This window comes from Calypte anna, chromosome 11 (assembly GCF_003957555.1).
Source record: "Calypte anna isolate BGI_N300 chromosome 11, bCalAnn1_v1.p, whole genome shotgun sequence".
In the NCBI taxonomy this organism is placed as follows: domain Eukaryota; kingdom Metazoa; phylum Chordata; class Aves; order Apodiformes; family Trochilidae; genus Calypte; species Calypte anna.
In genome coordinates, this window is record NC_044257.1 from 204,664 (window position 1) to 482,704 (window position 278,041).

General features: G+C 48.6%; 4 protein-coding genes across 5 annotated transcripts; 2 read left to right on the forward strand and 2 right to left on the reverse strand.

Annotated features, from left to right (window-relative positions):
• Positions 1–46,627: 46,627 nt before the first annotated feature.
• GNAO1 (G protein subunit alpha o1) lies at positions 46,628–179,698 on the forward strand. Of its 2 annotated transcripts, none has more exons than XM_030457837.1 (8): positions 46,628–47,285; positions 47,383–47,425; positions 98,235–98,376; positions 139,509–139,669; positions 156,081–156,209; positions 156,869–156,998; positions 176,992–177,145; positions 179,191–179,698. In XM_030457837.1, the coding sequence occupies exons 1-8, from the start codon at positions 47,168–47,170 to the stop codon at positions 179,376–179,378; spliced, it is 1,065 nt and encodes a 354-aa protein (XP_030313697.1). In that variant the 5' UTR covers positions 46,628–47,167; the 3' UTR covers positions 179,379–179,698. The 2 variants fall into 2 exon arrangements, with proteins under 2 accessions (XP_030313697.1, XP_030313696.1); XM_030457836.1 differs by lacking the exons at positions 176,992–177,145; positions 179,191–179,698 and adding exons at positions 164,754–164,907; positions 168,619–174,429 and having other exon boundaries at positions 46,724–47,285.
• Positions 179,699–183,895: 4,197 nt separating this feature from the next.
• AMFR (autocrine motility factor receptor) lies at positions 183,896–214,463 on the reverse strand. The gene is made up of 14 exons (XM_030457870.1): positions 214,082–214,463; positions 213,437–213,529; positions 211,432–211,596; positions 209,378–209,530; positions 204,774–204,814; positions 203,916–204,048; positions 202,936–203,069; positions 201,218–201,328; positions 197,499–197,689; positions 194,880–194,983; positions 193,202–193,336; positions 192,092–192,175; positions 186,235–186,419; positions 183,896–184,755 (listed from the first exon to the last, which is right to left on the reverse strand). The coding sequence occupies exons 1-14, from the start codon at positions 214,283–214,285 to the stop codon at positions 184,605–184,607; spliced, it is 1,884 nt and encodes a 627-aa protein (XP_030313730.1). The 5' UTR covers positions 214,286–214,463; the 3' UTR covers positions 183,896–184,604.
• Positions 214,464–225,121: 10,658 nt separating this feature from the next.
• Positions 225,122–235,361, forward strand: OGFOD1 (2-oxoglutarate and iron dependent oxygenase domain containing 1). The gene is made up of 14 exons (XM_030457984.1): positions 225,122–225,463; positions 225,513–225,681; positions 225,772–225,923; positions 226,016–226,062; positions 226,425–226,525; positions 227,764–227,880; positions 228,317–228,408; positions 229,906–230,034; positions 230,247–230,360; positions 231,905–231,984; positions 232,080–232,357; positions 233,207–233,323; positions 234,140–234,198; positions 234,851–235,361. Exons 1-14 carry the CDS (start codon positions 225,122–225,124, stop codon positions 235,007–235,009), a joined length of 1,956 nt encoding a protein of 651 aa, XP_030313844.1. The 3' UTR covers positions 235,010–235,361.
• A 7,030-nt stretch (positions 235,362–242,391) lies between these two features.
• BBS2 (Bardet-Biedl syndrome 2) lies at positions 242,392–260,879 on the reverse strand. The gene is given in 19 exon segments (XM_030457949.1): positions 242,392–242,820; positions 244,039–244,187; positions 244,902–245,014; positions 246,017–246,154; positions 246,671–246,802; positions 247,639–247,768; positions 248,602–248,773; positions 249,314–249,458; positions 250,203–250,342; positions 252,180–252,270; positions 252,273–252,332; positions 253,504–253,590; positions 254,441–254,545; positions 256,518–256,595; positions 257,267–257,329; positions 258,343–258,468; positions 258,840–258,964; positions 258,967–259,066; positions 260,663–260,879. Coding segments are annotated over 19 exon segments (2,187 nt in total). The 5' UTR covers positions 260,789–260,879; the 3' UTR covers positions 242,392–242,713.
• Positions 260,880–278,041: the final 17,162 nt, after the last annotated feature.

Sequence of the window (278,041 nt, forward strand, 5' to 3'; positions counted from 1 at the left end):
GTTTCCCAGGGTATACTCTGAACTAGTCTTTTGAATAGTCCAAAATCTGCTCTCCGGAAGTCCAGCACAGAGGTTTTACTGACAACCCTCCTTGTATCCCTGAGTATTGAAAACTCTATTATTTCATGGTCACTAAGTCCCAGTCGTCCATCAACCACCACATCTCCCACCAGCCCCTCTCTGTTTGTGAAAAGAAGGTCAAGTGGGGCTCCGTCCCTGGTGGGCTCATTTACTAGTTGGAGCAGGAAATTGTCTTCAATACACTCTAGGAATCTCCTAGACTGCCTCCTCTCTGCGGTGTGGAGTTCCCAACAGATGTCTGGCAAGTTGAAGTCACCTACGAGAATAAGGGATGATGATTTTGAAACATCCTCCAGTTGCTTGTAGAATATTTCGTCGACCTCATCATCCTGATTGGGCGGTCTGTAACAGACTCCCATCACGATATCGGCCTTGATGACCTTCCCACTGATTCTAACCCACAGGCATTCTGCCCTATTATTGGTGGTCTCAACTTCTACAGTGTTGAGAGATTCTCTAACATATAGGGCTACCCCTCCACCTCTCCTACCTGGTGAATACAACTGCAGCAGTCACAACTTCTCTGCCAAGCCCTGCTGAGAGTGTCTGGATGGGCTGTGTTGGAGGTGAATGTTGGCTGAATGTGTCAGCCTGGGAACAGGATGAGAGAGCTGGGGTTCTCCAGCCTGGGATGACCTCAGAGCAACTTCTAGTACCTGAAGGGGCTGCAGGAAAGCTGAGCGGGGGCTGCTTACAAGGGCATGGGATGGTAGGACGACGGGGAAATGGTATTAAGCTGAAAGAGGGGAGACTTAGGCTGAGTATGAGGAGAATAAGGGAGAAATTCTTTGCTGTTAGGGTGGTGAGACAGTGGCCCAGGTTGCCCAGAGAAGCTGTGACTGCCCCTTCTCTCTGTAAGTGTTCAAGGCTAGGTCAGATGCAGCTTGCAACCAGCGACCTGGGCTGCTGGGAAGTGCCCTTGCCTCATTGCCTAGATGATCTTTAAGGTCCCTCCCAACTCAACCCAACCCAGTCTGTGAGTCTATTCCATATTCTAGCACCCCACCGGGAAGAGGGGCAGGATCAGGGCCGCAGCCCCCTCCCTCTTCCCGGCTCCCGCTCTGCCATACAGCCTCGAAGGGGCGGGGAGGGGGTGATTAATTCAATTAAAAATCAATTAAGGCTCCGCAGCCTCTTGCTATGCTCCTCCATGGGTCCCTCTCGACCCCCATCCCGGATCCCTCCCCACCCTTCCCCGGGTTCTTCCCGGGTCCTGCCCGGGCCGCCCTCGGCGGTGCGGGACCGGCTCCACGGTGCCTTCTGGCGGTGCCAGCGGGGAGGGACGGGACGGGACGGGACGGGGAGGGGGAGCTGGGGTCGGGTGGGGGGTGGGTGTACAGCCTGGCCCCGGGAATGTCATCTGGAATAATAAGGCGAAGTTCTGGAGATGAAGATTTGCAGCCGATAATATTTGCAAAAAACCCAAAAAAAAAAAACCCCAAAAAACAAAAAAGAGCCGGGTGGAAATTTGCTGAGGGGGAAAAAAATCTGTGACCACCCAATCGTGTGTTTTCTGTGCAAGTAAATATGGTTTTAGATTTAAGCAAAGGAGTAAAAAGTGATGGGTGTAGAGATGGCCCTATTAAATAAATTTAGAGATACACATTGTGGATTTTTTACCCATTAAAAGTTAACATATTTCTACAGTGGAGTTACTTGGTTATCATCAAATAGGTTCATCACTTTCTGAACTCTCTAAGAGGCATTTCCTTTAAAAAGGGGTATGGTTCCTGACCCCTCTGCTTTTGCCTCCCCTCTGAAGAAAAAAATGCTGATTGTATGATGTGTACCCCTTACTCTCTCCTTTCCCACAGGTAGAAACCTTTCTGCTGAGTGATGCTTTGGCTTGCCAAAACCACAATGACATTTGGGGCAGGAGAAAGCCCTGCAAAATTTGCTGGGTTATCTTGGCTTTCTGGCTTTAACAGCCCAACCCCATGTGTCCCCTTGTGTCCCTCAGCAAAGCCTCCCCTCCAAATCCCCATCACCAGCATCCCACAGTCCAGAGAAATCCTATCAATGGCTTCAAGTGGCTTTTAGAAAAGGTACTGCTTTCTGTTAAATCCCACCACATTTAAGAGCTGTTTAAAGTCTGGACTACTCCCTACTGAGTTGTAAATAATTTTTTCCAGCACTGAAAATTGTTTACTAACATTTGATTGAAGCCTTAACTTTCCAAAGAGGGGATGTGGCTTGGAAACAAATGGCAAAGAGCTCAGTCAGGGCTCTGGGTCACATGGAACAGGCCTGATAGAAACCCTCTTTGAAGCTGGTATGCAAAATACAGAGGGAAAACTTAGTCTGGAGACAAAACTTTGCATCCCCTCTGCCTCAGTGTTTTATTCACTGGCCCAATTCCACATACCAGCTCATGAGCTTGGTGTTCATCCAGCTGATGAAGATTTTGAATTGGAGTTTGCTACCTCCCCTGCAAAATTCCCATGTTTCTGGGACCAGTGTGTCTGCTGGGATGTCTCCAGCCATCTCAGGAGAGCAATGCCAACAGTGGAGGTTTTCCCACACTGGAAACCCCTGTGTGAGCCTCCCCTCCAGAGAAAAACCCCATGGGACCTGGCGCCAGGCTCAGGGCCTTCAGCCCAAACCTCCTCCTCCTCCCACAGTGAGTTCTGCATGGGGTCCTGGCTCTGTTAGCAAAACCAGCCTGCTGGTGCCAGCCCTGAAGCCAGGAATGGAAACAACACACCTCCCCGGGGGGACAGCCCTTGCTGGGAGCTTTTCTCTTGACTATTTACAGCTTTGGCCTTGGAAAAATGGATGGGATGTGCTAGCACGTGGTGTTTGCAGTGCTGCTGGCTCTTTGGGTGCTGTTGGAGATGGAAGAAGGGCTGCACCACCCTCCTGAGGAGTCATCACCCATGTTTCTGGGTTAAAAACCTCACCTGTGACTGCCTCAATCCAGCCATCTGACATGAGCATCAACGATGCTCCTTTGCACAGAAAGGGCTGGTGCCAGTGTGGGGTGAAGTTAGAGGGGGCTAGACCCCATTACACTCCCCCCAAATCCGTGCCCCTGTGCCTTGGAAGTGTGGCTGGGTGCTCTGCATGGCTGGCTCAGGGCTCAGTGGTGCTTTTGGTCCACCAAAAGACTTGAGGGAGCTTTACTCAAAACACCCCTGGTACTTCAGGCAGGCAAAGCATCAAGATCCTGCTTTTCCAGAGAGAGTGATGTCAGCAAGTGATTTGGTTTGAGTGCATTGCACAATGTCTACATAGCATTAATAACTGATTAAAAAGCCCAGGCTAGAGACAGGGCAGGAGCTGGGGGCATGGACATCAGAAGTGCTCAGCAGAATGAAGAGAAGGGAGCCAAGGGTGGAGCCAGATCCCTCTGGGTGGCTGCTGGGTGCCAGAGCATGCTCTTGTGTCCCGAGTGGTGACACCCAAGGGTGAGCAGAACCTGCAATAGAGCTGGAGCTCAGGGACACACAGGGCAAACCCTTCCTGCAAGCCGTGAGCCCTGTTGCAGCAGGGAGGTGTTTGGGGATGGCTGGTGGGAATACATCTGGGGCAGGAGGGGATGGTGGGGAAGGATGCTCTCCTCAATCCAGAGAAACCCCTAGGAGGCAAACTGTTTTTTTGTTGGGTTTTTTTTGTTTGTTTGTTTGTGGGGTTTTTTTGTTTTTTGTTTTTTGTTTTTTGTGTTTTTGTTTGTTGGTTTGGTTTTTTGTTGGTTTTTTTTTTTTTTCCTGAGGGAAGCAGAGCCCTGATGCTCAGACACAGAGCAGGGAAGGAGCAGGACTGCAACGTGACACCAGGCAACGCACAGCCAAGGGGACTGCTCTGATGAGACTGAACCAAACATCATGTGGTGTTGATTTAGTGCTGGAGTATGAGGAATAGGGAAAGGGAGGGAGGAAATAACGCTCAACAAAGCTCAAAGCCCCCATGGGTCGATAAAGGCACCTTGCAGACCCCCTGCCTTTGCCTCCAGAAGGCAGCAGAGCTCCTCCTCCTGCAGGGCTGCAATTAATGTGGTTGCAGCAAATCAGAAACCAAGCCCCCCACTCCATAAACCTCTTGTGGAGTCTTAAACCTCTGTGAGTTTTCTTAAACTCTATGTGAGTTTGGAAAGGGGTGAGGAATGTGGTATCCATTTTCCTGTATATTTGTATAGATTTAGTAATTTTTCCAATTTATCATTACTGTTTCATTAAAGTTGTAGTTTAGTTTCCAACCCATCAGTCTCTCTCCCTTATTCTCTCTCCTTTCTTTATCAGGGAGGGGAGGGGGATTAATAGAGAGCTTCTGTTACTTGGTTTAATTGCTGGGCCAGTGTTAAACCGTGACAAGCAGTCAGTTCCCTGACTCCAGATCTGCCCTCTGCAGGGAGATGGGTTCTGAGTTTTAATCACGCCCTCAATTTGGGTCCGAGTTATGTTTTATAAACCATTCTGTTAAAAATATGAAACTCTTAGTGACTGAAGGTGTCCTGCTTGTGGCACATACAAGGTGTCAGCCAAGCCCATCCTGGAAACTTTGAAGCTCAGTTTAGGAATCTGAGCCCTCGGTAGCATGAGAAGTTTGAATTACCTGAACTGAATCCCTTCGGCAAAGGCAGAGGCAAACCTGTGTTTGGGAATGATGTAATTAAAAGACATCCCAGACCATTCATCTCATCAGTGGTAATTAACAGCAGCAGCAGCGTGGAGCATCGCCGGAGAGGATTGATGCAGGATCCAAGCCCGTCAAGGACTTCCTAGCCTCCAAGAGCTCCTCTCAGTGGCTGAAAAAGAGAATTAAAATTTATTTCCAGTACTTCCAAAAGGCAGGTAACCTCCCCAAGGTAGGCAGTTCAGCTCTGCATGGAGACGAGGAGCTGCAGAGCCCCATGGCTCGCTCACAAGGGTCAATGAGGCAATGCTGGGGACATGGTGGCTTTGGCTCTGTTAGGTTCATGGACACTGCACCTCTGTACCACCCCAGCAGCTGATTTACTCTATATTACATTAAAATGCTTGGCTACTGCACAAGCTGCTCCATAGAATATATAATAATCCAGCAATACTAAAAAAAACCCTGCTTTGGATGTGGGTTTTTAAAAAAAAATTCATTACCCATCTGGGTGTGTTTGTTACCCACCAACTCTCGGGCAGGATGCTGGCAAGCTGCTGCCATTCCCCAGAGAAACCAGAAATTAACCAAATCTTGCTGTTCTTGCCACCACTGGCTCCTTCTGTTCCCCCTCTCCAACCTGAGCAGGTATCCTGATGGGATTTCTTTTGTGATAACTAAATTCAAATGCCAGCAGCAAGTGCATCTGGGCAATGGTCCAGAGGAGCTGAGGAGCCTGTTCTTGTGGCAAGAAGTGAGGAGGGTGGTGAGGCTGCAGAGTTGGCTCCTGTGAGATGCTGAAGATGGCAGCATGCACCAGAGAAAGCCAACCAGCCAGCAGCCCTCATCTCCCTGAAAAGATATAATGAGTTTTCTTGCTGTAGGCCAGGAGCAAAATTAAATAAACCCAAAAGCTCCCGAACTCTGGTCTTATAAACCTTGAGAAAATCCAGGACTGTTCCTGTATATGTGCTCATGGGGAAGGGCAGGGTTTGATGCAGCTCATTTATTTACTCATGGAAAAGCTGAGTGTGAAGCTTGTGTCTTATGGCTATAGAATTAAACTCATATTTTTTAATTGGAATGATGAATTTACTTTATACTGAAATGAAATACTGGTGTGTGAATCTGTCCTGTGTGAAATCCACATTCCTGGATAAATGGCTAAGTAAGACTCTTTTCTGACACTGAGCAGTGGGATATGGATCGTTTAAAAGATATATATCTAGTAGGACAATGTACATCTTGCCTGCTGTCTTTTATGTCATGCCCAACTTTGAGAACTCTCTGGTGCATCCAGCACTGCAGTAAAGTGACCTTAGAGCAACCTTCCAGTATCTGAAGGAGGCTACAAGAAAGCTGGGGGAGGGCTTTTTACATAGGGGTGTAGTGAGAGGACAAGGGGAAATGTTTAAGACTTGAAGAGGGGAAATTGAGGTTGGACATGAGGAATAAATTCTTTCCTGTGAGGGTGCTGAGCCCCTGGCCCAGGCTGCCCAGAGAATTTGTGGCTGCCCCATCCCTGGCAGTGTCCAAGTCCAGGTTGGATGGGGCTTGGAGCAACCTGGGCTGGTGGGAGGTGTCCCTGCCCATGCAGGGGGTTGGGACTAGGTGAGATTTAAGGTCCCTTCCAACCCAACCCAGTCTGGGATATGATTCTATGCTAACATCCTCCAAGCCTCACGAAGAGGAATGACCTAGGACCCCATGGAAGCAGCAGCACAGCTTCAAAGAAACCCAGAGGAGGGAGAAAATCAAATTAGTGTCACTCAAAGGGTGGCAGCATGGGCTGGGCACATGCCCAAAGGCCAGGTCTTCCAAGTGCTGCAAGATCCCCCAGTATCCCAACTCCTGGGACTCAGGAGACCTCAAAACCACAGCACTGAGTAAGGAATTTGAACCCCAGGAGATTAAAGGCCAGCCAACAAAACCTCCCCCCGATATCCCGGGATAATCCAGAGAGCAAAGATTTGGGGAAAGGAACCAAACCTGTTGCAGAAGCCATCTCTAACCAGTCAAAGGTTAATTTCAAAGTGATCCCAGGTGCTTCAGGTTCTTGAAGTCATTCCAAATATTTGGGCTGGCTGTTTCCCCCCTCAGCAGGCACTTGGGAGAGGTTTGGTGTCAGAAGCAGGGCAGGGCTGCTGTGGTGAGGGGGGGATTTTCCTCAAGCCTCTTTGGACATTCCCAGCAGTAATTCATGGGGCACCATGGCAATTAAAGATGTTATCCAATGCCTGAGGATGCAAAGCAATGATGAACCATCAGGATGCAACCTCCAAAGTCTGTAAAACCAGGACTCTTCAGTAGGGAGAGCCATTGCCTAATGAGAGTGAAGGCATAAAATGGATCTTAATTACCAAAAGTTCCATTAGAGCTTGTTACCACCTCCAGCCCCTCCCAGGAGCCTGATCCCTCATCAGTGCTTCGTCCTCAAATGCTCCTTTCCCCAGTCCCAGGGCAGCTCTGGGGCATCTGTTTGATGTCACAGACACCCCCAGCAATTGTGCAACACACAGGGAGGGAGAAAAGGAGGAAACTGGAAACAGATCTCCTGCAAAGGGATGGAGGTGGGGACACCCTGGGGTGACCAGAGCATCCCCTGCAGCCCTGAGGTGCTCAGCACCCACGGAGTCATGAAAACAAGGGAAAAAAATAAATGCAATGCAGGTGGTAATTTAGGTGATGCTGGCTGATGAAGCCATCCTCGTGCTAAATTATGATGGATTTGGGGCAGACAGGGAGGGGAGAGCACAGCTGCTGCTCACTGCTGTGAGGAGCCAGGATCTCTGGATGGAACGGGGGTGCTGAGGCTCCACTCAGGTGCCCCAGGACCCCCGGGAAGGGGCTGGAGCCAGAGACAAGGGGTGAGGGATGAGAAGGGACCAGCCAGCACCTCTGTCCCCACAGGGGCCAGGGGATGCCCTGTGAATTGTTCCCTGGATCCAGCTGGGGGCTGCAGGATATCCTGGAGGACCTAATGTGGGGTTGCTTGATCAGGCTCTCCACCACCAATATGTTTGGGTTTATTTCATCTTTTTTTTTTTTTTCCCTGAGAAGAGGAGCATGGAGGTGATGCCAAGGTCTCAAGGCCATGGAAGCCATTTGGGAGTGAAGCTGAGTTTTCCTCTACCTGCTAAAGTGAAACCCAAGGGTTTGGAGTGTCCTGGAACAGTGTGTGGGCGTTGGGTGATGGAGCTGGGTGGAAAAAGCTGCCAGCAAGCTTCCCGAGGTCTGATAAGCCCCGAGGACACAGTGGTCCCTCTCTATCTGTTCCAACCAGGGCTGGCTGGAGCCTGCTGCACCCCAGCAAGGTCACCACCCCAGCAGACCCCAGGTCACTGTGAGGTCTCCTGCAGCACCCATGGGTGCCTGGCAGTGCCAGCAGCCCTTGGGCTGGAGTTGGCCCCTGCCTTGCCTTGCCTTCTCCTCATTGTCCCAGTGCTGAGCTGCTAAAAATAACCCAGAGGCAGGAAAGAGGAGGCAACAAGCACCCCAGGGCTTTGCTTTGCATCCCTGTTTCATTTCAGCTGCTGGAGCTGGCTGGGCTGATGTGCCCATTCTGACACCCCAAGAGGCTTTGGGAGCTGAGGGGACAATCTATACTTTACTATCTGGCCCCCCATTAGGACTAGAAAAGCTCCACCAAGTTTCCAAACCCAGTTTGGTTCCCTCCTATTTGCTTTCCCAGTGATGGGCCAACTGGTCCCAGCAATGGGAGACCCCATGGCACCCATCCCAGCAATCCTGCCACTTCCTGCCCTTGGTCCCATCCCTGCACTCCCACAGCCCCAGTAACTCCTGAGAGGAAGTCCCAGTGAGTACAAATTCTTATTTTTATCCACCCTGGGTGGTTACTCAGCTGTTCACGTATTGTATTTTGCACCTCAAATGCATGCACAGGTGAGCTGAGAGGGAAGCAGCAACCAGAACAGGGTTTTCCAGACCATGAGCCAAAAAAAAAACCCCAAAAAAAACATAAGGAAAGGAGTTTTTTTGGGGGAAATGGAGATATAAACAGTTCAGTTGGTCTTGATATGAGGAAAGGGTAACTGAATCGGGTGAAATGTTTCATTTGGGAGCCAAAACTACTTCTTTAAATTGATCTGGGGTACATTTGGTGAGGAAATGTCAGCACAGAAAATGTGCAAGAAATTCTTCCGAGACAACCCGGTGTGAAAGACTCTGCCTTGGGAAATGAAAAAAAAAAATTAAATGAACTTTTTTTTTTTTCCCCTTAAAAATGTGAGGAACAAACCAGGAATTCGTGAAGCTTTCCACTTGACGTGACTCTGCCTATTCCTGGGTGAACCAAAAAAGACAAAACCCACCAGGCTGTGACTCAGAGATGCTGACACCCCCCCAGCATCACCACCCCCAGACTGGGATGTCTGTCCTGACACTCCCCAGCCTCAGCATCACCTCCCCAGGTGGCCACCAGCTCCTGCAAGTGGCAACTGGGATAATTCCCAGCTTTTAAGGGATGAAGTGTGCTGGGCAGGGAAGCTGGTCCTGAAGTGATTCCTCGTCAGCATCTGTCAGGGAAGATTAATGCCTAAGTAGGTTGCAGGCTGCCTGCCAGCAGTGTTTTTAATAATCAGATGCTGTGTGCTGCTGGAGCAACTCACAGAAATGAAGTTGCCTCTTTGCTAAAAAAAAAAAAAAAAAAATAAAAATTTAAAAAACCTGTTGACATGAAGTAAGCCATTTGCTGAGAATGTCAAAGCAGAGGACAACATCTGTTTGTGGCTGGGGATCCAGCACCCCCAAACCCTCTGGGCTGCAGCATCATCAGTGAAAAACATAATTAAGGTCCTGAGCTGGCACGAGCAAGGTCTTGCAGAGGAAAAAAAAAAAAAAGGGCAAATTTCTGCCTCCTGAGCAAGGGCATAGCTGGGTTTGGGTTTCAGGCCTGGGAGCACTTTGGGTCAGAGAATGACAAAAGCATCCTGGTTGGAAAAGACTGTAGTGGAACAAAGCAATCAGACGCCTCTGATTACCGAGAAGTGGGTGTGAGCTGGTATCAAATCCACCTGTGCCCAATTAGGGCAGGCCCCCTATTGAGCATGTGCAAGACCAGGGGGCCAATGAAAGGTGAAACTCACAGCCACAGACTAGCTCACTCCCGAGCACTGTATCACCTTTATTGTGCCACTAGCGCTCATCGCCTCCAAGGTGAGGCTCTCGTGGCGCAGCTGGTTAAGACCCAGTACTGCAATGCCGAAAGCCCCGGGTTGGAGACTCCACAGAGAGGAGGTTGAATGGGGCTAAAGCCCCTGCCCATCTGCCAAACCCCTCCTCATCCTCACAGAGGTTCACTTGGGGAACCCCTGAGGGGGTGCCTGAACAGGAGCAAGGGGGCTCCCCAAAAGGACGGTGAAGGTAGGAGCTGGGATGGCTGGGGCCAGGATTCTTTGGGCACAGGGCAGCCTCGAGCAGGCAGTGAGCACCAGGGTTTCACCTCTGCAGTGAAAACGTGTTTCTCTTTCACAGCCTTGCAACAAGGCTCCTCTAGGCAACCCAGGCTGACCTCTGTAAGAAGATTATTTGGCTATTAGTGGATCAGGCCTGTGGGGAGGATGTTGGAAGCAATTGGCTCTCCCAGCCCTTAGGAAGAGATGGATGCTGATGGGTGCTCTGGGTGCCTCCTGCACACAGGGCATGACTGATGATGGAGCTGTGATCCCCATCCCTGTCCCCATCCCTCTCAGCCAGAAGTGAAGACAGGAGCCACCCAGCCAGGCTGCAGCTGGCACTCAGAGCCCTGGATGGACTCAATGAGATGGCTTTCCAGGCTTGGGATTTGCACTGTGGCAATCCCAACATCTGCAAGGTGATCAGTGCCAGTCACCAACATGCAGGACATGGCCAGTCCCCCCCCAGGGAAAGCTCCTTCTTCCAGAGCTGGAGGGATCCCCAAAAGACTTACATTTATTTAACCTGAAAATGTGCCAGAGTGGAAAGAAATCCAGGAGTGGTATCGACAGTGAAATCCCATTACTGGCCATGAAATATGCATGTGCTGTAACTGCATGGGCAGGACAGAGGCTGCAGACCTGGCAGCTGCTGCCACCCACCCCTGGCTGAGCATCCTGGGGACAGCCCCTTTGGATGTGGAGCAAATCTCTCCCTGTGCTGCACAGCTCATGGGGCTGGCAGGAGCCGAGGCTGCTGGAATACACTCCCTGGAATTTATAATTCGAGGGGGACAAGTTGAAGCCATGCTGCCCCAGCCCCTGCTGTGTACTGTGCCCATCACTCTGCCTGTGCTCCCATCAGTCCCTGAGCTGCCTGGATATCTGAGGGGAAAAATCACAGACTGGTTTGGGTTGGAAAGGACCTTAAAGCTCATCCAGTCTCAACCCCCTGCATGGGCAGGGACACCTCCCACCAGACCAGGATGCTCAAGGCCCATCCAACCTGGACTTGAACACTGCCAGGGAGGGGGCAACAATAAATCCTGGGCATCCTGTGCCAGTGTCTCAGCACCCTCACAGGAAAGGATTTCTTCCTACTATCCAACCTAAATCACCCCTCTTCAAGTTTTAACCCATTTCCCCTTGTCCTCTCCCTACCCCCCTGTGTCCAAAGCCCTCCCCCAGCTTTCTTGGAGCCCCTTCAGATATTGGAAGGTTGCTCTGAGCTCCCCTGGGAGCCTCCTCTTCTCCAGGCTGAACAACCCCAATCCCTCAGCCTGGCTTCCCAGGGAGGTGCTCAGCCCCCTGAGCATTTCAGTGCCTCTGCTCTGGACACCTTCCAGGAGCTCTGTGTCCTTCAACATGGATCTGCAAAACTAAAAAACCTGGTGCTCAGAGGTTGGAAGCCCTCAGGGAGGGTGGGGGTTCCCCTGAGGGGGTTTTAACCCTGGCTCCAGTTAAGTGTCAGCCCCTGCTGGAGTCAGAGTGGGCTCCATGAGAGGAAGACCTTGGGCATCAGGAAATGGGGCTATCAGGAGGAGCTGTGCTCTAGGACCAGCCATACCTCCATCCCTCTTCCCACCCATCCTGGTGGGATTCCACACTGGCACCCTCTGGGGTAAACCAGCTCTGAGCCCAAAGCCAGGAGGTTTCACCCCAAAAGCAGCACCACCAGCTCAGCACATCCTGGAGCTGCTCCTCACTTGCTGCTGTCTGTAAAGACATCAGGCAGCAAATGACCTCCAGCAGGAAGGGAACCCCATGTTTATAGTGAGTGTCTGCTTCAAAATGATGTTTTTTGCAACATAAAAGGATTATTTTATAATTAGCTGTCTTCTAAACCCCGGCCTATTGAAATGATGATATGAAACCACACACAATTCTCTTCTTTATAAATATCCTCTGGAACTTGATTAGTTTTGCATTACTAAAGAACAGCCCATTGAAATACTTAATCATCATGAGACCTTTTTCATATCAATGTTAATGTTTTTGTTTCTTTTTTTATGCCAGTAATTACTCTTACTCAATGCTTGCTTACACCAAAAAAACAACCAACCAACCAAAAAAAAAAAAACCCAAAAAAACAAAAACCAAAACAAACTTGTGGAAGCCGTTTTCCCTCAACAAACAGATCCAAGTATTCGAGTGGTTATCACCTGAAGGATCAATTGGCTTTGGCAGCCTGGCACAGCTCCAAGTTGGAGCTGGTGTTATCCCTGCAAGCCTCCTCTGAGACCATGGGTGTGCAGGGATACCCCTGCTTGCAAAAATTGAGTTTCTGGTATTCTTCATCCTAAAAGATACTCTTAGATGGAGGGAGAGGAGAACTTATTGTCTTTAAAACCACCTGGGAATGCCAGAAAGGGCTGCACTGTCATCCCTTGTGCTTAGGGAGAGGGGAGCACCAAACTGTGCATGGAGAGGTACAGTGGATAAAGGCCCTGATATTCTCATCCCTTCTTGTCTGAAAGGCAAAGAGGAGCAAAACCTGATCCTAAAGTCCCAGGATCCCAGGAGGATCCATCCCTGGCAGTTCTGCTCAGCGTGTCCAGACAGGGAATCATAGAATCATAGAATGGGCTGGAAGGGAGCTCAGAGCTCATCAAGTCCAACCCTTGATCCACTCCCCCCGTGGTTCCCAGCCCATGGCACTCAGTGCCACATCCAGGCTCTTTGGAAAGATCTCCAGACACGGAGAATCCACTACTTCCCTGGGCAGCCCATTCCAATGCCTGATCACCCTCTCCAGAAAGAAATTCTCATCTCCAACCTAAACCTCCCCTGGCACAACTTGAGACCCTGCCCTCTTGTCTTGCTGAGAGTTGCCTGGGAAAAGAGCCCAACCCCCCCCTGGCTCCAACCTCCTTTCAGGGAGTTGCAGAGAGTGATGAGGTCTCCCCTGAGCCTCCTCTTCTCCAGCCTCAACACCCCCAGCTCCCTCAGCCCTTCCTCACAGCAATTCTGCTGGATCCCTTCACAGCCTCCTTGCTCTTCTCTGGACCTGCTCCAGCACCTCAAGCTCCTTCCTGAGGGGCTGAGGGGCCCAGAACTGGACACAGGACTCAAGCTGTGGCCTCACCAGAGCTGAGCACAGGGGCAGAATCCCTTCCCTGGACCTGCTGGCCACGCTGTTCCTGAGCCAGCCCAGGATGCCATTGGCCTTCTTGGCCACCTGGGCACACTGCTGGCTCCTCTTCAGCTTCCTGGCAATCCAGACTCCCAGGTCCCTTTCTGCCACTCTGTGCCCAGCCTGGAGCTCCCCATGGGGTTGTTGTGGCCAAAGTGCAGGACCCGGCACTTGGAATGTTGAACCTCATCCCATTGGGATCAGCCCAACTCTCCAGTCTGTCCAGGTCCCTCTGCAGAGCCCTCCTGCCTTCCAGCTGATCCACACTCCCCCCAGCTTAGTGTTGTCTGCGAATTTGCTGATGATAGATTCAATCCCCTCATCTAAATCATCAATGAAGATATTGAACAGAACTGGGCCCAACACTGATCCCTGGGGGACACCACCTCATCTTAGACACACTTGAAATTCAGCTCCTGCTCCATGCCAGTCATCAGAAATGATGCATTTGTTGTGAAGTGAAGCCAAGAGAAGTGTAGAAAGCTTTTCTCAATATACCTTAAAATAGCCAGAACATTTCTTCTATAGGCCATGAAATGCTCACACGTTGTGGTCAGATAATGAGGAAAATGTTTCTGGCTCAAGGAAAACACTCCCAACACCAGCAAAGGGAACGTGCACATTGCAATTTATAATTTCATGTTACAGATTTGCATGCAAATATATAATTAGAAATTTGAAAAAGCTAAATCATACGATTTTTGGCAGGCTGTCACTTGCAAAAGCAATTTCCAGCACGGATGTGGCTTTGTATTAAATTCCATTCTGTTGCTTAAGAAATAAAAAATAATAATAATTTTTTTTTAAAAGTTATAGAAAAGCAAAAGGAGCCCTGAGAAACACAGCAGGGCTTTTCCCTCAGGCACTTCCCATCATGGAGCTGCACCGGTGGGACCTGGGAGCCTTTGGTTCCCTCCAGGAAAACAGCCCCAAACTGACCATTTGTGGCCTGGCTTTTGAAGCCTGCACATATTGCATTTGCCCCCAGATTTTGGGCTTATTTTACCTGTCAGGCTATCTAGGGACAGGGTGGTGCTGGTGAATGCTGTAGGGTTGTGGACCACCAAAATATCTTGGAGGAAAAGAGGGTGAGATGGGTGCATCTCCTCTCCCTGCTTAGCAAGCAAGGTGTATCCTGGGTTTTGAGGTGGATCCCACACTGGAGTGTTTGTTTCCTTGAAATTTTCCCTTCCAAACTTCCTAATGTTTGACCTAAAGAACCACCATCCCATTTATCCTCATCAGAGCTCTATTTATATTCCCCATGGAAAACATTCACCCTGCCTAACCCAAACCCTCAGAGCCCAAACTCACCTCTTCCAGCCCTGACCTGTAGCTCATGGCAGAACTCCTCCACCCCACAATGCACCTTAAAATGACTTGAAATCTGCTTTTGAGATGCTGCCCCTCCTTCTTTTCTAATTGTTTTCACCTGCAGTAATCCACCCTGAGCTGGGCACAGCTGATTCATGGAGCAACCCCCCCCTCTGCCCATGGAAAAAACCCTGGAGAGCAGCATTACCCATCATCATTTTTGACCTGACACCTTTCTGGTTTGACCTTCAGTGCCAGGAGGGCACTGGCCTGAGTATCCCTGTGGTTACACACTCCCATCAATGCCTTTTGGTTGGAAAACCAGGCAGTTTGGGCTGCAAAGGGAGGGCTGTGTGTCCCAGTAGCCATCAGGTTGGTGTCTGTCTCCAAAGCCCTGCCTGTCCCTGGTCCTGCTGGTGCCACCTGCCAAGTTCTCCCTTGCTCCAGGGTGTAGAGCTCAGAGCAAAACGTGTGAAGGTCCCCCCTCCCCCTGCCCAAAATAAAATAAGAATAAAAAAAAGTCAAATGAGAAGCAGCAGTGTTGCTAGGGAACCAGAAGAGAGATTTTCCCTTAAAGTAGATCAAGAGAAAGCCCTGAATTTCAGTTGATGTGCAAAGAGGCACTTGGTTGGCAGCTCCCAAGCCTCTGCATGGTTCCTCCAGGATGCCAGGGATGCTCCTGGAGCCAGGGTGCAATGATGCTGCCATCCCCCCCCCCTGCACATGGAGAGGACATCTGTGGAGGATGGGAAGGACAAGGATGGAGGATGGAGAAGAAGATGGTGGAGGTTGGGAAGGACAAGGATAGAGGACAGAAAAAGTAGTGATAAAGGATGGAGTGACTGTGGAGAAGACAGGAATGAAGGATGGAGAGGGCAGCAATGGAAGATGGGAAGATCAGTGTTGGAGGATAGAGAGCACCTCATTGGAGGGAGTGAATTTTAGCCATAGAATCTATGGCTTTGATTGGAAGGGACCTTAAATCTCACCCAGTCCCAACCCCCTGCCTGGGCAGGGACACCTCCCACCAGCCCAGGTTGCTCCAAGCCCCATCCAACCCGGACTTGGACACTGCCAGGGATGGGGCAGCCACAGCTTCCATGGGCAACCTGGGCCAGGGGCTCAGCACCCTCACAGGAAAGAATTTCTTCCTAATTTCTTCCTAATGTCCCTCTTCAAGTCTGAACCTGACTCCTGGTGGAGCTCAAACCTGAATCCTGGTGTGTTGGTCACATCTGGGTTTGGAGCATGGAGATGGCTCTTGCTCACTTTGTCTCCCAACTTGGGAGCTGATTGCCTTCTGCTGCTAAAAATAACTCCATCTTTAACACTGTTTTTTCCCCTGTAAATATTCCAAACATTTTCCAAAGCACAGCTCCAGAGGATGCTATTTTCATCTCCCCAGTGAGCTGAGGATCGAGCTTGTTTTCCATCCTATGGAAAAGCTATGAGTTGACATGGATTCATCCTTTTTTTTCAAGGTTGCTTCCCAACAGGATCCCCAGGCAGGCAGGGAAAGGTTTCTTGGTGCTGCCCTGTGCCTGGCCAAATGTATCTTTGCCCTTAGGGAGTTGCTGGCAATCTGCTTTTTTCTCCCTCTTCCCTGAGAAGATTTTAATTTCCTTTACATTTGTAATTTTTTATCACCAGCAGCTGCAGCACCAATGGTCCCATCTTCTCAAGGGACACCAGACTGAAGGGTGTTTAAAACAGTCACCCAAGGTCACCAGCAAGGGCTGACATTGGGGATGCTCTGGTTTCATTCATAGCCAAGACATTTATTCACTGTAGGGTTATGGACTTCAGAGAAAGCTTGGGAGGCTTGGGCTCCAGGAGGTGGGCAGCAAAAGGGGATGGATGTGCCAGAGAGATGAATAGGTTGATTCTGAAAGAAAAGCCCCTCTGAGGCAGAGCAGAACTCACCTCTGTCCCCCAGCTGTGCCTGGAGACCTTCAGGGATACGGGGGAAGCTCTTTGCTCCCAAACCTGAGCCCAACTCCTTGCTGCTGCATTAAATGGAGAGAAATGGAGAAATCCCCCTCCCAGCAGCTCACCCATTGCTGTTTGTTCTTTGCCAGCTTTTAACAATTTGGGGGCCAAATTCAAACCATTCAAAGAGGAGGATTTCATTGGAGTAGGCTGCTTATAAATGGGAGCTGCACACCTCTGCCCCCAGAGCTCTCAAGCAGAGCCCTGGGCTACACCAAACCACTGAATACACTTTTATATTTCTCTGGCTTTCAGGCCTCGTCTTTATTTGCCCAGAGTTAAAAGGCATTTTGTTCCCAAGGTGCCTCATGGCAGCTGAGCCCTGCTGGGTGCATGCTCAGAGGGGAATCTGACTTCTGGCTAAGACCCAAGGACTTTAAAGAAGATTTTAATCTAAAACTCACCATAATCCTACAATAACACAACCTGAGCTTGTTCCCTGAGTCACCCTTTTTCCACTAAAGCAACTGAGACTTCAGTGATGAACTCTAAACCCCCAGCCCAGCTCAGAGCTGGGAAAACAAGGGGATGCTTTACAGACCCAGAGCTGTGATTTAATCCCTCCTGGTTTGGGAGAGAGTTCCAGGGTCTGACTTTTCTCAGGAAAATACAACCCAGCTCCTTCTCCCTTCAGCATCATTTTTTTTTAAATGAGAAGCTGGAAAAGTTCAGCCTCTGGACAACACTGGGGAGGATCCCATGTCCAGGTCCCCAGTTGGAGGCCCTGGCATCCTCCAGCCCTTCCCACTACCCTTCAGCTCTTCTTCTGCACTGGACCTGAGCTGTCCCACACTGCAGAATTTGGGCCCCCAAATTCATGGCTCATCTGTAGCCTTTTGATGCTGAGAAGGGAAGCTAAGGGGAAGCTTCATTAACTTTTCCTCTCCTTATCCTGCCATAGCTTAGTGTCCTCAGCCTTTCTCCAGCCCCAGTGCCCCACTGGTGCTGGGCACCTGCCCACTGGGATGCCATCTGAGCCCTGCTGAGGGATTAGGATTACACACACTGGCAGGCAAAAACATGCCTGGGGAAGAAAGCACTTAGTGTTGTATTTTATTTTTTTTTTTCCCCTTAAGTAGGTAAATATCCCTGTTGAGTGAAATCTGAATATCCATCTTCAGAGTCAGGACGGGATTTGGTGCTGTAAATCTCCCTCCGGGTCTGCTCACTCCGTGAGGTTTCACCTTGGGTGACCCAGGCTGGAGCAGGAGGTCAGTGTCTCAGCTGTGGGTCCCATCCATCCCTGAAAGTGAAAGGACTGAAGGGAAAATCCTGCTGAACATCACCAAACTGCCAGGTTAGCAGCTGCTTTGTGAGCAACTGGGCTGTTGGAGAGAGGAGTTCATGGAAATTGTTCCCATCAGGTCAAGAGGAAGGGCAGTAGCAACCTCAAGTGCCATTTCATTCCTGGGGTATTTAAATGTGCTTACTTTTCAGCATCCCAAAGGAAAAACCAACAAAGCAGTAATGTAAAATAAGGAATACAATAAAAAGTATGTGTACCAATGTAGGTGAGGACCAGGGAACAACAAGGATGTGGCCATGGGACCATCTCAGATGCTACAGTCATACTCCATCTGGGCTTACCAGGCACAAAAAGTAACCAAAAACTGACCTGTGGAGAATTCTGGGGCACTTCACCACTGCTCTAGAATTTCCCAAGAGAAAAAAATCCCAGTCTTGGCTGGTGGAAGTTATGATTGGCACCCAGTGACTGGCAGGGCACAGAGGATGGGTGGGGAGCTCCTGGGGGAAGAAAGCGAAAATGTGAAGGTCCCAAGGGGTGGAATTAAAGCTGGGCACACAGATTTTGCTGCCAGGGTTGGGAGATCCAAGCAATGGTGGCTCCTGGCAGCAGCCTGGGCAGAGGTTGGGAAGTGATGGAGCAAGAGGTGCCACTGCCCCCTGCTTAGGTTCACCCAGGGGCTTGGGTCAGGGAGGAGCAAAACATCACCAGCCAAAAATTCTTGGAATCTCTTGCTTCATTTAATTTCTGTAGCTGTGCATTGGCATCTCAGCTTCAGCACTGGTTATTTTTTTTTCTGTTTTCTTGCTGAGCTTAGAGTATTTCTTCTCTGATTTTTTATTTTCTGTCCTTTTAAGGTTTCCTGTGAAACCACAGAAGCTAAAAACACTGGGAAAAGATGATGAATAAGATAAGATCACTTTACAAATTTCTGGACTCCAGGAGAAAAGAGTTCAAGAGAGAAAAGCCAACAACTTCAACCTCACAAGGCTTGGAATTCCCACCAAAAAGAGACTGGAATCTGTGGGGACCCTCTCTGGAAGCTGGGGTGCCCTGGGATGCCAGCCCCCCCCCCCCCAGTTCTGCAGCTCTAGCTATGGTCCAGCATTATGCACTGATTTTACCCAGCAAAAAGAAAGAAATTACCACTGGGGGGGAGGGTTGCATATTGGTGTAATAAAAAGGCTCTTGAAATAATTGCTTTTCTTCATTTGCTGACATTTAAGGCTGGGAAGCCAGAAGGAAATTCATTTCAGGGTGAGCCAACGTGACACAGGGTTTTCAGTTTTTCCACTGAATTAAAAACTCCTGGTAGGTGGAGTGAAACAATTCATTCCACACTCAGGACCTTTTTTCTTGTTTTAATATTTAATTGAGACAAGGTAATTTTATGACCAAAGGTCAGTTCAAGGCCAACCTTTTCAATGTTTGGTTTAGAAAAGGATGAAACAAAAGGCTTTTACGTGATGGAAGGTGTGTTGCTGCTTTTCCTGCCACTCTGTGCTAAAAATCTGTGTGAGAGCCCATGGCCCTGGGATCAGCTCTTCTGAATGGCAGGGGCAGCCAGGACAGAGGTGCCTGGAGCCATCTGGACACCAATCCTCCTGCAGAAGGAGTTTGAGACCATATTAAGCTCCCTACATAATGCAGCTTGGATCCTCAGAACCTCTTTGAGGGTGTTTGAGCCCTGCAGTCATATACGTGGGGACACATCCCTCCAAACCACAGGAAAAAGAAATCTTAACCCTTATTCTCAGTGTAATCTCCAAAATATCTCCCTGAGTGACTCCTGTATTTAAGTTGGACAGGCTGATGATGTGATGGACATGTCCCCTTACATCCCCAGGGCTCTTCCCAGCAGCATCCTGCTGCCCAGCTCCTGCCCCTTGCTCCCTGGGACAGATGGGGTGGGATAGATGATGCTCAGGACACACCACGATGCTACCTAGCACTTTTTTTGGGACCTCTTTGCTTAAACCCATGGGTTTCCAAACCTGTCTGGGGTTTCCATCTGAACTAAACTCTCAGACCCAGTGTGCCCAGTGAGGGAACAGTCAAAGGTCTTGGACAGGACCCTCAGCAGTGCTTTTTAATGAGCAGCTCAGAATAAAGCACGTGTATTCCTCAAGAAAGGAGAAAGCCATAGTGTGCAAATACGTTTTGTCTTCTTTAGAAATGCTCTGGCAACAAGAGCAAGCAGGAGCATCAGAATTTCCCCAGGAAATCAAAGCCCAGGTGCACAGTGAGTCAGTCACAGCCCTCTTTAAGCAAGAAACCACAGAACCATAGAATGTCAGGTTGGAAGGGACCTCAAGGATCATCTGCTCCAACCCTACTGATATTATTGTTTATGGGAGATGTCCCAGCACCCCATTGAGCTCAGACTTCAAACTTTCCAAAGTGGGGGGAGCCTCTTCCCCTGGGAGGCCATTCCAGTGTCTGACTGCCCTCACGGGGAAAAATTTTCCTCTTGTGCCCAATTGGAACCTCCCCAGGAGCAACTTGTGCCCATTGCCCCTCATCTTATCCATGGGATTTGGCCATGTCTTGGCCATGTAAACAGGGAGCTTCCATCTTCTTTGTAGTTGCCCTTTGGGTACTGGGACATCCCAATAAGGTCTCCCCTAAACCTCCTCTTCTCAAAGCTGAACAGAAGCAGCTTTCTCAGCAAAAAAAAAAAAAAAAAAACCAAAAAAACCCAAACCACCTGGGTGTTTTCGCTGGAGCAGAGGCAGTGTCTGGGGGTGGTGTCCCCAGTGTGTGGCAAACTCATCCCGTGGCCACCAGGCCACCGATGCTGGGTTGCCATAAGCAGCTCCAAGCCCTTCCTTGGTGTCTGTCCTCCCACTCTCCTTCCCAACACGTATCCAGTTGCCTGAAGGACCTGCTCACTGGAAAAAGGACAATATTTTCGGGGCAATTAATACCCAGGGAGTCCATCTCTCTGCTTCCTATGCTCGTACAGCTGTAACCCGACTCTCCCCGCTTGCTCCTTCCCTTCCTCTGCGGTGCCCTCCGGAACAGCCGAGCCCCTGCCCGCTTCCCAGCTCAGCACCGGGGCCGGGACCCCACGGCCCCTCCTGGACCCTCAAAAACTGCTGAAGGTCACAGGCAGAACCCCAGGGAGAGCCACATCCCTTGTCCCCGTGGCTCAGTGTTCCCTGAAAAGTTCTTAGCCTGAAATCTGAAAAGCATTGCAAGGGCTGAACAGGGATTAGCTGAGAAACCCCCCCCCAAAAAAGGTTGGGATGTTATGTTTCCATTTAATTAGCCACGCAGCTCTGCTTTGCCTCCACAGACAGAAGGAACAATCAATGGGGAGGAGATGCTGTGCCCCACGTGTAGCTCACACTCGTGTGAGCTCCCAGCATCTCCCACGGGACAGCCCACGGCTCCTCCCCTGCTCTCAGCAGGATGCTCCGTTTGAGCAGAAGACTCCTGGGAGGACCCCAGCCCCACAGGCTGTACGTGGCAGCCAAGGATTTTTCCATTCCCAACCCAAAGAAAGCCAGCAGGCCCTAGGGCAGGCAGAGCCTGACATCACCTGCAGTCACCCAGTTTGTGTTATTTTCCTCAAAACCCTCCCTTCTCCAGCTCTCAGAGCCCTAAGCCTGCATTGGCATCTGGGGTAAAGCTGGGTGCTGGAACCAATACCCCTGAGCAGCAGTGTGCTGGGACTGACACCAGAGAGGTGGCTGAAACTCCCACAGGATTCTCAGGTGGAGGGGTGGGAGGAATGAATTTCCGCTGGAGCTGGGGAAAAAAGATCCCATTCCACCCAGAAATTACTTCCAAAAAAATTTCCATTGGACACGCCAGCCACGTCATAGCTGGGTTTTGCACAACAAGCAAAGCTCCTTCCTTGCCCTGAAGTCCCTTCTGGGTCCTGATCCTGCCATGGGGCTGGAGGAGACCCTGGGAAAGGCAACACCAAGACAAGAGCTGGGCCATGGGCACAGCTTTTCCACCCTACACACCCCAACTGGGCCAGCCCAGTTTCCCAGACTTTACTCACTGGAAGTGTTGCCTCTGCCCCTCTGCAGAGCTGAACATCACAAAGCAACCCCACTCCCTCTTCTTGCAGCTTGGAGGAGCAGCTTTCTCACCTGCCTCATGGACACTGAGGATGGCCAGGGAGGGTTTTCCATAGGAAGCTGCAAACCTGAGGAGTGGGAGGCTCCAACCACAGAGAGAACAGAGGGGCACAGGGGGCCAAACAGCACAGGGGGAGCAGGAGGGTTGTAAGAAAGGGTGGGTGAAGCAGCAAGGTCCCAGTGCTGGGTATCCTGGTGTCCTCCTGGCAGTTTGCTCTCTTGTTTTAGGATGTGGTGCACCCATCTGGAGCAGGAAGCAGGCAGGAGAAATCCCCCTTGCTCAGGGTGCATTGGTGTTTTGACCACTGCATCTTCCAGGCTGGGCAGCTCAAAGCCATCAGGCTTCTCATGTGTCACCTCCAGGAGGTGGATGCCTGATCTGCACTGGGGCTGATGGAGACACCTGCCTCTGGATGGGATGAACTGGACACATTGCACTCCCTCCCTTGGCCACAGAGAGAAAATTGGAATGCAATTTAATGAAATGGTTAAAACCCGAGCAGACCTCGAGGAAGGAAAAACAGAGGACAACCCAAGAACCCCATGAAGCAGTCTGCCTTCTCCTTCCCAGAGAGCATGTCCCAGCCTCACTTCTATCCCAGCCAGGGCTTGATTACCCCAGGGACATGCTGGGGCAATTCCCTGGCATAGCCCAGGTGAGGAATAAATCCCATTGACATCCCCTTGCCCCCAGGGCAGCACCCCAAAGGGCAGCACAGGGCAGCACCCCAAAGGTGGCACAGGACAGCACCCCAAAGGTGGCACAGCACATCCTCAGGGATGGCTCATCCCAAAGCAGGTCCATGTGTCCCCTCTGCTCTATGGTCCCCCCAATGCCACTGAAGCAGGGACTAGAGGCCACACTGCCATCCACCCTGCCTAGCTGGTGGCCCCTCTCTGGAGGCTCCTCTCTGGAAGCACATTTTTTGCTGGGTTTCCATAGAAACCAGCATCCCATATGTGCCAGCCAGGCAGCTCCCACTCCTGTGAGATGCCCCACGTCAGACCCAGCATCCCCGTCAGTGCCTTTCTCTCCCTCCCACCCAGCTCCAGCATTGCCCCAAGCCCATTGCTCCTCAGGTTATTTCCTGGCCAGCAGCAGCAGCTGTGTGAAACAGTGGGGCAGGGAGCAAATCCATCCACTGGGGATGGATTCAGGGCTCCCGTGGGCACACAGGACATGCCCACTGGCACACCCATTCCATCTCTTGCACTTGCACAGGGGAATGCCAAGCTCCCATCCCTGGGAAGATGCAAACCAACACAAGAGCTGTGTGGCCAACAGAGGGATAAGATTTAGGGTGGGGAAAGATGCACACACACACCAGGCTTTTTCTTATTAGAATTTGCTGCCCACACACCTCAAACAGATCGCTGGCAAATAATTCCAGCCCTGCTATCCTCACCCCTGCCCTTCTCTCCCCCACATCCATTCCCTTGCAGCTCAGCTCCCTGCTGATTCTCCCGGGCTGTCACCGAGGGGATCTCGGCTGCCTAAGGAAGGGCCAGGCTTCCAGCAGCTCGGGGAAGAGGCTCCATTCAGCGCTGCAGGAGAGCTGGAAATGCCCCCTGGAGCTGAGCTGGCAGGCAGCAGGCAGAGCTCTTCTTCCCACCCATCGACTTCTCTGGGATGGGGGAGCCTTGGAGTTCCCCTACACTATCAAACCCTTCTTGTTCTGCAGTTTCCCAGACTGGTTGCTCTCCCCCACATTTCCAGGTCCTGTGCATCATCCCCACTTGAGGAATGATAAATACTTCTGGCAAAGGCAGGTGAAGTGTCTGCAGCCTCTCCTGGGCTGTGACACCTGCCAGACAAAAAAAAAACACAGTGGAAAAGTGAATTCTTGCCCCTTGCCCCTCACTAGCAGTGATGCAAACAGCAGTCAGAGTTAGCAGGAGACGTTTATCCAGTTCCCACTGGGGGGATGAGCAGACAAGAGCTCTGCCAGCAAATTTAGCTCAGGGAAAAGGAGGAAAGAGAACAAGAGCCCACAGCCAACTGCTCAGGGATGTCCAGCAGGGATTAGTGTCCCTGCACATCCCCACCTCAGGTCCTCTGCCCAGCAGCACCTGGAACTCACCCTGTTTGGGTGCAGCACTTCTGCAGCCCCCCAGCACCCCGTGTCAGCAGGTACCCATCCCTCTGAGTGTAGGGAACTGACTGGGACAGAACCCAGGCAAGCTCCCTTGTTAAGCACACAGCCAAGTGCTTAATTCCTCACACCGGATACTGAAAATACTCTGTTTACTATGACAAAAGTAGATTTTAATTTTTGTAATGCAGCCTTGATCCTACAAGCTCCTGAAATCCATACTTTTCGTGTTGCTTCATTGCTGCCTTCTCTGGTTGCATCCTGTGCAGTAAGGATGCCACGTCCTTGTCCCCACAAGTACTGAACCTTGTATTTATCCCCCCCAAAATTGCTATGCAATGCAAATTACTCCATTTCCAAAAGTGCTGGCCTGCTGGAGCACATTTTCAATGCACAGGACAGAGGATTAGGAACAGCCTCCATCATTTTTTTTTTTGCAACTGCTCTGTGCCAAGCAGGAGTAACAGTTTTGTTCCAAATTAGAAACACAGCTCCCATTCCTGCATGCAGATTTGTGCTCTGTGCATAACAGCCAAAAAATAGGGAAGAAAAAAAAAAAAGAAACCAACTTGGTTTGACTGACCACGTGAGGTTTCCACATCTGCAACCTTGCCAAATGAACGTGGGCAGCAAGGCAAAGTCCTGGGGGGCAGTGGGGAAGCCCCAGCTCATGGGGAAGGCTCAGCCCCAGGAAAAGTGGGTGCTGTGATGTTCTGGTGAGTACAAAAAGCCTGGCAATGCACAGCTGGCACTGGGGAGCAAGCTGCACACTTGTGTTTTCAAGTGTTCCCCCTTCTCCACCACAAGTCCATCTGTAGCACCAGCTCTCCTGGTTTCCACAGGGACTGCAGGCTCCATTTCTGAAGCCATGGGATGCTTAATCTATAATCAATGCTCCGGAAACCAAATGCTCTGGGATCTTATCTTAATGTACTGATTGCAACATACTCCTGAGTGAGTCCTCTATTTGAACAGCACTAGTCAAAACACTTCACATCTTGAATTTCTCCTGGTGGATATCACTAATGAACTTACTTGTGCATTCTCTGTAGTTCAAAAATTGCCTGCTGAAGGGTGAAGGGAATCATAACGTCTTGCCTGCAACCTGCAGAGAGAGAAAAGGGAAGAGCTCTGTCAAATAAATGATTCATCAGCCAGCCTTCTCCCAGCCTAGGTATTCATGTTAGCAGCTTAAGAAGCCATCTCCACACGTGCTTTCTCTAATTGCAATGTAAGAGCAGCCAGTGATGCCCTTCCAGGGTGAGCAATGCCTTGGGGCTGGCAGTGGGCAGGCTGGGGTAGGAGGCAGAATGTCCCCTGGTGCTGGGGACAACCTTGGTGCCATCTGCTCAGAGGGGAGCAGCCCCACTCCTTAACCTCAAGAGAAAAGCTCTGCTTTCTGCTTCTACAGCCTGAAAGCCAGAAACCCTGATCTGGTGTGAAGCTAAAGGGGCAGGACAGAGAAACAAGGAAGCATTATATCTCTCCACAGGGCAAATACATATTTTTTTGACAGCAGCAAGATGCTGAAGTCTGCTGACAGGCTGCTGTACACATGTTCCTGAAAGAGCAATTATCCCACTGAGCTTCCATCTCTTGGTGATGCAGAGGATAGATACAAGTTTCCTGGTCGGGGCTTCATAAACACCCGGAGAAGATAAAGGCTCATAAGCAAGGGACTTGGGACAGGGAGGCAATGGGCAGCAATCCTCTTTTATGAGAAATGGGATTGGAAAAATGGTAATCTCCTAAATGGGCAAGGCTTGGGGGGGGGGGGCTGATAAACAGAGCTCCTGGTTATCACGGTGATGAGCTCGATAGAAACAGTGTAATCCCAGCCCAACTGTTCAGGAGATCACTGCCTGGCCCCTAGCCCCCACCCTATCATTCCATTAGGCTGATAGGAGTAAATAAATGAGATCTCTTTGCTTCAGGTTGTGTAATGTCACTGAACAGAAGCTCTGAGCTTTGCACTTTTATCTGGGGACATCGGTGACTTCCTCCCCTGGACCAGGGAACAGCGCCTGAGTCTCCCAGTATGCAACTGGTGCCCTCTTGTTCTCTCCTTTCCCTGAGCATCTCTGGTGGGTCTGGCTCCAGATTCTCAACTGAGCAGCAATCACCACTGCTCTCTCTCCTGGAACCTTTTTGTAAAGGCCATTTGCAGGAGCTGAGCTGCTCAGTCACCCAGAGCATCTCTTGCCTCCCACCAACTGCATCCTGGCTGAGATGCCCAGCACCCCTGGGTTCAGAGGGAGCCCAAAACACAGCTCAGGGAATTAAAACCACAGGTTATGAGGTTGTTTCCCCCCCCCAGATCCCTCACCAGGACCACAGAGGAAGGCTTGGCATTCCAGTGTGTACAGAAACCTTCTCCCCCGCCTGCCAAAACTGCAGCCTGGGGCCCAATTAAAACCAAAGGACAAAATTCCATTTGTTGTTAGTTTTGTTTAGTCTTGAAACGTGGAGGGAGGGAGAGGGGGGAGGAGGAGGAAAGGCCACATAAAAATCTGTAGGCAGCAGAATGGTTGGTGAGAGGATAATGACTACCCAGTAGCCATGTGAGCATCACAGCACCACAGCACCAGCCACATCAGAGACACACAAACAGCACCAGAACTGGATCAGCTTGCCCAGTAAAAACCCCAGCAAACCCCAGTGCAGGGACAAGCTCCCCATTTCAGGGAATATACCCTCTGTCTTTACTCTGAGCCCTGGCAAGCAAAGAGCCTCCTGCAGCTGGCTGGGAAGGTCAGGATGGTTTGTGCTGATGCAAGCAGAGTCAGAGGGATGGCAAGCAAGGGGCAAGTGCAGGGAAATCATTTTTTAAGGAAGAGTTTTGAACACAGAGAATAACAAGCAGACCTCAAGCATTCCTGGCATATTTTTTTAAAAGGTATTTTGCATTAAATGGAAAACTAAAACCAATAAGCTTCATACAGAGAGGCAATAAATAGAAAGGGGATGATACTTTCCAATATCTGAAGGGAGCCTACAAGAAAGCTGGGGGAGGGCTTTTGACACAGGGGTGTAGTGAGAGGACAAGAGGCAATGGTTTCAGACTTCAAGAGGGGAGACTGAGGTTGGACTTTAGGAAGAAATTCTTTCCTGTAAGGCTGGTGAGACACTGGCACAGGCTGCCCAAAGAATATGTGCCCCCTCCCTGGCAGTGTCCAAGTCCAGGCTGGATGGGGCTTGGAGCAACCTGGGCTGGTGGGAGGTGTCCCTGCCCATGCAGGGGGTGGGGACTGGATGAGCTTTAAGGTCCCTTCCAACCCAAACCAGTCTGGGATTCTGTTGGCTGCAAGGCTGGGGGTTGGAGATGCTAAACTGCAGATAACACTGAGTGTGCTGGGTTAACAACAGGGTAAAAAGCTGAAAAGGATGCTTTGTAGAGCTAAACTCATCACTCACATTCAGGCACCAGACTCTAAAAATAATTCCAAAAAAAGAATATATATATATTTTTTTTTTTCACCACCTGAACCATTCCCAACTCCAGAGCTGGTTGTGGGATGGATGTGGGTATTTAGGGTCATGTTTTTGAGATCCCATTACTGGGTCTGGCTGAGCTCAGCCTGGCAGTCTGGGGAGGCTTCATTATATGGGGCCATCACCTGCTCCATAGGTCATCAGACCCGTGGGGAGGTGGCAGGAGTGGGCATGATCCACCCTGGATTCCAGAAAAACTCCTGATGCCTCAGCACATGGAAGCCTTGATACATGGGGTAGCAAATTATGATTGGAAAAGAACAATTCTTAGAAAGATAAAAAAGCTGAAAATGGGATTGGGGATCCCTGCCACGGGAAATCCAGAAGCCCAGCAGCAGTGAAGGTGGCAGTAGGGATCTGGAACTATGGGAAAACCTGGACAGGGCTCAGCCCTTGAACCTTGGGGATTGTAAGGACCTTGTGCGTTATGCCAAAAGCCTCAGCATCCATCTGTCTCCCCTCTCCTGCTTTCCTCAGTAAAGCAGAGCACCCCATGGGGAGTGGGAGATGTCAGGGACAGAGAGTTATCCCCACGAAGCCTTGTTCTCCATAAGAGTGCAAAGGATCTCTTTAAGAAAGACTCAAGAATTTTCACCCCCTGGTTCCCTCCCAGCCCATCCAGGCTCTGCCAGCAGGGTAAGGAACTGGTTTTCATGACACCATCCCAACACAACACCCAATACCAGTGCTTGGTACAGTCCCACGGCCACCAGGAGGGCTGGGAAGAGCAACCACAGCTCCTAAAATAAACCTTCCCTATCCTGCCACACCCTGAGGTTTGGAATAGGTCCCGAGGGCTTTCTCCTCTTCCCAGTCTTCTTGGTGCTGGGTCCATCAGAGGACACGGGAAGACAAGGCTGCTGGGGATGCTCTGCCCCTCTGTGATGCTCCCCTGTTCCTGCTCGGCTGTGAAAAAGCATCCAGGATGAGAAATGGTAGATTTCAAGGGCACTTCACACCAAAAAAATAAGCCCTTGAAAGCCTGCTGAGCAGCTGGGGTTGCACTGGAGGCTTTTACACCAATGCTGAAGGGTTTTTTCCTGGGTTTGCCAGGATGAAATCCTGAGAGAAGAGCTGGGGAGGGTTCTGTGTCTGCCCCCAGCCTGCACCCAGGGCTGTTGAATTCTGCCAACTCATCCCCTCTTCTACCAAACTTCTACCTGCCCAGGGGAAAGAAACCTGATTGAATATATCCCAAATATTGTGGGATTGTGGATTAAACCCTGGCTGTGCCCAGTGCTGTACAAAGACTGAAGCAAGAAGGTGAGTTTTCCTCTTTACATTGAAATACCAGCCAGAGAACCAGGGGAAGGATGCAGAGAGGGAGAGCACGGGACAAAAAAATCTAATTTAGGACAAACTAAGGATTTTTTTGCTCCAGCTGGGATGTGGCAGAGGGCAAGCCAGGGCTCAAATCCCCTCTTGTCATTCAGGAGCTCACAGTGTTGTGGGCTGGACAAAACCCAGTACAAGGAACAGTCCCTCCTCCCTGGGGTGAAGCACTACTGATGGCCTGGGCTTCCTTCCCAAGGGAGCTGGGAAGCTTCTTTCATTAAGAATTTCAAGGATTGTTGGAATCAGTGGCCAAGAGCTGCACCAGAAATACAGAGCAGTTTAATTTTTACTATGGATGCAAAGTAAAATCTCTCCCTTTGTTTCCTGGAAAGGGATTTCTCCTAGGATGGAAAGGCCAGCTGGGCTGGCTGAGAAAAACTGCAGTGCAGGGCAAGGAGAGGGAAGGGGGAAAAGAAAGAAAACAGGAAAACATAAACCCAAGGTGAGATGGCCAAAGGTGTGGGTTGTTTTTCTTCTCATGTTATTAATGAGGATGATACAAAAGTGCTGAAAAATACATCAGGGCACCATAAAGCAGGAGACCATGAGAAAACTTGGATTACTGGACAATTTTCTGCCAGGTGAGCAACAACAGCAGGAGAAACCAAAACTCCCCAAGCATCCCTGTGCTGCTACAACAGGTACAGCAAGAGCCAGGCACTGCCCAGTGGTTTGCCAGTCCTGCAAAAAGCAGCAGAATTAGGAGGGCTTTGCTGAAATGAGGTGAATAACACTGTCAGACCCATCTTCTGGGGATAGAACCAGCTTCCAGGCCCAGTCAGAGTAGGAGGGATGCAACTTAGCCCTGGGCAGAAGGCTTATCCCAAGCTGTGCTGTGCTCCAGTTATTCCTCCATGTCCTTCCCTGGGAGCTCTGCTACCTCCAAAAGCTTCTAGACATGAATCTTTACTCCCCAGATCTACTTGTGTTCATTATTTCCAATGCCCTATTGTTTTCTCGGAAGCAATAAAAAGAGGAAAGATGAGATAGGCTGAGCTCTGTTTGGCCATGTGGAAGGTACAATTCCTGTTACAGAAGGGTCTGAATGACTGGGAGTGTTTGAAAGGAACTAAGATTATGCTCTGTAAACCTGAGGTTCATCAAATCCTGGGTGTCAAATGATGAACCAAACTGAGTTCTGCATAGAACCCCTTCCAGAGTGATACAGCTGGGTTCCATCCATCATTCACTCATCACTTTCCAAGTCATTTGTGTTTATCTCTCCTTTTCAGCAAGACCACGAAAGCTTTGGAAGAACATCTTCCCCAAAACACCCATTTCCACATCATCAGAGCCTAAAAATAGGGAGCTGTTGAAGTAAGATACTTTGGTGAGGGCATCCAAGCAGGCTTTTCCCAGATGGGGCCACAACTTAGCTTGTCACCTGGGGATTGGTTTCCCAAGGCAGGGTTTTGGTACAGGTGGAGGAGAGAGAAGGGAGGAAGCATCTCTCCCCTCCTCTGTAGCCTTCCTGTTCCTTGTGAACAGCAGGATGGAGAGGGAGGGGTGGCAAAAATGGGACAAGGTGGCACCTGGTAGCTGAACACAGCCCATATCCCCCAGCTGGTGGGTCCTGAGGAAGGAAATGTGGTTGAACAATGAGGTGCAGGAAGCAGAAGTGCCCACTCAGACCCTGACTCAGCAAACACCAACTGGAGACAAAGCTCACACCAGCACAGGCAGAGGATTTCAGGGGGCTGCAGCCCCTGGTCTTCTCCTGGGTTGAGTTGAGGGGGCTCAGACACAATGTCCCTGGTCCATCTTCCTCATGGGAAATGTGTCCATGCATCCAGCATGCCAGCAAAAAGGGCCAGACCCCACTCCCAGCAGCAGCACAGGGGCAGATCATGCCCTTCAGGCTGGGGTGTAGCTCTGTCACCCAAACCTCAGCCCAACACAGCATGCAGCACCCATCCCCAACTCATACACTGCTGGGGGAACCAATCAGAAATATAAATAGACAATACATTATTACTAAATTATTACTAAATGATGCTTTCTCCCCCCTCTTCTTCTGCTCGACCCATGCTCAGTTAGTTGCTAAGTGATCTAGAGGTCCTTGGATCATAGGTAGCCTCATGTTACAAACAGATGATAATTTTTTTGGTTTGACTGCCTACAATGGTATTCCAGTGCAGCGTGTGGGCCCAGCACCTACAGGGTCCCCAGGGTTACAACATCCCCACCTCTCAGCTGGGATGCGGGTGACAGGGCAGAGCCTGTCCTGCTAAGCCCAGGAGGCCCCTGAATTGTCCAGCTCCAAAAGGCAGGAACAGCATTTTCCTAGTGGATCCATCAGACTAGTTCCTCTGCTTTCCCAGCCCAGTATCAGGATCTCCAAGAGGAAGGAAGGCTCAGTCCCAGTGAGGGCAATCAAGCATCTTGCTGGCAAAACACCCCCAAAGCATCAACTCAGCTCCACCCAAGCAGAGATTCCTCCTCTGCTCTCTCCAGCCACAAGGCACCTGTTGCCCATGGGGGTTGGACTAGATGACTTTTCAAGGTCCATTCCAACTCAAATTATTCTATGATTCTATCATTCTGTCACCATAAGGGCTGGGGCACAAGGGGCCAGGCCCACCCAGACACCACAGCCTGCATTTTGCAGGGGCTGCTGCAAAACCAGCTCTGAGCCTGCCAGTTCCTGGTCTGTGCCTCTGACACCCATCTTGAGTTTATGGGGAAACCCAGGCAGCCAAGCAGCATGTGAGAAGCAGCTGGTCACCCTCAGCAACCCCCCCCAAACCATCCCAATTCACCCACATGCAGATGCCACTGTGCTCTCAAAGGTAGCAGAGTCCAGCTTGGGTTTGGAACTTGCAGCTCAGCACTAGTGGGCCAGGAAAGGCATCAAGAGGGCAGGGTCTCAAGTTGTGCCAGGGGAGGTTTAGGTTGGAGATGAGAAAGAATTTCTTTCTGGAGAGGGTGATCAGGCATTGGAATGGGCTGCCCAGGGAAGTAGTGGATTCTCCGTGTCTGGAGATCTTTCCAAAGAGCCTGGATGTTCTGGAGCTCTGGCAAGCAAAATACAGCTGCAGAGTAGAGGCTGCAACAGCAAATGTAGGGCAATAAATTTATAGACTGAAAGCAGCTTGAACATTGATCAAAAGTACAGACAAATCATCAGGGAGGTAGGGGAATAACAGGAACTGTGATTCAGGATCCTACCTGGCAGTGCAATAAATATTAATGGAATAAGTTGGAAAAAGAGGAGACTTCCTTGGAAAAGCAATAGCAAAAAAACTGAGATTGATTTCCTGTCAAACAATATTTGACAAACTAAAGCAGTTAAGGACTAAGAAACAAAACCTAATTTGAGTGGGGGTGATAGGCAGGATAAATGGGTTTCCAAAGAACCAATAATCCAAGTTTTTGAGTTCACTGATGCTGGCTCCAATTCAAGTGCCCAGCACTGCACTGGGCTGTGCCCATTGGGAACCCTCTGACCACAGGGACTCTCCTGCCATTCAAGAACCCACAAAATGTGTCTCAAGGCTCTGATATCCCATGAAACTCAGACCCATCCACAAAAGCAACTTGCACTCCATGTAACAAGTGCATCCCATGTCCAGATGCTGAGCACCATCCCCAACCTCCCATCTAACAGCTGCCAGCACCAAGGCAAAACCAGTGAAGAAATAAAACCTTCCTCTTCTTTTTGGTCTCATGGGCCTCTGGAAACTGTTCCCCTTCTCCATGGATCCCTCTGGCAGGACAGGTACCTCCAAATATTGCTTCTTAGCTTGGATACACATCCATACACACACTCCTAAGAAAACTATTGCCTCCACTGTATAATCCTGAGGATTTACAGCTCTTCCAGTGACCTTGGCCAGTTTTTGGCCAGTTTACACCAGGAGCTGTGCACAGTTTGGGCTGAAGGCACCACTGAAAATGTCCCTGGGTCTTTCTCTTTCACAGCAGCACATTGTTGTGCATGAAACATCTCCCATTGCTTCCCAGTGAAGCTCTCTGAGTGGGGAAGCTGGGACTTTCTGCCTAGTTTGGCAGCTGATGATGCAGCCCATGAGGGACTCCCTGGGACTTCCACTGGCACCAATAACATTGAAAGTAATGAGCTCAATCAGTGCCCCAGGCCAACTCTTTACTCCAATAGAAACTCACCACTTTACTTCAGCTTCTGGAGTGCCAGGGGATCCCCAGGGCACACATTTTTGTGGGGTCATCCTCTGCCAGGACATAACTCCACCTCTCCCCACTTTTAATCCTCCCTGAGTGAGGCAGAAAGCAAAACCCCTCTATCAGTTCACACCCCACTCACTCACCCCATCCATACCTGGCCCTTGCACCACAGGAGAAGCTCATCCAAGCAGCCGTGGAATAGCTGGAGTAGCAGCTCAGATGGACAAAAACCTCAGTGAAATTTGCTAGGCTTAGTTAAATAATGAAGCCTGGCCTGGCAACCGAGGAGCACAACTGAAAAAGCAAAATAAAAAAACCAAAAAAGCAAAAAACCAACCTCCTGAGCAGCTGGAGAAAAGAAATGGGAAGGGATTCAACACCCTGCAAACCCCAGCAGTGAGAACTGTGGTGTCTGCCTTCCTCTGGTGGAGCCTTTGAGCTCTGCCCAAAGAGCTGCCCAGTCCTCAGCTCAAGCTCATTAAAGTAGGGCTAAATCTGGCTGCTCTGCTGGTACTGATGGAGCTGCTGGATGCTGCTTCCTCTGTGCAGGGTTTTCTGGCCGAGCCTGTAATGGAAGATGTTCAGAAGGCTGCAGAGCATGCTGCTGGTCAACCTACCCAGCACCCCAGTGTGGACCTGCTCAGAGAAAGCTCAGAGTCCTGTTTCATCTGCCACGTTCCTCCCAGGTGGAACCTCAGGCTTCAGCAAGGTGTGCTGGATCCAAAGTGTCATTTTCCAGCAAGGAGAAGGTGATCCAGCTCACTTCCTTCAGCCCTGTTTTTCAAGCAAGCTTATAACCCACTTAAAATACTGATATGAAGATGCTCAGAACTATTGGTTGCCCAATCCTGCTCATGTGCAGCTGGGGTCAGCCCTAATTGGGCACAGGTGGGCTTAACACAAGCTCACGCCTCCCACCTTGTAATTAGCAGCACCTGATTGCCTCATTTCATTACACAGAACTGCTTGGGCTGAAGGGGAATTTGAAGATTAATTCTCTGTTACAATCCCAGCCTGGATTTCAGAGCCTCACAAAGCAGGGTCCCCGAGATTCCGTAGCTCAGCATCTCACCAGGACAATTTGCCAACCCCAAGACCTGACAGAAGCCACAATTTTACACACTTTTAATTCTTAAAAAAAGAAAACCAAAACCAAACCAGCAGCACCAGAGGCTGGAGGAAGAGGGGAGAGGAGCTGGGAAATCTGGCTCTAATGGAAAAGCCTGGTACACTGCCAATATCTTACATTCTTTGTGCCACAGTTTGCTGCTGGCTCCATCACCCCATGTAATTAGTTGTAGAAAAAATCAGCTGGTGCCTTCCTAGCCTGGTGCTGTGAAGGTGGCTCTGGCTCTGCCTGTGGCCAGTGTCCTTGCCATCACCAGGAGTCCTACAAGCCCACAGGGCAAGTTCATTATTTCTTTCCTCTGTGTTTGGTGGTATTATCTGGAAGCCCACTTTCAGTCCCAATCTTATCACCTGGCAGATCCAGAGGAGGAAAATACCTTCCCAGAGGAGGAGAGACGGTGCAACATGTTTTAGGTCCAAAACAGCTCTCCCAAATGATTGCACCTCAGAGCACTTGAAGAGCAAAGTCCTTCCTCCCCATCCCCAGCTTCTCACAAACCCTGCACTGGGTTAATAGAAACTCTTTTCTGAGCCAACACATCTACATTAATGCCAAACCACTCCATGCCCAACCTTGCATATGTTTCCACCGTGCTTATATAAAGTGATTAGTGATAAACCGATAGAAATCTGGCACGTGGATGAACTAGAACAGCTGGTGAGCCCATCACAGGGCTCCTCTGGGGCAGCTGTTCTGTCCTGTCCTGTGCACACCCCACGCAGAGCAGCTCCTCACCTCTGAAAGCCAAGGGTCCCACCAGAGAATCCCATTGAGGTCTCCCTGCCCCAACTTCTGAAAAAGCTGTCAGCCCGCAGCTTGGACAGGAGCACCCTGTGCTGGGTGAGGAACTGCCTGGAGGGCCGGGCCCAGAGAGTGGTGCTGAACGGGGCTGCATCAAAATGGCGGCCGTGGTGTCCCTCAGGGATCAGTGTTGGGCCCAGTTCTGTTCAGTATCTTCATTGATGATTTAGATGAGGGGATTGAGTCCATCATCAGCAAATTCGCAGACGACACTAAGTTGGGGGGGAGTGTGGATCAGCTGGAAGGCAGGAGGGCTCTGCAGAGGGACCTGGACAGACTAGAGAGTTGGGATGATCCCAAGGGGATGAGGTTCAACATTCCAAGTGCCGGGTCCTGCACTTTGGCCACAACAACCCCATGGGGAGCTCCAGGCTGGGCACAGAGTGGCAGAAAGGGACCTGGGAGTCTGGATTGCCAGGAAGCTGAAGAGGAGCCAGCAGTGTGCCCAGGTGGCCAAGAAGGCCAATGGCATCCTGGGCTGGCTCAGGAACAGCGTGGCCAGCAGGTCCAGGGAAGGGATTCTGCCCCTGTGCTCAGCCCTGGGGAGGCCACAGCTTGAGTCCTGTGTCCAGTTCTGGGCCCCTCAGCCCCTCAGGAAGGAGCTTGAGGTGCTGGAGCAGGTCCAGAGAAGAGCAAGGAGGCTGTGAAGGGATCCAGCAGAATTGCTGTGAGGAAGGGCTGAGGGAGCTGGGGGTGTTGAGGCTGGAGAAGAGGAGGCTCAGGGGAGACCTCATCACTCTCTGCAACTCCCTGAAAGGAGGTTGGAGCCGGGGGGGGGGGTTGGGCTCTTTTCCCAGGCAACTCTCAGCAAGACAAGAGGGCAGGGTCTCAAGTTGTGCCAGGGGAGAGGATTCTCCCCCTCTGCTCTGCTCTGCTCTGCTCTGCTCAGACCCCCCCTGCAGTGCTGGGTCCAGTTCTGGAGTCCCCAGCAGCAGAAGGACACAGAGCTCCTGGAAGGTGTCCAGAGCAGAGGCACTGAAATGCTCAGAGGGCTGAGCACCTCCCTGGGAAGCCAGGCTGAGGGATTGGGGTTGTTCAGCCTGGAGAAGAGGAGGCTCCCAGGTGAAGGTAAAGCTCCCATCTGGCAAAGGGAGCTGATCCTCTTCCTTGCCAGATGAGAGCCCAGAGACTTTGCTTACCCCTTTTTACCCAGAACTATTTTGGAAAAGAGAGAAAAAAGACCACCCTGCAATCAAAACCTCCTGGGTTGTTTTTTTTTTTGCACTGAATAGCACTTTGTGCCCAAAGCACAAAGCTAAACACAGCCTCTGCTGGGCTTCTCAAGACCTCACTCAGTGGATTCACACTTGCTGCCTGAGGGATTTCCAACCCTGGAAGATGCTCACACCTGCCTGAGCAATGGGCTCCAGGACCTCATTCCCCTTGCAGCTGAGGAGCTGAGATGACCGGGGGGAGGCTTCCATGGAGGGGCCAGACAGCAACCCCACCTCCCCCCTGCCAGCTCCTCTGGTATTTTAACAAACACATCACATCTCAGAGAACCTTAAAAAACATGCTCTGGAGTCACCTTTGCAACCAGGGGTCTTTTTTCCATTGCACTGGTGCCCTGAGAACCCAGCCAGGGTTGCAGATCCAGCTGCAAATGTTTCCTGTCCCCCTCCTGGCAGACCCTTTCCAGCCAGAGCTGGCAGGAGGTTTGCAGAGACCAGGAGTTCCGAAGTATAATCCCAAACAGATGGCAGCTCTCGACCTGCTGCCTCAAACGGGCACTTCTTAAAGTAAATAGCAACAAATGTTTTGGTGTGTAATGCATTGAAATCTTGATCTCACACGGAGCTTATTTCCTTTTTTTTTTTTTTTTCCTCTCCAGCAGTGGCAAATGGCTGAGGACAAACCCTGCAATGGGAGAAAATAAAAATAAAATAAAATAAAATAAAAAATAAAAAAAGGAGGGGGGAAAAAGGCTCCATCAATTAAATGTTTTAGAAACAATTGTGTTTCAAAATCAACAAGGAGGATTTGTGAAAATCACTCCTAATTCAAGAGGGCTGTACTGATTTGTTCTTCTCTACATTTCCCTGCTGAAGCAACCAAAGCAATACAAATGATAGCTCCAGCTCAGGCAAGGCAGCAATTGAAACTTCAAAAACATTCAGCATCAGCTGATGAAGCTAGAAGCAGCCTCCATGGCCTGAAAGTTAAATATTCTGCAAGAGAAGCAATGTACCAGGCAGATGAGTGGGAGTTTCAGATAACTCCTACCCCTTCAGCTTCCTTCTCTCAACGCAGACAAGCAAAGCAAGGGAAGATTGCCCTGCCAGGGGGGAAAAGCAAAGCTGTTGGTATCAGCAAAGCTGCTGCACAGGTGGGAGCTGCCTCAGTTGCTCTTGGTCAGCTTGAAACAGCCACCCACAACCTGACCACCACCACGAGGATCTCCTGGCAAGGAAATTTCATGCTTGCAGAAGAAGAGACTTCTCAGGAAGCCCAAAGTGGGGGGTTTAGGCACCTCTTGCTCCCCACGTCTGGTCCCACTTCAGTGTCACACAAGGAGAAAAGCATCTCTGGAAGACAACGACCAAGTGTGACAATGTCATCCCCTCCCCATCAATGACATTTCCAGCAGAATTTCCCCCTCAGACATGAAGCTGGGGATGGGGGCTTGGCACATCCCTCTGCCAGGTTTTGCTCTGCTCTAAGCTGATCTGAAGCCATCTGGACACCCATGCAGCACCCATCTTTGTGCAAATAAAATGTGTCAAACCACCTCCAGATGGGCTCCTGGCTCGTGTCATCTCACCTTGGCATCACTGGAGTTTTGTCTCCAGGCAGCCATACTCAGATTCCAGTGTGGGTTTAAAGGTATCTGGAAGATAAAAGCTTCCTTGCTAGCAAGGACAAGCTCCCAAAGGAAGGTTTCTGTGACACAGCACCCAGTGTCACTGTGGAGCTGAGATAATTGAGGTCAGGGGAGGTTCTCAGGGGTTCTCAGTAGTCTTCCCAGCTCTCCCCAAAGCTCTTTAAAGGGGAACAGAAATCTGAGCCACAAAAGAAACCTGGGAATAACAGTGTGGAATGAAATCAGGACAGGCAGTTAGGAGACAAGGAGAAAAAAAAAAAACAACCCAGAGACAAAAGATAGCAGGAAGAGGAAATAAATAACATGCTTTGGAGAAGGATCTCAGACATCTGAGATCTGCACAGGTTAAAATTTTCTTGAGACAAAGCTTTTCCAGTCCTCTCTGTAAAGCAATGGATTTTGTTAGACTTCCATCTGCCCAGCAGAATCACAGAAGTTATTAGGAGACATTCCATCTTCCTTCCTGTGTGCCTAGGGGAACCAGACCTGACAGAGATTTTAGGAGGGAACTAGTAGGGTCTTCCGTGTCCTGCTATGGTCACACTCCAAGGGATTTAGATATCACTTGACAGCTGTAAATACTGAAGAACTCAGTGACCTGCCACATATTCCTAGCACTGCATGCTGAGCAAATGCTCCTTTGAGGGCTTGGCACTCATATCTCCATAGCACTGAAACAGAAATTGTGAAGAATATTTTCTAAAAAGCCCCTTTTGAGAAGGCAGACTGGATCTGGGGTTCCCTCCTGGCAGTAATGTCCAGCTTAGCTACCTGCTTGTCATCTCTTCTGCAGGAAACCACTCAGCAGCTTCTCTGTGGCTCAGCAGGAGCTGGGATCCAAGAGGAAGGCAAGAGGCTGAGGTTCTCCAAAGGCAAGAGAACAACAGGCAGAGACTGAGGCTCTGCCAGCCCTGCCTGCCCCAGCCCAGCAACACCAGCATTTGGTACTGTTGTTTGTGCTGCCCTTCAGGCTGGCATCACCCAGCAACCACCCAGACCCTTCAGCTCCCCAGAGAAGGTGCACAGGAGGACACTGAGTCTCCCAGGGCAGGTTCCAGAGGGACTGCAGAGCCAGGGCCAGGGCCAGCAGCACCATCTGGGCACAGGGAATAGTCCCACATGTACTGCCCCTGTACTCAGCTCTGGTACACACCTCGAGTCCTGTGTCCAGTTCTGGGCCCCTCAGCCCCTCAGGAAGGAGCTTGAGGTGCTGGAGCAGGTCCAGAAAAGAGCAAGGAGGCTGTGAAGGGATCCAGCAGAATTCCTGTGAGGAAGGGCTGAGGGAGCTGGGGGTGTTGAGGCTGGAGGAGGCTCAGGGGAGACCTCATCACTCTCTCCAACTCCCTGAAAGGAGGTTGGAGCCAGGGGGGGGTTGGGCTCTTTTCCCAGGCAACTCTCAGCAAGACAAGAGGGCAGGGTCTCAAGTTGTGCCAGGGGAGGTTTAGGTTGGAGATGAGAAAGAATTTCTTTCTGGAGAGGGTGCTCAGGCATTGGAATGGGCTGCCCAGGGAAGTAGTGGATTCTCCGTGTCTGGAGATCTTTCCAAAGAGCCTGGATGTGGCACTGAGTGCCATGGGCTGGGAACCACGGGGGGAGTGGATCAAGGGTTGGACTTGATGAGCTCTGAGGTCCCTTCCAACCCAGTCGATTCTATGATTCTATGATTCTATGTCCTACTGGGACTTGTACTGGGTCAGAGGGTGAGCAGAGCAACCTGCTTGCCCAGCAATCAGTCTCAAGCATGCAGCTGATTGCATACGAGTGTCATTTCATTCAGCTCCTGCCATCAGCTGGAAGATTTGGATACACAATTTAAGCAGCTCCATTTACAGCACTTCAAAACCATTCCTGGTTTTATAGAAAAGCTATCCAGAAACCTGGCAGCTCTCAGTCACACAAATAGTCCTGATGTATTGAGGAATGCTAACTCAGTCCCTGAAAATATGAGTGTGTCCTACTTCACAGCTCTCAGAAGCGAGCTCCAAATACAAATACTCCATTAGTTACAGACAACTGCTGCCCCTCTCCTCTGCAAAACCTTTCAGTGTTTGTTTGTGGGGGTTTTTGTTTGTTTGAGATTGGTTGGTTATGTTTTGGTTTGGGTTTTTTGTGTGTGTGCGTGTACAGAATTATCCCATTGTTTTTCTATTATAAATAGGTGATAAACTTTAACATAAGAATCTATTTAACATAAGAATCATCTTGACTGAGTGTTGTTTCAGTGTCATGCAGTGCTTCCTGATTTAAAGTCCTGCTGTGATTCCCAAAGGAATTTAGCTGACAGAGGGTAGAATCAGGGTGGGAAAAGAGACTCCTCCAGTGGAGGGTGAATAATGGGAATCATCTCTCACCTTTGGTTTTGAAGAGAGCCTGACTGGCTGCCCTTGGCTGAAGTTAATCTTCATGAGGATCCCTCACACTGCTCCAAGCCAAGGACTGGTTTTCAATGGGAGGGAATGGAGGCAGAACAAATTTTCCACGTGTGAAACATGCAGTGTTCTTCTGAGAAGGTCACGTTGGGGGAGAAGGATGAAACAGTACCTGAAGCCAGCCCTGTGTCTGGAGTATCAGTGCCCTCCGTTAATATCAAAATATTGGCTGTGTGCTAAACCCGATCCAGGCTAAAAAGCAGGAAGCAAAAAGTGATGATTAAAAGATCCCTCAAAGGTTATTTATCAAATACACAAAATGACTGCCTCTGGCTCAAGATGTCACCAGGTGACAGGCTGTCCAGAGTGTGAGAGGACAGGGATGCTGTACCTCATACCCTTGCCATATGCAGCCAGCTCTGCATTCGTGAGGAAGCTGTTGAAAAATGCATTGTCCCAGCATGAAGGATCCAGACTTCTGTGGTGGATCATTTGACCCAAGATACATCTGGCTGCTGCCTGGACCAGAAGACGGAGAAGGTTAAGCTTGGTTTCACCAAGACCCAGTAGTGACTTATTTTCCAACACAGAAGAATCAAGGCTCTGTCTGTAATCAGTGTTTCTGCATCAAGGCTGAAAGGGTCTCACTCCTACTAAATCATCACCTTATATCCTGCAGAAATAGGAATAGTAAAGGGCTGACAGACTCCTTCTCCCCTTTAAGCCACAAACCAAGGTCAGGTACTGTGTCTTGTTTGGGGCACTATCACTCCCTTGCCTGAAGGATTGGACAGCCCCAGCTTCAGTTTTGGGGCTTTTCAAGGCTACCAGTGCACCTGCTGAATTGGTCCTGTGATTATACATTTCATACCACAGCAAGCATAGAGAAGTCAGCTGCTTCTGTTCCATTTAGGTTTTCAAATGACCATTGAAATACAGATATCTGCAGTGCCATATAACCAGAAATTGGATTGGAAGAAGGGACAGCAAATGGTGTATTTTTATGTAAATATGTCCCCAACAATGAAAATACCAACAAGGGAATCTGTAGGGTTTTCTTCTCAATGATCAGCAGCAAAAGAGTTAATCATGTAGCTTCTGATTTTTTATAGGCCTACAAGCCTTTCTCTTTACCTGCTGGGTGTCCTTGAGCCACTAGAAAGTGGAAAACATTGACAATGAAAAGTCTCATTAGAGCTGGGAGTTGAAAGTCACTGCAGAAAAGGGAGAGGAGTTCACACCTCATTAAGGGTTATTGACAACTTCTTTCTCACTTCAAGAACTTGGGGCTTTCTGAAGACTGAGGTAATGTCCTATTTCAGGCCACACAATAAATTTACTTTCACAACTATCAGAGGAAACCTTTGATTTTATATATATTTATGTAGATTTACACCTATAGAGAGACATTATTGTGCAGAAGCTGATGAGGACCCTTGGGAAACCATGGGTGAGCACCACAGTACTGAGCAGTGCTGTCAGCTGCTGTCTTCTGGGACTGGTAGACAGATCTTTTCTCCAGATCTTTTCCTCCACTCATGGTACATCCAGTTCTCCTCAGCTTCCTCAGCAATATTCTCTTGTTACTTTCCCCTCGATACATCCCGGTCTCGCTCTGTTCTTCTCCTTCCTGTGCTGCAAAACAAAACTTTCTGAGCTTTCATAGAATCATAGAATTGGCTGGGTTGGGAGGGACCTCAGAGCTCATCAAGTCCAACCCTTGATCCACTCCCCCCGTGGTTCCCAGCCCATGGCACTCAGTGCCACATCCAGGCTCTTTGGAAAGATCTCCAGACACGGAGAATCCACTACTTCCCTGGGCAGCCCATTCCAATGCCTGATCACCCTCTCCAGAAAGAAATTCTTTCTCATCTCCAACCTAAACCTCCCCTGGCACAACTTGAGACCCTGCCCTCTTGTCTTGCTGAGAGCTGCCTGGGAAAAGAGCCCAACCCCCCCCTGGCTCCAACCTCCTTTCAGGGAGTTGGAGAGAGTGATGAGCTTTAGTTCTAAGTACTTTAAAGACAAACTGTTGTACTTCTCTGTCATACAACTGTGTTACCCACTGCCACTCCAGGTGGCAAACAGTTCTGGTCCTCTTAGCCCTAGCCCTAAAATTTCACCTAATTCCAAAAAAGGAGCAGTCAGTGACTCCCAGGTCCTGCAGTTATCACTGTCCACCCAGGCAGGCATGAAAAACTAACAGGAAAAGTAGGATTTCCAGCATTCCTCTAAACTTGGGCAGGCTGTCCAAATATATTGTAGGTCATATTCTTATCCATGGGGTATTTTCTTGGGTTTCTTTGTTGTGTTTGTTTGTTTGGTTTTCTTTTTTAATACTGGTATCTCGATCTTTTTTGGAAGCCAATTTTCCATATAATAAACCCAGCCCAAACCTTCTCTTCCCTTAATACTAGGTTCTACTTCTCCAAGTCATTGGTCAGATTCCAAGGTGCTTTCTCATTTGGTATGCTGGAGTAGAACATATTTGTGGTGTATGGAGTGAGTAAGAATGAAGTAAGGATATTTGCAATTTGACCCAGTATCCATGCATTTCATTAATCCTTCCTCCATCGACCACTTAACCTCCATGGGTGTTCTTATTGCCTCTTATTATATTGATTTCTGTCCATTTCTCCAATTTAGTGAGATCATGCAGTATTTTAAACCTGTCTTCCACTGCATAACCATGTTTAGCTGGGGGGTAATTGACATCAATTTAAAGAATGAAAAATAAGGCTGAATATCCGGGGGAAAACTTCCTAATGCTGAGATCTGCTAGAATGTGTTGCTGTCTCTCCATGGGATTGCTGGCAATTCCAATTCTTAGCATGGGCATTAAAACATAAAAAGCATGGGCATATAAAACTATATTAAAACATGAGATTAGAGATTGGACAGAAGAATCCAGAAGTAGGAGGGGAAAGACAAGCTGGGAAGCCTCACAGGTTGCCTCCTCATCCTGGATTGTGGATGGATCCACTCCATCCATCCTGGAGTGGATGTCCCACTGCTGCTTTACACCACCCACACTGAGGAACCAGCCAAATCAACTAATTCAGGGATGGGATCCAGTCTGCTGCTCCCCCTGATATTACTGGAAAGTCAGAGGTGGTGGAAGGAGCACTGGGACAGCTGTGAGTCTTCAAATCAAAGTTTTGTCTTTCCTGAGGCCCAGTAGATATTTTTTCCACCTCCTGGGAAGCACTGGTGGCATCCAAGAACACACGGTGGCATTGGTGGCAGCTCCTGACACCCAGATGGGCCTTTTGGATCCAGAGGTGCTCCTTGGTCCCACCTCACCCCATCACCTCCATCATTTCTGTAGGAAAGCAAAGGAGATGCATGGGCTGAGAGAAAACTTTGTTATCAACCTTCACTTCTTACAGAAATGACCACCTGATTAATTTTTCTACCAGAATGGTTGAAAATTGATTGTGGAAAGATGTTTGTGCTAAGGCACAGCTCAGAGATACAGGAGAACAAGGACTTTGCTTTAAAACCCACTACTGACTCAGGTTTGTGAAGGTGATGGTAGAAGCAGAAACAAGCATGTTCTTCATACATCTCAAGTGAAATAGTTTAATTGCAGGAATGGCCAGAAAAAAAGGTTCCTCTCCCTTTTTGGGAGAGGCTGGATCATATTTAAGGGGAAAAAAAAGAAACCCTATTTTCATCTGAAGTTGTTACTGCCAGAAACCACTTGTTATTAAGAGAGAACTTCTGTCAGCTCCTGAAAAATGGAAACATAATTTTCAGCAACAAACCCCAACATATTTATCTCAAAAGCCAAGTAGGCTGATACATATTTTGACTGGGGGGGGGGGGAAGCAGGCTTTTTCCTTCTGAGGTTTTTGAAACTCATCTGCCATAAATAAGCAGATTTTTCAAAAAACAAAATTTCTCTCTGGAAAAATTTCAAGTGAAACAGTTTCATCAGCTCTACTCAACCAGCAGCCCCATAAAAGTGGTGCAAAAATGGCTCAGTGTCACAGTTGCTCCCCTGAATCTTTCTGAGATCTGAGGAAAAGACTTGGTCCTTCCTGATTTTCCCTTAAGAAATAAATTAGCAGATATTTGTGTAGTGATGGGGATGTACAAGGGACAAAGGGCTGAATGTGGTTGAGCAGAAGAGAAATTATTTTCTTCATGGCAGGAGGCAGAAGCTACAAATTTGTCAGATAAGTAGTAGCCTGAGGCTGATACAAAAGACTAATTCTCCTAGTAAAATCCCAGAGAGTATCCCAATATGACTCCAAGGCTTGCAAGCTGCTGGAGAAGTTGGGAAGTAAATGCAGCCATGAGGACACTGCCTCTGGATTTCTTGACTATACCTTTTCTAAACAGCCCTTTTCATAATGCCCTCTGGCTGGAACCATTGAAATGAAACCTATTGATTGAAATCCTGAGCCTATTGATTTAACACAAGAGATTTGTGTGAATGTTAAAGATCAGGAACTGCTCTGTAGCCACTCCTCTCTCCATTTGTTCCCTTATGAACACACACAGGAGCCTTGCCTGTTCATTTCAGCCCCAGAAATGAATTACCCAAAATTCATATACCACAGCTATTAGCTAACAAATGTGTGGTAAATATTACTGGTCCTTTATGAGTTCCCTTTTGCTTTCTTTTGTCTGCTCCTGCCTCTTGTCTCTTCTTCATCTCATTACCTGCACACCATGTTTCCCCCCTTCATTTCTGAGGCGTGGAGGGAAAATGGGAAGCTGCAAGGAAGGCAGGGTGGGAAACAGTGCTGGGAGATGATGTTTGCCTTGAAGGAAAGCACCGGGGAAGTCATGCTTAAAATACTTCCAAGGCTTAATCTAAAACATAGTTCTGCCCCTAATAGAATGGGCCTGGCTGTGGGAACTGCAGAACTCAGGCCAGCAGGTCAGAAGATCCCAGAGGGAACAGAAATCCAAAGTGGAAAACGAAGACAATGGGAGTGTGGCCCTTCACAACCCAGGGATCATAGAATCATAGAATCATAGAATGGGCTGGGTTGGAAGGGACCTCAGAGCTCATCAAGTCCAACCCTTGATCCACTCCCCCCGTGGTTCCCAGCCCATGGCACTCAGTGCCACATCCAGGCTCTTTGGAAAGATCTCCAGACACGGAGAATCCACTACTTCCCTGGGCAGCCCATTCCAATGCCTGAGCACCCTCTCCAGAAAGAAATTCTTTCTCATCTCCAACCTAAACCTCCCCTGGCACAACTTGAGACCCTGCCCTCTTGTCTTGCTGAGAGTTGCCTGGGAAAAGAGCCCAACCCCCCCCTGGCTCCAACCTCCTTTCAGGGAGTTGCAGAGAGTGATGAGGTCTCCCCTGAGCCTCCTCTTCTCCAGCCTCAACACCCCCAGCTCCCTCAGCCCTTCCTCACAGCAATTCTGCTGGATCCCTTCACAGCCTCCTTGCTCTTCTCTGGACCTGCTCCAGCACCTCAAGCTCCTTCCTGAGGGGCTGAGGGGCCCAGAACTGGACACAGGACTCAAGCTGTGGCCTCACCAGGGCTGAGCACAGGGGCAGAATCCCTTCCCTGGACCTGCTGGCCACGCTGTTCCTGAGCCAGCCCAGGATGCCATTGGTCACAGCCACTTCCTAACAACCAAACTCCCTTTGCAGACTTTTTGTTTGCTCAAGTAGTGGGTGTCCTTCCAATAAATCAGGCAGCAGTCCTTGATTTTCTTCGTTTTGATTTGATGCACTTCAGCTTGCTGTGCTCAACACTTTGTTCTTTTCTCTCTGGATCTTTTTATAGGCACACTGTCACATATCAATCAATGTTATGGATTAAAGTTGAATATATTGCGACGTGCCTGGGCCAAAAGGAAAGCATTTCAAACAAAGTCCTATTTGTTTTTCCTGTTTGGGTTTTTTTTTTTTCTGTTTGGTTGGTTGGTTTGGGGGTTTTTTTGTTTGCTTGTTTGCTTGGGTTCGATGGCTTTTTTTTCCTTCTCTGTTTCCAGCCTTGTGAAATGGCAAAACCAGGAAGATTGCAGGATTTTTACCAGGCAGAATTCCTAAATAATCATCTCAGATGTCGTGGAATGGCTATGACAAGAAGACAGGTCATCTGCTGGGACTGTGATTGTACTGCAGCACAAACTAACCCAGAGCCTCGGTGCTCAGTGCCACCGGTGGGTAACGCAACCCAAAATGGGGATGAACTCCATGTTTTACACCAACCACATCCATGTGGACGATTCCCTCCCTGCTCCGGGCCTGCGGGTGCCCGGACAGAGCGCGGGTAGCGGAGCCGTGGGGCACCCTCAGGGCGTGCGGGGAGCCCCACGGCCACGCAACCGACGCCGACCCGGCCCTCAGCACAGAGGCGCTGGGCCCGGCACCGGGAGCCAAGGCAACCCCCAGTCCCGAGGGACCGGGAGCCCCGCTCCCGGCGCAGGAGCCCGTGTCACGGCCTCCCGCGGCGTGGGACCGGCGGGCAGGGTGCGGAGCCGGGCCCGGACCCTTGGGGAGAGCAGCGGAGCCGCGGCCGGGCCCTGAGGCGGCGGCGGGGCCGGGGCGAGCATGCGCGAGCCGCGCGCGTCACGGGAGCGGGCGAGGCGGGCGGGAACGCGGAGCCCCGCGCGCCCCCTCCCTTCCGCAGCCGCCGTTCTCGCGCCTCCATTCGGCTCCGCCGAGCGCTGCCCGCGCTGCCCGCCGCCCGTCAGAGCCCCGCCGAGGAGGGGAGAGCGCGACAGCCGGGAGCACGGGATAGGGAAGCGCCCTTCCCACCCCCTCCCCGCCGCCAACCCTCTTCCTCCTCCTTCTCCTCCTCCTCCTCCCCCGCCTCCCGGCCGGGAAGAGCTCGCCGTGCCCGTAGCAGCCCCGCTGGATGCACTGAGCGCTCTGGCGCGGGTAGAGGGGCAGGAGGGAGCCGGGAGCCCCGCCGCCGCGGAGCCGCTGCGCTGCCCGGAGGCTCGCGGCCATCTGCTTTAATTCTTTGATCCGTGTGCCCCCCCCCGCCCGCCGGTGGCTGGCTTTGCCCCTGCCTCCTCCACTCTGCCCGCGGGAGCCAGCCGAGGCGGCGGCGGCGGCGGCGGTGGGGGCTGAGGGTTGTTGTTTTTTTTTTTTTTTTTGCTCCCCCCCCCCCTTTTTTTTTTTCAATTTTTTTTTTAAATTGAATTTTTCTTCGCCGCCATGGGATGTACCCTGAGCGCCGAGGAAAGAGCCGCCCTAGAGCGGAGCAAGGCCATCGAGAAGAACCTGAAGGAGGACGGGATCAGCGCCGCCAAAGACGTGAAACTCCTCCTGCTCGGTAAGAACCGGCGGCCCGGCCATCCCCCCCGCTGCCCCGCGTTCTTTCATCCGCCTCCTCCCCCGCGCTTATCCCCCCTCAATCTTTCTTTCCACAGGAGCCGGAGAGTCGGGGAAAAGCACCATCGTGAAGCAAATGAAGTAAGTCCGGCGGGGAAACCGTGGCGGGGGTGTGTGAGTAAACGGCGTTAATGGGCGGTGGAACGGGGCGGGGGCTCGATGAGTTGAGTGAGGGCCGCGGGCGCCATGTTTACCTGAGGGGACCGCCGGGGCGGGGAGGCGAACGGCCCCGGTTCTGGGGGGGTGAGGGCGGGAAGGGGGGAGGTGAAGGCCGCCGCCGGTGCTCCCGCTGCTGTTCAGGGCCGGTTGGTGCTGAAGCGTCGAGTGGAGGCCTCGCCCCTCGGCAGGGAGGGGGAAGGTGGCAGGGAGTGGGAATTGGACTTCCTTCCCCCTCCTTGCCGCGGGGCGAGGCCGCGCAGATGTCCCCGTGAAGAGAACCTCTGTCATTTCAGGGGCTAAGGTGGCTTCCAGAGCCCTCGCTGAGGTTCCCTTACACACCCTGTGTTTGATTAGACATTACCGTGCATTAAAACAGCAGTGCATAAAAAAACCAACACCCAACAACCCTAGCTCACCATCTCTTCCACCGTAATTGCATAGGAAAGCAGGTGCGGGGGAAGGCTGATGGAGCTATTCCCTTGGCAGAGCTATTCTTTTCTTTCCCTTCCTCCTTTTTAATTAAAATACAATGGAATACCCTGGCCTCCTATCCAAGCAGAGATGACGGGCTAGGGCGAGGCGGGCGCCATCACGGAACCAGCCCGGGCGCTGGTTCAAGGGTCTTGGGGTAGAGGCACGGAGCGGTCGCTTCTGGGGCGATGCCGGTGGCTGCAGCGGGATACGTGGTCGGGAGGGGCCCCCCAGGGGACCGGGGCTGCTTAGCTAAGGGGGAGAGGCAGCAGAACTGGGTGTGGATGGGATGCAGGGAGGGGGCTGTGTGTGTGCAGGCTGCGTTCCGCAGTGCCGGTGCCTTTGCGGGGGGCCCGGCTCTCCCCGGAGCCGGGAGCCACGGGGGGCAGGTCCCGACGCGGCGCGGTGGCTTTCAGGCGGTTGGCGTGGTGGACAGCGCCCAGCGGGGACTCGAACCCGCCGGCAGCGCCGTCGCTTCGGCGTCGCTCGGCTCCTCCCGGCGGCGCCCGAACAGACGCTCCGGTGCCTTCGGAGTCGCTCGGGGGGAAGCCGAACGGTGTCGGAAAGAGCCGAAGGGGCTCGTTGCCGCTCGGCAATGTGTTGCCCTGCAGTCCCGTAGTGGGTGTGTAAGTGTGCGTGTGTGTAAGGGTGTGAGTGTGAGAGTGTGTGAGGGTGAGTGTGAGTGTAAGTGTGGGGGTGAGTGTATGACCGTGTGAGTGTGAGAGTGTGTGAGTGTGAGTGTGCGTGCGCTGCAGGGGCAGATCCGGGCCTTCATCCCTGCTCCTCACCATCCAGAGTGGCTTAGCGGGTGACCCGGATATTTCTGTATCCATTCTGTGGCCGCTGTGTCCACCCCTCAGGGGCTCCCAGGGGACTAACCCATCATCCCCGCCCCAGGCAGTGACTTCCCCAAGGCACGGTCGGGATGGGAGGTCTGGCTGCGAGGAGGCTCCCCCCAGTACCCGGTGGTCTCCCACCAATATTTGTGCACCCCACAGGCTCCGAGCTTCCCCTGTCACAGTTTGAAAGGGGGCTTCCCACTCCGACAGTTTGATTTGGGGCTGGGGTGGGTTTGCTCTTGGTTGTGTGCAGAAGGTGGATCAGTGGTGGATCTGTTACTGCAGATGAGCACAAATAAATGATTTAATCTGGGAATTACTTCTGCAGAAGCATGCTGGAATGGCAGGCGATGGGTTTTGGGTGAAGGGAGAGGCTGTAGGTACCACAATAAGAGCACAGCAGTGCAGAGAGGCAGGAGGGCAGGTGGTGATAGTTCTGGCTTACACAATTATTGTACAGTGACTCTTGTTTGCCAAAGAGCAGAGCTCTTGTTGTTTTGAAACAAATTACATCAAGATAACAACCTGTTTGCTGGACTACATCAGTATATTGAGGACTGAAATATAACCTGTTTTATATATATATATGTTTATGTATATAGTTTTTGCACATGTGTGTATATATGTTATAGAATCATAGAATGGTTTGGGTTGGAAGGGACCTTAAATCTCACCCAGTCCCAATCCCCTGCATGGGCAGGGACACCTCCCACCAGCCCAGGTTGCTCCAAGCCCCATTCAACCTGGATTTGAACACTTTCAGGGATGGGGCAGCCACAGCTTCCATGGGCAACCTGGGCCAAGGGCTCAGCACTCTGACACTACAGAATTTCATCCTAATGTCTAACCCAAACCTCCCCTCTTCCTGTATACTATATGCACATATATATATAATTTATGTGAAACAGTCTTAAATTAATGCACGCTAGGCTTGCAGCTTTCTACCTGTCTTGAAAATCCCAAGAAGGCTGCTATGGTAAACTGGGAGGTGTCCACCAGTGTGACAGTGGGGAGTGGGGAGCCTGGGGTGGGGACAGCTCTGGTGTTGCTATGAGCTGGCAGCTGGAGAGAGCTGAGGAGCTGTGAGCACCAGGGAGAGAGCAATGTGCAGGGAACAATCTGGGGAAATTAACATTTCTGAAGATTAATTTAAATAGAACGTAGGCATTAGCATTTCACCTGGTCAGGCTCCATTAGACAGGCTTGCTGAGAACCTAATGAATTCTTAATAAAGATTAAATCGTGTGTTCATTAGATTTTGATGAAAGAGAGTGCTGTTTTATTTTTGTAATACTGTGTTATTGGTCTGCTTCTTAGATAATAAATCTCAGAGTTATGAATGGTTAAAGCAGCTTCACACTCAGATAGTGCCTTGAAAAGAAAATGCTAAGACAAAGGAACAGAGAACAGATGTTGTTACAGAGGACTAAGGAGAGGTTACAGGCTGTCCAGTTAATCCATGAAATATTAGTTAGCAGGAGGAGAAGTGACAAGTACAAAATAGAATAATTTGAGAGTTTAGCCAGCATGGGGATTAGGATTTGTAAAATTAATTATGGATGTTTCAGTGAAATATTTGGAGATAGCTTTCAGGTAGTGAGCAGGGAGTTATCCAGCAAAGCAATACTGGTGAATGTCAGAGAGGTGGAACTGGAGTTAAGCTGAAAGCAATGGTGACCCAGGCCAGGAACTGCACTTTTCCTAGCACCCAAGGTCACTGTAACTGGTTGTGTTTGCTTGATATTTTTTCTCAATCAGTTCTGCAGTCCAGATATTTTCACTCAAGCCTCAAAATGAATGGTCAGGACCAAGCTAGGCAGGGGGACAGTCCTGGAAGGTGCAGTTGTGCATGGAAGCCAATGAAACTCCAGAGTGTGGCACCATGTGCAGAATCAGGCTGTGACCAGGTTCTCTTTTCACTCAGCTTAAGTTAAAAAACAGTTTTAACCAAGCAAATCTGGAGCTTGGCCAGAGGGTGAGAGTTACCAGACGAGAGAAATTCCTCTTGCAATTCCACCACCCCATCTCAAAAAATTCATTTTGATGTAGGATTGAAGTGGATATCAGCATTTTTTTAGATCTTTCTTCTTGAACTAAATGTTAAGCACATGCAGAATTTGGAGTATGTGGTCTGTTCAGGAACACCTGGACTGTAGCATCGAGCCTGCTGTAGGAATCGAGCCTGCTGCTGTTCAAGGATATTTTTGTGGGGACTTAGAGCTCCAGTGAATGTGTTTGTTCATCACAAGCCCAGGGAGACACCAAGCACATCTGTTACTGCCCAGCAGAATCCATCTATGAGTGCAATGCTCCAGTGATGAGCAGGGATGGAGCACTCAGGTGGGAATGCCATCAGCATGGAGCTTCCAGGGAATTCAGTCTATAATCAGTAATGCAAAGAGACTGAGGTAGCTGGCGTGGCTTCAAAAATAAGGTCCTGCCACCTACTCAACAGCAGCTGTTCTGGATGGGGAGCCAGGGCAATACTTCACCTTCCCACACAAGGCTGTGCCATTCAGGAGGAAACATGGCTTCACCTGCCCACAGGAAAAATCTTGGGTTTGGGTTTTGGATTTTGCCTCTGCAAAAGCAACTTCTGTCCCCTGGGGAGCAGGGAGTAGAGAGCTGGGTCTGGCTCCCTCTCATAGGATTCTGGAGCTTCCAGCCTTGTATGTGCTCCAAAATAGCCATGTCTCACTTCAGCAGCAGTGTTGGTGGTGCCTTATCTGATGGGGTTTTTTGCAAAGTGTTTTTCTGTGGTGTATGGGAAGGATGGGAGTGTGCAGCTAGGAGAAAAATACAGGAGCCTACAATGCCAATCTTGAAATATCTACTCTCTTCTCCCTAGCAGCCATACATCCCAATAGCTATCTGATATATGGGCTTGACCTTTTTCAGAAAGCCCCTCAAAACAGCCCTGGGCTCTGCTTGCTCACTGTGTAACCAAATTACTTATAATCTAATGAACTACTTCAGAGTGAGAAGCAGTCCTCACCCACTGGTTTTACAGCCCATCTCAGCGATTTGATGGTAAATGCCATTGAAACAAAATGATGTGTTGTGAACACCCACTCAAGTGCTCTTTGCCACATGTCTGCCTCTCAGCACTGTAGGGATTTCACACTTGCAGCCCCATCTCCCAGGAATACTTCACCCCATGGGGACTTACAATGTGGGGGTGCTTTGTCTCTGCAGTGTGTTCTCAGGGACCAAACCACAGCTTGCTGGGCTCTGGGTGGCTTTTCTGCTTGGTGGCACCAGGTGCAGACCTCAGCAGGGTGGTGGAGGGGCAGGAGGATGGACCTGCTGCCTTGCTCCAGACCAAGAACCATTTGATCACAGTGTGAGTTGGCAGCCCAGAGGTACAAACCTCACTAGAGCATCAGTTCAGACAGAACCATCCTCCTCCTTACTTGTCTCCTGCTCTGTTTTCCAGGATTTCTGAGACTCATGGCCCAAAGTAGGGCAGTGACAGGCTGCTCCTGGGCATCGTTTGAACTGGGTTTCAAAAAGCAGAGGAAAGAGCTCCTGCCTTTATTTGAAGTTGAGCCCAAGAGCTGCTCAAGTGCCCTGGGTGTGGATTTGGCGGAATCCTTGTGGCATTCTGTTGCTCTGCAGACCCCAGCAGAGAGGCAGCTCTGGTGGAGCTGGTTTGGCAGTGAGAGCTGTGCCTGGCAGTGAGCTGCCTGCTGTGGCAGTCCTGGGGGGTGAGATGCTGCCTGAACAGTACATTCCTGCCTCCAGTAAGTCAGAGTGTCCTGCCAGGGCATGGGAAAGCATCCCAATGGATTCTCCTCTAGGAGGAATCTCTTCCCCTGCTACAGCTTTTTTCCATACCTACTTCCCATAGGTTTTCTTGCATCCCTGGATGCTGTGGATGCCTCCTGGATGCCACCTTCCATGGCCTGTGGTGGCACAGTGCAGGGAGATTGGCTCTGAAGCAGGCAGGCATAAGGGAACAGAGCAAAGTGAGGCTGTTCACTGTGGCTTGTACTTACAAAGGGTAATAAGTGTTTTCAGCACTTCATTTTGGATTATTAGTTGTGCTTGTAAGCCAAAACATTACCAACCATAGTTTGTTCTTTTATGCTTAAGGTTCTTGTTATTAGACTGAGAGAGATTTCAGAGAAAAGCAGGAACAATATTAGCAGGCAAGACAGAATGCACTTTGGATTTGATTTTTTTTTCTTTTTTCTTGACAGTTCTGAATTTGTTTCTTGTGTTAGGGACTCATAAAAGTAAAAATATCTCTCAGTGACAACAGTGAACTACATAGCTTCTCCTCTTTCAACCTAGTTTTAAAACCATTAAAGAAACTTGCCTGTCATATTCTGACATGAGGCATCTCGTCCTGTTGAAAATGTTTCAGCAGTGTAATGAGATGAAAGAAGTTCTTTTAATGAGGTCTGAAGAAAGAGACAAACCTGCTGCACAAATGTAACCGAGTCTGTTTTGTTTTATGCCTGGCTTGATGATCCCAGGAGTTGTAAGAGACATCAGATTGAGTCATGACAAATGAAAAAAACGTTGTGGTTTTCCTCTTGAGTCTGTCCTTTCTTATCTGTCTGGGATACAACTTCACATCTGAGCTGAGTTCTCCAGTATGCTCACCTGGGGCACGTGGGGAAGATTACCAAGATGGGGGAAGCATGAGAAAGAGACAAGTCCTGGAGGTAGAGGCACTTTGTGAGTTCTTTTGCTTGGTTTGGTCTAGAGAAAGAGTGAAATGAAGACCAAGGCAGGAGCAGGTTGCTGGTCACTTGAAGAACAAGAGCCAGGCAGTCAGTAAAGTCTTACAGACTCATAATTAGTTACCCATGGTAGAACTAGTTTTTTTCAGACCCTTTGCAGAGTTCCATCCTGCCCTGGTTTCCATCAGCTTACCCTGGTTTCTCCTGGATTTGCAGGATACAAAATCTTAAATGAGCGGTGGTGGGTTGGCAGCTAGAAAGCCTGATGTGAGCACAGGGTCTGCAAGCTTGATCTGACAAACTTATGAGTTCTTACACCACCTGCTCATGCTGTCAGGAAGGTAAAAATCTTCTCTTCTGAGTCAGCAGAGGCTGGCAGTGAACAGAAGGACCTGTTCTCTGTACTCCGAAGTCCATGGTTAAATCTTGAGTGCAACTGAGCACAGAAGACAGGATTTGGTCCTTCATCCATTACGAGGCTGTGACAAGGAGATCTGTCAGAAGAGAACTGACAAAATCTTCTCAGATTCAGGTGGCCAGGGTATTTAAGAGTGTTCTCACTCTTCTGGTGCAATTGTAAATCTCCTGAGATTTGCAGCTTTCTGTAGAGTCTGTGATTGCTTCTGGACTTGCACGATGACTGGGCAAGCTCTGGTTTCAGGGGTTCTTTGCTTAGATCTCTCTTTTGTTTCTGAAAAAAAAACCTTCAAGCTTTTCTCACTTCAGAGCAGAACTGAAAAATAAATGTCCTCATTCAAGCCTAAGGATTGTGAGCAAAAGAAAAAACAGCCCAATCGAAGACAAGGAAACCAAACACATCTCAGCTGCTTGGTTATTTTTGAAGCCTGGCTGGACTTTGAGCCAAGTTCTTCCTGTGCTGAAGGTACAATTTTTATGAGATTCGATGAATTTCTAATCTTCATGTGGCCTTTGGCAGGGTACTGGAAATGGCTAGGTTTCATTAAAAAAAAAACCAAAACCAGGGAACAAAAAGGTCTGGAAATTACATTTTAGAAAGTATTGGCATTTTAAACCCAAGGCCATTTTTCTTGCCTCAAAAATTCTTTTATTTCATTCTTTTATTTCCATCATTTAGAGGGAAATCCAAATTATTTTTGCCATTATTTTCCTAATGCTGAAGAAATGCTCAGCCTAATATAAAAATCCTCCTGAACTATTAATTGAATCATTCTTATTTTATTGTTAAGACCATTCAGGCAAATGGCAGATGTAGGGAGGCTGGAGGATTACAGTGCTCTTTATAAGATGCTGTTATAATTCTGCCTAAAATCAGAAAGTGGAAAAGGCTGAAAAAAATGCTACTGAATAACACAAAGCAAAGGAACTGATGGTTATCTGGTGCTGAGCGAAAGAGAGAAAAAAAACCTTTAATCCAAAGCTCAATCATTGTGTGCTTATTTTGATAATAGAAGAAAACTCTTGATGGGGGCATTCCTCTGCTTCCCAATAAAAATGTCTTAACTCTCCCCAGCTCTCAGGTTAATGGAGAAGGAACTGAGCAGCACTCCCTCGGAAGGGAACTCAGGGAATTGTGTAGTAAGCTGACATCGTGCCTATTTGCAAGTTGCTAATCAATAATATCTTTGATATTGAAACAGAAGGATTGGCAGAGTTTAAATTGCTTTGGTTTTCTTTGTTCTTGGGCATGTGGTGTTCTGCTTGGTCACCAAAAATTGTATTGGCTCATCAGAACATGAAACCTGCAAGCTTAAAACAAAGGAGATGAAGTACAGCAGCTTGAGGGAGAGAAAAGAGGTGTGGGTAACACAGGTCCTTCCAAAATGAAACAAGTTTGGGCCATGGCTGTTAGGAACCCTCCTCTCCACTATCAAGCCATCCTGGGGGATTTTGTGTCCTCAGGAGTCAAACACAATTTATGGAACATTCTCCTTGATCCAGGATAACTTGTGGAACCTTGCAGCAAAAATTCTGCTTGGTTAACATGGCAGGAATTGCTGTTTGGGGAAGTTTTTTTTTTTTGGAGCTTAGTAGCCAGGAAAAGGATTTTCTTCTCTTTGGCATGTGGCAGGCTGCTTTGTACAGAAATGCAGAGCAATGTGTTCTGCACCAGGAGGCTGTGAGAGGTGTCTCCAGAAGCTGCTTCAGTGAACATGGAGGGGCTCAGCAGGCTGTCACTGGCCCAGAAGAACACCCAGAGACACCCTAGTCAGGGAATTCATCACCCCAGGGTTGGCAGCTTGGCAAGGATGGAGATTTCACCTCTGTGTGTGTGTCCCTCCTCTGCAACATCACCCTCCCAGTGCTTCAAAGAGTCTGAAAGGCAGAGCAGTGACTCAGTGTGCTCTGAGGCTCTCCAGCAACTTCAGACTTGTAATAAATGCTCTTGTCTACAAGAGCATCATCAACAGCATCTTGTACACACTATGACAGTCTGGTACAAGACTTGGAGCATTTCTCCATCAGCTGGGATCATTGCAGAAGGGGGTGAGATAAGAAAGGGGATATATTGAGGAAAATATCACTGCAGTGATAAAAATATGTACTACCCCAAGCAGAAGCTGGTGATTTATCCTCTCCCTTTTAGAGCTGATTTGAGTTAGTAGCTCCAATTTTAAAGCATTAAGCAAAAGTGCAAAGGAAAGGCTGAGCACACAAAATGGATGTTAGGCTGCATAATCCAGATAATAAATGAGAGGTTTTATTGCAAGATTTCTGGAGCCACAGGATGCACACAGAGATGTGATGATGTTTCCTCCCTGCCAATACATCCAGTGCTCCTTCTTCACTACAGCTCTGTTATTTGCTGCTTTGGCTGCTCTAATCCAGCTCCTTCCCAGACAGCAAAGGTGGTGGAGTTAGCAGAGAGCTCTCAGTGACACAGAACCATGCCTGTGTTCCTGGAGGAGCTCTGTGGTCTCTGGAACCCAGAATTCGTGGTGGGATTTTCAAATCACTTCAGGGACATCACATTGTGGGGGTGTGTCTGCTTATCTGAGATGGTGATAGTGAAGCCTCCAGGAGTTTGTCCTCTTCTCTCATGCTCCTCTGCAGGGTGGAAGTTTCTGCTTCTGTTCATCCACAGGAGGGACACACCAGCCTCAGAAGAGGGGCTGAATGTGACAAAATCAGGTGGACTACTCAAGTAGCACAGAACTAAGGGGTTTTTTCAGTGTGTTGTGGCATTCTGTTTAAACTTACATCCTCTTACATCTTTAAGCAAAGCAAAAGGGTGTTAGAGGAGGAGGGATTAGAGCTTGCTGCAGCTAAATCAGATCTTTCTACTGTGGAAGAGCTTCTTCCACATGCCCCATGTGAGAATGAGGAACCAGTTGCGTATTGACAGGTTGGTAAGGTGGACCACAGCCCATGGGGGAGCTGCTCCTTCCCAAGGTTAGGGGGGTCCCTTCTCATTGCATACAAATTCCAAAATGGGCAGATACTGATCCCTGTAATCTGTGTACCCTCACCACAGACACTGCTGAGCTTTTATCATCAACATTTTATCACTACCACCAGCACAAATCACTGGGCTGAAAGAAAATTCCCCTGTACCTCAGAACATCATCATACTGCTCATTAATCACCAGCCACCCCTTGGTGATTAATTATTTAGTCAAATTGGAAAAATTTTTCCACGTGAATGAGAAGATATTTACTTACTAGTGCAGAAAGCTCCTGGTAGCATGCCCTTTTTTTTTCCCCTCAGTTTATCTGTACAATAAATTTATATTCTCCTGCCTTGCAGCTCAGGAAAAAACCCAATCAACTTGTTACTTCACAGGTGGTTGCTGCCCAGCTAGTTCTTCAGCAGGAAACCTGATGCTGCTCAGTGTGTGCATTGAAGGTGTTTAAACTGAAGGGTAGATCCATGAGCTCTTTGGTTTGTTACCTGCATTGTGCTGAGCACTAAGAGATCCAGGTACTGAGAATGAATCAAAACCTCATGTGTTCTGTGGTGATACACATCTCTTCCCTGTCTTTCACCACAGCTGATTACTAAAAGAAAACAAAACCAACAAAACATATGAAAAAGATGTAAGTATCCAGGGAGAGCCCATAAAGGAGGGAGAATTAGAAAGCAGTCATCTTTCACATGGTTCAGTAAATAATTCAGAATTTTGGCTCTACTTAGTTTTTAATTTACCTACTTCTGTTCACTGATCCTTTCAATAAATAAAATTATTTTTAAGTCATATTTGGATAAACAAATTGTAAAGTTTTTCCTACGTGACAGAGCATGAAAACCGAGTTATTACACTAGTACTTTTAGTTCTGATCAGCAAGATCAATTTGTTCTGTTTTTTCTCATCTGTGAGCAAACAAATAGGTGAAGCCTTCTGCCCTAAACAGATGTTCAGGATTAAATTTGCCTTCTGTTGAGGTTTTTGAAGTACCCCTGTACAGGACTTTGAAACAGGTTTTTGAAATTTCTAATAAGATACAGAAAAAAACAACTTTCTTATGATGTATTTAAAATCCTGACCACACCTCCTCTGCTTATGCTGATTGCCACCCAATTTTAGCTTCACTTGTGTCCAAATATTCAGTCTGTCTTTCTGACACCTCTAAGAAAAGAGATCAGGAAATAAAAGCATCTTTTGCTGTGGCCTTTCTTGTGCTGCTCGTTTCCCTTTTGCCTCAGGTGCTCTCAGCTCTCAAATTTATTTCACTTACAGTTATTTGCAGTGTTGGTTGTATCAGGAGAAGTCTGGCTTGAGGAAGTGCAGGTTTAACTGTAGCATTTTCAGTGTGCCCAGGTGGCCAAGAAGGCCAAGGAACAGCGTGGCCAGCAGGTCCAGGGAAGGGATTCTGCCCCTGTGCTCAGCCCTGGGGAGGCCACAGCTTGAGTCCTGTGTCCAGTTCTGGGCCCCTCAGCCCCTCAGGAAGGAGCTTGAGGTGCTGGAGCAGGTCCAGAGAAGAGCAAGGAGGCTGTGAAGGGATCCAGCAGAATTGCTGTGAGGAAGGGCTGAGGGAGCTGGGGGTGTTGAGGCTGGAGAAGAGGAGGCTCAGGGGAGACCTCATCACTCTCTCCAACTCCCTGAAAGGAGGTTGGAGCCAGGGGGGGGGTTGGGCTCTTTTCCCAGGCAACTCTCAGCAAGACAAGAGGGCAGGGTCTCAAGTTGTGCCAGGGGAGGTTTAGGTTGGAGATGAGAAAGAATTTCTTTCTGGAGAGGGTGCTCAGGCATTGGAATGGGCTGCCCAGGGAAGTAGTGGATTCTCCGTGTCTGGAGATCTTTCCAAAGAGCCTGGATGTGGCACTGAGTGCCATGGGCTGGGAACCACGGGGGGAGTGGATCAAGGGTTGGACTTGATGAGCTCTGAGGTCCCTTCCAACCCAGCCTATTCCATGATTCTATGACTTTATATATGTATTTAATTACTGTAAAAAATGAGCCTGTGTGAAATTCTCTGGGATTAGATTTTGCCTGTCCCACCCAAGTTGGTTCTCACAAAGCTGCATTTGAAATGTCGTGTTCATTTTTGGGTTTCCTAAACTAAGGGGCAAACCTTCAATGTTCTTGACTTCTGTTTCAACTGAAGAACTATGTCCTCAATTTGGAATACAGCTGAGAGACAATGTTGTGCAGTGTTGCCAGGGTTTTCCCTTAGAAGGCATAAAAAAGCCAAACTTAGCTGGGAATGTGTGGTTTCTGCTTTTAATTCTCCTTCCTACCACTTTGGTTTGTTTCACTGCTTCTAGGTGTTGTTTTCTTGCATTTATTCCATGCAGCATTTTGTGGGCAGTCTGCTGGAATCTGAAGGTGGATGAAAATCTCCTTTTGTTGTTGCTGTGGGTTTAATCCCCCTCTGTCTGTCCCTACTCAGCCATGGCACTGTGAGGATGTTTCTCTGCTGATATGGAAGAGACACTGGCTTTGGCCTGGGTTAACTTCCCTCAATAAACCAAAACAATAATAATAATTAAAAAAAATTAAAGGCAGAAAAGAACATCCATCAAATGTTTCCAGAAGGCAGCAGGGTACTGAAGGTTGAGATGTGAGATTGTCTTGAAAGGTTCAGTCACTCCTGGCTAGTTCTGTGTGTTAGGACTTAATTTTTGAGGGCAAATCAGTCACATTCAGACTTTGAAAACTGGTTCTAAAAAGTCTTTATATACCTTTAGGCATTTAAATGCCAAGTGTTTCTTTTCAAACCAACCTTATTTTCTCCTATTAGCTCAAGTAAAAGAAATGCTGATCTTTCACTGGCTTGCAATTTCTGTGCTGTTTTAAATACATTTCATGTGACTGACAATGCAGTGAAAAGGGAAGTGCAGCATTTGTTGCTCTCTTAGTGTTTCAGACCATCTCTGATGCTTGTGGAGGTCAAAACCCTCTAATCTGGTTATGCTGTTTCAATCACATTTACATTTTTTATGCAAAGCTCAAGTTTGCTTCACCCTGGAATGCTCTCTCTTATTTTCTAACAAGCTGTAGTTGTCCTGGACTTCTGAGTTCACTCTTGTTTCCCCTCAGACTCAGAGACAGTCTTTGTAATTTATCAGGTACCTTTCCCCCACTAGGCTGCCAGAATGCTGCAGAATCTTGACTACACAGGTGGTGAACATTTTCAAATTCCATTTTATTTGGAGCACATTTTGAGTCTGCATTAGAAACCTGGTGTTGCTGTGCTTAGCTGAAGGGTGGTGTCAGAGGTGGTTTGGGGGGATCTCTGCTGCTCTTTAGAGGGGAGATCGCTGTGTACATAGTCTACACCTTCACCCAGTGTCTTGTGGTCAATGAGCTATTCCAGTGCTCACAAGGGCTATTCCTCACCTCACAAGGAATCACCAGTTCTCAGCTTCAGGAAGACACCCTTAATGCTCTTACTATAAGCCAGACTAGAGAGTCCTTCCTGTGAAATACATTTGTCACATTTGTGGCCTTGCAAAAGCTCTAGAAGGAGCTGGCCCAATCTCCCTTTCCTCCCTAAGTCTTGTGTTTGCTCTTTGCCTTCAAGAGGCTTTCACACAATAAGTCTTTTCAAGATGCTGGGTATTAAGTAACTTAGGAAACAATAAGAAAGCACACTAGACAGTTTGCCAGACAGTTTCTTGTTTTCTGAAGCCCCACTTGCTTCTGAACCACCTCTCCCATTGCCTTTAATGACCTTCAGGCTTCAACTAAGTTCCTGCATTGTTCCCTGAAAGAAGAGAAGTGCCCAAGTACTTAATTTGTTGACTTGCATCATCATATATGAAGAAGAAAAGAAATGGCCAGAGATTTGGCAGCATCAGTCAAGACAAGAACTTCGTGCAGACAGTCAAAGGTAGACAAGAGGCAGAAAAAGGCAGAACTTGATCTTTAAATTAGGAGTCAAATAAGGAATTATGCCCAAGTTCAGTATCTGGATAACAAAACAAGGTTGTTCCCTAAGCAGTCATCCAGAAGACTGACAACAGCTTGATACAACAGTACAGGGACTGGACACAGACACCTTTATGTGAAGCCTGCTCAAAGCAAGTGCCAAGAATAAGTGGATCAGAGCTGTCAGAGCTGTTAAGAAGGGCAAAGGCTGTCAGGAGGAATGGCAGCCCCCCCAGTAGTAGTGTTAGATGCATGTGGTAGGATGTGACAATAGGAAAATGCCAACAGCAAAAGAAAGAAATCCTAACAAGCTCCCTTTTCATGGTCAGCCACTAAGACTAATTTTCTAAATGATTCTGCAGAAGCAGGACACAAAACTCTGCAGGTAAAAAACCCAAAGAGATATCTTGTGCCCTTCCATTCTTCAAATATATCCAACCAAAATCCCAGGGAAAGGGAAGGAAACTTTTAATTCAGCTTTGGTTGAAAGCAAGCCTTCTCTAAAAACTTTATTATTCTCTTCTGGAAGACCTCCTTAACAGAAGTTATCATGAGTAGTGGTGCTGGGTGTAGGTGGAAAAACATGGGACCATTTTCCCAGAGTTCACACAGTAATATCCAGAAGCACTGCAGTGGATGTGGAAAACAGATGCCAACATATGTAAGAACAGGATCAGATCTTATATCCAATAGCAAAGTCACACTTAATTATTAATGACTGAAGTGCTGTAGCCTTTAACTTAGTAGGAAAACATGCCCTGAGTGTCTCTCAGGTTATGTCAGACTGACAGAGCAGCACTGTCAAAGACAGTGTAAATTTTTCAGTGATGGATCAAGTGACGTGTGTGAGAGCAAGAAAGGTGAATGCTCAGATGAGAATCTTGTTTTCCTCTGAATACTATTTGGATAAAGAGCCAGGTATTCCAGGTTGAAAAACTGACTGATGGAAGTTGCCCTTGTCATGTAGGAAATGGTAAATAGTTTCAGAATAGTGAATTACAGGCAGAAATCTTATTAGCCCAGTGACGGGCTAGGTGATGAAATATCATTTTGTCCAGCTCTTTCCTAATGCAGAACTCTTCTTGATCACATATTCCTCAGTGGTTTGTGTGATTTATTTGTAAATAATTTAAGACACCAAGATTTTCACACTTCTACATCACTCCTAACTGCAGATAGATTTCACATGAGAGAACTTTCTCCACTAGCATGAAATTTTTGTCTGACTTGCTTCCCTGTCAGGGTTTCACACTGTCCCGACAATTAAACCAAGTAACAGAAGCTCTCTATTAATCTCTCTCTCCTCCTTGATAAAGAAAGGAGAGAGAATAAGGGAGAGAGACTGATGGGTTGGAAACTAAACTACACAACTTTAATGAAACAGTAATGATAAATAGGAAAAAATTACTAAATCTATACAAATATACAGGACAGTGGAAACCACATTCCTCCCCCCTTTTCCCCCAGTAACTCTCCCATCCCCACTGAGGCTGCAGGGCAGCCCTGGGAAAGTCCAGGCTGGAATCCTGGGGTCAGCAGCAGTTGGGAGCTGGAGGCAGGAACACACAGATCCAGGCTGGAATGGATCAGGACCACAGGCAGAGGAACAGGCAGAATCCTTCCAGGATGCCAGGTGAAGGAAAGGAAGCAGGAAAGGCAGGAAGGACAGGCAGCCGGAAGCTGGAAGCAGGAAATCTTGGCTTGGCCCTTGTGATCCCTCCAATTTCTCCTGAGTCTGAGGTGTATGGGATGGAATCCTCTGTTTGGTCAGTTCTGGCATCTCTCTTGTCTGTTCCTCCCCAAAGGAGGCTGCAGGTGGGACCTCTTTATTCCTTCTGGAGGGCAAACTGTTCCTCAGAGCTGAGCAGTGTCCCTGGCTCTGCACACCAGGCTCTGGCTGGAACTATAACCATGGAGTTATCAGTCCCAGGAGCAGCCACTGCCTGAGAAACTTGCTGTGAATTTCAGCAAGTGCAGCTGCTGACAAGAGACTGAGCTGAAAGCAAAAGGACAAGACAGAAAATCACCTTTATCCTGGCCCAAACCAGGACATTCCCCTAACCACTTCTCAGCACAGAACAGCACAGAAATATAAACTGGTGAATCTCTGAGCTGAGCTGTATCATTCCCAGCCTTTATACCAAGGCCTGGATGGAGAAGTTGGTGGTGCTTTCCTTTTTCCTATACCAAATATTTCCATGGCGAGAGAAGCTGTCCTGAAGCACAGGCAGGAATTGTTCAGTCCCCACAATGGAAGGAAGCAGTTGGAGGAAGTGATACCAGTTCCTGGTTGAAGGTTTTCGTGGTTGCATCTTACATTCCTCCTTAGGAATTTGTAACGTGTCAAAAAAAGCAACCTCAAAGCTGAAGGCAAGAACATGGTGATGTCAAACAAATCTGAAGTAGCAAGGTCATGGCTGGACTGCACTTGGAGTGCCAGCCTGCCAGAAGCTCAAGGCAGCTTTGGGGAAATGTGGAGGAGAACTCTACAAGTGATTTCTTTTTAATGCAATTTCAAAGACGTGGCAGTAAAACCAGGAGTGTGAAGCCACAGGTGGCTTTTTGTCCTCTGAGTTGCCAAATGTGTAGCTCTGCACTCCTCCTGCCTGTGTTTCAGAGAAAGCAGGAGAGGTACTGAGGAGACTTGTCTGTCTGAAAAGCAGGCTTCAATTTCCCAGAACAAGCATGGGTGTTATTTGGCCTCTTGGTGGTTTTCTAAAAGTAGAAGATGCCCAAGAACTTGCTGTATCTGCAGCTGGCACTTGCCAGAAATGCTGGTATGATGTGTATGGATAAGTGGAGAAAAGGGGGGAGAGGGAGGGAAAGGCCTGGGAGGGGAAACAGCTGGGGAAATGCAAATGAAAATTCAATTAAAGAGAAGGCAAAGAAAATTCAAACTAGTGTTGACACCCTGCTCAAGGCTGCTGACAAGCTTTGATTTCACCTTCAAATCTAGCAAATGAAGAAGGCAACAGTGAAGAAAATAAATGACCAACCCAGAAGGAGCTAAATGAGATGACCAGGAAGATAAAAACATTCAAATAAGGAGCTGCTTTTATGATATGCTCAGGGCTTGTTACAAATCCAACCAGAACAATAGATCATGGCCTTTGGACCTTTCCATGCTTAGGGCTTGTTACAAATCCAACCAGAACAATAGATCTTGGGCTTGTAGCCATTCCAAAGCTTGTTCAATGTACAAGAATTTCTTTTTTCCTAAAGCACTGAGATTATTTGCCAACTGGACACCTTGAAATGCACAACGAACATAATATCCTGTTGCTTCCCACACCGTGAGGCCACCAGGATGATGCTAAGTGGATATATTAAAACCAGAAGAGAGGCTTTTTGTACTCATTTAAGGGGTACAGGAGGTGATCAGTTGTGGTTGTTCTGGTGCTACTGGATTTCTGCTTCGTGGAAGAGGTGTGCAAATGCTCAGTGTCCTAAGATGTTGTAGGAGAGAAGCTGAATGGTCTTTTCTCTCTTCAGATAAACTGTCATTTCTCTAGAAAGTGGTTGTCATCAATTTATTGCAGCTTTATTTTGCTCTTTGCCAGCTGTGTGGCTGTGTGAGGAGTGTCTTCAGTATAACCAGTCATCCCAATAGCTTCATTTCTCCCCTAAGTATTCTGCTTCTTTTAGAGTGTCACCACAATCCCACTTAAAAGCATGCTAATAGTAACTGAAAGTCACTTAAACTTGCATGTAGTATCAGGGATCGAGCTGTGTTTTATTTCTGTAAAACAAATATGTAAAAAAATAAAAATAAAAAATAGAAGTTAGCTATGACAGATACTAGAAAGCTGAACAACAGCCAGGCCCACAATGTTTTTGGAAACCAACATTGCTAGATAAAGCTCACAGCATATATGCTTGATCCAGAAACCAGTGAAATCAATATGAATGTTCCTAAAGACTTCAGTGGGCTTTTGATTGGGTTCTGAGTGCAAACTGTGATCAGCAGTGGATAGAAAGAGGCTGAACAGAAAATAATACAGGAGCTTTGTCTTTGAGAAGAGGGTGCCTTGTCTTCAGCCTGTGTTTAGGAGGGGCATGGCTGATCCTGCTGCAGAAAGCAAAGGGGAACAGAAATTTTCATTTCTGTAAAACAGAAAAAAAAAATTTCATTTCTGATGCTGGCTGGTTTGAACTAACCTGAGTTTAGATCAGGCTGTCTTCTACATCACCTGCAAAAAGTTACCAGCTTTGTTGGGGAGGAGAAGCTGATAATATCTGTTCAGTTCCTCATTCTTAGTTATTTTAGCTGATAGCAACAATCTGCTAAATGAATCCCACTGAACAGCATTGGAAACATCCAGACCAAAGCCATTACATTATCACAATCAGGCCAGGCTTTAAGGAAAAGAGATTTGACTCGTTCTTTCCATTGTTTGGCCCCTGTCCCAAATGTACTGCCATTACGAGGGAGGATTATCTGCACTGGAGGTTTTCTTCCTTTCCATTAGGAGGGAAAAAACCTCCTCATTCAGTGCAGGCAGGGCAGGCTGTGATGGCAGGAGGAGCTGGGCTGCAGGCTGATGCCTTTGTTATCCTCTGAGCAGAGCCTGACATCCCCTGACACTGCCTCTGCCGGGGGCTTGGCGAGGGGCTGTTCTTTCTTTCAGTGTGTGGAACACATTGTTTTCCAAAAGGGAGGAGAATTGGTCCTTTATGGAACAGGAGGCACTGAGCAGTGGGCACTGAGCTGGGGTTTGTTGCTACTCTTGGCTTTTCAGCCAGCCCCTTTGTTGAGCTTTTCTTTTAGTCTGCATCTCTCTGGTGGTGTTGAGGGTGGATATAGGCTGCCCCTGTGTTCCCAAACCCCTCTGCCTTTTCTCATCCAAAAACACAGGGTCAGAAGCAGGGGGACTCGTATTTGTTCAGACTTGAGGATGTCCATAAGGCCCCCCCTTCCCTGAGCTGTGTAACAAACTTCTGGGGGAGGCACCATCCGTGCTGCCGTGGGTTCATAGAATCATAGAATTGGTTGGGTTGGAAGGGACCTCAGAGCTCATCAAGTCCAACCCTTGATCCACTCCCCCCGTGGTTCCCAGCCCATGGCACTCAGTGCCACATCCAGGCTCTTTGGAAAGATCTCCAGACACGGAGAATCCACTCCTTCCCTGGGCAGCCCATTCCAATGCCTGATCACCCTCTCCAGAAAGAAATTCTTTCTCATCTCCAACCTAAACCTCCCCTGGCACAACTTGAGACCCTGCCCTCTTGTCTTGCTGAGAGTTGCCTGGGAAAAGAGCCCAACCCCCCCCTGGCTCCAACCTCCTTTCAGGGAGTTGCAGAGAGTGATGAGGTCTCCCCTGAGCCTCCTCTTCTCCAGCCTCAACACCCCCAGCTCCCTCAGCCCTTCCTCACAGCAATTCTGCTGGATCCCTTCACAGCCTCCTTGCTCTTCTCTGGACCTGCTCCAGCACCTCAAGCTCCTTCCTGAAGGGCTGAGGGGCCCAGAACTGGACACAGGACTCAAGCTGTGGCCTCCCCAGGGCTGAGCACAGGGGCAGAATCCCTTCCCTGGACCTGCTGGCCACGCTGTTGCCTCAGTTTGATGGGTTTCTCCAGGATGGCTCTGGCAGGCCCTGTAAGCTACTTTCAGGATTGCACTACACCCCTGAGAAAAAGGGCTGCTGCTTCCTGGGGTACTCCAAAGCTGCAGCAAAGTGCTGTGGCTTCTTCTTCATCATGACATAAGCCCCTGTAACCAAACCAGCCCTGGGACACATTTGTGTTGAGGTGGAAGCCAGCTGGTGTAGTAGCCTCATACATTCTTTGGGTCTCAACACACATGGTCCTTTCCCCCACCCCAAGAGCCACCATCTGAACATGGGACAGACTACAAGAATGCTGAATTCACCTAAAAGGTGGGAAAAATCAGGCTTCTGGTTTTGGTGTTAAGCACTGAGCCAGCAGCAGTGTAGGTGTGGAAACCAGTTGGAATCTTTCTCTCTGGTGTCAGGGAAGCATTAACCTTAGCTTTGTGTGGTGGATCCATCATGCAGTCATCCCAGCTTGGCCCAAAGGGAGCATTTTTCAGGCTCTTGATTGTCCCAGGAAAGTCTTCAGTTTGGAAATACAAACCTAGATACACCAATCTCAGACTATGGACCCCATGGCTTACAGGGCTGTTCCTCCAAGACACAAAAGGAAGAACAACTGCTTTTCTCTGCCAGAGATGGAAACCTGGCTCCCAGAGTCATCCAGTGACCTGACAGGCAGCTGTGGGCACTTCCCCTGCTTGCTTACATCACTGCTGCAAGGCTCTGGGTGCAGCCAGGTTCCAGATGAGCCCTCAAGACCAAATGCACCTCCCCAAGTCTGCACCACACTTCAAAGGAGGGTTCAGCATCTGCATTTTTCATGCTCACAACTAAATTCAGGTCTTTGCTGTCTTGTTAGAGTAGCTGCTAAGGTAAAGATTCAGGAAGGCAGGTGACTCATCTATCAGTTCAAATAGTGCTTTGAATTCCTCAGCTAAGGAGTCCTGCTATAAATAAATTTGTGCATGTAGGGGAGTATATATAAGCCTGCAGATTGCTTTTACCTTTTATTTTATTATTATTTTTAAATATATATTTTAATTCTAGAAACATGCCACCAGTGAAGCAGAAGGGGCAGAGTTATTTTGTCATGTGGCCATAAGGAATAGGAGGAAAAGGCAGTTAGCTGGCCAGGATGGAAGTGTGACATCAAACCCCAAATGAGAACTTATGATCTGTAGATTTGTGTTAAGATGATGAATTCAGTGCTTGAAGTCTCTGGGAACCTAATAGATAAATTTGCTGTCTCACAGATACCCAAACCAATTCAATCTGATATTGAACTTTCCATTTCCAGTTGATTTCTTACATTATGAATCTTTTCAGTAAATCTATGGTGGGAAAACAGAACTCTTATGACAACCAGGGAAGGAGAATAGCCTGGGGTTTTTTTAGTGCCTGAACAGAACAAACTGGAAGAATCCTAAGCCTGCCCTGTCCCATAGGCTGGAAGTGTGCCAGCACACAGCCCTGTACCCAGGACAGCAGACATGGAGATGCAGTCAGGATGCTCCAGACACAGCATATTCCACATTCTGGGAAAGCCAGGTTGGGATCTTCCAGCTTGGCAAATTCCTTGAAGTAGTGAGGAAGATTTTATCCAGTTGGATTGTTTGTTAGTGTTGCTCTGATCGAATTTCCTTTGTTGCCATAATAGCAAGCATGCTACATGGGGAACTCAGGGCCATGAGCCAGTGTAAAGGGATAAGATGATGGATGTTGCTTGAGCCTTTTACTGTCTTTGTAGGTAGAGCACTCATTGGAAGGCACTGATCCCTCTCTGCTGATTATTGACTTTTGAGTGACTCCTCATACCCTCTCCAGCAGCAAAACCTGTGGGTTTTCAGGCTCAGAAAAGCTCAATAGAGCCAAGACCTTGCCATTTATTTTCACTGTTACTATTATTTTTCTATTCCAAAGCAGAGTTTTCTGCTGCGAATTCCCCACTGTTTGATCACAAAAGCAAGCGATGGAAATTGTTATTTTTCCTCCTGAACCTTTTGTCCTTTTGATTTTCATAATCCATATGAGGTGACTTTGCTGGTCATTAGCCGAGTTACCAGAGCGAGCTTCCTTTGTTGGGCAATAGCAGGGAAACATCAAATGTCTGGTTCCATGGTAGCAATTTGCTCTTGAAATAAAGCAAGCCTTGATAAGTTGCTACCCTCAGCTATATTTGTCCTAGTAAATAAACATCACTGGGATTCAAGCACAAACACACGTTGTTTTGCTCTGTTTAGCTATTCTGAGGTGGTGTCAGGCGACCAAGATTTCTTCCACGTCAGACAGGCTTGTTCTGCTGTGCTCTGCTTTCACAGATGGTGCCTCTTTCTGCACACCTAGCCAAGGAGGTTATTTTTTTGTAGGTGTTTAGGGGCAGATACCCCTGGAAATGCATCTCATTAATGCAAAGTGGCTGTGCTTTTGATGGGTGCTGCAGAGCCAAGAGGCCAACTTAGAGGACAAGGTTTGTGTCAAGCTGTGGTACCCTGGAACAGCAGATTTGCTCAGAGGGAGCTGTGGTTTTGCCAGCTCTGGGGAACAACACACCCTGGGTTCCTGCGCTGCTTAGCTGGCTTTGACAGGCAAGCCAGAGAGCTGAGTGGGGGAAAATGTAATGAATTACAGCAAGGGAAAGTATGGAATCATAGAATCATAGAATGGGCTGGGTTGGAAGGGACCTCAGAGCTCATCAAGTCCAACCCTTGATCCACTCCCCCCGTGGTTCCCAGCCCATGGCACTCAGTGCCACATCCAGGCTCTTTGGAAAGATCTCCAGACACGGAGAATCCACTACTTCCCTGGGCAGCCCATTCCAATGCCTGATCACCCTCTCCAGAAAGAAATTCTTTCTCATCTCCAACCTAAACCTCCCCTGGCACAACTTGAGACCCTGCCCTCTTGTCTTGCTGAGAGTTGCCTGGGAAAAGACTCCAACCTCCCGCCTTACATCTGGGTAGGAACAACCCCAAGAACCAGCACAGGTTGGGGACTGAGTTCTTGGAGAGCAGTGAAGGGGAAAGGGACCTGGGGGTGACAGAAGGATTACCACGAGCCAGCAATGTGTCCTTGAGTCCAAGAAGGCCAGTGACATCCTGAGGTGCATTAGAAGGGCTGGTTAGGGAGTTGAGAGAGGTTCTTCTCCCCCTCTTCTCTGCCCTTGTGATGTGGACACATTGAAAATATGAATTTGTCTCTTGATTCAGCAAAATTGAAGTTATTTCCAATCAACAGATTTCTCCCCCACCCCAGGCATCACTGTAGTAAACTCATTTCCATGAGTATCCCTGTGGCTCCCCATCTTGGTTTACACTGTTTGAAGTGTATCAAGCCTGTCTCCACCAACCAAATCTGATGAGGACTGGAAAAGATAAAATGCTAATCATGCTGGCTGCCAGACATCTAATGCACATTGATAGCAAACCCAAGAATTCCAGGAAACCTGAATACAAAGGGAAGACCCAAGCTACCAAATCTGCAAACTTATGGCAATAATTATGAAAAGAAGGAACTTTTTGCTATATAAAAAGCCTGAGGGAAAAGGGGGGAAGTGGCAACAAAGTCGGAGCAGCATGGCAAGAGCCTACGGAGCAGCAGGTCCTGTCCCCAAGAAGAGACCAAAATCCCTGGACAGGAGGCAGCCTTTTCCTCTGAGGGTGAAAAGCTTAATTGCTTTCTTTCTTACCTTAATAGCCCTTCCCTGTGGGGATTACTTTGTTTAAAAATCCTATTTTAAAAATCCTATTGTTCTGCCTATTTTCTCCCACTCTTAACCCCATTCCAAGACCTCTTTCAGCGAGGTGTCATATTTTTTCCCCTGAAATAAATCATCGTAATTTGCTTAAATCATAAAATCTGCTACCTTTTGCAATTTGTGCAAAGTCTATGAGCAGAGGCTAATATATCCTTGCAAACAAAATATAAAATAATAGTTATGGAGTGTAACATCTTTAATTAGCATCACAGACAGGGTCTGGAGTATTGTGTCCAGTTCTGGGCCCCTCAGTTGAAGAAGGACAGGGAACTGCTGGAGAGAGTCCAGTGCAGAGTGATCAAAATACTGAAGGGAGTGGAACATCTCCTGGTGAGGAAAGGCTGAGGGAGCTGGGGCTCTGCAGCTTGGAGAGGAGGAGACTGAGGGGTGAGCTCAGTGATGTTTATAAATACATAAAGGGAGAGAGCCAGGAGTATGGGGCTCTTCAATGATAGGACAAGGGGCAATGGTTATAAACTGGAGCATGGGTGGTTCTCTATAATTACTAGGAAGGATTTTTTCACTGTGAGGGTGAGGGAGCCCTGGCCCAGGCTGCCCAGGGGGGTTGTGGAGTCTCCTTCTCTGAAGATACTCAAAACCCACCTGGAGGTGTTCCTGGGTGAGCTGGTCTAGCAGGGGAGTTGGACTCCATGATCTTTTGAGGTCCCCTCCAACCTCCAGTTTTCTGTGATTCTGTGATTTTAGGAACAGCAACTGATACACGCTGGATTCAGCAGGCCAGAAAAAGCCCTGAAGGTCTGTCTTGGATAGTAAGATCCTGTTTTCCCATAAAAAAATGTCATTAACCATTTGGCAACGGGCTGTTCAGCTTCAAAATGAAAATCCTCATTTGAACCTCACAAAACCAGGATCATGCTTCTGCCCTGACAGGCAGCAGGACCCAAAATAAAACAAAGCAGCAGCAGGAGACCAAACAAACCATGACAGTGACATTTGTTCCACTTGGAGCAGCAGAGCCACCACTAATTTGGGCTGGAGGATCAGAGCACATGGCAAAAGGTGGTTTGAGGGGTTTCAGACACTTTGGGTCAGCCCTGAGCTGCAGGTGCCCCATGCTTTGCAGGCAGGCAAATCACAGCAGAAACAGGCAAATCCTACCCCTTCACCATCACTAGATTTCCCATAGCTGTTCCTAGAAAATTCAAAGGGATTAGACAATTTCCAACCCAAATCCTGGCATTTGGGGGGGGGGTTCAGCTTTTCTGAGATGCTGCAGGATTTGCAGCATGCATTGCTCTCCCTGCTCACGGCTGATGTCTGGACTCAACAGGTTGGCTGCCCATCTGCTGTGCACCTGAAGCCCAGAGAAGATGCTTTGCTTCACACTTCCATTTGGAAGCAATTAGATTAGGGAAATTCATAGTGATGGAAGTCTCTCTGCTCTGTGTGGAGCCATCCTTCAGAAGTTAGTAAGGGAGCAGGACAGCTCTGTTCTGGTGATTAGTTTGGCCAGACCACATGCAAGCTCTAACCTGGGCAAGATCCCATCCTGCTGGGAACTGTACATCACCCACCATGGGAGGATGGTCCCTGATGCAGAGAGCTGTATGTTCTCTGCTGCTCCCTTTTTCTTTGAAACCTCAAGAGGAATCAAACCATGCCTTGGGTGAGTTCCAGCTTCAGGATGTTTCATCTCAAGACAGCTCTGACCTGGTTCCTCAGGGGCGCTTGCCTGTCCCTAAGTGAGGGAATGGGGAGGGTTTCCTTCCTCTATCCTTGCATTTTTGCAGTGCTTCTAGGAGCTCAGTGCCTTGGAGGCTTCCACCAGATTTGACAAAATCAGTTGAGAAGCTGAAACATTACTGCAAGAGGAGCTGGAGGATCCTCAGGAGCACAGGGATGCTCCAGGTGATGCACTGCCCTGGGGAACCTTGAAGACCTTGGAGTCAGAACCACATCAGGGTTCTGATGTGAACCTCTTGCCCTGGTTCCAAAGCCACAGGACAAATGTAAAACTTACTTACTTATAGGCATCTAGGCACACTAAAGCCATTCTGAAGACTTTGTCCACTGAAACATACATTTTTTTTTCTTGACAAGGAAAACTAATTCTGGGCTTGGTAGGTACTTTGAAAACTAAAATCACACTGATGAACAACCACTGCCTAATTGCCTCCTGAGACATAGCTGGGGAACTAGAAAACATGAGCTGCAACTCCAGGCCCCCTTCTCAGTGATTCCCACTTTCCTTGAAAAGAAGAAAGGAGATCAGATCCACCTGCTGGCAGGGATCAATTGCACACTGATTTTTAGCCAAGTTTCAGTACCTTGTTCTCCCATTTAGAGAGGAATTCAGAAGGGACTTGGGACAAGGGTGGATGTAGAGGTACAAACTCTGAAAACTGCCTTTTTCATTGGGGAGAAGAAAAGGAGAAGGCTGGGAAGAGATCCATTTGTGGTGGGAAGTGGGTACCAGATGCCCAGGAACAAAGGACCCTGCTTGCAGCCCTGTGGAAAAGGCTGAGTTGTTCCCATCTCTTCCTCCTCCTCTCCCATGAGCCACCCTCCCTGCCAGCCCCACGCTAAGCTCAGGATTCATTTAAGAGTTGTTAATTAAAACAAAGACAGGGAAGAGCACTGCTAAAGCTGGAGACAACAGGCAGCCCCCCAGCCCATGCCATATTGTGTCGTAGCTTCCCAAGAGAGAGTGGGTGGTTGCTTTGGGGGAGAGAGAAAAAAGTTCCTGTAACAAGAGGAAAATGCAGAGTTTGGACCTTGTGTAGATGGCTTATTAGGTCAGAGCTGGAGCAGGCTTTGATTTGTATTCCTGGTGATTGTACACAGGCACTAATTGGCTAAAAGAGCAAGCGATCTTTGTTGCTTTGGTTGTTTAATGAGGGAAATATTGTGTAATGTGATGATTGTTTTCTCATCACATTTCTCCTCCTCATCCAAAAAGCAGAGGAACAGAATGGGAAGGAAAACCCATGAGTGGATAAGGATTGTGATTTTAATTAATATTTCCTTATGCTAGTCGGTTGCTCTGTTCTACAACCAGCTGTTAGCCTGAAATATGCACCAATGTTACATAAATATTATATAAATGAAGATTTAAAATGATCCTTAATATAATAGGAATATTTCCCTTAAAATTCTAAGTGTTGTGCCTGTGCATACTTTCATTTACAGGTATGGGCCCATTTAAGCCAGCAGAACTTCTCAGGGTCTAAAATGAGGTATTTATGTTTGCAGAATTGGGTTTTTTGGGTTTGTTTTTTTTGTGTGTGTCCTGTGCTTGAATCCAGGCAAATTATTGCTGATATTTGTCACTGCAATATATCCACTCCCTGTGGGAGAGCCCTGCATTTTGGAAAGTGAGGCTGAGCCATTTGGAAGCAGATCCTACCCTCACTTACATCCAGCTGTGCAGTTCCACACAATCCAGTGGGATTACTCCACTACCCAATGGTAGGATGTGTTCTTCAATGAGCAAATGTTCTTAATTATGGCAAAATTGGATGGATAGGTGAGGATAATACTTGTCCAGGGCATTTTTATCCCAGCAGGCACGGTGGTGAAGGGCTGGTGGCTGGACTTGATATCAACTTTGAGGTCTTTTTCAACCTTACTGCTTCTGTGAGTCTGTGATTTTTTTACTAGCAAATCTCAACGAGCTTTGAAAGGTGAGATCAGGATCATTGCTCCATTTTCCAGGTGGGGAAGCTGAGGTTGGGAGAGGCTGAGGAGCTGCCCTGTGCATCTGGCAGTGTGTTGGTCAAGCCAGGGGTCAAACCCAAAGGGTCTCCCACCCTCTCCCTCCTCCACATCCTAACCTTTAGTCCTCACTTCCCAAAACACATCTCTCAGCAAGCTCAAGGCACACACTTGTCTTCACACTTGGTGCCTCCTGGAGAGGACTTTTGTGGCTCTCAGCTGCCCCTTTTGCCCCACGGAAAAGCAGAGCTGTCAGCAAAGTTGAGCCTAAGGAAGGCAGAGAGTAGGATGTCCAACTGTATTTTTAACAAAGCAATAAATGCCAGTGATCCCTGCAGCATTTGGAAGAACAGCTTGGTGCCTTTCTGGGTTGGAAAGATTATTTGTCATGGCCACTTGTGCTCTCAGGTAATATTCAGAAGGACTCATTGCTATCCTTGAGTCTTGGAGGAAATGTCTCTTGATTCACTGAGCTTTCACATTACATATTGCTGCAGAGCTGGGGCTGACCTGAGAGCCTCTTAGCTGATTACTTGCTGAATTTTAACTAGGAAAGAAATGTCAGTCCCTCTTTGAAGCATAATCTAAGCAAATATTACTTGAAATGAAAAAGAAGCAGGGTTGGTCATCTTAAAAACAACCATTAGATATTACACAATTCAATTTGACAGGCAGAATTTCAGAGCAGTCAGTGAACATAACTGAACCTTTACTTTTGTAAGTAGTTGCATATAATAATCAGTTTGAGCTTGGTTATTAGTTTCTTTTAAAAACAATAAATTGTATTGCTAAGAATCTATGGCTCTTCTGTCATAAGATCAGTGCTCTCTGATGTGGCTCATAAGCCATTGCAGGGTTCCCACTTCTGCTTTCATTGCAATACTCTGGGTACCTTCTGGATTGTCCTTAAAAGCCTCTGAAGACACATGAGCTTGAGACACCTCAGCTCCAGGGCTTTGGGAGAAAAAGAAGTAATATTGTTTTCTGTAGCAGCACAGAAGTTGAAGGCAGACCCATAAACCCTAAAGTCCAGCTAGAAAGAAGTATATGTGATCATTATACTTTAATATAAGAGATCTGAAGAGTACAATTCTTTTACACTGTGGAGCAGCAGTTTCATATCAGTCATCTCTTCAAACAGCTGAAAATCTGAAAAGCACCTAATAATGATTTTACTTTTATTTGATGGGCTGCACACACACACTGTTGCTCGTGGCTGTGGCTGCGTGGTTGTGACGTGTTTCAGCTCTCCCTGAAAGCCTTTTTACCTTGAGCTGGCACACGTCCTGGGGAAAGGGACTCTGGTAATCCTACTCAAGGTGAGAGATCCCTTTTTCTAGCTCATTGCTCTCTTGATCTGAAGGTTGCAAATTTTACATTTTTGGTCCAAAAAATCAGCAGAGCGGAGCCTGCACACCCCCCAGGAACAGAGCTTCTACTTAAACACGCACCATTTGCAAACAGATGTTTTCTGAAATTGCTCTTTCAGAGTATAATTTCTTCCCTGTAGCCTGGAAATCGCTGAAGAGAGAGTGGTGCCTGCCAAAAGAAAAGACACAAAAAACCCATCAACAAACTGTTTTAGGGAAGTAGGGAGGGGAAGGGAAAGAAACATCATCCCTTTTGCTCACACCAACTGAGAGAGCCAACTGCCCCCCACCTTCTGTGCAGCAGCACTGTATTTTCCTTATCAAATTGCACAAGTGTTAATTATCCAGCTCCAGTATTAGCAGTAGTTATTTACTGAGGCTTGCTGCTTTCCCACATGAGCAGGGTCTGGATCCCCAATGGAACCATTCATCAGCAGGTCTGACACCAACAGGAACTCTGCAGGGCTTCCAGAGCACAGCAAAGATTTCCTCCCAGCTCCGAGCAACCCGGGCTGGCTCCTGCTCTAGTACAGCTTTGACAAAGGCAAAAGGAAACAGAGTCACTTGCTAACCCACGTTTCTCTTGCTGTGGGTTGTTTCTTTCTCTCTACTTCTCACAGCACTTCGGACAAGATAGGAAAGTGGTGTTGCCTGCATTTCACAGAGGGGAAACTGAAGCCCAGAAGACAAAAGGGACTTGTACAAACTCAGGAGCAGTGGCCAAGCGCTCATTCCCTGGCAAACCCATTCATTCAGGCAGCTGTAGTGAAAGGCACTGTATTTCTGTGCACTTGAACTGCGAGTTATAGGCAGAGGGAGATGTACAGAGGGTAATGCAAGGTTTTATAGCTCTGTTTCAGTATTTTCACTTTTCTTCCTCCTGTGATATCTCATTTGCTTTTGTAGACAGGGTGCATACATGCCTGTTCAATGCACTTCAGGCCCCATGCATATTCATCCTAACCAAGCTCCAGGTTCACTTCACACAGGCTTTTCTCCAAGCAATTTTTTTTGCTGCTGCTCCTGCTGTTGTCGCAAAACATTCTAATTAATCAGGAATTTTAATTAATTGTAACCCTGCTGAAAATGCCAAGGCAAGAGCACAAATATTAGGAGACAGTTGCTCAGGTCAGAGCAGCTCATCTTCAGTTTGCTCAGAGATCACACACTGTAATTACAGACACAGGCACAGGGAAAAAGCTTGGAGGCTTTTTCTCCCCCAGAATGGCATTTTTAATGGTGAGGAGAAAGATGGTGGTGGTTTTATCAAGTCAGGAAGCCTGTTCTGAAGCTCTGATGGTGACACTGTTGACATACTGTTAACTGGATGTTTTGCATCCCAAAAGGATTACAGTGACATTTTTTCAACTGCTTCAAACAATCAGTTTCAACAAAGGACTTCAAATGATCTCTGTTTCTAGGAAGCTGAAAATCATGTTGTTTCTAGTCAGATTTAGCTTGCAATGAATGAGTTAGCATGTTCTCACCTTTGGCTGAGCCACTTCCCACCTTGGGATGTTAATGGCTGACAGAGATCCCCTTCTTGCTTGGGTCTGGAAAAGAAACAAATCTCATTTTGGCCTTGTTATTTGCCACAATGCCCAGCAAACTGAGGTTCCTTTGGTAGTGAAGTAAATGAGGTTTCTCTGAGCAGTGGTACAAAGGCCTGGACCAGCTCTCAGCACTCAAACTGAGTCAACATTTTGAGCCTGAAAAGAATTTTTTACTCTCTTCAAAGGCTTACATACCTTGGTGCACAGTCTGGGCAACCCCCAGCACACCATGAATAATAGATTCCAAAAACCTGTAAAAGCTTCATTTATTTAAACACCTGAATATTTAGAATTTATTTATATCAATGGCATATTTACCCCACTTGCCCTTCAGTGAAAGGTCTCCAAAGGTTTTCTACTGTGTAAACCTCTTGTACACAAGAAGTATTTACAGTTTGTGGTCAGATGTGTGTTTAAGGTCCACAAGTGAAGCAACTTGGAAGCCTAGCAAAATAGCAGGTGTGAGATTTCAGTGGCTCTGCTAAATATCAGAGGGATGGGTGGAAGGAGAGAGGAGCTGTGCCCCATCCCAGGGCATTTTCCCTCTGCAAAAACTGTTATTTCCTTCTGAGCTGCTCATGTGGGGAACAGCAGGCTGGGTCAGCCTCACAGAATCACAGAATTATTGAGGCTGAGATCAAGTCCAGCCCATGACCCAACACCACCACATTTCCTTAAACCTCCAGGGCAGTCCATCACCCTCTCCATAAGGAGGTGCTTCCTGAGAGCTTGGAGCTGAACTTCAGCAGGAGTGGGACCAGATCTGGCTTTGTACTCCTAGAGTATTTCTTCCCTGGCTGTTCAGAGTAAATCCACAGAGCTCCACTGACCTCAGCAGTGCTGCTTTGGAGGTTGGAAATGAGGATAGCCATGTGCTGTAGCCTGGGGCTGATGCTTTGTGCAAATTGATGAGCTCCTGGTGAAGTTGGCTCTAAGTGACTCAACTCTCAATCTGGTTAGACCAGCTTCATGGACTGAGGTGGCAATTGAGTCTGAGTAAAGTTACTCCTGGTCCCCCAGGTTATGCCAAGAAAGCAGCAATGTGCCCATGCACATTTCAGTGTCACAAGCAATGGCCAAACCCCCTTACCCAGAAGGGCCCAGTTCATTCCCTCTGGAGAAGAGGAGGCTCAGGGGAGACCTCATCACTCTCTCCAACTCCCTGAAAGGAGGTTGGAGCCAGGGGGGGGCTGGGCTCTTTTCCCAGGCATAGAATCATAGAATCCTAGAATTGGCTGGGTTGGAAGGGACCTCAGAGCTCATCAAGTCCAACCCTTGATCCACTCCCCCCGTGGTTCCCAGCCCATGGCACTCAGTGCCACATCCAGGCTCTTTGGAAAGATCTCCAGACACGGAGAATCCACTACTTCCCTGGGCAGCCCATTCCAATGCCTGATCACCCTCTCCAGAAAGAAATTCTTTCTCATCTCCAACCTAAACCTCCCCTGGCACAACTTGAGACCCTGCCCTCTTGTCTTGCTGAGAGTTGCCTGGGAAAAGAGCCCAACCCCCCCCTGGCTCCAACCTCCTTTCAGGGAGTTGGAGAGAGTGATGAGGTCTCCCCTGAGCCTCCTCTTCTCCAGAAGATGACACTGAAAGCTTAACTCTGAAAACCTGAGGGAGAGGAGACAAGATGCTGCTGGTACAGTATCTGTGAGAGGTGCAGAGGAGGGATGGGCAGAGCTGGTTTGGGCAGCAGTTCCTGCAGCAGTTCCTGGGCTGGACAGGGGAGATGAGGAGCAGCATATTCAGGAAACCAATTTCCTTGTGACCATCCCTTCTCCCTAGCAGAGGGGCAAGCCAGGCTAGGGAGCAGAGTGCAAGGGCTGATGTTGGAGGTACCCACCCAGCCCTGTATTTCCAGGGTGCCCGAGGCACAGAGCTCTTTTTTCTCAGGAAAGCAGTTCATGTAGAAAGATGCCTAGCTTTAAGGGTAGTTCCTGTAGAGCTTCCACAGCTGGGGGTTTTGCTTTTCCAAGTGTGACAAGGAAGAGCTAAGCCTTGGAACCACCCAGACATAAAGGTGATTCTGGTTTCTGACTCTTGGACAGGGAGGCCCACGTTGTGCCAGGTGTGACACTGTGCAGACTGTGAACACAGTTCTTGCTCCCCCATGTAATCTCCACTCATTGTCTCTTCTTAAATTACTTTATCAATCTTCACAGTTTCTGTAAACAATTTTTGTCTGCTTGTTTTTCCCTTTTTCTTCCTATAAAACTCATCTTTCATTTCTCCAGACATTTTGGGATTTTAAGATATTTTTCCTCATTAACAGGGTTTTCTTTTCCTTGTTCCTGTCTTCCTTGTTTCTCTACCCACTGCAGCTCTTACTGCTCCATTATCCTCTTCCATCCTTCTCAGGAGGGGGCTGGAGCACACATCCTACTTGCCTTCCAAATGTTGACAGGACTGTTTTGGAGGATGAGTGACTGACAGACGAACACCAGCTTCAAATACTCTGAATGCTCTGTTACTAATAGCTTTATTCTTGTCAACACAGTAAGCAAAATAACCCTTGAAAGGGTTAGGCCATATTTTTAGCCAACCTTCAGCTCAGCTTCTAAAAATTAGCTTTATGCTCAGCTGCTTGTCTCACTCCCTGGCCTCATATTTGCCAAGCAGATATTTAGAGGACTGTTTTTCACTCTGACCCAGAAGGGTTGTGAAATTAGACTCCTGGAAGTGACTTTTTCTCATTCACCTTTGCAGTGGTGCCCACATGGGGCTCTGAAGCTGCCCCACAGCTTGGATCTGAGTCGGAGGCAGGAGATGCTCAGTGGGGCTTTGCTGCACGTTTGGTCCCAGCAATTGGATCTGCACAAAGGAACCAAACGAATCAAAATTTGATAAAAATAATTGACTGAGTGTCAGGATTTCCCCACCAGTCACAGTCAAATTCAAATCTTCATTATTTCAGTACAGCTTGAAGGAGTTAAAATTTAGAACAGGTTAGAAAAGAGAAGTAAAGAGATTTCTGTGCTGGCCTCGGATGTGCATGACCTTGCCTTCCTCCTCTCCTCTTGGTCTTAGGACAAGCCAGCTTAAGGAGTGATCTCTTCCTGACAGTCTCCACTGTTAAGCTTGTAAACAGCAGCAAGGGTGGAAACCACTGCAAGATGAGTAAAGGTTAGAAATGCCCCCATGGCATTAGGATTTCCCCATGGTGGACCCGTAAGGAATGTCTGCTGGTTACCAGGGCTAATTTCCCTGTGAGGAGTCTCCAGGTTCTCAGTGCAGTTCCTCTGCCACTCTGCTTCCTTACATCCTCTGTTCCTCACCAAGGCCACCAGAGCCTTCAAAAAGCAGTCTCCCTGTGGGATCTTAGTGGGGACAAGGAGGTTCTGGGAGGAAGCAGAGGGGCTCAGCCTCGGTGGTCCCAGCCCTGTTGTGCCAGCTCAGCAGTGTCCCTTGGGACAGGCATCCCACGTCATTGCCCTTGTGGCACCCGAGCTCCAAGCAGCTCTGTGGCAGCCAGCCAGGATGAAAGCTTCTGGTTTGGCTGGGGGCTGTCTCCTTCCAGCACTTGGTGTCAACACCTCCTTTGGTGCAGGGTGGGAGGCAGTGTACTCAGCAAGGGGTTTGTGCTCACTGCTCTTCCCAGCTGGAATGAAGCCAGGGATCACCAGGCTTGGGGGTGGGGGTTTGGTGCTGGTCTGTTTAGGATTTTTTTTTTTTTCCCCTGCTCCCTCACCAGGGACATAAAGGGAAAAGTAGCAGTGTTAGAGGCTGATGTGTTTGAAATGCTCTCGATTTTTTGTCAGTGATGACTTGTTCATGGTGAACCAGCTCTGGAGGGATTGTTAGGGTGCTTTGTTTTTAATTTGATGGATTATATCCGAAGCTCTCACAGGGGGAAAGAAAGACCACTAGCTCAGGAAAACAAAGAGGTATTGAAGACCTGACTGTACCTGAACTTAGTGATGAAGGATGCCATAAAAAATTAAGAGGCAGCTGTCTCAGCAGCACCATGTAAGACAAGGGGTTTAGCACAGGGTGAGCATGCAGAGGACAGCCAAGTGGCACGTTGTGATTACTGGCTTTCAAACTGAGAGGATGAGATTCCTGACATGTCTGGTCCTGCTCCCGGTGCTGTTTAGTATTGCCATGCAGATTTTGGGGTAATGGTACAAGAAGAGTGTAGCTCAGAAGGAGATACAGCTCAGTAACACTGGTGAGGAGCTGCAAAGGTTGAGGAAGGCAGCATCAAGAATGGTGCTGAAACAGCCCAGAAAAAAAAAACGTGGTAAAACTCAGTAACAAATACTAAGGTGCTGCATTTAAAAGGGAGAAACTAAATTGTCTCAGCGCTGATATCTGCTCCACTTCAGACAAGTTCTTGCATAGGTATGCTCAGTACCTGCAAAAGACAGTCAGTGCTTTGGAGTCAAGAGCCCACATCTCAGGGAAGGTAATAAAGGAAACTGGAGCATTCCCTCCCTGTGAAATTCCCTTTATCCACTGCTCTGCACAGGCATGGAGCAGACCAGACCTCCTTCCCCAAGCACCCTTTGCTTACAGGTGCCAGAGGTGCACCTCTGCTGAGGAGGATAGCAAACCATTTCTTTTGGTTATTCACAGGCTGCTTTTCTCTCCAAACTCAGAGGCCCCTTTTCTGCTAGCAGGGCTCTTTCTCTTCCTTTGGCAGTCCCAAACGGATGGTCCCAAATGTCCCTTCAGGACGTTGGCTGAGGATGAGACCTGTCAGGGGCAATGAGGCATTTTGATGGCGAGTTGCTTGGGCTGTGATTGTCACATGTGCAAAGGAGAGGCTGTGTCTGCCTTTGTGCCTGCTGTCCTCTCTGTATGGGGAATAAGTGAGTGTTTTCCTTTGGCCATGCAGCACTGACTGTCCCAGTAACAGAACAGTCACCTGGGCAGTTTAGGGGAAGGGACTGTGTCTTCTTCATGTTGCTGCTGCTCACATAATGAACAGAACTTGTCCTCAGCAAGTTTCTCCAGTTGCCTTTGCTCTTGTCATAAAGTTTGGGTGCCCTTAGTACCTGTGATATGGGGATGTACATGTGAAAGATAGGTCAGATTTTGTCTGGAAAAGCTTCCTCTAGTTTTAAGAGGAAAGGTCAGAACAAGTTTCTTCAACCTTCAAAGCAGAGGTGGGGTGACAGCCAGCTCCAGCCCATGGTGATAGGCAAGCATGTCTAGTTGGAAGCCAGAAATTCAGAATTCAGGCACAGCCCCACCCCCAAGTAGTGAAGAGGTTGAAGAAAAGCTTTTAGGGGACAGGGTGAGATGTATTCAGACCTCACAGGTCAGATGAGTTCATGATGTGATGTAATAGATTGCACTGCAGGAGCCCCATAGCTCTTGAATCCCACACCTGGCCACAAGAATCCTCATTTTCCTGTCTCATGGGACACCAGTCCTGTTCACAGACCTTGCATGAGGACAGGACACACTGCCCAGACCAGCAAAGAGAAGGAGGTTATATAGGAGGATGGTAGGGACAAGTTTTCTGCTAAAACTTGACTGGCAGACCTGCAGCCAGTTTCTCTGTGAAGGACTCCCAGGTTCAGCACATCCATGGCACCACATCTTTATGCAGATGGGACCAAGCATGAGCCCTCTCTGAAGCCAAATGATGGAAGTTCACCCAGTCAGGAGCTTTTGCCACCAAGTTTCTTAAGTAGATTTTTACTCACCCCAGTTTTTTTTTCGTTTTTTCTGACCACTGTCTGTTTTTCATCCCATTTTCTATGTATTCTTCATCTCTTCCCTGCCCCCCCTTTGTTCTCCTGAGTATTTTCTAAGCCTGCTGCAATTCCAACAGCCCTCAAGTTCTTGTTGAACTTCTGAACCCACCCTGTTCAAGTGGGTGCTAAATCAGGCAGGGCAAGTCAAGCCAGCTCTAATTCTGCTGATAGCAATTGTGCTTTTGGAAAATAATTGACAAACATTCTGCATTTAGACAAAGCTCGTCTAAGGGAGAGAAAATGCTTATATTTTGCAGCTCTGGTCTGCTGAGTGCCAGTGTTCAAGTAGGACATTTTAATAACATCCTTCATGGACAAGTGTTTTGCTTGGAACTCTTTTTTTTTACTCCCTCCACTCAGACAATTGTCAGCAAAGGGACTTGCAGGGAACAAAATGGAATTAAATCTATTCAGAAAATTAGAACAATCTGTGTTTCTTTCTTTCTGTGCTGGATTCATTACTAGCTGGGCTATAATCTGTACTTTTTTTTTGCCTGAAGCACACTCCCACTCTCCCCACTTCACAGCCATGCTGCTATTCTCACAGATAAACAGGTCCTCCCTGACTGGATGACAGCTCTGAGCCAAAGGCAGGCTGATGACAAGGGAAAAACAAACAAATGCATTCCCAGGGCCCTATCCATGTCCTTGGGAAGAAAACAGAAGCCCTAGTGGGTTCCAGGAGGTTTTTCTATCCAGCCCTTAACTGTCTCTTGGCTGACTGCACAGGGCCCAGGAACTTCAGGTTGTAAGGAGTGAATAAAATAATGAAATTACTTTACAGTTGGAGGAACTACTTGAAGAAATGTGAGCCAGAAATCTGTACGTTGAGCTAGGAAGGTAATAGGGGAGGAAGGAAGGAAGGAAGTGAATTGGATGATCAGGAAATGTTATTGGTTTTGAGGTGGAAATAGTCCTCTGAGAGGAAACTGTTCCCCTAGCCCTGGATGGAGGGGCTGTCTGCCTGCTTCTCACCCACCCCTTCATCTGGGTCACTTCTGCTGCTCCTGAGCATCTTCCATCCTGGGTATTTACATGGCTAGTTTCTTTTTATTTCTCCCGCTCAATTCTTGTGCATGTCAACAGCTGGGGACCAGTGCCTTCAGTGGTAATACACTCATTATTACTTTGAATTAGGAGGACTTTTATCAGCCTGAAGTTCCTGTAATTCACCGTGGTTTAGGCTGATAATGAGGATTTGGATATGTAAAGAAACCCTAAAGCACACGTGGAAAGCAACACAAGGGAGTGGAACTCTGAGCCTTGGGCATTACTGCCTCTGAATGGGTGAGTGCTTAGCACAGGAAACCAAACCAGGGGAAACAAAAGCCTCACATTATCTTCCTGGGCTGGCAAATGCTGTTTATCTGATTTGTTTAAATGACTGGAGAACAGAAAGCTTTTCTTTCCTTTTGTTGGTCTCTAGCTGTGGTACAGTTTACCTGTGCACAGTTGCTTGCATGACTTTGTCAAGGAAGCCACCCTGGCCTGGCCCAGTCTGGGACTGGGAGAGAGCATCTGGAGATCCAGGAACCATGGGCTTGAGTCCATCACCCCACCACAGAAACCAGCAGAATCGAAGGACTCCTTTCAGTCTTCTTCTGCCTGAAGAACCACAAATCAAATCCAAGAGGAAGGGAAGCTCTTGAAGATTAATGTTCTTTTTGGGTAAAAAAACATCAAATGCTTCCTTGCCAGGGATTGTTTCTAGCAACAAACATCAGCTGTGGTCAGAAATAATCCTGCCAGTGGATGTGTGACTGCACGTGGAAGTGGGGCAGAAGCACACTGGTGCTTCCGTGGCACTGCAAATCCTTTGCAGCATTCCTGGCACTCAGTCACTGCTCCCATCTATAATTTCGGAAGCCTCATTCTAAGGAGGAGGGAGGGGAAATACATCAGGCCTGTTATTTCTGCTGGCAACACTGGTGCTAAAAATAACTTCTTGAATGACATTATAGAAGCTGCATTTGAGTTTGTCGATAGATAAATTTTGACTGGACAGCAGGGCATGTTTCTCATGATGAAATGCATTACACTAAGGATTATTGTTCCTGAAGAAGAGGTGAAAAGTCATCCCACCCATGAGAGATGCTCCTGGCTGGCCTGGAGGTGCCTGGACAGATAAAGCTGCCATCCACCTCCTGAAAGGGGCAGCACTTACATGCTGAGGTCCTGCATGGCTTATGCTCCAAGGTGTGAGGTGGAATTACAGAATCAGAGAATGTCTTTGATTGGAAGAGACCTTTAAGACCATTCAGCCCAACCTTTGACCAACACTGGAAGTTCACCACTAAACCATGTCCCTAAGGACTAGATCAACACCTGCTGAAATACCTCCAGGGCTGGTGACTCCACCACTGCCCCGGACAGACTATTCCAATTTCTGACAACCCTTTCAGTGAAAAAAAGTGTTTCCTAAATGTGGGAACCCCTGGGGACATACAGCCTGCACTTTCTTCACCCTGTGGTTTGGTCCCTGGAGGACATGTTGGAGCAGCTTCAGCACGTGCCACCTTGCAGAAGTCCCCGGGAAGCCAGGCCACCAAGGGAAGTGAGCAGCAATGCCTCAGCCATACCTGCTCCTTGGAGATGCTTGCAGAACATCTTTCCTGGGGAGCCTCAATGGGCTTATCAATCTCCTTCCTATCTCCCCCTTCCTCAGGCTCTTGTCATGGTGTTTCTTGGGATAAGTGTGCATTCCAGCTCCCCAGCCAGAGCCAGTCCTGCCCCAGCCCTGCCTGCACCTTGCCAGGGCAACCCAGCAGCATTTGGCATGTTGTTGCATTTAACTTCATGGACTGGAAGTAGTGAGGTACTTGTTTGCCTCAGGTTACTCAGAACTCTTGCCTTGCTTCCAGCTTAGGTGCTGCTTTTTATCACACATTTCCCCATATCCTGGAGGCTGTAAATCTGTTATACAGATATTAGCAAGCTACAATCTGCACTGTGTAAAGGGGGCACTGGCAGTGTGATTGAATGAATCAGCACTCCTTTACCTGTATTTCCCACGTCCAGATTATCTTTGGGTTTTTTTCTTTTCTTCTGTCAAATGGCAGAGGTACTCCCAGCAGCCTCCCCAGACCTTGCAGTGGCAAAACGGGGCTGTTCTTGTTCATGGGGCTGCAGGGAAGGGAAGGAGGGAAGCCAGGCCAAGAAGGAAATGTTTATATTTTCAGGGGAGGATTAGATTTGGATACTAGAAAAGAAATTCTGTACTGACAGTGAGGTGAAGCATTGGAACAGGGTGGCCAGGGAAAGTGGTGGAGTCACTGTACCTGGAGGTGTTCAGAAAACCTTCACTTCAGGAGATGGTTTAGTGGGCACGGTGTAGTTGGATTCATGGTTGGGCTTGATGATCTCAGAGGTCTCTTGCAACCTTAATGATTCAATGAAAGGGAAGGTCTGTACTGTTCAGAAAGCTCAAAAACTTTGAGAAACTAATGAGATGTCCAAACTTTCCTACATACTTTCTGGAAGAACTGAAACCTATCCCATCAAAACTGCATCATCCAAACGCCAGTACTGTACCAACAATGTGGGTGGGAAGAGAGAAGCAGAGTAGTCTACACTAATTAAAGCTCAGCCTCTATGGATCCAATCAGACCTCTCCAGAAGGCAGGAATGCTTTACACCAGGGACAGTTAAATAATACTAGAGATAAGCTTAAACTCTGCCAAGCAAACGTGGAGTACATTCATTATGAGGCTGATTTACCAGATCTTGCTGGATGCTTTATAATGCAGCTCACTCACTTTGAACTGCCATACATCTTCTTCTCAGATACTCTTGGGAAAGACTTATAGGCATTTGCAAATTAAATCAATAAGGGATTTCTCAGTTGAAGATGAGGACATGGGGGATGACAAATACTGATGAAAGAAGTAGGAGGAACATCCTCATTTTCGGAGATGTTTGTCACAGTGGTCTCTTCCCTTTACACATATTAAATGCAGTGCTGCTCTCAGTGGTGTCTACCTAGAAAGCTTGCTGAACCAGAACCAGTCCATACACCAGTGGCAGCTGCTTGCTGAACCAGAACCAGTCCATACACCACTGGCAGCTGCTTGCTGCTTCTGCCAGGGCCTTGTGGCCACCAGGCAGTGCAGTTGGAGGAGCTGAGGGAAAGGTGCCAGGCATGCTCTCTCTGGCTGTCCCCAGAGCCTGGCTTCCCACCAGCCTCCCCCTTCTTTCTCGGTAGCTGAGGGCTCCTGGGTCTCCCATTAACAGAATATGGGCCTGATAAGGAGAACTTAAGTGCCAGCCTGGGTCTAAGACAGGCTTTCAGATGCAAGAGAGCATCTAGCTAGGGTACCCCAGACACTTGAATCTTGATCACTCCCTTCTCTGCTGGCAGGAGCTGCCACACCAAAAGCTGGCATGAAGCTCTAGGAAAGAGCAGGGACCTGTCAGTCTCCCAGCAAGCATGGGAGAGGCTGACCTCTGTACCAGGGGACAAGGCACCCTAAGGGTCCCATCAGGCTGGGTGAGTCACCCAGGGACAGAGCAGAGCTCCTCAGCTTTCTGTCAGCAGCCACTCCCTGGTCCACTGCTTGTACAGGAATTGTCCTGGTTAGAGCCATCTCCTTCTGTCCTGCTGCCACCAAGCAGTCAGGGGACAGGTCCCAGCTCACTTCTGCAGGGCAAGGAAAAATAATGATTTGGGGTCTTCTGCCACTGGGTGCATTCATTGTGGCAAATGTTTGCATTCTTCCACTGCACAGCAGAAGCACTGGGATATGGGGCAGCACACTGCCTCCCAGTTCACCCAGTGCCCCTGCAGGCTCACAGGGGGGCACTGACTGGTTGTCAGAGACAGGGGCACAAAGACACACTGGGACCTCAGAGCCCTTGGAGTCCTCCATGCCAGGAAATGCCACAAAACACTGAGGGTGCCCAAGATCCTCAAGTCTTTATTCAAAGATTGTCTTTGAATAGTTTGGCTGACAAGCTCATGGGAACACTGGAAAGAAAATGTTCCTTCTCCCTTCTCCGGGCAGTTCTAGGTGGGAGACTTGGAGATCAGGTACCTCTCTGGGGATGCAGGAGCTGAGCTGGAGCACTGAGGGCCTGTCCTCCCCCTGGTATTTTCTGACCATCAGCCACATTTGAAAATCCCTAAAGGGTTTGTGTTGTTGGACTGAATCCTTGTGGCAGGTAAAAGCTGTGCATTTGACTTCCCTTCAGATAACCTGTTCTCTGGGTACAAGTGGAGAAGTTATGCTTTAAATATATCCAAATGCATGTAATTAATCACAAGTGCAACATACCTCCTCCTTCCTGCTGCCAGACCTTATTAACAGTCTGGGTGGGATCCTAAAGTACCAGATCTTCCACCTTTCAGCTCAGATTCCTGAGCCTGGAAAGCCTCAAGGCAGCCAGCAGACCCGAGCAGCCAATCTGCAAGAATTACCCAAAACCACCTCCTCCTTGGAGAGGTCTGGAGACCTCTGCTCCATCCAGGCTATGCTTAGGTGAAGGCTGGGATTTCTGTAGGTACAACCAGCAGAAACGTGGCAACCCCATTGAAGAAATACCACAGTTAGGAGGGCAAGGTTTGGTCTGATTTTGTCTGAGGGCAAGGTCTCCTGCAGCAGCAGGAGAGCCCAACCAAACTGCTTTTCCTCTGCCCATCTACACCAGACCTCCCCATTTTCATTGCAAAATTTTCCAGCAGTACAGGATCCATTTTCAGTCTTTGGGGATTTTTTTTTTTATTTTTATTTTTTCCAGATCCCCTCCCTTGGCCTGTGATCTGTGGTTGGTGTTTGATTATATCCTCTCACGGAAAGGCAGCACAGAGCAGAACTGGGAACACCATGACTCAAAGATCTCTGAGCTGAGATTAGTGGAGCCTAATGTCAGCTTGGCAGCACACCCAGGGGCTTGTGGCAAGCACACTGCTCAGAGATGGAGCCCCTGAGATGTAATCATGCCAGGGAAGATGGACAGGATACAAGGAATGGCATAATCACTCTTTCCAGCATTGCTTCCTTTTCAGCTTAACATGGTGAAAAACGTCAGAAGTACCGGGGAAAAAACAAAACAACACAACCAACAACAAACCAAAACAACCCATCTTCTACCAGAGCTAATAAAACACATCAATTTTGGGTTCAGAAAGACAGTTCCTGATAGATTTGATATCCAAAAAAAAAAAGCAAAGCTGCTTTAAAGCATCGCTGTGTTTTAGCTGAGTGTTTTCATGACAGAGCACAATTCCTAATGAGCCACAGCACACACAGGAAAAAATGTCAGCCCTGCAAAAATCAGCTGTAGACACAGGGAGTTTGTCCTAGGAGCTAGGAGCTGGATAGGTCCCACCAAAGGCTTGCTTTGAGACACTGAGAGTTGTGCACTGACCCTTAGTGTCTGGGTGAAATCCACAGGTTTGCTGCATTTTTGTTAAGGGATTTGCTGGCAGGACTTAGTTGTGAGTGCAAGGGGCAGTGAAGAGGCTGTGTACATCCCTGGTTTCTCCTGTTGTCCACAGAGGTTGTGGAAAGTGACACATGAAATGATGGTGAGAGGCAAGGTCACCTTCCAGCCATTGAAACCTTTTAGATGAGGCAGATGGGAAATAAAAGACCTCGTTTAGGTTTCAGCAGTAAAACTTCCATTGAACCCATTTGCTTCATATTTTGGTCTCTGATGACAGTTAATGTCAGCTTGTAGAAGTTGTAAGAGATCTAAAAAAGCCATAGAAAGCTGCTTTGTGTCCTTGTTCAGGGGATGAATTTAACAAAACCATTATGGGGCTATAAAACACTGTTTTGACTTTCTAGAACCAGCTGTGGGATGATCCAGCTGCAGCTGGATCCGTCTTGCATCTAAGAGAACATTTAAGAGGATTAATCCCAATAATTTTAATTCAGCAAAATGACCTTATGTAACATGACCAAGGAATTAATGAGAATTCTCTCATGTGGGTCATCACCAGCCTGGGTTTTTTTGTGTTGGGTTTTTTTTTGTTTTTTTTTTAATATCCTGGGGAATCTCATAGGTCTCAGGCAAACTGTGGACCAAGTAAATTGACTGTGGAGCACATTGCATGGGATCAGAAGATAAGTCACTTGGAGCAGGAACTCTTCTTCCTTTGCTGAGTTATTTGGGAGCACACAAAAACCAACACAGCTGTCAGCCTCCACTGGTGCTATTTGAAACCCCTTTGGCTTTGAGGCTTTTTCCACAGAAAAATGCAGTCTCATCTCATGCAAATGCTGCTGCAGGAATCTGTGTAGTCCAGCTGTCTTTTCTTTATTCAAAAAACCCCGATTTAATTGTTTTTGACTGGGTTTCTTTGCTGTTCTTACTGAGCCGAGCAGGATGCATATTAAAGCTAATTAGGTGCATGTAGGGTATTCAGTATTTGATCTTAATATTAAAGGCCTCAGGAGAGGACATATTAACAAAGTTACACAACTGCCAAGTTTAGGAGACCCAAACCATGCCAGTGGCCTGACATGGTGTACAAGCTGAGCCTGCCTGGTTGCTGCAGTGCCACGGGGCTGGGGCATCTCCCACCTCCCTCCCTGCTTGTTCCTCTTTCTTCCTGACTGGGCAGATTTGGCTTTTGGCAGGAGAAGAAACTGATTTGGGGCAGCAAGGAAAGAGGGTCTGCTGTGTTGCTTCAGTAGCACAGAGTCACAGGAAGTTAGGAGATGTAAGGGACCTGGAGAGATCCTGGAGTCCAACCCCCCTGCCAGAGCAGGGTCACCTCCAGCAGTCACACAGACACCTCCAGGGGGGTCCCCAGAGAAGGAGACTCCACAACCCCCCTGGGCAGCCTGGGCCAGGGCTCCCTCATCCTCACAGTGGAAAAGCTTTTCCTTATATTTATGTGGAACCTCCTGAGCTCTAACTTGCATCCATTACCCCTTGTCCTATCACTGGACATCACGGAAAAGAGCAAGTCTGGGGGATTTCTTCCCCCTTGCCTACACACCTATAGAAATCATCCCCTAACTCTGTGCTTTAGGATCTGAGGTTTGGTTTTGGACCCTGAGCCAGGTCCTCAGGGTCTGTGCCAGACTGACCTTTGGGGCTCCCTGAAAACCAGGAGCTTGTTTATACTGTCACTAGCACTTGGGAGCAGGGCAGAATCATTAAGGTTGCAGGAGAGCTCTAAGAGCATCAAAGCAACAGCGCCAGGCCCACTGAACCATGTCCTCAAGTGCCACACTCGCACCTCCAGGGATGGTGACCCCACCGCTTCCCTGGGCAGTCTGTTACAATGCTTTCAGTAAAGAAATTGCTCCATAAAAAGCAACCTGACCTGGAGGCAGTGCCTCTGGGGACCAGGACTCCCTTGGAGACCAGTGGCCAGTGGTGTTTGCAAGAGCAAAGTTGTCACTCGGGTTCCTCAGGTGGGTAAAACCACTTCTGGGGTTTATCTCTCTGCACAATGAGGCTCAGTGTGGGTAAGACTTATTCTCATGCATGAGCTGCAGGATGCTTCATTTTCCTGGCTTGGTGTTGTTACTTTTCAAGGGCTGGCTGCATCCCCATGGAGCCCACTGCAGCAGGAGCACCATAGCTGGATGTGCTCTGCCTCCTCAGCCTTGGTTTCTTTTGAAATACCAATAGTGGCACCTTTTACTTATCAACAGTAATTATTTACCTTCCGGATGCAGTAGATTTGTTTTGAAACTCGTTTTCTACACACATCTAAAAGCAGAATGTTTGACTCCAGAGTGTTTGGCTCCCTGGCTTCCTGTTAGGAAATGTAAACACTGAACCAAGATGGGGAGGGTCGCTGGGCATCCCAAATGGAGGTATAAAACCCCATCCAACACCCCAGGCTGAAGAAGGACACATGCCAAGGAACTAAGCAAGCAGCCCAAGAAATCATCTCTCCTCTCAGCTACACTCTGCACCTGTAGCAGGGATCACCCCTCCAGAGAGCCCAAAGCCTACATTAAGCATTGATGTAGAACTCAATTAAAAAATAACAGTAATTATAGGAAGACTTAGGAGCTGTTTCCAGAAAACCACAGGGCTGCAGGGCCAGCACCACACTGGGAATTTTCTTTAGTGCACTTGTTTCTAGTTGTAGTCAGTAGTAAACTGGAAATAATGAGTATTCTGTGTATGTTTTATACACCTGAAAAGCTGAAATCAAAGGTCTTGAGGCAGATGTATCTGCCCCTACACGTGTAGAAACCAGTCAGTGTTAGCTGAGGAGCTGCTCCTCTACAGGTGACAAAGAAGCTGGTGGTAAGATCCATTCTGGGTAGACACGAGAGTTTCTTGGAACGTTATTTCCCAGCTTTTTTTAGCTAGCAGTGGAGGTGCTGAAGCTCATGCCTTGCTTTAATTACACCTCATGAAGGCATCAGAGCTACCTACCGGCACAAATGTCAGCCAGGGATTTAGCACCTTTAGAAGAACCTTTAGAGGTCCCTTCCAACCCAGCCTATTCTATGATTCTATGATTCTATAACAAGAATGTTTCTACCCTGTACCTGTCCATGGAACTTTTGCAGCTGAATTTAATAAGCCCAGCCATTTCCAGAGCTATAGATTTTGGCAGCATTTCAGTCACCTGGTGGATTTGCTGATTTTTTAAGATGACCTAGCTGGTTAATTAGATTAACATCTTTGCCTGCAAGAAATCCTTTGGTAGGAAGAATTCATTTTGGAGTGACCCAAAGGTATTTCCTCCAGAAAGGAGATTTCCCCCAGCTGGAAGTCTCTTGCAGGGCTCCATCAGTATTTCTGGGAGTGGCATTAAAAATCCAGATTGAAAAAAATGATGCTTTTGAAAATGAGCTCCCTTTGCAGTTTTTAGATGACCCTGAGTAAGGGAGCAGTTTTTTCATTTTTAAAAAAAAAAAAATGGGAATGTATCAAACTGTCACCTTCATCTCCACCTCAGGGAATGTCCTGCAGGAAGAGGATGTTCACCAGTGTCATTAGAGCTCAGCCAGAGGGGAGGAAGAAGGAGGATTTTGAGAGGTTTGCACCCTGTCACAGAGGTCCTTCCTTTGCAGTCTTTGAAACACAAGGTCATGGGCATCTGCAGTGATTTAGTGTAACATAATCCAGGAGTTTTTAATCGCATTTCAGGCTATTAAATGAGTGAGAATCAGTGGAATTTAGCTTCATAACTCCCCTGTAAACAAACTTTTAAACCTCATATCAAGATAAAAATAAATGTTTAAGTAGCTGATTACCTCGAGCAGAGGATTTTTCATCAAATTTTGATCAATCCCTTCCCTGCATAACAAAGTCAGACTTTCTCCAATATTTTTTCCCTATTTGCAAACAAAACTTACTGAGTTTCCTTCAGTACTATGTGATTTTTGGTTGGTTGGTTTGTTTTTTGACTCAAGCTCTGCCCAGCCTCAACAGAATAATTCTTGATTCTGGCAGGAAATTTAAAAAATTATTTTTGAAATAAAAAGAGGGGAAGAAAAAAAAAACCTGAGAAGAGCTTGCCAAGCAAAACCAGGTTTTGTATGTGTGTTCATCCCAAAATTCTTCACCTAACATCTGCCTTGGATCAGTCTGGACACTAAACACATGGATATACCCATTGCTGTGGCCCAGAACCCTATGAAGGCTGCACAATGACCTTCAAGTACCTTCACCTTAAGGTGAAGGTGAAAAGGGAGGAATGGACCATTCATTTGCTTGCAGTCCTCTTTGAGTGTAATAATCTCCTGGTGATTTCTTGCCTGGTTTTTATTCAAGCAAATCCCAGTAATTTTAGGGATGTGCATTGATATGGGGAAGCTTCATTCAGCTGGAAACATCCTGCTGATTGAGAGTCAATCACCTTAGGTAAAAGAGAGCCAGGATGGGATTTATTTCCTCTGTGTATGGCTTTTACCTCGAAGCAGATAGTTTGAGGCTACACAAATCTAGCAGGAAACATTTCAGAGGTTTCAGGTCAAGGTCTTGGAGTGGTGACAAAGTGCAGGAGAGGGGAAAGCTGGGATGGAGGATACTGAGAAGGAACAGGAGAGAAGGGACTGCTGAGTCCTGCCATCTCTTCCTCTGGCATAAGAAGGGCAAGTGTTGTAAAATTAAATGGTTTTAGACCAGCTATGTTTAAGGAACTTGTTGCTACATACCTTCAGGCTCTGCTGGCGCCCTCTCAGACATACAAACACTTCTTGAGAGCTCTTAGAGGGCAGGTGAGTTCACAGAAGACAGGGAAAAAATGTAAATATGGTTGTTTTTAGATATAGAGGGACAAAAGAGGTGTAAGAATTACAGACCAGTCAACTCCTAGAAGCTTTCAAGAGAATTGAACTATCAATCAAATCATTTGCAAGCACCTCGGAGATAAAAGGGGCGATGAGTGGCACCCAGCATGGATTACCCAAAAATGAAGCATGTTGAACTAATCTCTTGGCAGATGAAGGAGAGGAATAGTTAGTGCCATATCTAGATTTTTGGAAGGGTTTGATAAGAGTCCTGCTTGACTTTCAGAAAGTGACCTGGATAAAACTACTTGACCAATAGATGAGTAGCACATCTCATTCCCAAAGAAGACAGGTACAGTGGCTCAGAGCAGAGGGCTCTGTCAGCCAGGATGCTGCATGGGGCTGGGTTATTTCTCTTCCCAATTTTAACCAATGGAAATCCATAATTACACCTGGCAATGACACAGGGTTGGGATAGATACCTCAGCACATCAGAGGAGAAGCTTTACAGCTCTTGTCAGGTTAGAGACATGAGGACTGAGGCTACTCTGGGGCACTGTGCCTCAAGGAGGAGGAGGAGGAGCCATTTGGAGAAGGTCTGGGGAAGAATCACTGAAGTTATTGAACCTGGCTTATGTTGGAAGGACTGGAAGGAAAGTGCCAGAGTGTAGCCACTGCTCCAGAAGGTTTTTGGGGTAAATGAGTATTCCCCTCCAGGAGGGACCCAGGGAAACTGGCTTCTTGCTTGGGCCATCCCAGGCAGAGCTCCAGCCCCACTGTGTAGGAGCTGTCAGGGGCTTTGCCCAAAGCTATCAGGACAGTGGGTGTCAGCGTGGACATCCAGCAAAATTATCTTCAGCTTTGCCTTTTTAATACATTGGTTTGGAGTGCAAGGCTGAAGGCATCTAAGTGCTTCGCTGAACGGAAGCCAAAGCAAGCTGCTACGCAGAATGCACCCCCTGTTTCCAAGTATTTAATTTATTTTGTAATTAAGCAATAATCGCTGAGGCACTGGGCACTTCTTCAGGATTAATGACTTGCTGGGGGGTGGCAGAAGATCTGCTCTGCAGTGGAACCATTTTCCCCAGGAAATACCTGCCTGTTAATGCCATTCTAAAATGAGGATGACAACCTAGCAGGCCAACCCATGGTCTTTGCTGGTAGCAGCTGAGGGACAGGGAGCCACTGTTAATAGGGACATTTGACAATCAGGTTGCTTAGGTTGTATCTCACCATTCCATTCAGAGCAGGGTGTTTCATTATTCACTTGGTGAATGAAATGGCTTTTTAATTGCTCAGTATAGCTTTTTGAAATTACAACATTGTCCTCCCCCCTCAACAACCCCCAGGGATCATCTTTAATCCCTTTCTTTCTTTGCACTGGAGAGAACCATCTCTTGTGTGGCAGAGCAAACTGCCTGCAGCAGTTTTCTTTGTATATCAGACGCAGGAAAGAAAATAGGAGCCATTTAGAGAGCAGAGGACTCACCTTTTCAGTCCTGAAAACCTTCTGTTACCATTCATTTGCAGGTTGCTCAAGGAGGAGCCCACCCTGCCTGAACTTTTAAAGACCTTCCTGCCTTGATGCACTGCTGACTTCTTACAGTTTCTCCATACTGTGCAAATGGAATGCTCCCAGCATCCAAACCCCACTGTGTCCTGGGGCTGACTGAAGCCAGGCCCCATGACAAAATACCTCCTAAGAGAGGTGATGGAGCTTTAGGTCATTTAGGCACTAAAAAGCTCTAGCAGGCAAGCAGAAAGGTGTACCACAAACAGGAGGCAGGAATGTTTCCAAAGGACTGTAAGGGAAAAGCTGCCACAGGAGCCATCAGATGGCCAAGGCAAGCAAGAGGAGAAACATTTGCTAAAAGCATCTAGGACAATAAACCAGTTCATGGTGTCCTAGCAGGCTTTGAGCAGCACCAATCTGTGGGGATTTGCTCACTCAAATATTAGGTGATGTGCTGACTGGCTGATTAATTAATCTGTAGGTACTTCTTACAGCAAAGTCTTCAATAGTGGCATCTGCAGTGCTGCTTCCAGTTGCCGTGGCTGCCTTCCCAAAGGTTTCACCAGAGGACAACTGGGGGCTGTTTTTCTCCCTGCACTTTTCTGCCCCCTTTATAAGAAGTGTTTTTACATCTGTGCTGTGAGTGATGTCAGCGTGTTGCCTGGTCAGCACTGTGATCACTGAGGGCTCCCAGAACCACTCTCCAGCACTTAATTCTGCCCCTTCAGCAACAGGAGCCCTCTTACTGGTAGCTTGCTGGCTTGGGGTATATATAAACACTGAGTATTCAGAAGTGAAAATGTCAGGCAATGACTTCATGGCAAAGGCCAGAGACAGTTTAAACTCTGAAGAAGACCAAAGCTCACCTCAGCCCTCTCTTTGCCATACCAAGTCCCTAGGTGATACCTGTCAGTGAAAGGCACAAAGCCAGCCCAAGGGGTGGGTACTGCTCTGATTTCCACCAGACTGGCCAACAGCTGGACCACACAAATTCTACTTGCATCCTTTTGCAACCCTCACGCTGCCCTTTGTGCCTGTCCCCTTCTCACCTCTCTTATCCCCCTCTTACTTTTCCTTCTCGTAGTTGCCCTACAACCAACATTTGGTCCCCTCACCTCCCAAAATCCAACCCTGAGCCAACCAAGCAGGAAGAATGGATTATTTCTGGTGATGCTTTTCCTGCCTGCCTCCCCCAGGATCCCTCCTCTGCCAAGCTCCTTGCTAACACCCTCATGGCCGGGCAGAACTGGTGCTGTGCAGCCTCTCTTGAATTCAAACAGGGTTGATGCTAATCTTTTGCTTTGTGCACAAGGTTTGACTGCAACTTCTGACAAAAAAACACTACATTTCCCAGAAGTTCAGCAACATGTCTGAGTAACAGTAAATGATCTGTGAGATCTGAGCTGAGGCATGGCTCTGCTAGGCCCCTCCTTCCCCATTACTCAAGTGCTGCTCTTCCAAACCTCAGCACAAGCACTGCATTCAAACTAAGGAACAGCTACAGAGCACAAGATCTGCTGTTGCCCAGAACTTCAGCAAAATCCAAACTAGCTATGGAAAAATTTTCAACCCACCAGCAGGTCTGGATTTCATTCAAAGGTTTTCATTCAATTCTGCTTTTTCTCAGCCTGGGTGAAACAAACCAGCAGCACCTTGTGGTGCTGACCAGAATGACCATTCCTGGAGCTGGGGTACCTGAGCAGGGGGTTCTGCCCGGTTGTTCCTTGGATCAGTAGTTTAAAAATTTCCTGGACACCTTTAGGTCCTTTCCTTGAGACCTTCAGGTTTCAGAGGGTGTGGGAGCAGCTTCCCCCAGGAGCTCCATGTGCAGTGATGAGTGAGTGAAGGTTGTGGTGGGGAGAGCAGAGATTTGGTTGCCTGTGTTAGAAACCCTTTCTGTGAGCTTCACATCCAAGGGAGCAGATCTGTGGTGTTGTCAGCATGTTTCTAACAGCCTTGTTCTTCATGTAGTCAACTGTTAATAACAGGAGGCTGGCATCTTGCCCCATTCTCCACTGCCATCCCAGCACTGTATCCATTGCAGGCTCACTATGATCCCCAGTAGCTTCCCTCTCCCCAGGGGGCTGCCAGTGCTGCTCAGGAACTTGGCTTCTGTGGATCTGATTTAGAAAAAAAAAAAAAAGGGAAACAAAAATCCTGTATAGCCAGGGGTGCTAAGGTTTTGTGAGTGACCAGATCTGTTTCTGAAGGACTCTCTGTTGTCTGAGGGAGATCTGAGGATGAGCAAGTAAGGTCTTCATTTCAGCTAAGCAGATCATCCTATCTGCCATTATTTAAGAGACAGGATCATAACTTAGGACTTCACTGGGAAGAATTATTGTCAAACACAATTAACTCTGTAAATCCTTTCTGTTTTCTAGACACACCTGGGCTTAGTACTTGAGCTGCTTAGAAATGAAAAAATTATAGGAGTCAGTCTTCTAACCTGAGCAAGGGACTGGAAGAATTGCTCCACCAAATAGTTCCTTTGGCAGAGTTTAATAGAGACTAACAGAACATCCAGTGTGAAGATATGATAGGGCTGTGGGTCTCCTTCCCACTTGGCTTCTGGAAGCCAACATCCCTTTAGGCAGCAAAACTTCCAGCACCATTTTTCAAGGAGGAGGGAGGTGGGAATGGTTGAACTAAATAGCCTCTATCCGTGCCTGTGTCCCTGTGTGTAGCAGCACCTCCACTCTGATTTCTTGTATAAGTCACCCCAGGATTTACTCTGGAAAATGACTAGATGAGAACTATAAATTCCTACCACTTGTTTTAGTGGTTAAGATCTGATCATTGGAAGCACTGAACGTACTTTTATAGACCTTGACAGGAAAGGTGATGTAGGACCTAGAAATTTGCCCCCAGTAAGCATGGCAACACCAGGCTCTCTAGGCTCCCATGCTCGGGGTTCAGCTGGTACCATATGCACCAACCCTGCACAAAACCTCCTTAAAAGAAGGGAAAAGGGATGCTAATTCCAGTCCCTGGGCTCAGACACACTTTGTGGTGAGCAACCACAAATGTTTAAAAAGAAATGCTGACGGAGTGAAGTGAATGAAGCTAGCAGATGTGCTCCTCAAAAGAGCCCAGCTATCTTTTAAACACCTCCCCCAGTGAAATTATATTCTCAAGAGTTTTTTGTCCTTTGCATTTTCTTCAGGATCATCCATGAGGATGGCTTCTCTGGAGAAGATGTGAAGCAGTACAAGCCAGTGGTCTACAGTAACACCATCCAGTCACTGGCAGCGATTGTGCGGGCCATGGACACCTTGGGCATCGAGTACGGGGACAAGGAACGGCGGGTAAGTGAAATCACCACTGCTTGGAGCCTCCAGAGCACAAACTGGAGGCATTTGCACAGCCTGGATACTTCAGAGGGAAGATACTTCCATCAGGAAGATTTCCATCACTCCTGTATGCCTAGTGCTTGTGGAGTTTGTGCAACAGAAGTGTAGACACAGCCGTATTTGCCGTGCCGTTTGTACACCTGCACTAGGAACTCTGCTTTGGAGACCTCTGTGCCACAACAACCCAGGCATGAGACAAAAAAATAGGTCTGTGCAGACCAGACTGAGGTACTGACAGACTTGGGGGAACAGTGGGAATCTGTGTCCTGCCTGATGTGTGTGTTCTGGATACACAGGTTGCAAGGAGAAATGCCTCGGGGGCGAGTCTTGCTGTTGCTCACATCTGTTTCATTATCCTGCTAATGTAGGAAAGCTTTTAGGAGTAACTTGACTTCTGTGGGGGCTTGGCTGGCTTTTACCCATACATTCACTATTCAAGGGTATCCAAAGAGAAATTTCTCTTGAGAACAAGAGGGTGTAGCACTTTGGTGAGGTTCCTATGGACAGGATCCTTGGCAGCAGCATCAGCATGTGTACTATCAGAAAAACTGTGTGATGTCTGGCAGCCTGCTCATTCCAGGCACCAAAGCCAGCCTGTCCTTTTAGAGTTGCTGCTCTGTTGTTACTTTAACCATCTCCCTATTTTTAAACAGTGGCTCCTCTGTGAAGTGCCCCTGCCAGCTTCTGCCTTTCCTTTTTGCATTTACGGCTCAGACCAAGCCCACACAGAGAAACTCAGAGTCCTAGAGAAGTCAAGACCACCCTTTTTGCATGCTGCCAGCCCACAGAAAGTAAAACTACTAGGTTTCACTGGGAATAAAATATTTTCAGATTAAAGACCTTGTAAAGGCAAAGTCCTATCTGCCACTGAGTTTGTCATGACTATTTTTAGGTAGCTATCAAATGACAGATGTACAACATACCCCAAACTCCTTATCTGAGGGTTGATAATAAAAGCACTCACTAGCAAGGATGCCAAAATCCTGCTGTGGTGTTTGGGTATGAAGACATCCTTTATTCCTCCCAACTGCAGAAGGGTAGTTTGATTTCTTTGCATCTAGGTATTTTTCCCACAGGAACTCTAAATCCTGGAGACATTTCCATCCCTAACATAGAGATGATACCATAATGGAGTTCTTGTGAGCTTGCCGAGAACTAATGCTGATGGCTTTCAAACTGAATACATTAATCTGTTGATTACTTGGTGACTCAGCTCTCAGCAAGGCAACACATCTTGTCTCAGCTAAAAACCTATGCCCAGGAAAGCAGAAACAAATCATTCTCCATGTCTGATAAATAGTCCGTGGCAGACAGCTTGAAACTGTAAAATTTTGGGGTTGATTTTTGTGGTTGGTTTTTTTTGTTTGTTTTGTTTTGTTTTGAAGGCCTGGAGTTCTAATTTGAGGAGGGAAACTCAGCACTGTTTTAGTGCCAGTCCTGGCAAAGCACAGGGTGTGGAAGGGGAGAGCTGTTATCAGGACTGCCAGGAATGAGAGAAGGAGTACTGGGCTGCACAAAATGTCACAGCCGTTCATATTCCTATGGAGAAGATGCCAAATATTCCTCATAATTCAGACTGGAAAGGAGATCAGGAGGTGTTTAGCCCAATCTCTTGCTCAAGCAAGGTCGGCTCTGAGCTTCAACTGTGTTGCTCAGGGTCTGAAATCCTCCAAAGCTGGAGAATGCACAGACTCCTTGGGCAACCTGGGCCACTGCTTTACTGTCTTCATGGAATAATAAAGTTGTTTTGGTGGGAAAAAGACCTTTTAGATCATCAAGTCTCATGGTTAACCTAATACTGCCAAGGCCACCACTGAGCTGTGTCCCCCAGCACCACATCCACATGTCTTTTCAAGACCTCCAGGAGTGGGGACTCCACCACTTTTCTGAGAAGCCTGTTCCAGGGCTGACAACCCTTTGGGTAAAGAAATTTTTCCTCATATCCAACCTAAATTTCCCCTGGAACAACTTGATGCCATTTTTTCAAGATAAAATGACAAAGGTTTCTCCTCAGGTCTCGTGAGAGCCCCTCTTGTTTCAATTTATGCTGCATGGCAGAAGGAATCCTGAGTTATTCCTTGCAAAGTCAAAAGCAAGTTAGATTAAATTCTCCCCAGCCTAATTTCCCCTATGGTGTGTAGTCCTGGAGGAGCTGTCATGCTGACAGTGTACAGACAAACCTGCAACAAACCAGCCTAAACTGAAAAAACAGCACGGGAGGACTGGTTCAGAGTCTCTTCCCCCTTCATAGATGGGAGGATTATTCCAGACAAAGGGAAAAGAAACCAAGCCTCTCAGGCTGTGGTCTTTCACTTGCTTCTTTCCCTTAGTCAACATCCACTGAAAGGAGCTGGTGAGGGTATGAAATAGCATTTATTCTTATCTTCCAAAGAAGCACATGGCCTCTGCTCCCCTACTTTTGTGATTAATGCACAGCTGCTATAAGAGAGGCCATTAAACGGGCAATTTGTTGAGTATTATGCTTCGTGTTTCATCACTTTGCAAGCAAAGGTTTTCTGTTTTAAAAGTCAGGCCTTAGCCAAGGGTTTCCAATGCAAATCTTTTAGTGGGAGATTTTCCCCTATTCTTCAAGTAAGCCCCCAAGAGAAGAGAGGTGGAGAAGGGTGGCCAGGGCTAGGGCACACAGCCTGATTGAGCAGTAGGGAAGGAGGGGGCACTGGCTCAGGACAGGTTTTCCCCAAGGACTTGTTTGGATGTTACAGCTTCCCTCACCCCAACTTGATGGGAGATGCATCTGCCTCTTCCAAAATGGCATCCTGACAGTGTTGGGAGGGGAAAGAAAAAAACAAAAGCTCTCCCCTACTTAATAAATGTGAATGAGATGATTTGTGCTCTTGTTATTGAAGGAAAATAAACAAATCCTCTCTCACAGTTCTCATTTTTCTCATGCCCATAACTGTACCTGCAGTATTCAGTCTCATAGCAGTGAAAGGCTGGAAGAAGAGCCCAGACTAAATCCTTTAGCTTTTGCCAGCCAAAGGGAGATGAGTGTAGGAAATTCGAGCTAAAAGACAAAATAAATCACGAAAAGCAGATGCTCCAGGTCTCTCTGACCCTCTCTGCTGATAAGGACCTGTCCCCAGGTTAAAAACAAAACAGTCTGGGTGTAGAATTTCACTTTCATAAGTGCTCCTTGTTCAGAGGAGCTGCTTGTCTTGCAGCTGGGCCTGGCACAGAGAAGGTCCATGGCCTGCAGGCAGCACTCAGGTCCTTGCTTCATATCCATCAGCACAGGGAGGCAGGAACACACCCTGCCAGCTCGTGACATGTCAGAAGGTCAGTCTGAAACTCCAGAAAAGCCATGCAAGGGCAAAGTCACTCATCCTTTACACACTGCAAGAGGGCAGGAAGATAAGGAGCAGAGAGTGAGGAGCCCCAAGCCAGCTGGAGGAGCAGCGTCCATGGGGCTCCTCATCCTCTGGGCCATTAGTCTGGGTCTCTGACTAGCCCAGAGCAAGGGGCTATACCAAGGAAGAAGGGCAGATTGGTCTTGCCTGGCTACTGCAAACCCTCCAGCTGGCCTGTAGGGTTCTGCTCTGTCCCTACCTTTATAATCAGATTAGCAGGCAGGAAAGAGGCTGTGACATGTAGTCTCCAGATTAAATGGTTCTCTAAAGTTCAAATTATTAGAGAAACAAGCTTCTCACTGATTCCCTTTCAGTGTACCCAGGCAGAGTGCATGGGGAATGGGGAGTTAGAGCCAGGCATCTAGAGGTCAGTGCAAGTGTTTGGATCTCCTTGAGCAGGAAGGGCAGGGAAATGATGGGTTTTCATCTCTGCATTTAAAGAGCCACTTCCAAAGTCAGGCTTCAAGAAATCCCAACCAAAAGAAGTGTAAAGTCTCTCCCTTAGGAGCTCAATGCTGACCTCAGAGGCTGCTTGGAAATGCAGCACTGAGAATCCCACTGGAGTGAAATGCCAGAACTGCAGCCATGCTGTGGGGCCAGGGGAGTCTCCAGCTTGGGGTGGTGCCAGGCTTCAGTGGGCATGGCATGAAAGCAGCTGTAGAATGTGTTCTTATTAGTATAAGGAAAGCAGAAATGGGCTTAAATAGCTCAGAGAATCCTGAGCAGAGAATACCAGCACCAGGGTCATGGCTCAGATGCAGATGTCTGAGAGGGAAGGGTCACAGATCCAGAGGTAGCAGACAGTGACCTTCACATGGAACTTGTCTCTGCGGGAGTCTGAAAATGCTTCATCTGCAAAAGGGAGAACTAAAAAGCTGCTGAAATACTAAAAAATGTTAATAGGGAATTCTTTTTCCTTCCAGGCTCCGTAGCAGAGTGTGTCCTTTTGCTGTATACAGTGTGTAGCTCCAGAGCTGTGGACTAAACAAAGATGTGCTGGGAACATTTTAAAATACTGACTAGTAATATTAAAAAAACCAAAATGTTTTGACTGGTAGCTAATGGGGTTGGACACAGGGTTCCTGGAAAATCCTGCCACTGCAGTGAGGATATGACTGACCCTTGCCTGGTCTGCTCTTGTGAGTGATAGGAATGGTAAGGGAAGGTGTACTTCAGGGCTGCTTTCTAGAAGTGCAGTATGGAGTGGGACAAAAGGGAAAATGGAATAAGGAGGGCATTAGCCACCCCATTTTGGGATGGTGTCAGCATTCATTTGGATGTCCAGCTGCAGCTAAAGTCAGCTGGCTTGCTGGATGCAGCAGTCACAGCACGGATGTAGCCAGGCCTGCAGTGCTGGGTCTGATGAGTTCATCACTGGAACATCACTGGACAAATATTTCAGCCTGCCCTTTACTGAGGTGTAAAGATCTGTCAGTCTTTTCTCTGAAGACCAAAGCCATCTTTCTTGCTACCATCCCTCTTTGTCCCTCCACGAGGTGCATTTCATCTGCCATCATTCATGGTTTTCGAGTAGTGGAGACAAAACCAAGGCAGGGCACTTCTCAAGAGGTGGGAAATGGAAAACAGAAAGGAAAGCACTTGTTTTCACAGCCTGCCTGGTTGCCAGGGAGATGGTTGGCTCATTCAAGAAAGGTTTGTTGTTGGATTGGGAATCATTGCTGCAAAGTGAGGCTGAGGGAGAAAGAGGAAGTCAACAAAGAACAAGGGAAATGCTGGAGCAAGCCCTCTCTGCATGGTGTGGGACCCACCAGCCTTGCTTTACCAATTCTGGAGTCCCTTCAACCAAAAGCTCCATCTTCCACACCCCACAAACATATTTTCCTTCTTTGCCATCTTCCAATGGCAAAAATGCCATCTTCCCTGAGCCCCTGGAAACACAAAAATTTTCCCTAATAAGTGGTTGCAGTAAGGTAACAGCAGAGTGTGATGACAGTCTATGATAGCCCTTTGCACCAACTAAAAGAGGCTGACCCAGATGACTTTCATGACCTTCCTCTACCTTTTAGGGAGGGTCAGACTCAAAGATATCTCAGCCAAGTTGGCTGAGAGCCATGGCTGGACCCAGGAGGCCTTGTTCTTCTGCACAGGGAGGCCCTGTGCTCCTGCAAAGCTGAGGTCATGGACATCAAGTCAATGACAAACAACAGTCTTCATCTAGGAAAAAAACATCACCCCAGAACTGGTTTGCTGTAGTCATGCTACTAATGAAGATAGCATGTAGAAGAGAGACAAAAAAAGCTTTTGCCATGGCTATAAACACCCATGGCTTGCTCTTGCAGACAGAATTTGGCCTAGAAGAGCCATCCAAATAAATAACCAGGTTGTAGGGTTGGAGGCTGCCAAGTCTTCATGTAGAGTTTTACTTAGGCTAAGTTCATCAGTCTGTCTTCCTTTCCAGCCTGGGTAATTCCAGCAGAAAACCAGCAATTCATTTAGGGCTACAATGTGATCTTAGCTCTGGCACTGCACAGATTACAGCTATTTACATCACTCGTGGTGATGAACAAGTCAGAATCCCAGGTTTCTGCAGACCTGTAACAGTCCTTGTGGGTAGGAAGAAATCCTGGGTTTGTGAAGGAGGGAGATGACACCAGCCCTGAGGAAAAGGGGAGGAACTCATATAAATAGCCTAGAAAATGTACCAGCAGCAGAAAAAGCTGAGTGCTCTAGGAACAGACACCTCTGCACTCAGAGGAAATATCAGGTAACCTTGCTTCCAGCAGAAGACTCTCATTCACTGTTGGCTCTCAAACCTGAAACTTCCCCAGGGTGGCCCAATGGACCCATTTTTAGTTAAAAATCCTAAAGAGTGAAAAAAGGCCACGTGAGATGGAGCCAAAAGGAGGCAGAGGAGAGTGGGTGGGAGCTGCGTAGTAAGCTGGAATTTGTGTCTCCTGGAAGCTGCTCTCTAGAAGGTGCCTCTGCTGAGCAGTCAGTGTGCCAGCATGATGTTCTTCACGTTGGTCCTGCTTCAGGGGGATATCTATGATGTTGGCATAGCAACTCTTTAATCCTAACTCAAAAGTAAACACTGGGTCTTCTTTTTGAGTTCTCCCATACACTGTGGGCTGGTGGTGAATGGGCAGCAGGCAGGAGATGGGGTGAGGTACCTGGTGCTGCTCCATGCAGTCAGAAACCTGTTCCTAAGATGTACACTCCTTGGGGGGAAAAAAATTAAACCCTTTGATGCACTTCAGCATCATCTCTAAGTGAGCCAGATGAGAATAAGTGATGCAATCACACCTCAAAATGCCACTCAGATCTGTTTCTTTGGTAAGCACTTGGCAATAGCTAGGGACTGTAAATTAGTCACACTTGTCATCCATGCCACCTTCTCAGTTCTGAGACTAGTTGTAGAGATAACTATCCTATAAAACCACTGACCAGAATAGATGATGTCAACTAAAATTAGCCTTCTATTTTTTTTTTTTTTTTTTGGAAGAAAAACAAAGGAGGGAAAGAGGTGTCTCAGGGGTTCATTGCTAAGAGAGAGACCACAGTCATCTCTCTCCAGCTCCAGAGTCCAGACTGAATCTAGTCACATCTTTCACTCCTTGAAAAGGTCTCTAGAGAAGATGGTACCTGAGTTTCCCCAGAGAGACCCAGGGAGAGGACAGAGTAATTCTAGCCAAACATAGGCTCAGGTTCATAGCACTTTCCCTCTTCTGTGTGTGCCACCAGCAGGGATCAGGACAAGCCCTTCTTGAAGGGCCATCCAGCCTTTTGGGTACTAGAAGTGTGGAGGGGCAAGTGAGGCCTGAGGACATTTGTGTATGGGAGGATCAGTGAAAATAGGAACAACCCAAAGGATGATTTATAGATTATGAGTATTGCCACCCTCTTCAGCTGCCTGCCAGGGGAAAATCTTGTCAGATTAATTCTCCTGGCTTTGTTTGCTTCCTGGCTGGTGGAAAGCACAACCCCTTGAGTTGCAAATCCCTCTTTAGAGCTGTCTTTTGTGTTAGTACTTTTGTTTGTTTGCTTTTTTTTTCTGGTACCTCTGTTTTCAGCTGCCATTTCAGGCTTGATTTCTGAGCCACGAATAGGAATAGTCCTACAAAAGATCCATGAAAAAGATTCCCATCACCCCCAAGACTCTCCAGCATCCCTGTTCACCTGTAAAGATGTAGGGCAGCTCGTCCTTGCTTGCAGACTCTCTCTGTCCACGGAGAGGGTGATGTGTTTTTCCTCCACGAGCTTTACGTGTTTGATACTGGGGTTTTTTTGGATGATGTAGGGAGTATTTTTAGTTTGAAAAGAAGAAAAAGAAAGAAAAAAACCCTAACCCTGTTCCCTTGGAAGGAGGGCTGCCTGCCTTTCCCTGGGAGATTTGTTATTCAAATGCAGCCTCAGTGAGGGCTGCCAGGGAGGTGGTGTGAGAGGGAAGGACTGGGCACTCAGGGCAGAGCAAATCAGCCACAAGACTGTGACATTAGTGGTGAATTAATGAGAAGTGGGTGCTGCTTTCATTCCCACAACATACCAGTCCAAGACAGCTTCTCTGGAAAGTGCCCGAGTGGGACAACACAAAAGATGAGGTGTTCAAAAGCTCCAGGACCTTGATATCCTTCCTAAACTGAGGGACATGTCCTGGGTAGCATCAAGTGTTGGTGTCAGACAAACAGTCTGTTTGTTCTTCTCTAGAGCTTTTTTGTCCACAAAGGGATTGAAAGGCCCATAAGCCAGAATAAAAAAATACATCTTCTTATTTGATGTACTGAGCAACTGGGGCACTAAGGCTGATGACACCACACATTGGCTGAGGCTTCAAAGGTACTTAGGTGGCTTTCTGACTACATGGGTGATCAAATACTGGCTAAAATCCTTCAAGAAAGTCACCACCATGCTGAAAACCCAAGTTAAGGTTGCATCTGGCCTGATGCAGGCAGGGTGCTCTCTTCAGGTGTGGCTGCAAGTCCCAGCAGCAATTGCAGAGAACTACAAACTACTCAGCACATTTCAAACCCATGTCAGTTATTAAAGTGGATTTATTTCCATCTCTTCTGGGAAGAGTTAGGAAGCACTGCTGAGTCACGCTGCTTACTCACTGGTTTTAGGAGTGCTATTATTTGTTTTCCAAATGCCTTCACTGATGATCCTATTATTTGAATGTCTCCAGATGTAAAATGAAAAAAAAAACCACCATGCAGGGTATCCCCCAGCTTTCAACAGATCTCTGGTGTATAAGTCACAAAGAGGCATAAAACAAATGTCTTGTGAAGGAACCTCTCCCTTGGTGCTGTCATTTAATGCTTACCCAGGGGTTGCAGTGAGGGACAGTGCACCCTTTGCTTCCAGTCAGCAAGAGCAGAGACAGGATGGGCTTGGGACAGCCTGGGAGGGAGGAGGAAGAGCTGGGGCAGCTTCCTGGCTGTGCCTGAACACATGGGAGAGGAGGGACGATGAACATGGCTGCTAATGATCTGAGGACACAAAATGCTCCTGCCATGGTCCACAGAATCCAAAGCAGTTCAGCCTCCTGGGAAAGGTGACATCAGGTGCCAGGTCCAAAGGCATGGCTGAACCTGGGCACTTGGCCAGCTTGGGGTGACAGGGTGACAGCCCAGCCCCCTCACGTGCTGAAATTAGCCTGGACAGAGCAGCAGATTGGATGAAAGGGGCCATTCCATGGCCTGTTGCTGTGAAGTCCCATCCTTCCAAAAGGGGAATTTTGCTGAGCTGGTGAGGCTGGGAGGCAGAAGCTCCCAGCTGATGTGCTGCCCTGTGAGTCCTAAAGGGCTTTTCACAAAGGTGTGTAGTGAGAGGGCAAGGGGAAATGGTTTCAAACTTGAAGAGGGGAGATTAGGTCAGACATTAGGAAGAAATTATTTAATTTGAGGGTGCTGAGCCCCTGGCCCAGGTTGCCCATGGAAGCTGTGGCTGCCCCATCCCTGGCAGTGTCCAAGTCCAGGTTGGATGGGGCTTGGAGCAACCTGGGCTGGTGGGAGGTGTCCCTGCTCATGCAGGGGTTGGGACTGGATGAGCTTTAAGGTCCTTCCCAACCAAAATCATTCTATAGTAATCTATGATGATATCAATTTGCACTATGGCAATATTTAGCCTTGTGGTCAGGCAGAGAAAATGTGCAAGAAAATGCAGGAGATGTGAACCAGCCCATGTCTGGTGTTGGGTTTTTGACTGGGGGTCAACTGGGGCCCCAGGATGCCTCCTCCTGCCCCAGCAGAGACCTACAGCCACAGCACAGCCCCCCAGAACCCCTCCAGGCACTGCAGCACCTCCCTCCCGAGTGTCAAAACCCACTCAGGAGCCAAAGAAAACCTCACCCACAGGATCTGAACAAATCCCCTCCTTTCTGCTGTGCTTTTCATTTTCCAGGGCTGTAGGAGTTTCTGGTTTGCAGAATATTCTATCTGTGTTGATGGCATGACTCTTGTTAGATGCTTTTCCCTTGATAAGAAATAATTCCCCTAGGTTAGCTATTTATAATTAACTCTTCATTTTTTCTACAGACTGGTGTAAGACTAGATTAACAACATTGATGAGAGGGAATTACTCTTGATTTACACAGAGATAATCTTAATGGAGCATCAAGTGACACAGAGGAACAGTCCCACTGTAGCAGTCCATTAGCTAGATGGTTGTGATCCCAACTTTCTGCATTTGGAAACTTTCCCTGAGCAGATGTTTGCTCCTTTATAGGAAAAGGGGTTTACTAATATGATCTCTGGATATAGGTAACAGATGTTCAGTATCAAAAGGGGGTGTTAGAAGGGATCATATATTGCTTACAACCAGTTACTTCTCAGGTGGGCTCAGCCCAGCCCCAACCCGTGGGGCTTGCCAGTCTTATTGAGATTTTAGGACTGACAGAAGATATTCCAGGCAACAGAGGGGAAGTTTTTCTGATAAGAGAAAGTCTTATCAGAAGTGAGTTTGAGTCAGTTCTGTAAAGTTAGGAATTCTGGGTTTTTTCCAAGGAATAGCCAGGTCTCCTCTCCATTCCTCCCTTCTGCACGTCATCACATTTGTGTACTTTATTTTCTCTTATGCAGGGCAGGTTTTGGCAACAGAACCTTTCTGGAGGCACAGTGTGACATTTTTGCAGATGCCAAAGAATAGGGAATTTTAGGACAGAGTTTCCTCACCACCTCACTATTACCTTAGCCAAAGGTCTCAGAGCCATTTTTCTTCAGGCTTTTATTCTCTTTAATTACTGTTTTGGTGCAGTAGGTTTAGCAAATCTTTTCTCTTACCGAGTTCCGCTGCCATACTTATGAGACATGCGAAGTTTTCTAGTTGGTGACATTTGTGTTGTCCTTTTTGAGTCACTTAGTTTTAAACATCTTTTTATTTTACTACTGCTTCTCTCAATGTGCATCATGGGTGACTCCTTCCCCAGGGTTTCTGTTTGCAAGTTCCTCTTCTCTGAGCTGCCATGGCACCCACGTGTCTTCTCCATGCTCACTTCCACCAGCGGGACCCCTCACTTGGGAAAGGGTACGGGGTTAAATCTGATGTCTGCTGCTACTGCAGGCTCCTTCATTTAATTTGCTCCAGAGACAAAAGACATTCCAAGGCTGAAAAGCCCATATTCAGCATTATAGTGGATCACGACCCAAGTTCAAGCTGGTCTTGTGATGAGTTAGTAGGCAAAAATCCTTATTTCCTGAACATTCTCTCTCCAAGAAGGAAAGCTCAGGGAGTCTGTAGGTATAGGATGATTTGTAACATGGCAGCAGGCCCTGCAGGGCTGAGCCTTTGGTTCAGCTGCTCCTGATGTTGTGATGATCCAAGCAAAAAATGTAGGTGCCCAAAATGACCCCAACCTTAAACTGTGTGGCAGGAGGAGGAAACCTGTCCCCAGGTCTCTGATCAACCTCAGCATGAAGGTTCTTGGGCCGTGAGGTTTTAGAAACCAGGAGGAGCTGGACCCAGACTATAACTCTGCTTCTTTCACAGTCATGGGCTCTACACACAGACATTTTATCATACTGAATGGGCCACCCATGAATGGTGATGGTGTTCACTCTGAGGTGTGTAGTTCTTCCAAAGCCACAGAAACCCAGCTTGTGGCCTCCATTATGGGTTACCAGAAGGTGTTTGAACCAACCCAACCATCAGGGTGGCTGCAAAACAGTGACCTGAGTTCCCTGCACCTGGGTGCACACACACAGAGTTACAGCTGTAAACCCAGGGCATCTGAAGCACTGCCTAGTACCTGAACCTGTTCCAGAAGCAGCCTCAAAGAAAGCACTGGGTGTGTAGAGGAAGAGGAGACCCCATTTCACCTGGAAAACCACCAGCAAAGCTTCTCAAGTGGTTGTTTTCAGCTCCTGCAGGACAGAAAGGGGGAGTAGGCTCTAGGTTGAACTCTGAGCAGGATACCAAGCAGTTGAGTGATAAAAGTAGCATCTCAGTATCTGTAAAAAGTTGTTCTAAAGGTCAGGTCTGCATGTACTCTCCTAGCTCTGTGAATAGCTATTCCTTTCATCCACAGGTTGAGCTTTTGACTGGGACAGGTTGAAATAAACAGAGCTAAAGCTGGTCCCATCCATTATCACTGGGAATGGCTTGTTTCCAAGAGCAGGCTCTGCCTCTGCAGATAGGATACACAACGTGACAGAGCAACCCAAGCAGGCAGATGGCTCACGTGGACCATCCTCACCACCAAACCTTCATCCCTGGGCTTCAAAATGCCACAGTGCCCCTGTGCGGAGGGACAGTGATGCTGTCCTGCTTGCTGCCAGCACTCCTGGGGCTCATACCTGCTGCTCAGCACCCCTTGGACAGCACGGGCAGAAGCCAGAAACCTCGTGTTCTGTGTGCACTGTTTATCTGGAGTTAGACTTCCTTTTCCACCCCTAAGGTGAGATGTCAGGAAAGCAACCCTGGCAAACCAGACAGGAAGCTGAAGAGGAGCCAGCAGTGTGCCCAGGTGGCCAAGAAGGCCAATGGCATCCTGGGCTGGCTCAGGAACAGCGTGGCCAGCAGGTCCAGGGAAGGGATTCTGCCCCTGTGCTCAGCTCTGGGGAGGCCACAGCTTGAGTCCTGTGTCCAGTTCTGGGCCCCTCAGCCCCTCAGGAAGGAGCTTGAGGTGCTGGAGCAGGTCCAGAGAAGAGCAAGGAGGCTGTGAAGGGATCCAGCAGAATTGCTGTGAGGAAGGGCTGAGGGAGCTGGGGGTGTTGAGGCTGGAGAAGAGGAGGCTCAGGGGAGACCTCATCACTCTCTGCAACTCCCTGAAAGGAGGTTGGAGCCAGGGGGGGGTTGGGCTCTTTTCCCAGGCAACTCTCAGCAAGACAAGAGGGCACAAAGGGTCTCAAGTTGTGCCAGGGGAGGTTTAGGTTGGAGATGAGAAAGAATTTCTTTCTGGAGAGGGTGATCAGGCATTGGAATGGGCTGCCCAGGGAAGTAGTGGATTCTCCGTGTCTGGAGATCTTTCCAAAGAGCCTGGATGTGGCACTGAGTGCCATGGGCTGGGAACCACGGGGGGAGTGGATCAAGGGTTGGACTTGATGAGCTCTGAGGGCCCTTCCAACCCAGACCATTCTATGATTCTATGAACCTGCCTGTGTGTTTCCTCTCCACCTGAGTTTCTGTGGGTAACAACATTCTCTTCCCATGCTTTTGTTGATGGCCTTCTGTTGCTGTGGCAACAAGGCACTTGAATTGGCAAGTAAGAAAGTTAAAAACAAAGCAGGAATGAAATATCAAACCAAGGGGAGGTGTCTGACAGAAGCTCCCCTAGGGTACCAAGAGGGAGCACAGTGACTCTCCAGCACTCATGGAGGAGGAGAACTCCTTCAGCACACAGGCAGCAGTGCCAGAGGGGAACAGTTTCTCTGGGTCTGCACCTTGCCATCATCTCTGAAGAAGTCATCCTGTCTTCTTCACACATCAGGCCAGGCGCTGACATCTCAGCACAGTCACTTCTTCATCCCCATGTCAGCAGAAGGAAGGCAGATCTCTTTGAAAGCTAATGGTAACCTCTGTAGCCAACACAAGGAGGTCCTGCTGCTTCCATCATCTCCCTGGGCCTCAGAAAGTCCTCAAGCAGATGGTGGAGCCAGGTCTATTCTGAACAGAGCAGCTGATCCAGGGACTCTCTCTCTGCAACCTGATCTGCCAGGCTGAAATAGATGAAGTAGGTTCTGAGATGATCTCTAATTCAAGGCAGCTGATCTTTAACTAAAAACTTTTAAAATGTTCTCAATGGCTTCTCAGCCTCTGCTCAGAAGAAAGCATAAGCTGTAAGGCCTAATTCTTGTTCATGGAGCTAGAGAACCTGATCTTAGCTCTCTTGGGAGACTGGTTTCTGGTGAAAGAGCCAAACTTGTTAACATTCTTTTGCATCACCAAGTTTCAAGAAGCAGCTTTTTTGTTGGTCTGTCCAGCTCTTCTATTTATAACCAGCTTACGTACTATAGGAAGTGTATAATTCACTGTGCCTTCTAATTAGATGCAAGTACAATCTTATTTCACACCACTCTAATTTGCTCTATCCCAGTATTTTAAACTTTCTTATTAACTGTATCATGAAGGACAAACTCTTCAAGGGTCTGCAGCCAGCAGTTCTGCACCTCTTTGATTTATACATAAAGCTGATGTGATGGCAACATCCCATCATGACATCTGAAAAACCTAGGATTCAAAGACACTGTCCAAGTCCTGTCCAAAGTCAGGGGGTCACTTGGTCCAAAGCATGGCAACTCAGAGTACACTTGCCAGGCTAGAGAAGATTTTGCAATCCCAAAGGACTTCTGACCTTTCCAAAAGGACTTGATTTTTCAGGAGTCCATATTTGGTAGATCTGCAGAGCAAGCATCTACATCCGAGTTTGTGGCTGGCTTTCAGCTGTCTAAAAATGGTAACAAGCCCCCACCACTTGAACTTGAGGATTATTCATTATGGAGGGAAAGATCTTGAGAGTTACTGGGCTAATGTGGTTAAGCAAAAAAGAGTGGATTGGCCCAGGGCAGGGCTGGACATTGCCCATCAGCACCCAGGAGAGGTGGGCTGGTGCTGGGTGTTGTTATACTGAGCTGCTGCCCACCTTGTCTGTGCAGATCAGATGGCTACTCGGGCTCATTAAGAGACTTTAGTAGTTGTGAATACCAAAGATCTGCTAAATCCACTGTCAAAATTAGTCACAGAAAGTTTTCCCATGCATGTTTTAACCTTGGACCTCTGGGCTGCTCTTTGCAAGGAAGGGAAAAAAAAAAAAAGAACCCAACACATTTCCCTGGTTCTTGATTGAGCAGGGAAAACACAGTAAGGCTGTGGACTCCCTGTGATATTTTCAGGGGGCTGTTCTCAGTGTTCTGTTTATCTTAAGAGCTCCAAATTGGGAAAAGCAGCAGTTTCTAAAAGTGGTCTGTGTCTGCCTTTGCATCCACTGCTGTTGTACAGACTGAAACCTTTGGAAAACTGCAGCTCTGGGTTAATGCAGCAGCGTTGGTCTTCTCAAGCCTCTACACTATGGAGAGCAGCAGCCCTTGGTCAGGGCCTTCCTCAGCTGGGCTGTTGGAAGAAGACAAAAAGAAGGGATGGGTTCCAGGATGGAGGCCCTGCTCCAGCCACACCAGTTGCAGGAGGCAGATCTCCTGCCTGTGCACATCCAGCTCCTGTAAGTCAGTCAGGCCCCAAGGCTTGTTTTGCTGTTTTACAAGAGAACAAATAGAGCAACATTTCATAATGTCGTAATGAGGCACACTGAAGAATGCCCAGGAGACAGAACCAATATCAGTGTTCCTTGGCACAGAGAGAAAATCAAAGGCATTTGCTTGCTATCTGAAATGTCGATCTCTGTTCCTTTCAGTGGTGGGAAGACATTTTTATAGTGTGGGTTCCTGGAAATACTCAGATGTCACTGTTGGTGCGTTCCAAGAACACGATTTCTTTTCAGATGTACCTATAAAAACTGAGTCTGAACCAAGGAAATATTCAAAGCCATTATTCAGTTATTAAGCTTTAAGCAGCTTTTTGCACGCTGTCTGGCCCCAAAAGACTTAAAACTTGTGAACCCATTCTTCTTCCCCACTGAATGGCAATTACATCTTTGACTTGAGAAAGCCCTTTTCCAAAAAAGGAAAGATTTTGTTGGAAAAAAAAGGATTCTTTCCTTCCTGGAAGGAAAGACTCCTTCCTGGAAAGTCTTTTCCAACTAAATCTTAGACTCATAGAATCATTTTGGTTGAAAAAGACCTTTAAGATCAAGTCCAGCATTTTGAAGCCCATCACTAAACTGAAGCACCCCACATTCCACTTCTCTTGGTAAACAGAAGACATATCCCAAAGGTGAAAACACCAGTATCAAAAGATCTTTGGAATCTGGTTTGTGCTAGGACAGGAGCTAGGACTAGGACTGGATGCATTTGCTGGGAGGAGCTGGCTTCAGGTTTGGGGCTCAGAAAGCTCTTGGATCTGACCATCAGAGTGACTGAAAAGTCCTTTTGAAATCCCAGAACAGTAAAGGCTACTGTATAATTAAGAAGCCAGGTAATTGAGAAGGTTCCTTCCCATTAAGGAAGTCCAAAAGGTTTTTCCTAAGGAAGTAATGCTGTTCTGTTAAACTTGACCTTGACAGAGATTTGTCCATTCTCAGTTAGATCTAGGAAGCAAGAGCATTAACAAACTCACTGCTGAGCAATTTAACATGGTACTCATTCTGGAAGCCCAATTCAGCATAAGAGAACAATGAATTTATGCCCATTTAGAAAGATTTTTTTTCTGAATGTCACTGTTTAAAAGACCCAGCAAATGAAATAAGCCCCCACCCCTCACCCCCTGCACCAAAGCCCAAATTATCTAAACTACATCAGATAAGTTCATTGTGGTTCCTCCAGCTAAAAAGCTCTCATCTGTCAGAACTGCAATCACCCCTCCATCCATCAGGACTCTATCAGCCATCCAGCTTGTAAAAATGAACATTTTTCTGTTATTTTTGAGGTCACAAAGGCTGTTCTACAAGTTAAGCTCATGCCCACAGTCTCAGAAAGCCTCTGCAAGAGCTTGAAAAAAGGAGAAGAGTGGTTAAAAAAAGCAACTCAGACATTAACAATGTCATGGCAACAGCAAATTAGAGCCTCAAAAGCAGAGCTCAGCTCACGAAAGGTTTAGGGAGTCACTGCACTGCAGGACTGAATGAAATATTTAGCACATAAAAGAGGTCCCCAAATGTTTTTCCTATTTGGGATAATGACGCCAGGCCGAACAGAATAACTATATTTTTGGCTAACCCTGGACTTTTTTTCCCTGCAAAAGATTTTAAATTATAGCATCCTGGTCAGGTAAATGTGGGTCTGATTTGATTCTTGAACTTTGGCACTTGCAGCTTTTGCTTGTGTGGAGAGGAGCTGGTGCAGCAAAAATCAAAGGAAGAAGTTCAGCGTTTTGGGAAAAACCAACCCAGCAGTTTTGTGTGTTGGGTGGGATGATCCAAGATGAGGTGATAGCCTGACCTGTAACCAACTGGAGGGATGAAATCTGAAAATCTGTGTCTTCACCTGTTGCTGTACTCAGCCCTGGTGAGGCCACAGCTTGAGTCCTGTGTCCAGTTCTGGGCCCCTCAGCTCAGGAAGGAGATTGAGGTGCTGGAGCAGGTCCAGAGAAGAGCAAGGAGGCTGTGAAGGGATCCAGCAGAATTGCTGTGAGGAAGGGCTGAGGGAGCTGGGGGTGTTGAGGCTGGAGAAGAGGAGGCTCAGGGGAGACCTCATCACTCTCTGCAACTCCCTGAAAGGAGGTTGGAGCCAGGGGGGGGGTTGGGCTCTTTTCCCAGGCAACTCTCAGCAAGACAAGAGGGCAGGGTCTCAAGTTGTGCCAGGGGAGGTTTAGGTTGGAGATGAGAAAGAATTTCTTTCTGGAGAGGGTGATCAGGCATTGGAATGGGCTGCCCAGGGAAGGAGTGGATTCTCCGTGTCTGGAGATCTTTCCAAAGAGCCTGGATGTGGCACTGAGTGCCATGGGCTGGGAACCACGGGGGGAGTGGATCAAGGGTTGGACTTGATGAGCTCTGAGCTCCCTTCCAACCCAGCCAGTTCTATGATTCTAATGTGCAGAAGCAGACAATAAACCTCCTTTGCTATCTCTTAGCCCCTCAACACCCTATGGCTTCTCTTTTAGGTTTCTCAGCCTTTTTCTTTCCAATGAGGTCAATTATGTCAAGCTGTCCAAGTGTTCAGTGGCCATTCCCACCTCATAATAAGCTTTGCTTGCCTGATCTTTACTTCAAGCTTATTGTAGCACTTGGGCTCCTCATTGTATTAGTAATGGGATCAAGGGGAAAAAAAATTTGCATTGCAAGTTATTGTTGTTATTGTAATTTGGGCTTATGCCAGACTGGCAGGGAGAGAAAACTCCAGCAGAGTGTTCCTTACACTAAAGAGGACTCAGAAGTGAGACAGTGCTCAATTCTTACTTGTGTTTGTAGCCTTCTTTCTGCCTTCTGTCTCCACACCTCCCAACTTTCACCCTTTGCCTTTGCTATCTAGCCTGGGGAGTTGAGGCAAGGTTTGAAACAGCTGAGGACTTTCTGTCCATGTATCTCTCATGGAGCACTCCTGGTCTGTTGGGTTACTGACATCTTCAGACTCATCTGCCTGGTCCTGGATGGGAAGGTCTGAGCATCTGAGGCTGCTGCAATATTTGCCTGTTCAGTTGGAACATTCTGATGTCCTCCTGCCTCTGGAGATGCCTCTGGACTTCTTGTAGCTAAGTCTCTGCTTCCTGTTACTCCTCTGTAGTCTTTCAAGTAATTTCTCACAATGTTCAAATCTTCTGATTTTGAACTTGACCTTAAAGTGAAATTTTCTGTGCTGCTGACACACACCCTGAGTCATGGGCTTGGGTCACTTTGGAGCTGTGACCTTACCCAGGGTGTTTCAGACCAAGTTCTGCCTCCCACTGCCTGTACCAACATGTCTTCAAGACTCATGCTGTTGATACACAAGCATTAAAAACAGAGCAATTGAGCAGATCTGAAGAATTACAAGTGATTTAGTCCACCAGCTTGGGAACTCCTCATACCTGGATGCAAATCCACTGTCCTCTGCACTGCTGGAGAGCTGGGGCTGCAGCTGAGGGTGGAAGCTTTTATTGTTTTGTGCAATTAAGCTTAAGTGAGATAAAAAGGGCTTTCATTCTGAACAATGCCTTAAGTTAGGGCATGGTCGAGTAGGAAATCTGCTGTTTCTTGTGTGCTTCCTGTAGCACTTGCTGTTGAAACTCCTGGGCACCATCGTGGGGTTGTCTGAGGACATTTTTTGGCTGGATCTGGCCAGTGGATTGCTGAGCAGCCTTAGGCTGGCAAGGCAGCTTTGTGTTTCCAGAAGGGGAGCAGGGAAATTGCACATACTCAAAGTGAGATCTGAATATTGTAACATAGCAGAAACTAGCAGCAAATAGACACAAAAAGGGGTTCAGAAGTCAAAGTCCAAGGAGTTCCCAAGGGTCCAACCTCTAGTTTATGGTACTGTTGTCCTTTTCTTCAGGAACTTTTAGAAAAGCAAAGCTGTGGCTTAGATTGCAGCTTCATGGGTTTCCCTTTCCTCCCCATCTGAGCTCCTGAATGCTCTGTTTCAGCAACCCTAACACCAGAAGTTCTTCCCACATTGTTCCCAAGCAGCTAAGCCAGAGCCCAGAAAACCCTTGCTTGTGGAAGTGATAAAGCTTATTCTCCCAAAGAAAAGTGTCTAAAACATAGTTTCTTAGTCTCAAAGTTATGACCTGTGCCCCACTCTGCTTCAGGAGAGGGCACAGAGCTGCCTCCAGACTAAGAGCTGGCTGGAGAGGACCAGCCAGGCTGCAGGCAGAATTGACTGGGGACAGACAACTCGGGTAACCCTTGCAAAATGGTTATGTTTTCCTCTCCAGCTTCAGAGAAGTGATTGTTTGTGAGGAGCTTTTGCACACAATCTGAAAAGGTTAGAAGAAAAGGATGGTAGTGAAGGGAAAGAGCTGTATCCCTCCAACTTTTGACTTGGTTGCCTATCAACAGCTCCATCTTAAAGAGAATAATTCTGCTGTCAGGAGCTTCCAAACCCCTCTGTGCTCTGCTAATCTGTTATTACTTGTCAGAAGCCCCTTCCAGAGCATGGAAGCTTTAGAAGAAGCCTTAATTGCTACATTTAAACATGACTTATCCTCTCGACTACGTGGAGCCCCTGAGTTATCAGAGACAGCAAGAGGGGTCTACCCTGCATCTGCCCAGCTCTCCATCATCCTGCACTCCTCAGTCTCACAGAATCAAAGTCCCTCTGCTGCACCCATCTTGCCACCTCTGTGGCTCTGCTAGCCATCAGTAGTAGATGGATAGCACTGACTGTGCCACCACCTGATGCAGGTCCATGTCCAGGCTGCACCCAGAATATTTGACAGAGCAACCTTAGGTGGTCACTGGCTGTAGCTGTTACTGGTTGTGAGCACAGGGACTGCTCCCCAGCCCACCCAGCTCTCTAAATCCCACACCTCTCTGCCCACCTTGCTTGTGCTGGTACAGGAGATACCTGTCAGTTTGGTTAACCCTTGTTCACCTGCCTTTTCCTATGCTTTTCCAGTGAGCCCACAGGGTGCTGGGAACGTGGTTTGGATGCAAGGTGTGTCCCATGGGGATGCACCCAGTGGTGTTCCACCATGTCTGTGCTACCTGGTAACTCCGGAGAATTTATCTTTATCATGCTCCCCAGGAGTGTATGAGGAATGAATGCAACTTGGGCCTTCACAGCAGTTTGTTCCCATGACATTTTCTTGGAAAAGCACAGCTGCTGTGTGAGCTGCATGGGGGAAGAGCTGGCTTGGGGTACACACACATCCCTGCTGCTGCCTGGGGTGTGATGTTGCACATAATGCTCTGGAAAGTAAGGTGCTGTTGGGAGCACCCTTTCCCTCTGCCAATTCTTTGTCATCACCTCCAAACCACCTACTTCTCCTTAGCTCTCACCTCCCTTTTGAATATTCCTCTTAAGCTAGATTTCCATCAATGCTTTTCATAGAATCATAGAATGGGCTGGGTTGGAAGGGACCTCAGAGCTCATCAAGTCCAACCCTTGATCCACTCCCCCCGTGGTTCCCAGCCCATGGCACTCAGTGCCACATCCAGGCTCTTTGGAAAGATCTCCAGACACGGAGAATCCACTACTTCCCTGGGCAGCCCATTCCAATGCCTGATCACCCTCTCCAGAAAGAAATTCTTTCTCATCTCCAACCTAAACCTCCCCTGGCACAACTTGAGACCCTGCCCTCTTGTCTTGCTGAGAGTTGCCTGGGAAAAGAGAACTTTTGCCTGTCAGCCCTGCTGTGTCTCAGATCTACACAACCACCCCTTCCCTCCCACAGCACCCAGTAACAACAGTGACTGGGGGACCCAAGCAGGCCAAGGACCATCCTTGCCCTGTACTTGGGCTCTCCCCTTTTGAGGACACTGTGATAAACCACTGGAGCCTTTTCATTTTGCCCATCTCCCCCTTGAAATGCAGTAAATAGAAAAGAGGAAAGGGGAATGTGTGATGTGAGAGGTGCAATGCTGAAGGATGAAGTTGGGGATTGCTGCTCTGCATGCAGCAGAACCACACAGGTGCTCCCCTGGTACCTGGGCAAGAGTATCTGAGATACTTGTTGCAACTTCAACACTTTTATTCAGCAAAAGCTGCCCGATGGCTCATTTAGCACAGAATTTCTGCTCTTAGCAGAAGGAGCTATTAATAAGCTCTTCCCTACAGGTTTATGGGTCTGCAGCTGATTATGTCCACAGTGTCTGGAAGCCTTTAACCTTGACACGGTGATTGTGCATGGGGTGGGAATGACCACCAAGCCCAGCAGTGGCAGGTGGGAGATGCAGCTGGAGGTAGCTGGCTTTGTGGTCTTCTGTCACTGTTCAAGGCTAGCCTTTCCTTCTTGCTGTCTGACACGAACATACTCCCTGTGATGGGCAGCAAACTGGCATTTTTGGACATTTAATCATCAAAACAAATCAGAGCCCCATTTTGCCTGCACATCGAAGTGAATGCATTTAAAAACAACTCTCCTTCCCCTAGATGGAAGGAGCTGAGCCTAATGCCAGCACACGCACTCTATCCAATTTTATTTATTTCCCTGAAAGTAATATTCTGTCCAAAAAGGCAGCTTTCTCAAAAATCTCACAATTTTCAAGGAAATTGGTTCTACTGGGATTTTTGACAGTGACAATCTGAAGGAAACAGTTTGAATGTCCTCATTTTTGCTACATGGCAATAGCAACGCTCAGCTAATAAGTGGAAGTGAGAGGAAAATCAATATGAGTGGGAAAAAAATTAAAGGAGGATATTTTATCCTTACTCTAATGTAAACATTTGATACTGCCTAAGTGGGAGAACTTAATACAGATGAAACATGGCATGGGGAGAACCACTTGCCAAAATCTGTTGGTGCATTTGTAAAAACTTCTTATTGCACCGAGGAGAAGCCCCAGCATCCAGATGAGTCCAGTGGCCCCAGGATTGGCAAAACCAAACAGACATCTGGTGTCAAGAAAGAAAAAAAAGAAGCCTGGGTTAGCACAAACATCATCTCTCCTAACCCTAAAGTGAGTGATGAGTGATCACCTCCTTTGCAAGCAGTGACTACAGTGCCTTGAAGAGCCTGGTGGCACCTCAGCCAGGCCCCACGTAGGCAGTGTGAAAGCAGCCCCTGCTCCTCACCTTGGAAGAGGGGAGTCCTGGATGCAGGATGTGGTTGGCACTGCTTGTTCCTCCCAGGGAAGCAGATCCAGGCTCCAGGCATGCTTCCCACCAAGCATCTGTCTCCTGATCCTGCAGATGGGAATGCTCCAGCCTTCATCTCACATGCCCTGGTTTCCTTCTCTTGATGGGAGAAGGTATCACCCAGGCAGAGGAGGAGCAGAAGTGCAGCCCCCTGAGGCTCCTCACTTGTATCTTAGCATAAAGAGGAGCAATTTCACCCAAGCCAGTGGAGCTGGAAGCTGTGTGAGAGCAAAAACGGGACCCTTCCATCCCTGTGCTATTCCTTCAATTAGAGAGGTGGGAAATGAGAGGGGAAGGTGAAAAGTGTCACTGAAGAGACAAGAAATATACTTGAGGAAAGAGAGAAAAATTAAATAAGAACTTAAAGCAGGCATTTATTGTACTTCTGGAAATGCTTCTGAGATTGAAAGCATCTGAAACATGGGAAGAACTAAGTGTTGCTGCCATGGTCCCAGGAGAGAAGGGCACAGTTCTTAAAGTATGTGAGCTTCAGAGGAATGCAGTCATCTGTTATGGCTATGAAGCCTCTATTTTCTTTTATTTTTAATTAAAAGGATATTTTGAATTTTTCCCACTAGCTGATTCATTTTATTCTCTGATCTAGTCATAAATCAACTTCTGAGAGAGGAGAAGTGGACCTAGAGAATAACTCAATGGGAAAACACTAATGAATCTCTGAGAAAAAGCTCTCTGCCAGAGCCATGAGACAGGTACAGCCCATGAGAATTCGGAGCAGTGGAGATGGGTCCTGAGTGTGTCTTCCAGGAGGGAAAGGCCTCCTGGATGAGCTGGTGCCCAGGTGGTGGGGCTGCAGGGAGGCAGTGCTGAGGTGTCAGTAGCTTTCCAGTTCAGCTCCATGAACACAAGTCCTGTACGTAGCTGGCTGAGCAGCTCTGCTCTCTGAAGATCTCTGTGATTTCAGCCACTTCCTTTGACGATATAAATAAGACTGTCTATTCTTAGCTCTCCCGCAGTATATTCAAATCTTTATCTAAATTCTGCAGAATTTTCCATTTGGGTTGTTTGGGCTTCCAGAAGCAGACTGCTGCTTATCCCAGGCCTGGCAGAATTCCTTTGATGCACGATCTGAAAATTCAATTATCAGGCCAATTGCTGATCTTTCTGAAATCTCCAAGGAAAACATTAAAGTTTGATGAAGTGAGAATTCCCACTGAACTGATCAGCAATGAGACCAAAATTAAACTTTTTAATAGCTTTGCCACGTTGCAAAGCATGAGAAGTATTGGGATGGCAAAGCCTGTTGCCAGAGATCAAAACCCTCAACACTGGGTGATCACTCATCACACTCATCACTTCAGGGTTAGAAGGAGAGATGATATTTGTGCTAACTCAGGCTTCTTTTTCCTTTCTTGACACCAGATGTCTGTTTGGTTTTGCCAATCCTGGGGCCACTGGAGTCAGCTGGATGCTGGGGCTTCTCCTCGGTGCAATAAGAAGCTTTTACAAATGCAGGGGAAACCATGTTTCACTCATCATAAAAACCTAATAATTGCTGCTCTATTGCCAGCCCTGGGGCCAGGCCAGGTGGTGCTGAAGGTGTCTTTCCATTGGCAGCCCTGGGAGCCACTGCTTCCCATTATTTGTCCCTGCTTCTGAACTGAAGTGGAAGCAAGATGGGGTCCCTGGGTGCCACAAGGTGCTGAGCATCATCACACAGAGGATCAAAGCAATAGGAAAACAACCACTTCTTATCTGGAGCTGGATCAATGACAATATGATATGGCATTTTCATCCTGTGGTAACCCACGGGAAACGTGGGCTGTGCCATTCATCACCCGTGGATGCCTTGCACCAGAAGTAGGAGCATCGTGTCCCTTGTGGGCATCTCCAAAATGCAAGTGAGGGTGACTGGTTGTGAGACACACACACACCCAAAACACACTTTTACAGGGTAGAAAGGTTTATCCATTATATCTAACTGTGGTGTGAAGCCATCTGGTCCTGGGCAGATCAACATCTGCCTCTTGATGCCTTCCTAAAGATCCAACAGCCACCTTAAAACACAGGGCTTGTGCAGGCAGCTCGTTTGCTCCTGCGATTTGTAGGTGTAAAAAAAAAAAAAAGCAAAAATCATTTTGCACATTTGCTTGGAGAACAGATGAATCAGTAAAGAGTAAAGGACAGAGATAGAGATATGTACAGTTGCATCATCACTGAGATGACAGAAAACAGCTTAGGAAGTCAGAGCTCTGTCAGCTGCTGGGGCCCAAGCCCCACAGGAAGGTGCAGTGCCTGTGCCAGGTCTCTCTTTGGACCGTGCAGTACCAGAACTACATTTCTTAATAGGCTTGAAGGTGAGGATTTGGGTGCTTTGCTGTACTGGTGACACAAAGTTGTTTGGGAGAAGGCAGGGGATTTACTAAAAGGAGGCTGAAATCTTTGGGTTTGGTGAGAGGCTTTAGCGTCAGGGGAACACGCACCCTTCTGCAGCTGGGGAGCTCTTTCCATTCGTGCTGCTGGGCACAGAAGTTATCATTCCCAAAAGATATGCCACCCCCACAACATAGCTCCATCTTCCAGCTTGACACCGAGGAGGAAGGAAAAGCACAGAAATGCCTCATAACCTTCTGCCTCCATCCCGTCGAAATTCCCCCTATGCGTAAGCACTGAGTGTGCCCCCACCTCTTCCTTGCCCTGAGGGGTTAATGAGAGAAACAAATTGTTTCATGGCCAGGATAGATTCCTTTGGAAAGCTCCTCTCCCCTTCCAGAGCCTCTGGATTCATCTTTCTTAAATAAACACGCTTCAGAAATGTTTTGGAGTGTAATAAGTTAGGGCAGCAGCAAGAAAGCAATTGCCAGGGAATAAATTGGAGAGCTGCATGCAGCTGGCCCTGTCCTCCTGGGGCCAGACCTGCTGGTTGGCAGTGCCCTGTTTATACCTTCATGATCTCAGCACATAAGCTCCATCGTTTAAAGAGGTTTCCATCATCCCCACTTCTTTTTTTTTTTTCCTTCACCCTTCTTCCCCTTTTTTTGAGCTGTAATAGCCAAAACACTGTTGGCCGTGAGTACTTCAAACAACAACCTTCTGAATGATTTAACTAGCAGGACCCTATCAGGTGAAATATGTTCATATTTATGTAGGACAGAGGTTTTGGAATGCTCCTAAACTTCCATGGTGAGCTGGCAGAGCAGCCATCTTCATCCAAGGGAGAGGGAAAAACAGCCTCTTCACAGCAGCAGGGAAATATTTACAAACACAGAAAAACCAGCTTGGGGATGAGGACAGTCAACATTAAAATGGAAAAGCTTATTAAATTATGAATCTATCAGGCTGGCCTGCTGGGATGGAAGGGAGAGTTTGGTGGTGTAGTTTATGAATGGATTTTTTTTTTCAGCTGACATTTTACAAGCTCTTAATGTTGAAGGGGGATTTGAGTTTCTCCTCGCAGAAAGAAGAAGGAAGAATGGAAAAAAAAAACAAACCAACAGCTTGCTGAGGAGCAGTGAGGGTGGGCAGATGTACAATGTGACCCAAACTCTGGTTTGTTGATGGCTAGGCAGGTGAAAGTAGCATGGCTCAGGGTGAGGAGAGAGGAATCAGCACTCCTGTGAAGGAACCAAACTTGGCTCAGGGCACAGAAGTCAGGTAGAGAACCTGACACCACAACCCCAGAAGGATGCTTGCTGCAGGACCCAGTGCCTTAGGAGTTCCTTACCCCTAGCCCAGCAGTGTGCAGAGTGTGTAAATGAAGTTTGAACCCAAGACTTGCCAGACCCATGCCAATAAGCAGAAGTTGGGATAACACAACATTGCCTGCTGCAGCCAATGACCTGAAGAAGAAGACAAACTCATCTCTCAGGCTTCAGTAGAGCATTAGCTACAGATGCAGCCAGACAATTCCCAGCCCAGAGAGAGCAGAAGAGCCTTTGCATGGACTTAAAGAAAGCACTGAAATACCAGGGGTGTGGGGCCTGCAGCAGTGCAGAGGTGATGGGCTGTGATGGAGGGGAACATGGGCTCCCCTCATGAGGAGGGGAGGATGTGGCATATCCTCATTTTACCTCCTGTGCCAAAACTGGGGGCAGAACTGCTGCAAATCTCTTGATTCAAATCTCTTGATTGCTGGAAATCACTTCCACATCACAGCAGGGCAGTACTGCCAGAGGCATGGCACTTGTTGGTGCCCCTATACTCAGCCCTAGTGAGGCCACAGCTTGAGTCCTGTGTCCAGTTCTGGGCCCCTCAGCCCCTCAGGAAGGAGCTTGAGGTGCTGGAGCAGGTCCAGAGAAGAGCAAGGAGGCTGTGAAGGGCTGAGGGAGCTGGGGGTGTTGAGGCTGGAGAAGAGGAGGCTCAGGGGAGACCTCATCACTCTCTGCAACTCCCTGAAAGGAGGTTGGAGCCAGGGGGGGGTTGGGCTCTTTTCCCAGGCAACTCTCAGCAAGACAAGAGGGCAGGGTCTCAAGTTGTGCCAGGGGAGGTTTAGGTTGGAGATGAGAAAGAATTTCTTTCTGGAGAGGGTGATCAGGCATTGGAATGGGCTGCCCAGGGAAGGAGTGGATTCTCCGTGTCTGGAGATCTTTCCAAAGAGCCTGGATGTGGCACTGAGTGCCATGGGCTGGGAACCACGGGGGGAGTGGATCAAGGGTTGGACTTGATGAGCTCTGAGCTCCCTTCCAACCCATCCAATTCTATGATTCTATGATTCTATTCTATGATTGGAACTGCAGGTCCAAAGGTCCAATGGGATCAGTGTGCTCCAGGAGAGATTGCTCAGGAGGGCCTTCTGAGGAAGGACAGCTTCAGAGGAGGGATGAAGGGCCACAGCATCCTTTCCCAGCTCAGGGCTGGCCTGCTTTTCTATTCAATGTGAGAAGCCCAGTGTTGGCAGGAGAGGTACAACCCTGAGCAGCTGAGTGGCCATGACCTCTGAAGGACCCAGGGCCCTTTTTTCACAAGAGCAGAGAGATTTCCAGTGGTGCCGTGGCTGACCTCCAAAGCATGCAAATTATTATTTGCCTCCTTAAATAATCTTTGTGGTGTCTGTGAGCTCTAGAAATGCCAAAAGCACTGGAGCAGCTCCAGCTGAAATGGATAACTTGGTGTTATTCAGCCTAAACTGCTGCTCGTGGGGTTTAACCCCAGCAGTAGCTGCCTCCTGGTCCTTTGCACGGTGGAGGCTCCCTGATAAATAAGCAGTTTGGACAAAATTATTTGGTATCCAGAGCAGTACAGAAATGTACAATCTCTCTGCTAAACTCACTGGGCTGTAGGTGAGAAATAACTTCAGCGATTCCCAAATGGCCTCAAACTGTAGCTGCTGCAGAGAGGCAAATTAGTCATTTTATGCTCTAAATACTTAAGACCAGTGCTAAAAATGAAGAGGTAGAAGAATATCCTGGAGGAGCAGATCAGGATGAAGCCAACACCAAACCCCATCCTCACCTGGCATCCATGGGAGGGGAGCAGTTCAGAGCCAGTGCCCAGCCCATGCCATCAAACATCCCTGACCACCCAGCAGGAGAGGGACCCACAGCATGCTGGAAAGATTGACATGGAAAATGAACAGCCTGCTCTCCTTTCTGACACAGCAGAGTTTGAAACAGAGGCAAAAAAAAAACTTTTAAAAAGATGACTTCAAACACACTTGCCCACTGAGGGGCCAGGGCATGTGAAAAGCACAGCGTGAGGCTTTTCTCCTTGGTGTGGGAAATAAAGAGGGGAGAGATAGGAAGCTGGCACTGCAGAAAGGCATGAAAAAATCAAATCAAATCAAATCCTAACGAGCAGAGGCCATGGTGTGCTTTGGGAGGAGGGATCAATGGGGCAGCCCTCCAAGGTGGGCTCACTGAGGCACCCAGGAACAGCCCAGCCCCAGGCTCAGCCCCTGGGATGGGGCAGAGCAGGACCTACTGGGAGCCAACCAGTTGTGCCCAAGGGTGTTGTAACTATGAGCTTGGAGCTGGGAACAGAGCCTGGCACAGGGGCCCTTTCACTCATGTGATGATCTCCTTTTCCTTTGGCAGCTGAAAGGCAGCTTGGCAGCACCAGGCCCTCACATCTTGTTGAGCTGAATAGGAGGGAGCAGGGTTTTGGCAGGGACAAAAGAACATAGCACTGCTCCATCAATGGCCTCATTACTGGGCTCTCATAAGGAGCTGCAGAGAGCAATGGAGAGCTTTTTTCTGATAGGCAAACATGGTTTAGAAATGCATTTCCAGCTTGACCTATTACTCTGAAGATATCAGCTCAAAGGGAAGCTGAAAGCTTGACAATTTGTATCAGCAGAGATGTGAGGGTGTATTGTCTGTCCCTGGGCTGAGGGGCTGGAAGCCAGCCTGGGGGTGTATGTGTGTGTGTGTCAAGTGCAAGCAAGTGAGCTGAGCCATCTGAACCAGAAGGGTAGCACAGAAAATTACAGGGCAGGCAGGTTTTCAGGAAGGGGTGCTCAGCATGTCCTCAGCACCTGATCTTGTGAGGACCAAGATGTGGTCCTGCAAGATGTGTTATCTCCTGTTGATGCCTCTTGAAATGCTAAAATACCACGAGATACCAGCCAGCAAGTACTCTGAAGAGGTACCTGGTCACCCAGCTTGCTGTAGTTTAGCTCTAATTTATTCTACAAATTATTTTGTTTATCAATCAATACTGTTTATTCATTCATACATACTGATGAGACTCTCCATGCAGATGCCATTAATAACCTGAGCAGATACATGTTTAAAGACACCTGGGTGAGAATTTTTAACAAGCCATCCTGCAAAGTCCAGTTTCTCTCTTGCTATGTCCAAGTAATGGGATTTTCAGGAGCTTTTCATTGTTCCACGTTGATAACAACCTACAGCTGAGCTCAGTGTGAGCCAGGTTAAGTCAATACCATGTGCTTTGGAAAATCCCAACCCTTGTATTAATATTATCAACTAATTTTTGACAGCCAGTTGTGTTGTGTGGCGCCAAGCATACAAGATATGTCACATGGAAGTGGGGCTGAACACTTAGCAAGAGTATTTGCAAGTGACAACTTAGTCTGTGGGAATCAGTTCGTGTAAAAGTGAAGTTCAGGCATGTAAGGATGAAAGCCAGAGCTCTGTAAGGTGATCCAGGAACACTGCAGATGAGTTCAGGCCAGAAAACCCATAACACGTGCAGTCTGCTCAGTGGATACCTGTAAGAACTGGGCAAAAGAAGGTGGGATGGCTGTAATGGTTTTGATGCAGACATCCAAGTCCTACACTTACCTGCTGCTGAAATTCATGTCTTGTCCCTGCTGGTCCATCCCCAAGGCTCAGAGTGTGCTCTGGGAAGAGGGGCAGCAGAGGTCCACATCAGCCTGGTTGTCCCCAGCTGTCCCAGTCCCAGCCTGCCCTCTGCCTGCTGCACTTCCCTGCAGGCAGACTTCACAGGATCCTTCTGGCTGGAAAAGACCTTTAAGAACATTGAGAATATTGAACATCTACCAACCAGTAACCCAGCTGTACCCAGTCCAGTGCTGAAACCATGTCCCTCAGCACCACTTTGGCTTTATTAAATACCTCCAGGGGTGGTGATTCCCCACCTCCCTGGGCAGCCTGTGCCAGTGTTTGCTTACCCTTTCGGTGAAGCAATTTCTTCCAAAATCTAATCTAAATCTCCTCTGACTCCACTTGAGACCATTTCCTCTCATCCTCTGTCTGGAGGCAGAGGCAGGCTTCCATCTCAGCACCCAGGGCAGGGTGACAGGGACCGAAAGGCAGCCTTGCTCCCCATTTCAAAGGGATTTTCTGTGGTTAAATGAAATTCAAACCATTTCAAGGAGGGGAAGCAAACTTTGTCATCTCAAATGCTGCTCAGATTAAGCTCTGCGTGGTGTCCCAAGATGAATAATAAATAGGAGTTGTCCATCCATGTGGATGGAGCTGCTCTGCCCACAGAAAAAGTGTGAGAGGAGCATTTCCCTCTGCAAGCCTCTTCCTCACATGGTATTGACTGAAAGAAGGTACAAAGGAAAGACATTAGTTAAGTAAAACGCTTTAACATCAGGGAAGACAGCATCAGCTGAGTTGTTCATCATCCCAAAAAGTCTCTGAGGAAAAGCAGAGGGAGAGCATAAGCCCAAGGCTGGCTCCAGCCTAGGGCAGAGACCAGCACCTCAGTGTCCTCCATCCCTCCTGGCCTTTCCCAGGGCAAACCCTCAGCCTTCCTCTTCCTCCCCTCCTATATTGGAAGCTCCATGTGCTGCTGAGGAGCCACAAGCCAGCTCTGGAAGAGCTCCTGGCCTCTCACCTTCCCAGGACATCCGTGCTTCCTCCTGGGACATGGAAAGAAAGCTCCAGCAGCTCACTTGGTGTCACGATCCTAAACTTTTAGTCTTTCCCATGGGACAGGAAGGAGAGGGAAGGGCAGAGCAGGACAGCTGCAGGAAAGCATCTGGGCTGGCATGGGGGAGCCTGTCCCCTCCCTACCTGGTTTCAGTTCCAGATGTGATCTCCAGGTGTTTTACTGCTTAGGTAAAGAGCCCCACAACAGAGGAAAGGTGGAGGAGCCCCAGGACTTCCTTGGAGGAAGGGGGCCTGAGGACTTGGTGCTAGCTCAGAAGGCTGAGATAGCAGAACCATCCTTGTAGCCATAGTATAAAAAAAATGAAATAATCCTGCAGCTCGGCTTGCACAGAGATACATTCTGTACAACTCTAGAAACCTAAAAAAAAAATGAGTGAAATCATGTTTCTTTCTTAATGGGAAGAGCCAGAAGGATGATCCCATGCTCTGACATCTCCCACCTCCCTGCCCTGCGGTGTGAAGGGGAGGAGGCAGCTCTGGCAGTGGGAACCTGTGATGGGGAAAACCAACAGTGTGCTGCAGTCCTGGCTGAAAAGCTCCTGGGATCCAGGAAAGCTCTGCCTCGGACAATGGATTATTTTTAACTAGCTCGAATCTTCAGCCACCGTGGCTTAAAGAAAAGAAAGAAAAAAAAGAAAAAAGAAAAAAAAGAAAAAAAAGGAAAAAAAAAGGGGGGGAAGAGGGAAAGAAAAAAAAAAAAAATAGGGGAGAGGGAAAGAAAAAGAAAGGCTGAGTTGTGCAAGCTGCCCTGCTCCCATTGAGTCTGTGGAAGTGGTGCCATGCATTTCAATGGGAGCAGGACTGAGCTTCTCATGAGATAAATTGCACCCTGTCCCTTCGCATGCTCCGTGCAGCTCAGTCCTGGCTTGTTCAGCTCTGCTCTTTCCTGGCCCCCTGAGGAACACCCCTCCAGCCCCGAGACGCTCCCCAGCAGATTTTTTTTGTTGTTGTTGTCACCGAGCTATTCATTTTCCATAGGCTGCCTTCATTCCCGTGGCCTTTTGCAGCTAGGAGACAAGATGTTGCCTTGGAAACAAAGCCCCTTAGATGTTTGGAGTCTCTGGGATTGCTCTGTCTGCTCCTGAGTACTTTTAGATTATTTTTTTATTAACCACACAAAGGTGCAGCAGGTCGTAGCCGAGGCAGAAAGTAGCCCTGGGAGGTGGAGGGAAGGTGAGCACCTTACTGGCACTGCAGACTCCACCAGGGATTTCTTTTTTTTTTTTTTTCTGCCATTCACCAGGGGAAAGAGAAATGACATCTCCAGAGAGGGCTGGGCTGGCAGAGCTGCTCCTGGGGCTGGAGACAGGAAAGGAAAAGGAAAGAGGAGGAACTGAGGATGGCAGACATCAAGGATGTTGAGGTTCCTCAGGTTTTGACCAACTGTGCCCCAGAGGGACCCCTGCATGTGCCACTGCTGAGATGGACGTGTTGGATATGGGCCTGGGTCTACTTATTTTATAGGAAATCATATTTTCAGAACTTTGGAAGCCTCTACTCCATTGTTTTATTGGCAGTGTGGTCTGTGGCAGGTCAGGGGCAGCCTGAATTCAGTTCCTGGCAAGCTCCACAGCTTCTCCTACCCCAAACCTCCCCCTGGAGAGCTCTGACCCCCCCCATGAGGGGTTTTGGGTGGGGGAAGAGCCTGCACTGTTCCTCTTTCTCCTTCTTCTGAGGCATCACTGCATGGCACTGCCAAATCCCAATTCTTCTGCAGGGAACATTTCAGAGTATGCCTTCTGTAAAACTGTAAAAAAAGAAACAAAACAAAAGCTGATTAAAAGAAGCTCCCTAATTGCCTGCTGGTCCTTGAAATATTTCCAAGCCAGCAAAAGCATTCCAGAAAAAAAAAAAAAAAAAAAAAAAAAAAAAAAAAAAAAAAGTGAATATGCATTATTTTCCAAAAAATAGTCAGTACAGTATTAAAGCCTGTGCCTTGTTACTCGTGTCAACACTGTCCTCTGCTCTGTGCAAGCAGGAGGGAAGCTTCCAGCTGCAGCAGGCACATGACTTGCAGAGCCAGGGAGGATGTCATGGAGAGGGGGAGCAGCAGGGAGGAAGGGAAAGAAGGAAAGGGAAAAGGGAAAAAGGAAAAGGGACAAGGGAAAAGGAGAGGGAGGGAGGCACTGAAGGGTGTGAGAGACCACTGAGAGGTTTGGTGCTGGAGGTGTTGCAGCTCTTTCCCTTCCCAGCTCCAGGCACTGGTGCCATCCCCACCATTTATGGGGCTCAAAGTGTTCTGCAAAGGCAGCAAAATGGTTTAGAAATGGGGATCCTCCCTCCATTCCCTGTCTGTATTCCATAGTAGTACACATAAGGGAGCAACTTTGCAGTTTTGTGACATTTTCCATCAAAGCTGAGTCTCACAGGTGCCCAGGCTAGCAAGATGCTCACAGATTTTCTTATCCCTTCTGGTGTATCCTCACCAAAGTAAGGAAGTCTGTCTGCCTCATCCTCACAAGTGTCATAAATGCTGGGTGCTTTTTCCCCATCTTGCTGATCCTCCTTGTCAATGCTATGAGATGCCATGGTTAGAGATGTAGGATTAATACATCAAGTTACAGGCTTTTTTTTGTTTTTTACATTCTTTGATGCTATATTTGTGCCAGAAGAATAAACAATAAATACACACAACAGCATCAAAAATATCTTCTAGGCCCCCAACCTATTTCTGCCTATCCTTGTTCAGCCATTACAGAGATTTCTCTGCCAGCCTCTTCTGTTATGGACTATCCTGTCATCTAATGCTGCACCTGAGGTCCCTTTTATCCACTGACTCTGAAAAGAGCAGTTAATAAAAGAAAGTTCCTGTTAATAGCCCTGAGATCAGCTTCCTCTGGAACAGCAAGCCTCACATCCAACCCACCAAATATCCCCCTCCTTCCCTCCCTCCTCTCTTCTTCCTCCCATCCTCACCCCACTGAAGGGCTGGGGACCTTTCTTGATTCTGTTGTAAAAAAAAAAAATACAGGACAGTTTTGCTCTGCAGCAAACAGAAAGAGTGTAGAAGTAGATCTGGGAGTGTGTGAAGTGGCTCAGCTCTGGTAAGGAGGAACTTGCCAGGGATTTGTCTCTGTAATCCTGCTGATCAAAGGAGGAGCAGCTCCTCTGAGCCTCCTATGAGCACCCAAGTCTTGATTTTTTGCTGGAGATAGAGACACGAGAGAGATTTAGACACGAAGGTGCTTTTCATCCACTCTAACCTGTGGGGTTTCTTCCAGGCAACCTCAACCACCACCTCTCCCCCTCAGCCCCATCAGATGCAGCTCCCACTCCCAGCAGCAACTTGGCCAAAACTTCTCCATCCCAAGCCTTAGAAACTGTGGTCCTGTCTGCAGACAAGGGCTGGCAGGCAGCTGGAAATTAAGAGAGAGGGAAGCTAAATGTAACTTGCTTAAGACACAGCAAAAATTTTACTAACCAGCTGTTCCCAAAGTGCTGTCACTGCCTGACATGGTGCCCCTTTAATTCATATTTAGTCAAATACTGGGACAGCTTTTAAAGTTCAGTACCATATCCTCTTGCCCCGAGAGTACCCATGTCCTAGCTGGGTAGGTGCTGGAGTTCAAATACTGAGTTTTGCTCCTGTAAAGCCCAAATCAAACATAAGGAAAACCCCTTGGCCTGCCCTGGGCAGTGGTCATCTTCTGAGATGTTTGGTGAAGGAGGAGAGAACTGAAAATCAGAACCTTGGAGGTGTTGAGAATCCAGATTAGAGTTGTAGATAAGAGGTGGACGCCTGATATAAAGCTCTTACACTTGCTAGACCTGGACAGAAAGGTCTGAAGAGTTTGCTAAAAAACACTGCCTAGAAGAAATCAAAACCATTTATAGAATCTGGTCAAAACCTTCAGGTAGTCATAGCCAAGGGAAAATTATGTGAAAATTTTTAGAATTTTTCAAAATTCCTGAAAGGCCAAAGTGTTTCTTTTTCATTCATTTTTCCATCTTTCCATTTGGAAACAAACATTTGGTTGGAACATTGGCCTGCATTTAAAAATAATAACACTGAGCCTCCAAATAATCCACATCAAACCGTAATGTTTTGGTTGATGTCAAGGCACATTCTGTGGCTGGATGTGAATTTTTTTCCAGAGGATTTTGGGTCTGCTGGGGAACATGTTTGATCCAAGCTGATTTTTCACACCACCTAATTTTCCAGTTCTGCCTCCAAATGGAAAATCCAGCATTTTCAGGCTGCTGTGACACAAGCTCTCCCACCAGCAGTGCAGGAAATAATTTTGAGACACCCTGCTAGGCAGAAGCCTTGGGTTGGGACACCAGATCCACTGAGTGCTGCAGCTGTTTCTCTGGAAAGAAAGCCTTACCCAGATAGACAAATTATGGTGCTGTAGAAGAAAAGAAGCAACAAGGAGCTGAAATTTAACATGATTGGGATGGGGGGATTTTTCTTCCCCCCTTGTCCTTGAAGTACATGTGTTCTGCAAAGATGACCAAGTAAAATAAGACCTTAAAATGGAAGAAGGCTCTTTCTGATTGACACAGTGGTGTTTTCTTTGTAGATGGGTGACAGTAACCCACAGACTTGGTCCTTCATCATACGAGGCACTGATAAATCTGCTGGATTAATTGTAGAGTGGAGATTAGCACCCACCATTCAGCATCAAGTCTGAGCATTAAGCTAATTACTGCGTCCCAGCGCTTCAGGGCTGTCCTATAAATCATCAGAACACATTTATCCAGAGATACAGAGAAAAAAATCCAGCTTTGTCCCTCACCATAGGAGCTGTTTTCCCTCTCTGTTCCAAACCCAAAGCCTGTTTCCCCTGTTGGCATGAACTCATGTCCCCTCTGCCCCACCACCCTTGCGCAGCCACCCAGAGGTGTGAAAAATCATAAAGACATTTGAAGGGTGGAGGCTCACACTGTCAGGAGTTCCCAAACCCAGAGCTGGCTCCTGGAGAATCATGAGCACTCCCACTCTGCTTGTCCCCAGCCATTGCTTTATGATGAATGAGTGCAAAACAGCATTTTATTTTATTTTATTCTTTTATGAATGCTCAGGGGCAGCACAGGTCTTCCCCCCCCCCCTGATTTTCCACTGCGCGGTATCCAGCATTTCCCTGCTCCAGCACCATTACATTTTATGGACTTCTCCCCATCCAAAATGATTTTACAGAGAGGTGAAGGGCAGTCAGCTGCAAGGATTTTGTTCTCTCATCCTCACGTGTTTCCAGCCTCCTCCTCGGGGCCGCAGCGCAGCCCTTCCCTGCAGAGCGTGAAGCCATGCGGCTAATGTCCCCCATCTGTGACTCTCACTCCTGTCCCCTCCCTGGTGGGCAGTGCTGCCTCTGCCTGCATGGCCTGAAAGTCATCAGTGAGGGATCCCTTTTGGGCTTTGGGGTTCTCTTCACCCGCCAAAGCATCCTGCCCTCAAAGGGCCTCTGCTGGACTGGGACAGGCAGAGAGCTGTCTTGTCACCTTCCCTTGCAGCCTGTGGGGCAGGACCTTTTTTGAGACCATTTAACACACACTGTCTGGCTTTTCCATCTTTGACTGGAAAAATCAGCTCAGCTATCCACCATGTTTGTCTTTTCCAGCCTCAGGAACTCTTCTGAGCTGCTCGAGAAGAAGGGAGGACCCTACAGTTTCCTAGAAAAAAATGTGTGAAATATCCTCTGGTAGCATACCTCTTGTAGGTAGAGTTGTGTTGTTGGTTGGTGGGGTTTTTCCACCTCTCTGGTGAGTGAAATGTTGTTTCCCACAGGACATAGGACTGTAGAAACTCTTAAAATGGTGGTGGCCAAGTGGCAGCCCAAGGTCTTAGTCTGGTCAATGCATTATCCAGTCTTTGGGCTGCCAGACAGTGGTCCAAGCAAACAGAGGATATTATTATGTGTGTGTTGTCAGAAGGGAAAAGAAGTTTATACCCACAAAAGATCTTGCAAATTTTATTTTCTCAGCTGCAATATCATACGGAATGGGTAGGAATAAAAGTGGTACCAACCACAGAGCAACTGCCCTGCTTTGGAGCCATGGCAATCTGTAACATCACTCCTGCTCAACATCTCTCTAGATAGGAAGCAGCAGACTGAAAACACTGCAGTAATACCCTTTCAGGAGGTCCTAGACCCAGTACCAAACACAGAGAAGTTGTTTGGCCAAGACAGTCAGAGGTGATGGGACCATCTTGGCTCCAGAAGGGTATGAAAACCAGGGCTTTACTGATTGTGAGCCAGACAGCACAACCTCAGGTGGAGACATCTGCACATCATCCAGACAAGCAGCAGCATCCCTTTGGCATGGTACCCAAGTCAACCAACCTTTTCTGGAGGTGTTTTACATGAGCAGGGCAGGAGACAGCCTGTGTGACCCTGTGGAAAGCCAAACATCTCTAACATAGTTAATCAGGTTTAGCTTTGCTGTGTCATTCAAGTCACTGCACAGCACCCTGTTGAGCTTCATCTTGTCAAAAACCCCTCTTTTCCCAGATCTCTGGGATCTGTGGCCAAAGCTTTCCAGACCCACTGCTGACCAGCGAGTGCAGGGAATGTAGTTTGGGTGCTCACCTCATGGTGATCTCAAAATCAGTTCTTGATGTGAATAAGTCACTGGGTAGGGTTTTTTTTTCCCAAGTTTAGCACCTGTCAGGATTTCTCAGGTTGTGTGTCCAGCAGGCCAAATGCCACAGAGAGGTGGGAGGCCTCAGTCACATTTTCTGAGGGTGAATGGAGGAATGGAGGGAGAAGTTTTACCTCTGCTGCAATGCAGAGCAGCTGCTTCATGCCAGACAGATTTCCACAGATTCAGAGGTGAACTCTGAAATGCAGATGGGTGAGAAAGAGAGGGTGAGTGAGGGAGAGAGTCATACATGTAGCTGTTTATTCAGAGTCTACAAAAACTCCTGTGGACTTGGAGCTGAGCCCTGGATGTCTCTGGAAGAGGCGTATTCACCAGGTCTACTTTGTCTCCAGAATTCATTCAGCTGCAAAACCAACCAGTTTTGCTGTGATGCAGCCACGCTTCAGCTGTGAAGCAGGGTCCAGCTTTCTGAGATGCTCACTAAGGAGGAGGAGGTTTTCAGTTTATGAGCCATGTTCTGCCTCCAAGTCACAGCACCTTGCTTCTCACTAAAGCAGCAGCAGCACGTACAGCTCTGTCAGCATCTGGGTCCCCTGAGAAGGTCCCCCTCCAGGGGTATCTTTTGTGGATGCTGGATGCTGGATGCTTTCAAGACACCAGTTTTCCCCTGAGGTTCCTGGCTGGTGGGAGCCACTTCTCTTTCCAGCTGCCCACTAGAAGATTGGCTGGTTGGTAATGACCACCCTGCCTCTGATTTGTCTTGCACCACCGGAAAAATACAGTGTTTGTCTTCTCCCCCTCTGAAATGTTCTGGGATGCAGCTTTGAATACAAGGAGCCACGAAAGGAAATTGCCCCAGCGTTAACCTTAGAGCTAGGCTGAGTGACAAGTAAGATTAATCTGAGTAAATAACAACAAAAAAACCAGAAAATTATATTCACTGGCCTTTAGTTCATCAAAAGGCAAGCAGGGTACAATATGATACACAGGTGATGTAGATCTGCCTGATGAAAAGCAACCAGCTGCTGGGAAGAGCCCCTCTCCCTTCCAGCAAGGTAACAAATTAATTGGACTCTGTGGCTGTTGCAAGCAGAGTCAGAAGTTTGCTTGCTGAGCCCAGCCTGTGTGCTTGGTGACAGTGACATATGGGAGACAATTAAAGAAGTGCCATTATGACCAGGTTAGTGACAAAACAGATCCCCTTATGAACTGGATTTATACCATGAGTCTGGTGCTAAGGTGGATGCACAGCCCAGGCTGAGAGGGCAGCCACTGCCTTCCCACTCCCTTCACCAGCTTCTCCTTCACCTCTGTCCACAGCTTTCAGTCATACAGAGCCCACCCTGCCCTGCTCCTCTCCACTCCCTGCTTGCTGTGGAAGTTTTTGGTTTTAGCTGAAGCCTGGCTGTGTCCTGTTGACCATCACAGGGGCTCTGTGCTTGGCTGCTTCCCCAGGCAGAGTCCAGTTCTCCCGCTGGAAGTTGGACACTTCCAGCTTTCAGGAGTGACAGAGCTGAATGAATCCCTCCCTTGGTGTGCCTCAGAGGCAACTCGGGGTCAGGCTTTCACCCCGGGTGGAAAGAGTTGGGAAGTGGCAGTGGGACACGTGGGAAAGCCACGGGGATGGACTGGGATGCTCCGACTGGGTGGGAAGCAGCCTGAGGGAGACCAGTCCGACCCCTTGGGCCTCCTACCAGCTCTGCGCCATTTTGTGGCTCCTTCCAGCGATGCCAGGGACAGAGCTCTGCCTATGTTTAATTCCTGAGGTAACTGAAATACCATCGTGATGTTCATTAACCAAAACTCCATCAGAAAGGGGGGGATGAGGCTGCCCGGGCTGCTTTTGTTTAGCTCACTTTAATTGCTGGCTTCAGAGCAGAGGCAAAGCCTGGCAGGAGGCTCAGCTCCTCTCACCTCGGGAAAAGCCAGAACACCCGGACCCAGGGGAGGTGGGAAGGGAAAAGTCAATCAGGCAGTATTTAAAAACCTACCTGCTGAGCCCAGGAGGGGCTGGAGATTTTAATGTCATTCCCAGCTTGAGATGCAGCCTGGAGAGTGAGAAAAGAAAGGGGTCTCTTCTCTGCTTGGATCCTTAATTGCTCGTTAAACCATCTGACAAATGCCTCACCCCCTGGATGGCCCCATGCTCCCTGACAGAGGGGCTTCATCCTCAGCAGGGGGGAGTAGTATTTTTAAAGATGTCCATTTTGTTGCCTTTTCCTTGGTCTACAAGACTGTGAGTTCAGTGGCTCACCCCACAAAATAAAACTGAGTCTGGAATTGTTACCACAGAGCAGGAGCAATAGACTTTCCTACCAGCCATTGCTGCATCCTGTCTGCAGGTCTGTCCTCTGCCTCTGCTGCAGGAGGGCAACCTCCCCCATCCTCAGAAAGGACCTCTGGGGACTGCAGAGGAGCAGGGACCAAATGAACCCCCTGCCCTATGAGCCCAGACCTGCTTCTGGCCCAGTAGAACCCTGATAACCAGAGCCAGAGGTTCCTGTCCCTGGTACCTCCTGTTCTGCGCTGTCATCACTGCTCATCTGTGTCTTCTGCCCAGACCCTTCTGCCTTGAGTCTTAAATCACAGGGGTGTGCCACAAGTCTGGGTAATGGAAAAGATAAGGCAGCTGTTTCCCAGCACAGAAAATGTGGTGGCTGTGCTGTTTCCTCTGATGCTTTGCAGAAAGCAACCTGCAGTTCAATCCACAAAGCTCAGAAGCAGCCCAGACCTTGCCCGTAGCAGCTGGAGAGCTTCAAATGTGCTTTGCCATCTCAGACAGATGGCCAGATCTGTGACATACACCTATAACTCCCCTCTCTTAGTAAAGAACATACAAGAGCCCTCTTTGCCACCTGACTGAAAGCATGGATGCCTTTCCTGAGCCAGCCATGCACAAATGATGGGACCAGCAGTCATGGGGGGACTGGCCATTACCAGTTCTTGTATTATAGACTCTGTGCAAAGAGCAGAATTACAGCTCCAGCAGGGCAGCCAAACTCTATGGATGATCTATGAATATTCATTGAGCTCACAAAGCACTCCAGGGCAGATAACAAGCTTTTAAAATTAACTGAACCCCTCAAGGTTCTTCTTTGCCTTGGCTTTGAGGTGTGAGTCACCAACAGCATTTCTCCAAAATGAGCAGAGCCTGTGCAAGGGGCTGGCAGGATTCCTTAGCACCAAAATATGAGGTCAAACATTCCACAAAAAAAAGACTTTATGTTCAGAAAATCTTCAAAGCATAGAGACTCCATCTCATGACGTTTATGGGATGGCACCTCCATACAGTACTGGGACTTCTTCAACCTGTAAAGACTGGAGGAGCAGGAGACTTGAGGTTTCTAGGAGTCTAGGACATGTGGGAGACCCAGGCAGAGGGATGGTATGATTTGGGGTGTCCTGCTTGGGAGTCAAGCATCGACCACTATGAACTATTCCAGTAGGGCTGAGCTCCACTATTCGAAGGCTGTCCAGACATTCCCATCTCGAATCTGAGATACCTTCCAGCCAGGAGTTGTGTCAGAATGCTGTCCTCCAGGAAAAGTAGTTGTTTCAGTGAATCACATGTTTCTCACCAAAAAAGCTTCCATCTGAAAGTGGCCAGCTGGCCCTGCCCTCCCTGCCATACTCCTTCACCACAGGAGATTCCTCTCCCTCCGAGTCACGAAGCACAAGAGGCAGCCAAGGAGGGCTGTGGTAACAGGAATTAGCCCTTCTAGCAGGGGCTCATAGCAGAGAACAAAAACTCAGGAAAAGCAATAAACCAGCCTCTGAAAAATAGTGTTTCTGGAGCCTTTCTGCTGCTCTTGCTGGTACAAATGGCTCCTAATTCAAAGGGGTTACACCCTCAGCTCAAACAGGTATCGTTGCAGGGTATGTGCCACTTGGCTCATTTAAGATATACTTGCACATTTTAAAATAGACAAATATGAATTTCCTTTTCTTCACAAGAAGCTCCACACACAGGCAGTGCTGACTGCTGGATAGAAATGTCTGTTAAGTGAGGTGAATTGCAGAAATAACCTCTTCCCTTTGTGGCTTCCTTGCTCCATCAGCCTTTTGCCTTTATTGTTGGATCCTATGGTGTGGATTCTAAACCCCCATCCCAGGAGCCTGGTGCTTGGGTGAAAATCTCTGCCTTAAGCATCTCTGTAACCCCTTGTTTCTTTTCTCTGCAGGCTGATGCCAAGATGGTCTGTGATGTTGTAAGTCGGATGGAGGACACAGAGCCCTTCTCTCCAGAGCTGCTGTCAGCTATGATGAGGCTCTGGGCAGACTCTGGGATCCAGGAATGCTTCAATCGATCCCGGGAATATCAACTCAATGACTCGGCCCAATAGTGAGTATCCCTGGCCAGGGACTTCTGTGTTAAGAAGCTGCATTTGGGTTTGTTAAAGTTTTAATTAAAGTGAACGACCTCACAGTGGTGGTGCTGAACAGGCTGCTGGGGGGTGTGTTGTGTCCCAGCCTGCTGCAGGGCAGAAAGGACCAGGCAGGACATTCGTGTCCCTTTCAGCCAGTCTGGGCTCAGGTCAGTGACCCCGAGGACAGGTTCCCAACCTGCTCCCAAATGACTCAGGGTAGGTTTCTACACACATGGATTTGGTGATCAGAGAGAGACCAACCAGAGGCCATGGCTGATGGCCTCTTCATTTGCCTGACAGACAATGGAAGGGTGTAATCACCTGCTCTGTGTAGCAGTGCAGCTCCTGGGTTTGCTTGTCTGATAGTCCTACACTGAGCTGAGAGGCAGCTGGACTGCAGCCAAGGGTAAGGGATGTCTGTGTTATTCTCCTAACACAGTTGATGGCACCTCTACCATTAGGGACCACATCCAGGTGTTTTTCTTTTTAGTGATGATTATCTGAATCCATGGCTTTGGTTCATCACGTGGTAAGAGCAGGACATCTACTCAGAGCAATTGCTCTGGCTCTGAAGAAATGTTGAGGCCTTCAGTTCAGACCCATTCCTAATTATAATTCACCCAATCTGTTTGCCTCCACCTAGGCAAGGATGCTAAAGCTTTTCATCCTGTAATTTCAATTGCAGCAGCTGTTGCAGCCAGGCAAAATGTCCCCCTGGCCCTGTGCTGGGACCTGGGCAGTAGTCAGTAAAACCTGGTTAACTATAAGCATAAGGAACAGTCAAGCATGGCATGGTCATTTCCCCAGTTGTACCTTGGGACCTAGGCATGGTGGCACAGGAATGCTGCATCCATGCTTTTGGCTTTCACAGTATCCCATGTCAACAAGTTCACCAGCTGACTCATGCACTTCTGGAGCTGTTATTGTGTGTTTGGATTGCCTGGCATCTCTGCCTGGGGTTTTCCTGGTTGTCCATCAAAACACAGAGCCAAGCACTGATGTGGGTGGTGGTTTTGTTCCCTGTGGTGGGGCTGATTTTCCTGTCTGCACCAGCTCCTCCCATCCAAGCTGGCAGGGCAGTCAGAGAGCAGAGGATTATTGCTGCTCTTGTGGTGCTGCAGCAGAAGGCAAGGGATGACACATCACTTGGCATTGACCAAAAAACCCAAATGGGAAACCTGCAGATGTGTGGCTGGTGCCACAGCATCCTACCCAGGCATTTTGCACCATAAGCCAGTACTTCTCAGTGATGTTCCCAACATTATTCTGCCTTTTAACCACTGCTAGGTGGACATCCATATTTAATCTACATTTCATTGCCTGTAACAGCAAAATCTGCTTGCTCTTGCCAGAAATTTTATTGATTTTTTTTTTTTAATAAAAGAAAGGTCTGATGGCATAAACATACCTTTACAGATAAAAATTATATAAAATGCCAGTCCTAATTGCATTACAGCCTGGTGGAAAATTCTCCAATTGTTTTAGAGCCAATTATCTTGAGGAAAGCATGTTAATTTTCCTTCCATGCAAGACAGCAGTTGAAACTAATAAGCATGGCCCTCCCAGTGTGCCCAGCTGCTGGGCAATTCAGCAGCAAGAGCTCCAACACCACCAGCAGTGTTCTAGATGTCACCTGAAGAGTCTCTGTGCTGTGGCATTCACAGCAATATCAACGTGTGGCTGCAGCCCAGCAAAATGAATGAGTTTGTCTTCAGCAAAACTTCTTGCACCAGGAGGAGGATGCAGAGTCCTCCTTGCCAGGGTGAGCTCTCCAGAACCACCCTGTGCTCCATGCTGTGGCCAGGCACCTGTTATCTCTGAGTGAGGTCAGATGGGGAAGCTGAAGACAACAAAGTCCTTGGCATTTCTGGATCTGCTGTCACTGAGGAGGCTCTGGTGGCCCTGTCCCCAGGAGAAGAGATGCTGTCACAGGACAGGGCACTGCCATGTGTCCTGCTGCAGCTCTAAGCCCTGCTGCCATCACAGCAGATGGTGAATCAAGTGTGAGCTCAGTTGGCACATATTCACTCCGAGTGGACACCCAGTGAAAAGAGGCATATTTTTCATTTAATCCTTCAGTGTTTTGAGGTTGTTTTCTTCTGCATGAGTGAAAGATTTGAGACAGCTTTCTGTTAGTCCCTGCCCACCCCCTCAAGGGAAAGGGCTCATCTTTATTGACACTGGTATTGGGTGTAAAACAATAGCAATTAAAAATACGTTTTCATTAGGGCTGAGAAAAATAAATCATCAAATTATACAATTCCAGACTGGTTTGGGCTGGAAGGGACCTTAAAGCTCATGCAGTTCCAACCCCCTGCATGGGCAGGGACACCTCCCACCAGCCCAGGTTGCTCCAAGCCCCATCCAGCCTGGCCTGAGACACTGCCAGGGATGGGGCAGCCACAGCTTCCATGGGCAACCTGGGCCAGGGGCTCAGCATCCTCACCCTAAAGAATTTCTTCCTGAATTCCAGACAAGACTTGCATCTGAATTTCCCCAAAGTTTGAAAACCAGTGAAGGGCAGTGATCTGGACTAGCATCACTCTTACTTCAGGCTTCTCTTGGTGTTCAGCCAGAGGGACTGGTGTTTTGCTGGCAGGAAGGAAGTTTGCTGCAGTAGTCAGAGATCTCAATCCATGACTGCTCAGCACATGTCACAAAGCCTGAAGGCACCAAGTGACCAGGTCCTGTCTCAGCCAGCATAGGTGGCCTTCAGGAGCAGTCCAGGCACTTTCCATCACCCCAGAAGCCACCTGCTGTAAGCCCTGACCTCTTTTCAGAAACCCTCCTGTTTCTAAGGAACCACCACTTGTGCTTCTCTGAGCCAGTGCCACCCCTGTCCTGCATTGCTCTTCCAGTGCTTTACCTCGAGGGGTTTTTTAATGGCTCAAACAACAGACCTTCTGTTAAGGCCCCTGAGAGACCAAGTCACAGGCTAATCAACAGCCTGCCAGAGCTAGAAGCATGGCTTTTATTACCCTGTCATTAATTTCACTGAAAAGAGATTTAATATATTGTATTAGCCTAAACAAGAAGTGAGTAACAGCTCTTCTCTCCTACCAAAGAAGGGATGGAGTGCATTGCTTTCTGCTCTCCTGTGCATTTCTGACTAATGGTGTGGACTTCCCTGCAAAGCTTTGCAGCTTTTAAGGTCTAAAGTCAGCCTGTCCTTAGCAAGGATTTCACAGCTACTGTGAGGGAGCAGTAGAAAACAGCACTGCTGAAAAGAAAAGAAAAGAAGGATGACTGAGGAAGAGGGGAGGTTCTGTAAGAGGCCTCCTGTGTCTCGGACAGCAAAAAGTAAACCCATAAGGACAGCAAGAGAAAGGAAAAGGGTAAGATGGAGCAGTTGATTTCATCTTTTTTTGTTACTGCATTTTTTTCCATCACTCCCTAAGGCAAATTTATGGGTGGGTTGAGTTCCACATTCCTAATCTCTTGATTATGTTTTTAGTCCTACTTCATCTCCTCTTCCTTTCTTGTCTCTGTGCCTGGAAGCTAAATCTACCTCTGATCATCAAAGAATCTGGGCACTGCTGATGTCTTTTTCTTCTCCAGCCAGTTTCTGTCTGTGGAAGCACATCTGTGACCCACATTTTGCTTTCAAAATCAGCAAAATAGAGGTTTCCGGCTGGTTTCCTTCATCTCCTACTTTTGTTCAGATTTGAAAATTGCCTTGTGTTCCCTAGCCTGGAGTTTCTGCCTATCCTGGTCAGTGGACTACAGTACATAGGGCAAATATGATCTTAATCAGGCAGGGATGAGGACCTGCTTTGAACAGCCTCCAGACTTCAGGGGTGGGGAATGGATCAGAACCAGCACCCACAGGAGCACTGGTTTTCTGTGTGCATATCCAAACAGGCACAGGCCCTGCAAGAGATGTAGGCAGAGAGAGCTTGCAAGTACACAGCCACAAAAGAGCCAAAATCCATCTCAAGTTCTTCTCCTGCCTCCAAGTACATCGAAAGATCATTTGATAATGCCAAGGCTGTGAAACTACTGTGAAAATGTAAAATATTTTAGGCCTGCATTCAACCCATCCTTCTTCACACGTTTTGGAGGTGTCAGGGCTGGGAAGCTTCTTGCCTTTGGCTCTCTTCATAGGGAGCAAAGGGAGGGAAGAGCTGGCTCTGGGGAAGGATCCAGACCTCAGAGCTCAGAGCAGAAACAGAGGTGCAACTGTGTCTGCTGCTCTACCCTATCTAACCACAGCCCTGACATCTCAGGCCTGTGCCAAACACCAAGGCCAAACAGGGTGAAAATTTTCATTGCTCCATCTTCAAGAACTCCTCTGGCACTGCCTTAGAGAAAAGCAGCTCCAAACTCAGAGTAAAATACCACGGTGTGCTTTCCTTCACACCCTGTCTCACGTGGGACTGATTCCTGGTTGCTTCTCCTTGCAAAAGAATTGGCTTTGCATCTTCCCTGTCGACACTTACTGCATCCTGCATGCCAATGCACACTTGGCATCAGGGAAACAGTTCAGAAAACAGAGCCAGATATTGTTGTGATGTGGTGAACAGCTTCCAGACTGAGCCCTGACAAGGCAGCATTGGCACAGACTGCCCAGAGAAGCTGTAAAATCTCTGTCCTTGGAAAAACTCAACACCTGGCCACCTGAGCTAACTTGCAAACTGAATTTAACTTTGAAGCTGGCCCTGCTTTGACAGGTCCAGCTGAACTTCAGAGCCCCAACCCAAGCCAGCACTTTTGGGCTAACGTTTTGTGTTTTTTCCCCTTGCTTTTTCTCTCGTGACACTGAGTTTTAAAAGGGAGACAGGGATCCTCAGGGTTGGCTGCAGTAACCTGTTCCTCACCATGCCAGACGTGGGCGTTACAAATGACTGTCAGGACCGGGCCTGTTTTAATGGGCCACAATTGTCTTCCACAGCAGTCTGCAGGCACCAGTGGTGATGGTGTGGTGGGGAGATGCTGCCACCCCCTTTCCGTGGGTCCTATCCCAAAAATCATCCGTGTTTAGAAAAGAAAAATTGCAGAGGGACTTTGCTGTGGTTTGGGGAGCACATGGCAGCATGTTGGGAGCTTTTGAGCAGAGCTCCATGGGATAAAGAGCTCAGGAGGAGCCAGTCCAGCCCAGGACAAGCACTGATGGGCAGCGCAGAATAACTCTGTGCCCTCTGGATGCTGTTACTTCTTTCTCCCCCTCCTTCCCATTTTTGTGGTTGGTGCAGTTCCCTTCCCTGGGTTTCTCCCCTGGCCAGCAGCCATCCCTCTCACACTCACCCCTTGCCCTCCCTGCTGAGGAGCTCTGATGCCATTCAGTGGGCCCCATGGCACAGGAGAGCCCAAAAAACCCTCAGCCCAAAAAGCCTGCTCAAGGTGTGCAGCTGCTGCCTACTCCAGGAGTCCTCCTGCCCTCTCCAGGAGCTCAGCCCGTGCACACCCTCAAACAGCCCTGCTAGAAGTGGGGAGCAGCACAGCATCCTCACACAGTGGTGTTTAAGGTTAGGAGTTAAATCCAAAAGCAAGCAGGAGCTTAGCTAAAAAGCCCCTGGTTTTCTATATATATTAAGACAACCACTGGAAAATTGCTTTTATCTGCTGCTTCCTGAGCCCTCTGGCTTATGCTTTAAAGCTTTTTGTCTGTGAACAGGAGAGCTAGAAAGTCCCTTTTTATTTCCTTAAGCAAATGGTCCATCAAATATCCAGCCTTGAGGGACTGGAGCTTGAAGAGACAACAAAAATGAAGGGGAAAAAAAAAAGTATAGCAAACATTGTGATCCTTGACATAAAATCCCAGGACTCGACAATGATAAGGATGAAGCACCCAGAGCTGAGCCCACAGAGAGAGGAGCCCTCTGAGCACCCATGGGAGCACCCGTAGCACCCCTTTCCTTATGCCCAAATCCTCCTGCTTGCAGCTTCCCCATCTCCCATGCATCTAAAGCATCTTTAGGGCTTGAGTATCAGGAGGAGGCATCTTCTCCAAGGTCTTCTTCTAGGCCTGACTTGATATAGAAAAAAGAAGAGAGCTGGTGCTGAGCTGGGATTTTAGGCAGCACCTTCTCCTTGCTGCTGGGAGGGGAGGGAAGAGAGAACCCAGGCACAGACCACCCCGTGGAGTCAGACCAAGGAAGTGTCAGCTCGGGTTTGGGTGGTTGGTCCAAGCATTTCTGGGGATTTCTGATGCCCTTTGCCTTGCTGGAACCCCTTCCTGGCTGGGGTACTTTTGCTGGAACATTGAAAAGAAATCCAGTGCTTCAAAAGTAAGCCCAGGCCACCAAGTATCCCCTGAGCAGTTGCCACAGCACAGACAGCACTCTGGCTCCTGGCCCACGCATGCTGGGCCCAGACATCCTCTGGCACACAGGAGATGATCCCAAGGAACACCAACAGTGGCTTCTTCCCTCCACATTGCTCATCCTCCTCCTTTTCCCTCACGTATGTGTTAAATCACATCAGTCCGTCCCGTCCCCCCTCAGCCCTAGGGACAAGTGGGTTGTGCAGCAGGTGCATGAAGAACACGTGTGGGTGAGCAAAGGCAAAACTCTATGTGAGCAGGAATGACCCAGCCCTGTCCTGCAGCCTTCCCAGGAGGGACATGAGGGCTCCCTCCTGGGATTCAGAGCCTTATTTTTATCTTTTCCTTGCAGTAGGAACCAAAGTGCTCTTTATTTTGAGAAGCTTGAAGCATCAGTTGGGGATGGCTGGTCCTTCCCTCAGCTGTGCAGTTCCAGCAGATGAATAAATCTTGCATGCATCTGTAATTACTGCTTAACTGGTGTTGAAATGCAGCACCATTGATCTGCAAAATTCATCCAAATCCATATAGGAGAGCATGAAATGGTATTGAATGGAGCAGAAAAGTACATGTCAGCATGCATTTCCAGCCTTCTTTGTTCCCAAAAAAAAAAAAAAAGGGGGGGGTGAGGGAGGGAAACAGTATTTCTTCATCTCTTTAAATTCTTGGGTTGGCTTACAATTTAATCTTCAAATGTAACACCATTTTCTACGCTCCTCTTTATGGAGTTCTTTCTTCAAACAGGCTAGCAGGTTTCTACCAACCTTTCAGCATCTGTCCCCACATGGGCGAAATCCCTGTTAAAAAAGCATGGAAGCTTTGGGGTTATAGACTTCAGTATCATCAGGTCTTGTGATTAAAGCTCCTGACTGGGATTTAGTGGACCCAGACTGATTTCCAAGAGCCACCAGAGACTTGCTGGTGTGTCCTCAGGCAAGTCATCCATCCCCTTAATCCCTGTATTCCTCCTAAAGCAAGTGTGGTTGGTGACATTTCCCTGTTCCAGTGGGAAGTTGGGAGGACACATCAATTATGCTGAGAAGCTCCAGCAGCAGAGAGCACAGGAACATGGACTGGGCCAGGGGGATGCCTATGCTAACCAGCCATCTGCTGGAGATGCTCGCCTCCCCATCTGAAGCCAGGAGCAAGCCCAGCAAGAGCATTTATTGGCAATGAAATCTGCATTGTCTGGTAAAAGTCCTGATGTAGACCTAATGCTGCTCCATCCTCCCACTGGAAGCTGAGCTCTCCTGGAATGGTTGAAACTTCTCCTGTCAAGCTCACCTGGCTGCCTGCAGCACCTTGGCCTGCAGCTTGCTCCCAAGAGCCACTGGAAGGGCCATGGCCACGCAGCAGAGGCTGCTTCTGGCAGGGATGTGTCCCCAAGGCACAGGGACAAAGTGCTGTCCCCAGCCCTGGTGGAGGAGCATGCCTTGAAGGCAGTGTCCTCTGATCAGGGCTCCTTCCCAGAAGAAGTCCTTCATTAGCCCAAACTCCACACCACTTATTTTTAGTCCCTTCTTTCTTATTTTACTCCACAGAAAGCCATCAGCTCCACTGTCAGCAGGTCTATAACAGCAATGGTGGAGCCCAAAAAAACCTATCATAGAATCATAGAATGGTCTGGGTTGGAAGGGAGCTCAGAGCTCATCAAGTCCAACCCTTGATCCACTCCCCCCATGGTTCCCAGCCCATGGCACTCAGTGCCACATCCAGGCTCTTTGGAAAGATCTCCAGACACGGAGAATCCACTCCTTCCCTGGGCAGCCCATTCCAATGCCTGATCACCCTCTCCAGAAAGAAATTCTTTCTCATCTCCAACCTAAACCTCCCCTGGCACAACTTGAGACCCTGCCCTCTTGTCTTGCTGAGAGTTGCCTGGGAAAAGAGCCCAACCCCCCCCTGGCTCCAACCTCCTTTCAGGGAGTTGCAGAGAGTGATGAGGTCTCCCCTGAGCCTCCTCTTCTCCAGCCTCAACACCCCCAGCTCCCTCAGCCCTTCCTCACAGCAATTCTGCTGGATCCCTTCACAGCCTCCTTGCTCTTCTCTGGACCTGCTCCAGCACCTCAAGCTCCTTCCTGAGGGGCTGAGGGGCCCAGAACTGGACACAGGACTCAAGCTGTGGCCTCCCCAGGGCTGAGCACAGGGGCAGAATCCCTTCCCTGGACCTGCTGGCCACGCTGTTCCTGAGCCAGCCCAGGATGCCATTGGCCTTCTTGGCCACCTGGGCACACTGCTGGCTCCTCTTCAGCTTCCTATCAAACCCACCTGCTCTGTTGTGTGAAGGTTTAGGTGTAGATCCTGCTCACTGCCAGGGTGCTGAGCACCACTCCAGCATCCTCACCCCTTCTCCAGCTCAGCTGCTGTCCTTCAGAGCTGGGCAGCAAGAGAAGCCACCCAAGCAGGAGCTGGATGGGAGCTGTTGAGCCTTCCTTTGCCTCAGCCAAAGCTGGATGAGCACCTGGGGCTGCCCCAGCATGCAGAGGGCACCTTCTTACAGGGCAGAGAAGATCTTGCACAGCCTGAGCCATGTGTCATCCTGTCCAGCTTGGCTTTATGCCCCCCCTCTGGGAAGGCCCAGCCAGCCCTGTTAAAAAGCTTTGACTTAAAGAAACAAAGATGAGGGAACAAAGCTGGGAAACTCCTGGCTGTAGATGTGGCTGTTAGAAGTTCGTGTTGCTTCAAAAAGCATCTAGACAAATTTCTGGGTGAAAAAATATTGAGGGGTAATAAGTATGTGAACTCTCTCTGAAACTCTGTTACCTGTATGGAGTACAGGAGGCTGGGAATGTCTGAGCACTGCACACTTCCTTGTCCTCTTCTCTCAGTGTCTGCTCTTGAACACCAGATAAGCTGGGTGGGTCTGATCTGGACATACTGTTCTCTTTTGTAAGCTCTCCAATAGGTAAAAAATACCCAAACCCTTCATTATCCCCTCTTACCTAACATCCAATTTTTAGATTTCATTGCAGAATGATGAGCCCACATCTGCTTTCCCAGGGTGGTTCCAAAACCATTCATGAGTAGGTTGTTAGTGTTGGCTTTTCCTCCCAAGCCCACCTCTCCCCCAACCCAAGCTCTCTGATCCTAAGCTCAGGCTGTTCCAGTGTCCTTTTTTTCCCAGCAGTAACCAGGATGGGGCAGACTGCTGACCAACCTGCTACAGGTGAGCAGAGCAGCTCAGGCCTGGAGACCCTGAATGTGCTGCAGAACCTTTGTTACACCCTTGCTGATGACTTATTCTGCTCCTCCACGTGTGATGCTAAAAATTCTTCTGGCAAACCACAAGTCTAACTAGGACAGCTCAACTCCAACCTGCTTTTGTTCATTCCTCCTGCCTATCATTAGTATTAATATCAACTTGTCAAGCTGATCTTGCTGTACAAGCCCCATGCAGCCTGCTGCACAGCTGCTTTTCCATCTCCATGGACACATCTCTTGCATTTGGCCAGGTCTGAGCCTCTGCTGGGTAAAAAATACTCCTCACTATGTAGCATCCCTCTTGTCAAGGTTTGCACCATCCTTTAATAGCAGGGACCATCCTCCTCCTTTCCCAGGGGAGAACAGTGAAAACTCAGAGCATCCAGCAGGGTTCATTCAGGAAAATTACTCCAGTGACCTTTGGGCCTGGTGACCATCACTCCTGCCAGAAGCAGGCACCAGAAGTGGCTTGTTGGAGGTTGGATTTAGGGGCAGGAATCTGGGGAGTGTCCAGGCTGATGTCTCAGCTGGTTAGATCTCAGTTGAGATGTATCATGTGGGCACATTGTGTTTCCTGATGGGATTGATTGCTGAAGGGACACCCTGCCACTGCTTGGAGACATTTCAAGTCTTTCATAACTGATGGTTATTTAAGACCTTTGTGTGTGCTGGATGAGCTGAGCTCTGTGAGTGGGCTGGGGTGGGTTTTTTTCCCCCCCTTTCCTTAAAATACCAGAGCAGATGTGGCTGGGCATGGCATCTGCATCCTTACTCCATAAACACTGAATATTAAACATGTGTGATGCCCAATAGACATGGACCTAATTGTTCATGGAGCTGTTTGTTCATGGAGCTGTTTGTTCGTGGGTGGACCAAAGGGAGAAGCTGGGGTACAGGCTGAGGTCAGGTGCTGATAACAGCCCTCAGAAATGCCCATTTTCCATCTCTGAGCTGGGAATGAGCCCTAGGGTGGAGACATCTTCTCATAAGCATCTGGGCTTAGATGAGGTGATCCCTGATCATGACAATCTTGATGGAAAACTCAGCATTTGCCAGGTCACAGTGCTGGAGCTGATCCTCCAGTGCTGCTGTAGACAGAAGAGAAAACAGCCCCACGGTGAGTCAGCTGGGAATGCTGACAAATGAGGATCTTCTTTTTCAATCAAATACAATGCAAACCAACACAACAAGGCCCATGCACAGCTCTTCCTTCATGGAGAAGACATGGCCAGAGGCCAGGAGTGGCAGGATAGAGGAGCAGCTGGGAAGCTGCTGTGGTCTCCAGGCTTGCACTCCTGAAGATCCCACTCCCCAGCTGTAAACCTGCCCCAGACCCAGGCTGTGGGCTGGGCCTTGGTCAAGCACTGAGGATGTGCTTGGAGAAGCACAGAGCTTTCAGACTGGAGAAGAGGAGGCTCAGGGGAGACCTCATCACTCTCTACAACTCCCTGAAAGGAGGTTGGAGCCAGGGGGGGGTTGGGCTCTTTTCCCAGGCAACTCTCAGCAAGACAAGAGGGCAGGGTCTCAAGTTGTGCCAGGGGAGGTTTAGGTTGGAGATGAGAAAGAATTTCTTTCTGGAGAGGGTGATCAGGCATTGGAATGGGCTGCCCAGGGAAGTAGTGGATTCTCCGTGTCTGGAGATCTTTCCAAAGAGCCTGGATGTGGCACTGAGTGCCATGGGCTGGGAACCACGGGGGGAGTGGATCAAGGGTTGGACTTGATGAGCTCTGAGCTCCCTTCCAACCCAGCCCATTCTATGATTCTATGTGAGTTTAGCCTTGGTGCACTGCTGGAGGAGGCCTGCAGAAAGACTGCCAAGATAGCAAGAAAAACCCAAGAAACCTTTTTTTTTGCACTTAACATCAACAGATGTGAGTGTACATCTATGGAAGCCTTCCCACAGTTACCCAGCTCTGACCACAGCCTCTGGCTTCAGCCTTGCTCCATCACCCAAGCAGCCAGCCAGCAGAGCCTTCAGTGTGGACAGCACAGGTCAGGAGAAGGCTCCCAGCTCCAGAGTATCTGGGGAGGGGTCCCCATTCATGCATTGCCTGTAGGAACTGGTCTGTTCCAGTGGGACAACTCAGACAAGGATGCTGGAGGCACTCCATGCAGAAAGCACCAAGGGTGCTGCCACAGGCTGTTGGACACAGCAAATGAAGGTGTAAGAAACTGTATTTCCTCCTGATCTCAGTCTTACTGTGTGGAGATATTTCAGACTGGCTTGTCCTCACAGAGCACCTGCCTTTTGGAGCCCCAGTTTGATGAGCTTCTCTCTCTGTATTTGGGAAACATCATTGTACGTTTTGCTTTCAGCAGCCTGATAGACTTGGGCTTCACCTCCCTAAGTGACTCAGAAACCTGCAATCTGCTTCAAAACAAAGCATTTAAGATAAAAGATCCCGGCAGTAATGGAGCTGCTCAGCTGGGGAGCAGAGATGTTGGAGGGTTATTGGTGTACTCCAAAACCTTCTAACCTTTCTTCAGCTTTTTTTTAACCCCTAGGCAAGGCAGGCTGCAAATAAGAACTGATGTGTCACTTCATATCCCTTTCCACTCCACTCTGCAAAGCCTGGAGCTGGGAAGCAGAAGGTGCCCTGATGCCACCAAGGTGGCATGGAAGGGGGACAGTCAAGCTCTCACTCTGAGCTCACCAAAGGGCTCTTATTTCTGCTGGATGAAGAGCTGCCAGCTTCTGAGGGGATGATGCATGAGCAAGGCTGTTGGCTGTGACAGCTCATCGCCTCCAAAAACAGTTTGGCCTGGAGGTTTGAGGTTCAAAGGACATCCCAGGAGTGCTTGTCCCACCTTGGGTTTCCCTCTTCCCAAAGAGGTGACATCACCAACACATCCCAACCTCTGCCAGCTCAGGCTCACACCCAGCAGGTCCTTCATCATGGACAGATGAAGCTTGAGAGATCACAGGATGGTTTGGGTTGGAAGAGACCTTAAAGCTCATCCAATCCCAACCCCTGCATGGGCAGGGACACCTCCCACCAGCCCAGGTTGCTCCAAGCCCCATCGAACCTGGACTTGGACACTGCCAGGGATGGGGCAGCCACAACTTCCATGGGCAACCTGGGCCAGTCTCTCACCATCCTCAAATTAAATAATTTCTTCCTAATGTCCAACATAAATCTCCCCTCTTCAAGTTTGAAACTATTTCCCCTTGTCCTCTCACTACACACCTGTGTAAAAAGCCCTCCCCCAGCTTTCTTGTAGGCAAGAAATCTTCACTTCTTGTTGAAATCTTGTTCTTGTAGGCAACAATCCTACCAAGGGTTCCTCTGGCTTCTGTGCAGGCATCCATCCGGGTGTCCAAAAGAGCTTCCCAGATCCCTGGGCTGCCTGGTTCAGGTCATTCATCCTGCTTCTTACCTTCCTTTGCCCCAGAACAGAGGTACCATGGAGGGCAGTAGGTTTATCTCCCTGGCTCATCATGGCATCTCACAGTGACAGTGCAACCTCAATCTCCCCTCTTCAGGTTTTAAACCATTTCCCCATATTCTCTCTTTATACCCCCGTGTCCAAAGCCCTCCCCCAGCTTTCTTGGAGCCCCTTCAGATATTGGAAGGTTGCTCTGAGCTCCCCTGGGAGCCTCCTCTTCTCCAGGCTGAACAACCCCAATCCCTCAGCCTGGCTTCCCAGGGAGGTGCTCAGCCCTCTGAGCATTTTAGATGCCTCCAGCAAGAACCAAGGAGAACAAGCAGCAGCTGAAAGCAGTTAAGCATCCCCAAAGCAGGCTCACCTGAGCTTCCCACCCCCACAGATGGATGTTGCTGAGGCAGCTGTGCATGGCACCTCCCTCCAGCTCAGCTTCTGGGCTGCAGGCACCAGCAGGGTCCAGCTCAGCTGCCACCAGGTCCAGGGAAAAAAATATATGAGGGAAATTCCTAAGGAGAGCAGCCAGAAGAGTAAAGAGTTTTGGAATGCAGCCTCAAAACCAGCATGGAACCTGTTGTGTACCTTCATAGAAGTTGCTGACTGACTGGTGAGAATACCAGGAGCAGGGGAAAAGCAGACCCAGGTAAGGCAAAGAATTTGAGTCATTGAGGAACAGGTGGAGGAAGACTAGAAATGAGGAAAGGAATGAAGAGGGGAGTTAATAGAAAAGGCCCCAGGTCTGTTGGAAAGGGGGTGTGGGAACTGGGGTGCCCAGCATCAGCATGGGAGTGACCCTGAGGCACCCAACTTATGGAGCTCAGCTCACATGAAGCCAGGTAGGCCCAGTATTTGGGATAGTGAGTATTCCTCTGTCCAGTTAACCTTCCCAGCACCAGTTAAGCAGTGGGAAGCAGTGTCTTCACCCAGACAGATGCTGGAGACTCCCTCCCCCCCCCAGCTAAGCTCCTGTCACAGCTGTGATTGGAGCTGGGTGATGAAAGAGAGGATGGTGAGAACCCCCTGAAATCCCAGCACTCTGCCTGGGGTTAAAGGATGCTGCTGATCACAAGCAGATCTTCCCACGTTGAAGGCAGTGATGAACTCCTCCATCACTGTGCTGCTGGAGTGCCAAGTCCTTCAGCCATTCTGCAGGAGATGTCTTCATTTCACTCAGCATTAGAGGAAGATCTCAAAGAAAAAAAAAATTAATAGGGAACCTTAAATTGAAGTGAGTTGAACCATAGGAAAATGCAGAAAATTAAGAGGGACAAATTGATAAAAGTCTTCTGGGCACCACCAAGAGCTGCAAGAAGGAAAGAAAATCCTTCCCTCTCTTACCCCTCCACTTTTTACCATCACCTTGAAGCATTTTATTCCTGAAGACAGAGTAGAGTCCAGGGCTGTGAATAACAGCTCTGCAGAGCTGCCTGGGTCTGTGGGGACATGTGAAGAAATGCATCTGTCCCCTAAATAACAGAAGGTGACACCAGCTGTCAATAGCTGAGTGATGGTGGCTTCAGCCACACCAGAGGATCTGATTTCAAAGGAAGCCCCATTCATCCACCCAGAGCCCATCACATGGCGATTAAGGGAGCATCTGTCACAAAACCACAATGGCTTCAAATGCTTGGAAAAGAGCAGAACAAAAATAAGCCTGCTTAGCTTCTGTACTTTTCTCTGGGTGATGTGGTTCTTGCAACTCTTTCGAGAAAATGAATGATAAATACGACGTGGAGCCAAAATACCTGATGCCAGCAGGGGCAGGTTTGGTTTTCACCTTAGTGCAGAGGTTGGCTGCTGTTTGTTTTTCCATGGAAAGCAATGACAGTGATTTTTCTTGGGTCAGCTCTTCCAGGACACTGAGGGAAAGTCTCCTGCTCTCTTCTGCAGCAGGGAGAGCATCTCCAGAGCAGGACAGGGCAGGGTGTTCAGGGTCAGGATCTGCTCTGGCAAGGCACAGGGGGAAATGGTCTCACTCCCAAGTCAGTGTGAGTACTTTCCTCATAACCCAGAAAGAAAATATAAAGAAATATAAATGTTAAAGAAAATATAAAGAAAATATAAATAAATGTTAAAGAAAATATAAATAAAGAAAATGTTAAAGAAAATATAAATAAATAAATGAATTGCATTTAGCTAAACTGAAAAAGAAAGCCAAGCTTAGGTATCAGAGCTATAAAATAGGAACTGTTCCAGCTTCTGCTTGTACCCACCAGTGAACTCATACTCAGCAGGGACAACATCATTTCCTTGTGTCCCAGTGCCCAGCTCTTCTTGGTACCCTTTCTTCTCTGCAAGCTGCCATCCCCTGGCCAGCACCTGAAGGGTACACACTCACCTTTCCTGTCCCTGCATGTCACCTCCTGCCCTGCTGCCTCCCTGGGTGACATCCAGGCTGCCAGAAGCACAGAGGGCAAAGAGCAAGAGCACAGACCTGCTTTACTCAGTCACAGTGAACTGCAGTCATCTTCTGTGCATGAGATAGGTGCTCCTGGGGCTGGAGGTGGGCATTTAGGGGATGGATTTGGGTCATGGGATGCACATCAGCCCCCTATTAAGGGGAACTGGAGTGTCTGTGTGCAGATGTTACTGTGTGATGCAGCTCTCTGCTTTGTAATTAGAATTAAATTACAATACAAGTTCCTCTTTATAAATTAGAGCTGGTTGTGCTGAGTTGTTTTCAAAAAGTGACTTGCCTGAAAAAAAAAGAATTGTGTTCATGTGTGCTTGGCTGTTGGATACCTCCACAAAAACACTTCACACCTCAAGGCAGGATTTATACCTGAAATTTCAGCCTGTGTAGGCATTGCCTGTGGTCATAGATTTTAAGCCTGGAGCAGAAAAAGGGCAAATGTTTTAAAACCATTCAAGTGTTTTAGAAAGCTAAATCTCCCCTTCAACCCTCAAAAAAAAAAAAACCCTATTGAAAGTCCCAGATTACCACCATCTAAGCAGGCCCCTGGATTTTTTCCAGGAGTCTCTCACAGCCCCAGCCCTGTGCTGGATTCCAAACCAAAGCTCTGACTCTCTCAGGCAGATTCATCTCCCTTCATTTGAGCTGACTGAAGTCAAGGCATGTCCTCAGAGCAAGCTGCCCTCTCTCCCTCCCTTCCCAGCAGAGACAAAAGCATCTCCCAAAGGTGACTCAACCTGTCTGGTCTGGGAGGAAGCCCCATATATGCTCCAACCTCTTATCTGAATGTGTGTGTTCAGTGTTCAGCACGATGGACCTAGTGGGGCCTTCACCCCCCAGGGAATAAAAAGAGCAAGGAATATTAAAACTGTGTATTTTCACAGATTACAATCAGGATTCACAAGACATGCACACTTCATTTCCTGCTTCCAGTTCACTGTCAGATTTTCCCCTCAGGTTAGTGGGATTCGTTAATGTTTCTTTTTCCCCTTAAACAAAAATACGCTCACCCATGAAAAATAAAGTTGAGGAAGATTAATAGGAAGCTGAAGGATCCATCTGAGATTGAAAAAGATTAATGTGTCTTATTCTTAGCTGTTTTCTTATTCTTTTCCCTTTCTCCTAGCTACCTAGACAGCTTAGATCGAATTGGAGCTGCAGACTACCAGCCCACGGAGCAGGATATCCTCCGAACCAGAGTCAAAACAACTGGCATTGTAGAAACCCACTTCACATTCAAAAACCTCCACTTCAGGTTAGTTCTAAACTGCATGTACCACTAACATTTCAGGGCATCTATTGAGCACAGGATTTCCCTATCACTCCTAAAGGAGAACTTGTTAAATTGCTGGTTAACCCACGGATGGCTCCCACCACAGAGAACATGGGGTTTTTGGGGGGATCAAGGGTGTGAAATGTTTGGCAATCTTGTATTGAATGTCACTGCCTTTAAGAGAAGAGCCTGTGTCATCTCTGAATTTGCTAATTGTGGACTCAATCCCCTCATCTAAATCATTAATGAATATATTAGAACTGGGTCCTACACTGATCCCTGGGGACACCACTGGTGAGCGGCCACCAATTGGATCAGCACCATTCAGCACCGCTCTCTGTGCCCAGAGATAGAAAGCTACACATAGTATTTAGAGCATATAACACTCAGGAGTGTGCAGCCTCCACCTCTGCAGACCCTTTGGGACCCAGCACCCTGTGGGGCTCTCCCACAGATCCCCACATCCTTTGCTGTAATTTCTCCTCCTCATCCTCCTCAGCTCCAGGCTCTGGAGGAGAAGACCTGGAGCAAGTGGTTGCTGTTGCTTTGTGTTTGGAGCCTTCCAGGGACTGTAAGGTCAGAGAATGCCAAGACTGCTAAGGTTAAGGAGCAGGTTCTGATGGTCTTTTCTTGCCCTGTAGGCTCTTTGATGTCGGGGGCCAGCGGTCAGAACGTAAGAAGTGGATCCACTGCTTTGAGGATGTCACAGCCATCATTTTCTGTGTTGCCCTGAGTGGTTACGACCAGGTGCTCCATGAAGATGAAACCACGGTGAGTCTCAGTGGGTCCTGGAGGCCCTGCCACTTCTTTAAGGAAAAGTTCATTGTCAGCAACTGCTCAGAGGTTGCCAAATGATCACAGGGGTGCTACAACAATGTGCTCTTGTCAGTCGCTCTGAAATCCTGGGGAGATTTCTCCTCCTCCATACTCTTCAAAATCAAGTCCTGCACACACAGGTAATGCTTCCTCACACCAGTAAAGCCACAATGTTTTATTTCTTCTTTCTAGCTGATATGTGTGTCTTCAAAACATGTTTATGGGACCCTGTGTCCAGAAAGAGGGGAGATAACCTCTATGTAGGCTTTTGAAACAAAGGGAAAGAAGTGATCACACCATGGTGAGAGGTGTGGGACAGCTGTGCACACCCAAGGCAGGCTGGGGCAGGGATCATAACCTATTTCTGGAGGCTACAGAAATTCATTTTTCAGTGTGAGACTGTAACGCTTTGATTCTTTGGGTAATTTGCTTTAGGAGAGCTTTTATGACTTCCCACTGTGACATTAGGCTGAAAATACCATCTGGAAATAAAGCTCGTGAGGAGCTGTGTGTGCCCTGGTATTAGAGTGCAATTACTACAAGTGAATTAAGCATGCAGGAAGGATGCAGGAAGGCTCATTCCTGAATCCTGGCCATTCAGTTGGTGGCAGAGGGATACATGCTTTTGGGCATCTTGTGGGCACCCAGGTGCATTTGTCTCATGAAAAGGAATCAGAGGCCATGCTCAGACTTTGGGAATGATTTCATCTGTGCCCAGTCTGCAACACTGGGGAGGGCTCACTCTTACCAGCTCTGTCTCTCTGGGGGTCTTTATTCTCCTGTTGGGAAAGATGTCAGGTTTGCAGAAAGCTATTGATGAGGAATGAATTGAGGGAATGTTTGGTATTAGTTATCACCGGCCCTGGAGGTGTTTGAATATGGTGCTTAGGAATATGGTTTAGCACTGGACTGGGCAGAGTTGGGTTGTGGTTGGACTCAACTGTCATTTCCAACCAGAACAATTCTGTGAGTCTGTGATCATCTCTCTGTTTCCCAAAAGGCTGTTGGGTTTTGGCCTCTTGGAGCCAGGTTTGGGAGTTCTGGCAAACTGATGAAATCTCCTGGTTATTTGGGACGTATTGATGGCAGAATTCAGGGTGACACCAACATCACAACTGTGTCCCTCCAGGCTGACTGACACACTCTCAAGTCTGCTTACTTATAATCCTCAGTTGTCACCTTCCTCAGCCCCTGGCCCTGATAGGCTCAAGAATGCTGGGATTTACTGGGAAGGAACTGAGGTGCTTTGAAAAAGCTCCATGTCACAGAGCTCTGCAGCTGGACAAGGGAACTACACCCAAGAGATAAAGAATACACCAGGAGAGGACAAACCCTCAGGTCAAGGAGTGATGCAGAGACCACGATGCTCTGGAGGTGTAGCTTGGGCTGTGACACCCAAACAGTGAAGCCAAAGGCAGCCTTTAATACAGGTCACCTTTGGGTGCCCCTCTGCACAAGCCTGTGATTCCAAACCAGCTGGGCACAAATTGAAGGGTCCTGAATGCCAATGACTTTTTTTTTTTTTAATGTCATCCTGAAGTGGTGCTGGGATTTCATAGTATCATAGAATTTTCAGGGTTGGAGAAGGGACCTTTAAGATCATCTTGTTTCAAACCCCCTGCCATGGGCAGGGACACCTCCCACTAGATCAGGTTGCTCATATCCCCATCCAGCTTGGCCATAAAATCTTCCAGGGATGGGGATTTCACCACCTCTCTGAGCAACCTGTGCCAGTGTCTCACCACCTTCATGGTGAAGAACTTCTTCCTAACATCCAATCTAAACCTACCCTCCTCTGGTTTGAATCCATTCCCCCTGGTCCTACCACTACCTGACATCCTAAAAAGTTCCTCACCAGCTTTCTTGTAGGATTTGTGCAGCTCCAACTTCATTCTTGCTGCCTGGAGATGCTGAGCAACAGGAGGGCTGTTTCCCTTTACACATTCAGCATAAATGGGGAGAAGATTCAGCATCACCCCCACCTAACTCAAATAAACACCTCTGAGTGAGGCCAGTGCAAATAGAAAAAAAAACTGATGGTGTCAGATCTTGTCTCTGCCCTATCATCCCTCTTTCCCCCCAAGGTGAAAATTACAGTGCTCATTGCAAAAATGCCTCAGGTCCTCTCCCAGGCTTTTGTTCTCCCTGCTAATGTGGTTCTCCTCTAAAAGCAGAGTCTCTTCAGTCAGCTGCTCTGCCCTCCATCTGCATCTGTCACATCTGCTGCCTTCCATGACATCAGGCAGCTTGTATTGCTTCTCACTCAGAAAACATAAAAAAAAAAAAGAAGGCAGCTGAGGGAGGGAGATGGATGCTCTTACTCCATCTCCATTTTCTATAGAGGTGTTTTCTACAGGTCCAGGCACTTCCAGCTGTATTGAACTGCTGAAGGTTTGGGGGCCATGCAGATGACTCTGTGGGTGTGAAATTCCTTTGCTGGCATGGAGCCATGAAAGGGGAAGAGCCCTTACTGCAGCTCAGGTGTTTAAAAAACCTCTCTGACAAAGGCAGATGCCCGGGGAGCTCAGCTGCTCCTCGTGCATTTTGGAGTCCTGATAACACCAATCACAGGGCTGGGGGTTGGAGCCAGGTGATCTATAAGGTCCCTTCCAGACCAGATGGAATTCTGGGGTTTCACAGTGGGTTTTTTGCACTTGTCTAAGCCAAACTGCACTTCAGAGAAATCAAACTGTTTGAGCTGAAGTCAGCAGGGGCTCACCTGGTTAACCTCAGGTATCACAGCACTGTTGGGATCAGAGAAGGTGTAGGGTTGGATTGTCTCACTGGAAGAAGCTTTCCAGCAACAGGTTGACTGTGGATCATTTCCAACAAGTCTGGGTGAAGTGCTGGTGAAATAGGGCTGGGTGAAACACCCCCTCACCTGGCCCTGCCTTAAAATTAAAGTGCAGCTACACACTTGTAAATGTTTTTTTTTTTTGTGTGTGTGGTTTATCACACTTTGTTTTAAAAGACTGAGCACCCATCCTCCTGCAGCAGCTGAAGAAGGGCTATTGTGTGCAAAACCATCACTCCCTAAGAGCAGGTTGGCTTTTATAAGAGATGTATTTTCCTCTCCAATTCCCTGACACAAAGAGCTTCACTGTGGGAGTCAAGAAGGCAAGTGCTTCTCCATGGCTGGATCAGAAAGACATCAATAAAATAAGGAGAACTTTCTGCATCTGTGATTTCTGGGCCCATACACCCATAAAGACCACAGTTCACATAGAAACCCCCAGTGCTGTTGAAGCCAGTCTCTGCCACTGCTCCAAACACCTTCTTATGCCATTGTTGGCAGATAGAAACTGCATCTCTTCATGCCTGGCTCCCAAGGGAGATGAGCAAACCTACAGGAAAAATCCAAGCAGTGCCTTCACCAGTCCCACTCCTGTCAGCCAGCACCACAGCTCAAGCTCACAAGGCCAAATGACCCCCTTGGCCCACCCAGGACACTTCAGGGCACACCTGCCTCTACACCAGTTCTACTGGGTCCATCCCAAGGAGCTAGAGGGCTCTCTGATGTGTTTGTACACAGTGGGAACATCCTGATTTGACTGACTGAACAACCCCATGGATTGTGCCTTTGCATCACAAGGCTATTTTGTCTCATTTGTGACTTAACCTTTATGTTTCATTAGCTGAGGTTTCAGAAGGAAAAGCCTCAGCTATGAAACCTGGGAGAAGACAGGAGCAGCAGTCACATCACTCTGGAGAAGGCAATTAACAGAGGTAGATATGTGTTGTTCCTTGTAAAGGCAGCTCCTCATGGACTTTTGAAAAAGGTGGCAATGGCACGAGACCTGTCATGGAAGCTGGGACCATCCTCTGTGGCTTTTGCCTCACAAATGCAAGGAAGTCATGGCAAGAGAGGGAAGCATTCATGCTGCACATTGCTGCCTCTGAAACCAAGATATTGAGGTCATCCCTAGCTAGCCAAGCCATACAAGTATTGTTCATGTCCCTGTTGCTGAGGATGGGACAGGCTGAAGGCACGGTGCTGGTGACCCTTGGTGTGCAGTAGTGTTGGCTTGTGTGTCTGTGTTCCATTGCCTGACCTGGTTAGAGTGTGCTCTCTGCTCTCATTGGGCAAGGGAAATTGAATTGCAGTGCTCAGAAATTGCCTTAGGAATGACAAAACAAGTGGAAGTGTCTCGGGCATCTCAGGAGATAGGAGGAGGAGGGGGAATATGGAGGGTTTGTTCTTAGGATAACCATAACCCTTACAGTTTCCTTGACAGCAATTAATCTCCAAGGAAAGGGAAAATAGGGGGTTGAGTGTGTTGCAGAAAGAACCAGCTCTCCTCCCATCCTCTGGTGAGAAAAAGATGGGGCTTAGGATTGTGTTCCTGCCTGGGCAGAGCCTTGGCCACAGCCTCCTTTCTCCCTCTCTCTCAGTACAAAGCTGTTTGCCTGGTTTTGCAGTGACACCTGAAACTTAAGCTCTAATCCTGCCTCTTGTGCTGCACAGGAGAAGTTTCCCAAACCTTTCATTTGCATGGACAAGAGGTTATTCCTTGCTAACATGGCTGGTGGGGATGTTCTCCTTGTCAGGATGTAAGGCATTTGCATCTTTAATAAGGATTTAAAATACTGGGTTTGAACTAGGAAGTGACATTAAGAAGCCAGCGTTTCAAGAACCCTTCCTGTAGCAATTTTCATCAATTCAGAAAAAGCAGGTGAGGTCATCTCTGTCACTTTGTATACAAATATGAGCATTTTAGGCTTTGATGTTTTCAGGGTCTGTGCCTGCTCACTGGGACAGTGCTCTGCACCTTTGCCATGCACAGAAGGTGTCTCCTTGCTTTTTGAATTTTATCATCTTCTCTTTAGTGATGGGGAAGGAAGAGACCAGAACATTTCCTGGGTAAATAAGGAGGAGTGGGTTAGTAAGGAGTGGTAGTTTTAAGTGAGTAAATAAGGAGTGTAAATAAATAACAGTGAAGTAATAAATAAGGGAGTAATAAATAAGGGAAGTAATAAAAATACATTTACTGAACTGTATTTACTCAACTATACATAGTCTATATATAAATATAAATATATATAAAAAACTGCAGAGCTGGGGGGAAAATCAACATGTAGAGAGCAGAAAGCCAGAGCAGGCAGCCTCAGGAAGCCTCAAGATGTGTGTCTGGAATTTGAAAGGAATAGAGGATATTCAGTGTAACTTGCATTTTCTCCAGGGGGGAGTTGGTTTGTGCTATGTGTATATTCTGGTTACACCTGAGCACTAAGAGTCACTGTTCTGGGGGAAACATTCTCATTTTCTATCAGATGAATCAAACCATATAAGCAAAGTGGAAGGATTCCTGTAGGCTTCTTATGTGCTCTTGCTGTGGGAGCAAAGGCAGCTTCATGTAACTGCAAAGTGCAGCTTAGGAGAAGTCCTCAGCTTCTATTTCCTAACCAAAACCCGTGTCCCCTGGGGTGCTTCCCATGCCACGAGGTGCAGTTGCTCCCCACTGGGGTCTGGGGCTGGTGGTGTGGTGAGTAAAGTGACCTCTGGGCTGACCCCCAGGCTAACTGTGGATGAGTTAATGGTTTAACCCACGAGCAGCTTTCACCTGCTCCCTCCTGGCTTTATTTTCAATTAGCAAGAGTGATAGAAATGTCATTTAAAATGTTCTGTGAGGGACCCTGCTTGAAAAAAACTGTTAATTATGTTTGCTTTCTGTTCCCCTGCCTGCCCTCCCCTTTCTCCTCTCCTCCCAAAGGCTTTGGGTAGCCAAGGATCTCCGGTACAAAACCTTTGAAGGTTTCTACACCATTACAATTCTAATACCACCGAGTAGCAAAGAAGAGCTTTGCTCTGGGGGCTCCAGCCAGTACAAAATGGGTTAGCAGAAACCAGCACACAGACATGGCATGACCCCAAAAACTTTTCCAACTGAGACCCAAGAGGTCGATGAGTTTCACGTTTGTCTGCGTCGCGTCTTCCCTGCGTGCTGGGGTGCTGCAGGGTGGGGAGGTGCTGGGTCATCTCAAGCCTGGTGGCACAGCCTGTGGTCCAAGGGGCAGCAAATCACAGGTGTCCTGTGTTGCTCTACGTCGGATCAGATGCTCCTTCATCCACTTGTATCTAAACAAGCCATTCAGCAGCAGGCAAATTGTATCAATGAACAGGAAAGTGCTAATCAATCAAGCGCTGGGCTCTGATATTTGGCTGGCGCGGGTATGAAGCAGAGTGGGAGAGGGGTGAAAGCCTCCACTGTCTCCTGCACTACTCTGGATTTCCCAATTTGGGCTGGGAGCTGGGGGGGGGGGACCACACAGCACCCTTCTAAAAACCCCCTCCAGCAGCTCACCCCCTCAGCCCGGGTCTCTGGAGCATCTTTCCAGCGGTGGCTGTCACCGCCTCCTGCGTGCGCGAGCGGGTTTGGGGAGCGTTGTCCCAAGGAGATGCTGCTGGGAAAAGCTGAGGAGCTGGGCTGGGCTGGCCCATGCTTTGCCCTTGGTAACCCCCTGACTCTCGGGTGTGCTTCGTCCTCACGGCACCTGCTCTCTCCTCTGCCCCTCGGCTCCCGGCTGAGAGACATCGCCACCATCGCCAGCATCGGCACCTCCACAGCCTTCCTTCCCTCGGCCGTCTGACCTTATCTAGCCAAACAAAGGCCAAAAAATGGGCATTTGAGAGACCAACCAAATTTGGCAGGTATGGAGCTTCTCTTGAACTGAGAAAAAAAAAAAAAATGAAACAAAACAAAAGCAAGCGAAAGAAAAAACGAGTTGAGAGTTGAAAGCAGCAGAGAACATGACACTGGGGTGACTTTGCCGTGAGCTCTTTCCACCACCGTAAATCTTTGGGACTTTTGCAACTCTCTTAACTGGTCTGTTTTATTCATTCTTCTTATCTCTCTCTTTTCCTGTGTCGTGTTTTTGCATGACCTCTAACCAAAAAGCTGACTTCTCCCTGTGCCTGTGTTGGAATGGATGAGCTCTGCTGCTGCCCAGCAGCTGATGTTCCAGAGGGATGAGCTGCCTGACTTCTGGTCTGGTTGATCACAGATGCTCTTCATTAGATTTTTCCTTTTCCTACTATTTCCTCTTCCTTTGCACTTTTTATTCCTCTATCTGAGATGCTTTTCTTGTCTTCGAAGGCGACTAAAACAAGAACGAACAAACAATTAAAAAAATTAAAAACCCCTGACAACACTAAACAAAATAACAAAACCAGGCAGAGGTCACGGCAAGGTTATTTCCAGAATTATGTTGCTTTGGTGTCTGCTTCCAACTCTAGATTAATTCAAGGATCTGCCAGTCCTTGGTTAATGTATCCAACTGTGTGCCACGAACACTCAAGAAATAAAAACCTAAATGAATAAATAAATAAAGTTACCAAAAACATTTTAGAAAAATCTGCATGAGCTACACCAACACATAAATCTGAGCAAAGGGCAAAGTAACTCCCCATCCATGCATGATGCATGATGATTTTCATGAGCTGGGATCCTGTAAATTTGACACTATGCAAAAACTCAGCACAGCTCTGAATAACTGAATGCCCTTCAGTTATTAACTGTGTGTCAAGTGTCCTAGGGATTGCATCCTTGTATGTATATGTTCAGCTGTATGTATACATAAATATATTATGTATATTGTAGCTTTTTCTTTGTTTGTTTTCCTCCTTAATTTAGTTGTTTTAGATTTCCCTACATGTTACACGTCCCTGGGTCCCTCTCTTTGGCCTGATGTGCTCTCTCCTTTCTATTGCAGAACCGCATGCACGAATCACTGAAGCTTTTTGACAGCATCTGCAACAACAAATGGTTCACAGATACCTCTATCATCCTCTTTCTAAACAAGAAGGACATATTTGAGGAGAAAATTAAGAAATCTCCACTGAGTATCTGCTTTCCTGAGTACACAGGTAATGAGAAAGTCAGCTGTACAGGGCATGTAGCAAAAGGATCCCGGAGCCTTTCCCGTCCAACCTGATGCTGTCCTGTGTCACAATGAGGCAACCAGGCCAGAGATGCACAGCTGGAGCTCACAGCTGCTTCCCCACAGCTTTTATTTCTATCAGTCCCATAGGATCACCGTGTCTAGTGGTCTACGTAAACTGTGAGGATGACTTAAATGCAAGTTCTTTGCCTACAAAGGGCTACCACCACTTCTTGAAGGTGTTCCCTCTCTGCCCCATGGCTGCTTTGAGGCTGAGCCAAGACCTGGGGGTCTGGGAATGGCACCACAGCCCCTAAGCTCTCATCCCCAGCCTTGCTCAGGGGCATGAACGCTCTTGCAGGTCTCTCAGAAAGAAGGCATGAGCTTAGCCATCACAAGAGGGTGGTTGGTCTCTGGGAGACCAACACACAGGGTTAGTTGGGCTCTCCCCAGCTGGAGTCCAGCTGTGATGGGTCCCAACCTCTCGCATTCCTCTGTGGGGCTGGCTGATCCCTCTGTGGATCCCACTGCCATGCTTGGAGGGGCTGCAGGACAGCCCCCTGACCTGCCAGCAGCAGGTTGGTTGCTTTAGCTCAAGCTGTACATTGTTACCACATCAATTTAGGGGGTTCCCCACTTTTGGTTTCAGTCTTTTGCTGAAATCAAGCATCTGGACACAGAAACACTTGCAGAGAGAATAACCAGACAGGTGATTTCCTTGTGCACTGGCAGGCAGAGAGTGCAGGCAGAGGAGTCCCAGCAAGCCATGCCCCAGGATGGTGCTTGGAGAGCAGAGCAGAAGGGCAGGGGGGTAGAAGAAGCCCTCACTTTTCCTGGCTGCTGGGTGGCTGAGGACACAGCACCCATGTGATGCTGCAGCTGCACCCCAATGCTTCCTGCTGCATCTCTCTGGCTCTCACCAACCCTCGTTACCATTCTGAGGCAGCACAAAAATAAACTTTTATTGTCATGAATTATTTAAGCTCGCCAGATACATCCAGCTGAATCAAGGAGACAGACAGAGAAGCAGATCTCTTTGTCAGGAAACGTAGTTGTGAACCAGGAGTACCAGGGGTGGCACATTTATGGGCAGGCCAACGAATTATTAACCAGAGCTTCCTATCTCTGAGCACTTGATTTCTCACTGTGAAGAGGCAGAAGTGACCCATGGGTGCTGCTTCAGGCTGAATGGTCCATGACCATGGAGCTGAATGACTTTGTCTGAATTCAGAACATCTGCAGGCTTCCTCTCTAGGGAAGGTTTGGGTATTTCAGCACATTTCAGCCATCCACTCATCTGCTTGGTCCAGACAGAACCAACATACTCCTGACACATTTGTCTAAAAAGATCTAGTAATGGGAATTTCACAGTCTTTAGAGTTGAAAGCTCACATTAATGCCTGCTCCAGGATTTTCTGCTTGCAGATTAGATTGTTGCTTGCCATCTATTGGATGGCTTGTAGGGCACCTCATCATCAGCTTCTTTAGAGCAGTGCTTCTATAATCCAGAAGATTTTTATCATGTCCTCTGCCTTTTTCCTTCCTCATGAAGCAAACCTCTGCCTTTCCCAAGTTCCTGATCACATTTTCTGGACTTGGTTTTGTGGATCCTCACTGATGTCTCCTGACAACTCCCCTCAGAAATAATATTCTGGTGTATCCCTGATGGCAGAAGGAACAGAACCAGAGGGAAAGTAATTTTAAATAGAGCTTTTCCTTCCCACGTTATCCCAGCCCAAGAGAGGAGTTCAGGAGGGTGGCAGACCCCCATACACATGTAGCTAAGCATAGGAGAACAAATATAACTTGTTTCTGGAGCACTTTAGCCCAAGTGAACCAAACCAGTCCTCTCCAAATTTCAGAGGACTCTAAATATGCTCTAAATTCCTTCAAGGTGACATTCTGGAAGCTGGGAGTTACCACAGTGCCAAGGACCCTCCATGGATCTCTTTTCTCACCAGGCCTTCAGAGAAGGTTGGAAGTCTGAAGGCTGAAAGTCCTTCCTCTGATCCCACAGAGGCTCTTTAATCTCTGGTGAAGAATGTCTCACCCCAGGACATTCCTCATTGCCATTAAAAGTTGGAATTTGGATTGTCCTGACCCTAAGCCCAGACTTTATGCTCTCACAGACACTTAAGCTTGCTCAGCCCTGCTTGGTTGGCTCAGAGGATGAGGCCCTAGCGGTCTTGGGAAAAAGCTGCATTATTAGAAAGTTGCCCTGGAGTTACAAAGAATTAGTTGATGAAAGCCTATAAATCCAAGCAAGTGGACTTTCAGCATCACAAGTCCAGTCCACAAACTGCTTTTAATAAAATGAAGGTTCTGATGTCTGTTATTTCTGCTGACAGAGAAGGCTGCATCCCCAGATGTGCTTGCTGGATGCTGCAGCACTGCCCCTTTCCATCCCCTTAATTCACTCCTGCTTTTCACTAATCCCCAGTACTTAGCAAAGCATCAGCAGAGCCCAGGACATGCTTTAAACCCAGCAGGCATTAGTTATTCCCTGCTCTCCCTGAAGGAAGCCAGCATCTAACCCCTTGCCTTTGAATCACCAACTTCCTTTTCATAAAATAAAACCTCCTGGGTGGGCACAGTGTCTGGAACTGCTCCCAAATTCTTGACACAGGTGCAAGAACCTGCTCCCAGGAAATGTTTTGCTTCTCTTACTTCAAGTATTTCCTTAAATCTGGTGCTCTGCATGAGCTCCTGTCTCCAACCAGCAATGCATGGAAGTGCAAGTGATGTCCCAGATCAGCTGCCTCAATCACAGCCAATCTCAAGCTTTACTATAAACTTCTTGCTGGCAGAGGATAATATTTCCCATACAGAGAGCCTCGTGGAGGGAAAAGGGCACAGGAGCATCAGCAGTGTCCCCATGGCAGAGCCTTACAGGGCTCAGGGGATGCTGGCACCCAAGAAATCAGAGAAACTGAGGTTGTGGGGTGTAAGCAGGTGCCTGAGAGGAGCTGTGTGTGTCAGCAGTGTCCTTTCTGGCCAGATGAGACAGGATCTGCTCTTTGGCCTTATTGGTCTCCAGGTTTTTTTTTAATATAAAACTTGATGGTTAATGAGATTTGGCCCAGGCATCTTGGTACATCAAAATGAGAAATTCCTCATGGGGTAGTTTTAGCCACAGCTCTAGCAGAGGATGCAGCAATCCAGGTTGCTCAGAAAGAGGGATGTTCTGTGTCAGTTTCTGGGTATTTTGTCTGAGAAAACCCTGCTTTGCTCTGGACCAGAGGCTGGATCTTTCCATGCCCCTTTCTCTCAGTGATTCACGGAAAGGAGGGCACAGGTGCCAGCACTGCCCTCAGTTAAAGGACATTCTAGATCCTCTTTGCCATCAAAGCTAAAACTTCGATCAAAAACCTAAAAAAAACCAAACCAAAAACCCTAAGTTTTGTACCAGGTCAAGCACTTACAGCATTCCTGGCAGTTCTTTTCCTTTTTTTTTTTTTTGTCACCACCGTGTGGAATTTCTTTGGGTTTATCCCACCACAGCCCATTTAACACTCAGCTCCCTCCTCAATTCCATCTCTCTAGATGATCAATCACCTCCTGCCTGGTGGCAGGGCCTGTGTGGAGGTGAAGCTGGGAGGGCTATGGAGGAGCTCCCCATGGCCCCACGCAGATTTAGGGTCCTGGCATTGCTTTAACCCCCCCAACTCTATTTCCTCCCGTCTCGGCTCTCTCCTAGGCCCCAGCTCTTTCACGGAGGCCGTGGCTTACATCCAGGCTCAGTATGAAAGCAAGAACAAGTCCACCAACAAGGAGATCTACACCCACATCACCTGTGCCACCGACACCAACAACATCCAGTTCGTCTTCGACGCCGTCACGGACGTCATCATCGCCAACAACCTGCGGGGCTGCGGACTCTACTGAAGCCCCCTCCTCCCCTCCTGCCCGCCAGGAGCATCCTCCGGTCCCACGGACAGGTCCCCTCTCTTCTTTTTCATCCTCACAAGGCGGTGAGGAAGAAACACCTCCATCCCTCCTCCTCCCCCCCCTAAAAAACCCGGCAGCAAGTTCTGCTATCCGCCCGTCCCCAACCCCCCAACTCTCTTTGGGTTTTATTTCGGTTGTTTTTAGGGGGGTTGTCCCCTTGCTGCCTCGTTCCCCTCCTCCAGTCCAGCTCACAGTGCTGCAGGGGGAGTTGAGGCTTTTCCCACCAAGTGCATTTCAGCTGCCAAAAGACAAAAATACTTCAGTTTATTTAAAAAAAAAAAAAGGGAAAACTGAAAGCCTTACAGTACCGGTTAGCAAAGGCATAGTGTGAAACCCAAGCCTTTTTTTTTTTTTTTTTTTTTGACTTGAAATTAAGGGATATTTTTAATTCTCTTTTTGTTAAAAATCAATATTTCTTTGGGAAGTGCTAGGGACAGCAAGATCATGTTGAGGGTAGCTGCTGGCTCCAGTTCCTACCCCAAAGCTGGAGGGGTTGGTGTTAAACACCACGGCCTGAATTTGTATATTCCCTTTTTTTTTCCAGACAGCTTTTGAAACATGTACAACAGCCATACTGAGTTCTGCTGGTGCCCAAGATGGACACAGTAACAAACCCTACTAAGCCTTGTCTAAAAGCATTGGTTATCAGTAGCAGCTTTTACCTCAAGTGCTTTGAATATTAATGTTCAAATTTATCCAGTGGTTTCAGGCTTAGGCACTGGGCTGAAGGCTGTGGAGCTGCTGGCCTGAGTGGAGTGTGGCTTGCACCCTGGCACTGAAGGTGCCCTGGGGATGCTGTCCCCACAGGGACCCTGCACAAAGCATCCTGTCAAGGACAGGGACTCTGCCACCTTTCCCAAAACACCTCCCAGCCCAAGGGATCTCAGCACCACTGATGCTCCTGTGAACACTCAGTGCCTCTGGGGTGCCCCAGAAACCTTTAGTCTTGGCTTCTTGAAGGCAAAGTTTGACCTTCAAGTACCTGAAATGCAGAGAGGTGCTTTGGGACACCTCACCATGCTCAGGTGACACCACAGAAGACAGGAGCCTCCTGGCTCTTTGGCAAACCCCAGGCATCTAAACACCCTGGAGGAGACAAACCTTGTACTCTGTGCCTTCCTGGCTGAGTAAAAGCAGGTAGCTCATCATCTCCTGCCTGGGCATCCAGGTTTGGCATCTCTGGTTGGAGCACCTCTTGACCACCATCTAATGTATTGTACTGGTTTGTACTGGCACATGGTGGCAAGGGAAGGCTCAGGGAGCTGATTTGAGCCAAGTGATGGAGTGGGAAGGAAAAGTGCAAGGAAGAGAGGGACAGAAGGAAGGAAGAGCAGGGGGAGAAGTGTGGGAAGGGCAGGGGCAGCACCCAGCACAGCAGAATGTGGGAGTCCAGGGGCGGGGATAAAACATGCCTGGGGTGGGGTACATGTGGCCATCCACCTGCTGTCACCCAGAACTCTGGGTTCAAAAAGGCCAGTGTGAGAAGTGGGGTGTCATGGACATGGAGGGACCCTTAGAAGTCCACCCCAAAAGCTTGTTTGGTGTCCAGGTGAGACAGCCAGCTCTGAGATACCAGTTGGATCCTACCTGTGCCTGGAGGCAGGTGGAAAATTTTGATCCCTGCCTCTTCTCCATCATCCTGGAAAGCATCTTCCCAGGCTGTCCTCTCTTGGGAGCCCAAGCTAGAGGTGTCTTTCAGGTCTCAGGAGGACAGAGTTTTCTCCAGTGGCATGCCTGAGGGGGACAACACCTCTTTCCTGCTGTGCCCATCTAGGAGAGATGATGGGAGGGCAGCCCAAAGGCCAAGAGAGCATTGGTGTGTGGGAGACAGGGATAGGAACCTGGATGGTGGCATTGGAACAGAGAGGACCACAAGGAGAGATTTTGGGGGTTATTTGAGAGAGAAGTTGCAGAAGAGAGATGAGGATGAGGCAGGTCATGGCAGCAGGAATATGGGAAGAGAAGGGCCAGAGGACAGTCCCTACCAGAGGTTGTGCTCTGATGGGACAGTGTTCACAGGACAAAACCCCAGCTAGGGGCATGACTGGGGACACCCTGGGGAGGAGGCCAAGGTGGCTCTCAGCCATCCAGCCAGCTCACAGTGTGGTTGGCAGCTGTGTCAGTCACCCCCTCAACAGCATTAAATGGTAAAACTCTACTTAGTGTAGTGCAGTGAGGATCCCTTGCTGCTCTGCTGGACACTAACAGCAATAACACCAGGGCTCTGCTCCCCTGCTCTACCACACATGATCATCCCCTGGCTTTGCCTTCACCATCTCAGCCTTAAAATACCTCCAGAGGCATCAGCTCCAGAGAGAGCTGGCCAGCCAGGAAACCCCCTGGGATCCAGCTGGGATCCCCTTCTCTGCTCCTCATGTCCCATCCCACCCACAGGTCTCATTTTCCCAGGTCCCAGCCCCTCTCCCAGCTCCATTCAGTGCAGGCTTACTCTGCTGCCTGACTGCAAACCACAAGGACTGTGGCTGTCATTGTATTTATTTTAGCTGAAGGTTTCCAGATTCCAGGGGAAGATGTTCCAAAGAAAGAAAGGATGCCCAAGGGGAAGCCCCTGCTGGAAGGGAGCAACTGGTGGCAATGGGACAGCACTTCTGCTGCAGGAGGGGCAGGGAATGAGCTGGAGGGGTGCAGAGAGACTTCTGGAGCTTGTCCTGGCATCCAAGCACTCTGTGGGTGTCAGAATAAAGTCCAGGAAACTGGAGGTTACATCTGGTATGTAAAGGGTGTGTAGCTGTGAGACCCCAGGAGAGTTTGGGTAGCAGCACTAGAGGTTTGGAGATCTCCTGTTCCCACCCCTTGCTGTGGGTGACAAATAAGGAACAGAAGCTGTTCCCAGGGCCAAGCTGAGGCTTCAGGACCCCAGCAGTGTAGAGCATGCCAGAGTATTTTGATGAGGACAATTTAAATGAGCTTAACCCCAAACTAACCAAACACAGCCAGGTGCTGGGTGCTGTCTGGTTGCCCTCATGCCATGCTCCTGGCTTGGTCCAGGTAACCTGTGTCCAGCTGGGATGTCCAACCCCCCCTGCCCCAGCCCCTCTGCAGCTCCCTGGAGGTCAGTGATGACCACGGGGTGATGCTCCTCAGGGAGACAAAGGAGAATAAGAGGAGGAAATGTTAACACCCAGAGCCATTCCCAGTCTGGCATTCCCTTTGGCACACTGAATGTCTAAAGCTTCACTTTGGCTGCTGCTGCTGTGCCACAAGTGCCCTGAGGATTTGCTGGCCAAGGATGGAAGCAGCATTTGGAAGACAAAGTGCTTAAACACTAATGATGCTTCTGCCTGGTGGACACGGGGAGATTTTTTGGCTCCAAAACTCCTGCCAAAGCATTACTCACTGCTGCCTACCTGCATCCTCCCAGGTCATCTCTGACACTTGTGCCTTCTGCAGGCAGCCTCTTGCCCTGGGCCTTTTCTCAACACCAGCAAGCACTGCAGCTGCAGGGCCACCCAGCCTTCCTGCAGTGGCCAGGCTTGGTGGGAGGACCAGCAGCAAAGACACAGCAGGAAAGCAGCCTTCAGACACCCCAGAGGCCAGGTTTTTCCTTTAACAAGTAGAGCTGAGACTTGTGTTGGTAGGTAAGGCCAGAGAAGCCTGGCAGAGCAGGGCAGTGAGATGCTCACAGTGCCCCTGCCCTCCTGCCAAATGTGGCCAGGTCCAGCCAAGGGTCAGCCACATCCACTCTCCTGAGAAAACTCCCAACTCAGTCTTAGGAGTTTTGCAGGAGAATTAGCTTCTTGCTAATTGCTTCTTAGCCAGCTTTCCTGGGTGGCCAGCCAGCCCAGCCCCCTGGGGAGGGGGGAGCATCCTCAGAAGGAAGCTGCTCTGCCTCCTCTGTAGATGTGATTTTTGTTTTCCAGGCCACTAAAAGTATTAATGAGAGCAGCCTACACTGTCATGGACATTGCAATTTATCTGGTGGGCTTAATCTGTTGTGGCAGGAGCCCAGTGCTTGCCTGCAAGGGGTCACAGGCTTTGCTCTCAGGCCGGGAAGGCGGTCACCAGAGGGTCAGGATGGGACACAGAAAATGTCCTTTTGCCAGAACTTTCCCCCCTGAGCCTGGTGCCTGCTGTGTGAGGCATGGGGCAGCCCCTGGCTGTGCAGCTGCAGGGGCAGAGCTCACCCCTGGGGCTTGTGCAAAGGAACCAGCCCTGCACCAGCAGCCTCTGTGATGCCTCCCAGCATTTCATGGCCAAAACATCTCTGGGAGCCAGGGAGAGTTGTTGAGTTCCTAGGAACAAGGCTGACTGTTTGGGAAGTCAATTAGAGAAACTTAGTCCTAGTGTGTTTGTGTCTTTGTCATGGGCCAGGTTTTGTCTTCAGGCTTACAACTAAAAACTCCCACAACCATTTCCCAGGAGACTGAAACCCTCATCACTGCTCTGATGTGTCAGGGTCAGTAGAATTGGTGCTGATGAGCATCATCCAAACCCACCACACACTTTCATCCCCCCTGCATGCCCAGGGCAGCAGAGATGTGGTCTGGGCAGCACAACAGAATGGACCATGGCCTTGCCTCTGCCTCCCAAAGGGAAGAGCAGCACCCAGGACTTGGGAGTCCTTTATCATTTCTGAGGTGCTGCCATAACACAATCGATACTGACAGATGGAGTTATCTGACCTCTAGAAGACATTTCACTGAGAACATGGCTATGGAAAGGGTCTTCTCCCAGGACCACTGATGTCTGACCCAGCAGCCTGTGAGATCTTTGTCTGTGCCAGGGAACCCCAGTGAGCACAACACTTAAATGTTGCTGTGTTAATGAGAGGAGGAGGACCAAAGCCTCCCAGGGAGAGAAAAAGGGAAGGAGTTGGATTGGAGATAGGACAAAACCATCTCCATCTCCTGGAAAGGACAGCTTGGTTCCTCACAGGCCCCAGGTTCAGCAGGGGTGGGGAGGAGAAACCCGGGGAGGAGGTGGAGGGCTGGAAGCCAGCCCCACGCTCACTGCCCCTCTCCCACCCAGCATCTTGGAAATCACACATGGAGGCTAAATCCTGACCATCCTGTAGTGCAGGCAAGCAGCTCCATGTCTGAACCCCCTTCTCCAGCAGGGGAGAGGAGATGGTAGTGGGTCACAACACTATTTCCACCATTGCCTGGGGCTCAGCAGCTTCTTCTGTGCTGGAGCAACCCAGTGGTGCTTGGCAAGCAAACAGGTTTTTTTTCCAACACCAGCCATTGCCCCTTGACGTTGCCCAGTCCCTAATTTAACCCCCTCATCCCTCTTCCCTCACCTCCCTTCCTCTCCTTTAGCTTGACAAAGGAATGGTGCCCATCACCCTGCCTCTGGGCTCCCCACCACATCTCTTCCCGCAGGATCGCCGGAGGCTGCCACAATTTTCCTTTTGCTGGTTTCCCACTAAATTGTTTCTCCTGCATGTTTGATGGCCCAAACTGTATTAACTGTAATTTTGTATGAAGAGTGACTGTCCGTTGGTTTAATAGAGCATTAGTTATTGTAATAATTTATTGGCTCTGTAATGTATTTATTAGTTACAAAATGTTAATAAAGTGCCAGCTCTTTTCTAGTGTAAGAGGGTTTTTATCCTGTCTCCCTTGAGCTTCTCCAGCCTGTTTTTTCATCTGCATCTGCTCCCTGCACACACACACACACACACACACAAACCACATCTCTGCACTGTCAGTCATCTGCTACGGTGCCATTTGTGGGGAAACGAGAAAGGACAGAACCAAAACATGGTGCATTTTATGTAAGTATTTCGTGGGATATTTGATTTTTCCTCCTGTTTTTAAGCAGATCAACTCTACCTTGGTTTCTGTTCATTCCTGGGCTACGTTACTCTCCTCCCCCTGTGATTCCATGTCAGAACATCCACGCTTTTCCTCAGCTACTGCCAGACCCCCACTGGTGTCTGTGTGTCCCCTGTGGACATCCAGCAGTGGGGATGCTCAGCACAGGCACCAGGGGGGCAGAGCATCCCTGAAGCCCCATTGCTTCCTCCAGTATTTCAGATGCAAATCTGTCTTGTAGCAGCAGCAAACTTTGCATTTCTTCTCTTGGTGTGAGCAGAGCCATTTCTGGCTCAATTCAGCCCCTGGTGCTTTTGCCTTCTTGCAGTAAAGAGCACCTTGCCCTGCCTTTGGGATAACTTGGGCCACTTGGTTCCTTTCCCTTCAAACCAAAGATTTTCAATTGCTCATGGCATGAAACAGAAGCAAAGAACTTGAAGAAACCAGGAGAACGTTTTCCACAAACCTCAGCAAGGAAAAATTTACCTTTTTTTTCCTATTGACTTCACTGATTTCCAGTGATACAACTTCAGCAGCACCCATCCTTGGACACATCTGGAGGTCCCATCTGTGGATCAGACAGAATTATTGGCCAGCTCTGAGAAAAACTGATGGCTGAGAGGGAAGTGATGTTGCTTTGTATGTTTCTTGGGGATTTTTAAACGCCTGCACAGGTGTCCAGGGCTCCAAAGTCACCAGGGTTATTTTCCTCATGCTTGGGATTTTCACTCCCCCAGGCATGGGCTTTATTTCAGGTGCTCCACCATCATCCTCAGTCCTTTATTTAAATATCCTATATACATGAAACAACAAGGAAAAATGAAAACCACCCAAATAGTGTCCATGACAGCCTCAAGACCTGGCATTTCTGCAACAGCCACAAGTCAAGAAGAACCATGTCAAGCTTCTGGTTTCCCCATGGTGCTGTTTTGTTCACAGATAAGGATCAAAAGAGGTCCTGAAGCTCTGGAAAGAGGGACAGCTTGGCATCCCTCCCTGCTCCTTGCCAAGGAACTGCCAGTGCAGTAGCAAAGCCTCTTAGACACCTGCTAAATTTTGCATGCAAAGCTGCAGCCCAAGTGTAGCTAATGAAGAGACTAATAAAGCATTCATGGAAAACTCCAAAAACGTGTAATTGGGTCATCATTTCCTTAGGAAATCCATGCTCTCAGGAGGCCTCAGCAAGTCCCCCACCACAAAAAGAAATGGAGGTGTGGGGGATGTTTGGCACAGGAGGGCTTTCCCTGGCAGCCAGGACTGCAGGGTTTGGCCCCACAACACAGGGAGGCTGCAGCTTTGTTCTGCCCTAAGCCCTGGCCTTGATGTTCCAAACTTTCTGGTTCAAGGAGTCAACTAGGTGGGTGTCAGCAAGGAAAAAGGTGCCAGATTCCCAACGCTGTCGGGGGAGCAGCAGGGAATGGCTTTCTGGTTATTTTTAAGAGGGAGTTAATGACTGAGAAAAGTTTGAGGGATCCTGGAGAACTTTATCTGTCCTGCCCAGCAACACCTTCCCATGATGGGGAGTGCAGGCAGCTGCACTCACCCGGGTGAAGCAGGAATAGGTTCTGCTGGATGGTTCCCTGCAACCACCAAGCCAGGCAGGAAAACCTCACCACATCCTCCTCCTGTCCTTCTGGCTGCTCTCCACTCCTTTCCCATAACAAACCCTGCATGGGGAGAAGTTGTTTCGTATGGGTTTTGTCCACACGTGAAAGGACAATTATTTTTTATTATTATTTACAGCTTTGCTTCTATTTATGCTCCTACTAAAATTCTTCTCTGCTTAACACCTTCCTGGACCATCCACCTAGGTCTAGGCATGGTGGAGGCACCAGCACCACTTCCCTCTGTGTGGCAGCTCTGGGATCACCCAGGAACTGGAAAAACTGGGAGTGGGAAAGCTCCCTGCAGCCCAGGGCACCCTGGCTGCCACTCTGTCCATCCTGTGGGCACAGGATGATGCTTCAGGGTTACCCAGCCCCTGGAGAGCTGCAGGGAAGACCAAAGAGCTGCAACCCATTTTCCCAGCTCTTGGGTTTATGCAGGAGGTGAGGAGAGGGGTAGAACAGGAGAGATTTCTGCTCTTCCTTACAGCTTCAGCCCTGCCAGAGCACTCAGCAGAGAGGAGCAGCTGCATCCTCCAGCCTGGGATATGAGCAACACTCTGCTTTTCTCCACCTTTACAACCACCTCATATTTACCACTGTCTAACTTTAAAGATTTTTTTGTTTGTTTTCCTTTCTAAGCATTTCAATTCAGAGAATTGCTCTCCTCTCTTTCTAACTCTTTCTCTTTGCCTCTCTCTCTCTCTCCCCCTTCTCCTCCCTCCGTGCTCCCTGTTGCAGAACCGCATGCACGAATCTCTCATGCTCTTCGACTCCATCTGTAACAACAAATTCTTCATCGATACCTCCATCATTCTCTTCCTCAACAAGAAAGACCTCTTTGCTGAGAAGATCAAGAAATCACCCCTGACCATCTGCTTCCCTGAATACACAGGTAGGGGCTGGGGCTGGTATGGAGGGGGAGCAGCCTGGGGTGATGCCCATGCCTCAGAGCTGGGCAGTGGGATTGGGTGCTTTGTAGCCACTTCCAGTGTCTGAAGGGGCTCCAGGAAGGCTGAGAGGGACTGTGTGCAAGGGCCTGGAGTGCTGGGATGAGGGGCAGTGGTTTGAATGAGAGGAGATTTAGATGGGATGTCAGGAACAAGTTCTGTGCCATGAGGATGGGGGAACAAGGGCACAGGTTGCCCATGGCTGAGGCCTCATCCCTGGAGATATTCAAGGTGAGGCTTGAGGAGGCTCTGAGCAACCTGAGCTGGGTGAGGGTGTCCCTGAGACTGCAGGGGGGTTGGGCTGGATAACCCTTGGAGGTCCCTTCTTTCCAACCCAAATTACTCAAGGATTCTACACAGTGGTAGATGCACCGAGAGCCCTGCTGCCCAACCTCCATAAATGGATATTTTTATCCTCCAGAAAAAAAATTAGCTTTGGCAAAGGTTCTGAGGTATCTTCAGATCTAAGAGGAAGTCCCTCCCAACCCAAATTATTCTGTGATTTATAGGGGGGCAAGGAGGGATGCTGACACCTTTCCTCTGTGTCCCTGCCCTTGGGGTGGGGTCAGGACCTCTGTGCAGTCAGTTCTTGCAGCAAAGATGCTCAAAAAGGCAGTGGGACAGAGATGGTCAAGGTGAGAGAAATGGAGATGAGTTTTCATGAGTCTGGCCACACAGAGCTGTGGAAAGAATCCTTGGTGAGTCAGCTCCTCACTACCTGAACCATCCCATTTGCTGATGGCTCCTGAGGTCCTCCTGGAAGAGCCAAGACACACAATTGCACCTCCTGTCTGCATCCTCCCAGGAGGGCCTTGGCACAGGGTATGTATTGAGAGGGGAAGAGCCCCTCTGCAACAGAAATCTCTGACACTACGAGAGAATCACACATCTAACCAGAAGAGAAAAAAGAAGAGGCTGGAGGAAGAACAGATGTCCACTCCGAATTTTCTAATGGAAAGGAAAACAAAATCCATTCCAAATCAGAGGCCCCAGCATCTCCTACAGATACTTGAATGTCTCTGAACTGTTCCACAGAGAGCAGACCCTGGACCTCATCAAGACAGCACCCACTCCCCTCTGGCAGAAGCCCCTCAACAGTTCCACAGGAGGTTTTTAGACTCCTCCATCAGGAAAGTAGCAGGATTTTGTTCCCAGCTGCCTGGTGGGACATCCCAAACCAGCCCACTCAGAGTGCTAGGGCACGTCCCAGATACCCTGGTGGCCCCAGGCCACCTCTCCTCTCCTCCAGCCAACCTCCACATGGGGAAGGAAGGGAACAGGAGAGCTGGAAAAGGAAAATAAATCTCCAGATAATAGGGGCTCTTCCAAAGGCGATTTCAGGGGCGTAATTCAGGCTTAGTGACTTCCCGGGAGGGGCTGGGCACAGCCACTCACTGCCATAAGCAGCTTAATGCAATAATGCACATTTTTCCACTCAAACATCTGGCCCCTCTCCAGCCACTGCACAGAGCTTCCCCGGGTCACAGGGTGGCAAGTGCAGGGCAGCACATCTCAGGGGGAAGGGGCTCCTTCCTGCCCCTCCTCACCCACCCCAAAGCCTTGAGGGAGCCCCCCTTACCCAGCACCACGGGGGGCTCAACAGACAGCACCCACGGGTGACACTGTGGGAGCCACCACCCCTCCCTGCCTTAGAGGGACACCCGGCCCCCCGGCCCCTCTCCAATCCCCCCTGAGAATGGAGCAAGGACCAAAAACTCCCCCAAAAGCTGCCGCTGCCGCACCTGGAAGGGGAAGGGGCGGTGACGATGGGGCGGAGATGCGTGCGGTTTGGGGTTAAAAAGGGAGAAAAAGGGCGGGGGCGGGTAAACAAACCCATCTGAGGGGCGAATGGGGAGGAGAAATGGAAAACCAAGAGGGTTTGCCTGTTGGGGGTTTTAATATTATTATTATAAATAAAGCACTTTGCGGGCAGTGAGGGGCCGGGTGCCCAACAGCCCAAACCCAAACCCAAGCCCTGCTCTATCCTCAGGTTCCAACACCTACGAGGACGCGGCCGCCTACATCCAGACCCAGTTCGAGAACAAGAACCGCTCCCCCAACAAGGAGATTTACTGCCACATGACTTGCGCCACGGACACGAACAACATCCAGGTGGTGTTCGACGCAGTCACCGACATCATCATTGCCAACAACCTGCGGGGCTGCGGCTTGTACTGACCCTTCACACCCCCCAAACCCCCCCGGAGCCCAGCGACTTCTTGGGTGGCAGTCCTGGTGCCGGGGGAGAAAAGGAAAAAGATTAACGAAAATGATAATAATAATAATAATAATTTAAACAAACAAAGAAACCCAACACGGAGACACACACAGACACACACACAGTGCGCGGGGAAAAAAAAATAATAATAGAAAAAGAGACACAGAGCGAAGGAATAAAAAAATAAAAACCAACAATAATTAAAAATAATAATAATAAAAAAAAAACAGATTGGATGAGAGAAAAAAAAATTGTAACCATGATCATACAAGTTGGTAAATAAAAAGGCATAAGGAAAAATTATATATATACGGATATATAGAGAGATATTTAAACAAAAAAAATTCCACACTCACCCGTTGAGTTTGAGGGGGGCAGAGCCCTCCCCCCCCCTCCCCCCCCCAAGCTCCCCGGCACCCCGGGTCCCCTCTGGTCCAGCCAGGGGGCACCCGGGGGATGTGGGGCTCCCAGGAGCCCCCCAGGGCACTGGGTTGGGGAGGACACAAGCAGAACCCCATCCTACACCCCCCGGGACTCCTGTGCTGGGGGGCTGCTTCTCCCGTGGGTTATCTGGTTGTGGGGTTTTGGGTTTTATTTTTTATGATTGGAATGAATTCTTGTAGGTTGGCTTTGTAAAAAAAAAAAAACTGGTGATGCTGATTGATGATGATGATGATGATGAAATAATATTTTGATTTCCTGTGTGGGGAAGGGGTGAGGCTGGCTGCCCCCAGAAACTAAAAGTTTGGGGTTTGGGTTGGTTTTTTTTTTAAAAAAAAAAAAAGGAGTGGGAAAAATTACCACCCCCACCCCCCCTCCAGCCGTGTCTTGTACCTGGAATCAGCACCCAAACCACTTGTTCCCGTTTCTGGCTGTTCTGGGAGGAAGGCTGCAGTGGGAGCATCCTCTGGCCACTCCTTCTCTGGTTTTTGGGGTTGGTTTTTTTTTTTGGGGGGGGTTTAGATTTGATTTTTTTTTTCCTTTTAAATTCCTGCCCTGCTTTAGGCCAAAACCCTGACGAGCCGGGAGCCGGCGGGATTTTTCCAACCCCACCTCCACCTCCTGGTTTACCAACTCCCTGCTCCAGGTTCGGATCCAAAAGCACAGCTCGGCCACGCTGGACAGGATTCCCCTCACCCCCTCCTGCCAGGAGGCTCAGGTTTCTTTTTTTTTTCCTTTTTTTTTTTTTTTTAGCTTTTTTTTTCCTTTTTTTTTGCTTTTTTTTCCTTTTTTTTTCCTTTTTTTTTCTTTTTTTGGGGTGTTTTTTTGTTGTTGTCGTTTTGGTTTTTTTCTATTAATTTTAACTCTTCCCACTGAATGCTTTCATGTGCTGCTTTCCCCCCCCTCTCAGCCCAGTCCTCTCTCTCTCTCCCCTCTAGTGAATGGTGTTTTTTTTTCTCTCATGTGGGGATGTTTGTGCTGCGAAATAAAAAAATAAAAAAAAAAAAAAAAAAAGAAAAAAAGAAAAAAACGAACATAAAAAGGAAAGAATGAAAATTATTTAAAGGTTTAAATAAATAAACACACACAAAAACCACAAAAAATAATAAAAAAAAAAAATCGAATGTAGTGTTTACATCAAAGCCACCGTTTCCATGACCAACCCCCCCTCATCATTTCTACTTTGATTAGTAACCAGAAGTCTTCACACTTTCACTTTTAAGAGTTACCTTTGCTGAAGCAGAGCAGTCACACCTGTTTAAAAGAAAAATAAATAAAGAGGAAACAAAAAAAAATTAAAAAAAAAAATAATAAAAAAAACCTATTATATATATATATAAAAAACCGCCAGGTCTTTCTAAGCCTTTCTATTACCAATCAGTGAGGTTTCTGTGATATATTACACACTGCCAATCTCTTTCTCTGACTAATGGAATAATTCATGTGTAGCTCAATAAAGAGAATGTTTGTCTGTACCCCGGGCTCTCCCCTCCCGTGCCTCTGCCTTCTTCTTCTTCTTTCCCTCCCTGCCTCTTTCCTAAGGAAGGAAGAAAAAAACAAAAAATACCCCAAACCCCACATTTTTGAGGGGTGGTGGCACGGGTAGGAGAGGCTAAGCCAAGAAATGGGGGTGGATTTGGGGGAGTTGGTCCTGCTTGGGCTTGGGTTGCTGCAGAGCATCAGCAGGAGGAATAATTCTGCCCTGCCAAGGAGGAAATTTGGGGAATTTCTTTTAGAAATGCAGAGGTGGGCAGCGGGGTGGGGCCTTCATCTTGTGGCAGCAGCAGACACCCCAAAACACAACGAGGGTTTTCCCCAAGCTGAGGTTCTGCAGCAGGGTTGGGGGGGCCTTTTTTAACACAATTTAGGTTTTTCACACAGGTTTTGTTGATTTTTTTTTTAATTCAATTTGGTGTGGGTTTTATTTCCCATAATTTGGGGGGGGGTCTATTTTTTTGTTGTGGTTTAGTGGGGGTTTTTTACACAATCTCCTCCATCCCAGGTGCCACAGAGCTGGCACTGAACATCAGGTGGGACCTTGTGGAGCTCATGTCCCTTGGTGCAGCTCCAGATGGTGACCAAGGAGTGGCTGCCAGGGTGGTCACTGTCCCCTCCTGAGCCTCAGGAACCCCCCGGGAGCACCCACAATCCCAGGGAAGGAGACCCCAAGGGTCAGGACCCTTCGTGGTGTTTTTTTTTTATCCCAAGGCCACCCATCAAACCTTCCCCCAGCTCCCCTACACATTGGAGTTTAATAAAAATACTCCCTGTCCCAGCAGCATCTCCTGACCAAGAGCTTCTTCTTCCAGGGTCCCAGAGATTCCTCAGGAGCTCATTATTGTCACAGGGGGGGTCCATCAAACTTCTCCTCAGATGATCTCCCCTTTCCCAGGGAAGCAGAGCCAGCCAAGAGGCCACCACTGGTCCATGGTGGCACAAAGCAGCCCCTGATGGCTTCAGGAAGTTGTTCTGCAAGAGTGCCATAGGCAGGGATGCTATCCAGGGCCCGCTCCTGAGGGAGGAAGGTCAGGAATCCCTCAGAAAGGAGGAGTTGATGTAACAAAGGCTGCCCAGAGCAGTGTTGGAGTCCCCATCTCTGGAGGTGCTCAAAACCCGTAGATGTGACACTTCAGGACATGGTCCAGTGGGCAGGGTGGTGTTGGGTTGGTAGTTGGGCTTCTGTCTCTTCCAGCCTTCATGGTTCTGATTCTGAGCAGGCAGAGGTGGTTTGGGAAGTGCTGCTGCCCCCCTCAAACTCAGGAACCTGGGGCTCTTCAACTCCTTTTTCAGGAGGTGGGAAGGAAATCTCCTCAGGACTCAGCTTTGCCTCCCGGGATGGTGGGCAGGCTGGGAGAGGATCTTGTCAAGGTGGTGGTGGTGAAAAATCAGTCCTGGTGGCAGACATCCCCTCTGAGAAGCTGAAGCAGGGGGCATTTGGCATCATCATCTGCAAAATCTCCCAGAGAAGCAGAAAGGAGAAACTCGAGGAAACCCAGAGCCCCAGGAAGGATTTCTGTGCTGTTTTCCCCTCTCCTGCCAGTAGTCAACCAGCTCTGTTGCTTGAATAAAGACCCAAATCCTCTCCAGCAGCTCTCATCCCTCTCATCCAGCAAGTTCAAAACCCCACATCATTCCTACAAGTCCCTCAAGACATTTTTTTCCTCCGTTTTCCCATTCACAGCACACCTGGATTCCACCACTCTGCACCCAAGGCTTGGGAAAAGCTTCCTGAGGGTACTGCTGGGTGGCTCTGTCCCCTTCACTCCAAGGAAGAAGCCAAGTGCAGGTGCTACGTTTGCAAAGGGAACACAAGAAGTCACACCAGAGAGATTTTCAAACTATTTCCAACACTGACCAAGGTTTTATTTTTGTCGTTTTAATTTTTAACAATAAAAACAAACGAGCTGTGCTCTGAGCAAAAAAACCCAAAGATCTCAAACAAGAAAATTCTCTGAAGTTTACTAAACAGCATTGCAAGGTAAGGCTTCCCAGAGAGTTTTACTGAAATAAATTATTTCCACCTAAACACCGACGCAACTCCTCTCATGAGACTCCCCTCTGAGTGTCCTAAAAACCAACAGTAAAAAAAGTTACAACAATTCTAGATAATACTGGGCTCCTTCTAAAGGACGGTGATACCAGAATGCACTCTTCAGAAGTTTAAAAAATAAGTCACTGCCATGTAAAAATCAACTACTGCAAGCTAGCATCAGGAGCTCCCAGCAATCTCCTGACAAAAGTTCTTTAGAAAAACGAGAGGTGGGGCTGCAGCCAGCCCAGAGTTCCTCTGCCCCAACGCCTCCAGTCTTGCTGAATAAAGTCACGGTGAAGTTGTGGGGTTAAAAAGCAAAATAAAAAGCAAGATTTCAGAGCCCTCTCTGTGCAGTGCCACCCGTGTGGCTCTGGAGTCCAGAACAAGCAGGTTTTCCTATCACACTGCCTTGGCTTATGGTAACACTGAGTGGCAGGGGCTTTGCCCTCACCCCATGGCCCTTCTTTTTCACTCCCTTTCCCCTCAGTCTCTCACTTGTTTCTGAAGGCAAAGAAAAGAAGCACAACCCTGGGGAGCAAACAGAGCCAGACCTCTGCCAGTGCAGAAGAGCCCAGCACCAGTAAACCCAACCAGCTCATGCTGGGACCGGTGTGAGCCGGCGCTTTGCTGCAGTTCATGAACTCGTTTCTCCTCTGCGTTCCATAGCCAACTTCCTGGGAGACATTCTGCAGCCAGGAACAGGGGCTGAGGAGCAGGCACCTGCCCATCCATGCAGGGTTTGCTGCAAATTCCAAAGCTCCTGCAAGAACCCTCCCCTGATCTGGAGCTGAGTGGGCCAGTGCCCTCTGTGCCCTGCACCCACAGCTGCTCGTCCCCAACACGCCGATTTCCCCAGGCTCTGCTGTGCACTCAGCCTGCAGCAGCAACACCCAGGGTTCAGAAATTGCCTTTTTGTTCCTGGAAGGGATTGACATCATGTAGAAAATATTACAAAACAAAACAAAACAAAAAAAAAAGGTTAATTTGTCAGCTGTCCAAACATTATTAAGACCACATGCTTTGTACAGCAGAGAGGCAGCCAGCTCACTCAGCAGCACAGCTAGCTGAATTCTGAAGTGACACTTTCCTGCTGGTACAGAAAGCGCAGGATTTGTTGGTGTTTTTTTGTATTTGATTTATTCATTCAACATTGCTCACGAGGAGGAGGAGAAGGAGGAGGAGAAGGAGGAGGAGGAAGGAGGGGCAACGAGTGCTAGGAGTTCTGCTGCATCTGAAGTCTGCGTTCGGCGGCGGCAGCGAGCGTCCTGCGGCGCAGGGTGACGGGGTCAGCAGATGCTCCCTCCAGGGGAGCTGAGGGCTTTTCTGGGGTCAGCTCCTCCTCAGAGGTTTTGTTTAAATAACGCCTGCAAGAGGAAAAAGGAAAAAGGTGGGTGAGCAGAGCCCACCTCATGTTGGCTCTGGAAAATCGATTCACAAAGGGATGGTGCGAGGCGGGCGGGAAGTGAGGATGGGGCTGGAGGCTTCTCAATCGTGCCCAAAGATGGGACAAGAGGCAATGGATATAAACTGGAGCTCAGGAGGTTCCACAGAAATATGAGGAAATTTTTTTTACTGTGAGGGTGAGGGAGCCCTGGCCCAGGCTGCCCAGGGGGGTTGTGGAGTCTCCTTCTTTGGAGACACTCAAAACCCCCCTGGAGGTGTCTGTGTGACTGCTGGAGGTGACCCTGCTGGGGCAGGGGGGTTGGACTCCAGGATCTTTCCAGGTCCCTTCCAACCCCTCACTTTCTGTGATTCTGTGAAATGCCTTGGTGAGAGTGCACACCAACTGTGTACTCAGTAAAAAACACAAACCCTGTATAACCTAGGACAGACTTTGCAGGGTTGCCAGAAGGTGAGGGCTCTACTCTTAACTCAGAGGCTATGGGCAAGTTCCTGAATCTCTGTCCCCATTATCCCACCCCTTGTAAGATGCTGGCAGTGTCCTGTATCAGAAGGCACTCCCTGATGACAAGGAGGAAGTCTTTAACAGAAGGGGCACTAGGGCTGCAAAGTACACAGTGAGGCAAAAATAAAAGAAAGCAGCTGCCAGAGTTAACACCCCAATGAACTCTTACACATTGTGCCAAAATACAGTAATTTACAGTCCCAGTGCTCTTCAGTGCCAGAAGGGAACCAGTAAATCAGAAAGTCAAAAATACTCAATCTTCCTAAATGGCATTTTTTAAACATCATGGAAAAACTACTCTGGGAGCAAGGCTATTTATGAAAAAAAAACCTCATAAAAGGTGTCATTCTCTCAGTTACGTGTATGAAGCCATTTCAGTGTGGAAAAAAGAAAACAAAAACCAAAAATAAAGCATAGGCAGGCTGGTAACACCAAAGGACACACAGCTCAATGTAGGTTTTGTAGACCCTTTCAGTAGTCTCCCTACGATACAAAGGAAGAGACAACACTTGCTACAAATAAGAAGTTTTCTCTGCACCACTAAAGCACCTTCCCTTCTTCTTTCATCAGCAACTGGGCATGAGTCAAGTTCATAAACATAACTGGAACGCACATGGAAGAAGCTGAACTCTACCTGCAACACCTCTTACTAGTTGGGCTAAAAGAAACAGCAGAAGCTGCAGAACCAATCCTCTGATTTCAGAGAGCTTTGCTCAGGATGCTGTGAGTGTGGTGGGACCCATGCTGCCACTTCAGAGTTGAGTTTATCAGCAACACTTCCCTTAGCCAGCACGCTGAGCCTGCTGGGGCAGGTGTGTTCATTCCTAGTGCTTTTTTTCAGCATCACACCAGGCTCTCAGTGGTCACAACCCATTTGAAACCCATTCTGGGGGACTATAACCAGGCGGCAAGGCTGGGTTTTTAGGAAGGAACCTACTTTCGAGCTTGCTGCAACAAGTCTTCCTTCCGCTGAACCAACATCCTCTGCCTTTCATCAGCTGACTTTGAGAAACGACTTCCCCTGGCCTCAAAATCTTCTTCTTCACCTGGTTCTGCTTCCATTTCATTGAATTCCACCATTTCTACCAGTCTTGAGTTGAGTTCAAGTGGCACTCTCTCGGTCTAAGAGAAAAGGAAAAAAACTCGTTCAGGTGTCGCAAGATTTTCTAGGAGGGAAATTTTCTGGGAGGGCTTCTTGGTATCAAACCCACAAACAACACTGAAATGTCATCTTCTGGGGCACTGGAAGAAACCAGACTCTCACCTGCTGTACCCAATTCCATTGGGCTCCTTTGAAAACCCCAGAACAAAGTGATCTCAAAAGATGTTCAAAGAGCCCATTTCTGTGAAGCTGTATCTTTTATGCCATGTTTGAAAGTAAGCTCAAAGCCAAACATTAATTACTCATAATTAATGCTCTGTGAAAACAGGGCCTTAGAAACAGCTGACTTGATGAGCAATGCAACAGTAAAAAGTTGAAAAAGCAGAAATCAAGGAACAAAACAGCAATGGTTTTTGCAGAGGATGTGCTCTTGAGAAGGGAATTTATGAGGCTTGGTTCACCAGAATTACCCATGCACTGGGGCTGCTGGAGCAAGGCTGGCAACTGTCCTGGGCACAGTGTGCCACTAAGAGAAGCTGGCAGCAACGTGGCATCTGGTCACCCCTGGCAGCTGCTGACAATGCTGAAGGGAAAAGGGAGGAATCTGGGAGCTAGCAGCAAATCCTGACCATCTCCTGTCATACAGTCAGAGAAACTCTGTGTCCTGGTCTGGGCCAGGATAAAGGGGATTTTCTGTCTTGTCCTTTTGCTTTCAGCTCAGTCTCTTGTCAGCAGCTGCACTTGCTGAAATTCACAGCAAGTTTCTCAGGCAGTGGCTGCTCCTGGGACTGATAACTCCATGGTTATAGTTACAGCCAGAGCCTGGTGTGCAGAGCCAGGGACACTGCTCAGCTCTGAGGAACAGTTTGCCCTCCAGAAGGAATAAAGAGGTCCCACCTGCAGCCTCCTTTGGGGAGGAACAGACAAGAGAGATGCCAGAACTGACCAAACAGAGGATTCCATCCCATACACCTCAGACTCTAGATAAATTGGAGGGATCACAAGGGCCAAGCCATGATTTCCTGCTTCCCTTCCTTCACCCAGCATCCTGGGAGGATTCTGTCTGTTCCTCTGCCTGTGCTCCTGATCCATTCCAGCCTGGATCTGTGTCTTCCTGCCTCCAGCTCCCAACTCCTGCTGACCCCAGGATTCCAGCCTGGACTTTCCCAGGGCTGCCCTGCAGCCTCAGTGGGGATGGGAGAGTTATTGGGGGAGAGGGGGGAGGAACCTGGGATCAATTTCCCTGTATATTTGTATAGATTTAGTATTTTTTCCTATTTATCATTCCTGTTTCATTAAAGTTGTGCAGTTTAGTTTCCAACCCCTAAGTCTCTCTCCTTTATTCTCTCTCCTTTCTTTATCAGGGAGGGGAGGGGGATTAATAGGGAGCATCTGGCATTTGGTTTAATTGCTGGGCAGTGCTAAACCCTGACACTCTGCAATGGAAAAGCAAGATGTTCCCGAGCATCAGGAAACAAATGACCTCAATGAGAGGTTTAATGGTTTAGCCATCAGTTGGTATCCCAGGGGATCACTCACCCAAGAAACATGCATCAGGGAGGTGTGAGCTCCTACCACCTAGCGCTGGGCCCTTGCTAAACCCACCACAGGAGCCACTGACACCAGGGGACCAGCACCCACAGCACCAGAGCTGCACCACAGGATGCAAATGTCCTGGTTTAACCCAGCAGGGCCCTCAATACCACATAACCACTCTCTGACTCTTCCCTGACAGGGAATCAGGGAGAGAAGCAGAAAGGTAAAGGTAGAGAGACCCTTGGGTTGAGATAAAAACAATTTAGTGACTGAAATACAATGGAATAATAATAGAATACACAAAAATGTGCTGCACAATGCAGCTGCTCAGCAGGAGCAGCTGACCAATGCCCAGCCAGTCCCTGGCTAGTGATTCTGGAAGAGAGAGATCCCAAAAGTGCAGCCCCAGGAAAGAGAGAGAGAGAGATCTTCCCAGGCAACTCTCACCTCTGTGCTGAGCATGACATTCATGCTATGGAATATTCCAGCAGCCAGTTTGGATCCCTTGCTCTGGCTCTGCTCCCTCCCAGCTCCTTGAGCAGAGCACAGGGAGCTGGGAAGCCCTTGATTTCTTAGTGACAACTGGGAACATCCCAACATTCTTCCCATAGTAAATCCCATGCTAAATCCAAAGCACAGTCCTATTCTAGCTACTCGGGAGAAATTTTTGCTCCATCCCTGCTGAAACCAGGACAGCAACACCTGGGTTTCAGCAGCTGATGTGCAAAACAAGTTGAGTCACACCAAAGCCCTAGGGATGTACAGTGATGGCACCTCCCCAGCACGGTGTCTTCAGAGAGCTGAAGCCCAGACAAATGTCACTTCCCATCAGGCAGGGGAACCAAGAAAAGGGACACCAGGGCCCATGCCCAAGCAGCCTTAAATAGAATCACATCTCCTGCTTGTTCCAGCAAAACCCCTGAGGTCCTTTGGTTTGGGGAAGGGCTCCTGGATCACCCGTGGGGATAACACCAGGGGGTATTGCTAGACTGCCTCAAAGCAATGCCACGTTCAAGAGGAGGAAGAGACAGCTTCACAGAATCATAGAATTGGCTGGGTTGGAAGGGAGATCAGAGATCATCAAGTCCAACCCTTGATCCACTCCCCCTGTGGTTCCCAGCCCATGGCACTCAGTGCCACATCCAGGCTCTTTGGAAAGATCTCCAGACACGGAGAATCCACTCCTTCCCTGGGCAGCCCATTCCAATGCCTGATCACCCTCTCCAGAAAGAAATTCTTTCTCATCTCCAACCTAAACCTCCCCTGGCACAACTTGAGACCCTGCCCTCTTGTCTTGCTGAGAGTTGCCTGGGAAAAGAGCCCAACCCCCCCCTGGCTCCAACCTCCTTTCAGGGAGTTGCAGAGAGTGATGAGGTCTCCCCTGAGCCTCCTCTTCTCCAGCCTCAACACCCCCAGCTCCCTCAGCCCTTCCTCACAGCAATTCTGCTGGATCTCTTCACAGCCTCCTTGCTCTTCTCTGGACCTGCTCCAGCACCTCAAGCTCCTTCCTGAGCAGAGGGGCCCAGAACTGGACACAGGACTCAAGCTGTGGCCTCACCAGGGCTGAGCACAGGGGCAGAATCCCTTCCCTGGACCTGCTGGCCACGCTGTTCCTGAGCCAGCCCAGGATGCCATTGGCCTTCTTGGCCACCTGGGCACACTGCTGGCTCCTCTTCAGCTTCCTGGCAATCCAGACTCCCAGGTGTCCCCCCCATGGATTTTACCCAGGGCCAGGGCAACCTCAGCAGAGCCAGAACCTGACTGCTGCTTCCTAATACCACCCAGGTGAACACAGACTGATGGGTAAATCAGTGAGGAGGGCACTCATTGTGGCTCTTGTCCAGACGACATAATTTTCTTTTGTCCTCTAAACCATTTGTATTAGAAGATGCAAGCTAGCTCACCAAAGCTTTTTTTTTTTTCCCCCCTTAACATTACAAAGATACAAAAGCCAATACCCAGAGCTTGTTTTATCTAAATACAGAAACAGTTTTTGGAGATGTTTTTGAGAAAAAAAACCTAATAAAATAAAAATCAAAATTAATTGCAGCAAATGTTGTGACAATCCTCAGTATGACAGCAGATCCTAGATGCAGAAATCTGTACACTACAGAAACTATTCCTTCCTTCAAGCACCAAGAGAAAAAGAAGTTTGTTGCATGAAAGCCATGTGAGTCCTCAGAGGTGTCTCTAAATAAAGCCAAATTGCCACCAGCAATGACAGTAAACTGGATTCTCCAGGGAAAGGGGAGCAAGAGCTGCACCAGGCAAGCTTCAGCTTCAGCACAGCATCTTAGGAGTTTGCAGAGTCCTACCCAATCTCCAGCCAGAATTACAAAACCAGAGAAACAAACACACAAAATGAATTTCACATGTCATCTTTAAATATATTTCAGCACATGGAAAGAGAAGCTGGCAGAAAGCTGTTGTTGGTGCTCTGGGATCTGTTCTCACTTAGAGTAACAGCAGAGTTATAAAAGATGGGAAGAATAGGATTGGTTTGGAGAGTGAGTACATATAGAATTAGAGATCCTGCTGGAAAAATCAGCATTTCAGTGGAGAAAAGTCTGTGCACAGCATCTCACTGAAGTGCACTTAAGACTGTTAGAAGCTGTCCACGTTTAGAGAATCATCTCAGAAACCTTTAACACAACTTACACTGTGACAGTGCTGAGATGTCTCTACACTACCCATACATTATGTCATCCCTGCCATCCCAAAATCATAAGCTACATCTGGGGAGGGGAGAATCAGTCACTTATCATTTGCAGAAAGAGAAGTTTTACTCAAAGAAAAGGGAAAATGCCATCAAAACCTTCAGGACAACCCAGAAGGTCACCAAAGAGTTGCTAGGGCAGCATTTTTATTCCTGTAGTTCTGCAACTCCTACCCCAGGCTCTTCCCAAGCACCTGTGCCAATCCCCACCACTTCAGCCTCAACTGCACCACCACACCAGATATGCCTTGTCTGTCCTGCAGCCCTGCTAAGGAGGGAACTCCCACAGTTCCACTGCAGTTGAGCAACAGGCTGGCTATTTAAGTTACTCTCTGCAGAGGCAGAAAGTTGCACCCCTCACAAATTCACTCCCTAAGCCAGTGGAAAGGTTTACAGAGCAGACACCCTCATGATTTTGCTGTCACAGGGAAAACAAAATCAGAATGAGACTTTATTCTACTCACAGGCTATTTTTGTGCTTTATGCATAAAAGGCTTGCAGTGTCTTGGTCCTATTTGTATCCCACTCCATTCACACCAAACTCCCCATGTCTCCTGGTGCTTCCTCCAGAACACAACACAATTCCTATGCCCAGAAGACAAATACTTCTCATTTTAAGGGAAGTGAAGTGTCTGGAGACTTACAGAATGGGAATAGGAAAACCACCCTGCTCTTCATCTGCCATAGATGGGTATGGACCTGACTGAACATGAACAGGGATCTTTTCCTGTTCTTTGTATCACTTGAGAGCACTTTCCTCCAGGGACAAAAAAGGAAAGCACACAGTTAACTCCTTCTAGGAGCACCATGCTCAAATCTTATTCCTGTGATCCAGTTGCCTGGCAGGGTTATTTCTGGTGTGAAATGCAAGGAAGGGCTGCCACCAATTTGAGCTGGTGTGGAACCCAACCCACTCCTCTGTCCAGGCAGCTTCTAATAGGGTTGGACTTGATGATTTCAGAAGTCCCTTCCAACCCAGCCAATTCTATGATTCTATGATTGAAGCACCTACTCCAGAAATACATTTTTGCCAGTGCTGGTGAAGGGACTAGGTAGAAAGTCTTATAAAGAGAGGCTGAGGGGGAAGGGGTTGTTTAGGCTGGAGGGGACTTGGGGGGGGGGGCTTATCACTCCCTAAAACTACCTGAAGGGAGGTTGTAGTCAGGTGGAGGTCAGGCTCTTCTCCCAGAGAGCTAGTGAGGAGAGGGCATGGCCTGAAGCTGCACCAGGGGAGGTTTAGGCTGAATATCAGAAAGAAATTTCTCACAGAGAGGGTGATCAGACATTGGAATGGATTGCCCAGGGAAGGGATGGACTCACTGTCACTGGAAGTGGGTCCAGCTTCTATGGTAGTGCCAGGTCATAGGCTGGACTTGATGATCTCAATAATTCTAGGATTCTATAATAGGGCTTTCTGCTCATTTTTTTATGCCAAATTACCTGGGTGACAGTTTCAGCATCCTCCTGCTCAGTGCTGTGTCGTTCCAGGGAACTGTTCAGTGCAGGTCTCATGCTCTCTGCACGCTGAAATGCAAACATTGGGGATTTGATACAGTGTGGGGGAAAACAGCAAAACAAACCTGAACTCCTTGAACACATCCAAACCCTGCCCCCTCTGCAACATCACCTGTTAGGTTCAATTTAGAAAGAGGAAAGTCAGAAATAAACAGAGTGCACTGTGCTGAAAGAGAATTCTCTCTGCTTCCCAACATGCTGACTCCAGATAACAGCACTACCTGATGTGTGCAGAACCAGAATTCAATATTCTTTTTAAACAGAAACATTGTCCCCAGACTGCTTTCCTGAAACCTGCCACCACCATTTAAGAACAAGGCATCATTTTGCTGACTACTTTCTTTGCAGAAAACCTTCCTAAGTGCTACAATTCAATTATCTGGCAGCAGAGAAATCAGCTGGAAATGTTCTAAAGGCTCTGCACAAGGGTGACAGAGAACAGCTGCTTTAATTGAGCAAATATTTGTCTCTAGTCTAGCTAGGACATTTTCAGTGCATTTGTGGTACTGACTGAATACACTGCAATTACAGAGATTTACACAAAGAAAAAACACATCCCAAGGTTTGGGTTTTTTACTAGAATTTGGCACTATATAATAGTGTTTGAGACTCACTTCATGCATCCTCCAATTCAACCACAATCAATCAGGGGCAAGCCCTAGGGCATGGGTGACAGCCTCCTACTGCTCTTCATAAGGGGAATACCCTGTGTTAAAAATGCTAAAGCATACCCAAGAACCATCCTAACACATTAAAAGGCCTTCTAGGGGCCACAGAAAGGAACAGACACTTTGAGCTCAACCACAAGCCACTGGAAGACATTCTAATTCAGTCAGTTCTTGCAAGGTGGAGATACAACATACACTAAAACCAATTCAGTGCTTCACATTGCATCTTCCTACAGGTAAAAAAGACCTATAGTGCAGTTAGCAAAGCTGAGCTCACCAGTGCTTCAACTTACCTCATTCCTTCACTCCTTATGAAGAGGCTTGGTGAGCAAGTCAGTTGTTTCAGGGGGATGGTTTGATCCCTTACCTGTGTGGGGAAAGGTACTTGGATGCGTCCTTCCAGGATGTTGTCAGTGGTGATCTCCACAGAACGAGTTAACTGCAGATCCTGGAGAACTACATGATAAGGAACCTGAGGGAACATCTCCTGAATCTGATGTGCCTGGAGAAAACAAGATTTATCCAGTCAGGATCAGCAGGAAACAAGAGGTAGCTGGCAAGTGTCTCAACAGAAAAGAGATTCTATAAAAATAACAGTTCAAAGACTCTCTTTTATATGATAACCTAGACAGAGAAAGCAAAACAAGAGCAAGAAAACCCCGACTGGAATTGATGGGAAATATTTTCACTCCATTGAAGCCAACAGCAAAACTGGAATTCCTATGGAGACACCACATGGTCCTGAAAATTCCTGTTCCTGAGCAGTGCTTGTAGATGCACAAAAGCTTCAGAAGCTTCCCAGCCCTCCTCTTATGACAGCCTTTTAAATGAAGAGCTGTACAAAATTCACAAGTGACTGAAAGTAACATCAGCACTGGGAAAAAATATCATTTTTCTTTGCCCTAGACAGGTTCTAAAATGGTATTGGTAAGGACAAATGGATTAAGTTTTAATAACCTCTTCTCTCCAGGCCACCCTGCCTACAGACCAGTTTAACAGGGTCTGAAAGCTCAAGTAAATTAAACTGAGTTGTCAGGAAACTGTTATTATTGAATTTCAAGGTACTTAAATAATATCCAAATTAAACAGATAAAAGTAAAAGAGCAGAGAATTAATATGCTTTTAGAGTCTAACAGCTATACTTCATTAAATATTAAAATCTCTAATTTTCATCTAATGTTGAAAGTTGAGGGAAAATGGGGGGGTGGAATGAGAACAGCAATAAGGAGTTTGGAGAGCAAAGCAATGACTGTGGCCCAGCTGACAGTGAGTTCAAACACAAGCAGCCACATTAAAACCTAACTCTCCAATGTGCCAACTTGTGACCAAAACAACTGATTTAGCATTTCAGCCTCCAGCCTTTCCCTTGAACTAGTTCCCTAGGTTTTAATTCAGTAACACAAAGATAAATCTCTATTATTTCCTAGTTTTCTATTAAAAATGTGTAATTCTTCAATAGTTTGCTAGCCTGCACCTCTCCATTCCAGTAGGCATTTTAAGTGCAGTGCTTCTAAAAATGCACAATGCTAAGAAATCAATACTTGTCCTTAACAAAAACCTATTTTTATCACTGTGTCCAGTAAAAGAAAAGATAAACTGATCTTAGATGTAGAGTCCCTGCATATTTAACTAGTAAATCATCTGCCAATACCTTACCACTCCCTGTCTCCAACCCCTTACAAAGTGTGCCCTTGTCCTGTTGAGGCTTGCAGTCTTACTGCAGGAGTGAAGGTAAGCATTGAACAAATCTGAAGAAGTTGCACTAAGCAAGCTGAAAAAACATCTGCTATCTACACAGGCACTGCATGCTATTTTTCTCCCTCATTTACCTACTTCCAGATCTGTTCTTTTATGTTTGCACATAGGAACCAACACGTAGTCCTAACCTCACTAAAGTAAAGCTTCTCACACTCAAAACCAGCTGCCATGTAGCACCTAAACACTGGTTTGACTCTCCTCCCCTGTGTTCTCCATCCACATATCCCACTTCCTCTCTCAGAGTAAAAATCAGAAGGCTGAGATGCAAACTATTACAGTAGTCTTACCATAGCATTAAGCTGGGAGTTGCTGGCTTGTGCAATACCAAGGATGTTTGTAGTGTGCATCACTTCTACTGAAAAGCTGGGCAGCCAGCTGGCAATTCGAGAGCCTAAGAATAAGAAATCACCAAGAAAGTCAAGTAAGAGTATGAGGTTGTCAGCAGACAAAGCACTTCTACGTGTTATTAAGTCAGAGTCTTCACATTTCCACATGGTACACATGGAGAGTTCTGCAGTGCCATCCATCCCAAAGGTCTCCCAAACATGGAGATGGCTGAAATAAATCAGTAATTGCTGGTATTCTCTTCAAACACACTATCAGTGGCTCAACAATCTGAGGGCTAGAAGAGAATCAAGACAACAGCACATCCTTGTTTTCACAGAAATCATTGAATGGTTAAGAGTGAGGGAACTTAAAGATCACCCATCCAGTTGCAGGTGGGCAGGGACACCTCTTTTTTTTTTTTTTGTTTCCTTGTTTTAACGTTCCCATTACAGAGAAAATTAAAATAATCCAGAGTGAAATTCAGCTCTGGAATACTTTACCAAGTCTAGCAATTCTCCTAAAAACAGGCCAGCTTCTAAACTGGCTGAATCTGCTCTCAAAATGAGTCAGCTGCACATGGCTGGCATCACTGAGAAAATATTATTATAAAGGGACACACAGTCACTGAACAAAGTGATTGCTGCAAGTGTGTGCTTAGGGTCAGCAGAGTAGGGCACACAGCTGCCTTCTTCCTCCTTCCTCCTCCTCCTCCTAGCTCTATGGCACTTCTCCTTCTATCTCCACAGCAATTTTGCAGACCTGCACACTCCTGGGGAGGACAGCTATCAAAAACCAGAGTAGTATTCTAAATAAAAATGTCCTTTGGAGAAATAAAGCACCCCAAAACTGAGAGCTATGCAAGAAGCTACCAGCCAGTCTCAGCGTACCTAGAGATGCCTGACCTTCCTCTGCTCATTATTCTCCTCCCATCATCTCTAAAAAAGATTGCAAACCAGTACAGATGAAGAACTGGTCACAGTGTAACTTTGCAGCACCTCAGCTGCATCCTGGAAGCTCCCAAAAGACAGAGCCCAAAGCTGAGTACTTGCATTAATGAAACCTTTTGAGGAGCAACACCACTGCACTCCAGAACCAGGGAAACTGTGAAGACAAGAACAATAATTCCAAAACTGAGATTTTGAAAGGTAAGGAACAGAAGCTGTCTCTTTCAGAACAAGTCTGTCTGCACACACAGAGCTCATAATGCTCTGAAATCACATCTGCTTTGTGAGGAGTTACAACACATCACTGAAATCACTGAGCTTTCCATGGGGGCAGAAGAAGAGGGCTGGATTGTGCAGAGAGAAACTCCATGAGGTTCAACATGGCCAGCTGTCGGGCACTGCTGCTAGGGAGGGACCACCCCATACACAAGTTAAGGACTGACCTGCTGGAAAGCAGCTCTTTGGAAAAAGACCTGGGAATCCTGATGGACAACAGGATGGCCACGAGCCTGTCATGTGCCCTTGGGGCCAAGAAAGCCAATGGCACACTTGGGGCACACCAAGAGGAGTGTGCAAGCAGGTCAAGGGAGGTTCTCTTCCCACTTTACTCTGCCCTGGTGAGGCCCCGTGTGGAATACTGGATTCAGTTCTGGGCTTCCCACTTCATGAAGGAGAAGGAAGTGCTGGAGAATGTCCAGCACAGAACCAGTAAGATGATGAGGGGACTGGGAGCATCCACCATACAAGGGAAAGCTGCTGGAGCTGGGGCTGTTCAGCCTGGAGAAGAGGAGACTGAGGAGGAGGAGGTGTCTCATCAATGCTTAGAAATATCTAAAGGGCAGGTAGGTGTTGGGAGGATGGGACCAGACTCTTTTCAGTCATGTCCAGTGACAGGACAAGGGGCAATGGTCACAAATTGGAACACAGGAGGTTCAACCAAAACATAAGGAAAAACTACTTCACTGTAAGAGTAACAGAGCACTAGAAGAGGCTGCCCAGAGAGGTGGGGGAGTCTGGAAACATTCCAAATCTGCCTGGATGCCATCCTGCACAACCTGCTCTAGATAGAACCTGCTCTGGCAGGTGGGCTGGACGAGATGATCTCCAGAAGTCCCTTCCAACCCCTAACACTGAGGGTCTGTGGTATATAAAACCATTCTGGTTACATGACTGCCTAAGAATAAGCTTCTGCAGACTTCTGCACCTGACCAAGCACTTCAAGTTGCTTGTAACCTGGGCAACAAAAAGACTTTTGACAACCTGTTAGCTAGAGTCAAGGGAAAAGATCAACTTTTAGACTGCACCACCAAGGTTTTTTTCCTCTCTATCACCTGACAGCAAATTAGGACAGACACATGGATTTCCTATTCTGTTGGCCAGCATGGCAACGATTAAGTGCCAGCATTAAAGCTGCTAACCACAACTAATTAAGGAAAAGGGAGCACTTGGACAAAGTCTTTCAAGAAAACTCTAGCTCTGGCCAACCCCAGAGCTCTTGCTGTAAGAAACATACATGTTTGACAAACTCGAGTAGAGGCACAGTTTAAGTTTGGACTGAATCATGGGCAGAACTCCCTTCTACAGAAAACTGTTCATTTGGGCAATGGCATCAGAAGTCCAACCTGCTCAGCTTACCATCAAAGTGGAAGAAGTGATTGTGTTGGTTCAGGCGTGGTCTGCCTTCTGCTACTGCCACAGGGACCAGGTTCTCATCCAGATTCTCCCTCTGGTGATCCTCCCTCACATGGTGGCTGTCAGTGATATTAAGAGACATCCTGCAGGTGGGGCAAGATGTATCTTGTTCCAACCAGGACCTCAGGCAGGAGCTGACAGGAAAACACAAACATTATGGTGAGCTTGCAGCATTTTTCCAAGACATCAGTATCATGAGTACATCAAGAAGCTGCAGCATATTCTGTACAGAACACCAACACGTGGACTGCTGAAATATAATTTATGAGGTACACTTGATGAGCTTCTGATAACTCTGGCAGAGGTATCTTCTTTCTTTCAGCTGAAAATACTCAAGCATTTGCTTTTTTTAAACAAGCTTGCAGGTTTATCACAAATTTAAAACACTCTCCAAGTTTTGCCTGAAAGGAGGAGACAAAGTGTTTCTCTACTCTCACCATCTTCTCTTGAAAAATGACCAAAAAAAAAAAAAAACCCAACTGGACCATTATTTAAAATACATTGACATATTCTCAAAGCAGTTCTGCCACTGTCATGTGGCAGTGGCACCTCCAAAGTTCTTCAAGTACCTTCTCAAAAATATCAATACCCAAACCACCACCAAAGTGAGTACCACACTGGGACCTCTTGAAACACAGTTATTCATGTTAGCTAGTGCTCTGCCATTACAAGGTTTACTCAATTCTGAATATTTGCTGTCTTGCAGAAAGTGAGAAGTGTTTGAAATGCAAGTTTAAACACTCAGAGCTGTGCCTGCTATTTGATTCAGACTGATATGACCCACTTGTGGTATTTGTTGGCATGTTAAACCTGATTTTCAGCATGGAAAAACTGAGTTTCACAGAACTGAACACATCTCAATCCTACACACTTGCAGGGTGTTTGTTTTGTTGGTTTCTTTTCCAGCAGAAGCTCTCAAAACACTTCAGAAAGGTTGTGACATGAAATTCAAGTAAACTTTTCCCCAAATTGTGAATTTCCAAATGGAACAAATGGAGTACAGGCAGAGACCACAGGTTTGGGCTGACAGAGCAAGGAAAAAGCCTTAACTGCAGGATTATAACCAAGTTCTGCACAATTCCTGAAGCTCTGCCATACAGAGATGTTGCCAAAGTGTTTTCCACCATATTTAAATGAAGGAATACAAATCAGTGATGGGCTTCCCAGGAGCAACCAAAGCACTACAGTAAAAATCTACCATCTTCCAGCACCCTGGTCACCAAGACAGCCAGGATGTGAGCACTTCTGATGCTTTCCAACTTCATCACTGCAGCAAAACCACAACTGTACTGGAAAGGTCACTTGTGAAACACCCAGAGAGACACAAGCTACCACCACACTGCTGCTCCTCAGTGGCTCAACCTCTGATGAGCTGGAATGGATACAAACCTGCCTCAGCACCAAGCCCTGAAGGCTCACAGCAAGTATTTAAAAGCCATGCAGATCACAGAAACACAGAATCATCAAGGTGAAAATACCTCTAACACCATCAAGTCCAACCATCTGCCCTACAACCCCTAACCACTAAACCACCCACTGTAGCACCTCACCTCCTCATCTTTTGATTAACACCTCCAGGGATGGTGCCTCCACCACCTCCCTGGGCAGCCTGTTCCAATCTTTAACCACTCTTCCTGTGAAGAAATTTTTCTAGAAGAACCTGAACCTCCCCTGGTGGAGCCTGGCCCCGCTTCCTCTTGTCCTGTCACTGGTGACCAGGGAGAAGAGGCCAACATCTGTCTCACTGCAACCTCCTTTCAGGGAGTTGTGGGGAGCAATGAGGTTTCCCCTCAGCCTCCTCTTCTCCAAGCTGAACCACCCCAGCTCCCTCAGCCTGTCCTGTCAGACCTGCTCTCCAGTCCCCTCATCACCTTGGCTGCCCTTCCCTGCACCCCTCTCCAGCACCTCCATGTCCTCCTTGTACAGCAGTGCCCAAAACTCCACAGAGGACTCCAGGAGTGGCCTGGCTATGGCTGAGTGTAGGGCAGGATCACCTCCCTGGTCCTGCTGGTCACACCATTCCTGCTGCAGGCCAAGAAGGTGTTGGCCAGATGTGATGATTAGGGACGTGGTTTAAGCACTGGACTCGGAAGACTTAGGTTAATGATTGGCAGAGTTAGGTTATGGTTGGACTAGATGATCTGAAAGGTCTTTTTCAACCAGAATGGTTCTGTGATTCTCTGTAGTGCACTGGGAGAAGAGCTTGGTCACCTCAGAAGAGGGACCTGTGGTTAGTCCTCCAAGTTAGGAACATCTCAGAGCAACAACTCTTTTGAAATTAACTGCCTCCTAGAAGATAAGGGAGAGAGTTTCAACAAAAGCCTAAAAGATTCAGACACTCACTCCCATGAAACTTCCTTAGCATTTAGGCACAAAGCTGATCTCAGCTATGTCAACCTTCCCTCTTCTGCTCCAAACAAATGGCTATGAAATAAAATCCTGTGCAATCAAGAATGAGCAGAATATTTTAAGTCTGTTGGCAAAATCACCAGGCTTTTATGAGGAGAAAAACCATTCTAATTTTGTAAGTAGGGTTATTAATTATATCTAGCCTCACACACTAGCATACATCATCCACTGTAACATCTGCCTTCCCTAAATGCACCAAGGATGTAAGTGTACCTTAGCATCAGAAAAAAAACCAAAAGGATCCCTTTAGATACACAGAAAACAACTTTATGAAGAGAGGACCCTGGGCTTCTCAAGTGCTCAGCAGGTGATTAAATATTTATATGACTCAGTAGCACTGGAAGCAGAGTTACTGCCACAGAGGCACATTATCTCATTAGAGACTTCTTGGAACACAGATAAATATTTATGGCAAGGTTTGTGATAAATGACAACAAATAGCAAGCAGATTATAACCTCTGGTTTGACAGTTACCAGAAAAGTAAAGAGCTATTTGCAGAAAGTAACCTGCTCACCTGACACCAGAGGGACAATGTCACTGCCTGTGCCCGTTCATCACCCAGCACCAGCCCCCAAATCTCCCCTCAGTTTTAAGCACCAGCATGAAAATGTCAGCACTGCTGCAAAAGCTCTGAGGAAAGGCACATCCAGCTCAGAAAACTGACTCCACAAGCATCTGCTACTATTCCCTGCTGATTCCCTCTGGCCAAGGGTCTCCCAGTTCCAACTACAGCTGCTTAGGGACCTCTTCAGCTAAATCTGGTTAACCTCTTCCAAAGCCCTCATGGACTCATCCCTCATGAAATCCTATAACCAGACCTGGCCCCCACAATGGTCCTGGAGGACTCATCATTATGCAAAGATGCATTAAAATACTATTTAAGTATTAAATCAAGTAAGTATAAAGTAAGTATTAAAACCCTCCCCATTTTCTCTTCAAGCTGCTGTCTGAAGGGTACCTAAGGATCTCACTTCAACTTTTCTTGCCCACCTGAAAATCAACACAGCCTCAAGGAAGAGGTGATGCACAGGATAAAGAGCAGCACAGATCAAGGCAGGGTACAGCAGATCAAGGCAGGGTACAGCCTTACAACTCAGACACCATAACACCATCTCCCTATTAGCTGACAAGATGGGGAAAAAGGATGCAACAGATTAAAAGAAAAAAAAAAAAAAAAAAAAAGACTGAAATGAACCCAACTTGTACTTTGCTATTAGAGGCAAACTAAGAGGAAAGAGCCCCAAAAACATACTTGTGGAAGAGATGGCCACAAGGGAGTTTACGTGCAGACTGCATGGAGTCCCAACAAATGGCACAGTCATCATTGTTGGCTGCTAGCTCCTCTGGTGTTGCAACTGCAAACCTACAAGAGAGACAGAAGTAATGATTACAGCAGCTCAGCACAGCCTCCCATCCAGAGAATCCCACACTGAGGAAACTTTATCCTTTATCCACATTAGCTTTTCCCTGGGAGAAGGTGTGCCAGCAGGTTTGCTGGTTTTTTCCACAACTCATACTCACACCATACACACATCCCTCCCAAGCCTTCTTACAGATACATTTCTTTTTTATACATCCATCCTAGGTTCAAAAAAACTTTGACTTGGTATCTTCCAAGAAGTATGATCAGCAGGCTGAAAACCTCAAATTATAACCTGTGTGAATTTGGCAGATGTAAATTTCCCAGATGAGTTTTAGTAGCTGTACCTATTACAAAGTCCTCTTGGGATCACAAGTGTTTCCAGTCCCATTTTGGCCTCAGGTATTGCCCATTCTCATTTGTCTTTGATTTTTATTTTTATTTTTCCTTTTTTAAACTACAGTGCCATGTGAGCAGCTACTACACAGCACCCAAACACAGGAAATCTAGAGGTGAGCAGTGCAACATTTCACAGAATATACTGGAATATACTTGAAAAACAACTAGACATATGCAGGGAGCTCACTGCCATTGGCAGCTTCAGGAGGAAACTAGAATGTGATTCTTCCAGAGCAATCATCATGGCAAAAACACACTGAATCACTCAGAAATCTGAGTGACAAGAAATCTGAGACATTTGCAACTCACACAACTTTGTCAACACCTTATAGGGGCTTAGTGGCTCCATCTTAGTGAAAAGAAGCACTGCATTGTGGATCAACTTGATCGTGCAGCTCTTCATCTGGTATTACAGCTATTAAGTGACTTCTCACAAAGCAAATGGTGGGAACTTCTGAAGAAGTCAGTCTTCTTCATAAGCAGCAAGCACCAGAAGAGTCAAACCCACGGAAGTGCACCATGAAAATGGTACAGCCATTTACAGGAAGAGTGAAGCTTCCTGCTGCTCTTAAAATTATTAAGGACACAGCTGAGCTAGGAAGACACTGGATCAGAGATGCAACAGGATCTGGCACAATCCTAGGTTTTAGCAGGCCTCTCAGCTTCTCTGTTTTGCCTCAGAACAGGGGGACTGAGCAAAGTAATGCCAAGTTGCTCTCAGCTCCCCTAAAAGTACAGAGTGTTCAGAACTGGCTTCAGGTTTAATAAACACATATTTAAAGATGAGCAAGTTTTAATTAATGTTTTGATTCAATTTCAGTAAGTTAATAGTATGGCCTAATGGAAGTAATGAGCATTTATTTTTATCATAGCTAAAGCTGGTATTTGACAACTGAAACAGGCAGAGCTCTGAAGAGCTAGAGACCAGAGAAGAAATACTGGGCAAGGGAGCTAATCACTGTCACTAATACTGCTATTATAAAAGAAAATTCTATATATCTATTAAAACCAGGAAGGGTGACCCCAGTAATAAATGGCCAAAACCATACTACGAGTGTAAAGATTTAAAAGCTGGATATACGAGCTTGCATCTCCCCAGCTTACACCATTCCATCCTGTATCAAAGGAATGTAGAAGGATCATAACTTCTTCATCAGGATCCTGTCTTCAGGATGCACATATCAAAATCCAAGAGCAAGTAAGAGGCTCACCTGGCTTCCATGTTTCCAACCACACGCAGGTAGTTCTTGTGCCGCCGAATTCTTCGCTGAACCTCATGGAAGAGGTAGCGAAGCTGCATGAAGATCACCAGGCTGGCCATTGACAACCAGATATTGCCAAACACCTTTGGAAAAAACACCAAAACATAACAGTGATTAGAAACAAACACCTTGGAGAACATCAGTCCACCACAAGAAACTCCATCAGGTTTTAAGGGGCAACGGGTACAAGCTGGAGCTCAGGAGGTTCCATGTAAACTTAAGGAAAAACTTTTCCAGGGTGAGGGAGCCCTGGCCCAGGCTGCCCAGGGGGGTTGTGGAGTCTCCTTCTCTGGGGACCCCCCTGGAGGTGTCTGTGTGACTGTTGGAGGTGACCCTGCTCTGGCAGGGAGGTTGGACTAGGTGATCTTTTGAGGTCCCTTCCAACCCCTCACTTTCCGTGATTCTGTGAAGTGCCTTGGTGAGAGTGCACACCAACTGTGTACTCAAAAAAACCCCCAAACCCTGTATAACCTAGCACAGACTGCAGAATTGTTCTACTGAGAGCAGTCAGAATGAGCACACATCCACAGGCACTGCTGCTCCTCACCAGCCTCAGATACAACTCCAGCAGCACAGCATTTATGAGGATAAACTGCAGTCAGTCCTGCTCAGCTTAATGTCCCCTTTTGCCAGTGAAAACAATTCAGTCTGATATTACTCAATAACCAAGCTAATTAAACACCTATTGAACAGCTAATTACACAACAGTTAATACTCCATAACAAAGTTATTTGTCAGAACTCCAATTACACAGGAGGAAAGAATGCCAGAAACCCCCACACTACATTTTCTTCTTTAAATAAAGAACTTCTCTGTAATACTTGGTTCATAGCCTAAGCAAAGCAAAAAATACATAAAAATACATATACCCCATGGCCTTTGTTTTAAGGCCAGTCTATTTGCTCAGCAATACTTCCAGGATTTCATACCAGCATATGAATATGATGCATTAAGTCCAGAGAAAGCAAGGTCAGCTCCATGATGAAATCTGTGTAGTAGACATAAGTGCCTTTGCCCTCCCATGTTCCTTCATGGTTGAGATCCCAGAGGTGAATCACATATCTGCAAGAACAAAGAAATCCATGGGTTTTCTGTCTTTGATGCTGAATAATCTCTCCAGCACTTAAGCTACTTTATCATTTTTTCCAACAGCTTCAGGATATGCAATCTTTGGCTCTCCCAAGTGCAGAGCCCACACTGCTTTCCTAGAGTACTTTTTTTTAATGTTACTTATTTCAATCTGCAACATTTTAAAAAGGCAAAAAGAAATCAATGCTTAGCCCACAGTGGCATTACAGATACCAGCAGGTGACAGAGAAGATGTAGCATTTGCTAAAATCTCCCCCTTGTACCAGAGGCCAATGTTGGGATTACAGTAACTGCAAAACCGCATTTTTTTAGCCAGTGAGGTGTTTCTCAGACCTGAAATGCCAACCATGACCTACTTATACATACAGGTGCATTACAGGTACACATGCATGCTATTTACCAAAACAGAAAGTTCTAGAGAGTAAGATCTTAAAAGAAATCCAGTAACAAGACATTAAGTGGCACACAGCAACCCTCACAGAGCACCACCATTTTAATCCGTGCCTCAAACTAGTGGCACCCACAGCTATCCATACATTACAGAATTTACACTTAAAAACAGTAGAGGCTGAAGGTAATTACCTTTGCCCACCTCTAAAGATGCTTGGGCAATTCAGCAAGGTCACTACATACACTTCTGAACATGATTTATACACTACCTTCTTAAACAACCATCCTGCAGAACAGAAGGCACTCACCGTAAAATCACATGTGCAGTTCTGACTGTCACAAGCAGAGACTGGAGAAAAGGGAAAAAAAAAACCACAAAAAACTCTGTTAACAACATGTTAACATCCTGGCAGGGACAGCAGGCCAGAGGCAGAAGCTAAAGGGCTGTAACACAGAATGCATTTCACAAGTTCCTGGGAACCAATGGTCAGTACAGATGCCTGTGCACAACGTATCTGTGACAAGCATGAGGCTTGCAAATAAATAAAGAAGGAATTGTTCTCAAGCACACAATGCTCTGGAACAGCCACTTGTTGATGCCTATCACCCAGTGAGTGTTGAGACCATAATCCCACCAACTGCCTCTCCTGATCCCATTGCCCAAGGAACATCTGAGGAAACAAACAGTAGCAGGAGTTTGAGGGAGAACCATGGAAGCATTTTCAAATGACATCCTGCCTCTGCTGAGGTGTGAATGCTGCAAAATGCCACGAGGATGATCAGAGAACTGGAACACCTGCCACAGGAGGAGAGGCTGAGAAAACTGGGTCTGTTCAGCCTTGAGAAGAGAAGGTTTAGGGGAGACCCTATTGTGATGTTCCAGTCCTTAAAGGACAGCTACAAAGATGAAGATTCCCTGAGTACAAGGAGTCCCATGGACAAGACGAGGAGCAATGGGCACAAGTTGCTGCTGGGGAGATTCCATCTCAATACAAGTGGAAAATTCTTCTCCATGAGGACAGTCAGACATTGGAATGGTCTCCCAGGGGAAGTGGTGGATTCCCCCACTATGGAAACTTTCCAGAAGTCTGAGCTCTATGGGGTGATGGGACATCTCATAATATTAGAAGGGTTGGACCAGATGATCCTTGATGGTCCCTTCCAATCTGGCATTGTGATCCTGTGATTCAAAAGTAACTTCTCTCTTTAATCATACTTACCTCCCTAGGCCAAATACAGAGGAAAAAAAACCAAAACTGAGTGTAAGTCTAAGTAGATCAGATGTGTACAGATGAGTCACCACGAACTGCTTCCAGAATACTTAAACACATTGCCACAAGCTCCTGTCATCTAAGGAACGTGGTCTTGTCACCTCCCTCTAACATGCCAGGCCCAGAGTGCCCCATCCCTGCCTTGTCTTCTCCCAGTGAAAGAAAATGGGACAGAACAAACCCCCTCCAGGGAGAATGACAAACCCCCCCTGCAGTTAGCAGAGGCCAAGTGGCACCAAGATGCTGAGGATTTAAAATGAGCAACTGAAGAACTGGTCTGATGCAGAACTATCAAGCCCACTGACTTCCCAATACAGCAGTAAAACAGCTGGTTTGAATGATTTTTTTCATCTGTCAAAAGCATTCTTAAAACATTTGTGTGAGTATTTAATCCTTAGTAGTACCCAACATATCTGCCAATTGTTTACTAGCTGGCTATAAAATAAGTGTTCAAAAAACAGTGCAATCTTTCATCCAAATCAGGGCTTGGGGATAAGAAACACACGTTGCTCAAAGAACACACACACAAAAAAACAAAGTCAGAAGGGTAAGAGCAAGAGCTGGTGGGCTGTTTTCATCACAAATATATTTTATACAAAGGTTAAATTAGCACAGTAGCTGCCCCTGTGAGGCAGGTTGTGGAAACCTTTTCTGTCACCCCACAATGCAGGTACCAGAAAGAGACTGCACCTTGTTCACAAGAGGGTTTTGGTTATAGAGAAGGTCTGAGCAGACCACAGAGAAAAAGTAAATACATTCAAAATCTGACCATGGCAGTGGTGACCATGGCAGTGGTCAGATTCAAAATCTGACCATGGCCAGTGGTTAGGCCAGCAGCCTAACTGCTGGCTGGATAAGCCACTGAGCACAAATTGTGCCAAAAACAGGACATGTGGTATTAAGTCTCCAATGAGGAAAATATTTGTCAGGTCAAAATCTGAAGAGTCTGGCCTCAGAATCTTTTAAGTTTAAATAGAAGACAGCACTTGGAATCTGTAAAATTTCACTATTTCCCTTTCATTCACCATTTTGTTTCCAAAACATTTTTTATATTGGTTAGTGCTGAGGCAGCAAGAGCATCCAAATTAAACCAAGAAGCTAGCACAGTCCCTCCACTGAAATGCATTTCTGGAAACCATCTTCTGACGTGAGAAATGCTGCAGAGAAAGTACAGCTTTGCATCACAACTCCATTACCTGAGGTTCTAAAGGTACAGTCACACAGATGAGCACATGCCTGCAAGGCACTCAACCCCTAAGATAATGGATGTGGCATGAGAAGCTACCCAGGAAAAGACAGTATTATTTATAAGGTAGAATTCTGAGATTTCAGGATCGTTACCATGATCCAGCCTTTCATGTGATGCATGAAAGGTGATCAGAGCACAGCTGCTACAGGAATGGAGCAATTCTCTCTTTCAATATAAAAGGTAAAAATATAAAAAAGGTAAAAATATAAATAAGTTTTATATTTTCAATATAAAAATAAGACCGACTGGACATGACTTGCTATAAGGTAATTCTTGATTTCCATCTGATAAGGCAAAAAATGGTTAACTTTGACTCAAAAACACAGACCATCCTTCTTCAGCATTCTCTGGACATCTGCACGTTTCACCTCCACCTTCTGCAAGAAACACAACACTAACAAGCAACAAGGGGAAACCTAACTAGAACCCAAGTAAAACACCCATCCTGCTGTATTCATGAGGCATCAAGGTAAACCAGTGTTTGCAGAGTCAGGAGGGAGATGAACAGCTTAATGTAATTAAAAACACACTAATGGAATATACTTGGCAGGGGCCCTCTGGAACACCATCACACAAGGCACTACCATGAAAGTTTTAGTCTGCAAGATTTAATGCTTTTTGTTCAGACTTGAGGACCACGAGGTGTCACTGCTTGTATCTGTGTAGAAAGAAACCTGAATGTTTTGTTCCACTTACATGAGTGCTGGGTATTAAAATGAAGGAAAAACACTCATGGTCACCCAAGCAGTAAGGACCATATTTAAAACATTGATGAAAGGGCAAGATATTAGAGAATCTCATGTGAGGAAAGGTTACACAGACTGGAATTCTTCTGCTTGGAAGAAAAGTCAGAAGGGGAACAGGAGAAAGATGTATAAAATCACAAGTGGTGTGAAGAAGAATAAACAGGGAATGATTCTCTGTGGGTTTTTACCATAAATGCATTAGATGATGGCCAGGAACATTATCAGACAGAAGATTCTGAACAACTGAAAGAGCCTTCCTGTGTACACAAAGCCAAGTTAAATGGGGAATTGGTTGCCTTTTGTGCATTTCAAACAGCAGCCTTTTGTATATGCCAAGGCAGAAATGCTATCAAAACCACCAGACTTGTGCAACCCACATCTCAGGAACATCCTCAAACACCAGCTGCTGCAAACAAGTGTAGGAGCCCCTTTCCTACACCAAACCCTTTCCCCACCAAACCTCCTCTGCAGCCCACCAGCTGCACTCAGAGCCTGACTGACCCTGCACTGAGAGCCTGGCTGAGCACCACACACTTCTGCTGCCTGAGCCTCTGCCCGGTTAAGAAGCAGGCAGAAACAGCTCCCACTGAAATGAAGAGCTGGGCCCCATCCTGCACCCCAAAACAAAATACACCAGCACACAGCTAATGAGGCAGCCCTTCAGCACAGGAACCTGTCCTGATAAGCCTGCCCCGTGCTGGCACAAGGCTGATACAGCCCTCTGCCAAGCAAAGATAAGAGATACTCAGACCTCACCTATTAGAGACACTGACACTTCAATACCCTCCCACTGGGTAGCTGTAAATCTGGCCTTGCACACTCTTTTATTCAAGGAAAAGTAAACTGGCACATTAAGTAACTGAGCAGTGGTGTGACCAGCATCATATTCCCTTACTAGCAACTGAATTTTGTTTTTCTCCCACTAACAACACGTATGAACTCAAGAGAAGACAAACAAACTGCACATGCTGTTATCTGAACTAAGGATGTGCCAACACGAATTACTAGCAATTATTCTGGTTACCTGTTACCACCCTTTTGTCTCAGATTATCACATCCTCAGACAGAGGACCAACCACCACAACATCAAAACCATACTGATGTTTACTCCCCACTGCAAAGGGTTCAGGAGTGCACCAAGAAGAGCTGCTCATCTCAGCTGAGATGCACCTCTGCACAAGAACAAGCAAATCCCACGAGTGTGCCTTAAGGAAAGGATGTTAGCCTCATTCTTGGTTTTTTTGGAGGAATGAAACAGAAAATACAACCTCAAGGAAACATACTGAGGTGCACATTATGCTTTCACACACACTCTCTCCCTCCCTCTAACAGCCACTTCAACCAGCCCTCCCTGCAATGCTCATGAAGCAGAACCATTATTTTTTCATGGGCTGTCATCTGACTTCAGCATCATCTTACTGATTTATGCTCTGATTCCCTTCTTCAGCCAAAGATTCTTTTGCAGGCTTCAGCTCTGAAGATAAAAAGCATGCAGATCAGGCACCTCCTCTAAAACAGGGGAGGGCCTGTTTGCACCTTTCTTCCTGGTGTGAAAACTAAAAGAAAAGCCACCCCATGCCAAGATACCTCCAAGCAAGAGGTGAAAAGCCAAGCAGAAACCACAAGATGTGTGCAGGAGGGCTCACCTCTGCTGCCATGAAAGCCAAGGTGTGCATCCCATGGGTGTAGCCAATGACACCACAGACGACTGCCAGCCCACAGCAGGACAGGAGCATGGCCATGAGCAGGGTCAGGACTCTGATGTGGCTGCTCATGGGGGTGGTGGGAGAAAAGGAAAGCTGCAACACAAAGACACAGATCCATGAACAGGGAACAGGTCTGAAGGAGTACTTCACCCACCCTGCCTTCCACAGGCACCTCACCAAACAAGTCCTCACTTGGGAAAATCTTTTGCTTTCTAGAATAAAACCAATCTCACGACCTCAAGCACACAGTGCAGTGATAAATGATGTAAAATGAGCTGAAAGCACACACCACCCAAAGCCTTGCTCATCTTTTGCCATTTGTATTCACCAGGCTTTTAACATCAGAAGGGAACATCACCACTGTTTGATCTAATACCACCTGTGCAAGATAACCACAGACACTTCCTTCTGCAGCAGCTTCTGCATCAAAGCCCCAGCATTTGCTTAGCATGAACACGTCTTAGAAATCAAATTAACCTTTAATATAGTTTTTGAGCTGTATGTATAATTGTTCTGCCAGTTTTGCACATTAAAGCTAATCTGAATTTGTCCAGCTTTATCTTCCAGTCTCTAGTTCTTCCACTGTAACTTTCTCCTGGAAGAAAGAGACATCTCCCCCAAGAACTTAACCAGCACCTAGAGACCACTGGACAGAATCTGTTGAAAACAGTTGTCTCACTCAACAGCACACAACAGCATTTTAATTCCCCAAACCACCTTCATGTTAGGCTACACCTAGGCTGTCTAAATAAAAAATAACAAAGTATTTGGGTCCATTCCTTTACTTTCAGGGCAGGAAGGGGAAGAACAGGACAAGAAAAGAAGGTGCCAAAAGTTTCACTCTGGTCAGACTAGTGAAGCTGACTCCCATGTCTGGTTTATACATTGGTTCCTTCTTCTTTGTTTGTATCTTTGTTTACATCTTTGTTTACATCTTTGTTTACATCTTTGTTTACGTCTTTGTTTACGTCTTTGTTTACATCTTCTTTGTTTACATCTTCTTTGTTTACATCTTCTTTGTTTATATATATTCAGTTCCACATCCCCTTGAGTTTGCAAAGCAGTTCACACAAGTACCATTTGTCCAAGTAATGAAATATATTTTGAATGCAGAAGGAATAGTGTAAGGGTTTATTCCCACATGAGCTTTTTTCTTTCCCATCTTTCTGAACGACACAAACAGTATCAGGTGACTGCCTCATTCACCCGTGTCTCCATTTTCCTAACCAGTTTCAAGCTTAGTGCTTAGCTACCTGTGAATTAACAGACCTTGCAGGGTAAAAATAAAATAAAATAAAAAAATACTGCAAAGTAAAGAGCTACCAAAAGGAAATTAATAGGTTGTTTAGTTCAAACTTGTATCTGACAGAGCAGCTGAAGAAAACACATGCCCTTAACAGACATTTAAAAGGCAAGATTTACTGTTCAAATACCAGCTCCTTCTCCCTTGCCTTCAATTCCTCCACTGAATTCATACCTGGTGTTAACAGAAAGTGGGGTATAGCTCATGGAGAAAGTTGCACTATGTACAGTAAAGACACTGCCAGCTGACATCCAGTAGATGTAAACAAGCTTGAAACCTGAGCACAGAATTGGCAGAAACAGAACAGAACAGGTTTTAGAGAGCCATGCCAAAGGCCACCAGTCTATGGGATGTTCTGCTGTCAAGGGCTCCTCACTAAGGAGAGCTATGAAGACATCTCCCAGAGTTATGTAATGGTAATTACAGGGCACATATAAGGAGCATATTTATCAAAGAAAATATCTTAATCTCCATTTGTCTGATGGGAAGGCTGAAGGAGTAAGATTGACATTGCACTTTAAAGCAAACAGTCAAAGTTACTGGAAAGCACGTGTGCTCAGTGCCACAGGGTGGGAAGAGGCCTAAAAGGATCCATTTGCAACCTACCCCAGCCAGAAATAGAATTTGCATGTTCCAGAAGACAGTCAAAACTCACATATTCAACTCACATATTCCCTGAGTCAAAACTCACATATTCAAAGCGATCCTTGCAGAGCTGAACCATAAGGTGAAGAAACACAAGTCCAGAGAACCAGAGGCACCACATCACCACTTCTTCCACTGTCTGAACGTTCAGCACGCCAAAAATGAAGATGAACTTGTAGAAAATGAAATTCCAGAATTTATCCTTGAGATGCTGGAAAAGAAGGCATTCTGTTACTGCAGTGAAAGCACTGACAATCCACACGCAGGGAGACCAGTGGAGGGGGAAGAAAAGAAGAAGATGGAAGTAAAAATGCAACAACACGACTGCAGAAGCCAGCTGTAAGCACAGCCTGAACAGTACTTGTTACCCTTACTGAATTAAAGATGTATTAAAAATGCTGGCAGCCCTTAGTATCCATATAATCTCTTGCTATCCATCTAGTCACAGTTATTCCTGCAGCATAAATAAATGTGCAACTCCATGCACAAGAGTTTCCTGCCACACTTCTGAAATGAGGATTTTTGCACAAACTCCCCCAGAAGAGCTGCCAAGGTAAGTTAGACAGGATGCCCAAACAGCCTAACACCTCCTTTCCAAAAGACTGACAAAAAGATGATGAAGAGAACGTGACAAAGACTCCTCTTGAAAAGCACAATGCATGCAGTGGAGAATGAGATAGATGAGCAATGGGGAAAAAAAAGCCAAAATCATGCACGTGCAGCATGAAAGAAACAATGCAGTGGTCTCAATGCTTTTGCTGGGGATGAAACAAACTAGAAAATAAAAAGTTTTGCTAAAGAACACAATAAAATCACCAGTACAGTTAGGAGAGGGCCAGAACTCCTTCCTGATGCTGCCATTTTTGGCTCACCTATATGAATCACCAGCTTTCCTTTACATGAGAGCTTTACAGTCCCAGACACACAGACCCACACTGCTACTGCTCTACACTTCAGTTTTAAAGAGGGCACAGAACACCCTGGGAGTTACTTCTAGTTAAAATTCCACAGCCTTATAGAAATAAACAGACTGGAAAGAAAACCTGGCCCAGTGTACTCTGATAATGCCTTGTTTGTAACACATTTAACCCAGCAGCTCTATGGGGTGTGAATCACAAATACAAGAGGCTTTGAGAGACCCAGGGCTATTACCAAAGCTTGATGTGCCTCAGTTCTGCATGCCAAAAATTTTTATTTTTCCTAAAGAACAGCACTTCCACACTTTTCTAAAAAAAAAAAAATTTAATGTATTTTTAAAATACATTTTCAAACCACTGATACTGCGTTTACACAGAGCAACTTATGCAGTTGCCTTTTTTTTTTTTTTTTCACTGCAGAGTTACTATTTAAACCACAGCTGCTGCTTTTATCTCCTGCAGGACCCTGTTTTTAAAAGCTTGGGTTTTAATAGTCCTCTTGCTGAACTTCTAGAAACATTCTCACCTGGCCTATAAGCAGGACTAAACAGCTTCAGCTTCCAGTCCTGCTCACCTCCTCAGTTTTGGGTATGCACCTGCCTACTCCCTCTGAAACCTGAAGGCAGATAAACCATCCCATCCTGCAGAGGACAAGCACTTCTCCAGCACTCCAGGCACAAAAAAAGGCACGAGAGGGAACTCAGACTGCCAGTGCTGGTAACTTAACTGCAAAACTCAACAGGGAAATGCTGCCAAGTGCAACTGAATAAAGAATGCTTTGTAAACATTCTGCAACACGGATGCACTGGTAAGAAATACGACAAACTCTACTGTGGAAGGAGATTTTTAAGTTGGCCACAGGTTCATAAAACACAACAGAAACGGTGGAAAAGTTCCCTTCAGAAATAAAGTGGCATCTTGTGGCTCTAAGCAGAAAGGGTTGCTGGGGCAGATTGCTTCCTACCTGGTTTTTATTGGACAGCATCTCTACAATATAATGGCAAGACTTCAGCTTTTCTGAAATTTACTTTTCTTACACACTTGCGAGCAATCTGACAGAGAAAACCACCCTGGTTGCACACCAAGACATAATGAAATACCACAGATACCCTAGGCAACAGAGAGCTGTCTCACCTGCCTCTCACTGACACGAAGAGGACCAAACACCATGCACTGGATTAGCTTGGCGACCAACATCAGAACACAGCAGGCAGTGTTCACCAGTACCTGGAAGGAAAGCAGTCAGTCAGTAACAAATACTTTTGCCCTCTTTAGAAAGGGAAAGAGAAAAAAACTAGTCTAACAAAACGCACCATTATGCACAGAACAGTATTTTTCTTTTGGGGGGGGGGGGGGTGAAATTTAAGCCTGGCCTCCTCTTCCAAGACACCTCGGAGAGCTGCCAAGTCCCTTCACTACCTTTTCCAGAAGCGCTGACACGGTCACTCCGATCCCCTGCTGCACCCACCAAACCCACCCAGCTCCTCGCCACAAACAGCTTCAGCAAACCTCAGCACCAAGGAACGCGGGGACAAAGCTTCCCCATCACCCAGACGCTACCGGGACGCTCGGCTCCAGCGCGTCCCCACGGCCCGAAGCGCTGGGGCGGTGTCGGAGCCGAGGGCCGAACCGCTGAGGGAGCAGCTTCCGAACACCCCCGAGCGCACCCCGCACCCCGCACCCGCGCCGAGGCACCGGCAAGGCCGCGCTGACACCGGCAGCAAGGCCGCGGGGCCTGCACCGCCTCCCCGGCCCCCCGGCTCCCCGGCCCCGGCTCACCCAGACGCAGAGGCTGTCGGAGAGCAGGTAGTACACGATGTCCAAGGCCCGCGGGCCGCCGCGGCTCGGGGGCTCGGCCGGCTGGGCGGCCTGGCTGAGGGCGCGGTAAGCGCTGAGTGCGGTGCCCAGCAGGGCCAGGGCGCTGAGGGCCGTGTAGGTGCGGAGGCTGGGCCAGGGGAAGCGCTCCAGGAACAGCAGCGGCATCGCGGGGCCCTCGCCGCGGCCTAAGGCCGCCCGCGTCTCCCCCCCCCCAGCTCCTGCGGCCTCAAGCGCCCGCCCCGGGGCCGCCCCCGCTGGAGGCCGAAGGAGGGAGCGCCAGCAAACCGCCCCCAACACCGCCCGCCCCGGCTCCCAGCGCCGCGTCCTGCCCCACGCCGCTCCCCAGAGCGCTGAGTCACGGCCAGGGCGGTGCTTAAGGCCGGGGCGGGGAGCAGCGGGGCCCCCCCGCCATGCCCTGCCCTGCCCCGAGGAGAGGGCCGGGGGCAAGGGGAAGGGGAAGCTGCGCGGCCGGCAGCCTCAGCACAAGAGAAAAAAAAGGGGGTGCGGAAAATGAGGAGCTGGAAAAAACCCCAAAACCTGGAGGCAGCTGGTGGGGGGAGGGAGCTGCGCGCTGCTGGCCGCAGCCACAGGTGGCTGAATGCGCTGGGGACAAAATGAGGGGCAGGCAGCAAGGGAAGGTGAGGGGTGCTGGCATCTGCCGGGCCTTGGGAAGGTCCAACTTCAACCTTCCACTCTCCCTCACTGCCCCCTGCAGAACTCCAGTGCTCCACACACGCTTCATTTGCCACCTCAGAAACCGAGCCTTTTGCTAAGCACACACACCACATCCATAGGACCAACATTCACCATTGAACTTTCCAACATGGATCCCTGACTGCACGGTTCCAGGTTCTTTTTGAACAACTATTCTGCACAACTGGCAACAAGAACCAAGCAGCCTGGAAAGTTTCAGCTCTCCTGGAAGCATGGACTCTCCAATAGAATCACAGAATTGGCTGGGTTGGAAGGGAGCTCAGAGCTCATCAAGTCCAACCCTTGATCCACTCCCCCCGTGGTTCCCAGCCCATGGCACTCAGTGCCACATCCAGGCTCTTTGGAAAGATCTCCAGACACGGAGAATCCACTACTTCCCTGGGCAGCCCATTCCAATGCCTGATCACCCTCTCCAGAAAGAAATTCTTTCTCATCTCCAACCTAAACCTCCCCTGGCACAACTTGAGACCCTGCCCTCTTGTCTTGCTGAGAGTTGCCTGGGAAAAGAGCCCAACCCCCCCCTGGCTCCAACCTCCTTTCAGGGAGTTGCAGAGAGTGATGAGGTCTCCCCTGAGCCTCCTCCAGCCTCAACACCCCCAGCTCCCTCAGCCCTTCCTCACAGCAATTCTGCTGGATCCCTTCACAGCCTCCTTGCTCTTCTCTGGACCTGCTCCAGCACCTCAAGCTCCTTCCTGAGGGGCTGAGGGGCCCAGAACTGGACACAGGACTCAAGCTGTGGCCTCCCCAGGGCTGAGCACAGGGGCAGCAGTGCCTTCAGAAATGAGGACAGCACACATCATCTTCTGGGCAGAGGCAGAACTTGGAAACGGGTCTTCAGTACAAAGTTAAGCACAAGTACGTGAGGGACAGGGCAGTAAGAAGGAACACATCCATGGGAATTGATGCTTAGCCAAGCACATTAATAAAAAAAAAACCAAAAAAACAACCATACTGCTGCTATTTGCTACCTGCAAGAGGCTGAAACACAGGTGAGGAAGCAGGCACAGCCCTTGCAAGATGACACAGCACCCTGGTTGACTACCACAGCTCAGTGTAACTTGGAACCACCTCCACATGGCATTGGCAAAACACTGAAGCATGTCCCAAATTCAGTCCTGTTGCTACATAAAGCACCCACAATTAGTTTTTACTTCTGCATTTTTAACTGGATCTCAGGTCAGTCCCAGAGGGTTTGTGGGGTTATTTTCTTACAATGTACTCAGAAGATGATACAGGTTACAATCTCCTCCCATACAAAGTCAGGTTTCCAGATCAGTTCCGACCAGCTTTGAATGATGGTTACGTTTGCCTTAAGTACTCACACTCTCTCAAAACAGCAACTCCAGGTTAAAAAAAGATTCAAAATTATATTGCACCTACTTCTACTGTTTAATCTGTCCCTCAGACTAACTCTCTGCTCAGGGATGCAGATCAGAGCATCTGAATGGTCCCTGAATGGGTCAGGTCCTCCTCTTGGTTCCAAGTTCTTCAGTATTCCTGAAGAAAAGTAATAAATTTCAAAACATGTATCTAGAAAGCAGGAGACAAAGCAAAAAAAGAAGAAAAAAACCCCAGCAAGAATCAAACAACAGCCGAGGCAAAGAGAATCTTAACCATTTTGTTTAATGTTGTACAAAAAAAAAAATAATTGGTGAGTATTACAACAAGAAGTGATTAAAACACTGGTATCACATTGCCATCCCACTACCTACACAGTTGAGATTCACTTCTCTATTCATCCCATAGAAAGTTTAGTGGCCTTCAGGAAAAGAACAACATAAAAAACCCACATCCTTGCATCACATGTATTCTTTTCTCTACATTTTAAAGCTGTGCTCACAGAGACGGCTTCTTCTCTCAGACTCCTCAGGTCTGTGGCAGATCAGTTGTAAATGAAGTTGAACCTAAAATTAGAAGGATTATAACAAGTGAGGAGCTTCTGTTTAAGTGACATTTTGTAAAGAAAAAGCAAACGTTTTGGTTCTGCTCTGGATACTCCTCCCTCTGACAGAACAAAAGTGATTTTTTTTAAACAAGACAGCTCCACAGGAGAGCAGGAAGCATCATTCTGAAGTCAGTGATACATTGCACATCTCTTAAGGTTGCAGAAGTACAAATTATTCACATTTCATCTTTTCAGAGAACTTTGTAGATATGAAAACAGCACTGAGAGTTATGTACTCCTGTCAGCAACTACTTCACAGCATTTCTGCTATCAGGGATAACTTTATACACTCTGAGCAGAGATTTCACACCAAACAGTGCCCACACAGTGAAAACAAGCAGCCCAGGTGTCTGCCCTTTGGAAGTCTGTTGCACTGGTACCCAACTGGACTGGCTGGACAACAGCCAGGGTCTGCTGGCACTCAGGAGAAACTATCTGCTGCCATTAGAGCAGAAAGTCCCCACAGTTACAGCCACCAAAACTGAAACTGCACAGAAAAAAATAACAGCCTGAGACAGGCCTGACAGGTGCAGCTGGTTGCCATAGTGCCTTGTTTTGCTCTGGTTTCCCATGGCAAACTTGTTCCCAAGAGCTGTAAGACAAATAAATCAGAATATACCTGCTCAAAAGCTGAGGAAGGCTGGAAATGATGGGTCCATATCCTGGTGCGTTGTCATAGAGCTCAAACAAGGGGGCAGCAACCAGCTTGTAATTTTTGGGGACTGCAAACAAAGCTAAAACCAAATAAAACTTGATTAATCAAGAAAAACCACCACACATTCAGCCAAGGTATCATCACCCACCCCTCAAAATGCTGTCAATACATGGAATGGTTTGGGTTGGAAGGGACCTTAAAGCTCCTCCAGTCCCAACCCCCTGCATGGGCAGGGACACCTCCCACCAGCCCAGGTTGCTCCAAGCCCCATCCAACCTGGACTTGGACACTGCCAGGGATGGGGCAGCCACAGCTTCCTTGGAAAACCTGTTCCAGTGTCTCACCATCCTCAAATTCAAGAATTCCTTCCCCATGTCCAACCTCAATCTCCCCTTTCTCTCCAAGTTTTAACCCATTTCCCTTCTCCTCTCCCTACCCCCCCGTGTCCAAAGCCCTCCCCCAGCTTTCTTGTAGCCCCTTCAGATATTGGAAGGTTGCTCTGAGCTCACCTGGGAGCCTCCTCTTCTCCAGGCTGAACAACCCCAATCCCTCAGCCTGGCTTCCCAGGGAGGTGCTCAGCCCTCTGAGCATTTCAGTGGCTCTGCTCTGGACACCTTCCAGGAGCTCTGTGTCCTTCTGCTGCTGGGGACTCCAGAACTGGACCCAGCACTGCAGGGGGGGTCTCACCAGAGCAGAGCAGAGGGGTAAAATCACCTCCTTGACCACTCTCTGTGCTTGATACAGCCCAGGACATGGTTGGCTTTCTGGGCCAAGTCCTTCTCCTCAGGGCTTTCCACAATCTTTTCTCCTCCCAACCTGTACTAGTGCATGGGACTGCCTTGACCCAGCTGCAGAACCTTGCACTTGGCCTTGCTGAACTTCCTGCAGTTTGCACAAGTCCATTTCTCCAGCCTGCCAAGCTCCCTCTGGATCCATCCCTTCCCTCCAGCCTGGTGGCTTCACCACACACTTTGGTGGCATCAGCAAACTTGCTGAGGGTGCTCTCCATCCCACTGCCCATGTCCCTGACAAAGCTGTTAAACAGCACTGGTCCCAGTCCCAACTCTTGAGGTCACCACTCCTCCCACATCTCCACCTGGACACTGAGCCACTGATCACAACTCTTTGGGTGCCAGGTCCTTATCCAACAAGTGCCCCACCCACCAAATCCATATCATTCCAGTCTGGAGATCAGAATGTTGTGTGGGACAGGGCTTGGCACAGCTCCAGGGAGATGAGCATGGAGCACTAGGAGATTTAGTCCTTTCCTAGCTAAATAAGGGGTTCCTTTGCATCACATCCACTGCTGATGCAGGAGCAGGAATGACACCTTCCAAGGGACTCACATTCCAAGATCACCTACTTTCAAAACCAGGTATCAGCATTTAAACTTTTTAATGTTCAACTGTGAACAACTTGAAGCAGCTGAACCCAAACTGTGCCACACCTTGTGTGAAACATCAGCATTTAGATGTGATTATAATAACCCATGGTTGCCAACACACACTTACCCTTTTCTTGAAGCTGGACCAAGAAAAGCTTTTTGTGCTCTTTTGGTTTTGTAATATGAGCAGGAATATAGGGATACTGGAAGAAAAATAATAAAAACTGGTTGTAGAAAGCTCTGAAGATACTGAGCACCTTTAAGTGATGCTTTATAAATTACCAAGCACTCTGCAAGCTTTCAGTGTGTCATACACTGCTTTTTCAGGGCATCAAATAATGAAAATCACTTTTATAAAGAAAGTACTCAGAAAGGAGTTCTGCTGCTGCTGTCACAGAACTGAAAAGGTCTCAAGGGGCCCTGGCACTCAGCTAAAACCAACCCAATGAGACAAGAAATGCATAACAACAAAACCAGCAAAGGATTTTCAGTATTAAAACACTTAAACATAGGGTAAAGAGACCATTTTTATTCAGAGGGCACCTGTTCCATAAGCAGCAGTGGAAGAGTTTCCATTGTGGCTACAGCTGGAATGTAAATGTCTGGCTCAGCACAAGACTGAAAACTCCTCCAGCCAGGGGCTTCTCATCCATGTCAGGATCAGGGAGTTCCCAGAGGAAAACGTTTACAGTTTCTCCTCAGCCAAAGAAATAAGTTAAAAAAAACCAAACAAAAAACTAAAGAAACTCATTGCTTATGCAGCACCTATTCAAAAAAAGCCCAAGTGGGATGTTGAGGGAGGTTGAATGACAATCAATAACTGAAGAAAAGGACAACTCAGCATGTGTACAGACCTGTGGAGGCTCAAAGTTGGGTCTCCACCAGTTCCCAATGCAGTCATCAATCACCCAGTCCTGCTGAACACCATCCTGACGACCCAGGATCTACCAAAAAAAAACACAGTCAAAACTCTACATGCCCCAATTTTTATTTTTTTTTCCAGAAAACATACACTGGCAGAACAAAGAGTTGCTCTAATATGGATCTGATGTAGTTCAAGAACTGCTCAGGAACAGGATTTATCAGCATTTTAGAGATTTTTTGTGTAAAGTGACATCTTTTTGTAAAAGCCTCCCCTGACAGGATAAGGACACTTTCAAATATCATGCTGTAGAGTCAGGCCAGTGGGAAGAATGAAATGCAGTGTCAGAATTAAGTCAGGCTACATGGAGACCATGTCAAGTTCCTCACTGAACTGGGAAGACTCTCTGAAACCAAGTTTTGCTCTGCACCCCATTTTCTTGCCCACCTGCACGCTCCAAATTGCCTGAAACCAGCCCAAAAGAGAAGCTGCAAACAAAGACAGGACTGGAGCAGCCTCTGAGCCACACTCAAGATGCAGATAAATGCCAACTTATTGCTTTGTTTGTTAACTGCCTGAGGGCATCCCAAAAGCACCAAAGTAAGAGCAGACTGCTCTGATGTCTTGGCTTATTCTGCTAATGCTACAATAAAGCAACATTCTGGTATAAAAAGATAAGGAAAGAAACCAGACCTCTGTCATTAAGCGTTTGAGCCCTTCTACCTCATCTTCTCCTGGGTTGAGTTCCCCACCAGGTCTGTTAAAATAATGATGAAAGTTGAAGTTATGGTTGATTGCATTCACAAAGCTTGGGTCAGCTTCCAGGCAGGGAGGAACAAACTCGCTTCCCTGAAGTCAGAAAATTCTCATTTTGCTGGGTTTGAAGACAGTAGGGCAGCTTTCACAAAAACTGTGACTCAAATGGCTGCTCTATGTCTCTTAACAAAAAATAAAAATAAATTAAACCCCAACAGAAACCCCCTCACCATTATACAGAATACTTTAACTTCATCAGGACAAAGTGTAACACAATAAAAACTGGAACAGTTGGAAGGTAAAGCTTTAACAATAATACAAGAGCACCAGAAGATGAAGGAGTTGTCAATACTGATCAGATTTGTTCTTATGTCAAAACCAACACTCACTGAAACACACAGGAAGCAGAAAAAAACCCATGTGGGGAATCATTTGGCATTTGATGCAAGGTTAATGGGGAAAAAAAATAAGCAATCAGAAAACAATAAAGCCACATTTTTGTCATTTTTTGTAAAGCTTTCAGAGTCTGGCTTGTCTGTCCAGGCACACCCCCCAAAACAAGATGTCAAAAAGAAGAAAGGGGGAAAAAGAAGAAAGGGGGAAAAAGAAGAAAGGGGGAAAAAGAAGAAAGGGGGAAAAGAAGAAAGGGGGAAAAAGAAGAAAGGGGGAAAAAGAAGAAAGGGGGAAAAGAAGAAAGGGGGAAAAAGAAGAAAGGGGGAAAAAGAAGAAAGGGGGAAAAAGAAGAAAGGGGGAAAAAGAAGAAAGGGGAAAAGAAGAAAGGGGGAAAAGAAGAAAGGGGGAAAAAGAAGAAAGGGGAAAAGAAGAAAGGGGGAAAAAGAAGAAAGGGGGAAAAAGAAGAAAGGGGAAAAAGAAGGAAAGGGGGAAAAGAAGAAAGGGGGAAAAAGAAGAAAGGGGGAAAAAGAAAGGAAAAAAAAGAAAGGAAAAAAAAAGAAAGGAAAAAGGAAAAGAAAAGAAAAAAAAGGCATCTGGATATAAAACACCATTTTACACACTCCTGAGGATAAGGAAAATGAATGCTAAAAACATCAAAACACAAGCAGGAAAACTTTGTCTCAGGTCAAGCCCATTCTGCTGAGAAGTCCTGGCACCATACAGTCCAAACACTCAGATTTTCCCCAGTCCAGCACCCTGCCTGCCTTGCTGTACCCAGTCCCCCCAGCAGTTCAATAGCTATCCCTCTGCACATCCTGGGGTTTATCCCTCAGGCTTCACTTCCCCATTTTTTGCTTCATTTCCCCATTTTTACAGCCCTATCACCAGCAGATTTCAGCTTCCACAGTGCCAGAACAACAACCCACAAACAGCTGTCAGTGAGCTTTAGGCAGGACTGCTCCAGTGACACGATGCAGACATTTCCAGCTGGTCCAAAACTGTCACCACCCTCCCTGAGCAGAGTCAGAGTGGATCTTAGATGAAAACCTACCAAAGATTTCCCAGATGAAGTCTCTGCAAGAAATAAGTCCCATCCCAAACACCTCCCAGTGAGGAGCCCCCACGCTCAGCGGGTTGTTAAAACAATGAACGATGGTGTTAAAAACTTCAAAAAGCCTTCCAAAAGCAGACACTTACAGCTTGAAAAAAGTGGTACCCAGCTGCAGCAAGAGCACGTGGGGCAGCCTGTGCTCGTGCACAATCAGAACCCCTTCCACTGTCCTCCTCATCCCAATCTTGTCAAACTCCTCCCGCATGCGCTGGAAGCGCGCGGCCACCGAGCTGTCCTTCTCGTAGAGGGGCTCCTTGGTACCAAAGGTGTAGTTGGTCAGAGGGTACCTGAGGGGGGAAAAAGGAGATGGCAGGTGGCATTTGGCACTGGCAAGAACAGGCTGACCAAGGAAGCTGTGGTTGCCTCCAAGGAAGTGCTCAAATCCAGGTTGGATGGGGCTCGGAGCAACCTGGGCTGGTGGGAGGTGTCCCTGCCCAGGTTGGGGTTGGGGGAGCTTTAAGGTCCCTCCCAACCCAACCCAGTCTGTGAGGATTTAAATCCTCGCATTTAACACCCACCCAGAGGCAGAACTTTCTGTGTTCTTTAACTCTACTAGGAGTTCCTGCCTGTTCCCTCCTTCTCCTCACAGAAGCTCTGCACTACAACCCAGGAGAAAGTCCTGCAGCTGATCCAGTGCAAATCCACTCACTGCTGAGTCAGGAAGCAGCCCAGGACCAGCAGCCAACTGGTACCCCCTTTGATCTCCACCCTGCAGAGAAAAAGCAGCTGAGGCTCTGAGAGGAGGTGGGGAAAAGAGAGAACAGCTCTGCTGGAGAGGAAGCTTGCACAGGACAGCAATTTTTTTTTTTTTTTTCTGCAGGAGTTTCTCAGTCTTTTCTAAGAGCCTGAGAGCTGAACTGTTAGAAGTGGTTTTGTTTTGAAGTGGGAAAGCTGGAACTTGGCTGCCAGGAGAGGAGGAATGCTGAGTGTCCATGTGCTGAGCCTGGGGTAAGATGAGGAGTTTGAACAAAGCAGGGCTAGGTGCTGGAGCTGTGTGTTTGCCAGGGAAAACTGAGGAGGTTTCTCCAGGTTAGAGGGACTGGGAAGATCCAGATAAAAAGCTTAAGTCAGCCCCAAAGAGCACAGAGGTCAAGAGGAGGATGATGTTCTACAGCAAAAAGAACTGACACCAAGCTGTGAGAGCATGAGGCCCAGAGGGACAATGGGATCACCCAATTAAGTCAAAAAGGGGAGAGGAAAATGGGTTCTGGACAAAGGAATAACAAGTTACCACCATGGTTTTTATAGACTTGTGGCAAACAGCAACTAAATCACTGGAATAAGTGGCTGTTCCACAGGGAATGTTTTCCTTGACAGACATCTTGGGGTGTATTCTTTGCCCAACACTTCATCATCCCAAACGTGAGCAGCATACACTCCTCCTTCCCTCAATCTCCCCACCAATTTTCCTCATTTTTGACAGCAGAGAAGTCAACACCCAGTTGCTAGAGCCATTCCTCATGCCCAGCAGTGAGACACAAGAACCAGTTTCCTACTGGCAGACACCTGATTAGCAAACTCCCCCATCCCTTTCGCTCAGAATCATTTCTTTTTAGACACACAACAACTTTGTGAACAACTCTGCTAACCCAGACTGAGCCCTGTGGGTCCATCAGTCTCTCCATCCAAACCCTAAGCCTTAGAAGTCATGGTGCTCACACAGCTTCCTGGGGAGTCTTTCCTTCAGGAACACACTACAGAAAATCCCAGCCTCAGCAGCTCATGTTTGAGCTGCCCCAGGACTCAGTAAATTCAGTTGTACAAAAAAAAAAAACTAACCAAACAACCCAGGTAATGAAAAGCTGAAGCTGAATACTGACTGCTGGAGTTGGCATCTGCTGTTCCTGCAGCTGCACCTTGCAAAGGGCACAGCCAGCATGTTCCTGGAAGTAGCTGAAGCACAGAGTTTCTTGAATAAAACAAGGAAAAAAACTCTTTGCCAAGAAATACATCCATAGAATCATAGGATGGGCTGGGTTGGAAGGGAGCTCAGAGCTCATCAGCTCCAACCCTTGATCCACTCCCCCCGTGGTTCCCAGCCCATGGCACTCAGTGCCACATCCAGGCTCTTTGGAAAGATCTCCAGACACGGAGAATCCACTCCTTCCCTGGGCAGCCCATTCCAATGCCTGATCACCCTCTCCAGAAAGAAATTCTTTCTCATCTCCAACCTAAACCTCCCCTGGCACAACTTGAGACCCTTTGTGCCCTCTTGTCTTGCTGAGAGCTGCCTGGGAAAAGAGCCCAACCCCCCCTGGCTCCAACCTCCTTTCAGGGAGTTGCAGAGAGTGATGAGGTCTCCCCTGAGCCTCCTCTTCTCCAGCCTCAACACCCCCAGCTCCCTCAGCCCTTCCTCACAGCAATTCTGCTGGATCCCTTCACAGCCTCCTTGCTCTTCTCTGGACCTGCTCCAGCACCTCAAGCTCCTTCCTGAGGGGCTGAGGGGCCCAGAACTGGACACAGGACTCAAGCTGTGGCCTCCCCAGGACTGAGCACAGGGGCAGAATCCCTTCCCTGGACCTGCTGGCCACGCTGTTCCTGAGCCAGCCCAGGATGCCATTGGCCTTCTTGGCCACCTGGGCACACTGCTGGCTCCTCTTCAGCTTCCTGGCAATCCAGACTCCACGACAGAACTTTCCTGGGGTAGCAACCACCAGTTTAGGTTGTGGCACCTGCACCAGCCAAGCCACAAACACGAGGCACACCCAACCCCATCCCACTGAGCAGAGGCTGAGCCCACAGCCCACGCAGGCTGAGGCCAAGCGTTCGTGGAACACCACGCCAGAAAAGAAGCACAGAACCGGCTACATCCTCCCTGCCCGTGCCACCCGGAGCCCGCCTTTTCCAACTCAGAAGCGTTTCCCTCTATACTAAAGCACACACAGGAACCGCTTCACATCCTCCCCACGGCTCCAACCTCTCAGTGCTCCCCGTGCAGCGTTTCACCGCTTAACAGCCCCATCCCGGAGGAGGGGGGGAGGCTGGGGGGAGGCCCCTCAGGGTTCTGACAGAGCCGGGCGGCTCTTGCCGAGGTAAAACCTGCCTCAGGGTGCGCAAGGCCCCCCGTCAAGGCGTAAGGGCTGCCCCGGGAGCGCTAGAGGAGCGGGGAAGGGGCTCGTTAGCGGGACAGGACGGGAGGGGGTGAGGCCGCGGGCAGGCCCGAGGCAGCGCTCACAGGTTGATGGTCCTCTCCAGCGTGAGCGGCTTCGTCTGCTGGATGTATTTGTTGCCGAACTGGTTCACCCCGCGGGGCCAGCCGGTCTGGGAGCGGTTGGGCGGCACCACGGACATGGCGGGAGGCGGCGAGGGGAGCGCTCAGAGCCCAGCGGCGGGAACCGCGTCCGCCATCAACCCGCGCGGTGCCTCCCGGAAACCTCCCGCCGCACTTCCGGCGCCAGCCATTCCCTGGAGCCGCTCTGCCCCTCACCCGGGCCTCTCGCTGGCAGCCGGCGGCCGCGCCCCGCCCTCCCCTTTCTCTCATTGGTCCCCTTTGCGAGGCTCCGCCCTCCAAGCGATCCGATTGGCCCGGCCCTGGGGGAGGGGGGAGCCGCGGGGGCCGCTGGGAGGTGTAGTCCGGAAGCGGCCGCGCTATGGCCACCAAGCGGCGCGGGGCGGCGGCGGCGCCGGGGAAGAAGCGCGGGAAGCGGGAGGCGCGCGCCGAGCTGTGCGCTGCCCTCAGGGACCCGGAGCTGCGGGAGCGGGCGGCGGAGGCCTGGGGCTGCGGGGAGCCCCTCCGACACGGTACAGAACCCACCACCACCACCCCCGGCCCGGCCCGGCGCCGCGGCGAACCCCCCACACCCCCTCTCACCGGCCGCTTGCACCTTGTAGAGGCGGCGGCGCTGGAGCTGGAGCCGGTTCCGTTCCGCCACGGCGTCATCCCCGGCTTCCTGGCGGACCCGGGCTTTGCGGAGCCGCTACGCGATGAGCTGCAGGGGCTGTGGTTCCGCGGGCGCCGCAATGATCTCCTCTCGCTGCGGCAGGTGAGCCCCGGGCAGAGCCGGGAGGGCCCGGCCCGGCCCCGCCGCCCCCTCCTAACACCCCGTCCCCTCTTCTCTTCCATGGGCCGCCGCAGTCCCAGGAGCTGGGGGGAAGCCCGGAGCCCCACATCGCCGCGCTGAGGTAAGGAACCCGCGGTCAGAGAAGGGGAAGAGCCCCGGGGGTTCTGTCCCGCTGGCACCGGGCTGAAACCGGCCCCGGGGAGCTGAACCCGTGTGGGTCGAGGCTCCCACATCCCTCCCCGTTTTTCCTCATTCCACCTTCCTGTGTCTGTCGCTTCTGAAGTGCTCAGGGTTCCCCCTGCTGCCCTTTCCACTGGTTCCCCTGCCAGCTCCTCTGTGGGGCTGCAGGAGCTCGGTGTCTCTGGCAGGAAGAGCACCCTGAGCTGCTGAAATATTCGGAAGGAAACAATAATAAATGAGCTGAGGCTGCAGGGGTGGGTTTTACACCACAAGAGGATGCTTACCCTGTGCTTCTCTTCTCAGGCAGGCTCTGAGTGAAGAATTCCGAGCGTGGCTTTCTGCTGTGACCCAGATCGAGCTGGAGCCAACTCTTGACATCTCCTGCTCTAAATATGAATACACTGGTCAGTCTCTCACTGATCCTTTCCCCAGAGTTGCTGGGGGTGCATAGGAAAAGGCACCTCCATGGGATACCCCTGGTACATCCCACACCACCACCCCTCTCTAGTTCCAGAAGGTCCAGAAACATCAGCAGCAAATTAAAGTCTTGGAAAAGAGAGTCCCAGTTATGGAAAAACTGTTGCTGTAGGCACCTTGGGGATGGTTTTTGCTGGGCCCGGTGGTGTTGCAAGCCCCCCCACCCCCTTTCAGAGGTGTTTGGCTGGTGTTTTCCTGCCTGCTTCCAGGCAGAAGGGTGATGTCTTGAGTTTCACCCACTGTTGAGCAGGTGAAACATCACCTGGGCAAGTCTGGCTTCCAGCTGTGCCTGCCCTTTTAGCCACCCACAACCACTGCAGGGACAGGGAGATGTTCAGTGCTGCCAACACCCTGCTTTTAAAGCCTTTTGTGCAATGAATTGCTAGCCCAACCTTTCTGTTCCAAGGGCTTCTCTTCCCCTCTTTCAGCACCAAAGGACAGCCCTGTATTTAAAAGCTGCAGTCATTAATCAGTGACAAGTTACAACTTCCTCTGCCTTCAGTGTGGGCTGAACCCCTCCTTGTGCAGCTCCCCAGAGGTTAATCTCCCAGATCTGGTGACAGGTGAAAAGGCAGTTCCTGGAAAGGGCAAGCTATTTCTTATTGTGTTGTTGGGAGGAGAAAGCTTTTGGGAAGCAGGCTTTGGGATGAATCAGGTGTGTCCTGCAGCAGGAAAGGTGTCACAGAATCCTAGAATGGGCTGGGTTGGAAGGGAGCTCAGAGCTCATCAAGTCCAACCCTTGATCCACTCCCCCCGTGGTTCCCAGCCCATGGCACTCAGTGCCACATCCAGGCTCTTTGGAAAGATCTCCAGACACGGAGAATCCACTACTTCCCTGGGCAGCCCATTCCAATGCCTGATCACCCTCTCCAGAAGAAATTCTTTCTCATCTCCAACCTAAACCTCCCCTGGCACAACTTGAGACCCTGCCCTCTTGTCTTGCTGAGAGTTGCCTGGGAAAAGAGCCCAACCCCCCCCTGGCTCCAACCTCCTTTCAGGGAGTTGTAGAGAGTGATGTGGTCTCCCCTGAGCCTCCTCTTCTCCAGCCTCAACACCCCCAGCTCCCTCAGCCCTTCCTCACAGCAATTCTGCTGGATCCCTTCACCAGCCCAGTTGCCTCCTTTGGACCTGCTCCAGCACCTCAATCTCCTTCCTGTCATTGCAGATGTCCTGCTGTGCCACGATGATGAGCTGGAGGGCAGGAGAGTGGCTTTCATCCTCTACCTTGTCCCACCCTGGGAGAAAAGTGATGGGGGAACTCTGGACCTGTACAGCACAGATGGTAAGTGCTCAGAGCTCAGCCTCTAAAAAAGAGGGCTAAAAATGGTGCTGTTTGGGTGCCAGGGGGATGAACAGTTTCCCCTTTGTCCAGGGAAGCTGATGTGAATTTAGTACAATTTTGCTTGTAAAATTTGCAGCTTAGATCTTGGGCTGTAGCTGGCTTTGCAGACAGTGCTAACCACTGACAGCAGAGGAAGAAGAGAAGGTCATGAGCAGAGGAATCCTTTTTTCCCTGTTTTGTTTTTTTTTTTGCAAGGGACAAGAATGGAGGCAGGATGTAAGCAGTGCCAGTAACTGTGCTCAGAACTCTAAAAGGGATCATCCCTAACACCCAGGTGTCTTGCCAGTGGCAAGGGCAGGAAGTCAGGGAGGAATGGCAGTTTCTAGGGAGTTCCAATGCATATTTTAACCAGAGTCTGGTCTTTTTCCCTCCTCAGAACACTCCCAGCCACAGCAAGTAGTCAAGTCATTAGTGCCTTCGTGGAACACACTCGTTTTCTTTGAAGTGTCTCCAGTCTCTTTCCACCAGGCAAGGAGCTGTCTCTTGTTCATTTTTGGATCCTCATTGTGGTTAATTCTCTGTAATAACTCTGTGTGTCATTACTGTCCTGACTGGGAGGGAGAAAGGAAAGGAGTGGGATAGAGTGGCTGCTTCTGGAAGTGATGTTAAAGCATGAATGAACTCAAGGAGGACGAGAACTGGCAAAGGAAACACTGATCTGGTTAAGGAGAACCTTGGGGCCCTTCCTTGGAAGATTCCTGGGAATCTGGGAACCTAGTGACTCAGTGTTCTGTGGAGCTGACACAAAGATCTGGCTGAAATCTGAAACTCCTGCACACTTCAGAGTGCCAGGAACAGGAACAAGCCGGGCCCAAGAGCAGGAGGCTGGAGAAGATCAGTGGTGTAGATTGGGCATGCCCTCACCAATTCTGCTCATATTCTTATGTCATTTATGTCTTACAGTTAATTAACAGAAGCATCTACTCGATCACTGCCCTAATTGTTTTCAGGTAGTCATTTAATCTAGTCATAAAAATCCAGGCTTCACTTAACCTTGTGACTACCTCCTGCTGACCTACAAACCCAGCACAAAGTCTTTATGTGCTGTTCAGAACTGCTCTGCAGTCTCTGGCTTGCAGTCAGCCCTCAGAGGATGGCTCTGTCATCACACTGCTCTTACACCACTGCACCCCAGCACATGGAACTCTTTAATTTAGCCCAGTTTCCCACTTAAATCTTGATTTCATGAAACTGTGCCAAGGTAAAGAATGGGCACCACTGTCTGAACACCACGGGGTTCCACAGACCAAGGTTAAAAGCCAGGATAAAGGGAATGCCCTGGGTCTGACTGAGAGATAGACAACAAGCCAAAGGTATCAGGCAAATGCCCTTTGTGTTGATTTGGTTTACAGAAGTTTTTAAAGTAAAAGACAAAAAAAGTCAACCTGTGTAGTCTGCTGTGGCCCACAGATGCTCAGTGTCTTCTCATTTCCAGATCAAGCTCTGAGAGCTCCTGGTTGCAGCCCAGGGGAGCTGGTTCTTCAGCAGAATAAACACTAGAAAAGCAAAATACAGTTGTTTAAAATAACAGAATGACTCCAAGCTCTCAGAGAGAGAAAACAGAGCTTGGAGTAGAAGTTTGGATTGGGATTCTGGAAACCTCCAAGGGACTTGAGCATCAACATTTTCTTTAGTCCTCTCCCTGCAAGCCAGGAGTAATCCAGACCCTCTGGAGTCAGTCTGGCTCCTGTGCTGATGTGTGTGGTGCCCATGATGGGTACTCCTGATGTGTCTGGAGTCCCCATGATGTGTCTGGAGTCCCCCTGATGTGTCTGAAGTCCCCATGATGTGTCTGGAGTCCCCGTGATGGGTGCTCCTGATGTCTCTGGAGTCCCCCTGATGTGTGTGATGCCCATGATGGGTGCCCCTGATGTCTCTGGAGTCCCCCTGATGTGTGTGATGCCCATGATGGGTGCTCCTGATGTCTCTGGAGTCCCCCTGATGTGCAGCTCCATGCTGTTGCAGGTGTCTGAAGTTCTGTCTGAGGAGAAGACCCGTCTGTCTGTCAGTGGCTGGTTTCATGGCCCACCCATAGCCAGACCTGCACACCAGGGTGAAGCTGCCTTGCCCAGGGCCCCACACATCCCCCATGATGTGAGTAAAGAGCCTGTAGCTGCTTTCCTGCATTTCTGTGTCTTTCCTGTCCCTGGGATACCACCTCTTAGGGGATGCACTGATGCTTGGGGGTGCTTTCATCCTTAACTTTTCCTATTCTCTTTTTTTTTCCTTTCTTTTTTTTCCTGCCTTTAAATGTGTAGCTGGTTTTACTTTTGCAGTTTCAGCATTCAAACACATTTCCCTTCCAGCACGAGATCTTGTATGAATGGGTCAGCTTACTTTATTTGGACATGGACTCCCAAGCTCAAATCCAGGAGGAATTTGAAGAGCGATCAGAAATTCTCCTGAAAGATTTTCTGAAGGTGAGCCCAGTGCTTCAATCTGAGGAGGTCTGCCAGACACCACGTGTCACCTAGACTGGGAAAGACCCTGCCTGTACCTGCATCCTCCAAAACACCACCTAGTTTCACCCTCTCAAGGGATGGAGATGACCTCAGAGGTCCATTCCAACCTCAGCCACTTTGATTCTCTAGCTGGGTCTCCTTTGCCTGCCTGTACACTGCTGCCTGGGGACTCTCCAAAAATCAAACACTGCTTCAACATTCTTATTTCCTCCAAGAAGCAAAGTAGAAGGATGGAAACACATCCTGCTCCCTAGCCTTGTGGTGACCAGACTGTCCTTCCCTGACAGCTTAGCACTCAGTGGACTTGACCTGAGTGTGAAACACATCATAAGTCACAGTTTTGCCTCACTTGAATGAATCACAGAATCAAAGAATGGGCTGGGTTGGAAGGGAGCTCAGAGCTCATCAAGTCCAACCCTTGATCCACTCCCCCCGTGGTTCCCAGCCCATGGCACTCAGTGCCACATCCAAGCTCTTTGGAAAGATCTCCAGACACGGAGAATCCACTACTTCCCTGGGCAGCCCATTCCAATGGCTGAGCACCCTCTCCAGAAAGAAATTCTTTCTCATCTCCAACCTAAACCTCCCCTGGCACAACTTGAGACCCTGCCCTCTTGTCTTGCTGAGAGTTGCCTGGGAGCAGAGCCCAACCCCCCCCCGGCTCCAACCTCCTTTCAGGGAGTTGCAGAGAGTGATGAGGTCTCCCCTGAGCCTCCTCTTCTCCAGCCTCAACACCCCCAGCTCCCTCAGCCCTTCCTCACAGCAATTCTGCTGGATCCCTTCACAGCCTCCTTGCTCTTCTCTGCACCTGCTCCAGCACCTCAAGCTCCTTCCTGAACTTCCTGAGGGGCCCAGAACTGGACACAGGACTCAAGCTGTGGCCTCCCCAGGGCTGAGCACAGGGGCAGAATCCCTTCCCTGGACCTGCTGGCCACGCTGTTCCTGAGCCAGCCCAGGATGCCATTGGCCTTCTTGGCCACCTGGGCACACTGCTGGCTCCTCTTCAGCTTCCTGGCAATCCAGACTCCCAGGTCCCTTTCTGCCACTCTGTGCCCAGCCTGGAGCTCCCCATGGGGTTGTTGTGGCCAAAGTGCAGGACCCGGCACTTGGAATGTTGAACCTCATCCCCTTGGGATCATCCCAACTCTCCAGTCTGTCCAGGTCCCTCTGCAGAGCCCTCCTGCCTTCCAGCTGATCCACACTCCCCCCAAGCTTAGTGAATGGCTTAGAATGGGTGATTTACCCCTGGTTTCACTGGGTATCTGTCCCAGTGAAGCTGCTTTCTCACCCAGCAGACAACCAAGTACCATCTGCTACTTCTTGATCACTGCCTTGCAAAACCATGCTGCCCACCCAGGCTGTGCCCCTCAACTCAGTAGTCCCTGGGAGCCTCAGACAAATCAGAGAAAAGGGGAACCTGAGCTGAGAGCAGATGATAGCTGCTCCCAGCACACACATGAAGCCTGGGAGCTGAATGTTAAAGCACTACCTTTCTCTCCTAGAAAGAGAAATACCAGCTCCTGTGTGAAGCTCTGGAAAACAAAGACATCAAGTGGAGCAGCAGGGGCCCTGCCAATAAAAGGTGGGGAGTGGCAGTGTCCTGCACCTCCTGAGCAGACCCAGGAGGAGCTGCCCCGTGGACATGGTCCCTGTTGTCCCTCCCCTGTTGTCTTTCAGATTCTATGAGGCAGCAGAGGAGGGGAGCCTCCCTCATGTCCTGAAGCAGTTCCTGCAGTTCCTACGCTCTGAGGCTTTGTTTTTGCTGCTCTCCAACTTCACTGGCCTGAAGCTGCACTTCCTGGCTCCCTCTGATGAAGATGAAGATGCTGGGGAAGGCAGGGTAGCAGAGGCTGCTGGCCAGGAGGAGGCTGAACACGATGCTGCCAGCAGTCCCCAGCAGGCAGAGCAGCAGCCTGAGAGTGTCCCTGAAGCACAGGACAGCAGGGCACAGAACGGTGAGTGGAGCAGCACCAGGGTGAGGGGACTTGAGCAGAATCCTGACTTGAAGGGTCTTGGCAGTAGGAATTCCAATGGTTTTTTTTATGGAACTAGGATTTGAACTTGTGATGCAGGCAGCATGAGGCACCAGCACAAACGTGGGACTTGAAACATGTCAGATTTGGTATCCAAAAGAACTGGAATTTTGGGGTAAAATAATTAACAACTTGAAGCTGCCACTGTCAACAGACTTCTAAGTATCTAGTGTGGGACTTAAGGAGTTAAAGCATGGGTTAGAAGTGGGGAGTCTTAATTAACTGACCAATAATCTTGTCAATAGTTACTCTCCTGCTTCATATAAAGTAGATTCTTGTATGAAACCAAATCTAAAGGAAGAGTGAGAACAGATCAGAAGATAATTAGAATTGGAAAACCAATACATAAACCTAGGAATTGACCTTTCAGAAAACTCTGCCAGCCCAAATAACCATTGTTTTCCTGATTTCCACAGCTACTCACGTGGCCTCCTCTATCTGCCATAACCCTGCTGCATGATTTTAATTAAATTCACACTTGAGGAAGCCATAGTTTGGAGCTGTATGGACTGAAAACTGAGCTAGACCCATGAGGAAAGGAAGGCTTCCCCAAATTCTGACTTACCTCCAGGGAGGGCAAGTGCAGAGCTCAGAGCAACATCCTTCTCCACAGAAGGACCTGGTAGTTTCAGAGAGAGGTTCTTGGCTCTTGAAGTTTGGGGTGCTCCTGTAAAATCTGGGTGATAAAGAAAAAAAGAAAAGGATAAAGAAAAAGCCAGAACAAAACAAGGAGGAACTGGTTAAACCAAATCATCATTTTGTCTGGTTTAGGTGCTCCTGTGTGTGCAGGGGAGCTGAGGCACTGGACCCATGGGCACTACACTCTGGTCCACGACACTCAAGCAACAGAATTTGCTCTTGACCTGCTCTTCTTCTGTGGCTGTGAGGGTAAGCACACAAAATACAGAGGCACCAGGCTCTCCTCACAAGGGCTGCACAAACGAAGGGCTTTGGGATTCTCAGCAGTGCTCCCACAGCTGAAATGTTCTTGCTTTCTCCCACACAGAAAGGCTGTGTGGACTTCATCCTAGCCCCCACTCCTGAAGAAGCTCGGGTTTCAGTAGTCCTTGGAAGGACTAATCCCCAGATTTGGGAACGGGGCTTTGACTTTCTGGAGCCAGGAGGTGGCGCCTGGGGCTGCTTCTCCCAGAGCCTTTGCTCAACTGGGTGTGCTGGGGAGCCAGGGGGCCGGAACACCTCCTGGAAGTGTTGATTTCACCTCTTTTCACATCAGAATTCCCTCCTCCAACTCGCAGAGCCCAGGGTCTTCCAGCAGTTACTTGAGGCATGTCTGGGCTGTTTAGATTGATTGCTGGTGAGATAACACTGGAAACAAAAATCTAAACAGAAGAGTTTTGGACCAACAGCCCAGAATGCACAGCCAAACCCACCTGGCACCTGCCAGTAATTAAGACTGAAAGCCTTTTGGGTATCTGCTGAGGCAAAACTGCTCCACACCTGAGCCAGAGAGCCAAGCAACCTCCAGTGGCCCATCTGGGGTCCCAAACTGGGGACATTTGCTGCAAGTTGTTTCTGATTTGAAAAAAAAAAAACCAAAAACTCAGCCTGGCAGGAGGCAACCTGGGGATGGGAGGAGGCTGTGGGGAGGGAGGTGGAAAACCAGCATCTCCTGGGAGGCTGGAGCCTGGGCAGTGCTGAGCTTTCTAAGAATCTTTTTTTGCTGTTCTTTTTTTCCCTTCTAAGGCTGGGATCCAGAATATGGTGGCTTTACTTCCTACATTGCTAAAGGTGAAGATGAAGAGGTAAGGACCTCAGCAAATTAGAGAAAATGGTTGAGGGGGAAGAGGCATAATGAGATCTTTGTCATAACCCTGAGGGGATTCAGCATCACCCTGGATTCCTGCCTGAATGCACACCCCTGGGGGAGGGCTGGTGTTCCCCCCAAAGGCAAAGACTCAGGAAGAAGCCTCTGAGGGGCACGGGGATGCAGCAGAAGCTCAGAATCCCTTGCTGTGTAAAGGCTCCTAAAGGGGAATTACAGTAAAAAAAAAAAAAAAAGTAAAAAAGTAAAAAAAAAGCAAAAGGTTCTAAAGGGGAATTAAAGTAAAAAAGTAAAAAAAAGTAAAAAAAAAAAGTAAAAGCTTCTAAGGGGGAATTAAAGTAGAAAAATAAAAGTAAAAAAGTAAAAAAAAGTAAAAGCTAAAGTGGAATTAAAGTGAAAAAAAAAAGTAAAAAAAAAAGCTTCTAAAGGGGAATTAAAGTAAAAAAGTAAAAGTAAAAAAAAGTGAGAGCTTCTAAAGAGGAATTAAAGTTGGAGTTCATTTTCTCACCACCAGACCGTTGTTCTAGATAGAACAACAACAACAAATCTGGAATAATTTTGTCTCTACCTCAGAATGGTGTCACAGCAGACCCTGTGACACTGATTCCCTCCCTCCCTGTCATCCCTCCCAGCTGCTGACAGTGAATCCAGAGGAGAACTGCTTGGCCTTGGTTTATAGAGACAAAGAAACACTGAAGTTTGTGAAATACATCAACCACCGGAGCCTGGCGTGGCTGAAGAGCCCCAACAGGACAGGGTTCTGGGACTTTTCCTTTGTCTATTATGAGTGAGATGCAGAGTGGGGCCAGGACAGTGCTGGGGGGCTGGGGAAAGGTCCTCTCCAGGCATTCATCCTGGATAAATGTGGCTGTTTGCAGCTTCATCACAGTGTGTGTGAGCTGCAGTGGGGTCCAGGTGACTTTTATTCACTGTACTAATGGGAATTCTGCCTCCTCCCAAGGAGCTCACACCCTCAGCTGCTTTAATGCCACCTGGAAGGGGTCATTGTCACACAGCTGTCAGCTTTCCAGGTGTTTGTCATGGCAGCTGCACAGTGGGATGTGTCTCTAACCTGTCAGGATGAACACTGCAACTGTACATTGCCACAAGGTAATGACTGAGCTTATTAAATTAAAAAAAAAAGGAAATGGGTCAGTTAAATGCTTCAAAGTCAGGTTGGGCAAGTTTTGTTACAAAATGCCTGAGACGTTTTTTTCTAGAGCTTGACTTCATTCACTGAAGAGGCAGAAATAAAGGAGCTGCCATGGGAAATAGGAGGTTTTTCCAGCTGCACAACTCTCTGGAGTTGGGAAGGAAGAGACAGAAAGGCTACAAAGCTGCTGGCATCAAGAAAGCCCTGGCACTGTAACAAGAAGCAGGACTTCATTATGCTAAATGCTGCACAGAAAGACCCAGATTCAGCCCTTTTCCCAAAGAATTTACAAGCTAAATAGACAAGAAGAAACCAGCTCCTGCATCCTTCTCATGTGGGTCTGTGGCTGGCTCTGTGCTTCAGCTGTGAAATGGTTGTGGCTCCAGCCCCAGGAGGGGAGGTGGGAGCTCACTCACCTCTCCCTGTTGTTATCCATGGCAGGAGGGTCCCCCACAGTCTTGCACTGTGTTACTTTTGTCCTGAGCTCTGCTGGGCTCCACTGTGGCTGGAGATCAGTTCCCATCTTCCAGGTGATTCACCTCTGGCTCCTGTGGTGAGCAGAAAGCAGAGGGACAGGGGTCTTGGGGCAGTGCTTTCTCCTGGCACACAGTTCCAGCACTGCTGGTTCCTGCAGGAAGCAGCTGGGCTGCAGAGCATCCTGCTGGGGGCTCAGCCCCAGCCTGCACCTGCTTGTCTGAAACAGCTTTTTTTGGCAATTAAGAGTCCCAGGTGTACAGTCAGTGCAGGAGGGAGAGCACATGTTACACCTGCCTCTCCCAGGCTTGGAGAAGTCATCTTTGGATTAGAGCCTGCTGCTGAGTGGAGCCTGGAGAAGAGGAGGCTCAGGGGAGACCTCATCACTCTCTCCAACTCCCTGAAAGGAGGTTGGAGCCAGGGGGGGGTTGGGCTCTTTTCCCAGGCAACTCTCAGCAAGACAAGAGGGCAGGGTCTCAAGTTGTGCCAGGGGAGGTTTAGGTTGGAGATGAGAAAGAATTTCTTTCTGGAGAGGGTGATCAGGCATTGGAATGGGCTGCCCAGGGAAGGAGTGGATTCTCCGTGTCTGGAGATCTTTCCAAAGAGCCTGGATGTGGCACTGAGTGCCATGGGCTGGGAACCACGGGGGGAGTGGATCAAGGGTTGGACTTGATGAGCTCTGAGCTCCCTTCCAACCCAGCCCATTCTAGGATTCTATGAATGAAGCCCAGAGCAGCAGCAAGTTCCAAGCAGGGCCATGTGTGGTGCTCAGGAGTGCAGCAGCACCAGGACCTCCTTCAGAGAAGGATTCATGGAGGTGCAGGAACCTTCAGCTGCAGCCCCAGCACACACCCTTTGGAAAAGGAACCTCTGAGGAACAAAACTGCTACATCTAAAGCAAAAGGTGCTTGAGCCCCTGCTGATCCCAGAGCAAGGGGAGAACAGAACCAGCCAGAGCCTGAGCTCTGCTGGGCAGGGAGAACACCTAGAATGGGGCTGTTCTGTACAGCTGGTGTCAGATCTACACATCCTGTTCATATTCTGACTGCTGTCCCTAAGATGGCTGCTCTGGGCACTGCTGAGACTTCCTGGCTTGGTTCTGCTCTTCCTTTGCTGCTGTTTTTGCACGACTTAAAAAGACAAAACCCTGGAAACAAATCCTGAATCCCTTCTCTGTGCATCAGTGGTTGCTGAGGCACTCTGCTGCCTTTCTGGGCAACAGCCATTCTTGGTGAGAAACAACTTCTTGTTCTGAGCTGCTCCACTGGAAAGAGACAGGTCATGGAGGTTTCCGAGAAACAGAAAAAAAAAAAAGGAAAATTGTTTGGGTTGTTTTGAACAAAGGCAAGAGATACCCCAGCTGTTTACTAGACACAGTTGGGAGTAAACAATTAGTAAAATAAAGTTACTTACTCTACTGTAGTACTGAGTTGTGCTTGGTAGAGCTTGGAAGAGGCACCAGGAAGGCTGGGGGGGAGGAGAAGCTGCTTTTTAATAACAAACAATACACTAGAGGGCACAGCAGCCTCTGCTTGAGCTGACACAGAACCACCCCTCTGCCTCCAGTGACTGAAGTGCAGTCAGCTGAGCAGCCAAATTTGCAGGTAGCATCCAGAGGTTTAAAAATCAGCTCCCTTACCCTTCCTGCTGAGTCCTCAGTGGCAAAGGCAGCCCCACATGTGACTGGCACTGCAGGGACAGGGCAAGGCTCAGCTGGCCAAAATGGCAAGTGACAGGAGCTCCAAGGGCTGTCATCAGCCAGACTGCACCAATAATCATAGAATCACAGAATCATGGAATGGGCTGGGTTGGAAGGGAGCTCAGAGCTCATCAAGTCCAACCCTTGATCCACTCCCCCCGTGGTTCCCAGCCCATGGCACTCAGTGCCACATCCAGGCTCTTTGGAAAGATCTCCAGACACGGAGAATCCACTCCTTCCCTGGGCAGCCCATTCCAATGCCTGATCACCCTCTCCAGAAAGAAATTCTTTCTCATCTCCAACCTAAACCTCCCCTGGCACAACTTGAGACCCTGCCCTCTTGTCTTGCTGAGAGTTGCCTGGGAAAAGAGCCCAACCCCCCCCTGGCTCCAACCTCCTTTCAGGGAGTTGCAGAGAGTGATGAGGTCTCCCCTGAGCCTCCTCTTCTCCAGCCTCAACACCCCCAGCTCCCTCAGCCCTTCCTCACAGCAATTCTGCTGGATCCCTTCACAGCCTCCTTGCTCTTCTCTGCACCTGCTCCAGCACCTCAAGCTCCTTCCTGAGGGGCTGAGGGGCCCAGAACTGGACACAGGACTCAAGCTGTGGCCTCCCCAGGGCTGAGCACAGGGGCAGAATCCCTTCCCTGGACCTGCTGGCCACGCTGTTCCTGAGCCAGCCCAGGATGCCATTGGCCTTCTTGGCCACCTGGGCACACTGCTGGCTCCTCTTCAGCTTCCTGGCAATCCAGACTCCCAGGTCCCTTTCTGCCACTCTGTGTCCAGCCTGGAGCTCCCCATGGGGTTGTTGTGGCCAAAGTGCAGGACCCAGCACTTGGAATGTTGAACCTCATCCCCTTGGGATCATCCCAACTCTCCAGTCTGTCCAGGTCCCTCTGCAGAGCCCTCCTGCCTTCCAGCTGATCCACACTCCCCCAAGCTTAGTGTCATCTGTGAATTTGCTGATGGGAGTTCTCTCTCTAGAAAAGCTCTTGCTGGACACAAACCTGTGTCTACAAGGAGGTGTAGCTGCTTGCAAAGCCCTCTGATCATTATGGAGAGGAACACGACACAGGTACCTGATGAGTAAGCAGAGCAGTACAGGAAAAGATCAGTAACTCTACACTTACAACTCAGTGAACAGAGTTCTGGAGTGTGAGCAACAGGGAGAGGAAACTTCTTACCAGGCAAGGTGGCCTCAAGCAGACATCAATCAGCTCAGCTGCACCAGGACAGTTTCCCCCAGCTCCAAAGCCTGGCACCTGGGGAAGGGCACTGGCAGCTTGCAGCAACCTGAGGGCTGAGTTCTGAAATGCTTCCCAAGAGATCTTTTTGGGGGTTTGGTGGTTATCAGTTTGGCAAGTAGCTGAAAACAGGAAGGATTCTATATGGAGCAAGATAAAGCAGTTGAGCTGCAGGCCAGACTGAAGAAATGGGTTCAGCAGTCATAAATTGGGTGTTCTGTGAATTAGCACTAAGATAAGCAGCAGTCCCTAGGACTTGGAGAAACAGGGGCTAAAAATCAGATGACCTGTTGCCAAGCATCAGTTCCAGTTATTTGGGATTTTTTTTTTAAAGTCCAAACTACAACTTGAATTTGGAGACTGAAAGATCACTGTTCCACAGATGCCTCTGAGCCAGGCACTGATCCAGCAAAGCAACAGAGGGGTTGCTGCAAAATGGCTCACTGGGTGTTAGCCCTGGGCCTTCCCCTGCCTGCCAGGGGAGACTTTTTGCAAAAAAAAAAAAAAAAAAAGTGGACTTTTTGCCACTGCTCTCTTGGTGCAAGCTCAGCTTCCATCAGCTGGATGCTGCACACCAGCCCAAGGCTGCTTTATTTCAACAGGCAACTGCAAACCTGGTATCACTTCAGCTTGCAGGAACTGGATTTTGTTATTTGGTGAAGATAAAGACTGTTTTTTTCCAGGAAAATAAATGACAGGTTTGTTTTCAGAAACCTGGCCAGGAGAAATCAGCTTTATCAGATGTCTGGACTGTGACCAAAGGACTGACCTCACTGCCAAGAGCAAACCAGAGCTGGGACTGGGAATCAGGCTGATGGGAACACTGCATTCTGAGCAGAGCCACTCAGACCACTGAACAGCGTACCTAAAAGGTAAGGAAGCAAGAGTTAGGGTTTTAAACATATAGAAGAAGAGGTTGAAGCACTGAGAACAGGTACAACAGGTGGCAAAAAGCCCAGCACTTCTGCCAGAATGTTCACAGGAAAGTCTAAAGCTCACTTGCTTGGAACAGCATGGGTGGCTCCCCACCCACTTTACTAAGAAGCTGGATTTGACTAACAACCAGGTTCTTAAAAGGATTAAAATAAACTTCTGCTGCAGCTGAGCAGGGACAGAGACCCATGCATTTCACCTCATCACAGTTCTCCCTGTTTGAGGGGCTGAAGCAGCAGGAAGGGGCCAAAGAAGTTGGGGTTGTTCAGCCTGGAGAAGAGGAGGCTCCCAGGTGAGCTCAGAGCAACCTTCCAATATCTGAAGGGGCTACAAGAAAGCTGGGGGAGGGCTTTGGACACGGGGGGGTAGGGAGAGGAGAAGGGAAATGGGTTAAAACTTGGAGAGAAAGGGGAGATTGAGGTTGGACATGGGGAAGGAATTCTTTAATTTGAGGATGCTGAGCCCCTGGCCCAGGTTGCCCATGGAAGCTGTGGCTGCCCCATCCCTGGCAGTGTCCAAGTCCAGGTTGGATGGGGCTTGGAGCAACTTGGGCTGGTGGGAGGTGTCCCTGCCCATGCAGGGGTTGGGACTGGAGGAGCTTTAAGGTCCCTTCTGTCAGGGTTTAACACTGGCCCGGCAATTAAACCAAATGCCAGATGCTCCCTATTAATCTCTCTCTCCTCCTTGATAAAGAAAGGAGAGAGAGAATAAAGGAGAGAGACTGATGGGTTGGAAACTAAACTGCACAGCTTTAATGAAACAGGAATGATAAATAGGAAAAATTACTAAATCTATACAAATATACAGGGAAATTGATCCCAGGTTCCTCCCCCCTCTCCCCCAATAACTCTCCCATCCCCACTGAGGCTGCAGGGCAGCCCTGGGAAAGTCCAGGCTGGAATCCTGGGGTCAGCAGGAGTTGGGAGCTGGAGGCAGGAACACACAGATCCAGGCTGGAATGGATCAGGAGCAGAGGCAGAGGAACAGACAGAATCCTCCCAGGATGCTGAAGCAAAGAGGGAGAGGGGAAGAAGGGGAAGCAGGAAGGGGTTTGACCCTCCTGATGCCTCCAGTTTATCCTGAGTCTGAGGTGTATGGGATGGAATCCTCTGTTTGGTCAGTTCTGGCATCTCTCTTGTCTGTTCCTCCCCAAAGGAGGCTGCAGGTGGGACCTCTTTATTCCTTCTGGAGGGCAAACTGTTCCTCAGAGCTGAGCAGTGTCCCTGGCTCTGCACACCAGGCTCTGGCTGGAACTATAACCATGGAGTTATCAGTCCCAGGAGCAGCCACTGCCTGAGAAACTTGCTGTGAATTTCAGCAAGTGCAGCTGCTGACAAGAGACTGAGCTGAAAGCAAAAGGACAAGGCAGAAAATCACCTTTATCCTGGCCCAGACCAGGACACTTTCCAACCCAACCCATTCTGTGATTTTAGCATTTTGGGATTAAAACCCATTGTGCAAGAATGATGTTCCCCATTCAACTGGTTGCTTGCTCTCCAGTTGCTCCCTAGTGAATGGTGGCTACTACTGGCTTGGTTCAGTAGCAGCAAGCAAAGCCAGAGCAGTTCCAAGGCTCCCTCGTGGTCCTGAAGCACTACCCAAGAACCTTGCTCCCCATAGGTGGGCTGCCTCCTCCCCACCCATGCTGCCAACACCAACCCATACAATTGGTGCAAAGGCCTGGAGTGACAGGACCAGGGACAATGGGTTTAAATTAAGAGTAGATTTAGAGTGGATGTTAGGAACAAGTTCTGTGCCATGAGGATGGGGGAACAAGGGCACAGGTTGCCCATGGCTGAGGCCTCATCCCTGGAGATATTCAAGGTGAGGCTTGAGGAGGCTCTGAGCAACCTGAGCTGGGTGAGGGTGTCCCTGAGACTGCAGGGGGGTTGGGCTGGATAACCCTTGGAGGTCCCTTCTTTCCAACCCAAATTACTCAAGGATTCTACACAGTGGTAGATGCACCGAGAGCCCTGCTGCCCAACCTCCATAAATGGATATTTTTATCCTCCAGAAAAAAAATTTGCTTTGGCAAAGGTTCTGAGGTATCTTCAGATCTAAGATACGACCTTCCTGTCATATTTAAATCCAATTCTAAGAGATCCCACAACGAATAAACAGGTTTGAGCCAAGAGACTGTTCAATCAATACCTTCTCCTTTGGATCCCAGTAAGTAGGTCAGCAGCTCTTTTGAAGCCTGCACCAGCTTGGGTGTGGAGCTTGGTTCTCTTGTTGCTGAAATTCACCCTTGCCCACCTCAGTTCCTGCAGGTTTTAGCAGCAGCAGCACAGAACCAGGAGCTGGAAGCAAAACTTCCTGCAATCCAGGGGTGTGGGGTAGGAACCAGACCTCTTCCTCCTTGTGAGGAGCATGAGGAACTTGAGAGCTTTCACAGATCTTCTGGCTTGAAAGGCAGCAAGGAGATGTTATCCCCCCCTTCAGTGCTTCTAGGGCACTGGATTGTACCTAAAAAGCAGCACATCCTGCACTGCAACCCACGATTCTCTGACACAAAGTGCTGAGTGTGCACAGAGACTATGCAGCAAAACCAGAAAAGTGGTTTGGGGTTTGTTGTTTTGGTTTTGGGGTTTTGCTGTTTGTTTGTTTGTTTCAACAAATAAATTAACCCTATGCACCTTCCCAACTAAATCAGACCCAAAAGCAGTCAAACCAGTCTATGTTTTAATGGAAAAGGCCAATGCCTTAGCTGCAAAATATATTAAAATACATAAATAAGTTACTGTAAGAAAAATAACTGATCCAAGGTAACACCTCTGCCTTGCATAAATATCACATCTGCACTTCAACTGATACCTTCTTCACAAAACTTCCTCTTCTTTGGCCTGCAGAACAACATTAATTGCCTGATGGCATAACTAAAATGTAATTACTTCACCCTACAGTGGGGTAGGGAACTGAATTAAGCACTGAGCATCCCTGGTCCATTATCTGCAGAGAAATTCTGCCTCTGTTGAGCTGCCCCTCCTCCAGAGGGTTTAAGAAGAGGCTGTTCCCACACACATTATCCTGAACAGCATGTTGAAGTTGTTGCTTCTTATTGCATCCCGACAAGCACTGATCACCTGGGTTTTAGGTTTGCCAACTGGAAAGAGAAAAAAAGGAAAGAAAAAAAAAAACCCTTCAGTTACTGAGTTGTTTTTGCTGAGTAAAAAAACTTACTAAGGTCTAGCCTCAAAATTAAGCTTTTTTTTTTTTAAAACACATGGGTTTTTTTAAACACACAATGAAATGTGGCCTTTATAATAAAATGTAAATAAAAACCTTTAAAGAAGAGTTTTCTGTGGGACTTTTGCAGTGGAGCTTGTTGAAAGAGGAATGCTATAAACACACAAATCCATTTCCTTCCTCAGAGACCCACAGAACTAACAAACATTATCTTGCTTAAACTGAGAGCTTTTATAGTGCATTGTGAATTGAGAACAGGAACACTACTTTCAAAATGTCTTTTTAAACTGTGTTCAACATTAGCAGCTTGTACACCAACCACTGCTCTGAACTGTCCTTTCTAAAAACCATAATCCCAGATGATATTGGGCACTCCCAGCTCACTGCCACGTGCAATCAGCTGACAAATGAAAGATTCCTTCTATTGACTTTCTGACCAAAAATCCTGAAGTCATTTAACTCACCCAGCTGGCCCCTAAGACACAGCTTAGCTGCCTCTGTCCCAGGCTCCTTGCACACACACACACACACACACACACACACAAACACAGACACACACCCCCACACAAACACCCCCCCACACAAACACCCCCACACACACAAACACCCCCCACACACACAAACACCCCCCTCACACACAAACACCCCCCTCACACACAAACACCCACCCTCACACAAACACCCACCCTCACACAAACACCCACCCCCACAAACACCCACCCCCACAAACACACCCCCCCCCCACAAACACACCCCCCCACACACAAACACCCCCCACACACAAACACCCCCCCACACACACCCCCCCCACACACACCCCCCCACACACACCCCCACACACACACACCCCCACAAACACACACACACCCCCACACACACCCCACACACCCCCCCCTCACACACCCCCCCCACACACACACCCCCCCACACACACCCCCCCACACACACACCCCCACACACAAACACCCCCCCCACACACAAACACACCCCCACACACACACACCCACCCACAAACACCCACACACACACACCCCCCACACACACACCCACAAACACCCACACACACACACCCCCCACACACACACCCACAAACACCCACACACACACACCCCCCCACACACACACACCCACTTACCACGTAACCTCCCAGCCCTCTGGATTGCCTGGTTGACAGCCTTCAGGTGGTTCAGCAGCTCCGTGTGATTGTTGCACCGAATCCTGTACTGGTTGATTAAATCCCTGTTCAGGTCATAGAGCTCACTGTACCGTGTCTTCATGGTTTTCCTGGGGAAACAACCACTCCAGCTCATTTCTGTCTCTGGGGACAAGGGATGCCAAGTTCCTGGTTGTGATGGCTACCACTCACTGGTACCCATCTGGTACCACTGGTACCCATGTCTGCCAGCTACAGGACAACAGACTTGCTGGGCCTGTGAGTCCTACTGATTTTACTGGGGGGAGGTCTGTTTTTTCAGTTATTTTATCTGACAAGCCATAGAGGAGAGGGCCCTTTCTCCAGGGAAATGAACACTGCTCTGGATTAGCTCAGACCTCTTCACTGCTGCACTTGGCAGCAAAGAGAGGAGAGAGAACACAGCAGGAGAACAGAGTGAACAGACTGACACCTACAATTCCTGTCTTGGTCTTCTCAGAAGTTCAGCCCACAGACAGCTTTTATTGCCTTCTTCTCTTATTATATCTTTGCTAATTATCTCACCAGCCTCAGGCTGATTTAGCCCCCTTGTTCCATGCTAAGCCCCTCTCTCTGCTCTCCTGCCTTCCCCAGACTCCTTTTCTACCTAAAGAACAAGACAAGGCTCAAAAGAGATCTTGGGTGGGGACCCCCCCCTTGGTGGGGACCAATTCTACCCCAAGAGCTGTAACTAGGCCACCAATATATCACAAAAACAGGGTTGCTTTTCTTTCCTCTCCTCTTCTCTGCCTGAAAAGCCAAACCTGGCTGTTCTAAACCCAAAGCCCGCAGGCTAAGCAGCTCACATGTCTCCCAGAAGTCGTGAATCTTCAGCCTGAACCAGGATGCTGCGGATGAGGTTGGAGTGCTCAGCCATGCCAGCAGTGAGCCTCTGATTCACAGCGTGGTGCTCATCCACCTGGCCAAGGCAAACAGTGGTGAGGAAGGGCCCCTGGCACTCTGGGAAGACAGTAATTCAACTCAGCTTTGGCCCAGTGTAATAGGAAATATCCCAACTTAACCTACCAGCACCCCTGGGACCATTCTCCTTCCCCTCGTGCCCTGCCTGACAGAGTTGTGCCCGTCATGTCCCCTGGAAGGGGATGATCAGGATGTATTTGACCTGACTGCCTGACCCAAATCCTCAGCTCAGCCTCCCAGGCAATATTTTTTACATGATTTGGAACAATCATCTGCTGGGGACCAAGGGCCTGGTCCACAGACTGAAGAATAAGCAGAGAGTTGGGGGTGTCCCACTGTCCTTTGGGCAGAGGGACATTCCTCTCCTGTCCTGGTGAGGCCACATCTGGAATGTTGTGTCCAGTTCTGGGCCCCTCAGTTCCAGAAGGAGAGGGAACTGCTGGAGAGAGTCCAGAGCAGAGGCACAGAGCTGCTGAAGGGAGTGGAACATCTCCTGGTGAGGAAAGGCTGAGGGAGCTGGGGCTCTGCAGCTTGGAGAGGAGGAGACTGAGGGGTGAGCTCAGTGATGTTGATAAATATGGAAAGGGTGAGTGCCAGGAGGATGGGGCCAGGCTCTGCTCAGGGATGTCCAGTGACAGGACAAGGGGCAGTGGGGACAAACTGGAGCACAGGAGGTTCCACAGAAATAGAAGGAAAAACTTTTCCACTGTGAGGGTGAGGGAGCCCTGGCCCAGGCTGCCCAGGGGGGTTGTGGAGTCTCCTTCTCTGGGGACATTCCAAACCCCCCTGGAGGTGTCTGTGTGACTGCTGGAGGTGACCCTGCTCAGTTGGACTCCAGGATCTTTCAGGTCTCTTCCAACCCCTCACTTTCTGTGATGAGTACACAGTAATCCATTGCTGGCTGATTTCCATGAAGTTAAAGCAATTTAGAGACCCTCTCATACCAATACCCCCCAGGACTGCTCAGCTGCCAACTCAGAAATGCCCCAGGGCTCCTCACCTTGACCAACACTTTCCTCAGCTCCTCAAAGTATGCTGGGAAATCTGCTTCCACCTGCAAGTCTTCTATGGCCAGAAAGGAGGCCATTGACTGGACAATGTCACCAGCCAGATCGATATCATCCGTGTGGATGGAAATCTGTCAGAAAGGAAACAGAGCACCTCAGTGCTCTTCCATGTCAAAATACCTCTCAGAACTGCCCAGCAGGACTGCCCCTCCAGCAGCTGCCCAGGCTCAAAGAACTTCATCCCATCAAGAAGCAGAACATGGCAGGAGCAAGCTCTTGGATAAGGAGACACTGATTTCAAGGGGCTTTTACTGAGGCCAGGGACAGAGAGGCCTCTGTGCATAGTGGACCAGTGCAAAAGCTCCAGGCAGCCTTCATGCCTCAAATTATGGCTCCCTGAAACCATCCTGTGTGGGGACAAACACCTTCCTACAGATCTGTAGGCTAAGCAGGTTTTTTTCATTGATGGGCTCTGGACTTTTGCCTGCCAAGAGTAAGGAGATCCCCAAGTTTCCATCCTGAAAACATGGGTACTGCCTCTGCCTGGTCACTCGTCTGTCTTTTTCACTGCCTTTTATTGGTACCACCCTTAAGTTTCACTGGAATGGAATTGGATGGGTGTTCCCCTGGGCCCTGCAGGTACTCACCTCTCCACTGGGCTTGACTTTGATGCAGAGCTGACCAGCATTACGAAGGGAAGTGAAGCAAACCTGAAAGGGACCACTCTGAAACTCTGCATCCTCTGGCAACAAGAAGTTCTGATTCAGCCACATAACAATCTGGAGAAAGGAAAATGAGGAGCATCAGCCACTGCCAGCGGGGAAAGGCTGGAGAACCACATGATGTCCCTGCATGTGATGTGCAACAGGGTGCTTTGTTCAGGGTACCCTGGAAATTCCCTTCGTTTCATCCCTGAAACTCTTGTCGTTAACTTGTAAGAATGATGACAGTTGAATTGTGGGCTCCAAAGCTGAATATTTCTAAAAAAATAAAATCCTACAGCCAGAGACCACAGCCCAAGGTCAGAAGAAAAGCCTAGAGAGTGGAGAAAGCTGGGAAGCAAGTCTTGGTTCTACTGCAAGAAGCTGCAGGAAAGCTTTGCTTCATCTTGGTTTTTGTGTTGACCATTTAATGTAGTGAGGGCTATGTAAACATGGCAGAGCCCTACAGTTACAAGAGAAATGGCTCTCATCACTGCCATCCCACAATTCAGGTCTTTTAGAACCAGAACTACAGCACTGCTGCTCATTTGCTGTGAAACTGGGCTGCCTTTTTCCTGCTCTCTGCTCATTTACAAAATTCCTCACTCATTACAGGGCTGCTGCCCCTGGCATTCCATCAGACAAAATAATATCTGCACACCTCATCATCTCAGGCCATTAGTTCCTGGAGAAACTCCTGAAGCAGGGAATGCCTCAATTGAGGCATCTTTTAAAGAAGAAATAAAGGAAGAAAAAAAAAATAAATCACTGAGTCAAGCTGTAATAGAGAGGCTCTGAAGGCCAGCAGGGCAGTTCACAGCAGAATTTTGTCTTTGCTGTTGTAAATCTCAGGCAGTTTTGCAAACCCTCCACCTGTGCAGGACCAGAAAGGAGGCAGCAAAGCAGAAACTCACCCTCTGGGACCTCTCATTTGTGGTGTAGTTAACAAAGCTCAGGGGCTCCGTGGCTGAGTCTGGGCTGCTCAGAGCATACATGGAGAAGCGGGGAAGCTGTCTTGTCAACTCAAACACATGGAACTGGGTGCTGGGAGCAATGCAAAGGCAGAACAGACACAGTTACTGACACAACCAGGGCTTCACCAACTGCAACAGTTCACTAACTGGTTCTTTTTTAGCTGGCTGCTGGCATCACCAGTTTCCAGCTATGTGAGCAGCTGTTTAGCCTTCCCAGGTAAAAACATTGGGACTTGTACCACATCCCAATGTGGAACAATCCCACCTCACTGCTTACACCTCCCATAACCCTTCCAGTGAATATATTCCCAATACACATTCACCATTTTGCTCTGTGACTGGATATTTTCTTTCCAGGATCAGTGAAGTCTTATAGAAACCAGCAATCAAGACAAATGGAGAAAACAAAAAGAGGAATTCAGTCCCATGAATTCTTTCTGCAGTGTCTGGCTAGCTCTCAAAATATGCCACCCTGCCCAGAGAAAGAAGGCTCCTTCCTGGGGCAAGATGTCAGCAGGGAGAAAATTGTTTTCATGTGTATGGGAAGAGACATTTTATTTCTTTGGGAAAAAGGAAAAGTTCTGCCTTGAAATCAACCATATTTCTGTTTTCTATTTGCCCTGAAGACAGCTGGGTTGAGGCTTACTTCATAGCTTGAAAGACACTACTGTGTCTCCAGGCTTGCTCATGTGCCTTATCCAGAGCAGCCACCACACAGGGCCTGAAGTGCAAGGTTGTTTTTAAAAAAGCATTCCAGCTGTACTTCCAATAACACAGAGAAGTGGGACACCAGGGAATTAACAGCATATTTCCCATGGGATGAGCACGAAGCCACAGCATTGCCATTTCCTGGTCCCACAGTGAGTGCTGGAGACCAGGAGAGATCCCCAACACAAAACTCACCTGTTCCTGTAACCCACAAAGGCTTTGATGTGCAAATCCACAGGGACATCTTTGGGTGGGGTAAGGGGAACACGAAGACAACCAGAGAGGTTCTGGAGGCTGGGGTGTACCACGTGGCTCTCTCCTTCAAATATGCCCTCAGCAAAGATCAGCACAGCACGGATGATTGTGTCTTGGCAGCAGGAGGAAAAAGCAGTTCTCTGATTAACAGCTGTCCTTTGGCAACAAACCACCACTGGTTTCAGAATTAAGCACACTCAACTCTTTACACCTCTCCTCTGAACTGTTAAATGTCCCAGCACTGACACCTCTGGACCCAAGGACATCCTCAGCACACCTGGTACCAGGTGAATTTGCTGTCTCGAGGTAGTTCCAGTTGGGTCCAGCTGCATTCATGCAACACTAAGGTGGCCATAAGTTAATGTTAACCCGAGGAGTGTTGCAGGGATCACCAAGATTCATTTCATCCAAGCTAAATGTTAATTGCCTTGGAAAAACAACACATAACAAGGAACAAATTCCATCAAACTCCTCTCCCCTGCAGCCCATCAAACGGGCAAAGTTTGATTCAAAACTCTGTGAAAGGGAAGCAACCACAAAGGGGAAATTACAGACAATAAAGGGGAGACAGGCAAATCATCAGCTATATATAACTAAAGGTTTGCATAAATTTGCATGGAATGAATGTCAGTGGTTGGAGGTTACCACTCACCATTTGTGGTGGAAATACACAGCTCCACATGTGCAGACTGGCTGTCAGAGCCCAGATTAACTGAGAGGGAGGTGTGGAGCTGGGTGTTTGCTGGAATCAAACCTCTCTGCCCATCAGCTTCCTTCAACTGAGCATTCAGTTCAGCCTGTTGCAAAACACATACCCTTCAGTATCAGAATGTCAAGGCTTTCATTCAAACAACCTAGAAAACACACACACCAGTCAGCTCCTTGCAGAAGAAGGTTGCATTGCAGCAGTTCCCAGACACTTCACATTGCTGTGAAGAGCAGATGGAGCAGACATGGAGCTCCAGGCATCTCTGCCACAATTTATTCAAGTGCTTTATTGTCAGTAGAGCTCAGCTCTGTACCCAGACCTTTAGTCAGAAAAGCACTTAACCTACAGATTCAGTTTGAAGCACAAGTTTATACAATTCCATCCTTTTGCTATGGTATTCATTTACTCCTTACTGAAGGTCTTCATTCTGCATCTTCACCATCACAACACAAGCATGTGCACCTGGTGGTGCTCCCCTTCACCTGATCCTCTCAAACAATTCTCTCTGACCCCAAAATTGAAAATTACACTTTGCAGTCATAAGCCAAAGAACAGGGCTGAGCAGAATCCAGCTCCTAATGTATCTGCTCTGGCAAGCCAGGAGGAGTAAGGAAGAGGTTACTTATTAAAATAAGGAAGAGGTTACTTATTAAAATACAAAAAGCAAGTTCTGAACTTGCACAGGGACCAAGCCAAATGCAGAAGCAGGAACCCCCAGCAGACAATCCTGGCAGGCTGCAGTTCTGACTTGTCTGGACTGCCTCACAACTGCTTCCCAGATGGAGTTATCACAAGAGATGGGCACGTTTTGGCCCTACACATTAAGTAGTACCTTAGCATTTTCCTCATAATTCCTCAGTTCCAGCAGCAGATTTTGTTTCTTCTGACTAAGTTCTCGGATCAGATCCTGCTCAGCACTGGCATCCATCAGGTTTCCTTTCATCTCCTCCCCCCCAGGCAGATAGCCTCGGACTGCACAGAAACAAAACACCCAATTTCAGTAAAGCCTCTTGCAGCCTCCCCAGAACTTTTGCCTCTGTAACAAGACCCCCTGGTACCACCTTGGTAGTGGACACTGATCCTGGTCTGCAGGTGAAAACCTGAGCACTGATTTACACCTACAGAGGCTTGGACTTCCCTGGTGATCAGGACAAGAGAACTGCACATTTCAAAAACTAAAAAAGGTGAATTTCCAACCTGTCTTTAAGCTGTCTTCACCTGACCAGACAAGCGTAGCACCTGGTGCTTTTGTGAGATGATTCCCACTTAAATCATTCATTCAGGGACTTAGGCAAGTGTGCAATTATGCAAAATTAATAAGATGTGTACCTGGATTTCTAGAGCTGATCAGAGGAGTTGCTGCTGTCTGAAGATGACTCTCAGTCACTGCCTATCAGCCAGTCAGATTTACCCACATTAGATTTTTCTCTAAATCAAGGAATGCTTCACTTCAAGGGATCAGACCTGTTTCCCAATAGCCTGGCAGAACCCTGAGTTAGGGAAATTTCTCCAGCTGTCTGTGGAGGCAGAAGAGCTGAACAGATGAGGAGCCCAAGATGCTTGCTATAAGCTCCCATTCTGCATTTTGGGGTGTGTGCTCTGATTGCAGCTGACAAGGAAAGCCAGGGACAAAAAATCTTATCTGTGGAGCATATGCTGCCTATGTAAGCTCACTAAAAGGTTGCAGGGAACTTGAAAAGCATTTAACACACACATGGTTCAGTGAGAGGACTCACCTATGATTTCTGAGTAAATCACTCATTTAAAATGGAAGCACACTGAAAGCCAGGACACCTCATGTGACATAAAACCCCAACTAAAAGGCTGCTACTATTTGGTATTTCCTAAAGGCTCCAGCCCCATCCCCACTGTGCCAAGGTTTGCTTGAAATGTCCCCATCAGAGGGGCAGGATCATGTCCAGGGATTTTAACCTCTGCTAGGGCAAGGTTATCTTCAGAGCTGTGTACTTGCCCTTCTGTCAGCTTGTGAAAAAGGTTTATAAGCTGGAGCCCAAGCAGAGGACACATCCCACAGCCAGTCATTAAGACAGGCAGCAAAACATTGTGCTGTTTAAACATGGGGAGGCTTTTGTTTCAGATGGGCTGTGCCCAGGACCTGGCTGGCTCAGGCCACTGACGCCAGGCAGTCAGATAATGACACCAGGGCCTTTCCTGAAGCCATCCCTGTAAATCCTTCCTGAGCTCACTTAAATAATCTGTGATCATATTTGTTTCCACTCACTGTAATCAGCTCTGACTTCTTGAATACATATGGGAGGATAAAGCCACCAGTTCTCCAGTCTTCAGGACAGACTTTTTCTAGGAAGCAAGGGGCTGTTAACATTCTAAAATGTTGATTATAAAAACTTATCAATTTTTTCAAGAAAACCAAAAACACACACCTCCCTAGGTCTCCAACTCCTTTCACCCAGTGTAAAAGCAATCAAAGGGATTATCACATATAAGCAGAAAGATCTCCTATACCATTAATCTCTAATAATGTTTGCCTGAAGAACCAGAGTCTGTGTTGACTATAGTTACCTTCACATTATTGTCATGGGAACTTCTGCTATGCAAATGAATTTTGATGTATTCCCTGGATCACAATAAATCACACACTGATTATCACTAAGAAGGTAATATTTTAAACTCCTGTTTGCAGATAGCAAACTTTCACATGAAGCAAGGGGAATCTGGCCAGATAAAAAACCTTAGGGAACCAAAACGCTGAGCTAATCTGAGATGATGTGATGTGCCTGACATACTGTGTATTAAATTAAACACCCTGAACAGTGCTTCTTCCGTTCACCTGCACCATCAACTGAACAACAGGATGCAATGGGTGCTCCACAATCCAATGGCTGTAAATCTCCCTCCCAACTCCATCCTGCAATACTCCGAGGAAGGCAAAGTTGTCGCTTCAAAAGAATGACTTCTCCAGTTCGTCACTACGTGCATCCACCTGGAACAACACAAGAGTTCCAAGCACAGAAAAGCCAACTCCAAAACGTGTGGCACACCATACTCTGCTGTTCACCAAAAGCCAGCTCTGCTCACAGCAAGACTGAGGCTGAACTTGGAGAAACACCCCACCATGGCAAAAATACCTTCAAGAAACAATCTCTAGACAGACACAGCTGGAAGGAACTGCTCTTCAGAGCTGCTCCCCAAAGCTACAACAAGAGGAAGGAAAGGAGGGAACTGAAAGCTACGTGGGGGAGGTTATGCACAGTAATGAGACTAAACCCAAAGTAACCTCAATGCAGTATTTGCAGTCTCTCCTCTTAGCTGCAGCCCCTGTGCTGGGAATTATTTTTTTACACTAATACCACAGCCTCTAATTATCTTTTGTTGCAGATGAATGGAGAGAGGCTCAGGTTTGTGCAGTAAAGCACCTTTTCAGCTGCTGGGACTGTTTCGACCCACAAGCAAGGTACAGAATGCCACTAGAAAAGACTAGAAAAGTTGTTTCTTTAACAATGTTATACACCTAATCTAATCTAAGCTACAACATCTCTGGGATCAAGACTGCAAGCTTGACATGAAGCTAATGAAATCTCCCCAGGCTAATGAGAGTAATGAGAAGGGTGAAGAAAGAAGCATCACTTGACAAAAAAACCCCAAGCACCTGGCAAGCTGTGTCCAGGGGAGATTTGGAAATTGGAAGTCATTTCTGGCAAAGGGGAATACCAGGCACCAGTCTTGAAACTAGGACTGAGCTGCATGGAATGCCCTTCCATCAAATTAACTAATGCTTGATTAATCCTGCCATAGTTAAGGCTGAGGCTGCTCTCCTGCCATATAGCTGCTCTGCCTTCCCCTTAGTCTAAAAAGACTCAGGAAAGTCCCTGAGGGTGATTAGCTGAAGAGAGACACTGGAGGATGGAGCTGAAGAGCTGCAGGATGTGGCATATGATCTCTGCCACCATGGAAACCCCTCAGCACACCTCAGCAATCACCAGCACCTTTCCTCTGCTCATGGCACAAAGCCTCACCAGCCAAACAAGGCTTACCCAGGGCAGCTCCTCCACGCTCCATTTGCAACAGCCTTTTGAAATATTTTGGCTAACAATTTAACAGCCTTGCTCACACACAGCTCCAGATTTCCATCTCCTTGCTTTGCCCCTGCTCACCTTCCCGTTGGACCAGCCGGTGATCAGCTCACAGACACCATCAGAGTTCAGGTCAAACGCGTGTATGCTCATGGCATGGTTTTTAGACTGAGGACAACATCAAAAGAAAAAAAAAAACCACAATGAAACCTGGGTGTGTTTTCTGTATTTCACATGCTTGACACACACACACGACACTGGATATGAGGCTACAGGGATTACAGAAAGGAATGGAAAAATCTCTCTTAACAGGAAGTTTGGTTATCACTTTCTGTTAGGTCACACACATCTGAAATCTTAGCTCTTGCATGACAGCTCCAGGCCACTCAATGGAGCCGATCTTTCTTTTAAATACATTTGCATCCAAGCAAATTATTAGAATTCTCAACAACAAAAGTGTGAAAAGCTGAATTCTGTAGGAAAAAAAATAACCAGGTCTTCAACACTGTCACAGGATGAGACCACTGAGGAAAGCCAGTGTCCTCTCCCTCCCACCTCTAAAGGAATCCTTTCACTTCTTACTATTAAATAGACTGTTCTTATCTGTGTTACACTAAGAATAATAAAACATAATAAGAATAATAAAACAAGCATCAGCAAATTGCTCCTGACCAAAAAAAAAAAAAAAAAGCTCAGTTCACTGACCAACAACACAGTGAACTCCAATTTCTCTGTTGCTTAAGCAACCCTACAAAGCTGAAGCATCCTGAGCTGCATGGCTGTATCAGTGTCATTTAAGCCATCACCAGCAGTCCCCAAACCACTGAAGGAACTGACATGGTATGGATTTTGCACACATCTATTATAACAGGCAGATTTTTAAAGAAACAAATTACATTGTTATGCTCAGCATAAATAATTCCCCTAAGGAGTGTGGGTAAGATCACAATGAGTCAGGATGAGGCACCAAACTCCCAGCAGACCTGAGTTTTCAGTGCTATTTTAACACCAGACTAACCTTAATCCTCCAGTACCGAGATGTCTTGTCATAAACCCCAACTGTCCCATTGGAGAGGGCATAGCCAAAGCGACTGCCATGCATGGGGCTCAGAGATGTGACAGTCTTGGGGAGTGGTGGCAGAGGAGTAAAAAAGAAGAGAGAGAGGAATGAAAACTTCTGCATCTTCAAGAAACAGAGAACACTTTACCCAGTGTATGACACGAACCATACAATGAAATCCTAAGTAAGTGTCTTGTAGGAAACCCTGAATACTGGAACAGCTATTTTTAAAGATCAGTTTGTAAGATTTCCTGAGACAAGCTGCACTGCCAGTGTTCAGAAAGGCTTCAGCAAAGATAGAAGGGTTGCCCTCAAACTGTGTACTTCGGCCAAGTATTTCCTACCACAAGCAGCAACAGAGCTGCTTACAGGATTCCTGTGGTCAGCAGTGCTAACACATGATCATGGAAAACCTGCTCCAAACACCTAGGATTGCTCAGGAGCTGAGGATGCTGAGAAGTTCAGCCTAATACATGGGCTGGGAAAAGCAGAAAATGTTTGCCCAAGATTAGCAAGGTAAAAATTAATAGTTCCCACAGCTGGGACTTCTTCTGGAACACAGTGAGGACACCAGGCTAAGTATTACCAGAATAAGGAACAGCTCGAGGGAAAGACCCACGAGTCCTAACTCAGCCTGTTTCTCACTCCTTTTAAGAACCAGTATCATGGTTTTTCACAGAGCACCAAGTGCTTGGAAATGCAGGTTTTTCCACACACCAAGACTGGAGATTTTAATGTCAAGAGGAACAACTGCAATCACCTGTCTGGTCTGCAGAGCACAGGAGACTTCCTTAAATTAAATCCTTGACAAACTTCTCAACTAAACTCAGCTGATTGTGCTCCTTGATCTTTTTTTTTTTTTTTTTTTTTAACCATAAAACAATGTTTCCAAACCCAATGCACTTCCCTCTCACAGATCCTGCCCAAAGCCTTTCCTAAAAGCTTCAAGGACTCAGTAAGCACAGAAGGGCCCAGCACCAGTCAGGTCACACCAGTCCATGCTTTTAGTTTCACCTGAGCAAGTGAACAAGGAAAACACAAACTATTAAAGCCTTCCACAGATTTACAAAGCTGCTGCTGCTGCTGCCTGAATTCACTTCCAGGAAGAAAGGGTTTAGGTGCAGCTGTGTCCTTTTAAATCAGAACAGCAGGAGCTAACAGGCCCCCTAGGACTGCAGGTGGGAATTTAAAGCAGTTGTGCTGTGGATCTGGAAACAAACGCTTTAAGTTTCCATTTAACTAGAAATCCCAGCATGACTCCAGATTGGCTACTGCACAGACTGCAGGCCAAGTTCTAATCCCAGCTATAGCAACAGGCTCCTCTCCTAGAGCACTGCACAGATTTGACTTTTATAGCTCTTGGTAAGTGGTTTAAGAGCTAACTAAGCCCTTTAGTCCCAACCTGGGCAGCAGGGAGACCTCAGATCTTCAAGGACAAAGGTCTGTAGCTTACTCTACCCTGGGTGCAGAAGGGCTAAGAAAACTCCTAAATTCAACTGGAGTATTTCACTCACTTCCAAGCAACCAAAATTTAACAGTGGGGATCTTCTCTCATTTCTTAAAATCTAAAGAACAACTCCCACAACCTTGCCAAACACTGGATCTGCAGAGGGGCAAGTTACTGCACCATGATCATGTCCATGGACATGATCCAGTGTCCAGTTCTTTTGAGGAAAAAAAAAAGGAAAAGTTTGAGGAAAAGTGGAGAACACATTCGAAGGCACTGTGAGCTTCCATCATGACCCTATAGCCATAACCACTTCTGGACAGGGCCCTGACTTTCAGTCAAGCAGCAGTTACTTTTCCCAACCTGCTAAAAGGTTTATAAATAAACAAAGCAAAACACTGTGGGAATAATGAAAGAGACAATTAAACTCTACCTTTTGCAGTTCTAGCAGAATTGGTACTGTGCCAAACAGTTAAGTAACTATTTAACTACACAATAAATTTGAACCAGAGTAACCAGAGCTTTACAGTACACAATACCTTCAGCTCCATCAGCAATCACAATAAGCATGAGCTAGAAGTTATTCACCTCTGTCTCTGACATTTCTGCCACAATCTCATCTTCTTTAAACACCCGGATGTCAAAATCTTCAGAGCCAACAAGAAGCTAGGGAAAAAAAATAAAGTCTACCTTAAAAATACTCCAAACGATTGTTTGTCTCACATCTTTATCAGTAAATTGCTTGCTAGTGGTTATTTTCATTTTGAAGCAGAAAAGCAAAGAATGTTTCATGTCCCTGTGTGACTATGAAGAAACAGGACTGGATGTGAAGACAAGTTTTGTGATTTTACCAATTTAAGTGAAGTTCTTCACAGCACAGCTTTTTAAGAGCTTGCCTGTAGAGGTAAGAAGCTTGGAAGTTGTTACTCTGAAAATTTCAAAAGTACTTATAGCCATACTCAAAAAATAGCACTGAAACAGATGCCTTGCAACTGATACTCAGGCATTTAATTGTAGCTCTCTGGTGTAAAGAAAAATGAGAGAGGTTTTCCATTTAGCTAGCAGTGGAGTCAAAGCCAAGAAGCAATGCCATAAAGACCCCAGATAGCCCCAGTTTTACACACCAGTACTGCCAGAGACCATTGCTAATCCCAATTCATGGGATTTGGGCATGATTTTACCAGACCAGAGCATGGAACAGCCACAGCTTCGAGACAGGGATTGCCATAACTGGTGATATAAACACATCATAACTGATAACCCATTTATTTTTTATTATTTTCATTTCACTACAAGACCATGCAAACAGATGAATTCACGTGTAAGGAGTTACAAACCTCAGTTTTGCCATCCCCATCAAAGTCACAGAGTGCCAGTGACCGAACGTTGTCTCCAGTGACCTAAAAATGAGAAAATGAGACAGTCCTCAATGCTGAAGATAGCTGGAGAAAGCAGAATCATAGAATCATAGAATGGGCTGGGTTGGAAGGGAGCTCAGAGCTCATCAAATCCAACCCTTGATCCACTCCCCCGTGGTTCCCAGCCCATGGCACTCAGTGCCACATCCAGGCTCTTTGGAAAGATCTCCAGACACGGAGAATCCACTCCTTCCCTGGGCAGCCCATTCCAATGCCTGATCACCCTCTCCAGAAAGAAATTCTTTCTCATCTCCAACCTAAACCTCCCCTGGCACAACTTGAGACCTGCCCTCTTGTCTTGCTGAGAGTTGCCTGGGAAAAGAGCCCAACCCCCCCTGGCTCCAACCTCCTTTCAGGGAGTTGCAGAGAGTGATGAGGTCTCCCCTGAGCCTCCTCTTCTCCAGCCTCAACACCCCCAGCTCCCTCAGCCCTTCCTCACAGCAATTCTGCTGGATCCCTTCACAGCCTCCTTGCTCTTCTCTGCACCTGCTCCAGCACCTCAAGCTCCTTCCTGAACTTCCTGAGGGGCCCAGAACTGGACACAGGACTCAAGCTGTGGCCTCCCCAGGGCTGAGCACAGGGGCAGAATCCCTTCCCTGGACCTGCTGGCCACGCTGTTCCTGAGCCAGCCCAGGATGCTTCTTGGCCACCTGGGCACACTGCTGGCTCCTCTTCAGCTTCCTGGCAATCCAGACTCCCAGGTCCCTTTCTGCCACTCTGTGCCCAGCCTGGAGCTCCCCATGGGGTTGTTGTGGCCAAAGTGCAGGACCCAGCACTTAAACTATTTTTATGCTCTCAACAGCAACAACTGACATAGTCAGCATTCAAGCAACACTTGAGTGTACTGAATACTTGACCAAAATACAGAAGATTAAGAAAGATGAACAACAAAGCTAATATTTATCACATTAAAAATAAAAAATAAGAAATCAAGAGGAATTAGTGCCATTGAAAAAATCTTGTAATAAGACCCCGAGCATTCTGCATAATCTTACTGTCCAAAAGCGGTCATTTCCTGCATAATCAAAGCCCTGCAGGGCACAGTTTCCACCAATAATGGCAAGTGGGGATGAAATATCTCCCAGCTTTCCAAGAACTATTGCATTGGCTCCATCTGAAACCTACAGGGAAACATTGAAAGAGAAACAGCAATGAGACACCAGAGTACAGAAATCAGAGGGAGCTTCTGGCATCAGCAGCACCAATGCAGCTGAACTCTAAATGCCTGTTACTATTTTTTAATATTTTGTCTTGCTAATATGTGACACCCTATATGAAAATTTGTCCTTGCACATGCAAGACATATTTATATTTTTCTTTTGAAATATTCCCCATATTCTAAAGGCAAAAGGCTTTGAATACAGTAATACAATTAATGCAAAGAACAAGCATAACCAATTGACTAAATAACATAAAAACTGTGAGCTTTAGAACTGAGAGGAAAAGAAAATAATGAAGATACTAAGAGAAAGGAGACAGCTAAATAACTTGCCTCTCTGTAAAATAAATCTGAATTGTTATATACATCATAAGCCAGTAAATTAGTCTGGGTTCCAACCAGAAGACAATCATAACCAAGCTGAGGGTTCAGCACTCCTGAAGTCAGACAAGTGATCCCTGATTGATGTTGAGAAGAGAAATGTCCAGATCCTGGTTACTCTGCACCAGTCGGTTTGTGCTGGTTCTCTTCCCTCGGGCATGAGGATTATGAATAAAAACCTTTAGAAACAAGACATAAATATCATCACAAAGCATATGTGTTTTGTATACAAACATTAAAGACAGTTGTTATGCTAACTGTGAGGAGGAAGAAGGGCATTCACTCAGCCAAAGTGAGAACAAAAGACGGGGGTTTGGCTGACAATTCTGAGCAGTATTCTTTAGTTTTAAACTGGACTAAAAAGGGGAAATAGCAGGAAAGCCCCTGCTCTGGCCAGCAGGGCTGTGCCACCATTGCTTGGTTTATCCTTGAAAACAGCAACCCACAGATCTTCAGCCGCAGGGGAAATCAGCAAACCAAAGGAAACAACAACAAACTCTACAAATTGCTCCCGTCTGGTTACAGTGTTCCCAACAAGCCCCAAACTTTCAGGACAGTTTACTTGCTCTTTATCAGTAACTTTCATCTCCTAGGTGAACACGGGTCATTTTAGAAAGTGGTGGTAACAAACCAATAATTATGTGGGGCAGAGTCAAGGGATCACAGGATATTACGGCTGTTCACCCTCCCGGCAACAAGGCTACAAAATAAAGTGAATAATAAGGCCAGGACCCCTCCCAGGGGAACGACGTTCGTACCTGCAGCAGTCTCTGGGGGTTTATACTTCAGCTTATGGTTGTTGGGTTTGTTTTGGGTTTTTTGTTGTTACTGAGGTTGCATTTAACCCTCTTCAGTGTAAATGTCAAGCTCAACCACACCCCGCGTTCACTGCTCCCGCAAGGCAGCCCGGCTATCCCGGACCGACACCAGTACCGGCTGGATCCCCCACAACGCTGTGGTTCGCTGCCCCAGTGCAGCAGAACAAGGCAAAAATCCCGATGGAAAAAAGGACAATTTCCTTGCAGAGCCGCTTGTCCGCTCTGAGCTTTTGCGATCCCCTTGCTGGCAGGGCCAGAACCCCGAGTGCGTCCCCCCGGAGCCATCGCTCCGAGAAGGCAGCAAAGGCCTCGCACGGGAAACGGGCGTGCGGGAAACACCGCGTTCAGCAGGGAAACCAGCGCGGTACCGGGGCTGCCCGGCACGGCCGAACCCAGAACCAGGCTGCGAGCTCCGCAAACCCTCAGGGTGCTCAGCCGCAGGCCCAAGCCCCGGGTGCGCGGCCCAGGGCAGCCCCGGGGAAGCTCCCTGGAGCCCGCAGCACCAACACCGGGGCAGAGCCCCCGTAACGGCCCCGACCCTCAGCTCGGCGGGCACGGAGCCCCTGCCCGGCCTGAGGAGGAGGAAAGAGGAGAGGAAGGAGGAGGAGGAGGAGAAGAGGGGAAGAAGGAGGAGGAGGAAGGAGGAGGAAGGAGAGAGGAAGGAGGAGGAGGAAGAGAGGAGGAAGGAGGAGAGGAAGGAGAGGAGAAGGAGAAGAAGGAGGAGGAAGGAGGAAGGAGGAAAGGAGGAAGGAAAGGAGAGGAAGGAGGAGGAAGGAGGAGAAGGAAGGAGGAAGGAGAGAAGGAAGGAGGAAGGAAGAGGAAGGAAGAGAAGGAAGGAAGGAAGAGAAGGAAGGAAGAAGGAGGAAGAAGAGGAAGGAAGGAGGAAGGAGGAGGAAGGAGGAAGGAAAGGAGGAAGAGAAGAGAGGAAAGGAGAAGAGGAGGAAGAGGAGGCCGGGCAGCGCCGTTACCTTCCCGCTTGTTGGCCGCCGCCAGGCAGGGGTGCGTCCCGTCGAACCGGCCCAGCGCCACCATGCGGGGCAGGATCTTGTGGTTCAGCTTCAGCGTGAACACCGGCACCAGCATGATGGCAACGGAGGGGGGGACCGGAGACCGAACCGGGCCGGGCCGCGGGGCTGCAGCGGTGTGAGCAGCGGCTCTCCTGCAGGCCTGACGGGGAGGGCGGACGGGCGGGGCGGGGGGGCGGAGGGTGCCGGGAGGCGGGAGTGGTGCGGGAGTGGTGCGGGAGTGGTGCGGGAGTGGTGCGGAGTGGTGATGGGGCTGCGGCTGAGGGGGATGTTGTGGGGAGGGGTGTGCTATGGGGAGTTCTGGGGGGCTGTGCTATGGGGAGGCAGCCGCGGGGGTGTGAGCAGGGCGGGGGTGCTGTGAGGGGACCCCATAGCAGGCTGCTATGGAGATATGTGGGGTGGGGCAGGGGTGCTGTGGGAGGGGTGCTGTGGCGGCGGGTGGTGGGGGATGGGTGCTATTGGGGTGATGGTGGGACGAGGGTGCTGTGGGGGGGGTTGTAGGGCAGGGGTGCTGTGGGAGTGCTGTGAGGTGGGCTGCAGTGGGGCAGGGGTACTTTGGGGCAAGGGGAACTGGGGGGGCAGTTGGGGTTGGGGCAAATGGGAGTGGGGGATGAGGGAATGGGTGTTCTGGGGCAGGTGGAATCTCTGGGGGGCAGCGAGGGGAGCTGTGAGCAGAAGGGCAGAGGCCATCGCCCCCCCGGGCACTGCCAACTTGGTCCTGGCACCCCTGCTGTACCAGCACCCAGTTGCAGCCAAGGGGTGTTCCCTCCTTGTCCCCAGACCCCTTGCTCCAGGTCTTGGCTTTTAAAAAATCATGGATTATTTTTGGGTGTAAGAACTGATTTTAAGAGGATAGGCTTCAAAAATGCCATAAATCACACGTAACTTAGGCTGGAATAGGCTGCCCAGGGAGGTGATTGAATCACTGTCCCTGCATGGGTTTAAGGGTTGTTTAAATGTGGTGTTGAGGGATATAGTTTAGGGGAGAACTTTGTAGAGCAGGGATGATGGTTGGACTTGATGATCCCAAGGGTATTTTCCAACCTGAAGATTCTATGATTCTAAATACTCCCCACCCAGCACTCCAGTGCCCAAACCCAGCACTTGCCATCCACTGCCACGTTCTGACTCCCATCCCAGCCAGAAGCTTGCAAAAGGATGGACTGGACAGCAGCTTTTCACTGTGGAGGCCACCGGATGAAGGGAAAGATCCTTCACTCCCGGAGAGCTGTCAGGAATGGCCTGGTTGGCACTGACCTGTGCCTTGGCCAAGCCCTGGCTGGCAGCAGCATCCCTGCCCTGCATGTCAAGGAGGCCTCTCAAAGGCTGTGCTGGAACAGAGATCATGTGCTCTTTTCTCTTTTTGGTTTTTTTATTTGTTTTTACCCAGTTTTTCTGGCAGCTCTATCAATGCACCATTATACGTAGGGATAACAAGGCAGCACTCACAGAGGGCATATTAAAGAGGGTTTTTTTTCCCTTTGTGGATCCATTTTTGGTGAGTGTTGGTCTGGGTGCCAGCCTGGCAGTGGGACTCCCCTGCTGGTGCTGATTGGGTATACTTGAGCCCAAAGGCACCAGCTCAAACCCAGCAAACACTGCTGTCCTCCCAGGTGAAACCCCCAGCATCTCTCTGCTGGGCTCTGCAAACCAAACTGAGCAGAAAGGGGAAGAACTGCACTCAGAGACATTTTATAGGCTGGTAAAATTGGCAGGAGATGAAAACTCCCAACTTCTCGTTAAATATGTATGGTCTGGCTGTGAATATCCCTTTGCATCTGTAATTATGGTATTGAGTTTGGTGTGTCTGCAGCACAGTTCAATTACACCACTCCTCACAACTATCAGTTTGGATTTGCTGGCTTCGAAACTCTTCAAATCACAGTTTTTCAGGTTGGAAGACCTGTCACTGACATTAATACATGACAGTGCCCAGTCCTGAGCTCACATCACAGCCACCAGCCTTCCCCGTGTCTCAAGGGGGTAAATCCCATATAATCCTGGTGGAGTGCCCAGGTACAGCTGGGCTCAGGGTGCCTGTACTCAAGGGTGAGATTGGAGCAGAGGTCTCAGGGTGAAGCAAGAGATCATCCCCATCCTCCTTCCTGCATCATCCTGGAGCAAAGCCATGCCCTGAGCCTGGTGCTTTCTCTTTTCTAGCTCCTGGCAGAATATAAATCTATGTATATCAATCATATCTAAACAGAGTGTAACACATTGGAGTTGCACTCAATACATCTGGGTCCCTTTCAACTGGAGATGTTATATGATTCTATGAATAGAATGTAATATAACAAACATCATAAATACAATATATGATGTTAGATGATATATAACATATTATCAAAATACACCTGGCTCCAGCTGCTGGCTTTCTAGCATGTGACAGACCTGTCACCCAGCCAGGCTCCCTTTCTTGACAAAGACTTCAGATCTCCCCAAAGATTCCCAATGCTCTCATCTGCCTGGCAGGGGACTTTCCTACTTGGTCTCCCCCAGTGAGATGCTGAACCCTGGGGAGCACTTAGACACTGAGCTCAGGAAAACATTGGCAAAATTACCCATCTCCAGCCCTGGAGGAAGGGATAAGATGTCTGGAGGGAGCAGGAAGGGATAAGTCATTCCATTTACACGCCTGAACACTTCTTGAAAGGAAGACTGAGCCTGTCTGAGCAGCAGCAAACCAGCTCTGCTGTCTGTAGGGGCTTTTCTCCTTCTTCCCCAGCCCAGGTTTGCTTCCTGAGCTGGAGCAGTGTTTCTCCCCCTGTCCATGCACATCCCTGGGATGGGAGATGCCTTCAGACGGGATGGGAAGCACCACTGCGACAGAGCTGGCACAGAGGCTGCATGAATCATTCCTGGGACAGACATCCATGATCTTTGGATCTCAGGGGCAGGGCTATGAAGACATCAAGGAAAATATCACATCCTTTTATTTCACACCTTTATACCAAAGGGGTTGGTGTTTTCTTTGCAAGCTCAGGCAAGTGTCTACTCGACAGCCCAGGGGATTACTCATCCCTTGACTCTTGGCTTCTAATTAGGAACTAAAGGGGAAAAAATAATTAAATATGCCCAAGGTAATGATACTTGGAAACTTCAGGTCACGTTTCAGCCGGGGAGGCAGCGAACAGTTGGAGCAGGTGAGTTTGAAGTCTGTGGGAACCTGAAAGACGCAAAGGGAAGATGAAGGGGGAAAAAAAAGAAAAAACAGACAAAAAATAAAGGAAGTAAATCCCAATTGTATACTGGGAAAGCATTAGATTTGTAAGTTAAAGTGATTCCTGGAGTTCAGGTGATGCTTCAAGCCTGTCCATGCAGGTCCCAGCCATGATGGTCAAGCTGGGGACACCTGGGGACCCCCTTTCCTAGGAGGGTGTGCAGGGATAGGGGACAGTCCCTAACCTACCAGTACTCTGCTCTCTCAGGGGGAAAAGGTCATTTGGAGCCCTTTTACTTCCCAGACAAAGCCAGCTTGGTCCTCACCCCCTTCCTCCCCTTGAGGGGCTGCAATTCTGCCCTCATTGGACCTCAAAGTAATTCCCATTAACATTTATGAGAATTTCATGATCAAAAGAAGAATCAGCCCTTTCATCTTCCAGACATGCCTGAACACATGTCACCCAGCCCAGAACCCCATCCAGTCAGGGGGATTGCACCTTGCCTTGCACCGGGTCCTTTGGGATGCACCCCAAAACCAGCAGGGACTTTACAGGGTCAGGCTCACCCAACTGCAGGGCAACACTTACGTGTTTGTTCTATTCCCTTGCTCCTAAGAATAAACAATTAGCAAATCACCCCCCTCTCCCCTCTGTTTTTGTCATGGGGAAGGTAATATTGATAGCCCGGTTACAGATAAGAAATATGGGATAAATTCCAAGCCCTTGCCCAGAGCCATAGGACAAGCCAGCAGCTGAGCTGGACTCAGAAACCTGGATTTGGGAATCTCAGCCCCAGCACAGCTGACTGGGAGTGAGGTGGCTCACAACCAGCCCACATCAAAGCCTGGTGCAGGGTTGTGAAAGCCTTGCAGGATTGCAGGAGGTGCAGTTCTTGAAAATGGGCTCATCCTGTTCCTGCTGTGCCTTTGCCTGTGGTGTGTGCTCATTGCTACAGGCATCAGGGTGTCCAGCAGAGGGTATTTACCCAAGTAAATGGAACACGGTGTGTCTGCTGGGATCTGAGCAAGCAGAGAAGGCCCAGCCAGGATCTCTTTTCCCACTTTTGTGCTCAAGGTGCAAGCAGGGATTTGGCCCCGGGGCAGCTCCTGGGGAAGGAGCAAGGAGGGAAAGCATAGAATGGGCTGGGTTGGAAGGGAGCTCAGAGCTCATCAAGTCCAACCCTTGATCCACTCCCCCCGTGGTTCCCAGCCCATGGCACTCAGTGCCACATCCAGGCTCTTTGGAAAGATCTCCAGACACGGAGAATCCACTACTTCCCTGGGCAGCCCATTCCAATGCCTGATCACCCTCTCCAGAAAGAAATTCTTTCTCATCTCCAACCTAAACCTCCCCTGGCACAACTTGAGACCCTTTGTGCCCTCTTGTCTTGCTGAGAGTTGCCTGGGAAAAGAGCCCAACCCCCCCCTGGCTCCAACCTCCTTTCAGGGAGTTGAGAGAGTGATGAGGTCTCCCCTGAGCCTCCTCTTCTCCAGCCTCAACACCCCCAGCTCCCTCAGTCTCTCCTCATAGGATATGTGCTTAAGACCATTCACCAGCCCAGTTGCCCTCCTTAATATAATGAGCTTAGAACATGGCTGTCACTGAGACCCAAAAAACGTTTTTGCTCATTCTTTTCAGGGAAAAAAAAAAAAAAAAAAAAAAGCCTCCATGGCGTGAGGTCACCCCACTGATCCGGTTTCATGCCCAAATGGTTTCCAAGGCTTTGCCTATGCACATGGGGAGCAGTTGGGAACAGCTTCTCGGGGCAGGCGAGGACTGATTCATCCTCTTCCTCCTCTGCCAAAGGGCTGGCAACTGCTGGCAAAACAAAACAACGTCAGCACCTATTTCCCTTGTTTTAAACACTTGTTTACCATCAGCAAATAATAATCTGAGATACCCATCAGAGGAAAGCCAAGCCTGCTTTCACCCCATGGCTTCCTGCTGGCGTTTGCTGGGTGCAGGGGAGACACACGAACTCCCTTGTTTTCTCTAGTTCAGTTTGAAAGGATGGTCCTAGGTGGGTTACAGGGCATCAGCACCCTGCCTGGCACGCAGCAGGCAAGAATGAGGCACAGTGAGCCCCCAGGGACTGTCTCCTGGGGTCTCCATCCTGTACCCTCACTGCTTTCACACCTCCCGGGGTCCCTGCCCATGGGCCTTACAGCTTCCAACCCTGGTGCTTTGCCCACAGCAGGACGTGACACCAAACCTGGCAGTGTTCCAGAGGGGACATCGATGCCAGAGCAAGTAAGTGCTTTGGGGAGGCACAAGTCCTCAGAGACAGGACAGGGGACCAGTCACCATCTGCAGGGTCCATTGAAGGCTGCAGAAAATGACAAGCACCTGGAAGCTGGAGCAGGTCCATCATGTGCTGCAGCATGACCATGGGTAACTGGAGCCACACGTCCTACAGAGGGAATCAGGGCAGACCTGTCACCTCCTCAGGAGCCAGCTTCTGCCTGTTCCTCCTCACCTGCCTGGCACAGGCTCTGAGTCACTGCCAGCTACCAGCACCAGCCCTGGCACCAACCATCCTGTGGCTCTGGGCAACGGGATCCAGTCATCCCAAGCCTGTCACGGGGACAGGTGCCTCCACCACACCTCCTGAAAAGCTGTCAGCCTCCATCACCTGTCCCTGCAATGTCCTGCAGAGTCATTACACCAGCTCAGCTGCCATCATCCCACCAGCCAGCATCATGTTCAGCCATGCCTGGAGAGCTGGAGCATCCCACTGACTCACCCCACTAATCTGCACAGCAATCTTAGGCCTTTGCCACGGATGTGCCAGGGGACAGAGACAAGAATTCCAGACAAAAACAGGAGCCACTGAGGGCTGAGGCTCTGGCATAACAAGGGCTGACAAATAATCACTGAGCAGAGATCCTGCCCTTTTGGTCAGCTCTGGGGAGCCACATTAGGTTTATTTAAATGATGGGGAGCCCCCAGCAAATAGTGGGCAGGGTCCAGAAGGCAAACAGGCTCACAGAGCCCTGCAATGGGCCATGTTTAAGCATCAGGAAGGCCTTCCTGGGGTCCTCTCTGCAGCTTGTCACCCCCATTACAGGCTGTGCCTGGAGTTCCCCTGATATAGGCTTTGCCTTCCTCCCCCCTGACTGGAGAAGGACCTCTTAATAGGGGCTGCCTGTTCCTGCATCCCTATTCCACCAGCTCCTGGACAAAGGGGCAATCTGCCCAGACCATGGTTTTGGCTGGGTGGCCAAGAGTCCCCAGGTGGTGCTGGAGAAGAGTGAATGCTGAGGTGACAAGGTGACATTTTCTTTTCCCCATGCATCCACGACAGCACTACTGGAAGCATTTCTCTGCACCACAGGAATCCTTGGATTGCTATTCCAGGAGCAGAGCTCATGTGGGAGAAGTCCTGTCACCCCCTCTGCCATGACACCCAGCACACGGTGCTGTGGCCAGGGATGGGGGCAGCCACTTGCACGTGTGTTCCACAGCTCGTTTGTGTTTTCCTGTTTCCTGGGGTTGACTGACACCCTTGTCACATGCCTGGTCCTTGGCACCATCCCTGCCATCATGCCCCAGTGCCTCAGCAGCAGCATGACATTCACCTGACTACTCGGCTGGCTCCCTGAGGCACAGAGGAGCCACCAGAGGGGCGAGGGGGGAGGAGGGGTCCCATCAGCTCCTCCTTTCCTCAGACTTTCACGTACCCATTTCCCTCCTCCGGGGCTGGAGGAGACGCCAAGCAGAGGCGCTGGCACGGCTCCCCACCCGGTCACCCAACAAGCTACAAACATGCCCAGACAGCTGGGTGGTAAAAATACTCCCTGGGCCGCTGCTTCGGCTGGGTGAGCATCGCCTCCAACGCACCGCCCCAGCCAGGCACTGCAGGCAAAAGCCCATCCAGTTACAAACCCGAAGCTAAGGAGTTGCAGGGATGAGGCAGCAGCACCACAAGGGAACACGCAAAAAAACCCCGGGTGTGCGGACGGGGGGTGCTCCACAGCTGTCAGTGCCTCCTGGCCAGGGGAGCTCTCCCCACACCCCAAAATCTCAGAAAGCACCATACTTTCTTTGTGCCTTCCACACACCCCCCAAACCTCACTCCTTTTCTTGAGTGGGTAGGTAAAACCTGTCGGAGGAGCTGATGAAGGTGGGAGCTTCCCCCACTGCCCTCTCCCCCATGCACCCATCTAATGGCTCACAGAAATTAATTCATCCGAGTGTGCTGGAGCACTTCAGCCAGGAATGAGACAGGGCTCTCAAGATGCCATCCACGGCGCCGGGGACGTGGGTGCTGTCGTCCTTGGGGCTGGGAGGGCAGCAGCTCTTGGCCGGGCCAGTCCAGCTTGTTGCTGCTCCCGCTCCAGGGAAGGGTGTCAGGCATGGGATGGGGTCTGGGCAAGGGCCACATCTCTGTCACCTAACTGTGCCACCCCCCATCACCCCCTTGTGCTGGCTCTGGGAGGAAGGGGCAGAGAGCTCCCGGCAGTGCTGCAATCAATGCACACACCTGGGGCTGGTGACACTGATTCTGGGGAAGGACTGGGCTGGGGGGGGGGGTCCTCTTACTCAGCCCCCAGGCCTTGGGAGTGGAGCAGTGCCCTGAAGGCAAGGTGCCATGCGTGTGATGAGAGCCGGCCCGTTCTCTGCCCACAAACAACACCCCCCCACACCCCACAACATCTTAGCGGAGAGTGGTGGTCACCCAGCCAGCCCTTCCTGCTGCCACCAGCACCCCGGGGAGGTGGGAGGGGGGAGCCCCGGGTCCTGCCCGGCCACCCGAGGAGTGAATCAGCAGCACCCGGGGCAGGTGCGGGGCTGAGCCGTGCGCAGGCTGCGAGGGGCGGAGGTTTTGCACTCGCTCTCGCCCGGCCAAGGATAAATAGGAGGCGGCTACGAGTCCTGCCAGAGCTGCTCTTTTCATCGCCTGACGCTCCCGGCAGCCAGCACCCAGCCCAGGCAGCTATGGACTCCCAGGACTGCCCTTGCGCTACCCGGTAAGCCAGCGCTGCTCTCCGCCTGGAGCCCGTGGAGGCTGCGGGAGCCGGAGCATCCCGGCGGGATCATCGATGTTCCCGTCTGCCGCCTCCTCCGCCGTCCCTGGTGCTCTTATCCTGGCCGGGCCGGCTGATTAAATCCTTGCCCAGCGCAGCGATGCCCATCCTTCCGGGATGTGGCTGGAATAGCCGTGACCTCCCCGCTGAGCCAGGCTGAAGCCCCAGCCGTTGTTGGGAGGGCGGCGATGCTCTCCCTTAAGGGCCCTCGCCCTTAAGCATCCCTGGAAATGGGGGAGTCCCCTCCCACCACCTTTCTCTCACCCGTTTGTTTCCTTCTCTCTGTGTTTTAGGTGGCACCTGCACATGCGGGGACAACTGCAAATGCAAAAACGCAAATGCACATCATGCCAAAAAAAGGTAAGGGAGGGTGTCTCCGAGCCTCACCGAGGGGCAGAAGCACTTGGGGGTGGTTTCACTGCACATCCCTGCACACACTGAATCACGTCAGGCTCAGTATTGCCAGGATTGAGTTTACTCCTTCTCTTAATTTTTGCCTCCAAGGACACATGGGGTAAATTAACCCTCCTGCCACCCCCCCAGCAATACAAGCCACCTGGTATAACCCAGAACTCTGGCTCAGCAGGCTCCACAAGGGGATGCTTGGGGGGAAACTGGCACTGGGATTTCTTCCGGCTGCTCCCAAAGCCGTCACCCCCAGGGCAGAGCCCTTTGCAAGGAGAGGGGCTGGGGGGGGCTGGGGGTACTGCACACTCCTGCTGCCTCCCTGCAGTCAGCCTCGATGCAAACCTTCCCCAGGAGACACTGCTGAGGATGGGGATTTTGCTAAAAGAGAGTTACAGGAGTCTTTCACAATGGATCCCCATAAACCCACCCTGGGACTCGCTCAGAAACACCCCTGACTTACTTTTTCTCTCCCTCCCCACAGGCTGCTGCTCCTGCTGCCCAGCGGGATGTGCCAAGTGTGCACAGGGCTGTGTCTGCAAGGGCCCCCCCTCTGCCAAGTGCAGCTGCTGCAAATAGATAGCCTCTGGCTGCACATACCGGGGGTGCTGCATGTCTGGGGGGCTGAAGAATAATGTTATTTTGTGTGTCGGGGTGGGGTTTTTTATATATGTGTTCATATATCTTCAGTGTTAATAAGCTACCTAAATAAAGTGATGTGTATATAAAGATCTACAAGGAACCTGGCAGTTGCGTGGGATGGGGTGGTTTTCTTGGGGAGCAGGAGGATAATGTGGTTGAGAGGGAGGGGGGGGTCATGGCAAAGAGCCCACATTTTATTTTTCCTCCTTTTTTCCCATCTTGGCTCTGCCCTTCCTGCCAGCAGCTCTGACTCATTTCAACACTTTCCCTGTGCAACAAGGTAATTTAGACAGTGGGTTTTTTGGTTGGGTTTTTTTTTTTCTCTGCCCTGTCATTTCCCAAGGGCAAATCCCATGCTCGCTACTCCACCAGAAATCCTCGGAGTTAATGAGCAGCTCATTATTACAAACCCTCTCCGACAGCATAATAACCATTTCAGCCCTGCCCATTTCCAGGGGTAACGTTTTCTGTGGCAGGTGGGGCAGCGGGGAACAGGTTTAGTTTTCCTCATGGCACTTTAGTCAAACCAGCTGGAAGAACTACATTGTTTATCCCCCCCCTGCCCCCTCTACCAGCCTAGCAGGGAGCCCCAGGGGAGCAGGGTGCTTGCACCAGGGTGCAGAGCCCATGCCAGGGTGCAAAGTCCAGAGTAAGGGTGCAGTGCCTGAGACGGGGGGGGGGGGGGGGGGGGTGATGTCCACTAATGCCTGCAGTGGGATGGGACACCTGTGCCAAGGTGCAATGCCCACAATGGGTTGTGAAGCCTGTGCCAGGGTACAATGCCAATGATGGGATGTGATCTCCACGCTGGGATGTGATGCTCACTGTGTCCAAGTGCAGCCACACTGCTGCCAGGACGCTGCACCCCAGGTACCACATGGCTCCGTGCTACTGAAGACACAGGAGTGGTCCTGCCCGTCCCTAGGCTCTGCAAACACAGCCTTTTGTGGCCACTTTTTATCTGCCAAAACCTTCCTGATCTCACCATCCAGGCCTTCAGCACACCAGCTGCCCACAGTGGCAGCCCCAGGAGCTATCTTCCCCCAGAGCATCCCTCAGGAGGTCACCATTGCCCCACGGCTTCTGATGGGTGTGAAGCATCCCCGTGTGCTGGCTGAATGTAGGTCAGGGCATGCACACAACAGCCAGGGTGCAGCTCTAGCTCTGGAGCTTCAGAGTCTGCTCTAGTCTGCAATTAGCAGGATTATAAGTGCCAACCATGCAAAAACATCACTGGGGAGCCCACACTTGAGCTGTGAAAGCTGTGCTGGGCAGCTGGGATTCCTCTCCTAGCTTTATCACAGAATTGTCAGAGCTGGAAGGGATCTCTAGAGATCATCCAGTCAAGTCTCCCACTAAGCAGGGTCACCTAGAGCACATCACACAGGACTGTATCCCAACAGGTTTTGAATATCTCCAGAGAAGGGAACTCCACAACCTCCCAGTGCCTCGTCACCCCCAAAGTAAATAAGGGTTTTTTCTCAGAAAAAAATGGCTGCTATAAAAGAAGAGTTGGATTAGGAACTCCTCTTATGTGGGCACAACTTCAGGATTAACTGTTCCTGGCCGGCCCTGGGAAATCAGAATACCAGAAGCAATATGGGAAACCCCCGAGGTGCCGCCTGCCCCTAGCACTGCATCCCGGCATTTCATAAAACCTGCGGCTCAGGGCACTCGTCCCTCTCTGACCACAGCGTGCCCTCATAAATCAGTGGAAATGATTGGGAAACAAGACATTCTCCGAGCTCTTTTCTCGTACCAGCTCCTCCCGCTGTCCCCCCCGTCTTGCAGTGACGGGGACCACATGGCCGGGGATCCGGGCACAGCCCGTCCATGCAGGATTCTCAGAAACCTGGGAGTTCTCCTGCCTCCCACACAGCCTCTCCCCTGCATGCGCCCCCCCCTCCCTCTCCTATATGGCCCCGTATCAGGGTGCCTGTCCCTATTTCGGGTGGTGGTCTCTGTTTTTTCATACGCGTGCACCAGAGCCCATTCCCGGCAGCGCTGGGGGGGGGCAGGGGGGAGGGAATGGGGGGAGCAGCACCGGCCAGCAACACTGTGCTGGGATCGGGTGTCCGGGAAGTGATTTCACAACCCGTGTTTATGTGCAATAAGGCCACACGTGTGCTGTGATTTCACCTCTCCTCCTTTCCCGCTCAGCCGCTGGCGTGCGCAAAGCCTTGACTCCTGTTTACACCCCCTCGCTGCTGCCTGCAGACACTTCCAGGCGGGAAAAAAAAAATCAAAACAAAACAAGCCTCGGTGTTTTGGCAAACAGGCATGAGCCGTTCCCTGGAACAGCCTCCCGTGGCCGCCAACCAAGAGTCCGATGGCCGGAGCACCACAGGGGGGGCTGGTCCTGTCTCAGCCCCCTGTTTGCCCTTCTTGCCATCACCACGAACAGCGGGCACAGGCGTGGGACGTCCTGGCCATGGTACCGACGTGGCCGCGGGCTTGAGCTCCTTGTCACTTAAACTCTGGCAAGAGAAAAAAAAACAAAACACGGGTACTGGTGGTGCCACAAAGCTGTGAATCCCAGACGTCCCCCACCGGGGGACCAGCAGAGCACCCCCCGGGGTGCTCACCCCAATGTCTCCCCCCACGGGGGCTGCCCCGGGGACACCCCTCTTTCCACCAGGATGCTGGGACCGTCCCATCCCTGAGGACGTGCATCCCATGGCCTCCCCGAGGGCACAGGGAGCTGGGAAGGGGCAGGAAGCACAGCAGTGCTGTCCCAAATGCGCAGGGCTTGGTGGCAGTGCCATGCCAGCGCTGTCACCCCCTCCCTGACATCTTCCGACATCTTGCCGCCCCCCCGATACAGCACCCTGCTGGGAGTGGGGGAAGACAGGGCGGTAGAAATGGGTGCGGACGGGGGAGGCAGGGACATGACCCCGTGTGAGCACGGCACGGTCCCCGTCAGCACGGCCCGGCCTGGGACCACCCTGGGGTTAGCACGGCCCCTTGGTGAGCACGGCACGGCCCGGGGTTAGCACGGCCCCGATGAGCACGGCACGGCCCGGGATTGGCACGGCCCGGGGTTAGCACGGCCCCGATGAGCACGGCACGGCCCGGAGTTAGCACGGCCCCGATGAGCACGGCACGGCCCCACGGTGAACACGGCCCCACGGCTCAGCCGTGCGCAGCGCCCGGCACCGCCCCGCACCTCCACCCCATAAATAGCGGGAGGGCGGCGGGAATCGGCACCGTTGCGGGCACGCCAGAGTCAACTTCAGTGCAGATCAACCGAACCGAGCCCAGGCCAGCCTAGCCCAGCCGAACCGAGCCATGGATTCCCAAGACTGCACATGTGCCGCTGGTAAGTGTCCGGTCCCGTCCCGGAGGATCTTGTCCCGACGGGTCCCGACCCGGCTGACGGCCCCTCTCCTTCTTCAGGTGAGTCCTGCTCCTGTGCCGGATCCTGCAAGTGCAAAAACTGCCGCTGCCGGACCTGCCGCAAGAGTGAGTGGGGACTCTGGCAGCGGGGTGAGGGGGAAAGGGAGGGTGCCCTGTCCTTAGGGAAGTTTCTTCGTTCTCCTCCACGATCCCCACGGGAATCTCCCTGCCCCATAGGGGAACCCCTCTACTAGAACCCCCATAGTGACTTCCTGACCCTTCTCTCATAGAGAACCTTTCACTTGTTCTGTGGGATCCTCTATGGAGACCACACCGCTCCCCTATGGCAGTGTCCCTGCTCTCTAGGACCCTCATGGGGATCCCTCCACTTTCTCCAGACCTCAGGAACACTTCCTAGGTGTTCCTCAGGGGGCTCCCCCTTCCCTGCCACGGACACCCCCAGCCACTGTCTCATTGGGATCGCATGCTGGGATCACAGCCCTGCTCTTAGGGTTTCCCACTCTGCATAGGATGACCCTACCCCATGGGATTCCCATCCGTTCCTGCTCCCCCTAACTCTCATATCCCCCCCTCCCAGGCTGCTGCTCCTGCTGCCCCGCGACGTGCAGCAACTGTGCCAAGGGCTGTGTGTGCAAGGAGCCAGCCAGCAGCAAGTGCAGCTGCTGCCACTGAGACACTCACCTCTGCCTGTAAATAGCTGGCATGCTTCGGGGATGGGGAGGTGGGGGGCACAAAAAAGCCTTTTTTTTCATGTTTTGTATTTTCTCTACCATTGGTGACACTAGATGGAAATAAAGGAAATAAAGGAGTTTGGCTGGAGGTACGAGTGTGGCTCTTGAGCTGAGCTGGGGACTGAGACTTGTGAATGCCCATGACATCTGTGTGGTAATTGCCACCTCGGGGTTGTGGCAGACTGCTCACAAAACACCCCCATGGCCTTCCAAGGGTGGGTTCTGCACTTCCCTGAGGGAGAAAAACAGCTTCCCGGGGGGTGGGGACAGACTTCATCCTGCATATGGGGTGCCTCTGGGCATCTTTATGCCCAGTGAGGATAGGGCTGATGAGCCCAGAAGTATGGGGCCAGTGGTGGTGTTGGGGTTCCACACTTTCTCTGGCTTTGTGGTGGGTGTCTCTCTGCCACGATGGGCTCCCACAACCCGGGACTTGCTTTGGGTGAAAGCATTCGTGGGAACCAGCATGGTGGGTGAGGTGTGCTGGCAGCCTGCCTGCCCTGAGCTGCTGCTGAAGGTGCCTGGCTGAACTCCAGCAGGGACATGGCTATCTCCTGGGCATGCAGATAGTTCCTTCCCCAGAAACTCATGTTTTGCAAACCCTGATCCGTTTGCAGAGCAAATCCATTCCCAAAGGGATGCTTTCCCTGCAGCTTCCCCATGCCAAATACCTCCAGCTACTGTGCCTGGCTTCTCCTGCCCTGGGCATCACTTCGGAGAACTTATTTCCAGCCCATTTTTTTGGGGAGTACCTTGCTGGGAGCTGCAACGACCTCCGTGCCCAGGAGCACTGAAAAAGCCCTGTGTGGGTTGAGCGTGGTGCTCAGCAGCCCTGATGGTGGGTGGCTTAGCAGGGTGGTGGGTGCTAGGAGTGTGGCAGGGTGATGGGAAGGTGCGTGGGCCACGTTTTGCTTCCGAAAGTCTCTGCCAAGTGAAAGAGTTTCTTTCTATGCACAGGAGCCGCTGCCGCCGGCTGGGGCGGCTGCCTCTGCCTGCCTGTACCTGTCCCCCAGGTGTGCCCTGCTCCTGAGGCTGGTTCCCAGCCTGGCTGGCACCACGCTGCCCTCACCCCTCCCCTGCCTCATTGGCCAGGAGAACAGTTCAGCCTAGCCAGGATGTCCCGGCCAGGCACAGGATGAATCTAGAAAGCAAGAAACTGGGGCAGCCACAAAACGGGGGCACCCAAGCACCCACAATGTCCTTTTTGCCAGGCTGGGTGGCCCAAGGAAGGGTGGCTGGAAGGGGTGTGCATGGCAGTGCCAATCCCTGATACCCAAGCCTTTCCTGGGGTGCTCCAGGAGCCCAGGGGGGCTGCTCACTCCTTGCCCAGCTCCAGTACATGGTGCTGCAGTGGGTGCCCAGGCTTTGCTGGTGAAAGAAGCAACACCCAGCTCAGGACCCATGTGCCTTTGAAATGCTTTGCGTTAGTGTGTGCCTTGCCTCGGCAGCCTGCCAGCACCTCCTGTTTGAGTAGAAGCTTAGTGCTGAAGATGGGGTTTAAGGGCTTGCCTTGCCCTAAGTACATTTAAAAACCAGTTAAGCCTCCTGAGAAGGCACTTCGGTGGGAAACAAGACAGACGGGGTGCTGATGCGGCATCGGTGCTGGAGGAGCTGCCGGCCGAGCCCCGCCCCAGGGCCCTAATCCCGCAGCAGAAACAAAGCCGGGGCGGGGATGGGATGGGATGGGGTTTCCCCTCTCAGAAAGCACCCCGGGCATCAACCGCTCCCCGTTCCCAGCGCCGTGCCAGGCTGGGAGGTGGGCACACACCTCAGCACCCTGTCACTGCCCCTGCCAGCCTCCCCTGCCTGCTCCTGCCTCTGCCTGCACACCCGGCCGGCAGCAGCAGCCACCAGCGGATCCTGGGCTCAGAGCCCTTTCAGCTTCCCCGGGCGGGACTTGGGAAGAGGGGACCAAGACGAGCGGTGAGATGGGAGCAGACACCTATGGGAGGCGCTGGCCTGGGATTTGCCAGGACTCCCTGAGGTGGCGGGGGGGCTTTCTGGTCTTTTTCAGGAGCGTTTTCTATGTAACCCCCTGCTTTCTAAGGAATGGGGGAGCTGCTCTCCAGCTGCACGGATCTGGGTGCAGTGAGGGGCTTGCTGGGAATAAAGGTTTTGTGCTGGAAGAGGCCGGCGTGCTTTATCCAACTCCTCGAAGAAGGAAGGGCACAGCTCAGCCTGCAGAGGTGGTTTGGGGTGGCACCGCTCAGCTCCACTTCTGATTCTGAACCAACCCTGCGGGGCTTGGCTGACCCTGGGTGGTACCGGCAGGGGGGACAGGTACCCTGCCTAGGGTGAAAACACCCTGTGCAGAGGGAACAGAGGGGATGAGCACCCTGTGTAGGGTGAATACACCCTTGTGCAGAGGGAACAGAGGGGATGGGCACCCTGTGTAGGGTAAATACACCTGCACAGAGGGAATAGAGGAGATGAGCACCCTGTGAAGGGTAAGTACACCCCTGTGCAGAGGGAACAGTGTGCAGAGAGGATGAGCACCCTCTGTAGGGTAAATACACCCTTGTGCAGAAGGAGCAGAGGGGATGAGCACCCTGTGGGGGGTAAAAACACCCTTGTGTAGTGAAATGAGACAACCAGGTGCCACTACCTGGCAATTAGTGGCACCTGGTTGCCTCATTTCACTACACCCTTGTGCAGAGGGAACAGAGGGGAGTAGCACCCTGTGGGGGGGTAAATACACCCTGTGCAGAGGGAACAGTGTGCAGAGGGGACGAGCACCCTGTGCAGGGTAAGTACACCCTTGTGCAGAGGGAGCAGAGGGGACGAGCACCCTGTGCAGGGTAAGCACACCCTGTGCAGAGGTGAAACGCGGTCTGTGCACCCGAGGATCTCTGCGCTGTGTGCAGAGGGAGGGAACACCCTGTGCAGAGGTGACAGACACCCTGCTCAGCGGTGACAGACACCCTGTGCAGAGGTGACAGACACCCTGTGCAGAGGTGACATGCACCCAGCGCTGAGGGGACAAGCTCCCGTGTGCAGAGAGGGACAGGCACCCTGCGCAGAATAAATACAGCCAGGGCAGGGCAGCAGAGGGGACAGGCATCCCGGTGAGAGAAAAAATACACGCGGGGGACGTCCATCCACCCTGTGCACCCAGAGGAAACGGATCGCCTGCGGGTGGTACAGCCACCCTGTACGGAGGGGACAGGCACCCTGTGTGGAAGGGACATCCGTGTGCCGAGTGTCCCCCCGCCTCCTGCAGCAGCCGCTCCCTGGCCGCAGCCCGGCACTTCCATAGGGATTTGCTGCCCCCTGCCTGCCCGTCCCGCACCCCCGGGCTCCTCCAGCCTCATTGTTCCCTTGTCACCCTCCGTGCCACCGGGATCTGGCACGGTTCCCCAGACCCGCCCCGGAGCACCAGCACTTGTCCCCGGGATGCTCATCACCCTTCTGTTCCCTCTGGAAAGCTGGCATCCCACCAGGGCATCCATCCCATAGGGACCCCATCCTGAGAAGCTATCCATCCCACCAGGACACCCATCCCACCTGGCTGGGTGACCAGGGCACCCCATAAAGTGGCTGCCTCAAAGTCCCCCAGTGCCACAAGTGCTGTCACCCTGATGATTCTGGGGATCAAGCTCCAGCAAAGGTGTAACTGGGAACCCTGGGGCCAAGCCCAAATGCAGGAGGCCTCAGGGCACAGATCAGCTTGTGGCACAGGGAAAACATGCTGTATGTATCAGAAATACAAAATATATCAGAAAGAGTTAAAACTGCAGATTTACTAAGAACAGAGATTCCAAGGTGCTGGGCAGGCACCTGGCTTTGGGAAAAAAATGCCCTTTTTTTTCAGATACTAGCCAGTTACTGAACAACCTGCCAGTGTCTCAGCATGGGGAGGGCAACCAAACTTCCTTGAAAGGGGAAAATTCGGTTTTTTTTTTTTTTTTTTTTTTTTTTTTTTTTTTTTTTTTTTTTTGTGGGGAAAGCAGTTGAGTTGGAATGGCTGCAAAGTACCTCTGTCACCTGG

Coding starts and splice junctions, on each gene's coding strand:
- GNAO1 (XM_030457837.1), top strand. CDS start 47,168: ATGGGATGTACCCTGAGCGCCGAGGAAAGAGCCGCCCTAGAGCGGAGC. Junction 47,286..47,382: donor CGTGAAACTCCTCCTGCTCG/GTAAGAACCGGC, acceptor TTCTTTCCACAG/GAGCCGGAGAGTCGGGGAAA. Junction 98,377..139,508: donor ACGGGGACAAGGAACGGCGG/GTAAGTGAAATC, acceptor TTTTCTCTGCAG/GCTGATGCCAAGATGGTCTG.
- AMFR (XM_030457870.1), bottom strand. CDS start 214,285: ATGCCGCTGCTGTTCCTGGAGCGCTTCCCCTGGCCCAGCCTCCGCACC. Junction 209,531..211,431: donor GCAAGGATCGCTTTGAATAT/GTGAGTTTTGAC, acceptor TTTGTGTTGCAG/CTTTCCTTTTCTCCCACCAC. Junction 184,756..186,234: donor TTGTTGCAGCAAGCTCGAAA/GTAGGTTCCTTC, acceptor TTCCTCTTGCAG/GCGTTATTTAAACAAAACCT.
- OGFOD1 (XM_030457984.1), top strand. CDS start 225,122: ATGGTCCTCTCCAGCGTGAGCGGCTTCGTCTGCTGGATGTATTTGTTG. Junction 228,409..229,905: donor CTCCAGTCTCTTTCCACCAG/GCAAGGAGCTGT, acceptor ATGCTGTTGCAG/GTGTCTGAAGTTCTGTCTGA. Junction 231,985..232,079: donor AGGGGCCCTGCCAATAAAAG/GTGGGGAGTGGC, acceptor GTTGTCTTTCAG/ATTCTATGAGGCAGCAGAGG.